At 47.9% G+C, this 243,793-nt stretch overlaps 1 protein-coding gene across 10 annotated transcripts; it reads left to right on the plus strand.

The window, feature by feature from the left end:
* Positions 1-81,276: 81,276 nt before the first annotated feature.
* CUX2 (cut like homeobox 2) lies at positions 81,277-243,495 on the plus strand. 10 transcript variants are annotated; one of them, XM_064272199.1, is made up of 23 exons: positions 95,032-95,287; positions 135,598-135,708; positions 139,413-139,460; positions 184,292-184,370; positions 204,835-204,969; positions 210,474-210,597; positions 212,587-212,663; positions 213,630-213,696; positions 215,219-215,267; positions 216,136-216,240; positions 220,028-220,219; positions 220,337-220,395; positions 221,480-221,528; positions 221,619-221,718; positions 222,758-223,432; positions 224,222-224,323; positions 226,959-227,513; positions 227,685-227,761; positions 228,487-228,646; positions 233,244-233,513; positions 234,780-234,968; positions 236,382-236,655; positions 240,414-243,495. In XM_064272199.1, the coding sequence occupies exons 1-23, from the start codon at positions 95,207-95,209 to the stop codon at positions 241,213-241,215; spliced, it is 4,380 nt and encodes a 1,459-aa protein (XP_064128269.1). In that variant the 5' UTR covers positions 95,032-95,206; the 3' UTR covers positions 241,216-243,495. The 10 variants fall into 10 exon arrangements, with proteins under 10 accessions (XP_064128270.1, XP_064128269.1, XP_023395072.2 ...); XM_064272200.1 differs by lacking the exon at positions 95,032-95,287 and adding an exon at positions 81,277-81,376 and having other exon boundaries at positions 226,959-227,761; XM_023539304.2 differs by having other exon boundaries at positions 226,959-227,761.
* Positions 243,496-243,793: the final 298 nt, after the last annotated feature.

The raw sequence follows: 243,793 nt of genomic DNA on the forward strand, positions 1-243,793 counted from the left end.
TCTTATAATTTTGGATTGAGAATTCATCTTCAGTAGGATTGTATCTCTGAGAATTTTGTGTGGCCTGGGTAGACTCTAGAGCAGAAACTTGTGTAAAGGGCCAGAAGAGTATTTTTGGCTTTGCAGGCTGCACTCTCCTGACACAAGTATTCAGCTCTGCTGGTGCTGTGCAAAAGCAGCCATAAACAACATCTAAACAAATGGACATGGCTGGGTTTGGCCTGTGGAGTCAGTTTTCTTATCCCTATTTTAGAGAGATCTCGCGTTTACTTTTGCCAAATGCCCAGGGGTATTGTTGTTCTGAGGTGCCATCACGTTGGTTCCGACTCATAAAGACTCTAAGTACAAGAAAACGAAACACTACCCAGTCTTGTGCCGTCCTTACAATTGATGCTATGTTTGAGCCCATTGTTGCAGCCATTGTGTTAATCCATCTCATCAAGGGTCTTCCTCTTTTTTGCTGACCCTCCACATTACCAAGCATGATGTCTTTCTCCAGGGACTGGTCCCTTCTGATAACATGCCGTAAGTATGTGAGACGAAGTCTTACCATCCTTGCTTCCACAGAACACTTGGCTATACTTCTTCCATGACAGATTTGTTCATTCTTTTAGCAGTCCATGATGTAGTCAGTATTCTTCATCAATACCATAACTCGAAGGCATCAATTCTTCTTTTTTCATTATTCATTGTCCAGCTTCCATATGCACATGAGGCAATTAAAAACACCATGGCTTGGGTCAGGTGCACCGTAGTCCTCAAAGTGACATCTTTGCTTTTTAACACTTTAAAGAGGTCTTTTGTGGCAGATTTGCCCAGTGCAGTGCATCGTCTGATTTCTTGACTGCTGCTTCCATGGACGTTGTTTGCGGATGCAAGCAAAGTGAAACCCTTGGCAACTTCAGCCTTTTCTCTGTTTATCATGATGCTGCTTATTGGTCCAGTTGTAAAGATTTTTGTTTTCCTTATGTTGAGATGTAATCCATACTGAAGGTTATAATCTTTGATCTTCATCGGTAAGTGCTTCAAGTCCTTTTCACTTCTCAGCAAGCAAGGTTGTGTCAGCTGTATATCCCAGGTTGTTAATGAGTCTTCTTCCAATCCTGATGCTACATTCTTCTTTTATATAGTCCAGTGTCTTGGGTTATTTGCTCAGCATACAGACTGAACAAGTATGGTGAAAGGATACAACCCTGATACACATATTTCCTGATTTTAAACTACACACTATCCCCTTGTTCTGTTTGAATGATTGCCTCTTGGTCTACGTACAGGTTCCTGATGAGCACAATCAGGTGTTCTGAAATTCCCATCCTTTGCAATGTTATCTGTAATTTGTTATATTCCACACAGTTGAATGCTTTTGCATAGTCAATAAAACGCAGGTAAACATCTTTCTGGTATTCTTGCTTTCAGCCAAGATCCATCTGACATCAGCAATGATATCCCTTGTTCCATGTCCTCTTCTGAATTTGGCTTGACTTTGTGGCAGTTACCTGTTGATGTACTCCTGCAAAATTTTACTTGTGTGTCATATTAATATTGTTCAATAATTTCCACATTCTTTTGGATCTTCTTTCTTTGGAATGGGTGCAAATATGGATCTCTTCCAGATAGTTGGCCAGGTAGCTGTCTTCCAAGTTTCTTGGCATAGATGGGTGAGTACCTCCAGCACTGTCTCTATTTGTTGAAACATCTCCATTGAGATTCTGTCAATTCCTGGAGGCTTGTTTTTCACCACTGCCTTCGGTGCAGCTTGGACTTCTTCCTTCAGTACCATTGGTCCTTGATGATATGCTACCTCCTGAAATGGTTGAACATTGATGGATTCTTTTTCATACAGTGAGTCTGTGTATTCCATCCATCTTCTTTTGATGCTTCCTGCCTAGTTCAATATTTTGCCCGTAGAATCCTTCAATATTGTGATTTGAGGCTTGAATTTTCTCTTCAGTTCTTTCAGCTTGAGAAATGCAGAGCATGTTCTTCTTTTTGGTTTCCTCACTCCACGTCTTTGCACATGTCATTGTAATACTTTGTCTTCTTGAGTCGCCCTCAGAAATCTTCTGTTCAGCTTTTATTTCATCATTTCTTCCATTAGCTTTAGCAACTCAATGTTCAAGAGCAAGTTTTAGAGTCTCTTCTGACATCCATATTGGTCTTTTCTTTCTTTCCTGTCTTTTTAATGACTTTGCTTCCTTCACGTATGATATCACTGATATCATCCCACAGCTTGTCTGGTCTTCAGTCATTAGTGTTCAGTGTATGAAATCTATTCTTGAGGTGGTCTCCAAATTCAAGTAGGATATACTCAAGGGCGTATTTTGGCTCTTGTGGACTTGTCTTAATTTTCTTCAGCTTCAACTTGAACTTGCATATGAGCAATTGATGGTCTGTTCTAACTGATGATATTGAACTTCTCCATCACCTCTTCCCACAGATGTAGTCGATTTGATTCCTGTGTTTTCCATCTGGTGGGATCCATGAGTATAGTTACCACTTACATTGCTGAAAAAAGATATCTGTAATAAATAAGTTGTTAATCTCGCAAAATCCTATCATGCGATCTCTGGCATCTTTTCTGTCACCAAGGCTATATTTTCCAACTACCAATAATCCTTCTTTGTTTCCAGTTTTCTCATTCCAATCACCAGTAGTGATCAGTGCATCTTAATTGCGTGTTTGATCAATTTCAAACTGCAGAAGTTGGTAAAAATTCTCAATTTCTTCACCTTTGGTGTTAGTGGTTGGTGCTTATACCAGGTGAGAATAATTTCTTTATGTTAATTTCTCAGCTGAGAATAGTAGTTCTCAAAGGGTGGTCCTGGACTGCCTTACCTGGGAACTTGTTAGACATGCAGATTGCTGGGCCTCACCCCAGACCTACTGAATCAGGAATCCTGGGAGGACCAACTGGTGATTCTGATGCACTTTTAAGTTTGAGGACTGGTTTGGAAGTTCCTAGACCCCAACGGTATATAAAATTGAACTCCAAACCCATGTGAAGGCAGACCCATGGTTTTGAATTCTCAGAGGAGGCTTCTTTTTGGTTTTCCAGTTTAGAGGCAGGAGTGAGGTGACCTCATCTTTTTCCTGTGTTAGTGGAGAGAAGTATTCTGACCCGCGCTTTCACGAGGGTGGAGACCCCTTGATTACCAAGATGGGCACCAGCTCCACCCCTTTCTTGCCACGGGCACTGAAGCATCAGTTCATGTACTTGGCAGTTTGATTTTGAGTTTCCGCTTCCGTTTTGGCCCTTGGGAATTTCTCTTACTATCTTACTGAACTGACCTAGATATTTAAAGGGATGTTGGTATATTTTATTCACCATTTCTGGGTGTTTGTAGTGGGAGCATTTTCAGGTTATCTTGTCTACCACATTAATAGACATATAAGTCCTTTCCATCTAGCGAAATGCTGAGTTTCTCCTTTAGAATTCTTCAGAATGTCTGGCAGTCCCTTATTTCTTTGGTGACCTAACACTTGTCACTTGTCCTGTGGTCAGAGCCCACTTTGTCACTCATAGGGACCAGAGGGCAAACATTTCCTGGGGGTCTCACCACCTTACCTCTACCCAGGGCTGGAATTCAGTTCGACCAGTATTTGCTGAGCACCTACTGGTACCAGGCCCTCTGTGAGGGATGAGGGGGTTCAACTCTGTACTAAGTGGCAAGTGTCTACACTAAAGGATACACCCCATGATCGGTGTGTCTGGGGACCTTCTTCTATCCCAGCTTAAAGGAACTCGACTCCTTTGTTTTTCTCTCGGGGTCAGGGTGGGGTCAAGGTTAAGAGCACTGGCTTTGAAGTCCACTGGAATTAGGTTCATACCTGGCTTTGCCCCTTATAAGCTATGTGATCTTGGATGAGCTCCTGCCTCTCTCTGAGTACCAACTTCCTCAGCTGTAAGATGGGATGACAGAGGGTTGATATAAGCATCCAGTAAAGTCATGCATGGCAGGCATTTAGTAGAGCACCTGGCACAGGGTGAGTGCTCAGTAGGCATCCCTGTGTGTGACTTGAATGGCTGTTGTGAGTCCCCTTCTTGTGATAATGGCCTTGGAAAAGAAGGCAGGCTGGGGAGGTGAGCAAGTTCTCAGATACTTACTGAATGGTGAAATCAGGCAGCAGGGCAGCAGCCATTGGTCACTGCATGTAGCAGACATGCTTTGAGATAACTGCCCTGCTCCCCACCCTTCCTATATGGCCTTCTCCATCCTCTCTCCCATCTCCCTCAGTTGCGTGACTCAACCTAGGGAAGGAGGGGAGCTGCCAATCATAGTACTCCATCCCCTTGGCTATATTCATAGGTCTGAGGGGAAGTCACGTGACTCAAAATAAGCCAATCAGAGAGCTTTCCTGGGATTTTTCTATCGGAGCAGAGAAGGGAGTCTTTGTTCTTTCTCTAGCTGAGATGCTGGAAGGAAGGAAGGCTGGAGTTGCCTAGAGCCAGAGATGCAGACAGCCTCATGGGGATAGTGTAGCCAGCCCACAGGGAGAGGCTGAGCCCCAGGGTATGGGAAGAGATAGCACCCTGGTTTGAATCATCTCTGAAGCCACCTTCTCCTCCATCTCTTTACCTGTTGATTACAGAAGCTCACCTCATTTTTTTTGGTTAAGCTGATTCATGTTAAGCTCCCACCACCAACAACCAGAAAGATCCCCTAGAATGTGCCATATCTTCCCATGGAAGGTTCTGGAAGTTCTTCGCCACTCCATTCTGCTTGAACAGATTTCAGCAGAGGTGAACCACACACATGTCACTTTTCCCGTGGGGCCTGGGACTGACCTTCCAGATAGTGCAGCATGTGCCCCATTGTTTGAAGATCATCATCATACTGAGGACAAGGGGACAGAGGGAGGCCACACAGCGTGCCAGGACACAACTGTGGGCAGAGCTCCATGGCCTGTGGATTTTTAGCATCTTCCTTTCACAGAACCTTTGGAGAGGGGCTAGGCAGTGCCTTGGCCACATTTATGTCGGTAGATCACCTAGAGAAAAGATCCCACTCAGAAACTTGGCAGATATGGGATTTTCCTGTTCTTTGGGTCTCAGCTTCCCTGAGGCACCCCCTAGCAGGAGTCACCTCCTCGCCCCCCTCCCTTGTCACACTCTAGCCCAGCAGGTCTGCTCATTGGGAACAGATTTTCCTACCTTTGAAAAGTGGCCTGCAGATACCACATTCCCTACATCTCCCTGAGCCTGCTGCACCTGCTAACATTCAGCACAATTCTCTCCCCTTATCTTTGATATTCGGAAAAAAAAAAAAAAAAACCTCTGGAAAAAGACTGCCTTGGGTGAAGTTTACCCAAATTCCACTTTTTGTGATTTTTCCAGAGTTGCTCTGTACCGCCCCCCTTCCTTTTACTTCTTCCTTGGGTTTGCTCTGGGGTTGACTTCTCAAACCAAAAGAAATCTCACTATTAATGTGGAGAAAAGTCCTTCCTGCAGATGAATTACATCCGTATAAAAAGCCAGCAAAGCCAGCGGATTTCTGTCCTCTGAAGACGTTTGTCAGCTAGTGCTGTGGTGAAGTGTCAGGCATTACCTGAGGTGACCGTGGAGATGCCTGCAAAAGCGAGCCATTTCCCAGAAAACCTTCAGCCCAAACTTTGGACTCTCTGGGGACCCACGAGCAGCATCTATTTTCTGAAGAGATAAAAGGCGACGCTGGTCTGAGCATCTGGTGTTTTCTCCTGTGTTCCCAACAGGGCCCTGCAGCAATGACTTTGTAGTTCACCGGCTCTGCCTTTCCCACTTCAACTCTGTTCCCTTTCTTTCTGACTCGTGTGCCTACTTGGGGGTCTGGTGGCTGCAGGCAGACCCTGGGGAGGAGGAGGGCATGATGGGAGTGCCCCATGGCTCTCCTGTGGGAGGTGGGATCTTATGGTTAAGATGTGGCTCTGGAGTCAGATTCGATCTGGGTTCAAATCCCAGCCGTACTGTCATCACTGAGCTGATCCCGTTCCCTCGCTAAGCCTCAGTTTTCCCATCTGTAAAGTGGAATTGTTGGGTTTGGTGAAGACAATACAACTAAAGTATTTTCTTTGCATAATGCCTGGCACGTAGCAGGTGTTCAAGAAATGTTAGCCGCTGCCTACTTCTCCATATTCACCCTGGCTGCCCTGTTTCACACAGCCCATATACCAGCCGTATTGAAGTTAGTGCAACTTCTAGAAGGTGGCGTTATTTCCCGCTTCCATGCTGTTCCCTTGCCCGCAGTAGCTTTCCTCACTTGGTCCATTCAGCAGACTCCTATTCATCTGGTAAAACCCGACTTGAGCATCACCTCTCTTTGAGGTTTTTCAGTCAGCAACCCTTCCACCTCAAGGATGACCTGACCACACCTTGTTTTATTTATATAGCAGTGTTTTGTCCACATTTCTGTGTTTGTTTTCTGTCAAGAGCAGGTCTCCCTCTTCCCTGATCTTCCCTACTCCCATATAGTTTGTTCCCTCTGCTTCTGGAACTCTGTTCATCTCCCTGTGATACCGCAGAGCTGATCCCAGTGTCCAAAGCAGGGAGTGGCTAACTTCCTTGAACACAAGGGCAGGCAGTTACCATTAATGGGTAGAGTCAGCTTGGGGTAAAATAGGAAGAAGTGTGGGAAGGGCTGGGTAGCTGGGGAGACCTGGCCCTACCCACTGGGCTGGACAGATGAAATACCTGACTGCTGGCTGGCCTTGGCCTTCAGGCCTGCCATTTTGCAGTCCCTGGTTTCATTCACATCCTCTCCCCACCCCAAAAAAGACTGTGAGCTCCTTGAGGGCAGGGCCACTCTCCTCCCTCCATAGCCAGTGCCTCATACGTTGCAGAGTCAGGGGATTTTTGAGGAATGATTAAATGCATTTGCTGTCAGCCTCTTCATTCATTAAAAAAGTAAGACACGCTCGTTGTGGCCATTGCAGGAAACACAGATAGGCAAAAAGAGGAAAATAAAAACCACCCATGCCCGAGATAAATCTTTATCACAGTTTTGTTAGATGTTTTGTCGAAGTGTAACGAACATACAGAAAGGGGCCCAGATCACAAGTGTTCAGCTCGATGAATTGCCATGAACAACACACTCAGTGGAACCATAGCCCAGATCGAGAAATAGAATCGCAGGGCCCCCCTTATGCCCCTTCTGGTCACTGCCAGCCCATCCAAGGGTAACCACTAGCCTGACTTCTAATGGCACAGATTGGTTTTGCCTGTTTTTGAACTTGATGTAAAGGGAACCACACAGTGTATGTTCTTTTGTGTCTGGCTTATCCATGTTGTGTGCAGTCGCAGTTCATTCGTTCTCATTACTGTCTAGTATTCTATTGTGTGAGTGTGCCAGAATTCATCCATCCATTCTCCTGTTGGTGGACACTTGGGTGGTTTCCAGTTTGCAGCTCTTATGAAGAGTGCTGTTAGGAACGTTGGTATGCGAGTGTCTCTTGGTACACAGGTACACATAGTTAACAGGTATATACTTGGTACAGACCTTATATATCAACCTTGGCACTATTAACAGTTTAAGCCAGGTGATTCTTTGTTGCGGAGGCCTGTCCTGTGCATTGTAGGATGTTTAGCAGCATTGCTGGCCTCTACCAATTAGATGACATTAGTATTCCCCCAAATCGTGGCCGTCAGGAATGTTTTCATAGATGGACCACTATCCCTGGAGATGGGCAGAATCACCTGTGTTTGAACACTACAGTATGTTTGGAGGAGTGGAATTGCTGGCTCACCGAAGGCGTATGTTCAGCTTTAGCAGATGCAGCCAAGCGCTTTCTAAAGTGGTTGTACCAGAGCGTGTGCTTTCCCCAACTATGTGTGACCTTCTCATCATTTTAGACACATTTATATATGGTTTACATGTAATTTCTATAGTAATAAAATCGTACTACAAATATTATTCCACTTAACACTAGAGTATGTGATGTAGTCCTCTACATCGTCATTTAGTCTTTACTTAGCAGTACAGTGATGAAGCCTGCACTTACTCTGGGATCTGACTACCTCAGTTCAACCTTTCAGGATCCGTGGGATATACAGTTGCCCACTCACTTTCTGCAACTCTCAGGTTTCTTGCAAGGCCTCTTTCCTAATGATACTGCATGTTGCCTTAAGGTAGGAGCCTTTGTGACTGTTTGAAATAGAAAAAATGGGAGTGTGCTGCAAATTATTGTTTTTACAGAGCATTATATGAGGTGTGTGCATTTTTGCTAGCAAAAATAGAGTATTTTTACATGGAAACACATGCGTCTCAGTGGATTTTTAGGGTTCTTTGAGGGTAGGCTTGTGAAAGGGGGCAAGAAAAAAAATCTACACTACCTACCAAAAATTTAGACACACTCAATGACTCAGCATGCTTCCGTTACTGACAGCACATGGTATCAACAAAAAATTCAAAGCAGAAAATAATTGTGTCTTTCTGTTGTTGTTAGGTGCCGTTGAGTCGGTTCTGATTCATAGCGACCCTATGTACAACAGAATGAAACACTGCCCGGTTCTGTGCCATCCTCACAGTCATTGTTACGCTTGAGTCTATTGTTGCAGCCACTATGTCAGTCCATCTTTTTGAGGGTTGTCCTCTTTTTCGCTGACTCTCTTCTTTATCAAGCATGATATCCTTTTTCAGGGACTGGTTCCTTCTGATAACATGTCCAAAGTATGTGAGACATAGTTGCAGATGAAGGTCTGGAAGGCTTGACTCTGTCCACTTCGTTCAGGTGGATTCTACTTTGAGGAGGCAGTTCTTCCCAGTTGTGTTTTGAGTACCCTCCAACTTGAGGGTCTCATCTTCTGGCACTATATCAGACAACGTTCTGCTTCTATTCGTAAGGTTTTCGCTGGCTAATTCTTTTTAGAAGTAGACTGCCAGGACCTACTTCCTAATCTGTCTTAGTCTGGAAGCTCAGCTGAAACCTGACGGCTATAGATGACCCCGATGGTGTTTGAATACTGGTGGCATAGCTTCCAGCATCATAGCACACGCAAGTCCCACATTACAACAAACTGACAGATGCGTGGGGGATTGAGTCTTGAAAGAGTTTAATACCTGGCTCTGCCACTTTCTAGCTGTGTGGCTTTAGCTAAGCGCCGTCACCTCTCTCTGCATCAGTTTCCTCATCTGTAGAACAGAGATAATAACAATGTCTGCTTCTGTTATTTGGGGGATTACATAAGTTGATACACGTGAGGCATGTAGAACAGGCCTGGCCCAATGCCAGGTGCTGCATTGTCTGTTATTATGCATTTTAGTTGCCACGTAGTATTCTCACATGTGGACAAACTGTAGTATATGTCAGTAATCCTTTGGTGTCGGGTGGCAGATTTTATAATTAAAAAAAAAAAAAGACACCCAGTTTGAATTTCAGATAAACAGCAACTAATTTTTAGTATGTCTCATGCAATACTTGGTGCATGCTTATACTAAAAAAATTATAGGTTGTTTATTAAAAGTCAGATTTAACCATTTTATCTCATAACCCTTTTAATTCAGTTCTGTTCTGAGAACGTAGTGATAAACAAATTGTGATTTCCGAAGTGGGCTGCTCGTTTGGATTACTTGAGGGGGTTGTGAAAGCACAGAACCCTGGACTCCACCCCAGCCCTTTCGCAACCCAGTCCCCCGAGGCTGGGTGGAGACACTCAGCTCGTAACTAGGGCCTCCAGTGATTCAGAGCCAAGACCTTAAGGCAAACTGGTGAAGTAGGAAAATTCTAAGGGGGGGTCCTCACCCATCTTGGTGATGTGCTAGGTGTAAGGTGGGGTGAAGAAACCCTTCCTTGCTGCTTCCCGCCAGGTCAGCTCTCACCTGTGGGTGAAACTATCCTTGCCTGGCCTTCCCTGGGACTTCTCTACCTGGGAACTTGAGCCTGGGTGGGGGTTGGGGAGGTGCCCCCACCTCAGGTTGCCCCTTAGGCCAGCCCAGTGGCTGCCTGGGCTTTACAGGAACCAGCAGTTGAACTTTGGCAGCGGGAGGGGAAGGTGGGGAGTTGTGGGCATGAGAACTAGCGGCATTGATTTCTGTCTGGGGTTCTTGGAAGACCTGTCAGGAAGAAAACAGGCAGCAGGTAAACAACAGACGCTGCCAGCAGCAGGGAGAGTCTGGCTCCGGCAGTCCTACTTCCAAGTACCCGCTGGGTTCTGGCCACTGTGGGAGGGAGCACGGCACCACTCGGGCCCAGGCCTCAGGCCTCCTGAGAGTGAGTGGCTGGCCAGCACAGGCCTTCCTGCTAGAGAGAGGTAAGATTGATCCTGATCAAGGGGTGAGACTCCCAGAACTGCCAGCCTCACCGTCCCTGCCTGGGCAAGCCTCCGAGAGCCGTGGCTCATTCATTCGATCCCCAGGGACCTTCTCTGACCAGGAGGGCTGGGCCTGGGGACAGAGATGGGCAGAGGAGACAGCCATCGCCAGCCCACTGCCTGCCTGGACCCCTGCCTGCAGGAGCTGCTTGCTCCTAACTTTAGAAGGTGATCCGATTTCTTTCCTATCCCAGTACTGCTGGGTACCCCTGGAGCCACTATGCCGCAGCCAGCTGGGCAGGCCGACCGTGTCTGCACAGAGCAGCTGCGAAATGACAGCTTAGACAGGATCAATATGACCAGGTCCAGGGGCCTTCGCAGGATGATTTTGCTTTGAGGAGAGGTCAGAAGGCTTCAGACTTATAAATATATTATTATTTAAGAGAAGATCCCTGGTGGTCTTTCAGAGTTTGTTGGATGGGGGGAGCCAGGCCTCCTGGCACCACACTCCCTGGTGTGAAGCCAAAGTGGCCAGGTGGTTTAGGCTGGGTAGGCCCAATGCTCCCCTCAGTGACATGGAGGTCCTTGGGGCTTGGGGCAGCATTTGGGTCTAGGGTGGGAGGTGTTCACTGTCTTTTATGTCCATTTGCTATCGACTGCTTGTGTTGGGCACTGGCATTTTCTCTTTTTTAAAAAATTTTTATTGTGCTTTAAGTGAAAGTTTACAAATCAAGTCGGACTCTTACACAAAAATTTATAAACACCTTGCTATATACTCCTAATTGCTGTCCCCCTAATGAGACAGCACGCTCCTTCCCTCCACTCTCTCTTTTCATGTCCATTTGGCCAGCTTTTGACCCCCTCTACCCTCTCATCTGCCCTTCAGACAGGAGATACCAACATAGTCTCATGAGCCTACTTGATCCAAGAAGCTCATTCTTCCCCAGTATCATTGTCTGCCAACCGAAAGGGCAGCAGTTCAAATCCGCCAGGCGCTCCTTGGAAACTCTATGGGGCAGTTCTACTCTGTCCAATAAGGTCGCTGAGTCAGAATCGACTCGACGGCACTGGGTACTAGGTTATCATTGTCTATCCCATAGTCCAGTCCAATCCCTGTCTGAAGAGTTGGCTTTGGGAATGGGTCCTGTTTTGGGCTAACAGAAGGTCTGGGGACCATGACCTCTGGGGTCATTCTAGTCTTGCACTGGTGTTTTCTGAGGGAGAACTCATTTAGCAAATAAATATGTTTTGAGTGCTTATTGTAGGCCAGGTGCTGTTCTAGAATACGGAGTAGGATAGTGACCCAGCCAGATAGGGCCTCTGCCCTTTGAAGCTTATGGTCTCGTTATCTGCTCTTTTACGGAAGAACCCAAGGCTCAGAGAGGTAGTGACTATCGGGTCATTCAGCAAGAGGTCCCTTCGAAGTTAATGAGCCAAGTCATTTGTGTTTGATCAAGTGGGAAACTGAATCAGGGTAATAATAATGACGATGCTTATCATTGCCAGTGTTACTGGAGGCCTTCTACGTGCCAGGCACGGTACTGAATGAGTTCCGTGAAGTGTAGGTATTATCGTCATCCCATTTTAAAGTTGAGACAACGGAGACTCAGAGAGGTGAATCCAGTTTCCTAAAGTCAAAGCTAGTAAGGGGCAGGGCTAGGATTTGAACCCAGAACTGTGGGTTTCAAGCTCAACGACACATCCTGTAGGTCCTTTTGGGGTTCTCGCTAAAAAGCCTTGTGTGCTGGAGAGGCAGGTCATAATAATCATTTAAATACAAGTCAGGTGCTCTGGGCCTGGGAGTGTGCAACTGAGGGTGCGAAGTCTCCACTGCCGCCTTCTTGCCTAAAAGTGCAGAACACTTGTCATAACAATGACGATGATGTTAACAGCAATACCAACAGCTGCCATTTGTTGAGCACAGGCTTAATTCCCATATGCCGTCCACCATAGAGATTTCCTGGAGAATTTAAAATACATAGATGCTTTATTATCCCTGTTTGACAGGTGAGGAAGCTGAGGCTGAGAGAGGTTGAGTCACTTGCCCCAACTCACACAGCTAGGAAGTAGCAGAGCCAGGATTTGAACTCTCTTCACCTGCAGAGCCTACAGAACCTTAGTGGTTCTCCCACTAGCTGCTCCAAGGAGCTGGCGGCGGCTTCTATACTTTTCCTGGGTCTTCCAGAAGCTCAGAACAAGGAAGTGGCCCATCCAAGCCCACTCCTCCCCCAGCCTCCTTCTCGGAGCTTCTAGTCTCCCTCCAGCCCTCCCTGGGACTCTTACATTGTCCCCTCCTAAATCCTCCTTTCTAATCAGGTCAGCCATTGAATGTAAGGCCCAAAATAATAATGCCAAGTGCAGTCCTTGCTGCCTCTGCATTTCCTGTTTGCTGAGCAGGATGGAAACTTTGGTGTGGGTATGTGTGTGTCTTTAAAAAAAAAAAACAAAACCATTTATTTGCTCTTGTTTTTATAAGATATGACTCTTCACTAGGCTTTAATTCTAGGTCAGAGAGTTGAGAAGTTGATGAGAAAGCCCATCGCCCCTCCGGATGACTTTTTTCATCTCTTTTAAACAGTCCCATTGCAATAGAGCTATCCCTCGCATGAGGAGGTAAAATATTTGAACTGACTGTATTGCTTGTTCCTAACTGTTTGCAAAATGCAGCCATGCCCGCCCCCCCCCCGCCTTTATTTATCTTTTCCTTTTCTGTAATTCAAGAAAAATAATTTATTAACTTGGGAATTCGAAATAAGATAGTTCCTCAACTCTGCAGCCCCCCAAGGCCCGCGCTGGCCTGCCTGCCCAGCTCGGGTTGTTGAGAGAGGCCTTTGGCGAATGGGGTAATGTATTCACAGTCATGACACACAGACCCCGAGTGTCTTGAACCCCAGCCTCTGGGGACTGATGGGGCCACGCCATCGACCTGGACCTCCTGGACTGCTGCCGTGGTCTAAATTCATCAGGCCCGCTGGTCCCACTCTTGGACCACCGAATAATTTACGGTCCCACGGAACGGCAAGGAGTGGGTCACTGGAGTTCATGGGTTAATAACAGGTTTGGTTTTCGATGTCAGCAGCTCTCTTGATAACGTATGAAAGAATCCTATTCTGTTGATTAGATTTTGAAATGGATCAATTTTTAATCAGCCAAACACCTGACTCACTCAATAAGAGTTGCATTGTGGAGACAGGATGGAGGCCGGCTTTATTTACAAGAGTGTTTGTTTTTTGGGGGCCATACGCAAATTCCCACCCAGATCCCTCCTTCTGCAAGAAATTGACCGGATTATCTCCACCTCACACGGCAGTGTTTGATTCACCTTCCGATTAGTTGGGAAATCCATGGGTCTGTTTGAGAGATAAGAACAGCTGCTAAAGCTCTGATTTAGTCATCCGTGGTTATTGATGGGAAAAGCATTTATTTGCCAATGAAGAAATTTTGCTTAATGTAACAGCAAGGAAGAACGGAGGAAACAAAGGGAGTTCAGGTGGTACCTGGGGGTGGCAAAGGCATTTTAAGCTCTGGGGGTAGCTGCCCTCTGAGATTTTTAAAATGATGGTGTGGTGTGGAAATGGGTGAGTGAATACATTGAATGCAAGAAGGGTAATTGCGGCCAGGAGTGAGGGATGTTGCTTCTGTCATTTTATTTATTCATTCAACAAACATTTGAGCCCACATTGTGTGCCAGGCACTGTGCTAGGCATCAGGGATGAAGCTGTTAGTGAGATGCAATGTTCCTGCCCTCTTAGAGCTTTTATTCTAGTGCAGGAGCCAGGCAGTAAAGAAAGAACAAAATGTGTAATTTCGAAGCATGCCAAGTGTTGCAAGGAAGCGTAGAAAAAGCAGTAAAGCAAACCAATTGCCATCAAGTCACTTCTGACTCATGGAGACCCCATGTGTGTCAGAGTAGAACTGTGCTCCATAGGGTTTTCAATGGCTGATTTTTCAGAAGTAGATCACCAGGCCTTTCTTCCAAGTGCCTATTGTTAGCAGTTAAGTGCATTAGCCATTTGTAGCACCCGGGGACTCCTGAGAGCCCCTGATTTCAGTTGTGGTTAGGGAGGTCTTTCTGTGTGGGAGGCAGGTGAGAGAGGTGGAAAGGGAGTCCGGGCAGGAAAGGCAGCATGTGCAAAGGCCCAGAGGCCGGCATGCTGGAGGATCCAAATAACACCAGGGCGGCAAGTTAGAATCAACTAGGTGGCAACAGATTTTTCTTTGGGCAGGTGAATAGATAACAAAGGAGAGGGTGATGGGAGAGGAGGCTGAAAAGGTAAACAAGGGTCAGATCAGGTAGGGAAAGAAGTTTCGGCTTTATGGACAATGCAGTGGGGAGCCATGGAAAGGCTTTGAGCAGGGGAATGACTTGCATAAGTTTTGTATCACAAAAGGTCACTCTAAGGAGAGTGGGCTATAGGACTGGGAGACTGGTGAGAGGTCTACTACAGCTATCCTGGCGAGTGGCAGTGGGGGCTTGGAGCAGTGAAGTGGGGAGAAGTAGACAGATTTGGTGGCGGTGCTTGGGGCCAGCGTAGCCCCAGGTATGCAGTGGCCTGGGCCGCAGGAGTGGAGAGACTGTTTATGGCAGAACGTCATCTGTCTGTAGACTGGGCTTCTAGACCTTTCCTCAAACTAAAAGAGTTGGGAACAAGCTAACAGAGGTTGGGGATGTGGGCCATGAGGTCAGAAAGATGTGGGCGTGTGGAATCTCAGCCCTTGCTTTTACAAGCTGGTGACCTCAGACAAATCGCTCTTCGCATGAAAGAACATTTGAATAATTTCTGACGTGGAACTTTCTCCAAAAAGACTGATAAGAAACTGCCACCAGTGTTTGCCCTCGGGAAGGAGGGCTTCTGGTGGGTGGGGGACTGGCTTTCTTCCCTAAACCCTCTTGTAGGCTTTGGATTTATGCCACAGGCATGTGTTATCTGGTTGAAATTGTCCACCCCGTTTGCAAGGCACTTTGATGTACAAAATTCTGAGCAAGGACTGGAATTACCACTCCATTTTACAGATAAGGCTCAGAAAGGGCCAATCACTTGCCCACTATCACAAAGCTGGTATACAGTGGGATTCCAGCCCCTTCTCTGGGCACAGACCCCTCTCTCTTCCCAGCTCTGCTTATCTTCTTTGTTGCTGTTGGTAGAGGAGGTAGATGGTTGTGACTTGGAGGAGGTGATCTTTCCCGGGCACGAGTAGCGATTTCTCATTCCCCGGTGCTCTGCTCCCAAGAACCATCGATTGGGTGGTTTTATTTATTAACTTAATCGTTGCACATCCCTCAGCAGTGCTGTTCTCGCACCTGCTTTTGTTGTGTGGCAGAAAGGCCTGTGCACACACCTGTGTGTGTGTATATGTGCACACATGTGTCCACGAGTCTGTGAGTGTCCATGTGGCATGTTCTGTGGCCTCTGAACATGGCTTTGGAACTGGGTAGAAGGATTCCTCACTTCACAGCTCTCCTTGGCGACCGGCATCTTTATCCAGGTGTGGCCCAGAGGAATTCTCACCAAGGGATCTCAGAGGAAAGGGCCATCTCATCTAGACTTGGACGTCCTGGGTTCTAGTCCTGGCATGTCTACTTGCTTGCTGTATGACCTTGAGCAAGGTACTTCTGTGTCCAGGCCTTGGTTCCTCATCTGTAGAATGGGAATGATACTCATATTTGGCCTTCTCCTTGTTCCTTAAACAAGCCAGGCGCACACTCCACCACAGGGCCTTTGCACGTGCTGTTCCAGCTTTTCTCACAAGTCAGCATAGTTCACTCCTTCAGTTTGTCTTTTATTAAAAAGTAACCTGCCCGGGCCTTTTCTGGTTACCCTAACGAAACTTTTGTAACACACACACACACTTTATATTCCTCTTCCCTACTTAGTTTTTTTTTCTTCCTTAGCACTTACCTCAGTTGAAAATATTATATGTATTTACCCATTTATCTTGCTCACTGATTCCCCCCATAAGAATGTCAGCTCCAGAAGTGTAGGGATTTTGCTGTTTTGTTTACTGCTATCTTCCGAGCACCTAAAACAGAGCTTGACACATAGTAAAAAAAAAAAAAAACCCATTGCCATCAAGTTGATTCTGACTTACAGCGACCCTCAGGACAGAGTAGAATTGGCCCACAGGGTTTCCAGGGAGCGCCTGGTGGATTCAAACTGCTGATCTTTTGGTTAGCGGCCAAACTCTTAACCACTATGCCACCAGGGTTTCCTGACACATGGTAGGTGCTCAGTAAATATCTGTTCAATTAATGAATGAAGTATGTTAATATGATGTCAGGCACTTAGGGTAGGTGCCTTGTACATAGTAAGCACTCTGTAAATGTTGTTATGATTGCTAATATTATTGCTACTGAACTTTCCTGAGCCTCAGTTTCCTCACCTGTAAAATGGAGATGCTATTGATAATAGCTTTCAGAGAGTTGTGAAGATTCAGTAATGTGGGTCTCGAGTTCTTGATACAGCTCCTGACACAGTCATTGTTCAGTAAATGGGACCAATGATAGCTGTCGTTGTTGTTAGGTGCCATTAAGTCATTTCTGACTCATACTAACCCTATGCACAACAAAACGAAACACTGCCCGGTCCTGTGCCATCCTCACAGTTGTTGTTATGCTCGAGCCCATTGTTGCAGCCACTGTGTCAGTCCATCTCGTTGAGGGTCTTCCGCTTTTTCGCTGACCCTCTTCTAAGCATGATGTCCTTCTTCAGACACTGGTCTCTGCTGATAATATGTCCAAAGCATTTTGGATGAAGCCTCGCCATCCTAAGTTCTTTTTTTCTTCTCATCTTTTTCTTTTTCCTTCCCTCAGCCCAGTAATTTGGTCCTTCAGGGAGTTTGGATATGTCTGTGGAGCTCCCATGACCTTGCCTTGGTCAAGTTGTGCTGGCTTTCCCAGTATTGTGTACTGTCTTACCCTTCACCGAAGTTGCCACTTATCTGTGATCTATTTAGTGTTTTTCCCTCCTACTCCCCCTCTCCCCTCCATGTGTCTGTCAGTTTGTTGTACCATGGGGGCTTGCGTGTTGCTCGGATGCTGGAAGCTGTGTTTTATTGATGAGGCACTCGACTGTGCGGATCGTAACATATTATGGATAACATTGGGAAGAATGGGAATTCCGGAACACTTCATTGTGCTCTTGAGAAACCTGTACATAGATCAAGAGATGGTCATTCGAACAGAACAAGGGGATACTGATTGGTTTAAAGTCAGGAAACGTGTGCGTCAGGGCTGTATCTTTTCACCATACCTATTCAATCTGTATGCTGAGCAAATAATCTGAGAAACTAGACTATACGAAGAAGAATAGGGCATGAGGATTAGAGGAACTCATTAACAACCTGCTTTATGCAGATGACTCAACCTTGCTTGCTGAAAGTGAAGAGGTCCTGAAGCACTTACTGATGAAGATGAAAGACCACAGCCTTCAGTGTGGATTACACCTCAACATTAAGAAAACAGAAATCCTCACAACCGGACCAGTAAGCAACATCATGATAAACAGGGAAAAGATTGAAGTTGTCAAGAATTTCATCTTCCTTGGATCCACAACCAACACCCATGGAAGCAGCAGTCAGGAAATCAAAAGACAGATTGTATTGGGCAAATCTGCTGCAAAAGACCCCTTTAAAGTGTTGAAGAGCAAAGGTGTCACCTTGAAGACTAAGGTGCGCCTAACCCAAGCCATGGTGTTTTTAGTTGCCTCCTATGCATGTGAAAGCTAGACAATGAATAAAGAAGACCAAAGAAGAATTAACACCTTTGAATTGTGGTGTTGGGGAAGAATATTGAATATACCATGGACTGCCAAAAGAATGAACAAATCTGTCTCGGAAGAAGTACAACCAGAATGCTCCTTAGAAGCAAGGATGGCGACACTACGTCTCACATACTTTGGACATGTTGTCAGGAGGGATCAGTCCCTGGAGAAAGACATCATGCTTGGTAGAGGGTCAGTGAAAAAGAGGAAGACCCTCAAGGAAATGGATTGACACAGTGGCTGCAACAATGGGCTTAAGCATAGCAGCGATTGTGAGGATGGCGCAGGACCAGGCAGTGTTTCGTTCTGTTGTACATAGGGTTACCGTGAGTCGGAATCGACTTGATGGCACCTGACAACAACAACAGCAACCTCCCCTCCCACCATTCTCGCTTCTAATGAGGATTCTGGCTGTACTTCTTCCAAGACAGATGTGTTCATTCTTCCGGCAGTCCATGGTACAGCTAGAGGTATAAAATGAAGAATAGAGGGCCCCCAGGTTACGGGAGCATTTGTAGTAGTGGAGTTGGTATGTTGGACCCAGGGACAGCCCCCACCACCCTGTCACTGGCCCTGATTGGCTACTGCAGTGGTGGTGGCACTAGTCCTGTGGTTTGCCTCCCAGTATTGTCCACCCAGAGCTCTGGTGGTGCAGTGGTTAAGAGCTTAGGCTGCTAACCAAAAGGTTGGCCGTTCAAATCCACCAGCTGCTCCTTGGAAAACCCTATGGGGCAGTTCTGCTTTGTCGCTGCGAGTTGGAATCAACTTGATGGCAGCAAGCTTGGTTTCGGTTCATTGTCTGCCCAGAGTGTCTAGCCAAGGTTTGCAAACACCCTCTGACAGCTTTCTCAAGGGTGTCTCAAATTCATCCGAAGTTCATTTGATTTTGTTTTCATTAAAAAATAAATAAATAAATAAGGGAAGTTTTTTAGGAGGGAAAGACCAATTGACATTTATCGCCCCAGGGCAACATCTCAGCACATTGCTATGTGGTAAACGGCGCTGGTGAACAGCCTGTGCCACAAGAGGCCATTTCTTTGAATTAAGAAAAGTAGGGCCTCCCCCAGCAGGAATGAGATTTGCTCGTTGGCCTAGACCTGGTCATGGAGAATTCAGTGGGGATGGTCTAGCTAGGATTTGTTTTATTTTCGTTCATCGTCCATCTATTCAACACATTTTTATAAAGTAACTTTATTGTAATAATATATATATAACAAAAAAATTCAGCATTTCACCTATTTTTAAGCACACAATTCAGTGACATTAATTACATTCACCATGTTGCGCAACCACCAACACTATCCATTTCCAAAAAATTTTCAATTACTCCAAACAGAAATTCTGTACCCTTTAAGTAATAACTCCCCATTCCCTCTCCCCTCCTGCCCCAGCAACCACTAATAAACTTTTGTCTCTATGCCTTTGCCTAATCTAGATAGTTCATATAAGTGGGATTAATCAGCCAATCAGGACTCTTAATTGTAAGCAACAGAAACTGATTCAGCCTCCCACAAGACTTACGTCACCCACAAGGAGATTCTGATGCTGGCTGGCCAAAAAAGGGTGACACGTGTTTATGACGGTTGGGAGGATGTGAGGAGGGAATCCCCCAAAAGGAGCCCTGGTGGCGCAATGGGTTAAGTGCTCAGCTGCTAACCGATAGGTTGGTGGTTCAAACCTACCAGGCACTGCGTGGGAGAAAGATGTGGCAGTCTGCTTCTGTAAAGATTACACCCTTGGAAACCCTAAGGAGCAGTTCTACTCTGTCCTGTAGGGTGTCTATGAGTTGGAATCGACTTGACAGCGCTGAGTTTGAATTTTTGTTTGTTTGGTGGACGCAGAGAATTGGGGCTGGGGTGGCAATCATCCAGTGTCTACTGTGTAGCCTGAGACAGAAGTGAGGGCAGATTAAAGGGTGCAGTCACTGCCCTGCCAGTTCCCCTAGAACCTTCCAGTGTGTCCTGGCAAATTTCCACCTGCCAACAACTGCATCTATGTGCCTGGGAACTTTTTTCCAGAACCACAAAAGGCTGCCCTGCCTGAGAGTAGGACAGACCAGAAGTGCTGGGGACGTAACTCCAGGGAGCAGCCCTCAACTCTCAGGACTTGGCGTATAAGTACCCCAGCTGTGAAGTGAGTCTGAGGCCTGTTTCACATGTCCCTTTGGGTGGTGGCATTGTAGGCAACTTTTGTGCTTGCCTTTGTTAAGGAGGTTTTTCGGTCTTCGACTTTGAGAATATATTGTTTTGTCATTTGAAATCAACCTGCTACACGAGGGTAGGCGTGTCCCCGGGAAGGCCAGCTGGGGAGTGTCTGTGTGGGGACAGCAGGTTGTGGGGTAGCGCCTGTGCCTATGCCCATATTGTGAACAGAGCACTTCAGGCTTCCACATGGAGCTGAGACAAAGGGGACAAGGAGAGAAGGGAAAAAATGGAGAATCACAGTCATCATAAGGCAAAACTAAAGGTGCAGGAGTCAGTCCAGATAAAAGGCTGATGGCTAGAAGTGTTTGAAACTTGAATAGGAAGAAGCGTTTGAATTAATTCAGCATCCCTTGAACACATAAGGAGCGCTGGTGGCACAGTGGTTAAGCGTTCGGCTGCTAACCGAAAGCTCGGTGGTTCAAACCCACCATCCGCTTGATGGGAGAAAAATGGAGCAGTCTGCTTCTATATTAAACCTATTGCCATTGAGTCAATTCTGACTCAGCAACTCTATTGGACAGAGTAGAACTGACTCATAGGGTTTCAAGGCTGTAATCTCTACAGAAGCAGATTGACACATCTTTACCTCGCGGAGCCGCTGGTGGGGTCGAACAGCCGACCTTTCAGTTAGTGGCCAAGCACTTTAGCCACTGCACTACCAGGGCTCCTTCTGTAACGATTACAGCCTTGGAAACATTTAGGGCAGGTCTTCTCTCTCCTATAGGGTCACTGTGAGTTGAAATAGACTCGAAGGCAATGGGTTTGGTTTTTTTGTTGTTGTTGTTTGTATACCTACTGTGCAGTAGGTACTGTGCTGGGCTCTGTGGTGGGGAGAGATGTCCTGGAAAATGTACCTTTGACTCATCTTCGAACGTTACAAGTAAACATTTCACTCCTGGCCTAGACAAAAGGTTTTCTGCCGGCTCTTTCCTTTCTCCCGTTCCTGCCCAGCACCGTCTGTTTCCAGGGGAGCAGATGGAGGGGCCCACAGACATCCCATCCGCCTCAGCAGTTGCCAACCTGTGGATATTTTGAGAGTGTGATTTTTAGTTCCTCCGTGCACTGCTGGAGAGAGCAAACTTAACTTTTTTTTTTTTTTTAAGGCCATTTTAAATATTTCTTTTCCCTGGAACAGTCCACAGGCCGTTACAGAAATAGTAAACAGGAGGCAGAGGCAGGGCCTAAGTGGTCTGTTTTAATTAGAACATTAAAGTATTTTAACGCTTACACTTTATATTTTTTGTGAACTTGATTATATAGCATTTTAAATACCTGTGAACGTTTTAAGGACTCTCAGCGATGAATTATTTGCAATTTCACAGGAAACTTCTATTTTAAAAGCAAAACGGTATGAGAGTGGTTGTGAAGGCTTCACAGTAGTGGCTGCACTTTATAATGAGGAGCCACGTGGAGGGTGGGTTGGCAGACAGCCCGCTGAGCCCGCTGTCACTAAGACTCCCCAGACCCCCTTTGCCCTCCCTTCTTTTTTTTTTTATTTTTTTATTTTTATTGTGCTTTAAGTGAAAGTTTACAAACCAAGTGAGTCTCTCATACAAAAACTTATATACACCTTGCTATATACTCCTAGTCGCTCTCCCTCTAATGAGACAGCACACTCCTTCCCTCCACTCTCTAATTTCGCGTCCATTCAGCCAGCTTCTGCCCCCTTCTGCCCTCTCATCTCTTCCCCAGACAGGAGCTGCCCACATCGTCTCATGTGTCTACTTGATCCAAGGAGCTCACTCTTCACCGGTATCATTTTCTATCCCATAGTCCAGTCCAATCCCTGTCTGAAGAGTTGGCTTTGGGAATGGTTCCTGTCTTAGGCTAACAGACGGTCTGGAGACCATGACTTCTGGGGTCCTTCTAGTCTCAGCCAGACCACTATGCCTGGTCTTTTTACAAGAATTTGGGTTCTGCATCCTACTGTTCTCCTGTTCCCTCAGGGGTTCTCTCTGTTGTGTTGCCTGTCAGGGCAGTCATCGGTTGTAGCCGGGCACCATCTAGTTCTTCTGATCTCAGGCTGATGTAGTCTCTGGTTTATGCAGCCCTTTCTATCTCTTGGGCTCATAATTATCTTGTCTTTGGTGTTCTTCATTCTCCTTTGCTCCAGGTGGGTTGAGACCAATTGATGCATCCTAGATGGCTGCTTGCTAGCATTTAAGACTCCAGATGCCACTCTCCAAAGTGGTATGCAGAATGTTTTCTTAATAGATTTTTTTTATGCCAATTGACTTAGATGTCCCCTGAAACCATGGTCCCCAAATCCCTGCCCCTGCTACACTGGCCTTTGAAGCATTTGGTTTATTCAGGAAACTTCTTTGTTTTTGGTTTAGTCCAGTTGTGCTGACCTCTCCTGTGTTGTGTGTAGTCTTTCCCTTCACCTAAAATAGTTCTTCTCTACTATCTAATTAGTGAAAACCCTTCTCCCTGCCTCCCTTCCCACACTTGTAACTGTCAAAGAATATTTTCTTCTCTGTCTAAACTATTTCTCGAGTTCTTATAATAGTGGTCTCATACAATTTTGTCCTTTTGCAACTTACTAACTAACTGCCTACCGCAGCCTGAGGGTTCCCTGCTATTCAGGTCTGGCAACTCTCTCCACTTCTGAACTGTCTCTCCCTCCCACTGCCTCTCAGCCAGTTTTCTAACTTTGCCTTTGATGTTCAGCGCTCCTAGCTTGTCATAAATATACTCATTTCACTTGTTTTTTTGGGTCATTGTTGTAAGAGGGTTCACTGGAAGCGTCTGACTACTCCGGCATCTTGTCCCCGTTTTCTGTCCTCCCTTTTTGATAGTCCCTGCTGGGAGTGGGGATTTGGGAAGGGCCTGAGGCCCAACAGGGTCCCCACACCCCATCCACCCCCAAGGCCTGCTGACTTTTCCTTCTGATTGTGTCTCAGGGGTGCCTTTCTCTGTCTCTTCTCACTGCCACTTGGATGACCACAGTAGCCTTCTCATGGGGCTCCTAGCTTCAGCTTTTGCCCACTCCAAGCTGCTTCTCCCACCCAGCGTCCAAAGCGTTCTCCTTAAAACGCAAATCTGTTATGTTCCCTACCTTCCCGAAGCTTCTGTGGTGAGAGGAAGAGTCAAAGCTCTCATCAGGGCCTACAAGGCCTGTGCCATAGGCCTGGGCTAACCCTCATGCTCACTACAGGCCAGCCGCATGGGCGTTCTCATTATTTTTTAATTTTGTTAATATTTATTGAGCCCCTACTATGTGCCAAGCCTTGTTCTAGGCACTTGTGATATAGCAGTGAAGGAGTCGGGCAAAGTCCCCTGACTTCATGGAGCTGGCATTCGAGTCAGGGGGAGATACGTGGTAAAGAAAGAAATAAGTGGACAATCAAATGTGACAAGGATGGTGAGTAAAACAAGAGAAAGGTTGGGGATTGAGGGTGCTGGAAGTGATGAGAGAGTTAGGAAAGGTTTCTCTGCTGAGGTGACATTTAAAGACCTGAATGAAATGAGGGAGCAAATCAGCAGTGGCTAGAGTTGGCTCAGACCAGTTCCCATCTCCTCCCAGCTCCTCATTCACTGACATCATGTTGGTAGCTGGTGGGAATATTTATACCATAAAAAAAAAAAAATTTTTTTTTTTTTTTTTTTTAGGAATTGGCAAATGCCATAAATTAGAACTTTTCCCCCAGAGAGCTGGCTGTTAAACATTTACCAGCACACCGCTGAAGTAAGCCGTGCAGAAAGCTGGGGGTGGAGGTGGAGAAGGATGTTTCAGGCATTCCCTGAAGGGGGGTTGGGAATGGGCTCGGAAGGTTTGAGGAACATTACAGAAGCCACTGTGCTGTGGATGGAACCCAGTGAGTGAGGCAGAGAGTAGGAGGAGACAATGCCAGAAAAATTCCTTAAATGCTTTTGGTTTCTGAAATATTCTAAGCTTGACCGTGCCTCAGGACCTTTGCATGTGCTATTGCCTCTGCCCAGAATGTGCTTCCCTTGGCTGGTTCCTTCAGTTTAGTTCTCATCTCCCTAGAGATGCCTTCTCTGGCTTTTTTCTCTAAAGCACATCCTTTACCTTTATTCTTATGTCAGCACTCCTTGATTCCCTCCCCAGCCTTTGTCACAATTTATAATTGGGTATTGGGCTGTTTATTTGGGTTTGGGGTCTGTCTCCCCACCTCCCAGCGAGGGCCTGTACAGAGCAGGTGCTCAGTGCATTGTTGCATGAGTGAATATTAATGGGGAGACGTTTCTGTGTCTGGCATTAGTTTGGAAGATGTTTTGAATGGTGTGAGAGCAGGGATTAGGAACAGGAGCAGCTGATGGGGAAGCCAGAGACTCCTACTGTGCCCAGCCTGATCTAGCAGCCCAATTCCAAGCTCCCTTCCAGTCACCTGGAAGCAGTGCAGTGGCAAGTTGGGAACTCTCTAGTCCTAGCCACAGCAGTCACGCACAGCTGCCAACCCCTTCTGGCAAGAAGAGCAAGCTTTCTGCTTCTACTGAAGTCATTGGTGGCATTAAGAGGTTAAATATGGAGCCCTGGTGGTGCAATGGTTAAGCGCTTGGCTGCTGTCCAAAAGGTTGACGGTTTGAACCCACCAGCCGCTCCACTGCAGAAAGATGTGGCAGTCTGCTTCCATAAAGATTTACAGCCTTGGAACCCCTATGGGGCAGTTCTCCTCTGTCCTATAGGATCTCAATGAGTCTGGAATCGACTCAACGACATACAACGACAAGAGGTTAAATATTCCTTATATGTATGCGTATATATATATGGAAATCCTGGTGGCGTAGTGGTTAAGTGCTACGGCTGCTAACCAAGAGGCCAACAGTTGGAATCTGCCAGGTGCTCCTTGGAAACTCTATGGGGCAGTTCTACTCTGTCCTATAGGGTCACTATGAGTCAGACTCAACCCGACGGCACTGGGTTTGGTTTTGGTGGTTTTTATGTTTGTGTGTATGTGTATATATATATATTTGGGACTTAGGACGAAGTTCATTTCATTGGTGGAGGAAATCCTTATTCCACTGGTGGCTGGGCCCATATGGCCTGAAGCAAGTTGAGGAGGGAAACATTTTGACAAAAGCGAACAGGTTCGGCAGATCTGATTATTTCTTTTTATAATGATGAGAGTTTAGAACGTACTGATTGAGGTGATCAACAGCAAGGTCTTTCATAGTTAATGGGGAATTATCCGATTTATATTGGGAAGGGTCACTGCTCAGGGCCTTTAATGAGGTGTGCCACTGAAGAGAGAAGGGCATGTAACGACACAGCTGACGTGGAAGCGAGAAAGGAGGCTCTCGTTTTAGGCCATCAGATCAACTCCTTCTGTCCTCAAGAGTTTGAACCCCAGCTCTGCCCGTCCTAATGGTATGCACTTTGACAAATTGCTTAGCCTTTTGGAACCTCTGTTTTATCTTTTCTAAAATGAGGGTAATAGTGCAGTTATCTCAGGTGATGTAAAGTTCTTAGAACAATGCCAAGGACAATAAGCCCTTGAGAAATATTTCTCATCACTTGGGGCACCAAACAAGGATGTCTCCTAAAGCTTATGAGATGGGAACATTGTTGGGTTGTTCCACTATAGCCAGGATCTTCCTAAAGAAAACACCCTGAATAAAAAGTTCCCACCCAGCTTCCTGGCCTGTGGACTTGTCCCCTCCTCTGGAGGCATTGTATGTTTAACTAGAAGGTAATGTGTTTCATTGAGGAAAAAGTACCACGGTGCTTAGCACTTGACCTAGCTTGCGGGAGCAGCTACTAATTTTATCATTAGTCAGGGAACACTTTCTGTTCTTTGTGTATTGCACTGGTGGATTATGCTGTAAGTCATCTGTTTAATTATTCAGTTTTGTATTATCCTGCCTTGTTCACTGTTGTTTCCTCAGTGCCTAGAACAGTGCCTGTCACATAGCAGGTGCTCAATAAATATTTGTTGAATGATGAATAAGTAAATGAATAAAACTACATGCTGTTAGAGTTTAAAAATGAAGGACTGTATCCCAGAGAAATGAAAACTTAGGTTCACACAAAAACTGGCACACTCATGTTCATAGCAACTTTACTGATAAATAGCCCCAAACTGGAAACAGCCCAGGAGTCCTTCAACAGGTAGATGGTTAAACAAACTGTAGTACATCCATACCATGGAATACTTCTTGGCAGTAAAAAAAAACAAATTCTTGATATGTGCAGCAACCTCGATGAATCTTGAAAAGCCAGTCCTGAAAGGGTAGGTACTGTATGATTCCATTTATATAGCATTCTGGAAATGACAAAGTTACAGAAGTGGGAAACAGATGAGTGGTTGCCAGGGTCGGGGTGGGGAGGAGAGGTAGGGTGTTGGTTATAAAAGGGTAGCATAACAAGCGGCCATCTAAGATGCATCAATTGGTCTCAACCCACCTGGATCAAAGGAGAATGAAGAACACCAAGGTCACACGACAGCTATGAGCCCAAGAGACAGAAAGGTCCACATGAACCAGAGACTTACATCGTCCTGAGACCAGAAGAACTAGATGGTGTCCGGCCACAACTGATGACTGCCCTGACAGGGAGCACAACAGAGAACCCCTGAGGGAGAAGGAGATCAGTGGGATGCAGACCCCAAATTCTCATAAAAAGACCAGACTTAATGGTCTGACTGAGACTAGAGGAATCCTGGCGGTCATGGTCCCCAAACCTTCTGTTGGCCCAGGACAGGAACCATTCCCGAAGACAACTCATCAGACATGGAAGGGACTGGACAATGCGTTGGAGAGAGATGTTGATGAAGAGTGAGCTACTTGTATCATGTGGACACTTGAGACTGTGTTGGCATCTCCTGTCTGGAGGGGAGATGGGAGGGTAGAGAGGGTTAGAAACTGGCAAAATTGTTACGAAAGGAGAGACCAGAAGGGCTGACTCATTAGGGGGAGAGTAGGTGGGAGTATGGAGTAAGGTGTATATAAGCTTATACGGGACAGACTGACTTGATTTGTAAACGTTCACTTAAAGCTCAATAAAAATTATTAAAAAAAAAAAAAGGGTAGCATGAGGGCCCTTGTGGTGATGAGACCGACCTGTACCCTGAGTGCGTCAGCATCAGTACCCTGAGTGTGATACTATACTAGAGTTTCTGCAGGGTGTTACCATTGGGGGAAACAGTGAGGGGTACACAGCATCTCTCTGTTTCTTACAGTTACATGTGACTCTGCCATCTCCTCAAATAGGAAGTTTAATCTCAAAAAAGAAAAGGTGAAGGAGTGTAAGCTCTTAATTAAATATTAAAAAATTCAATGGACTGAACCCCTACTATGTGTCAAACACTTTGATATATTAACTCAAGTCTTCACAGCAACTGTATGGAGTACATGGATATGATACCATCCTTTTACAGGGAAGGAAACAGGTTCAGAGAGGTTAAGGGACTTACTTTAAGACGCACAGCCAGCAAGTGTGGAGATGGGGACTCCAACCCCAGGGTGTTCCTGTAATTATGTGGTTTGAGTTCCCACGGTTTGGATGCTGAGCAGAGCATGAAGCTCACTTCTCTCACTCACGTTCATGTGATTTCTGACCATGTAGCTGGGCACTGTGGGGAAGACTTGTCAAGTACAAACATAAACGTGGCTGGAGACTGTGCAGGAGAGTCAGCCTGGGCTTCCTGCCTGGCTGCTCCTGAGTGAGTCGCTGACCTCAGGAGTCAGTGAGCCCTCCTGGCCTCTGTCTCCTTTGCCTTAGGCAAGGACATTGGGTGTGCAGTGTTAGGTAGTGTTGTTCCCATTGTACACGTGGGAAGACTGAGGCACGGGGAGGAAAAGAGACTGGGAGCTGCTCCCTGTGGAGGTGTAGGGAATAGGACTGGATAACCTCCATGTTGCTTTTAGCTCTAGAAGTCTGGTAATGATCACAGTTCTATTTGTCTAACACATTGCTGTTCTCAGATCACCTTCTGTCCTGTGATGTGCTCAAGGGCACAGGCTCTGGAGGCAAAGTCTAGCACTATTGGGATTGAGTCCTTGATCTGCAGATCACCAGTCTGTGTCCTGGGCAAGTGCTTTCTGTTCTTCAAGCTCAGTATCCTTATCTGAGAAATGGGGGTAATAATGAGGATTAAATAAGAAAATGTATTAGATAACACATTGTAGGGAGTTATTACCATTCTCGCTCCCCGTGAGAGCTGCAGGATATCCACAGGACGGAGAGGGCTATGTCCATTAACAGAAAAAGAAACCAAGGGCCAGAGTGGCTGACTACCTAATTGATGGTCATGTTCCCTGTATATGGCAGAGATTGGGTTAGAGCCACCTGATATGGCATCTTTTCACTTCTAGTCCAGTGCTTTTTCCCAGCTCTGAATGGGGGTTGGAGGGACCTTGGAGCCCTGATTCTGACTGCCCGCATACTGTATTCAGAGGTATTGGGTGTCTCCTCCCAACTAGCCTCTGATATTCTGAACCCTGGCTGAGAGGGTCCTTAGACAGGGAGCATGGACTTCAGCCTCTGCTATCATAAGGCCACAGTCAACCACCAGGGGACTCAGGGTAGAGACCCTGACGGTGTCCGCCACAGATAGGCAGAGGGTAGGGGTTGGCATTTTGGACACCTCTGATACTCATTTCTCCTGGGACTGGATAGACTTGGTCTGTGTAGAGAAGGCTGTTCCCCGGAGGGTAAGGCCAGCTCTCCCTGAAAATAACAGTAATAATAACAAGCGCAAGTGCACCTTAGTAAGTGCCGGGCATTGTTTGAGCATCATCCACTCTAGTCCTCATCACCTCACTGTGTGATGGGTGTGAGCATCCCCATTTTATAGATGAGGAAGCAGAGACTCGGAACCCCGAAGCTGCGTCCCAGGACCTCCTGAGCTGGAAAGGGGCAGAGCCCAGCTTCCAGCCCCATCTTCTCCCTGGAAATTGGCTCAGGCTTTGCAAATGCCCTGAAAATGGCTGTTTGTGTGTGCCCATGGTGCAGTGGGATAGGTACCTGGGGGCCCTCCTCCCAGCCGCCTGGCCCCACTGCTGACCACAGGTGCTTGGGTGAGTGAGGCCAGAGTTACAGGGGACCAGGCAGCTTCCCATCTCCGTAATTAGGCCAGACCTCCTCACCCCTTCAGATGCTCTCAGAAAAGACTCCAGAAGGCCCCTAATGTGGAGGGCCCATCCTGTCTTCTGATTGCAGCCTCTCCAGAAGAAAAGCAAAAACCACTGGCAGTGTCCAAGGTCTGTAATTGGAGCTCTGCGATCTGTCCGCCCCAAGGCCCAGAGTGCTGAGCAGAGGATGCGGAGGGAAGCTGAGCTCCTTGCTTGAGTTACCCTACTAATGTGGCTCCTGGGCCCAAGTTTTGCTTGACTGTTGGTTCCCTGAGCAGGATGGCACAGGATATCATAGGGGCCACCCAGGAGGCTCCCTGTGGGAGGCAATACCTAAGCCGAGAGCTGAAGGATGAGTAGGTTTTGCAGGGTGATTGGGAGGAAGAGGAAGAAAGGGTGTTCCAGGGAGAGGGAACAGCAAGTGCAAGGGCTCAGAGGTGAGAGGTACGGGTATGTTTGGGCAGTTGTAACGAGCTGTTTAATGTGGGCTGGAGGGCTCATGGCTGGGTAGGGAGTTTGGACTTCATCTTGAGGGTGATGGGGTTTTGAGCAGCGGAGGGATGCAGGTAGACTAGCGCAGAGAACGACAACTCTGGCTATTGTGTGCAGTGGAGGCTGGGAGGCCGGCAAGGAGGCAGCTGTGGCATTTTGGCGGCTTTTTGGGACATGGAGTTGCAGAGAAGGGGATGAGCCCAGAACGTTTGTCAGTGTAGGACTGACAGAGCTCGGTGTGGGGCCTGATGAGGGAGCATCCAGGATGAGGCGGTTTCTGTGCGACTGTGGGATCCCGGTCCTTTATGTTTCTGTTTCTCAGTCTCATCATTTGTACAATAGGGGTAATTCCCACCTCCCCCATCTCTTGGCATCATGTGCTGAGATGAGGGCCAAACAAAATCCTCCCTGAGCCAGCGACTTCAGTGAACAGGGCTCTTCAAACCCCACCCAGAAGTCGCCAACATTCCCGGGGACAAGGGCCCTGACCTTAAAAGTAGGCCCTCCCTCACTTTGTTCAGTGGTGTTTCAGATGTGCCACAACCAGGTCAGCTTAACAGAGGTACGACTTCTCTCTCTCTCTCTTCTTTGGTTCGCCTCCCTTCTCCTGTCCGTCTCAGGAGAGGTGCTGGGAAGCAACGTCATCACCAAACAGCGGGTTCCGAGGCAGACACAACATTTTTGATGCACGTACTGTGTGCCTCATGCGTATCTCCTTTAGTCTTCTGAGGTCAAGATCATGATGGGTGATGGAGTCCAACAGATTTGCGTCCATGTCCTAGCTAAGTAGGAACTTGGTGTGGAACATCAGCCTCTCTCAGCCTCAGCTTCTGCATCTGGGTAATGGGTCACTTATTAGATTCACCCCAAAAGGTAGCCGTTAGGAGTCAGTGAGCCCACTGCAGCAGCCGGGGGCCAGGCCCTGTGCTTGGTGCCAAGAGAGACAGCTGGGGATAAGCAACCCTGAGAGGATGGCCTCTTTGTTCCACTCAGGGGAGGGGAGTGAGATTCACAGCCAGAAAGCTGCCAAGGTGGATTTCCTGACTCAGCTGGGCCCTTTCCAGGAAGGCCTGGAGGAGACGCAGCTGTGTCACCGCTGGCTAAGGTCAAGTGTAACCGCCGGCCTTCAGCATTCCCTGTGCAGTCCTCTGCGTACAGTGAGAGCTGCAGTGGGGTCATTGAGGGATACAGGATGGGGTCACCCTGTCTTGCTGGTCCACCTGACAGGCTGTTTTGATCTCATACCCCACCCAGCCTGGAACCTTCAAAAAACCCAGACAGGTGTTGTCTGCAATTCTGTGTGTTTTTGTAGAAGAGCTTCTTCAGAAAATGTTGACGTTGACTTTTCACTGTGAGCTTTGTTTGGAATTGTATGGGGAAGTGGGGAGTGGGAAGACGGCGTGAGGTGACTCCCCTAACCATGGGGAAGAAGGGCTCCAAGTGTTACTCCTAAATGCCTCTCTGACTGAAAAACTTAGGCTTCCAGAGTCTTTGCTGTGTGGTTGGGAGGGAGGAGTAGAGGCTCGGAGTGTGGCTCGGAGTGTGGCTGAACCCAGGCCCAGGGATATTTGTGTTTCCTTGGTCTTCGACAGCCCTCTTCTCCCTGTGCTTCAGTTTCCCTCTCTGTAAATTGGGGATAATAACAGCATCTTCCCTCTGAGGCGGTTGTATGACATCGCATAGGCATTTTAATGCTAGAGACGGAGGAGTCCAAGGTCTCATTGTACAGATGGAAACTGAGCTGGGAGGAGGGCCATGAGTTGAAGACATGGGGCCGGAATCAGGCATGATCTGCTGACTCTAAGAACAGCGCTCCCTTCTCTCAAACCCAGTGCTGGTTCCTGCCAGCAATTGGCTGGGAGGGTCTGAATCCTTCCTTTAATGATAAAGCTAACTACAAATAACTCCAGTTCCTGGAGAAGGACATCATGGTTGGTAAAATAGAGGGTCAGCCAAAAAGAGAAAGATCCTCAACGAGATGGATTGACACAATGGCTGCAACAATGCTGTCAAACATAGCAGTGATTGTGGGGATGGCACAGAACTGGTCAATGTTTTGTTCTGTTGTACATATAGGGTCACTCTGAGTCAGAATCAACTTGACAGCACCTAACAACAATAGCCAACAAATACGAATTCAGAAGCTGCTTTTCACCGTGACCCTGTGAGGGAGAGAATGCTACTGTCCCCATTTTACAGATGAGCAAACTGAAGCTTGGGCGGGTTTAAGTGACTCGCCCATGGCCACATAGAGCTGAGATTCAAATGCAAGTACATCCAAGTCCACTGCTCTGTGCTCCTTCTTTCCTTAGACTCCCCCAAACCTCAGTTTCCCCATCTGTAAAATGGAGTGTACTTTCGGTTCCCAGCCTGGAGGACCTCCACCCAGCAGAACTGTGCTATGTGGCCCGGAGGGTTACATAAACCCCGGCTCACCTGGGAGGGCATCTCAGCTTCCCTATCTCCTGCCCCTTGCACCACAGAGAGTTGAGATTTTTACAGACAGGAGCTGTGTGCGGGGTGCCAAGTGACAGTGTGTGTGTGTTTGCAACAAATATTTTATAATAGACAAGCCTCGTCTGCCACTTCTATAAGTGGTGGGAAAAAAGAAAAAAAAAAACACTTTGAGAAAGTAAAAATAACCTGGAGCCTGAGTCACTGGAGTCACAGAACTCGGCTGGAACCCGCTGCTCTGAGCAGTGGCTGTTTGGCCTTGCCTGGTAGCAGTGGGTCAGGGACCAGAAATTTGGGGGATGGGGCTCCAGGTTTTTAGGGGAAAAGTCCCAGAGGCTGTTTTGCAGGTGCCTGTCCAGTCAACCTTTGTGAAGCTGTAGGAGGAAATGCCCCTCTAAAATACTCTTCTCTTCTTTCTCCTTTTAAAGTGACTTGACAATTGATAATTTTGCCCTAGCGATGGACACTTTAGAGCTTTTATTTCTTGGAGGCCAAACATTGATGTTGTGTGAAATGGGAGCTTGGCGGAGCCTTTGTGTGGATCTTGAGCTCCCTGAAAAATTTATTTACTGTGACTGTGGTCTGCAGGAGCGAATTGATGTTTATCTATAGTCATTCATACCAGCAAGGAGGGGAAAAAGGCATAACTGCACTTTCCTTGGAAGCCTTGTGAGGCTGTTTAAATAAGTATCTAATAGTGAACTCTCAATAGCAGACAGGCAGCTTGACGGACAGGGCACAGTGTACTGTTAACCATAAACAGGCTTAATCTTTCCTCCATGTTTTAGAGGCAGCTTTATAACCTTCTGGCCAAGGAATTCATGAAAGCCAGGTATTTGAAGCAAAGCAGAATTATCCTGGCTGTTCCAGTGGCAGAATCGATAATTCCAAGAGCTGCATGAAGGAGGGAAAACAGAGGCTGCGGCTGGGCCTGGAGTGAGCAGTCCTGGCCACCTCACTGAGGCTGGAAGGGCAGGAGAAGTTTACAGGCCGGGAGCTGGCCGGGGTGGTGCCCAGAGCCTTGCTTTCCAGCCAGGTGAGTAACTTCTGCTGTTGTCTTGAGCCTCGGGGGAGTCAGTGGGGGCCACGGAACCTGGATGTCTGTCTTTCCAGCATGCTCTGGCTGCAAAGGTGCCCAGGCTTTGGTGACCTCCACCATTTTAAGCAATGGAAAGAGTATATGCAGTTGTTCAGTCAACGTCTGTCTTGCCCTATTGTGCTGGAAGTTTTATGCAGCTTGAGAAGCAGTCTTGTTTAACCTGAGCACCTGAGTGGTTCACAGGGGACCCAGGAGGGCTTCCCTGATCACTGGGAGAAGGCAAATCATCCTTGTTATAAAATCCTCCCCTAATCGCCTTCCTGGCCCTTGTCACCCTTGATCACCTGTCTCTCCCCCATGAGAAGGTCAGTGGCAAGAGCAAGGGGACCATTACCTTCACTGCAGTCTCCCCAGCACCAGGCCGTCTCCCTGGCATTTCTTGAAGGCTCTCAGTTACTAGTTGTTGTGGGTTTTGCTGGGGAGGGAACAGAGCTGTGGTTAGGGCATGAACTTTCAGAACAGATAAGCTGGGAATCAAGTTCTGGGTGGCCACCCCTGTGTGTCCTCCAGCAAGTAGCCTGTCCTCTCTGAGTCTTTGTTTTCTGGTCTGTAAAATAGGGTCATTGGGGAAGTGAGCACCATTTTGAGTCTCCTTTTCCTCATTTATAAAATCAGCGTAAAATGCTGCCTTCCTCAAGGCTTGTAGTGGGGAGTAAATAAGAGGACACTGGGGAAGAACTTACACAATGCCTCGCATACAGCTGGTGTTCAGTAAGTTAGAGCTGTTAATATTACTATATTATTGTTACCAGTATTACTATTTTCACTCTCACTATTTTCTCTTTGAACACTATTACCCCTTTTGAGGGCTCTAAGCTCTAGTGGGGGACTTGCTGGTACAGTCATGTGTAGGCCTAAAGCGCCTGGCACTCTATCCGTCCCTGCAGAGCTTCTCCCTGCTGCCCCCAAATCTGCTCTGCAGGTGCAAGCAAGGGCTTAGGGCCAGGAAAGTTTTATGTCCTCCGGAGCCAAATGGGAGCCCTGGTGGCACAGCTGTTAAGAGGTGTGCCTGCTAACCCAGAGGTCAGCAGTTCGTATCCACCAGCACCTCCTTGGAAACCTTATGGGGCAGTTCTGCTCTGTTTTATAGGGTCGCTGTGAGTTGGAATCCACTCAACAGCAACGGGTTTTTTTTGATTGGAGCCAAATGGAGTTGGCAGTGGATAGGTGGGCCGGAGGGAGTGCTGGGGGCTCGGCCAAACCTGATGAGAGTGGCTCGTGATGGCCGTGGGTTGTCTGTGTCACTGAGCCCCTGTCAATGTGGAGTACCCAGAGCTGCCTGGCACTCAGAGCAGTGTCATTGCCAGACCACAGGTTGTTCTTGGGAAACCTAAAATAGAGCCCTCTGGGTAGGTGGGCGGGATTGGGAATGGGATCTCTGTGGTACACACTTAAACCGCTACATGGCTGAAGGGAGCAGGAGAATTTGGGCTACGGTCAGGCAGTGGGTCTGGAGGTGCAGGCTGTCCAGCCAGGGAAGGAGAATGGGGAAGGCAAGGTCCTTGCCTTCTGACCCGCCTGTTACGTGTTTGGTGAGAGGAAATAAGAGGCAGGGACGTCTTCCCTATCTGCCTGAGCCCTGAGGCTCTGCGTGTGCTCTAGGCATGTTCTCTCTCCCTTTGTCCTTTCTTCCTGCTCTCCCAGAAGCCAGTTGGATTTACCCAAATAATTATCATAATTGCCACCAGGCATGGAGCAGAGGCAGGAGGCCAGGCCATGTACTGGGCACTCCTCACATGGGGTCTCAGGAGCTTTTATGACTCATGCCGGTTTTCCAGATGAGGAAACTGAGGTTCAGAGAGGTGAAGTCAACTTGCTGGAGGTCACACAGCTTCCCTGTCCCTTATTCTCTTCTCTGACACATTGTTTGGAGTTCGTATTTCCTACCGCAGCTATGTCTCCAGCTTTCCTCCACAGGGCTGTTCCGCTGTGGGGAGGGTTTGTGAGCCAAGCTTGAATTGTCCAGGAGCCCTGGCCAGAGGAAGTTGGGGGGCAGCAAAGATCTTGGCCTCAAGGGCCAAACCTCTTTTCTAAAATAAACAGTGTTAAATCCTAGAAGTAGGATCTTCCCATCTATCAGGCAGAGCCCAGCACCACCTGGGGTCCTTCGCTGGGACCCTTCCTGTCACTTCACGGGGCCCCATCTGTCTTTCAAAGCACACAGAGCCGGCCCTGTGCAAACCCCGTCCTGGTTCTCCTGCATCCAGGAGATGGATTAGACAGTGGGGCCCACGGACCTATGTGCACATCCAGGACCACAAGGGTGGCCTTGTAGCAAGACCCACATTGCCCTGGACAGAGACTGAGGGTCTTGGATGCTCAGGTGCCTGTCTTGGGTGAGACGTTGCTTTATCATCCAAGGCTGCAGACAAGCTCCATCACCTCCCCACGGTATCCTATTTTGATTTTGGGGGAGTCTCCCCCCATTGCTCACAGGCTGACTCCCCAAGTCCTATGGAGAATCCAAAGTCAGTGAGAGGCCATGGGGAGCTGGAGGGAAGTAAGAGAGCCTGGATCTTTCTTTTTGGCTTTATTTATTTATTAGAAACCAACTAATGTAGTATAAATACTTAGAGCAAGGCACCAGGCAGCAGAGAGAGCTTACAAATGGTTTTAATCACAGCAGCACTAACTCATACATATGAATGTGTCTACTCTGGCCTGACCTGGGGGGCCCCCCAGATAAATAAGACGGACTCCTCCTTGCAAGGGGTTCACCAGGAGAGATGACCACCCATGGCCGTGCAAGGTGGCCGTGCTCTACAGCAGGGGATACCACATTCTGCAGACGCTCAGAGCCAGGAGCTGAGAAGGAGCTGCCGGAGACCCTTTGTGGCAGATCTTGAAGGATGAGATTGCCAGACACAGGGAACAATGTGGACATTGGCACAGAAGATGAGAATGGAGGCACTGGGGAGTCATGAGTCATCGTATCGGGGGTGGAGGTGAGCTTGGAGCTGTTTGTGGATGTCAGATCAGGCCAGGCCTCCTGGGCCACCACAGAGTTTGGACTTTTTCTGGAGGCTCAGGGTAAAGATTTAGAAGTTAATTCTAAGAGCTACAGGAAGCCATTGAGGAGTTTAGGCCAAAGCAGAGTGACGGGATCCAACTTGCCTTTTTCAAGGAGCCTCCAGTCAGCATGGGAAGGAGGGCTGTAGGGGTAAGAGCAGAGTTAGGGGGCTATTTCAGAGGGACACTCAAGAGGCCCCAGGGGAGGATGCCACGGCTGCTGTGGGCCACCTGCTGACATTTCTCTTGCCCATCCCACATTTCTGTGCCTGCAGAGTCTCAGTTTGTAACATGGTGGTATGTGAACAGTTGGGGGACATCAGGAGCCAACCTGTACCCCAGCCCCAGAGCAGAGCTGGCAGGAACGAGAGGCCAGTGCTGCTTCCCTCCCCCTAGCCCGGACTTACTTGGGTGTCCCTTTTCTCAAAGGTTTCTCTGTGCAAGTCCAGAGGGGAGGACTGTGGCCCAAACTGGAGGTATCGGACCTGGCTGGCACGAGCTGCTCGTTCTTTCAGCCACCCAGCAACCACATATTAGGCTTCTGCTGAGCCCGGTGTGGGGAGACCACGGGGAACCCTCAGAGAGCTGTTAGAACCAGCCTGGGTGGGACAAGCTCTCCAGGATGTGGGGGGCCGGGGCCGGGGGAGCAGGAGAGGCTTTTAGTGCAGGCTGGGGAAGGAGAAGGCCACCACATTAGCGGGCTGATGAAGGCAGGGACTGGGCTGCCCATTCCACGTGGGGTCCCCAGGCTCCCAGCCATACAGAATGACCTGACTCTGACAGATAGCCAGGCACGGTCCAGGCAAAGGGAGACAAGCAGGTGCTGTAGCGATGGCACAGCATGGACAGAGGCTGGGAGGCCGGCTTTGGGAATCACCTGTTCAGAGTGGTGGGGCATCAGGGAAGGCTGGGTGTGGCATGGGCTAGAGGCTGTGCTGCGTTAATAAGGTCTAGGCCTCTCAGCCTATCAAAGTGGCTCATCTTGCTTTCCCAAACAGGGTTTGTCTTCTCTCTTAAGTCCAGGCCACTGCTGAGAGGTGTGAGGTGAGAACCAGTTTGCCAGCAGGGCGAGTGGTGGGGTGGAGAACAGCACCCCAGTGCATACCGAGGCCCTCCGTTTTTCGGGGCAGACCCTCCATATGAGGGCCGTCTTCCTGTGCACTGCGTTCCTCTTGTATTACAGGACTGAACCCAGAACGGATCCTGACTGGAGGAAATGGAATTCTCATGGGCAAGCTTAGGGTGTCTCTAGCCAGATTTGGGGCTCCCAGTCTCTCTAACCACCCAACTTCATTACAAGTGGTGTAAATCAGAGCCAGGTGGCTGGCGGGTCTGCGAGTCAGTGCCTGTTGGGAAGGGTGGTCTCCCGGCTCAGGGAGTGAGGCTCTGGGACCCCATGCCCCTCGCTGCCCAGCACGGTGGCCCAGCAGGCGTGGTACCGTCTGGCTGCATAGAGAGCCAAAGAGGTAATGCTAATGTCTTTTAAAATTAGAATGAAAATGTTTATTGCAGAGAGCAGAACCTGCGTCAGTGCGGAGTCCTGTGGGAAGGGGACTGGTTTATCGCAGCCTTTCGGTTTTATTTTTGCACATTCGCTTTTTATTTGCTGGTGGTGCAGCTGACGGGCCCTCAGAGTGGCTCAGGCTGCCAGGCCTGGGTGAGGGGTTGGTGGAGCACTCATGTCTGGACATTCCTGGGACCTTGGGGGTCTTCGGAGAGAAGGCAGGAGCCATTCAGGTGAGTGCCCTCAGGATGTGAGGCCCCCATCCCCAGGTATGGCCATCAGCGGTTTGGTTGAGATGACTTCAGAGTGTGAGAGCAGGAGTGGGTGACGGTGTGTGTGTGTGTCCTTTGCCTGTGTGTGTCCATCCTAGTGTGTGTGAGGCATGTGTGGCTCTCTGTGTGGCTCATGGCTTTGGGAGTTGGCCATGTGCGGACCGGGTATGGATCTGTGCTGCTTCCTTTGTGTCTTTGTCAGGTGTGTCTTTGTGTCTTTCTGCATCTGTCTGTGTGTCTTTGGGACGCGCCCATGGTTATGGCTGGCTGTGGGTCTGGGTGTGTTTCTTTGGGGTTCATTGTGTCTTTCTCTGTCTGTGCATGGCTGTGCATGAGCATCCTGGGAGGTGCACTGCTGCGTGACTGGGTCTGTGTGGGTGTGTACACCTGTGTGTGTGAGCGTATGTGTGTGCATTGTATGTTGTGTGAGAACGTGTTTTACCTTAGAGCATGGCGAGCATGTGTGTGAGTGTACATGAGCACGTATCGTGTAAGAGTATGTTGAATGTGCGTTGCATGTTGAGTGCATGTTGTATGTGAGTGTGTTGAATGTGTATTGCACATGTCGAGTGCGTTATGCCTGTGAGTGCTTGTATGTGAACGTGTTGTGTGTGAGAGCACGTGTGCGTGCATTGTAATATGTGAGAGCATGTTATGTGTGTTGTGTGTGAGAGCCTGTTGAGCACGTTACATGTGTGAGTGTGTGTAGGGGGCTCGGTCATCCTTTTGCACTTAGAGCCCCCAGCAGACTCTTCTTGGGAATCTCTGCCCGACAGTGCCCCCTTGGCCCTTGAGAACACAAGGCTCCCGCCAGGGCCCACCCACTCCCTGACCTGGCAGAGGTGGTGACTCAGGAGGCTCTCTGTTCCTTGGGGGGTTGCAGCCGTTTCAACCCATTCCTCTCCAGCCTGCAAGCGTTTGCCTAGCTTTACCTTCTGTAGCTTAGATGTTAAAAAAGAATGGGGTTTTTGTTCGTTTGTTTTGGAACCTTGGTGGTACAGTGGTTAAGAGCTCAGCTGCTAACCGAAAGGTCAGCAGTTCGAATCTACCTTCTGCTCCTTGGAAATCCTGTGGGGCAGATCTTTTCTGTCCTGTAGGGTTGCCATGAGTCGCAATCAACTCAACGGCAGCGGCTTTGGTTTTTTTCTGGTATAGTGTCGCTTTGCGTCAGAATCAACTTGATGGCAACAGGATTAATATGCATTTTCAAGATGCACCGCTTCGGAGATGGGAACTCCTGATTGACCGTTGCTGATCTGGCCTGGAGGAGGCCGGCATTTCCGCACTGGTTCCTGGACTGACCCATCCAGGGAGGGGCAACCTTCCAGTTAGGTTGTACAGGGCTCTGACCACAGCCCTGGGGCTGAGCAGGGCTCCCAGCGGCCTCACTGAAGCGCCCTGAACCCTGCCACCTGCAGGGCATGTTCTGGCCACAATGGCTTCTCTAGGGCAGAAAACCCATGCCCCGCAGGGAGCCTGGTGGATGTTGGGCTTCTGCAGGGGCTGACGTGATTCCTGGCCCATCAGGCTTACCTGCACAATGGGGCGGCCGGGTGAGGGAGTCAGATTTTACAAAATAGAAACCAAGTGTTATGCAAAATGTGGTACAATCAGGAAGCGGTTTCAATTGCAGATCAGAGCTAGGCTGCAAATGCTGTGTGGCCTTCCGTATGTTACTGAGCTTCTCTGAGCTTTAGTCTTCTCCCCTGCACAGTGGGAATAGTGACTGCCAACCTCAGGGTTATCTTACTGCTCTCACTCATTACCTTGTGGGGCTTTCTAGAACCTGGCAGATTTACCCAGGCGAGACAACCTGCATCCAAACCCCGGAGCCAGTGTGTCCTAGCTATGTATGATCTCAGGCAAATCATTTAGTCTGTGCCTCAATTTCCTTACCTATAAAATAGGGCTATTAATAGTATCTACTGCTTGGGATGTTGTGGGGGTTAAGTTCCTTACTTTATATAAAAGGTTATAGTAAATGCTATAGAACATGAGCTATTACTGTTATTTCTGGAATGCCTGAACCCAGATTAAAACACCTGTCAGCATACAATGTCATCCTCTTTTTTTTTTTAGCATGGTTTATAACCCACTCTTTCTGTAGCCTTGATCTTGGCCCACTCTGTGCCACCAGCACTTCCTCTGTGCCAGGCTCCTGGTGGGGCGTGCCTGGGTGTCGTGGCATGAATTCTCAGGTGGGTGGTCTGCATGGGTGGTCTGGGCCCTGCCTGGGGTCCACCCACCACAGTGAATACTGTGCCCATCTCCCCTCCAACTGCTTGGTGAGGCAGGCACAGCCTCGGGTTATGTCACTTTGGACAGCAGCCAGGGGAGGGAGCCAACCAGAGAGAGAGCCACCTGGCAGTCCTCCCTGCCACAGGCAGATTCTGCCAGACAGGGCGGTAGTGGCTGTGGGCCCCCAAAAACATTTTGTGCACTTGTCAAAAGCCAACTGACCCCTTGGCATTGGTGGCAGACAGCAGAGGGGAGGGCAGCATGGTGTTTCCCCTGAGCCTGGTACCACGCTGTGCCCCCAAGCCCACCCCACCTCAGACATGTAGGGACATTGAGGACGAAACACTCATAGGCTAGCTGGGCAAAGCCCTTTATGTGGGCCAGGCCCTGGGCTAGACATTTCCCACGTGTGTATCTTATCTAGTCCTTGTAGAAACCCTTTGAAGTGGGTCCTACCACTTATTCCTATTTGGCAGAGAAGAAAGCTGAGGCCTGGAAACATTTTGGAGTTCAGGTGGTTTGGAGTTCCCAGTTCTGGGTGGTTCTTCCCCTTGCTGGATGACTTTGGACAACTTACCTAACCTCTCTGAACCTCCATTTCCCCACCCATAGTGTTGTAGCAAGCATTCTATGGGACAGTGTAGCTAAAACATTTAGCCTGGTACCAGGCACATAGCAAGTGCTCAAAAAAAGTGTTGCTGCTGCTGCTGCTGTTATTCTTGTTTTTACGTCTTTTTGCAAGGGGGCTTTCTTTACCAGTTATCAGGCGAGCTTTGGAGCTGATGCCTTGATGTCTATAGGGAGGAACTATTTTTAGGAGGAGAAAAACATTTTACTGGTGATGCATAGGTTTGTGAGTTTCCCACCTGAGGGGGACACTGTGCTCATCTTGAAGGTCTTATCAGCTTGTAGGGGCAGAGCTTCTTCTATTTCATGGAAAAGAAACTCTCTTTGTTTTTTGCCCCTGTGCCCAGTTCTATAACCATTTGGATGTTTTGAACAAAAGGTTTGGTGTGCAGTAATTGTTCAATAAATGCTTGTTGGGTAGAAGGATCACACTCCTGAGCCCACTACAGCTGATGGGAGTGATTGGGTTCAGGCACAACCCTGGTGACTTCCCATGGGAAGAAGACCCTGATTTGGGCATCTACCACTCAGCACTTGGGGCACCTGGGACACCTCCTCGAGTTAATCACTTGGGGGTCAGTGGTGGCTGGATGAATTGAAGTTGCTAGGAAACTGAGATGCTGTCCTACAACTTGAAAGCCAGGGGAATGGGTGTAAGGCAGTGAATATGTCTCTGGGAACAGCAGAGCAGTATTGATAATGGCTCACAGTCAGTGAGTACTCACCAAGTGCAAGGGCCTTTTCCTAAATGTGCTGTGTGAATTATTTCATTTTACAGACAAGGAACCCCAATGCATAGAGAGGTGAAGCAATTTGTCCTATATTACACAGCCAGCGAGAGCAGAGCTGGGATTTGAACTCTAGAAAGCCTGGCTCCTGAAGTGGACTCTGTAGTTAAATAGGTTTCCCCCAAAATTGATGTCTACCCAAAACCTCAGAACATGACCTTATTTGCAAATAGGGTCTTTGTAGATGTGATTAGAAGAGAGACATGTATGCACACTGGCTATGGGTAGAACTTCATTCATTCATTCAGTAAATATTTCTGCTGAGTGCCAGGATGCAAGCAGACACCCTGTGGCGTCAAATGAAGGAGAAAGAGCACTGGCTGATAGGTGAATCTCAAGATTGACGTTTCAGCAACTGTGTCACAGAGGGGGAATCTGGGGCCACTCTCTACTATAATGGGTTCTTTGGTTGTATGTGAGAGAAACTCAACTCGAACCAACTTCTTTAAAAAGAGATTTTAAGCAATAACAACCACAACAACAAAATAGCCCAATCATAAAATGGGCAAAGGACTTGAAGACATTTCACCAAAGAGGACTCACATGGGCACCAAATACATGAAAAGATGCTCAATGTCAGTAGTCATCAGAGAGATGCAAATCAAAACCACAGGGAGATACCATTTCACTCCCACTAGGATGGCTAAGATAAAAACAAAAACAGAAAATAACAAATATTTGCAAGGGTGTGGGGAAATTGAAACCCTTGTCCATTGCTGGTGGGAATTCAAAGCGGTACAGCTGTTGTGGAGAACAGTGTGGCGGCTCCTCAAAAACCTGAAAATAGAGCTACCATATGGCCCGCCCAGCAACTCCACTCCTAGGTATGTACCGAAAAGACTTGAGGGCAGAGACTCAAATAGTGACTTCTACACCAGTGCTCAATGCAGCACTATTCACAATAGCTGAACAGTAGAAACAGCCTAGATGCCCATGAACAGATAAATGGATAAACAAAATGTAGTGCATACATACAACGGAATACTATTCAGCCAGTAGAATAAATGAAGTCTTGATACGTGCTACAATATGGATGGAGCTTGAAGACATTACGCTGAACGAAGCAAGTCATTCACTAAAGGACAAGTATTATATGACCTTACTTAGATAAGAAGACAAGAAAGGGGATAGGGAGGGATTTTATTGGCTTACATGACTGAAAGTTCCAGGTTCTGATTTCAGGCAAGGCTGTATCCAGCCACTCATCTCCAGGCTCGGCTTTCCTCTTTGTGGGTGGGCTTTGTTTTCAGCTAGGTTTCTCCCCCAGGAGGAGGGGGAGAGGTTGCTGGACACACCAAAAAACCCAGATGTCTAATTTCTCCACCCTGCTTTGTCTTGTTTCCTCCTACTTTCTTAAGCCACGTCCTCACCGTTCCCGCGATGCTCAGTGCTCATTCAGGACTCCATATGCTTGCCCAAGCTATTCTGACCACCTGGAGGGCTCTTCTTTCTCTCTTTTATCTATGCCGAGCCTACCTGCCCCCGCATCCCTGTTGTGTGACCTCGAGCAAGCTTAGCTTCTCCAAGCCTCAGTTTGTCCCTCTGTAACTTCCTCATCAGGTTGTGGCAATTAAATAAGAATCAGGTTAGCCTGGTGGTTAAGAGCCTGTATTAGTTTCCTAGAGCTGCTGCAGCAAAATTTCACAAAAGTGGTGGCTTAAAACAACAGAAATTTATTCTCTCATAGTCGTGGAGGTCAGAAGTCTAAAATCAAGGTATCAAAATGGCTACACTCCCTCTGAAGGCGCTGGTGGAACATTTTTCCCTGTCTCTTCCAGCTTCTGGTGGCTCCTGAAATTCTTGATGTTCCTCACCTGGTAGCTGTATCACTCTAATCTCTGACACCATCTTCACATGCCATCTTCCCTGTATGTGTGTCTGTGTGTCCTCTCCTCTTCTTACAAGGACACTAGTCATTGGGTTTAGGGCCCCCCAATCCAGAATGGCCTTCTCTTAACTAATTTCAAAATAAGGTCATGTTCTGAGGTTCTGGATAGACATGGGTTTTGGGGGAACACTATTCAACTCCCTACAGCATCCACTTTAGGAGCCAGGCTTTCCGGGATTTTTCAGATCCCAGCTCTGCTCTCTCTGGCTGTGTGATAGAGGACAAATTGCTTCACCTCTCTGTGCATCAGTTCCTTGTCTGTAAAATGAGATAATTCACACATTTAGGAAAGGGCCTTGCACTCGGTGAGTGCTCATTGACTGTGACCCATTATCAGTATTGCTCTGCTGTTCCCAGGGTCACCAAGTAGGAAGATTATAAACTACATTCCTATTTAAAAGAGAAGGAAACAGCAGCCCAGTGAGCTTGAGACACCCCCCAAGGTCACACAGCGATTAGAGGGTCAGAATGGCCCCTACGCCCATTACCTTGACCCAGTTTTCTTTGCTTGACATCTTGGCCATCCATTTTGGGACCTCCCCAGGCTGGCAGCTCCTTGTGGCCCTCAGGGAGTGTTAACACTTCCTGAGAAGAAAGGAATGGAACAGGCAGTGTGGCTTTCCCAGAGAATGAACGGGATGTCAGCCTCGGTGGCTGTAGGTCTCCTGGCCAGGGTTTACTGCCATGTCTCTGTGGCCCTCTGTCTTCTAAGTAGCACCCTTGGCCAAGCTGCTTGGTGTGTGGGGCTCATCGCTGCCCACAAAGCAGTCCCAGGTCATTTCTCCAGAGAAGATACGCAAATGGCCAGCAAGAGCATGGCAAGATGTTCACCGTCGTAGTCATCAGGGAAATGCAAATCAAAACAACAGCAAGATACCACTTCACCCCCACTGTGGCTAAAATGAAAGGCAGATAAGTGTTGGCGAGGATATGAAGAGTCGAAACCCTCATCCATTGCTGGAATGCGGAATGGCACTGCGCTTGTGGAAGACAGTTTGGTGGTTCCTCAATAGGTTAAGCAGAACTACCATGGGACCCAGCAATTCTACTCCTAGATAAAGACCCGAAAGACTTGAAAGCAGGTATTTGAACAAATATGTGTACAGACGTGTTCATGGTAGCATTATTCACAGTTGCCAAATGTGGAAACAACCCAAATCCCCATCAAATGATGAATGAACAAATGTGATACGTTCATACAGAGGTCCTTGAGTGGTGCAAGTGGTTTGTAACTGTCTGCTAACCTAAAGGTTGGTGGTTCAAACTCACCCAGCAGTGCCGTGGAAGAAAAGTCTGCCAATCTGCTTCTGTAAAGATTACACATGGGGTCGCCACAAGTCAGAAGACTCAATGGCAATGGCTTTGGGTTTTGTTTTGTTTTGTTTTTTAAATATCCATACAGTGGAATGTTATTCAGCCACAAAAAGGAATGAAGTTCTGATACATGCTACAACTTGGATGAACCTTGAAAACACTATGCTAACTGAAAGAAGCCAGGCACAAAACGCCACGTAGCGTATGATTCCATTTATATGAAATGCCCAGAAGAGGCAAATCCACAGAGACAGAAGGCAGGCTGGTGGGTAACAGGGTCTAGGGGAAGGGGGCATGGAGACTGAATGCTTAATGAGTACAGGTTTTCTTTTTGGAATGCTGAAAATATTTCATAACAAGATAGAGCTGGTATCTGTACATTATGAACGTATTAAATGCCACTGATTTTTTTTCAAATGATTAATTTTATGTAATATGAATTTCATCTCAATAAATGGATAATGACCTGCACGCTGTGCTGGGGTCAAGGCATCCCCTGGGCTCAGGGCCTGGGCAGGGCAGGGCAGTGCCCGCTGCCCCTCCATGCTGCTCCTGGGCCCTTCCTTGCAAAGATACGGCATCTGCGTCTTTCCTTGGGCAGCCTTATTTATTTCCACCTCCTCAGAAATATTTGGGGGTGATTAAAAGGAAATGTTCTTTTAACTGTAATGAAATGGGGTTTGGGGGTTTTGGAATGATCAGCTGGGGCCTCGGGAGCCTGATGCCCGTTGATTTGATAACTGAGTTGATCGGCAACACGTATTGATTTCTTCTCCTAGGAAGGGGCTGACTGGAAGAGGTGACTCAGCAAAGGGGAGATGTTTTGAAATTCAGGAGAGGGCTACTGTGGGGAGCCAGGAAGCTGCGCGCGCGCGCGTGCGCGTGTGCGTGTGTGTGTGTGTTTGTGTGTGTGTGTACGTGTATACACATGCGCACTGCTTTGCCTCTCCCTCCAGGGCCTACAACTCACAACCCCAAGAAGATGGCAAATGCGAATTCCTACGTTTTCAGCCTTCTTTTTCTGACACACTGGGGACTTCGGAGTCACACAGACCTGAGTTTGGAGCTGCCTCTGTCACCTCCTGGCTAGGTGACCTCATGCAAGCAGCTTCATCTGTCTGTGACTAGGTTTCCTCATTTATAAAGAGGGGAGAACAGCGTTACTATTAATGGTCATTCATGGCAGCCCTGCCTGCAGTGATCATTACGTTCATACCTAATAATTACTATTAACTGATGGTAGATGGACAAAGTGCCCTGGGAGCACCGTGGAAGGGGTCACGGATTTTAACTGAGGCAGTCCTGGAAGACTTCGAAGAGAAGGCCTGAAATGACAACACTTTCAACACATCGCAGGAGGCAAGCAGAAGTAGGAAACCCTTTCCTGTTCTGGGAATTTGTAGGTCCAAAGGCAGGGAGGTCTGGAAGCCTCTGGCGAGGTAGAGGAATGGCTGCTGCCCAGTATTGCCAGGAGGGGAGAAGGGAACGGGGATGAGCCAGGGATGGTGAGAGGTGAGGATGTGGCAGGAGAGGAGTTGTTGGGTTTTGTTCAGCTCAGTTGAAATGGTGGATGGACAAGCTCTTTGGAAGCACGGCCCAAATGGCCACAAAGTGGTTTCGTTTGAAATTCCAGGAGCAACTATAATATAGAACGCCGCCTCTCATTTGTTGAGCGCTAGCTACGTGCCAGGCATCGGGCAAAATGTTTACTTATATCATCTCATTGAAGCCGTGCCTTTCCCCCTGTTTTCTTGACGCTCTTTGTAACATCTACTGCTGCACCCAGTGTATAGTTTTCCATGACAGTCGCTTCATCCCTCTGACTCATGCCCAACACCTGGTGAGACCTAGGGCGACCTTCTCGCTCTCTGGCTAAGCCCATGGACCTCTTACAACCTGTTCACGTGACGTGGGTTGTACAAATACTCAGGCCCACCCAATGTTCTCCTTCATAGAAACAGTTTTTTGGCAGACATTCTTCCTCAAGATTCCCTGCCTAATTCAATCAGCGAACATGTCATGTAGCCATCACTTACAATTCTCATTCCTGTGCTCCTAGCTAAATTCCTTTGTTGCCTCGAGGAGTTTCAGGGCACTGCAGGCTTCACCTGGGCAGCGCCTGGCCCCACAGCCCCCGCTGGATTTACCATGTCTTCCTGGCTCAGGGAGGTTTAGAATTATAGGGCCATCTGGCCTGGCAGGGTACATGCCCATTCTCTGAGGGTGCAGGGAGTGAAAAGGTGTAGGACAGGACTTGCATGCTACACTGAGGAAGCAAACCCTTGAAATTAAAAATGCATGCATATGAAAGCAAATAAATGATGTTATACACAGAACCCCTTTGTGCCAAGCAGTGCCAAGAGAAAGGCAAGGAGGTATAGAAGCATCTAGCAAGATGAGGGGACAGCTGCTGTGCAGTATGGCTGGAAGGGGGACAGTGCTGGGCTGGGACAAAGGCGATATAGGGGTGTCCAAGGCAGGGGGTTCCCTACCCCTGGGAGCTTACCTAGGCAGACAGACATCCTGTACACAGTTCAGTCCACACACTTTAAGGCTTAAATTCAATTCCAGGAATCCTCGTCAAACCCCTCTTCCCTCTTCCCAGCTGTTCCGCTTATGCCCAGTGTCATGGAGAAGTCAGTGATTATGGAAGGTTCCAGAAGGGGAGACATGAAAGGGGCCTTAGATGGGCATAACAGCCACCATTTATCAAACACTTGCTGTCTTAGCTGGACACTTTCCAGCCACATTGCTCAGTGACCCTCAGAGTACTGACCTATTTCACATATGGGAAAACTGAGGGAGGGAGAGGTCAGGCACCTGCTCGAGGTCTCGGAGGAAGTGGCTGAGCTGGACTCTGAACCCAGGGCTCCCTGACTTCAAACCATCATACCTGAATGCTTTCTAACCTCTTCAATTTGCAGATAGGGAAACTGAGGCCCAGAGAAGGACCTGGACTTGCTTGCCTTCCAGAGAGTTACCCACTAGCAGGTAGATGGAGCGGGGTGGAACTCCCTACTACCTGCAACATCAGTTACCTCAGGGCTTTGGGGTGGGGAGGCTAAATTGAGTATATATTCTCATAAACCCATGAAACAAATAGGAGAAAATATATAATAAGCTATAATGAAATGCCAGCCTCTGTGATGCAGTAAATTCTGTTCCATCCTTGTGTCAGAGGAACCTGGGTATCAGAGCAGAATTAAGGTTTGTGCAGGATTCTTTAGCTCATGAGACTGCTTGCACATAAGTTATTTTTGCCCTTAGAAACGTGGGCACAGTAACCCTGTTTTGGGAAATGTTTCTGTTCCTGCCCCACAGATAACCTACCCTGGTGCTCGCCCTCCTGACTTGGAGTGAAGCAGGGCGAGGATGTTCTGGAGGGGCCAGGAAGGAGGTTGGTGTGAGGTCTAATGAGGCCCGGCAATTGCCTAAAACCTGGCCTCTGATATAGAAATTTCTCCTGCCTTGTTGGACAAAAGGGCCTGCCCAGGGCTGGATGTCAGAGGACCAGGTTGTGTCACTAATGCTCTAAGACCAATAACTTCCTGCTTAATGCCTCTAATTCCTTCATCTTTAAAACAGATGCTGACAGAGGCTCCACAGAGGCTCCGTCCGTGCATTTAGGCAAATGTGCTGCATGCCTATGTGACTGGGCTCAATTGGAAAGAGTTCTGGGATCAATTAACAAAGTCTGTCATGGGTGCTGGAGGAGGTAGTTGTGGTATGCGTGCCATTCATTCAGTGGCCAATTTTTTGAGTGTCAATTATGTGACAGGCACTGGAGACAGAGCAGGAAACAAAGCAAATGTGGGCTCTGGCCTGTGTAGATTGTGGTCTGATGGTAAAGACTGAGTAAATCTGTGTAAGGGTAGAAATCTGTGTTTTGATCATTGCCGGGTTTTCAACATCTAGCGTTGTACCTGGCACACGTGTGCCCTCAGATATTTATTGACTGGACAGATGAATGAACTAAATGCAGATGAATACAGAATTACAAATAGAGATAAAAAAAAAAAAAAGACTGCATGGGAGAAAACAGGATGTTTAGGAGAGCTCATAGGACAGGGAGAGACTGCTGTCAGCAAAGAAGCCACAAGTGAATATATAATTATAAGCTTTGTGAAATAAGAGATACTGTGAAAGATTGTCTGGAGGGAACCTCCGAGGTAAGCTGGTTAGGGAAAGCTTCACATTTAGTTTATTTAAAATTTTTATGTTTTAACTTTTCATTTTAAAATAATTTCAGATTTATAAATAGTTGCAAAAAAAAAAAAAAAAGAATTCTTCATATTCTCTTCACCCAGATTCCCCAAATATTATTCAGTATAACCACAGGACAATGATAAAGTCAGGAAGTCCACACTGATAAAATACTGTAATCTACCGACCTCACTCAAATTCACCCGTTGTCTTTCTTCTGGTCCATAGTCCAGTCCTGGATTCAGCGTTGCATTTAGCCATTATGTCTCTTTTGTCTTCTTTAATCTGGAGTAGTTCTTCAGTCTTTCTTTGTCTTTTATGACCTTGACACTTTTGATAAGAAAGGACCATTTATTTTGTGGAATGTTCCTGAGTTTGAGAATGCAGGGTGTTTACTCCTGATTATGACAGAAGTGACACCAGAGTGGTGCTGTGTCCCTCAGTGCATCACCCCAGGAGACACATAATGCCCATCTCTCTCGTGACTAGTGATGTTAACTTATCATTTGCTTAAAGTGATGTCTGTCAGGATTCTCCACTGTAGAGGTACTAGTTTTCCATTGTAAATTATAAGTATTTTGTGGGGGGACACTTTGAGACAATGTGAACACCGTTTGTCGTCATATTTTTGCCCAGTCATTTTAGCATCCATTGATGCTTCTTGCCTGAAACAATTAGTGCTTTGGTGTTTGCCAACGGCGATTTTTAAAATTTGTGTCATTGCTTTTACCATTGTTGTTGTTAGGTGCCGTAGAGTCATTACCGACTTACAGCAACCCTGTGTACAACAGAACACAACGCTGCCTGGTCCTGTGCCACCCTCACAATTGTTGCTATGTTTGAGCCCATTGTTGCAGCCACTTTGTCAGTCCATCTCATTGAGAGTCTTCCTCTTTTTTGCTGATCCTCTACTTTACAAAGCATGAAGTGTCCTTCTCCAGGTACTGGTCCCTCCTGATAGCATGTCCAAAGTACATGAGACAAAGTCTCGCCATCCTTGCTTCTAAGGAGCATTTTGGCTGTACTTCTTCCAAGACAGATGTGTTCGTTCTTCTGGCAGTCCATGCTATAGTCAATATTCTTCACCAACACTGTAATTCAGATGCATCAATTCTTCTTCGAGCTTCCTTATTCATTGTCCCGTTTTCACATGCAGATGAGGCGATTGAAAATAACATGGCTTGAGTCAGGTGCACCTGAGTCCTCAAAGTGACATCTTATTGATTTTTAATACTTTAAAGATTTGCCCATTGCAACTACCTTTAGTCGTTGGTGTTCTACTGTAAGAGCTTTTCCTGCTCCCCTGTTTATTTATCTACTCAGTTATTTTTTTGTCTCAGGATAGATTGATTTTATTTTATGGGTTACCGTGTCAGAGGTCCTCAAGACTACCCTCAGGTTCAGTGATTCGCTAGAATGATTCACAGAACTCAGAAAAGCTATTATAGTCACAGTTAATGGTTTGTTACAGTGAAAGGACACAAATTTAAATCAGCAGAGGGAAAAGTTGGTAGGGCAGAATCCAGGTGTGAGCTTCTAGTAGTCCTCTCAGTGGAGTTGCAGGGACAGCGCTTAATTCTCCCCACAACTATGTGTGATAACATGTAGGAAGTATTGCCAGCCAGGGAAACTTACTTGACCCTTGGTGTCTAGAGATTTTATTGGGGTCAGTCAGGTAGGCATGAATGACCTTAGTTATTTGTCTCCACCCCCCCCCCACCAAGGTCGAAGTGATACAGAATAGCCCAAAGCCTCAGGCACACAAAACAGTCATTCACAGTAAATTACATTGTTAGCATAAACTACCTGGCAGAACCCAAGGCCCCAGGTATAGAAAGTCTCTCTTTTTAGGTAGGATATTCCAGGGTCTTAGAGGTTATCTCCTAGGAGCCACTCGAAGGCCATTCCTGAAGACTTTTGGGATGTGCAGGGGTTGAACAGCCCAAGCCTACCGAGTTAACCATTTACTACACAGTTATAATCTGGTTTTGTTTTATTTTTATTTTAAGGCCTCCCATTTCAACAGACCTCTGTGGCACAAATGGTTTGTGCTCTACTACTAACCTAAAGATTGGCGGTTCTAACCCACCCAGTGGCACTGTGGAAGAAAGGCCTGGCGTTCTGCTGCCATAAAGATAACAGCCAAGAAAACCCTATGCGCAATTCTACTCTGTAACACATGGGGCTGCCATGAGTCAGAATGGACTCAGTGGCAACAGGTTTGGTTTGGCTTTCTAAGGGATGAGGAGGATTATCCAGAGGATGAAGGAAGGCTTTAGGAATAAGCAAAGGCCTGAGGCAGGAACTCCGAAAAGGCCAGTGGGACTGAAGGTGGAGGACTTAGTCTAGCCAGCAGGAGATCATAGAGAAGAAGTTGGCAGGGGCCAATCATGCAGGGCTTCATGGCCCACGGGAAGGAATCTGGCTTTTCCTCTCAGCAGTGGGGAGCCACTGGTGGATTTGAATTTAATGTAGGGGAGCAATAGGACACGCTGTCCGAGCTCCCCAGGCGCAAAGATTTGCATCTGTTTTGTTCACCACTGAAGCTCAGTGCCTAGAACAGGCCTGGAACATAGTAGGTCCTCAATAAATGCTTGTATCTTTTAAAACTTTCATTAAACATATCAAAAGTATAGAGATTAATATAATCAGTGCTCTCGTACCCAACACTTAGATCTAACCAAGATCAACTCATGATCAAGCTCATTTCATCTGTGTCCCCACCCACTCCCCCCTCCTGGATTATTTTGAAGCAAATCCCTGGTGATGTATTGTTTTATCTGTGTTTTAGGATGTATCTCTTAAAATAAGGGCTCTTTTAAGAACAGTAGCCATAGTATTATTACACCTCAAAAGAACAATAATTCTTAACCTCAAATAACTGGTGCTGTTCACATTTCCCCATTTATCTTATAAATGTTTTCTCACAGTTGGTTGGTTTGAAATAAGATGCAAATAAGATCTGCATTTTAGAATTAGTTGGTATGTGTCTTAAGTCTTTTTAACATATAGGCTTCTCTTCCATCCATCTCCCTTTTCTCTCTCTCTGCCCTATCTCTTTCTCTGTATCTCTGTCTCTCCCTTGCTCTTCCTCTCTCCTTTTCTTCACCTTCTTTCCTTTTCTCTCCCCCCATACCCTTCTCTCTATCTCCATTCCCCTCCCCCTTTCTCTCTGTCCATCTATCTCCCCTTCCGTCTCTCCCTCCCTCTTTCTTCTTCCCTCTCTTTATTCCTCTTTCTGTTCTTCCTCCCTCTCTCTCGGTCTCCCTCCTCTGTCCCCACCCCCTTTTTTTGTCCTTGCTGAGGAAGCAGGCTGTCTGCTCTGTAGAGTTCCGCTCTGTTGGATTTGGCTGAACATGTCTCCATGGTGTCATTTAACACACTATCTGTCCCCTGTGTTTCCTGTATACTGGTGGTAGCTCCAGAAGCTCGGTCAGTTGCCGATTCGATATTTTTGGCAAGACCCTGTCACCGGCAGCAGTGTGCCCTTCCATCAGGAAGCTCCTAGGTCTGGTTGTCTCTGTGCGACCCAGAGATAGATCAGTGGGTTCAGGAGCTGTCAGCCTGATCCATTCATTGTTAAGTCCCCTATCAGCTTCTTGTGCCACTGATAATCGTGACCTACCCCCATTAATTCATTAGGGGTTGCAAAATATTGATATGTTGATTCTATCCTTCCTTCTCTCTCTCTTAGCTGGAATATTTCTATACAGAGAAAACACTTCTTATCAATTATTCGATTACCTGATTACCTTGATTAAAAAAATTTTTTTTTTTTTTATCTAGGAAAAGAATAACTACTCACTTCTTTCCCTTTATTTGTCAATTTTCAAAATAATGAATTGGTTCCCTGGCATCCTCCAAAAGTGGTAAGAGTTTTTATACAATACCATTAGAAACTCATGGCTGCAAACATAATCGAGGCGTCTTAATCCATTTCAGTGATTATCCTTATTGATGCTCAGGTTGGCCCACCTCTGGCCCATGGAGTCCTTTTCACATAGGCTCCTGAGTCCTTGGACTCCCTCAGGGATTGTGGACACCTTCCTTGCTTTCTGGAAAGACAAGATGTTCTAGGCTGTCTGCGTACGTTTCCTGGCCCAGCCGTGAACTTAGACCTTGCTCCAGGAAGCCCAGGCTTTCACTGGGAAACAGCATTTAGAGACGACAGTATGGGTGCTGAATGAATGAATGTACAAAACATCTCAAACCGCAGCAGGGGGACATTTTCAGTGTTCCATAATGGATGGGGGTAGGGGTAGGGAAGGAGGCTGAGCAGGGGTTTTGAACTGGGATAACAGATGGCTCATCTCTTTCCCAACCCAGTCTCAGGTTAATGACCCACTGGGAGCCATTTGGAGTCCCTGGATGGTGCAAATGGTCAGTGTGTTCAGCTGCTAACCGAAAGGTGGGAAGTTTGAGCCCACACAGAGGCGCCTCAGAAGAAAGGTGATCTACTTCTGAAAAATCAGCCATGGACAATCCAACGGAGAACAGTTCTACTCTGACATGTGGGGTCACCATGAGTTGGAACTGACTCGACAGCAGCTGGTTTTGGGGGGTCATTTATTCTCTTTTACTCCTTTCCCTCCATTTTGAAAAGATGGCTGTCCTACAACTTTAACTCCTTACTTGGCATTGGCATTTCTTAGGAAAGGTTTTTGAGGTCAGAGACACCCCTAGAAGAACAAGGCCACCCCATGTGACATATGACTTAGGGAGGTTGTCACTGCTGTTTGACTCTTAACATCTTTCGTTGGGGGAGAGGGGGGCGGTGTGCAACAGGAGAGTTCACCAAGGGACCTTTCATTACCCATCCAATCCAGACCAGACACATGACAGGTGTCCTTCACCAGACCAACTTAAAAACTAATACAGACCCCCGAGAGGTACCCATGCCTCTGTCCGAGCAGCCTGCATGTCTATGTTTGAGATTAAAACTCACATTTCATTTTTATATGCTGTGCTTAATCCAATAATGATTTCATGTTACAAACAGCAATAATATCTTTCAGCATAGTTAATCAGAATAGACTTAATGCTGTCACTATTTATTAACCTTTGTTGAAAAGCAAGAAGTTTCCCTCTAATCTGTGATTGTTGGTCTTGTCAGGCGCTATCAAGTGAAAAAACAGTTTTGGCATTCATTAAAATGGTGCGAATCCTGAAATGACAATTGCAGCCGGATGGTATTTGGTGCATGAAATCTTTGTTGCGATCACGGGATAACGGAGAAGGCTGGGGAGGAACAAAGGGGGAACCCACTCATTCAAAAGACTGAAGTATTTTCATCCCCGAGTTCCTCTTGGATAATGAAGCTGTTCTTAGAAATTAGAAGAGTAGGGACAGGATGGAGTACAGATGAAGGGAGGGGTTGGGCCTTTTGGTGGCTCTCCAAAGGGACTCATTGATAGGGGTTCAAGGCCCATGTTGGATGAGGTAATGGGTGAGTTGAAATCCTGTTGGAAGAGTCTGTCACAACAACGTGATAGCCATCAAGTGTCAAAATGAGCTTCAGGTTTCCACTTCAGTGGGATCCTCTTGGCAAGAGATCATGATTGTTGGTCCTCAGATTTTAGTGTGCTTAAGGATCTCCTAGAGAGAAACTGGAACCCTCATCCAGTTTCCATAGCAGCTGCTATGGAAAACAGGGTGGCAGTTCCTAAGAAAGTTAAACTATACAACCCAACAATTCCACTCCTGGATATATACCCAAAAGTCTTGAAAGGAGGGACTCAACCAGATTAAGTGCACACCAATGTTCATTAGAGCATTGTTCACAATAGCCAAAATGTGGGAACAACCCAGTTCTATCAACAGGTGAATGAATGAGTAAGATGTGATGTGTACATACATTGGACTTTTATTCAGCTGTAAGAGAAACGAGGTTCTGATGTATGCTACAATATGGATGAACCTTGAATACATGCTGGGTGAAATGAGTCAGACCCAAAGGGCAAATCTGGTATGAGCTCACTTATATGAAATATCTAGAATATGCAGATGCATGATGTTACGGATTGAATTGTGTCCCCCCCAAAATATATGTTGGAATCCTAATCTCTATATCTGTGGATGTAATCCCATTTTCTTTGTTATGTTAACGAGGCTGTATCAGTTTAGGGTGTGTCCTAAGCCTAACCACTTTTGAGATACAGAAAGCAGACTAGGCACAGAGAGAAGCAAGCACAGATGGGGGAAAGATAAATGCCATGTGGAGGTCACCAAGGAACGCTGAGAAGCTGAGACAAGGATTTTCCCTCAGAGCGGATAGAGAGAGAACCCTCCCCTAGAGCCAGTGCCCTGAGTTCAAACTTCTAGCCTCCGAAATTGTAAGAAAATTAATTTCTGCTTGTTAAAGCCCACCCACTTATATTTCTGTTACAGCAGCACTAAGAAACTAAGACACACAGAGACCAAAGTTTATTAGTGGCAGGTGGGAGGGAGAACTGGGAAGCTAGTGCTGAAGGGACACTGAGTTTCCATTAAGGGTAATGACAAAAATTGGCAGTGGGTAGTGGTGATGGTTCTAGAATATGGTGAACGTCATTGAATTATACACATTAAAAAAAAAAAAAAATAGTTGAAATGGCCAATGTTTTGTTACATATATTTCTCCACAATAAAAAATTTAGTAGATTTAAGTGTACTGAGATTCTACATTTCTAACAAGTCCCCAGGTGATGCTGATACTGTCACTCTGGGGACCACACTTAGAGTAGCCCTGAGGGTTTGAGTTTCTGAACAGCGCCAGGACTTGATGACTGGATCATTGGCCCTTAATCCTGGCTGGTGGCCTCATTGGAAGGTTTTGTTGTTGTTGTTTTTGTCTCAGGGCTGTAGTGGTCTTTGAGGTGGCAGAGCTGGGCATCATAGCTTGGGGCAGGCAGTCAGAAGGCATTCGTCTTCCTCTCTTGATGGAGGTGGCAATTCTTCAGTGTCAGCTCTCAGAAACAGCCCTCTGAGTCAGCGGTCACTCACCCAGGGATTTTGTTTAAATGCAGATTCTGGTTGGCTAGGACTTGGGTGAGGCTTGAGATTCATTCTGCTGTTCTGGCCAACTCCCAGGTGACGCTGATGCTGCCGAAAGTAGACCCCGCTTTGAGTAGGAAGCTCTGTCAAATAACAAAACCCAACAGCTCAGGTGGCCAATTCCTGGGCCTCCCTGGACTTGAATTGCAGAGTGTAGCCTTGCTATATCCATCCACTTCCCCAAAGGAAAATTTGCCTTAAAAAAAAAAAAAAAAAGGTTTCGACTTGCAGATGCTCCCTCCAAAAGGAAAGGGCTCTCCCAAGGGGCTTTTCTTTCTCTTTTTTGCTTAAAAGAACCCCCAGACATCTTTCCCAGGAAGTCCCTGTTGGGTCCTTACCTTCCAAAAGTGATTCAAGAAAAATCTAATCCAGGAAAGTGGTCCTGATGCAAGGAGGCCTGAGGGGAATACCCCACTCAGCAAATGAAGAGGTCTTTCAGGGGCTGAGTGGGGATGGCCAAGATCAGTGGTCAGTTGAGCACCCCAAGAAGGGAAGCCCACTTGAGCTTCCGGCAGTGTCGTGAGTTTGGCCGTGTAAATGGGGAGGTGAGCAAACAAACTGTTAATTATTTAGGAAGAATTAAGCAGTCTGGGAGTGAGCGTTTATGCTCTGTTTGGTAATAAAGGTTGCTGCAGAAAGAATTTAAAAATTCCCTGTTCTCATTTGCCTCACATTACAAAGAAGCCGAGCCTTAGTTTGACTGTTTGGAGCATCTGCAATTAATGACCCAGCTTCTTACAGTGTAGAAATCAATGTTTTCTGCATTAATTGCATAATGCCAAAATCCAGCTTTTTATATCTAACTCGTAGAGCCATAGCCTAAGAAATCTCTCTTAAGCGGTGTTCTTGGGCTTCGGTATTTCATTAGTCCACCTGGGCATAGGGAAGATATTGCTTCTTCACCATGGAGATGGGGCCCCTCCAGAGTGCAAGGCCATGGGAGAAACTTGGGATAAGTTGTGCGCTGCAGAGGGCCCAAAGGGGCAAGTCCTTACAAGCCAGCAGCAGAACTTGAGGATCAGTTGCCTCCTATGTAGCTGTTCTCTGTCCTGAGTTTTGTCTCCTGAGGGTTTTCTGTATGTTGTTTTCTGTACAGTAAAGTAAGCCTTGTTAAGAAAGTCTGTGTTTTTCAGCTGGACAAATGAGTCCTGCTTCACTTGCTCTTTGCATGGTACTACACTTTTTGAATGTAGATAACCTCTATCCAAGATGTTTGCTCAGCCAGGAGGGGTTTAGCATCTCTGTGACGCAGTCTCCGTGCTAGGCACTTAGGACAGACTACCCCCAGGGAGCTGTGTTTGCAGGAACAAATAGGAGTGAGCCAGGGAGAGAGGGAAGGAGGGCATTCCAGGCAGAGGTAACAGCATGAGCAAAGGCCCAAGGCATCCTTGTGGAGAAAAAACGTCAACGCTGTTTCAGGTTAAAACGGAGAGGCTTATTAAGGGTTTAAAACAATTGCAATTGGGGAACTATGTAGCCCAAAATGGAACCAGGTAGTCCTGGGGCAGTTTCGTTGTACCGGCATTCTTATGGCGTAAAAAGAGGAACCAAACCGGGGAGGGAGGGGAAGGGGGGGCAGCTACAGGAAAATCAGTAAACATTATAATAATCACACACTGATTGCTTACTGATTATTAATAATGTAATTAGTGATTACAGATAGTTTCACAAGATGCTCACATTGTGCTCTCAAGATGCTTACATGTATTTTATTTGTCTATCTTGCAAAAATGTCTTGTTGGCAACAGCACCCAGACAGTACTCTTCCTGAGTATGTGTATTTGGAGGGGTGCAGATGGTCATTTTGTTAAGACCCCTCAGGGCATGTGGTTTCACATCCCGGTTTTGACTACCAAAGAAAAACATGTTTTTCTCAAAAAACATAGCTGTTAGTCTAGAAATCCGGATTAAAATTAGGTAGCATGGTCAGCATATTATGCCTCTGTCTCATGGATTGTGGTGAAAATTGTCTTTTCCTGAGACAGCATAAAGGTAACAGCCATGGGCCCTAAACTTCCTGTTAGCTGGAATAGGGGAGGAGGGCTGGGGAGGAGCCTGGGAAGGTGTTTGAGATAGTGGAACCCAAAAAAATCCGTTGCTGTTGAGTCAATTCCAACTCATAATCACCCTATAGGACAGAGTGAAACGGCCCCATAGAGTTTCCAAGGAGCAGCTGGTGGATTGGATGTGGCGACCTTTGGGTTAGCAGCCATAGCTCTTAACCACTGCACCACCAGGGCTCCTGAGATAGTGGGAACCTGAAGAAATGCCTATCAGTAGAGCGAGAGGTGACCAGTACAGGTCTGGTGTCTTTATTTACGTACATTAAAAAAAATTTTTTTTTGGTATATGTTTCTATGAGTTTTGACCACAATCAGAATATAGAACAGTGCCATCACCACCTAGAATTCCCTTGTGCTGCTCCTTTTTACTCAAACCCTCCCCCATCTATACCTGGCAACAACTGACCTGTTCTCTGTCCTTACAGCTTTACCTTTTTCAGAATGTCATATACATAGAATCATGCGGTAAGTAGTCATTGGAGTCTAGTTTCTATCATTAGCAGCAGTGCATTTGAGATTCATCCAGATTGGCGTATGTATCAGTAATTTGTTCCTTTTTATTACTGAGTGGGATTCCATTGTGGTCATGTCAGTTTGTTTATCCATTCATCAGTTGAAGAATGTTTGGATTGTTTGCAGTTTTGGGCAGTTATGAATAAAACTGCTGGAAAGATTTTTATACTGGTTTTTGTGTGACCATAATTTTTATCTCTGTAGGGTAAAAAGAGTGGAATTTCTGGGTCATTTGGTAAGTGAATGTTTAACTTTTTAAGAAACTGCCAAACTTGTTTTCTAATATGGCTGTACCATTTACATCCCTACCAGCAATGTACAAGTGTTCTGGTTTTTCCACATGCCAGCTAACACTTGATATTGTCAGGTGTTTTTGTTTTGTTTTTCTATTTTAGCCATTCTAATAGGTGAGTAAGGAGCTCTCGTGGTGCAGTGGTTACATGATTGGCTGCTAACCAAAAGGTGAACAGTTTGAACCCACCAGCTGCTCTATGGGAGGAAGATATGGTAGTCTGCTTCCATGAAGATTTACAGCCTAGAAAACCCAGTGGGGCAGTTCTACCTGTCCTATAGGGTCATTATGAGTTGGAATTGCCTTGATGCCAACAGGCTTGGTTTTTGATTAATAGGTGTGTCATAGCATCTCTCTGTGGTTTAATATTTACATTTTCCTCGTGACTAATGATGTCGAGCATCTTTTCACGTGCTTGTCAGTCATCTGTATATCCGTTTTTGTGATGTGCCTGTTCAAATATTTTGCCCATTTTTTAATTGAGTTGCTTGTTTTTTTAGTGTTGAATTTTGAGAGTTGTCTATATATTCTGGAATCCTCTATCAGATATGTGATTTCCGAATATTTTCTCTCAGCCTGTCACTTGTCTTTTCATTTTCTTAAAGTGCAGATTTTTTAATAAAGATCATTCTGCCAGCAATGGAATGTCTCAACTCTATCAATCTCCTCCTCACTATCTTCTTTTAAAAAAAAAAAAATTTTTTTTTTTTTCTTTTAGTCCCGCAAAAAATCAATCTCTTTTCTTCCTCAAGGTCTTTGCCCATGTCGTGGCCCCTGTCTACAATGTAAACTTTTCTTCCTGTGTCCTGTCTAAGAAACCTTTTCCTACCCTCAAATCACAAGCATAGTCTCCCATGTATTCTTTTAGAAGCTTTGTTGTTTTAGCATTTACATTTAGGCCTGAGATCTGTCTCAAATGAATTTTTGTGTGTGGTGTGAGGTGCAGGAGTTGATGTTAACCCTTTTTCTACATGGATATGCAGTTGTTTGAGTGCCATTTGTTAAAAAGATTTTTCTTTCCCCTTTAATTGCTTTGGTGTCTTTTTTTTAAATCAAATGAGTAACTAAGTGTGAGTCTTTTCTGGCCTCTTTATCCTGTATCATTGATCGATATTCTATCCTTATACCCATACCATATTATATGGATTACTGTAGCTTCATAGTAAATTTTGAAATCAGACAGATTAAGTTCTCCAGTATTGTTGTTCTTTTTCAAGATTGCTTTGGGTATTGTTTGTCCTTTGCATTCCGTATAAATTTTAGAATCAACATGTCAATTTATACCAAAAAAAAAAAAAAAACTCTCCTCTGATTCTGATTGGAATTGCAGTGAATCTATAGATTAGGAAGAATACAGTTTCTTAACAACATTGAGTCCTGCAGTTCATGAACATGGTATATCTTCATTTTCTTCCCCCTGCTCTTTACCTGGTTTACTCTTGTCTTTCAGATGTCAGCTTAGTGCCATCTCGAGGAGGCCTTCCTTGCCTTCTGACTAGATCACATAGCTTCTGGTGCACCCTGTCTTACACCTTGGCACTAATTACAATTGAAATAACTATTTGCGTGATTATCTGTTTTGTGTCTCTCTCACCCACTAAACCGTAAGTTCCATAAGGGCAGAGGCAAGGTCTGCCTCGTTCACTGCTGTCTCTCTTCAGTGCGCAGCACAGACTGGCACACAGTAGATTCTCATTAAAAATTTATAAATGAATGAATGAATGGATACCCTCTTGTTCTTTTGTGATAGATCTGCAGGTCACTGACTGTTGTAATTCATAGATCAGTGCACAACTTAATTCCCTGCTTGCTAACGAAGAAACTAAGGCCTAACCTCCCACCCCTTTCTTGGCCTTCTGCCTAATGCTTAGTTCCTGCTGACATGTAGTATTATGTTGAGAACTCCTATTCACTTGACAGGTAGATGTGTGTAATTGTGATTTAAAAAAAATGAAATCGTACTTCTACAGGGAACTTTTAGGTAATGATTATAATACAGCAGTTTAATTTATTTGGATTAAAAAAAAAAGGTGTTGCTTTCATGGCATCAGTCAGATCACTTAAAAAAACAGTGGCAGAATCTTGATTGAATTAGGCTCATAATTAGGAAATGCCAAGTCCTACAAAACGTCAAGAAGTGGTGAGGACAAAGTGATGAAAATAAGAGTTTTTTGTTTTGTTTTGTTTTTAAGGTTTAAGGAGTCAGTGGTTTAGGGGCATTATGTTGTTAACTAATTGGTTTGTGGACATTACTTGTATATGTAAATTATGTTCTGCATTTTGACCCTAAGTCAATATAAAGGGCCCAGCATTAATTAAACTGCACCTGGGCTAAGCATTTCTAGGGCAGACTTTGGGAAGAACTTCCTGAGAAGGCATGAGACTATTGAGACAAGTTGCCGAAGCAGGCTGTAGACTGTCTTTGTGATTCAGAGGGAGAAGAGAAGGAGCTCAATATGAGGAGTCTTGTCCAGGAACCTTGAAGGAGGAAACCAGAGACACTATTTATCTGGATTGGATCTAGAAATGGTTAATAAAAACAAAAGAAAAACTTAACTGGAATTCCATGGAGGCTTGCACTGGGAATGATGGAAATAATCCTGAAGTAATACAACCTGAGATTGTAATTTCCCCTGATGATAATAGCTTGTTTTACATAGTGGGCTATCTTAGTTACAGAGCAGTCTGTAAAGCAAGGACAAAGATGAGCATTGCTACTGTTCCCCTATCACAGATCAGCAAACTGAGGCTCAGAGAACTGACATGACTAGCCCGAGGTTACAGAACTAGCAAGTGGCAGATTCAAATGTAGGCTTTTGGATAGTTAGTACAGTTATTCCCTGACTTATGACGGGATTCTGTTTCAACAGCTCTGTCATAAGCCTGCTCTGATATAAGCTGAACACGTTTTTGTTTGTTTTCATTATTATTGCCTTTTGTTATCAGTATCTCTATAAAGCTGATCTTTGTCTTTGGTGGTTGGAAACGTTACATATAAACGTACAGGTCTCGGTATATTTTAATGCATACCTACATACATTAAAAAATACACAAATTATAAAAATTTACTCCGACAATGAAGAAGAGTTGGACAATGTTAGCGTTGTGTCAGTTGCAGTAATAACTCCACTTGTGGAAGGTTCTGGATCACCTGGATTATCCCTGGGAATGGGGATAGTGTTTAATAATTAGAAAATTAGCGAGGGTTGTCTGTATGGTCCTTTTCTTTTTTTCTTCATATATTTCATGGTAACATCTCACTGCTTTCTGAATCTGCCTATTGACTTTAGCACAGCAATCAGCGTTTGGGTCCTTGTTTTCAAGCAACTGAAGCGCCTAACTTAGTTTAGAAAAAAACTCCAGCTAATCCTTTCACTGTAAAAATTTTCAACAACTCCTCTCCGTCTTCTTCCTAATTATTCCTTCTTCTATACCGTTTCTTTAGTTTTCAAAATCCAGTAAGTCCTGATCTTTCAGTTCCCCTTCTTCATGATCTATGAACTGTTCCACATCGGTGATACCAAGTTCTGAATTCAGTGTTGTTGCCATATGGATGATTTTTCCACTGATCTCTTCCACCATATTATCCTGCTCAAATGCTTGGCACATGTTCACATAACTCATCACTTTTTTCCAAATCCCCTACACGCGTGTTCCCGTAACTTCCTCCTAGGAAGACGCAATGTTTTGTATACACTGAAGAATAATATAATAATTCTTTCAGAAATCGCATAATATTACTGTACCTCTAGCTTTTGCAGCTATAGCCTGAGCAAATGTAGTCCATTGGTAGTATGCCTTGAAAGTGGTGATTGTACCTTGATCCACAGGCTGAATCACAGCTGTCATATTGGGAGGTAGGGAAAAACAAAAAAACAGACGACCGTAAGTGCAGTTTGTTGTAATCATATGCGGTAAGTCAGGGACTACCTGTACCATGTTCTGTTCCCTACACTTTGCCTATGAGTTGATACTAGTTAAAGTTTTCCTCTTAGCACCATATGATCTAGGTTGAGGAAAGGGTGAGAGTTTTGGGATAAGGTTTGTGGTTTTGGAGAATGTGGAGGTATTAATAGTAGTAATATTTGCCATTTCTTTAACAGTGTATCAGTCAGTATAGGCTACATTAAGCTGATGTAACAAAAAACTATCAAATTTCAAGGGCTTAACTTAACAAAGGCATATTTCTTGCTTATACAGCATATCCATTGATTATTGTACATCATGTGAACATAATTGGTGGACGGTGGGCTTTGCACATGGTAGTTATTCATGGACCTAGGCTCGTGGAGCAGCCACCAACTCTAGCTTTGCCATTCACCATGCTAGAAGGATGGAGAGCTCCAAGGGTCTCGTGCCAACAATAAAATGCTGTATTCCAGAAGTGACAGATCACTTCTGTTTTCAGTTCTTGGCCAAAGCTCGTCACGTGGCTTAACTCAACCACCAGGGAACAAAAGTGTGTAATCCTACTTTGTGCATGGAAAGGAGAGAACCAGAAATATTTGGCAAACGGCACTGATGACTGTTATAAACACCCAGTAAACAAGTAGTAATCTGAGCCTATAACAGTCCTGTAATAGTGATAATGAATCTTTATCGAGTATTTCCCATGTGCTATGTACTGTTTACTTAAAAGAACACATTTGACCCCACATTGACCCCATCAAGTAGAGGCTATAATTATCTCCATTTTGTGGATTAGGAAACTGAAGTTCAGAGAGGTAAAGTTACTTGCTCAAGGTCACACAGGTAGGAAGTAGTAGCACCAGTATTTGAACCCATGCTGTCTTGGTGCACAACCCAAGTTATAATAATCCCATTTAATAGATGAAAGCCTGAGGCTCAGGAAAGTAAACCAAGATGCTCAAGGTCAACCAGCTAGAAAACAGCAAGACCCAGTTCCTTCACCTTACCATATTTCACGTGTAAAGTTGGGAAACCTCTTTTCAGTTTCTGTTGGTAATTGCCAACCATCCCTCCCCCATTATTTTCCTATGCAGGTGACAGCTGGTTACAGGATATCTTGGCCTTCTGAGTCCCTGGAGCTAGTGTCTTGCTGGAGTCAGCTTATACGAGCTCACTAGAGCCGATTATTAAATTTCCAGGAATTTTGCAAGCCAGTTGTTAAGTGCAGACATTATTAAAAATTAAATTATATAAACTTACATTTAGATACATTGGAATTAAAACAAAAGTAATAAATACTCCTAACTCATCACTTTCTGATTATTTTACTATTGTATGCTCTTGAGATTATTTGCATCTATGGTATCTGTATGGTGGAAATACTGTATAGTGGTCTGCCACTGCCTGTCCCTTCCTCAGTCCGCTTTCAGTGAAGTCCTGTTGGTAGATTGAAATTGGCGATGCTGGGAGAATTTACACCACAGCAAGTGGCAAGCAGTATAAATCAGGGTTCTTTTATCCCTGGGGAGCCAGTTGTTAAACACTTACCAGCACACCACTGCTTGGCGCCTACCACTTCCACCACTGGGCCTCACCTTCAGCCTCAGTCCAGGACCATCCAGCCTTCCCAAAGGATCCAGCTAGTTCTAGGCCTTCCCTGAGGCCACTGCATTGGGTCAACATTCTGCATTCATCCTTGAAAACTTAATGCGAGGCTACTGTTCTTCCTTTAAGTCACTGGCTCTGAACCTTGACTCCCCGTTGGGATCACCTGAGAACTTAAAAAAAAATATGTATTGATTCCAGGACCCCGTGCCAGAGGATCTGATTTAATTGGTCTGGGGTGTGGCCTGGGCATCAGAATTTTTTTTTTTTTTTTTTATTTAAGCTTTCCACCTATAGCCAAAGTTGAATGGCAAAGCCCTAAGCAAACTCAATGTGCTAAAAACTTGGGCTACCAAAGAAAGCAGTCTGGGGGTTGATGATTTAATTCAAATAAAGTTTTTTCAATTTGCCCAATAACATTCTATAGAGGACACTATAGGGCAGGGGTCAACAAACTTCTGTAAAGGGCCAGGTAGTAAATATTTTTGACTTCATGGGCCAGACAGTCTCTGTTGCAACTACTCGACTCTGTCATTGTAATGCAAAAGCAGCCATGGGCAATGCATAAAAGAAAGAGCATGGCTGTGTTCCAGTAATAACTTTATGTACAAAACAGTTGAGCTGTATTTGGCCTATGGGCTATAGTTTGCTAACCCTTGTCTTTAGAGTTCCTTTAAATGGTGACCATGCCTGTTCAGGGAGTGTTTTTCTTAAAATCTATGTAGACAATCAACTTGAATGTCCCCATTGAACTGACTGGTTCGTTGCTCAAAAGAGGTCTGTTCAGTGTCCCTCCTACCCTCAAACATTCTTTAAACACTTAAAGCTGTTCTCACTTATTTGAGAGGCAAGGTGTTGACTGCACCCTGAGCGTTGCTAGACTGGAATATCTTGGAAGGTGAAGATCCCCTCTAGCTTGATCTCCTGGCCCTTCAGCCTCTTTTAACAAATATTTGTTGGATGAACAAGTTGATTAAATAAATAGCATTTGTTGTAATTGTTCTAGCTGCCATTGAGTTGGCCTCTGACTCATGGTGACCCCATGCACGATGCAACAAAATGTTGCCCAGTCCTGCACCATCCCCTTGATCAGTTGCAGATCGTATCGTTTGAACTATAGGATTTTTACTGACTGATTTTCAGAAATAAATCACCAGGCCTTTCTTCATAGTTTGTCTGAGCCTAGCTGCTCTGCCAAAACCTCTTCAGCATCATAGCAACACACACGCCTCTACTGACAGACGGGTGGTGTGGCTGTGTGTGAGGCGCGTTGGCTGGGAACCGAACCTGGGTCTCCCCATGGAGGGCAAGAACCACCTTCCATGAACCACCATTGCCCCCACCAAATATCATTTACCACTGAGTATTTTTTAGAATCTTATTACGGAGAATTTGAAGCATACACAAAATGTATGGAGAATCCTCACATCCCATCGTGTGGCTCCGACCACAGTCAGCTCACACTGTATTGAAGCTGCTTGCTGGGTTGTGCTTCTCTAAATTCCGTAAGAACAGGACTGTCTCCATTGTCCTGTATATTGCTGTATGTCCCAGTGTTGTGAATAGGGTCTTGGATGTCCTGGTGCTATGAATGGGGTCTGAATTGTAGTAGGTGCTCAATAAACATGTGCTGAATAAATGAAAGAATGAATGAATGGCAGTCTAGTGTGTTTAGATATGATTTTTAAGACTTCCAAAGGGTTCACCAGCTATTACATGGAACTGGAAATATTGTGAGTTAAATCATGTTGCCTTATACTCAAAACCACAAATGTCCATGGTTTGGTATCTACAGTGGGCATCAAGACATCAGAATCCCCCAGGGATCTTCTTAGCCATGGTTTTCTCCAGGCCCTATGTTCAGAAGTTTGGATGTTGAAAACACCGTGGGTAAGCTTGGTAGAATCTTATGGTAAATCTAGCCCCTGCCCCACCCAGCACTTCTCAGTGTGACAAAGGGTGTCCCTCTGTCTTGATCTCCTTTGACACCTTCTTTCCGGAGTCCTGGTGAGTAAGGAAAGGGAGTGACCACAAAAAATCTGGGCTGATTTAAACCTCTTTAAAGTTACCCGGCTGCTGGAGATTAGCTCAGAGAAAATATGTCGAGGTCTGCTTTGATTTGCAATTTGAGATAAATGTGGGAAACGTGTTTTTGCTTCCTAGGAGTAGATTCTGTTGCTTTGCAAGTCGGGTCATTGTCACTTTTGATTTTAGAACACTTACTCTTGCCTCCAGTAATGAACAAAAACCAAGCCACACTGAAAGAGCCAAGAGGTCCAAAGTACCCTCGTTTCCACAAATTCCATGCCCACATTCCCCACTGCCCACCAGACTTTTAGGGGGTTCAGTTGGGGCAGCATCAACACTGGTGGTTTATTTATTTTTTGGGGGGGGGTGATTTGTTCTTTACAGTATTGATTTAATGTGTAATGGAGCAAGCCCTGAAGCCCTGGTGGCGCAGTGGTTAAGAACTCAGCAGCTAACTAAAAGGTTAGCAGTTCAGATCCACCAGCTGCTCCTTGGAAATCCTATGGGGCAGTTCTACTTTGTCCTCGAGAGTCACCCTGATGCCAGAATCAACTCGACAGCAACGGATTTGGTTTATTGGTTTTGGGAGCCAGCCCTTCACAAGTAACGTGGTAAATCTCTCAATAGCCTTCAACCAGGGTAGTGGTACACCTGGTCAAATTTTAGATTTTGTTAAGCATGGTCAGGGAGCTTAAATGGGGAGGCAGAGAATTATATAAACCAGTTAAAAACTAGTTGCCATTGAGTTGATTCCAACTCATGACAACCGCATGTGTGTCAGGGTAGAGTTATGCTCAACAGAGTTTTCAAAGGCTGATTTTTCTGAAGTAGGTTGCCAGGCCTTTCTTCTGAGACACCTCTTGTTGTTGTTGTTAAGTGTCTTCAAGTCAGTTCTGACTCACAGCAACCCCATGTATAAGAACGAAACACTGCCTGGTCCTGCACCATCTTCACAACTGTTGCTATGCTTAAGCCCATTGTTGTAGCCACTGTGTCAGTCCGTCTCATTGAAGGTCTTCCTCTTTTTCACTGACCCCCCTCCACTTTACCAAGCACGAAGTCTCTCTCCAGGGACTGATCCCTCCTGATAACATGTCCAGAGTATGTGAGATGTAGTCCTGCCATCTTTGCTTCTAAGCAGCATTCTGGTTGTACTTTTTCCAAGACAGATTTGTTGGTTCTTTTGGCAGTCCGTGGTGTATTCAGTAGTCTTCACCAACACACAGTTCAAAGGCTTCAACTCTTCTTTGGTCTTCTTTATTCATTGTCCAGCTTTCACATCCATATGAAACGATCAGAAACACCATGGCTTGGGTCGGGCACACCTTAGTCTTCAAGGTGACATCTTTGTTCTTTAATGCTATAAAGAGGCCTTTTGCAGCAGATTTGCCCAATGCAGTGCACCTTTTGATTTCTTGACATGCTACTTCCATGGCCATTGATGGTGGATCGAAGTAAAATGAAATCCTTGACTTCAGTGTTTTCTCCGTTTATCATTATGTTGCTTATTGGTCCAGTTGTGAGGTTTTTTGTTTTATGTTGAGGTATGATCCATACTGAAGGCTGTGGTCTTTCATCTTCATCAGTAAGTGCTTCAAGTCCTCTTCACTTTCAGCAAGCAAGGTTGTGTCCATCCGCATATCGCAGGTTGTTAATGAGTCGGCCTCCAATCTTGATGCCTCATTCTTCTTCACATAGTCCAGCTTCTCAGATTATTTGCTCAGCATACAGATTGTATAAGTATGGTGAAAGGATACGACCCTGATGTTCACCTCTTGGTGAACTCAGAATACCAGCCTTTCAGTTAGCAGCCAAGCAGCGTTAACTATCTGTACCACCCAGGGACTCTGTCCTATGAACACTACCTTGCTTTACTTTATCTGCTAATTGATCTTTTAAGAGAGGCAGGGTTTTAAGGTAATTTGTCAAATTGTAGAATGATTATATGAATTAGAACCCGCAGATGCTTTCATGAGGGGCATCGTGCAGGTGTGAACCTAACCGTTCTTAAATAGGGGGTGTTTGGGTGAGGTCTTGTCTTTGCAAACTCCTGCTGCAACCCTGGCTGAACCCCTTCCACCAATTCTTAAAACTTGCGCTATTGCAGGCGCTACAGGTTCTTCAGAAACAATCACTCCTGGGAGGCTAAATCCTGTTTCCACAGCTAATACCAAAACACCATCCTCTGTCCCCCACAAAGTCCTGTTGGAAGCCGGGGTCGGCTGCCTGGAGTGCTCTGTGGTCTAAATATAGCCATTTAAAAAGACGATTATGGCCCGTCCACTTGGGACTGCTAAAAAGCCTTTCACGATAACTCTTGAAAGGCTGATGCCTTTAATCCTTAACTTTAATTTAAAATAAAGAAATCTTCTCAACTCATATTCCATTTTCCACATTCTCGCCCCTCCACCCACACCCTCTCCGACAAATCTTTTAATTCCTCCCCGCCCCCCTTCCATTACTGAAGAATAAGACTCTTTACAAGTGACTTCTGGAGCAAGGATGGGCTAAGCTGTTTTAATTTCTCGTGAGGATGTTTTTATAGAATAAAGTCAACACTCAAGAGTATATAGCCCTTTACTGAGATGGGGAGAGTTAATCAGGCTAGGAAGTTCAGAATATAAAAGGAGGGGGCTGGGGGAGGGGAGGTTTCACCAATCTGAACCGCTCTAGGAGCTGCAGGGATGAAAGGATTTCCCTCTCTGAGTGCCTTAATATCGCCAAGCAGTGGGGTCAAGATTTTTTCTTTTGTTGTTATGGAAAGCCATACAGATAATTAATGCTGTTGAAAGAAGATTGTTCTGTTGGCGTCTGCGAGGCTGGCCCCCCAGTCTGGGATCTTCTGGAAAGAAACAAGTCAGGGAAAAAGTTATCCACCAGGGGAGAGCCTGCCAATTTACACGAGCAATAAATAACGTCCAGAGAGCAAACAGCCACTGGCTGGTTCCTTGCGGCTGCGGAGATTTGATACAGGGACACGAGTCAGTGCGTGCAGTGAACTTTAAAAAGGGTGGGGACCAACCTCTCACCACCCCCCCAACCTCCACCCCCCCCACCCCTCTCTCCCCCGCCTACCCTGCCCCAGGGCTCTTCTTTTAAACCAAAATTACTAAGGAAGGGAAGTTGCAATAGAAGCCCAGGAAGGTTTCGCACTGGCCATAATATTTACAGCCTTTATTTCTTCCTAGAGGGACGGCTCCTTTAATTTAATGGGCGGGAGATTTTTGATCTCCATCTTGGGCACAGCCTCGGGCTCTCGCTGAACTTGAAGTCCTAGCCAGGTCTGGGCTGACCTAGGCCTGAAGGAACAGATACATATGCTGAGAAAGCGCAACAACCCCAAAGTGATACTAGGACTTGGGTCTGGGGTATGCTTTCCATGCATTAAAAAAAAAAAAAAAAGCCCATTGCTGTTGAGTCGATTTTGACTCACAGCGACCCTACAGGACAGAGTAGAATTGCCCCATAGGGTTTCCAGGGAGCAGCTGGTGGATTTGAACTGCTGACCTGTTCGTTAGCAGCTGTAGCATTTAACCACTGTGCCACCAGGGCCCCATACATTAGCTTAGTTAATCCCTAGAGGGTAGTACTGTTTTGCTCCCATTTTACAGATGAAGAAACTGAGGCTCAGAGGGTAAAGCTCAGATAGCTAGCAAATATCAGAGCTGGCATCTGAACCCATGCCGTCTGGCTCCAGAGTTGACTTTTTTTTTTTTTTTAATTGAGATGAAATTCCCATAACACAAAATTAACCACTTCAAAGTATATGATTCAGTGGCAGCATTTAGTATACGCACAGTGTTGTACAACCACCACCTCTGTCCAGTTCCAGAATATTCTCACCACCCCCAAAGGAGAACCCATACCCATTAAGCAGTCACTCCCATTCCCCCAGCCCCTGGCAACCACCTATTTCCTTTTGTCTCTATGGATTTGCCTATTCTGAGCATTTCATATAAATGGAATCATATAATATGTGGTCTTTTGTGTCTGGCTTCTTTCAGCATAATGTTTTCAATAGTTATCTATGTTACAGCATTTAGCAGTGCTTCATTCCTTTTGACGGCCAAATAATATTCCCATTGTATGGATATACTATATTTTGTTTATCCATTCCTCTGTGGATGGACACTTTAAAATGGTTAAAATGATAAACTGTATGTTGTGTGTATCTTACTACAGTTTTAAAAAAGTTCCAAGATGGGCACGTGCCTGGTAGATTTGAAGGAAGAGGAAGGCATCTGGTGTGCATAGCACCCTGGTGAGGACTTTGGCTTTTACCCTGAGTGAGATGGGAGCCACGGTGGCCACAGGACAGCAGAACAGACTGTGGCCATAAGAGTCAGGTCATCTGAGTCCGGCCCTGCTGTGATGCCTTCTGCAAATATCTTAACCTCTCTGCGTACCTGGAAAAGGGCAGCATGGTTCAGCTGTGTGGAGGGCTCTGGCCTGGGCTGCAGAAATCTATGAAGAGGGGAGCTCCAGCTGTCAGGACCCCTGCATCCCTCCCCCTCCCATGTCTTCCCTTCCCAGCAGCAGCCACTGCCAGACCCGACCGACAGGAGGGGCTCGGCATGGGGACCAGCAGATGCCAGCCTCACTCTGCGCACAGATGTAGCTGCCAGTTTCTGATGGGGAGAAGTGATCTGGGAGGCACTCACTTCATTGATAATTAAATTCAAATTAAGAGAAATTTGCATTTATCAAAAGCCTGTTTGACAAGGTGTCACTGTTCCCATCCAGCACCCAGGCGCTGGGGAGCCAGCAAGGCGAGGTACAACTATATGGGGGCAGGGTGGGGTAGGTCTGGGTGCAGGGGAAGGGGAGGGAGAGAGCAGCAGAGAGGTGCCTGTCAGCCCGTCACTATTACAGGGAGTCCTGGCTCAGTGTCAAATGGAATAAAATGCTGTATGACCTTGACCAGGCTGCTCAACCTTTCTGAGCCTCAGTTTCCTCCTAGCAGCCCCAGGGTATCCCTCAAATGAGATGAATCACTACCATTTATTTGGCTTTGAATTAGACGAGGGATCACCTATCCCTGCCACTCTTCTTGATTGAATTCTAAAGGACCATAGAATCTCTGGGGATGTTGCTGGGCGCCCTAGCAGAGCCCTTTACCAGACTATGCATCCCTACCCATGCTGCCGTGAGTTGGCTAACAGCTCACTGGTGCCCCTTCTCCAGGTAAGTTCCAGCCTCCAGGAGGTTCCTGGCCGTGATTCTGAGAAGTTACTTCCACCCTACCCTGGGGGCAGTCCACAACCACTGCCTGACTCAGAAATAAAAGCCTGCCCCCACTCAAGGCCGGACTGTCCTGTGTACTGTTCCTGCTCCTGAGCTCCCAATGGGATCAGGCTGAGGCCCATGCCTGCCCAGCCTGCCTTCCTTACTCCTTCCATGTTCCTCTTGGGGGCCACCACCTCGATAAATCAGGGGCACAGAAATCTCCATCTCAGGTTATGCTTCTAGGGAACCCAACCCAGGACCAAATCCAACCAGCAGAGAGTTTCTACTGGCGTGAACTGTCCAGGTCTGCTTTGTGGGAGGAGAATGGATAGAATTTGGTGAGCTGGAGAGTGCTTAGTAAGGCAGCTGCCACAAATCAGTGATTATTGGGCACTTACTGTGTGCCAGGCCCTGAGCTGTGCCTTTATTCACATCAGCTCCTTCCATCTGTGCAAAACTGCCCTATACTATGGGTGCAATGAAAATGCCTGACTTGGACACATTGGTGGAAACTGAGGCTCCAAGAGGCTGGGTGCTAGCCTGGGGTCTCCCGGCCCATGAGCACAGAGCCTAGGCTTTCATTACCTCCTATCCATGGAGCCCTTCCTGAGGTGTAAGACTTTCCTCCCATCCCAGGCTTGGGACCAGGTGATGAAGTTGGTTTGAGTTCAGCTGAGTTAGAGATAACCTGGGTCGCCCCAGGTGAGGAGGTCAGTAAGCCCAAGAAATAGATACTTGTGTTGGGGGAAAAGTCATTCGCCACTTGCTGTTTGACTCTGAGCAGGTCATTCCCCATCTCTGGGCCTCAGTTTGCTCATCTGAAAAGTCATGTCTGTCTCTCCTGCCACTGGCAGTCAAAGGTCTATATGGTGGACTGGGTAAAGTAGGGTTGTAATCACCACAGATACTTATCGGACGGAAGTGAGGTCTGGCTGCAGCAAGAAACACCAAGGTCAGACTCCAGAAGGACCAGTCTGTATAGTGAGCCTCTGGGTGATTGTGAAATTCCCCTCCCCAGGAGCCCCAGTGGCCTAGGAAAGGGCCCCCAGCTGTCCAGGCTGGCTCGAGAAATGAGCTTATGTTCAGAACTAATGGTCTTTGTTGTGTGAGGTTGTAGTTACTGAGCTTGTTTTGCTTTGCCTCTAATGGGACAAAACCTTCAGGTCTTCAGAGGGTGTACTTCTAAGGCAGTAAGAGTTTCTGGCTTCATCTGATCCATTTCGCAGCCTCATCTTGGACCCAGCCAATTGGGTCCCCTTCATTTGGAGGTTTTTGTATCATGGCAAAGAAAACCTGATATGAGAAAGTCTATTATACAAAGTGGAAGAACAAAGGGATGGTCCTATGCTTTGTGTCCATTCCCTCCACAGGGCTGAGACTCCCAAGGTCATTTCAAAAGGAAAAGATTTATGAAAGAACAGTCTCCCCTCCCCACCCTCTGCCCTTGCTCCCAGGAAAAGTGGTGGTGAAATCAGACTGATGGGGCTTCGACTCCCACCTCTGCCCTGAACTAGTTGTGCAGCATTGGGTAAATCACTTAACCTCTCTGAGTCCCCATTTCCCATTTGTAAAATGGAGATATTAGTATGTACCTCATAGGGTACCAGGGATTAGGACTCCAACATATCTTTTGGGGATTACAATTCAACCCACAACACGGTATTTTCCTTCTGCAAGCATCAGTTTCCCCATCTGTAAAATGAAGGTGGCTGATGCCATCTCCTTGGGGTAAACAAGATGATAATAAAAATGACTAACATTTATTGAGCACTTATCTTTGTCCCATCCCACGCTAAGTATCATCTAGTATATAAGAGCAGCCATGTGAGATACTAGTATTATCCCTGTGTTACTGGTAGAGGAAACTGAGGCTCAGAGAGATGAAGTGACGCTCCCCAGATCACACGGACCCTGGATATGAACCCCATTCTACAATTTAAAAGCCTGTGCCCTTGAACTCCTAACTTGTGTGGTCAAGGTCTCATCTCCATGCCCAGCACCTAGCAAACACCCAGTAAATATTAGCTGTGGTGAGTGATCATGATGATGGATGATGGTGATGGATAAACCTTAGGAAAGCCTTTGGAATTTTCTCAGGCTGTCCCTGCTTGGGGGCAGGTGGGCGGAATGTAGGGTGGATATTCTGGTGAGCGCTATCATGGATTCACAAATTTCCATCAGATTTCCAAATAGAAAGGATTGTGCTGAGAGAAACCACATGCAAAAGACAGCCCTCCCACCCTAAATAAAAGGAAGACTTTTATACACACAAGCTCTCACATTTGGGGATCTCAGAAGTAAGGCAGGATATTGTAAAGCAGTGTGCAGTGGCATAAAACATCGTCCCAATTTAATCCATCTATCTAGTGTTCCATCTAATTACTATATTAGAAAAGTCTTCAGACCATGTATTGAACATTATAAATGGGAATAAAATGATTCTGGTAATGGCTTAATAAAACAGGTGAGGTAGCTCCGTCTGTCTGCCTGTATCCTTGGACCATGGCCAGATTGATTTGTCAGGGAAGGAGGAAAAAAAAAAAGCAAAGAAAAAATGGGCTTGTGTTGTTGCACTTTAGAGATTGTCTCCATTAGGGGCCTTTAATTTTATTCGTGTTTTTTCTTTTGAGAAGTGGTTATCGGTTCCTTTTGTTAACAGCAAAATACATAGAACTGATGGAAAAACTGACAGCAGCCGTTTCATATTTTATAAAGCCGCTGCCGGTTCGTAATTTGCTGGTCAGGATGAAATGAGGAGCCCTGGAACTCCTGGTGAATTTGCAGCTGATGACTGCAGCCTCGTCTGAGAGCTCTGCAGCCCCGGCTGGGGTTCAGCTGCTGCCGGGGAGGTAGACTGAGGTCATAGGCAAGAATCACGTATCAATTGTTTGGGGCTGGAGTTGCCCAGTTAGAAGGGACCTTGGCAGTTTGTGTATCAAACCACCATTTCTGTGTGCCTAGGTAGGTGTTTGCTTTTTCAGCATCTCAGAGGCTTTCGGTATAGATCAAAAAATGACTTTTCCCCTTCTCCCTTCTCTCCAAATGCTCAAGGTTCTTGTACCTTGGTCCTGAGTCCCTGTCCCCTTTCCTTAAAAGCTGCCATTGCTACTGAGACTTCCGTAGCCCTGTTGGTCTCCAGCAACCAGAGTCAGGTAGGCCCCCATGGCCGGCTGGTGTATATCCCTTCCTGCTTTCAAGGAGCTGCGCCCTGATGAAGAAAATCCCCTTTACCCCCGCGAGTGCCTTGTGTATTTCCAGCCCCAAAGTCTAATTTCCTTCTTCAAGTAGATGAATATGCAGGTGTCGGAGGTTAAATTCCAGCACACCAAAGAGGTGCCCATCTTTCACAGAGCCCTGGCATTCGCACCAGGCGTCATCCACGTTGTCATGGCGACGCGGGCCCAGGACCCCAGAGACGGGAGTGCAGAATTAATGGCAGTCCCGAGTAAAGGATTCCTGTCTTGGCAAGGTTGATGGATTACATTGATGTACCATTTGTCATACTGTAATTGTTCTGGCAAATGTAATACCCACTAGTATAAACATTGTACTGCTTTGCTAATAAAACCCAAAATAGGAAGAGAAAGGATGATGCAGTGTTGTGCTCACTTAAAGAGACAATGCCTCTTTTCCAAGGTGGTGCCTACTTCTTCTCAGAAGGCCTCAGCTCTCGGAGCCTTCTGCATTGGTGTGCACGTGCGTGCTAACCAGCTGTCCAGCACTGCTTTCTCGGCACGCTTGGCAGAGGGCACCTGGGGGGAAGGGGGTGTGCACACAGATTCTTTCTCAGATGCTCATGGGACTCAGTTTCCCTCTCTATTAGTATCTTTTATAACTCCCCTCTTGGGTATTTTACTTCATCAGGCTGGGGACTGACTAATGGCTGCCCAGAGCCACTTTACGTTTCCTTGGCCCCTGTTTAGGATCCTTGATGGAGTTTGTCCACATCGACTTGGCATTCGAGGCTCAACTCTGATATGGCTGCTGCCTCCGAGACTTCCCTGACCAGGCTGAACTCTCCAAACTCTTGCATCTGTCAGGCCTGCATGACTTGTAGAAACCCACCACTGCCCGGTGCCTGTATTGCCTTAGGGGCCTTGTTAGAGCATGAGGTCCTTTAAGGCTAGGGCTGGGCCCTAAATTTCCCTATCTCCCCTCTCCATTATACTCAGAACAGTGTTTGGGACACAGAAGATTCTTAATAAATGCTTGATGAATACTGACGTACCGATTTCCCACTGAGCATCTTGAAGGGCTTAACTGAACCTCATTTCCTCCCTTCTCTGCATTGCAGGACCCTTATATACCCACCCTGGCACTTCTTGAGCCGTCAGTAAACCCTGCTTCTTCTATTTTTCTGAACTTCTCTATTTTGTCCCCACTGGGTCTTTGCCCAGGCTGTTCCATCTGCCTAAAATGCCCTTTCTCAACTCTTCAACTGATTAACTGCAAATTCAAATGTCACCTCTTCCAGAAAGCCTTCCCTGACCACATAACCCCCGTATCAGGGAGGAGATCCTGCATGTGTTGCTACAGAAGCTCAGCACACACATGTGCACATCGCACTTCTGTGCTTCACTGAGACCATCTCAGGGTCACGTCTCCATCCTGCCCATCTCTGGAGTTCCAGCATCCAACTTGAAATTCCTGAACGCCTAAAAAATGAGTGAATGAATGCATGAGAAATGAAGGAACAAATATTCTTACCTTTCTATGACCACCACCAGCACCCATGGATTGAACTGCTTCAGCCCTTTTCCCCGGGGTGAAGATGTTGAAGGCAGCGGTTGAGGGTGTAATGCCTGGGTCTATCCAAAGATCTTTATCCAGATCACCCAATTATGGGGAAAACATGAGCTGTGGAAGCAACTCTTTCTCTTGTTAACTGAGTTGAATTGTGGGGTGGACGGGGCATGGGATTCTCTGGTTGTACCTTTTCCCTGTGGAGGGTGGCTTTGCCCATTCTACGTCCATGCCCCTGGGATAACAGAGCAGAGTCTTATGTTGGGATTGTAGGAAAGGAAGATGTGAGGGGAGGACCCTGGCCTCCATCTTCTTTAATCTCATCTCCTGACCTCAAGTTTGACTTCTAGCTCTACTGAGAGGTTTTCTGAACCACAAACATTTATCTTTTTGGCCACCCCAGCCATTTTCCCTCAGGTTATCTGGGTATGAATGTAGAATGGAAGGGCCTGTGCAGGATCTGCGATCTCATGCAGTGTTTGTCCAGGCATTGCTTAGCTTCTGTGTGTTAACACATGGGTTTCCTTTACTCTGTTCAAACCCTCTGCCCTTGTCGGGCCCAGCCAACGGCCCCAAAGTCCTCTGAGGTTCTATTAGGTTTCTATTAGGAATGTATTCAACTGCAAATATCTGAAAACCACTAACAGTAGCTTAAACTCATATGAGTTTCTTTGCCTCATATAACGAAGTTCATAGGTAGGCAACCCTTCCATTCCACCATCTTGGCATGTTGGCTTTCGTGACAACCTGTTGAAGTTCTGTTTCTGCTAGGATTGCGTTCAGCTGCACATAATTGGAAATCTAGGTAACAGTGATTTAAACTCATGGATTAATTTTTTACATGACAAAGTTCAGTGGTAGGCAATTTATTGTCATTCCATTCTGCCGTCTTGGAATATTGGCTTTCATTTCCATAGCAGTAACGTGGCCGTTCCTCCTCCAGACCTTGTGTCTGCAGGCCAGGCAGGAATGAGAAGGAAAGGCCAAAAGGGCAGAGAACCAAAGGTTTTCTCCCAGTGAAATTTTTGCCGTTTAATTAGAAAAGGGAAGCCCTCCTCAGAGGCCTTGATTTTCATCTCCTTGTCCAGACTATCCCGTGGCCCCTCATAGCTGCAAGGGAGGCTGGGAAATCAGGTCTTTCAGCTTTCCAGCCCTCTGCAATAGAAAATAGTAAGAGAAAAGGAGGTTGGGATAGCTTTGGAATTGTCAATCTGTAATGTTTGCCACAGGCAGATTCTGTTGTTACCTCATTTTACAGAAGAATAACCAAACTGAGAGAGGGTCAGTAACAAGTTCAGCACCACAAAGCAGTCTGGCGGGCTAGAGTTGTGGCTCTGGAGTCAGACCCCCCAGCATGACCACTAACAATTCTGTGTTGCTTCAGCCCCCCCCGAGCCTCAGTTTCCCCTTCTGCAAAATGGGGATAACAATAGCTTCAGCCCTCAGAGGGCTGGTTTGTGAGTTAGATGAGATGATCAGTGTAAAATTATTTTCCGAGTGCCCAGGATATAACAGTGTAGTAGGTACAGCTCATGATCAGTAGCAGCTGGAATTTGAACCCAGATCTGTGGGATTGACAAACCTGGCCATGTTTGAGGGGCAGGGGGATCACAACATCAGCTCCGCCCACCCAGGAAGGCAGCCAGCTCAGAGCAGCACAAAAAAGGCTGAGATTTATGTTCCCTTGATCGACTCTCCCTGCTTTGTCCCGTGTCGTGTCCCCCCCGCCCCCCGCTTCCACTGTGCCTCCGTCATGTGATTTATGGCTGCGGCTGCTCCTCATTCTCTGCCCAGGGAGGCCCCCTTTCCCTTGCACACCCTGCTCCCCATGAGCTGGGAGTGAGGAGCTGGAGCCGTTGAGGCCTTCTGAGCAGAAGCCACCACCCCTGCCCACCCACTCTCTCGGCTCCCAGGATCTAGCTCCTGTGAGGTTGGGACCCGATCACGAGGTAACCAGTGATAACCAGCTTTGATAACAGACTGTCACATTGAGATGGGGGTGGGATGAAAATGGGTGAGGTGCCAGCCGGGAGAGGAGCCCCTGCAAGGCTGTGAGGGGGATCACCTGGCCAAGAAGGGGAGAATGGGAGCAGGCCCAGAGCAATCCCCTGGGCTGCTGCAGCCAGAGGTAGAAAAGGCCAGGTAAATGTGTCCAGGAAGGTGATGTGTCCAGTGGGCCTGGTGAATGAGGACTCGGTGGTCCGGGTACCCAAAATATAGGGACTCACTTATCGGGGAGGTTCTTTACCCAGGGCCCCATCCTTTACTCTTCCCTAAAGAGACTGCTGCTGTTACTGCTAGTAGTAATAAAATGTGATGCTGCATTGCATAGTTAACACAAATTATCTCATTTAATCCAACAAACCTGAGAAGTAGGTACTGTTAATATCTCCATTTTATAGATAAGGAATCTAAGGGTCAGAAAGGTTAAGTCATTTATCCGCTGTCACACAGCTAGCAAGTGGCTGAGCTGAGCCTTGAACACAGTTGTCTGTATCCAAGATCCATTCCCTCAGCTGTACCATCCTAGGCCTCCCAGACCTGGATTAAAGCAGGATCTCTCGACCTTAGGACTGTTGGCAATTTGGGCCAGATAATTCCTTGTTTGGGGGGACTGCCCACTAGATGACAAGTTCTGATGACCCAAAATATCTCCAGTCATTGCCAAATATCCCCTTGGGGGCAAAATTGCCCCTGGTTGAGAACCAGTGGCTTAAAAGAGGCCTCCTGGCAGTACGGAGAACATTGGGTGGTCGCTGCTGTTCTCACCCAGGTAGGCACGCTAGCCCACAATAGCTAGCAGATGTCCTCACTGCTGCCTGTGAGCTTGCGAGTGCTCATGTTTTTAAGGCACATTGATCCGTAGAAATCAGGCTGTGCCCAAGAGAGAATTTGAGGGAAGAGGGGGCACAAATACTTTCCCTGTTGAAAGGATTATTTCGTAAGAGTGACCCAATTGTCAACCTCCTTTGTCCTTAAAATGCCAGGACACTTCAGACGTCCGTCTCTGAGGTAAGGCTGGGCACAGCCCACCCATAGCTTGAATGATGTTCATTTGTAAGGAGGTTTATATTAGCAAAAGAGTCACATTCGGGTCTGAGTAAATACATGGTCTGTGCACACAGTGGAATTATAGTGAGTCAAGAAAGAGGTCAAGGACAGTTTGTTGGGTGAGTAAAGCAAGTAGTACAATGTTATCCCATATTTGAGAAAAACTCTTACCTGTAGATGTACATATTTGTTGACATGTAGAGAAAAGCCCAGAAGGATGTGCTCCAGAGTGTTCCAGAGGTTTTATTCACTGCTGTATCCTCCATTGTCCTAGAACATGCTGTTTTTTAGTTGCCCCTGAGTTGGCCCCTACTCATGCTCAGCAGAATGAAACACTGCCCAGTCCTGCATCATCTGGCTACAGACTGGGTTGTTGTGATCCGTAGGATTTTCATTAGCTGAATTTCGGAAGTAGATCACCAGGCCTTTTTTCTTAGCCCGTCTTAGCCTAGAAGCTCTACTGGAACCTGTTCGGCATCATAGTAACACACAAGCCTCAGCTGACAGATGGACGAGTGGTGGCTGGGGTACTTTGGTGGGAAATCAAACACGGGTCCCCCGCATGGATGATGAGACTTCTACCACTGAACCACCAAGGCCTCGGCACATAGTAGGTGCTTAATCAATATTTGTTAAATGGCTGAATGCAAAACAGCGAGATGCATCTGCCAACTTTTTCTTTGTGTGCTTCACTGTCATTTGAATTTATTTTTATAGCGGGCATATATTAACTTTGTGGGTAAAAAAAAGAAATAGCCTTTCCCCAGAAAAGGAAATTAAAAAAAAAAGAAGGAATCATGCCTTTGAACTTGCTTAGCTCCCCTTTCTGTAGAGCTCAAAACCCACGTGCACATCTCATTGAAGCTGGGCAAAGAAATGAGGCTGGTGTTTTATGGTCCTTGTTCAGTCATGCATTGATAAAATCGGACTCCTGAAGAAAGCAGCTCCTTTATTTATTTCTCTCGCTTTGGTTTTTCCCTTGGGCTTTTGGAGGGGAAAAAAATCCAACAGCCAAGTGAATGTGGGGCAGGGAGGTAGTTAGGGACAGGGGTGGGGCATGGGAGCTTCAGTCTTGCTTCTGCCCCAGGCAGGAGGCAGAAAAAACTGGACCAAATGACCTCTGGGGGGTGGAGGGAGGCTTCCTGCTTCTTTGACTTCCTCCTTCTGTGGCTTCGAGATCCCTGCAGAGCACTAGAAGAGGCTTGGGGGCATAAGGGAAGGGGTAAGACGTGGAAATCAAGGAGGAGAAATAGGGGCAAGCATCTTCCTGGGTGCATTTTTCTGAACCACAAAGAAGAGAGGCTGTATCCTCTTTTTTTGCAGCGAGGGAGGCAGGAGAAGAGACCCCCTGCCCCAGCCTTCTGATTTCTAAATGTCCCAAAGGTCTCTGAGTTTGTACAATGCATCTCAAATGTTTTTTAAAGTTTACGACTGACCTGATTCATAGAAAAAGATAAACACCCTTCCTATGTTTGGAGTCATATGTAATTTTTATCTCTTGACCTTTAAATGTAAGCAGCAGTAAAATGAAGAACTATTGCAGTCATTTAACACTCCGGCTGTACTAACTGGTTCCTGCCTGAGAAACGTGGTTTTAAATTGGCTAATGCACAATACTTGCAGAGCTAATAATAATTCAGATTACTCCTGTCAGCTATTCCGGTTTCATGGGTAATTTAGTAGTTGAATAAATTTTTAAAAAAATTCATTCGTTACCATGCACTGTTATGAATCAGTAGATGGTTTACCATTGGCAGCAGTAACTGTAAGAAGATTTAAATTGCTACTGAAAAGGATTTGAGTGAAGGTAATGTTTTATAATGTTCTAAGCCATATGCACTACTTTCAGGCCTCATCAGTTTTACATTGATTCCTAGTGAAGTGTTTAATTGCATCATGAATGCAATATAATTCAGTTCTTTCTGCTAATATGGTATATATCTCAAAGTGATATACAGTACTGACAGGGAGAATTCACAGTTTCTTCCGGATTTGGGAGGGCAGCGAGAATTGGGCGCCTACTGGATGCGTGGCGGGCAGGCCACACGGGGAAGCTGAGGCTGAGATTTGTTGTGGGGCACGTGTAAGGGGTGGTGGATCGTGTCTGTCGCCAGCTCTCAGTGCCGACAGCCAGTCAGAGGGGCCTGGGCTGTGCTTGTGGTGTTACTGGCCTCCAGAGGAAGGGAGGGCAAGCTCTTAGCTGGCGGAGAGGTTGCTGAAGGCCGGTGGGTCTGACCAGCTCTTCAGCTGCTTCTAAGTGGTTGTTAAGGACTGGACTTTCTGTTGCCATTTCTTTAGTCATTCGGTGAATATTAAGCACCTACTATGTGTGGAGGCAGCCAGTAGCCCAGGAGTGCCTTTCAGGAGGTTTGCCTGGGTCAATCCACTGATTCTGACAGAGAACATGCATGGCCTGAAGCAGAGGTTTTAAGAGGGCCAGAAACCTTAGGCCTAGAAGTTGAACCTGGATGAGGTGGCCAGGCACTGAGACCTCATCAGACTCGACAAACTGGAGGTTGTGTGCCCCTTTGAAGGGACAGCAGCCCCGCAGCTCTGGTCGAGTGTTGCATAGGCCTAGTGCTGCCAGATTTTATAATTTCTCACTAGAAGCTTGAAATCAGGACTTTTATGCAAAATCACCCATTTAGAAAGGGAAAAAAATGCACACACAGCTACGGCCAAACTAAACGTGTCTGTGGGCATAGCCTACCCGAGGGCCACCTGTTTGCAATGTCTGTTCGTGGGCTTGACTGCTGTTAAAGCAAAAAACATTTACTGTCAGGGCTAAAAAAATATGCGTGTGTTAGAGGCGGTAGAATGCACGATGCCCTGAAGCCTCGGACGAGGTTCTGTGGGACAGAGCGTGGAGGAGGAAGGAAGATGTCTGCCTCCCCGCCTGGCGTTCCCGGATTGAGACAAGTCGCTCCAGCCGGGGCTTACGAGGCCGTTGGCTGCATCCCCTGAAATGTAAACAGAGCACCTTCTCAGGAGACAAAACTAATGATGGAAGGGACAGCGTGGCCTTGGGGTTGTAAATGGGAGGGGACCTTGACAAGGCGGGTGGTGCGTGTCTGCTGGTTGGGAGCCTTAAGAAATGGTGGAGAGGGACGGGGGATGGTTAGAGCTGGTGCCAACATTCGTCCTTTGCTTTTTCTTCAAAGAATCCCATGAAGCAACCCAGGGTGCAGGGGCATTCCTACTGAGATAGGAAGGGTGCTGCTGGATGCTTAGAGGTTGTCCTGGGCGACTGTCCTGGGGAATTGCAACATGAGGAAGTAAAACCCATTCTTTCTGGCATTCATTCATTCATTTGTTCCTTCAACAAATATATTATGAACCAGGCACTGTTCTAGGCACTAGGAATACAGTGGTGACCAAGACAGATTAAATGCCTGCCCTCATGGAGCTTCTACAGGCAGTCCCTGGATTATGAAGGAATTCCATTCCTAAGTCTGTTTTGAAGTGAAATTTGTACGGTATGTAAGATATGGTTCCTATCTAACGTCAGTTAGTCAAATGTTTGTCTTAGTATATAGTGTGCCTTTCTGTGCATGAAAAAACATTAAAGAAACACTTCCAGATATGTTAAACACATCTTTAACATACTACAGTAATAATAACATTTTGATGTGTGTTGCAAAGTAGTGCCCGTTTGTTATTACGAACCATTGCATGTACCTCAAATTTTGAGTATATTAGGCTTCATGGGGGTTGGTTTGTATAAGTAAGTCAGACATTTGTAACCCAGGGACTACGTGTATTCCAGTGTGGGAGACAGACCATAAGCAAATATAAAATTGTTGCGGTCAAGTCAGTTCTGAGTCATGGTGACCCCATGTGTGCAGAGTAGAACTGCTCCGTAGGGTTTTTGAGGCTATGACCTTTTGGAAGCAGATCACCAGGCCTGTCTTCTTAGGTGCCTCTGGGTAGGTTTGAACCACCAACCTTTTGGCTAGTAGTCAACCACTTAACCATTTGCACCACTCAGGGAGTCCAAATATATAATTAAGAACACAAAATAACCCACCTGATACACCCTTGGTTGCAACTTTGAAAAGAGCATGTCCCTTACGTACAGTAGAGTATTATTTACTGGTGCATGCTACAATGTGGGTGAACGTTGAAAACATTATGCCAGACACAAAAAAAAGCAAATATTGTACGACCCCATTTATATGAAATGTCTGGAATGGGCAAGTGCGTAGAGACAAACGTTTACTAGTGGTAACCAGTGGCTTGGGGCGGGGCGGGGCGGGGGTGGCAATGAACGGCTTCAGAGGTCCTGCATTTGTGTTGGGTGTGATAAAAAACTTTTGGAAATAGTAGTGATAGTTGCACAACATGGTGAGTGTAATGAATGGTTCTGAATTACACACTTAAATGGCTAAAATGGCAAAGTTTTATGTACGTTTTATCATGATAACATGTTTAAAAAAAAAGTGTGTCCCTGTGTAAAGAGAGTGTGGGGGATGGAGGCAGAAGGTTAGTGTGGCCGGGTGGGTGGAGGCTTACAACAAAGGGAACAAGAAAACAGTGCTAAGTGCGCTGTGTTCTGTCAAGCCACCTTTGAGTGATGTAAAAGCCAAACACGCTTGTCGTGCCAATCCCTTTTTGAGCAGGACCTTCAAATCAGAGCCTGTGCGTTTTCTGGTATCTGATTGTCGCACAGCCACGAGGCAGAAGCTGGGGCCATGGGCTCCCCCTCTGCCTGGCGCCGGCGATGTAATCAGAGCCTTCTTTTTATCCCCACTCTCAAGGAAAGCCAGCCGGGCCACCTTTTTGATCATCGTAACCTTGACGCCGAAGAATAATTTATCCATGCCCCTGGACGAGGAAATTGCAAAATATTATTTATGAAGGCGAGCCGAGACATCGTAATTCTGGCCCAGCGTTGCTGGATGTGCTGCCTGGGATGGGATGATGTGGGTGATGCTTGACAATAAAATGGGGCGCTGAGCCCATGAGATGGAAGGGTGGGCAAGCAGTGAGACAGGGGTCCTGCGAGAGAAATTCCAGGGAGAAGGATTGTCCCAGAAGCTGACCCCAACTGTCTTTGCATCAGTGGGGAAGAATGTTCATGAAATGCATGGGGGCTGGTGGGAGAAGGGATGTTGAGCAGCAGTTTGGGGAGGAGGAACCTTTCTTTGCGATGGTGGCCTTGGCTCTGGAGATTGGGAGGCTGTGTAGTACAGTGGTTATAAGACCTTGGTTTGGAGCTGGCCAGTCTTGAGTTTGAGTCCTGACTTTGCTGCTTCCTTTCTCTGTGGCATGTGACATTGACCCACAGCTTCACATGTGTATAATGGGAATAATAACATCTACCCCAATGGTTGCCTCAAGGATAACATGAGGGTAATGCCAGTGAAGTGAATTGTCTGTTAAATGGACCTGACTTCTGACCTAGAAAGGAGCCCTGGTGGCGTAGTGGTTAAAGCACTCAGCTGCTAACCAAAAGGTTGGCGGTTTACTACTCCACAGGAGAAAGATCTGGCAGTCTGCTTCTGTAAATGTTTAAAGCCTTGGAAACCCTATGAGGCAATTCTGCTCTGTCCTGTAGGGTTGCCTTGAGTCAGAATTGACTCATAGGCAGTGGGTTTGGTTTTCTGTTCTGACCTAGAAGCAATTGAAGTGAGTGATTAAGAAACAGCTCAGGAGCGAAACAGCCTGGCCTTGCATTCCAACTCTGTTCCTCGCTGGCTGTGTGACCTTGGGTGAGTCACTTCACCTATCTAAGTCTCCATTTTCTCATCTGCCAAATGGGTATAAAAACGGTTCCTACTTCATAGGGTCATCTCAAGGGTTAAATGAGTGAATATAAGAAAAGAGTTTAGCAAATGGCCTACCTTTAGTAAAAGCTGGTAGACATTGGCCGTTAATGTTACTTCCTAAGTTACACTTCTTCTGAGAAGCCAAGCTGTTCCCAGCCTTGTCACTGACTTAGAGGCAGCCTCTGTCTGATAATGCTGTGAATGACATGCTTAGTTAAAACATCCAAGTGCATTTTCATTCCTTTTGATTTGAAAAATTCTTCTGAGCACTGGGAAATCCCTTGTCAGGTGACAAGATGTGTATTCCCAGGGGAACCACCCTAGCATCTGTTGGCCACAGAGGGGACGGCAGACCCCGGCATCCCTGGCCACCCGATTCACCAAGCCCCATGCTTCAACTCCCGCATGTTCTCTCAGGCATCGGCCGGAAAGTTCAGCCCAGCAAGATCTTTTGCAGCCTCTCAGCAATTTGTGGTTGTACCAAATTAGCGTTTGGTATTGAATTTTATTGAATTAGTATTCATTTTCTCTAATATGATATAAAAGTATAATCACATTAGTGATTTTTATAGCACATTAGATTATATATTTGGAACATGTCCCCGCCTGAAACAGCTTTAAAAAAAGAAGAAGAAAAAAAATAGCAACAATAACAAGTGAACCACCTTCCACCCTGGCTTACAAGCCCTGGCTTTTCTAGCTGAGCCGCAGCAACCTGGATAGAAAATTCTCTACTCTCTGCCTCCTGGTCCCTACAGAGAAAGAATTTTCATTCCACCACCCTGATTTGTGAAGCATTGCATTTAAGACCTTAATAGTGGTTCCAAATGAATGTTTCTTTAATCCTGGGGCAGAAACAGGCTGTGGTTGAGATGTAATTAATAGCACTAATTACCCTAGTCTTTCTCCATCCCCTTTTCCTCTTGCCCTCATTCCCATTCCCCAAGAAATCTGGCAGGAGCACCAAGAAATTTCATCTTTTGCTCCAAGATGTCCCTGAACAGAGAAGCTAGTCAGTAAACCCAGAATCCACTCTCCTCTGGGCTCCCAGTTTTGAAATATTTCTCCTCTATTTTCCAATGGTTCCTCCAGTTCTGAGACACCTGGGCTTTCCCGAAGTTGAGATTTTCTAGAATCCACTCGTATCCATTGTGGTGACTCAGCCGGTTGTAAAGGGCAGCAGCCCATGGCCTGACTTTCCTGAGCACCTTTTCTGCAGTGACAGCCTCATTGATGAACTGGTCTAAACACAGAGGAAGTTCCTCAAAGATTCCCCAAGGTCTCTGCCACCAGATACCCAAAGCTGAGAGACTCTGTTAGCCCTGTCAAGGCCAAAGCTCAGCCTCCCCAAACCTTTTTCCACTACAGGGAGTAAAGGATTAAAATTTTTTCTGTAATGAAAGAAAAGCAAGCTGGCCAAGAGGGCTAAAATGCATTTATTTGTACACTGCCACATTATAAAGTAATTGGAGATGGATAGAACCACCCAGTATTAGAACAGGATTTGAAAGTTGATTGTACCTTGCATGCTAATGCTGAGAGGTCAATGATAGCTTCCTGGAGCACCATGCTGAGAAGGAGTCTTAAATCGCACTCTGGATCAGAAAACGGAGTCCATTCAATCTATAAGCAGTTTGGAGTACTTACTATGAGTCAGGCTTTGTTCTAGGCACTAAAGACCCAGCCATGAACTGGGCAGCCAGAATTCCTCCATAAAGGAATTTATATTCCAATCAGGGGAGGGAGAGGCCCCAGAAAGTAGGTGTCAGCAAGGCCGGCTCCTTGCAGGGCTCATAAGCCATGGGATGGAGTTGAGGTCCTATTCTAATTGCAATGGGAGGCCACTGGAGGATTTTCAGTAGGGAAGTGCTAGGGTCTGGTTTATGCTTTTAAAAGATTCAAGCTTTAAAAAGATCATTCCAGGTGGTATGTGGAGAATTGATGGAAGGGAGGCAGGTGGAGAAGCTGGAAGACCAGATTCAAGATTATTGCAGGTGTCTGGGTAGAATAGTAGAGGATGGGTAATAATTGATTGGGCTCTACTTTAGAGGTCCAATTCATCAAATTTACTGATGGGTTAGATTGTAGGGTAGGAGTGGACAATCCATTAATAATGTCTGCCATGGTTGTGGGAGGCATCAGGGGCCATATGCATGCTACATATTTGCCATCTCTGTCTTGTAAGTCATTTTGGGGCTGGTAGGAGGGAGTTGGGCAGAGTCAAGGGTTACTCCGGGATGGCAGCTTGTGCCTTTGGCAATGGCTATGGATATTCCGGGAGGTGCACTTAAAAGGGAATATTCAGCTGTTCATCGAGACATTAAACAAAGAGGCCAGCACGGGAATGAGTTGCCGCGTTGTCTCAACCTGATCCTGTCCGAGGACCAGTAAGGCAAGTGGGACCCTCAGAAGATGTAGAAATTAGACCAAATCCCTGCAGCGATGCCAAAGGACCCACATGATTCCACAGAGATGCACTCAGGAAGGCTCAAAGGGAAGGTAGGACGGGCGGCCATCGATAGCACAGGTAATAGAAAAGCAGTTTTCAATTATGTCAGGTGAAAACAGAGGATCAGAGACAATCTCCTTCCCTGTCTTCTCCCCACTCCAAAATAGGAGGGATGATGGGGCGGTGGTGCGGGGTGGCGGGGCCTTAATATAGCAGATGACCAGCTGGAAACACCTCTGTTCGTTTGTTTTTTCTTATAAACCTCTATCTCCTCTAAGATCGGCTGCTTTTTCAGACACTTGGAAAAAGTATGTTTGTCCTCTTGGGATGGGGCAGTGGAAAAAAACAGCCTGCTGTTGGGACGGGAATGGGACTTTGAGAGGAAAAGAGCTGTGTTGGCAGCCTGGGGTGTCGCCATCAGGAGTGTGTGAAGACAGCCATCTGAAGGAACCTGTGAATCTTGTTACAGGTGTTTTTTTTTTTTAAGTCCTTACAGCATAATGGAAGCTTTGTGAGATTATGACATTGGATAGGGCTATACATACAATGCAAAACTTTCTATTAAAAAAAAGGAAGGGGTACAAGGACCACCTTTGTGATCATGGGTCAGTCAACTTAGCTTCTGTTCCTGGGAAGAATCTAGAAAAAGCTGTCCCTGAGCCACGATCCCTGCACCCTTGGTTCCCAGAGCCACCATTGTGGTTTCAGGAATAACATTCAGCCCCAGACAAGCTTAATTTCCTTCCTTGGCAGACAGGCTGGCCACCGAGAGAGGGGCACAGGGATGAGTCCTTGGTGCGTCTGGGCTTCCCTGGTGCCTGGGAAGTGCTGTGCAGGCCCCTGTTCTCACGTGCAGACCCCTGTCCTCATGCCATCCCCAAAACCCTGGGGAAGGTGTTGACAATACCTGTCTTGGAGCCCCGCCTGGATTCTCCTGCCAGAGCTTTGGAAACCCTTCCCAAGGGGGCTGATGCTGGACCGGTTTTGGAGAACCACTGGGGCAGACCATTTGAAAATATTAATTTTTAAAGATGCATTATTCTGTAAACAGTATCCATGTGATCTTTAAGTATTTAGACATTAAAGATGAGTGTAAAATGAACAGTATGTCTCCTGAACTTCTGAACCTCCAGCCCCGTTCACAGCTGTCGCTAGTTTCTTGTTTGTTCTTCCAGGACATTTTAACACACATACAAGCATGCAAATGACACATCCTTTTTATAATAGGAAGGGGATTATTCCTTTCTTCCTTTGATACTTATTGAGTGCCTACTGTGTGCTGGGTGCTAGGGATAGATCAGTAAACAGGCCTCTTGGCACAGAGAGCCTAGCTGGGGGAACGGAGGGGCAGACAGTAAACACGTAAACAAATAGAATAAAAGAGTCACAGATTGTGAGACAAAGCAAGAGGCAAACAAGCAGTGTCCATGGCGGAGAGCAGCAGGGGAAGGAGGTGGTTATGAGAAGAAGAGAAGAAGTGCCTGCGTCTGGCCGTGAGGTGTGTGTCTGCATTGGCTGTGTGTGTGTGTGTGAGAGTGTCTGCATGTAAGATGTGTGTGTCTGCATTCGCTTGTGTGTGTGTGTCTGTGAGCTGTGTGTCCTCCTTGGCTTGTGTGTGTGTGTGTGTGTGTGAGATGTGTGCCTGCATTGGGTGTGTGTGTGAGTATATGTGAGGTGTGTGTCTGCGTTGACTTGTGTGTATGTCAGTGTGTAAGGTATGTGTCTGCATTGGCTTGTGTGAGTATGTGTCTCTGTGAGGTGTGTGTCCATTAGCTTGTGTGAGTGTGTGTCTCTGTGAGGTGTGTGTCTGCATTAGCTTGTGTGAGTATGTGTCTCTGTGAGATGTGTGTCTGCATTGGCTTGTGTGAGTGTGTGTCTCTGTGAGGTGTGTGTCTGCATTAGCTTGTGTGTTTGTGTGAGCTGTGTGTCTGCATTGGCTTCTGTGTGAGTGCGTATGGGGTGTGTGTCTGCACTGGCTTGTGTGTATGTGAGTGCCTGTGAGGTGTGTGTCTGGATCGGCTTCTGTGTGTGTGCGTCTCTCTGTCAGCTGTGTGTTAGCATTAGCTTGTGTGTACGTGTATCTGTCAGCAGTGTGTCCATCTTGTCACGTGTGTCTGTGTGAGATATGTCTCTGCATTTGCTCCTGTGTGAGTGTGTGCCTGCATGTAAGGGGTGGTATCTGCACTGGCTGTGTGAGTGTGTGTGTGTGTGTGTCTATGTGAGGTGTGTGTCTGCGTGTGAGGTGTGTGTCTGCGTGTGAGGTGTGTGTCTGCATTGACTGTGTGTGTAACTGTCTTTGTGAAGTGTGTGTCTGCATTGGTTTGTATCTGTGTTTGAGGTGTGTGTATAAGCTGTGTGTGTGAGGTGCGTGTGTAAAGCATGTCTCTTGGCTTGTGTGTGTGTGAAGTCTGTCTGTGTTGGCTTGTGTGTGTGTGAGGTGTGTGCCTGTGTTGGCTATGTGTGTGTGAAGTGTGTGTGTGTGAGGTAGGGCACATCTGGGTGTGTGCATCTTTATATCTGTGGGCATCTGGGTGTGTGCCTGGGTCTATGTGTGTAATGTAGGGTGGATGTGTACATTTTTATCTCTGGGTATCTTGTGTCTGGGTATCCATGTCTGTAGTGTGGAGTGTTTGCGGGTATGTGTTTTTTTTAATCTGTGTCTGTATGTAGTGTGATGTGCATGTGTGCATCTGTCTCTGTGGGTGCGTCTTCGCATGTGTCTGCATGTGCACACATGTGGTGTGTGTCAGGGAGGGCTGCTCTGAGCATGGAGAGGCAGTGTCATGGGAGTGTGGTGGGCAGGAGGTTTGGATGGAGAGCAGGCAGAGCCGGATCTGAGAGCCCCTTTAGCCACGCAGAAGAGCCAGGGTTTGTCTCAGCCCCAGGAGCTGATGCAGGGTTACGCAGGGCAGTGACCTGATCTGAGGACATCTTCAGGGATGCCTCCAGAACAGCACCACAGGGGTGCCAGCAGGCAGCTGCAGGAGACTGGGTAGTGGCAGAGGCCTGGTTTTGACTTGACCTTGAAGTGGACCTGACCACCTCGCTGGTGGGTGGTTTACCGGGTGAATTGAGTGAACGAAGAGGCCTCAAGACTCTGGCCTGAGGTCTAGTGAAAGGAGTGCCCTTTCCCGAAGGGGGGGGCGGAGACCGCTGGGAGGAGCACTGGGAGCAGGTAGGAGGTGGGAAATCAGAGTCCCATCGTGGTCCAGAAAATCTGAGATGCCACTGTCCTCCCAGGGGAGAGGTTGGGTATGCAGTGGGTGTGCGGGCTGGAGCTCAGAGATCTGTGGGCTGGAGGCAAGATGGGGCCCAGACCCTCTAAGGAACCGTCCTCATTCAGGGGGCTGGCGGAAACCTTTCCAGGGCTCAGAGGGCCAGGCTGGCTACCAGGGGCCCTTGGCCAGAGCTTTAATCACCAAAAGAGTATTTAAGGGGAGCCCCTTTATCTCCTTGGCCCCCCTCCACCTCAGTCACCTCAGCCAAGCCTTGCAAGCACTAATGGGAGAAAGCCACTAGAAGGACACTGCCTCTGGGGAACGTGCAGAAACCAAACCAGGACCACAGTGGCCAGCCTCTCCCGTGGAGCCGTGTGGGCCGGGCATCTTTGTGGGATTGGCTCCAACAGCATCAAGGCCCTGGAACGCTGGGTTACCTCGCCGGGGCCTGGGACCAGCCTCCCAGAGGCCAAAAATTAGGAGCATATTTCATTGCCGAAATAGTCATTTCTTGTGTGCCTTGATTGATGATAATTCTAAAAGCTAACGTCGTTGAGCACTTTAGACACTGCTCTGACCCCACTAACTGCCAGTTGGCTCAGCTCATCCTCACGACAAGCCCAAGAGGTAAAAAAAAAGCTTCAATATTCCCATTTGATAGATAAGGAAACAGGCCAGCCAAGTAGTGGTTGCACAGAAGTGTAGTGTAGACAGGATTTGAATGCAGGTCAGTCCGACTGCAGAGCCTTAACCCTCACACTCTGCTGAGTGCTTGTTATATGTTACTTCTTAGCGTCACAACTACCCTTCAGCAGGGGCATTGCTGTTACCCCCATTTTACCAATGGGGAAACCGAGGCCCAGAGAGAGGAAATGCTTTGCTTAGAGTCACACAGCTGGTTAGTGGCAGCATCAGAATTTGAACCCAAGCCTGTGGGGAAGCCCTGAACTCTGATGTGGGCCATGCTCCTGGCTCCAGCCTGCTGTCTCCCTGCACCAGCAGTCGAGCTCTCTGTTCTCCGTAGCCTGAAGCGTTCCAGTGACCTGCTGAGGGCAGGAGGTAGGACTTGATTCCCTGGACAGCCCCTAGGCTAACAAGAAACATCAGAGGTCCGTAGGCTCTTCTGAGCTCCAGACCTAGTGAAATTCCACTGCGGGAGAAGCAGGTTTATCACTGGAACCCTGGGTGGTAGAGCTCATGCAGCCCTGGCCAGCTCTTGGGGATTCGGGCCACCCTGTCCACCAGGAGAAGCCAGTGGCTCTTTGGGACAGGTCAGAGCATAAGAGCACTAATGGGGCAGTGAATGTTCAGCTCATGAGCAGAGGGAGCTCTGTGTGGGATTCAGGACTTGCTTCAGCAAGTGTGTGTGTGTGTGTGTGTGTGCGCGTGCGCGTGTGTGTTTGGACCAGTAGTTGGGAAATCACAGCCTGATTTAGAAACCTACCTACCGAAGCTTGCAGAGGACCCATGTTTGATTAGCAGAGCTGTTAAAAGCATGGGATTCGGGGTCAAGCTGCTGAATTTGAATCCCAGCTCTGTTACTTACTAGCCTTGAGTGTGAATTCTCTTAACCTCTTTATGCCTCAGTTTTCCCACCTCACAGGATTGCTATAAGAAGCAAATGGGTGCTTAGAACTGTGTCTGGCACACAGTACATACTCAATGTATGTCAGCTAAGTGTTGCTGTTGTTGTTATTGTCTAAAATAGGAGTTGGCAGACTTTTTCTGTAAAGGGCCAAATAGTAAATATTTTATGCTTTGTGGGCTGCTTGGTCTCTGGCTGTAGCAGAAAAACAGCCATAAAAAAGAAAAAAGTATGTAAATGAAGGGACCTGGTTGTGTTCTGATAGAACTTCCCTGTGACTTATTGTTGTGGATTGATTTGTGTCCCCCAAAAGTGTGTGTCAACTTGGCTGGGCCATCATTCCCAGTATTGTGTGATTGTCCACCATTTTGTCATCTGATGTGATTTTCCTATGTGTTATGAATCCTACCTCTATGGTGTTAATGAGGCAGAACTGGAGACAGTTACGTTAATGAGGCAGGACTCCATCTACAAGATTAGGTTGTATTTTGAGTCATTCCCTTTTGAGATATAAAAGAGAGAATCCAGCAGAGAGACATGGGGACGTCATCCCACCAAGAATGAAGAACCAGGAGAGGAGCACGTCCTTTGGACCCAGGGTCCCTGTGCTGAGAAGCTCCTAGACCAGGGGAAGATTGATGACAAGGACCTTCCCTTATAGTGGACAGAGAGAGAAAGCCTTGCCCTGGAGCTGGCACCCTGAATTTGGACTTCTAGCCTCCTGGACTGTGAGAGAATAAATTTATCTTTGTTAAAGCCATCCATTTGTGGTATTTTTGTTTTAGTAGCACTAGATAACTAAGACACTTCTATATGACCATGGGGGGAGAAGAGTCCTTCTTCTTCTGGGAAGATATATCCCTGGGGCTGCCAGCAGCCATTCTCCAGAGATTACTAGAGGAAGCCAGCCATGGTAGGAGAAGAAGAGGGCAGCTCAGAGGGAAGCTGAAATCAAACTCTGCCAATATTTGAGTTGCTGGATCCAGCCATGCCTAAACCTACTTATGCGCTATTCAACTATATAAGAAGCGATTTCCCTTTAAAGCTTAAGCCGCTTTTAGTTGGAATTCTGTTGTGTACAACCCAAAGAACCCTAAATAATATAGGTCTGTTGCTGTTCACATGGAGCCCTTGCGGCACAGTGGTTAAGAGCTCAGGCTGCTACCCAAGAGGTCAGCAATTCAAATCCACCAGACACTCCTTGGAAACCCTATGGGGCAGTTCTACTCTGTCCTGTAGGGTCGCTGTGAGTTAGAATTGACTCGACAGCAAAGGGTTTGGTTTTTGGTTTAGGTCCCTGTCATGCCCTTCTGCTCGAGTCAGGTGCAGCCGCTTGCCTATGTGTGTCTGCTGATTCTCCTCTGTCCCCCCCTCCACCAGGAGTCAAGTTCACGTTACTCTGCCCAAGGGCATAACCTTAGGTCCTGGTGCAAAACCACGTGTTACCTTCTTTTCCTGTGGGGATTTAAACAGCTTCCCTTTTCTTTTTAAGGTTGTATAGCCTTGAGCAGGTGACTTCATTTCCATTAAAAAATAAGGTTAATAATTGTGCCTGCGGTAGGTTAAGAGGATTAAATGGGTTAATATTTATAAAGCACTTAGAATGGTTCCTGGCACATAGTAACACTATATAAGTGCTTGCTATTATTAAAAAAAGCCAATTGCCATGAAGTCGACTCTGACTCATGGTGACCTCACGTGTGTCAGAATAGAGCTGTGCTCCATAGTGTTCTGATTGGCTGATTTTTTGGAAGTAGATTGCCTGGACTTTCTTTCAAGGCACCTCTGGGTGGACTTGAACCATCAACCTTTTGGGTAGCTGCTAAGCGTGTTAATCGGTTGCACTATGCAGGGGTTCCTTGTTCTTATTACTCCCTGGAAACTGAACTCACAGACTCTCAAGGGATTTTCCTGCTAGAAGAAAGGGACCATCAGCTCCCTGAGGCAGGGGCTGGTCTGTATTCCCAGCACCAGCCCGGGCCAAGTATTGAGTGAGCGCTTCATGTTCCTTGAGTTAAGTGTAGGAACAAGCAAAGGATAGTAACCGAAAGTGAACTTGAGGAAGCCACGCAGATTGGCGCGATCTCCAAGGAGGTGTTTATGGTTAGGGGTCATCTGTAATTACTTTGGGGATTTATAAAACCTTGAGACCCGGAGGAATGGAGGAACGTTAGGGGTTTGAATGTTAGGGATTTAGATCTTTGCTACTTAAAGTGTGGTCCACAGACCGGCATCATCAGGCACTTGTTGGAAGTGCAGCCCCAGCCTGCCTCCAGAATCTGTATTTTAACAAGGCCCATGGGTGATTCCTGTGCCATTAAAGTTGGAAGCACTGGTCTGGGGCACAGGAGACGTGTAGATGCTGCCTTCCAGGCTCCTGGGTCATATGGGGCAATCTATGGAAGTGAGGACGTGGGTAATGTGGGTCCGTTCACAGTTTATTTAGGAAAACATGCGGTGGGTGCCTGGCTGTCTGGGGTGGGGAGGAGGTGTGGCCTTCCACAGCCTGGGAAAAGAGAAGTGGGAAAGTAATGGAGAGCCATGGTAGGCAGGACAGTGGGATGGGTCTGCAGAGCCAGCCCCAGGGTGACCTCATTGGGGAAGTGGCCTCCAGACAATGACCAAGCGGAAATGGGCACAGGAGATGCAAGGTTTGGGGGGACCACACACCCAGTGTCACCTTGTCTCTACCAAGAAGGTCAGTGTCGTTGTGCTCATGGTGGGAATGTGGGCCAAGTGTGAGAGCAGGAGCTTTGGAATCCACAAAGGTCTGGATTTGAATCCTGGGACTGGGGCACTTGATCGCTGTGTGACCCTGAGCAAGGAAATGGGTGTTTCTGAGCCTTGCCTTCCTTGTCTATAAAATGGATATGAAAATTGCACTGGCTTCAGAGGGACCTGGGTAGGGTTAACGCAGTAGTGACTGTAGAACCAGGTGTTAACATCTCTTCCCAACTCCAAGTTCAGTCATGTTGCCCTGGGAGCTTGAAATTGACCATGGTGGGAGAACTTAACACCATGGAAATGTTACAAATTGGAACTTGCTCTTTTTCTACAGGAAGCTGTTTGTTAAACATTTACTAGCACTGCTGATTAAATGGCATAATGTGTTTAAATTGCCCAGTGCTTGGTGGTGGTTGCTACTAATTACTGTATTGCCTTTTATTTTGTTGTGTTATGTCACATCATGTTATATTGTTGTTGGGTGCTATCCCGTTGATTGCGACTCATAGTGACCCCATGTGACAGAGGAGAGCTGCCCCATAGGATTTTCGTAGTTATAATCTTTACAGGAACAGATTGCCAGGTCTGACTCCCATGGAGTGGCTGAGTGAGTTTGAGCTGCCTACCTTTTGGTTTATAGCTGAGCACTTAACTGTTTGTTCCGCCAGGGCTTCTTGTTATACTAGAGTACTGTAATACTCCTAATATTATATAAAATGGTTTTCATGTTTGGGCTTTCAGTGTATTGATGTTGGAGCATTTGTTTTTACTGGTTAGAAGCCTTTTCTGTGAGCTCCCTGCCCCATTCTGGAGAGGTGACATCATCAGTTAGCTCAGTTCCATATATACAGAGCATAGTAGATGGTAATACCTAAAACGAACATTTTCTGGGCACATTCTAAATACTAGGCACTGTGAAGGCACTTCTCATACATGATCTCGTTTAATCCTCCTAACAGCTCTCAGAGGTAGAAACTGTTACTAACTCTATCTGTGGATGCAGACTGGAGCTCAGAGAGGTGGAGTGACTTCCCCCAGGTAACACAGCTGCTCAATGGAGAGGCAAAGCTTTGAACCCACACATTTTGACTCCAGAGCCAATGCACTTATCAGGGGGATTCATGGAGGTTAAACCTGGAGAGAGCTGGTATTGGGATCCTTGAGATGTGAACGCCCTCCCTTCCCGGGAGAACTCAAGGAGGGCGGTGGGCAGGGCAGAGAAGTCCTGTTGGCATCATCTGCTGGTCGGACAGCAACAGTCCAGGTTTCCCAGACGTGTGCCGGCGTGTTCTGGTTGGCAAGGGGATGTCTCCGATGGAAGCGAATCTTGGCCATTTGCCTCTTGGCAGCCAGCTGCTGGCTGCCACGTGGCGTGCCATTTGGATTATTCGGCAACCTTGCCTGGGATGGCTTGGAACGGAGTGTTGTGGGGCGGGGCAGGGGCTCTGCCAGCCTCCCAGACAGGCTATCACGGGGCAGCCATGCCCTCGGCTTTCTTGGTGTTCTCCCTGCCTCTACCTGTCTCCAGGTCTTGCTGTCCCTCGGCCTCTCTTTTTGGTGGGATTTATGGAGCCGGAGAGATGACAGGTGGTTTGGCAGGCGGAAAGCAATGCCTCCTGTCCCCATGGCCCCCTGTTCCCTCAACTGTACTAACACTTGGGGGCTTTTGCTTCCCAGTTTCCCTCAAGTTAAACTTCAAACTCCTTGGTTTAGCTTCAAGTCCTTTTATGATATGACCCCTGCCTCTTGGTGTACTGTGTCTTGTCTCCACAAGTAGATAGTGTGCTTCCTGAGGGGAGGGACTATGCCATACTCACCTTACATTTCCATAATGCCTATCCCAGTACTTAGCAGAAACTGTGGATGAATTTGAAAGGCCGGGAGAGCTGGCCACCCCTTGGTGAAGAGAAACCTGACTCACTTTGGAGTTTGCAGTCATTATCGCTACATCTTAGGGAAGACTTGCCATGTGCCAGGTGCTTTTGTTTTCTCTTATTTTTAATTTCTGTCTCATTTAATATTCTGTTGTGATCCATAAGGTTTTCTTTGGCTAATTTTTGGAAATAGATTGCCAGGACTTTCTTCCTAGTCTGTCTTACTCTGGAAGCAAGGATGGCAAGACTTTGACTCTTACTTTGGACACATCAGCAGGAAAGACCAATCACTAGAAAAGCACATCATGTTTGGTAAAGTAGAAAAAAAAAAACTTAGTGAAAATGAGGGAAACCTTCAGTGAGGTGAATTGCCACGATGGCCGCAGCAATGGACTCAAACATACAAATGATCATGAAGATGACACAGGACCAGACAACTTTTTGTTCTGTTGTATATAAAGTTGCCATGAGCCAGAGGCAACTTGGTGGCAACTAACAATAACACATCTCATTTAATCCTCATAGCAACCCTATTAGGTAGGCCCTGTTTCATCCCCATCCCCATTTCACAGAGGAGGAAACTGAGGCCTGGAGAGATTAATTTACATGCCCAAGAGCTCCCAGCTAGGACATGGCAGAGATGGAATTTGAACCCGAGGCAATCCAGAGCCCAGGCTGGCTTGAGTGAGGGTTTTCTTAACCCACTCAGCTAGAGCATGCAGCCCACAGAGCCCCCCATCCCTGTGGCCTCGTCAGCAGAACACCTCCAGTGTGCTGGCTTCTCACAACCCCCTGACTCTGCTTCGTCCACACATCCTGATGAATTCACCTTGGCAATGCCGGCACAGCCTTGTCACACCCATGAAGCTTGTGCTGCAGAGAACTGAGTTACAGAAGGTATAATGGATCCCCCCACCCTGTGCTGCCTTCTCCCCTTGTCCCACAATTTCCAAGACCACTTGGATGTTTAGGAGGAGAGCCGGAATGTTCCTTATGAGTGTTGCTTGGAAACAGGAGACCTTCCCCCTCCTTAGCTGTGTGAACTCGCACCTCTCAGGGCCCCCTCAGCTTCACTGCTCTCAGATTTGGGGAAAGTCGGTTTATTCCAAGGAGGACCTCTCTCCACATCAAAGCCTCATCCACAGTGAGACAACTGAGGGTGACCCAGTGGCCCTGGTCGCTAGGGACGGATTGTTCGGGCGTTCCCCGGCAGTGCTTAAAAACAGACCAGTGTCCCGTACGGATATGAGAGGAGAGTCGGATTGTGTTAGCAGTTTTCCATCAGATGGTGTCATATTAGTATTGTATTGGTAGTTATTTCCACTAATGTGAAGAGAAAGTTGCTAATCTGAGAAGACTCTTGCATTGTATTAGGGAAAACAAATATTAATATGATTCGATGGGAAGTGGCTAATAAGAAGCTCAGTTGCTAATATGACATGATGGATCAGTGGGAGAAATTTGGGTCGGGTTCTTGAACTTTCCTGGAATGCTCAGCAGGGAACAAAATATCAGGAACTCCTTGTTACAATCTCACACTGAGTTCAGGCCCCATCCTAAGCCCAGACCCTCACCCCTTTTCCCCACCCCACTGCCCCACAAAAGGACAGGCAGGTACAACAGCACCTGTTTAACTCAAAGACAGGAACTCAGCTCTGGGAATTTTCTTCCAGCCCCAGCTCGTTGGCCTGGCCTGGTAACCAGACCCAAGGACAGAGGTCTCACTCTTTTTTCCCTTTTTGTTTTTTGTGAAAAAGGAAGAAGCCTCCTCATTCGCAGAGTGGTTGGCATATGGGGCTCTGCAGCCTGCTTCTCGTCACGTTAATATGTGATTAAAGGGGTCTTAAAACGCTCATTAGTCCCCCTCTGGTATCTAATAGCGCTTTTGGATTTAGAGCAGAATATTATTTACCATTAGCTGATAATAGACCTTGAGTACATGCCGTATGTATCGGGACAATTATTAGCGTGTGGGTTATGCAAAGAAAACCGGTACCACACGTGCTGCTGGTGGCAGACAGCATGGCCCAGAGGCCACAGGAATAGCCCAAAATGGCCTACACGGAGGCGGGGGGCCTGCTAGAGACTGTCCGTGGTGACTTGCCATGGATGGAGTAAATTCCAGGTTCAGGTGGGGGCCCCAGAATGCCCTGATGTGAGGAGCATTGAGGGAGTAGAACTTGGGGTACACCCCTCCAAGAATGGGGGTGCCAGCAATAACAGTGCCCGATGGTGGTGAGGGATTGCCTCTGAGCGTTGGACCTGGCAGGAGATTATTAGTAACGTGATTATTGGAGTCTCTGGGTGGCACAAGTCGTTAACACTCAGCTGCTAACCAAAAGGTTGGCAGTTTGAGTCTACCCAGAGGTGCCTTGGAAGAAAGGCCTGGCAGTCGACTTCTGAAAAAGCAGCCATTGAAAACCTGCGGACCACAGTTCTACTCTGACACACGTGGGGTTGCCATGAGTCGGAGTTGACTCAGAACTGTTACTGGTAATATGATTGTCACATCCAGGAAGACAGGCTGAGGTGACTTGCTTAGGACATACAGTGGCCGAGGCCAGATGCAACCTTTTCCAATGACAAGATCGGGCTTCCTTTCGGAACACCCCTCTACCCACTGCAGAAAGTTCTTATTGATTCCAGTCTTCTCTGTCTCCAATGAGAAGGGGAAGTTTAACATCATTTCCTCTTATTTTCAATGTGTCAAAAAATGAAAATAGCAGGCAGTCCCTCCCAGTGGCAGGGTCATGACCTCTGGCCTAGTGCGCTAAGTTGGGGGGGTGAGGGCAGGGGAGGGGCACCTGAGTAGCATGGGCTTCACCCAGGAAGCAGGCCCCTGGGAAGAACCTCCAGCAAGGAGTGACAGGTTTAGGCCTATATTGGAGGTCAGAGTGCCCGGTCAAGGTTTGGGGATCATGTTGGAAGAGGGGAAGAGACAGGTGGAGTCCAGCAAGAAGGTTGTGTGGTCATCCCGGTGAAGCTTCGTGGGATCTGAATCAGGGTTTAAAAAAAACAAAACAGTTGCCATCAAGTTGATTCCAACTCATGGTGACCCCACGTGTTTTGGAAGTAGATCACCAGGCTTTTCTTTTGAATCACCTATGGGCAGATTTGAACAACCAGCCTTTCAGTTAGTAGCTGAGCACTTAACTATTAGCACCGCCCAGGAACTCCCTGAACCAGGGTGATGGTGTAGCTATCAGAAGAACAGTTGCTGGAGACACCTCAGGGTTGACCTCACAGGTGTCAGTGGCTGAATGGACTGGGGAATGAAGAAAAGTTGGAGCAGCCTCAGTGAGATGGACAGATGGGAGAGACTGTCTTGAGTTTGGCCCTTGCACACACATTCACCTTGCCCAGCCCAGTTTTCACACCAGTGGTTTGCCCAGGATTTCGTGGGCGAAACCACTTAGTATGGTGTGCTGCGTGTTGTAAATGCACAATACAGGTGAACTTTAAGAAGAACAAGCACTGAAAACCTCACCTTAATGCTCAGAGTCGCCCTCAGTTTTCCCAAGACACACCAGAAGGAAAGACAAGCGAGGCTTCTTGGAGGAGAATGGGGGTGGGTCTCTGGCCTGGTGCAAGTAGCTGGGAAACAGTTTACTTCCTGGTTTCCATTGTGTGTGGGGAGCCTTCAACCCAACGTCCCTGTTGTACACAGGTGGCAGGTGGTTTTGTGGGTCTCCGAAGCACGGCCACCCGTTTATTATGAACACACGAGACTGAGGGAGGGAAAGCGCGGCTGCCCTCTCTGATGAGAGTAGATCCAGCATGTGGCTGCAGGGACGCTGACAGGGTCGAGAGGTATTCACAGCAGTGCTGCCACGATTAGAAACCAAGTGTCACCTTTGTCTATTGCCTGAGCAAAGAACAGAGCTCCCAGGTGGAAAAAGGGGCCATGGAGAAAGCAGGGCTCGACGCATTCGCCCTGTTTCCCTCTCCCACTCCAGATACATGTCCCACGATTCAGGCAGGCCAAATAAAGCCTCCCCAATGGGCTTGCGGCTCATGTGTGCAGGAGTGTGTGTGTGTTTTAATAAAGCTCACCATGAGCCAGATATCAATTTCTGTCAGAGAGACGCAGAGCATCTGAACCAGAACTAAATAAAAATAAACATTAAACAATTATTGGAATTTAGGTTTATTTAAAAAATCAGCAGGGTTGAGGGAACAAGCCACCCATTAGCGAGGCAGAACTATCGGGCCTTTTAACAACCCGCTGGTTCCTGGCTGCCAGGGAGATTTGGGCCGTACGAGCTGTGGAAAACTCCGGATCCTATTGATTAAAGATGATACAGTAACAGGCCAATTATATCATCCTGGCTGCTTGCGGTACTGGCCAGTGCTGGCTGCCATTTGACTATATGGAAATGACTTTTTTTGAAGGGTCTCGGGGCAGGGGACTCAGTATCCCCACCCTGGGCAAAGCTTTACACCCACTGCAGTCCCTGCTGCTCCTCCAAACCCCCAGCTGCTGTGTACTCTTGCATTTTTCTCTTCCCTGCCTCCTCCACGGACATCCGTGGTCCGAAAAGAACCTATGTCTTGTCAGCCGAATCAATGCAAATAACCGGTAAGCCGTCCTCGACTTTTCAGTAATAATTGATCTTCCCAGAACTGATACCGTTTGAAAAATGTAAAGTCAGGAAAGCAGCAGCGAGCCAGGTGCCAGGTTTAAGAGAATATAATTGCTCCGAGTTATAGAAAGAGAAACGATTTCCCTTTGAGCTTTTTAGCTCCAAGAAGAGCAAAGTCAACTGCCGAGGAGCATCAAGAAGCTCCCAGTAAACTCAGGGCTTAGTACAGCCTCGGCCTCTCAGCCAGACGATTTGGGCGACCCAAGACCAGAATCTCTGGAGCTGACAGGCAGATTTCCTGCTTGCAATTTTTTTGGACTCCAGGTTCTTATTTCGAAGCTTTCTCCACAGCCGGTTGCCGTTAGGGAAGGAGAGAGGTTTGCCATTCTTCTTGGGGGGTGTTTGGGCTTAGCCACGGAGCTGTTCGAACACAGGGTGGGATTTCCCTCTGCTGGTTTCTGGCTGGGTGGGGTGATCCTTAGAAGTCAGGTGGGGATGGGGATGCTCTCCGGATTGGTGGATGGAGAATAGCGTTCTTGGGCGCCTTTTCTTCATGATGGTCTGTCGTTCTTCCAGAACTTGTGCATTTGTTCATTCATTCAGTTGCTCATTCAACAAATAGTGACGGCCACCCGCCTCTGCCAGGTGTGACTAGGTGCTGGGGTACAGGGGTTCTGCCCTCATGGATGGAGCTTCTCATCTAGGTGAAGAGATACAGATATGAGACAATTAATCATTACATCGCAGTTGTGATAGTGCCTGGTAGAAATAAAGTCAGAGTACTGGGGGCCTGTGAGAGGAGAGCCTGACCTTAGCTTGAGGTGCTGGTCTTGAGGAAGCAGTGTCTGAACTGATGCTTGACAGAGGGGGTAGCATTAAGCTAGGCTGTGGTTCTCAGACTTGAGCATGCATCACTTGGAAAACTCCTAAAACACAGACTGCTGGCCCCCACCCCCAGAGGTGGTCTGGTTCAGCAGGTAGCGGGTGGGCCCGAGAATTTCCATTTCAAACAAGTTCCAAGGTGATTGATACTGATGCCGCTGGTCCAGGGACCACACTTTGGGAACCACCAAACTAGACATAGGGCTAGGAGATGAACGCATTCAGATATGAAGACCTGCACGTCCAAAGGACCTGGGCCTGGAAGGAGCTGGCAGTTTGCAGAAACGGAATGAAGGGCCAGGAGAGCTGGAGCAGAATGAGTAAGGGGGAGCATGGGAGGAGATGCGGTGGAGGAGCAGGCAGGGCCCTGACTCCCCAGGCCTCGCAGGCTGAGCTAGGGATTGGGACTTTATCTGAAATGGGTTGGGGTATGCAGGAAGGTTTTAAGCAGGGATGTGTCAGCATCGAGTTTGTATCCTGAAATGCTGCCTCTGGCTGCCACAGGGGACATGGGGTGGTGGGAAAATGGCATGGAGCCAGGGAGCCCTACAAGGAGGCGACTGCAGGCATCCAGGCAGTAACTGGGCCAGGCTGGTGGCAGTGGGCATGGCGACGCATGGACAGGTTTGAGTCTAGGCACATTGCCCACCTCCCCCTGAGTTTCTAGGAAGCTTTCTGATTAGTTCAGGTCCACTCTGAAACCCCTCTGTCCCTGAAACGCAGTTTCTTTATGAAGGAGTCATATATCAACATAGACATTGTTAGTTCCTTGAAGGTGGGGCTGTGTGTGTCATAACTGCCTCATGTAGTGCCCTTTGCAGCCCTCCTTTGCAACTCTCCTGATTTGATACACAATAAATAAAAAACAGTTGTCCTCAAGTCAGCTCCAACTCACAGCAACCCTATGTGTGTCATAGTAGAACTGTGGGCCCCGCAGGGTTTTCGATGGCTGATTTTTCAGAAGTAGATCACCAGGCCTTTCTTCCAAGGCACGTCTGGGTGGACTTGAACAGCCAACCTTTTGGAAAGCAGCCTATTATGTTACTGTTTGCACCACCCAGGGACTCCTCACAATAAATTGTTGTTGTTTTGTGCTGTTGAGTTGATTCTGACTCAGAGCGACCCTGTAAGACAGAGTGGAACTATGCCATAGAGTTTCCTAGGCTGAAATCTTTATGGAAAGAGGTTTTTCCTTTCATGTAGCTGCCAGTGGGTTCAAACCGCCAGCTTATGAGTTAGCAGCCACACAGTTAACATTGTGCCACCAGGGCGCCTTCACAGTAAAAAAAAAAAAAAAAATCCACTGCCATTGAGTTGATTCGGACTCATAGTGACCCCATAGGGTTTCCAAGGCTGTAAACCTCTACGGAAGCAGACTGCCACATCTTTCTCCACAGAACCACTGGTGGTTTTGAACTACCGACCTTTCGGCTCACAGTCGAGCGCTTTAACTACTGCGCCACCAGGGCTCCTTCAGTAAATAACTTATAGTAATTAGCTGATTCTGAACACTCAACAGTTTACCAGCAGCAGTCACATCTGTTACCTTATTCAGTTTTACAAATACGCTGAACAAAAGGTGGCATTTACCCATTTTACAGATGGGAAAGACTGAGTCTCAGAAAGGTCAGGGACACTCTCAGTCTCACACGGTGAGCTGAGGGAAGAGCAAGATTCCCATCCAAGCCTCGGCTGCCCTCTCGTGAACAGGCAAAGGGAACTGTGGTACCTCTACCCGAACCCCAGGCAGCAGCCAGATTTCCCTGTCACTGGTATCAACAGCCTTCCCCAACATGCAGGACCAGACAACCAGAAATGTTAAGTAAAAATAGGTGGAAATGCCATTTTTTGGAGGTCAAAAATGGTCAAACATCAGCAGTTTTCTCTGTTTCCACCTGAAACAAAATACGGGGGTGAAGGGGGTGTTACATTTACAGAAAATTCTGCTGCAGCCTCAGGAAGGAGTTGCAACATAGTCTAAACTGTCTCTGAAAGCAGCTTCCCACACACACGGAAGCTGAGGGGGCCGTACAGGGATGCAGCATCTTCGAATCAGTCTATAATGCAATCAATTTTGTATATCCCTGGTGAAACAGCAACATTTATTTAACGTCTTTTATAGAGCAGCTGAGTTTTATCACAAATCACATTCCATTTCTATTCATCTGGGACTCCTTGAAGGCTAAAATGCACTTACTTTTCTCGGAGGAAATTTACCAATTCCTCAATAAAGACCCATTTGCCTCTGTATGTAAAATTGACACATTTATTGAATATTAAACACTTAGGTTTTTTTTCCCCCCCCAGCTCCCCACCCCCACACACACCTTTTTCCACTTTTCCATGATGCTTCGCAGTCATCAGGGAAGAATTCGTCAAAGTGGTGAGAAAGGTGTGTTTATGTGTCTAAGTGACTGACGTTGAAATTCGGGCCTTTCCCAGTCAATGGGAAACAGTGAAGTTACATCATAAATTTATAGAGCGACACCAGTTCCTGTCTGTTTGCGCCATGTGCTTGTCCTGGCTCTTTGTGGTGGGCTTGGTAGCCTTGGTCATGTGGTGATATCGTGGTGTGTTTGCAACAAAAGTTTTTTTGTCCACACATGTAATGTTTGCAGAAGGCAGGGACAGCTTCCCCAGCAGTAAATTGTGCTAATTAACATGAGAGCTTATTAATAAAGTGAGTTTTCTTTTATCCATGTTACTGAATGGCTGGGGACATCAATTCAAGTGTACACTGGGGACAATGTCTTTTCACCGTTGGTTGTGGTGTTTTTGTTTTTAAATATATATATATATATATATATATAAGCAGGGTGGTGGGCGGCTATTTCCTGTGATTCTACATCAAAGCAGTGACAAGTGGGGGCAGGGGCTTTCTCCTGGGTTGGGGGCTGTACTTTAAGAAGAAGGGAAGATGAATTGAGTTTGAGGAGTATCTTCCTAAGGAGCTCTGGAATCAGAAGGACTAGGGTTCAAATCCTGGCTTCCACACTTAGCAACATTGTGACCTCAGACAAGCAACATTACCTCTTCTAGCCTCAGTTTCCCATTCCATAAAATGAGAATAATCACTCTGCTCACGTCATAGGATTAAATGAGATAATCCACATGAGGTTCTGGAAGGAACCTCCAACTCCATTGCTATTCTCCTGAGGAATTTTGCTACCTTCCAGACTTTAATGATTTGCAACTAAAATTATCCAGTGTCAGATTTGGATAGGACACCAAGTGTCATTGTGCCCAGCCCCCATTCCAGGCTTGAATTTCCCTCCACAGAACCCATCAGTTGACCAATTTATGCAGGAACAGTTTTGGGGACAGGGAACACACTTCTGACCATCAGGGCTGTCTTCCTTATTGTGTTGACCTGAAATCTGTGTGTGTGTGTAACTTCCTTTGCCCACACAGATCTGAATCCCTCACCCTCATCCTTCAAGGCTTCTGTACTCTGGGGTAAATGCCCCCAGCACCGTCTAGAGCAGTTTCTCAACCATGCACTATTGGCATTTTGGACCACAAAGTAGGGGCGGCCCTGCGCATTATGGGAGGTTTAGCAGTATCCCTGGCCTCGCCTCACTAGATGCCAGTAACAGTACCCCAGTTGTAACAACCAGAAGTATCTGTAGACATCACCAAACGTTCCCTGGAAGGCAAAAATCACATCTGATTGAGAACCAGTTTTGGGTCTTCTGCGTCTATGTTAGTTTTCTAGGGCTGCTGTAACAAAGTACACAAACTGCATGTCTTACAAGAAACAGAAATTTATTTTTTCAGAGTTCTGAAGGCTAGGAGCCAGAATTTTGGGTGTCACCAGGGCCTTGCTCTCCCTGAAGGCTCTAGGGGAAGGTCCTTCCTTGTCTGTTGCAGCTGCTGATAGCCCCACATGTTCCTTGACTTGTGACAGCATCTCTCCAATCTCTGTACGTGGTCATCTTCCTTCAGTGTCTCTGTGTCTCCTTCATAAGGACGTCACTCAGATTGGATAAGGGCCCATCCTACTATAGTGTGACCTGATGTTTGCTGATTACATCTTCAAAGACCCTATTTCCAAATAAAGTTACATTGACAGGTGCTGGGTGGTTAGGACTTGAACATATCTTTTTGAGAGACACAATTCAACCCATAACACCATCCTAGACTCCTTCAGCCAGACGTGATGCCTTACCTGAACAGCTTTCACACCCCCTCATTTCTATCCCACCAGCATCCTGTGGCTTATGCCTCCAAAACGTTTCTGGTACCTGCTGGGAGCAAGGCGCATGTTATCCAGCACCAGCTAACCCTGCCAGCACTCCCAAGAACCCCAAAGCACACATCAAGAGGAACCGAAATAAAATTGCCTATTTTTTTTCTGCAGCTGTCTCAGAGAGCCAAAGGCAGAAACCACCAGGACTGGGAGGTGGAGGTGGCTGGGGCTTCCTTGTTGGAATCTCTATTTTGAGAACTGGAGTGATGAGTCTGAGTTTATCTGGTAACTTTCTTCTGAACAGGCAGAGCTAACTTTTCGTGGAGCGGAGAGTCAGTAAAGGATTTTGACTGGCGTTGGCTCCAGCTCCGGTTAGCGTTCTGGCTTTGCCACTAACTGTCAAAGGACAACATTTCTCTGAGCCTCAGTTTTCTCATCTATATAATGGACATAAATATAGTAACCTGTCTCAGAGGGTTGTCTGGAGCGTTCAATGAATTGACCCATGCAGAGTGCCTGGAGTACAGCAAGTGATCAATAAATTACAGCTCTTGACCCTGAGTGGTGTAAAGGTTAACACACTTGGCTGCAAACCAAAAGGTTGGCTGTTCGAGTCCACATGGGTACTTGGGAAGAAAGGCCTGGCAATCTGCTTCTGAAAAATCAGCTATTGGAAACTCTGTGGAACACAGTTCTGCTCTGACACACGTGGGGTTGCCGTGAGTCAGAATTGATTTGAGAGCAACCGGTTTTGGTGTTTTATGATTTCTGTTATCGTTGTTTACATTTACAAATAAGAAACACAGATCCAAAGAATAAGAGTAATTCACCTAAGGTCACTCAGCAGGTCAGCGTGAGAAAATTGGGCCCAGCGTCTTGTTTTCCGGAAACCCCCGGGTGTTCAGCAATGGTCTGTGCATACAGAGGCAGGGTTTCAAAGATATCCATTTTATGTGATTTCTCACCCCATAAACAGCCCGCGGTTTTGCCAGAATCGCCTCTTCTCACTTTCATTTTAGAAACCAGCCAGTGCAATAAATCTTGCCCCGAAATCTAGGTAACACATCTCGGCTGGAGTGTATGATAAATCTGATGTACGGTGGCCTCTCTGTTTGGAGACCCCGCGCATATCTGTATTTTTGGCGGTCAGCCTCCTGGCCTGGCAGGTTTATAGTTTGCTCTCGGTTTGACAAGACCAGCCCTCTGATGGGGTTTGTCTTTGTTCCACAACTCCCTTGGCTCAAGGGTGAATGCATGACCCTGTTTCCTCTCTTTTAAAAACCACTTGCAACCAGTTGACCCCGACTCATGGAGACCCCCTGTGGGTCAGAGTAGTACTGTGCTCCCTAGGGTTTTCAGTGGGTGATTTTTCAGAAGTAGATCGCCAGGCCTTTGGTCTCAGGCACCTTTGGGTAGATTCGAGCCTCTAGTCTTTCAGTTAACAGCTGAACATGTTAACCATTTGTAGTGCCCAGGAACTCCTCTGCTCCTTAACCCTTTCTGGGTTTTTTTTTTTTTTTGGTCCATGAAACCACAGATTTAGCTGCCACCTCCCACCCCCCACACACATTTAGAACAGAGAACGTAGCTTTAGAGCTGGACTGAATTTGAAGGGCACACAGCCAGGATGGGGGAGGGGAGGGCCATTGGAAACTCCCCACCTGTCCATACATCAGTGGGCTTGGGGAACCCCTGTGGTTCTACCACATGTTGACTATGTGACCTTGGAGGGTATGGGGAGGGCCAGGTCCTGCTCTGATCTTCAACCAGTACTTCTTAAGCACCTACTATGTGTGTTACCGGCTCTCCTCAGACCCTTTCGTGTGCCCCCACCACAGCCCAGGCAATATTCCAGTCCCCTTGAGTCCCTTGGCCCTGGCATAGGGCCATTCCTCTTGTCCTGCTGTGACTGACCCTGTAACTCGCTGTCCTTCTTCCCCTCTTCCAAGTGAGGGGGCGCTCCTAGGGATCCCCGGTTGCCATAGACTAAGCAGGGCCTTCTCTGCATCAGCACCATCTCTCCCCATCACAGCAGACCCGGGAGGTAGGTTCCATCCTATCCACTTGGCACATGGGAAAACTGAGGCACAGAGGGGTGCCGGGCAGTGTTCTTTCTGGGGCTCGCAGACTGCTCTTCATGGTGGAATCATTCACCTCCATCTTTTCTCCCACCCCTGTTTCCAAGAAGGCCGAGATGGCATCTTCTACCTCGCTATGGCTTCACCTCACGATGAGAAGAGGGTCTTTGAAAGGGAGGGAGGCAAATCTCGCAGACCCTTGAGCATTGCTCCGCTCTCTGCAGACCTCCGCGGGAGAAGCCTCAACACATGACATTCAAGTCTTGGGCTACCAAGTGGTCTTTTAGCTGCTAACCACCCCTGCAAAAGAGAATTTGGGCTTTCACAACAGGCCAAGAGATCATTTCTTTGGATTCACGTCAACGTGGAGAAGCGAAAGGAGAAAGCAAGAAAACCCCAGCTTTGGCTGGCGTGTTCCCAGCAGTCATATCCCGGCCCTTCTTCATCCCCGGATATGGAACAAAGGCCTGTGGGGGCTGGCAGCATGGGAGGCCTCCAGCCTCTTCCTCTCCTGGACCTCTCAGTGCCTGTAGCCAAGGTGGCCCCATACCTGGGTCCCAGGGAGAACCATGTTCTCATGCGGACTCCCTGGACCCCAGGGTCTCCTCCGCTCCTCCAGTGAGAGGCTGGTGGGTGAGGCTCCTTGATGTTATTGAGGGAAAAAATATGCCCCCGAACCCTTTCTGTAAAAATAACCTCCCCAGCTCCTCCTTTATGGGTGAGGGAAAGTGCTTAAAATGCTTAGAGGGAATAAACAGCTTTTAATGAAGTTACATTGCCACATAATGGGTATCATAAAATTGCCTTCATACTACAGGGTCCCAGGATGGCATTTATTATCGACTGCGCCGGAATAGTCTTTGCAGAGCTCCGGCAGCTGCAGAGAGAAGAATGCAAAAGTCTCCTTAAATTACCTGATTGAAATAACCGGCGGAATATTCCACAGGGCCGCCGCGTGCCAGGGAAGCTGCCTTTGGGGTGGTCTGTCAGAGGCGGTTTGCGCATTCTGAAGAACACAGGAGTTTCATTGCAGCAAAACAGATGTTCATCTTGTTTCTCCATCGGCTGTTTGATGAGAAATTTATTGCTCTTCCGCGGGGCCAGAGCCCCTCTCGGCTGTGGAGTCTATTAGGCAAGCCAGCAGCTGGCGGGAAGCCAAGGTGAAGCTGTTTTGATGAAACCCATGAAAAGCCTTGGTTTGAAGGCGCCAGTGATAATGCACCGGCTAGACTCTCCTGATTGGGCGATTGATTGGCCTGATTTGATTTATTGATCAATACCCTCAAATTTGGCGTCTGAGAAGCTGCACTAATCTTTAACTGTTGTGAACATCTCTACCTGCTGGAGAATTAGAACCTGATAAGGAATGTATGAAAGGAATCGGGGTTTATCTTAATCACACACCGGGCCCCAGTGCCGCCCGCGCCGGCGAGGGCCTCCGTGCACCGCGCCCCATTGCCAGGCAGGCCGGCGCAGATCTATAAATTGATGGAATTCAAAGCCTCCAGCATCGATTACCGTTATAACAAACAGTGGTGCACAGAATGTCTGATTATTTTTAGACAAAGATTCTGTTCTCTCAGCAGCAATTTTGCTGAGGCTGTCACTGTGTCAGATGTCTGCTGTTGATTGCAATTAGATGCAATACAAAAAAAATTAAACTATCTGTATCCTTAGTCTTATTTCCAGTTATTAAATCTCTGTCTTTGTTTGCCGTTTCCTCATGATATCTACAGCTGGATGAAATACTTGGTTGGCAGGAGAGATCCCTAGAATTCAGTGGGGGTGCGAGCTCGTTGAATTCTGTCCGATGGGGTGCGCATAGTCTTGGCGGGGGGGGGGGGAGTTGAATGGGGGCGTTGGTGGACGTCTCTCTCAAACTGTGCACGGGGAAGGCTTGATACAAAATATATCAGGGCCGCGGAGGGAGTGGGGAGGCTAAAAATCAATCCCCAGACCCTCTGGAATGCCTCTGAGGTACGCTCCTTGTTCCCATCCACATCAGGCAGGACTAACCAGGGATGTGTCCTCATCCTGCGGGGTGGAGGAGGTATCGAAAGCAGCTAGAGCTCAAAGGTTGGCACCACTTGAAATAATTAATTCCTCCAAACAGAGACCACACTTGGGACCCCTTCCGCACTAAATCATATCTGAAGAGCAGGCTCCAGGTAACTGTGGGTATAAACAAATTAGGCATTCCCTTTTACATACGGCCCGGCGGCCAGGATCCTGACGGGGGAGTGTGCACATTCATCATCCTGACGCTCTCGGTTGATCTCGTCTCAGAGCCATTAGCTCTGGCATCCTTGTTGGTAGAACAGCTGTAAACGCGAGACCGTCTGTGGGGTGGCTGAGTCCTCCAATTCATTACACGGTGGGACATGATTGAGAAGGCTCAGGCGACAGTGCCAAGCCCTCCGCTTGGAATTGGCGACCACTGGCTAATTTTAGGACATTCTGGGTTGAGAACTAAGAAGGAAGAGGTGGCAGCTTTGGGGTCAGGTGAGCAGGTCCTGCGGGAACCGGCTGAGCATGGTGGGGAGGAAGGCTGGTATTGATCACCCAGGCAAGAGCAGGCAAGGTTGTCATCGGAGCCGGCAGGGGATGGGTGTTCCCTGATCCCGCTCAGGGTCAGACATTGAAACACCCATGAGAGAGCACTCCTGGGGAACTGGTGGAGGAGACTCTAAGCTCCCTGAGGGCAGGGAAAAGGTCAGTCTTGTTCAGTAATAATCAGAATAACATCTGTCACTTGTTAACCACCAGCTCTGCCCCAGATCTTGAGCCAAGCATTTCCTTATGCACTTTCTTCCTTCAGCCTGCCCAGTTACCTTAGGAGTTTGGTAATAATTATACTTGTTTGATATATGTAGCAACTGAGGTTCAGCGATATTGAATGATTTGTCCAAGGTCACACAGCTAAGAAATGGTGAGACTAGAAATTAAATTCAGGTTGGTTTCTGGAGTCTGGGCTCTTAACCTCAATGGCGAATGCTCAGTAAATATTGGTTGAGTGAATGAGTGATTCCTGAGCCTCTGGTGGCGATATGGATAGCCAAAGACGGACAGGGCCATGCCATCTCTCCATGGGAGAAAGAAGAAACTGAAAGGTTGAAATCTCAATGGCCTCTGTGGTCAGGCCTGGCGTTTGGGCCTCTGGAGGGCTACGGGGGGCAGTACTTGCTTCATCTTGATGGGCACAGAGCTGTGCCCAGCCTCCAGTGCCTGCAGTTAGAGGAACCAGTTTGAGGTCACTAGGAGCTTCCTTACAAGGAAATCTCAGAGTCTGAGGAGTCTGACAAGTAAGGGGGACCAGTAATGGGATCTCATGAGGCAGGTTCAGCTTCTGGCCAGCATAGCTCATGGTTTAGATTTGAACCCTAAAGTCAGATAGACCTTGGTTAGAAACCCAGGGCCAATCATGTCTTAGCTCTGTGTGACCTTGGACAAACAGCTGAACCTCTTGGAGCCTCACGAGGGATGATAACAGTACCTCCCTCTTGAGGTGATTGTGAGGATGTGATGAGGTAGTAGACATCAAGCCATACACAGTGCCTGGCACAGATGATGTTTGGTGGTGATAGTTACTGGTCTAGAGGGATTCAGACATGCCCAGCACTACGGGGCCAACATTTAAGACTAACAAGCTCATTTGGCTCAGGCCAGGACAAAGAGGTGACAAATAACCTCCCTAAAGTCATAGAGCAAGTCACTGGCAGACTCAACATCTTTCTTGTCACCCACTGTCACCCTTGTCTGGACATACTCCAATTGACCATGTCCCCCCTCCTTTTCCCTTTCACATCCCTGATGTCTGACCCTCTTATAAACCATGGTCGCCTCTCCTGGCTGTGAGGACAAAAGCAATCCCTCATGTAGTTGGTGGGAGTGACACAGTGACACAGCCCCTTTAGAGGACAAGTTGGCAGGATCTGTCAAATTTACAAATGCGCCTACCCTGGGACCCGGCCCTTGTTTATCTAAGAACTTATCCTTTAGATACACTCACTTGTGGGCGCCAACATGAATGTCCCAGTTGGCACAGCATCAATAGTCATAGCAAAGCCTGGGACTAACCTAAGTGTCCATAAGTGGGGGATCAGAAATAACTTTAGTGCCCACGATGGGGGGATCAGATACAGAAAACAAGGCATAGCTGCAGAATCGACTCAGCAGCAACGGTAGACAAGGAGAATGCTCTTTATGTCCTAATGAAAACGAACAGGCAAAAGCAGTGAAAATGACAAATTGAAGAACACGGTACGTAGCATGCTCTATCTGGATAAAATAGAAGAAGGAAAAGAAAGACTGTGCTTATGTACTTGCTTGAATACGAACGGAGTATCTTCGGAAGGACACGGAATAATGGTGGTGGGTACCCCTGGAGAAAGGAGACTTTTTAATGTTAAATCCTTTTGTGCCGTTGCAGTTTTTATCATATGCATGTAGTACTTTAACGATATAAACATTTTACTGTCTTAAAACATTGAAATAATGGAAAGAGCCTGCGTTCTTGGAGTCAGATCTGAGAGCAAATGTTGGCTCTGTTATAACTGGCTGAGTGACCTTAAATAAGCAGTAGCAACTTGCTACATCTCAGTTTTCTCCTCTGTAAAACGGTGATGATGTGGGGTGGAGACAGGAGTCTGAGATCATGTGTGGAAAGCGCTAACCTGGGCTGTGCTCCATTCACAGCTCTTAGCGGTTATTGCTATGGCTATTGCTACCAGCCGTGAGGCTGAAAGCAGGCGCCGTTTATGGCAGTGCTGGGCCAAGGGCCCATTGTGGGGTGCCAAGGATGGAGGCGGCTCCCTGAGCCTCACGGGGGCCACTCTACATTCAGGGTGGCCCCTGCACCCACTAGCCTGGAAGTCTTGGTAATGGATCCCTCCCCAGAGGCCTGACTCCAATGGTCAAGACTCCCATAATAGGGCCAGGTCATCAGCCAGGCCTAGAGGGACAGGGCAGGGGTTGAAGAGCTGTGTCTGCGCACAGTTCAGGAGGGGCTAGGCAGTGTTCCTCCGTGCATCTGTCAGTTTGTCATACTGTGGTGGCTTGCGTGTTGCTGTGATGCTGGAAGTTATGGCACTGGTATTTCAAATACCAGCAGGGTCACCCTTGGTGGACAGATTTCAGCTGAGCTTCCAGACTAAGACAGACTAGGAAGAAGGGGCTGGCCGTCTACTTCTGAAAAAATTAGCTAGTGAAAATTAGCAGTGGAACATTTTTGTGCTCATGAGAAACCTGTATGTAGACCAAGAGGCAGTCGTTCATATAGAACAAGGAATGGTTTAAAATCAAGGAGGGTGTGCACTGGGGTTGTATCCTTTCACCGTACTTATATAATCTGTGTGCTGAGCAAATAATCTGAGAAGCTGTACTATATGAAGAAGAACCAGGCATCAGGACTGGAGGAAGACTCATTAACAACCTGCAATATGCAGGTGACACGGCCTTGCCTGCTGAAAGTGAAGAGGACTTGAAGCACTTACTAATGAAGATCAAAGACCACAGCCTTCAATATGGATTATACCTTAACATTAAGAAAACAAAAATCCGCACAACTGGACCAATAAGCAACATCGTAATAAATGAAGAAAAGATTGAAGCTGTCAAGGATTTCACTTTACTTGGATCCACAATCAAGACCCATGGACGCAGGAGTCAAAAAATCAAACAACACATTGTATTGGGCAAATCTGCTACAAAAGACCTCTTTAAAGTGTTAAAAAGCAGAGGTATCACTTTGAGGACTAAGGTGCACCTGATCCAAGCCATGGTGTTTTCAGCAGCCTCATATGCATGTGAAAGCTGGACAGTGAATAAGGAGGACAGAAAAAGAGTTGATGCCTTTGAATTATGGTATTGATGAAGAATATTGAATATACCATGGATTTCCAGAAGAACAAACAAATCTGTCTTGGAAGAAGTACAGCCAGAATGCTCCTCAGAAGCAAGGATGGCGAGATTTTGTCTCACATACTTTGGACATGTTATCAGGAGGGATCAGACCCCAGAGAAGAACATCATGCTTGGTAAATAGACAGCAGAAAAGTGGCAGACCCTCAACGAAATGGATTGACAAAGTGGCTGCAACAGTGGGCTTAAGCATAACAACATTTGTGAGAATGGTGCAGGACCAGGCAGTATTTTGTTCTGTTGTACGTAGAATCACTATGAGTTGGAACCAACTCAGTGGCACCTAATAACAGGCAGTGTAGGGGGCCCTGGTGGCTCAGTGGTTAGGCTCTCAGCTGCTAAATGAAAGGTTGGCAGCTCAAACCCTCCAGCCGCTCCACGGGAGAAAGATGTGTGGCAGTCTACTTTCGTGAAGACTGTTGTTAGGTTAGGTTAAATGGGCCAGGCAGGCTGTGGCACAGCCTTTAAAATCCATGACAGCTTAGTGCCAGAAGGTTATCAGGAGTGTTTTGCAAATACATCTTTTGGTGCTTGAGCCCACCTCTTGCCTTTTTCTTTCAACAAGTACTTATTGAGCACCTACTTTGTGCACGTCTCTGAGTGGATGTTCAACATCTATAAACAGGTTGCTACCGAGAAGTAGCCTCACCATCAGAGATAAAGATTGGTGAGAAGATAGCGGAGAAAGAGCATTATGGGGGTGGGGGGGTGGCACTATGTGTGCCAGGCACTGCGATGGGCTGGAGCACAACCATAAACAAAACATGGACCCTGCCTGCCATTATGGTTGAGCGGGGGAGATTGCAAGAAGCAAGTAAACAGGCTTATCAAGACAGCATGCAAAGTGTGGTGCAGGAAGCTGCCAGAGCCAAGCCAGAATAAGAATAGGGGACCCTGCTTAAGCACAGTGGTCAGGGAAGGGCTAAAGGAGCCAGTTATAGGAAATAGAGGGGAAGAGAGGTCCAGGAGAAGGCAGTAGCAGATGCAAATGCCCTGAGGCCGTCAAGTGCTTGGCCAAAGGAGATCAGGGAGGCTGGAACACAGAGAACAGGAAGATGTGAGGGCAGGGAGGTGGACAGGGCCAGACCACACTCAGCACACTGGCCCTTGGGGGCTTTGGATTCAGATTTAGAGTGATGGTTGGAAGTCCTGAAGAGTTTTAGGTCAGGAAGTGATGGGACTTGATTCATGTTTGTGAAAGTGCCCTTGGGTGCAGTGGCAGAACCGATTGTTGGAGGAGGGGGCAGCAGAAGAACAATGGGGAGGCCACCGTACCAGCCCAGGCGAGTGATGATGGGGGCTGAGCAGCAGTGGAGATGGCAAGAAGTCGTGTGCCTATTCAAGGGTATTTTGGACAGAGGGAAAGAGCCAGTCATGTCTCCCCTGCTCTTCCCTCCACTCCCCATAACCCACTTCCTCCTCCTCCATCTTTTCTGCCCTTTACTTCTGATGTTGTGGACACTTTTGTTAGTAACCTGTTTATTGGCGTAGAACTTCCTTTCAGAAAAGTACACGAATCTTAAGGATACAACTCAATGAATTGTCAAACTGAGTACACCTGTGGAACCAGCACCCAGAGCAAGAGACAGAATATTCTCAGTCACCCAGAAAGTTCCCTTGTCCCCCTTCCAGTTGTACCCCGCCAACATAACCGCTCTCCTGACTTCTAACAGCACAGATTAGTTTTGCCTGTTTTTGTTCTTTATATAAATGGAATCACATTGCACGTGCTCTTTTGCATCTGGCGTCTTTCACTCAACATTGCACTTGTAAGATTTATCAATATTGTGTGTTGTAGTTCATTCAAGCTCGTTGCTGTGCTATAGTATTCCGCTGGGTAAATACATCACAAATTTATTTATCCATTCTACTGTTAATGGGCATTTGGGTTGTTTCCAGATTAGTGCCATTATGAGTAGTGCTTCTCTGAACCCTCTAAACCCATGCTTCTCATACTTTAATGCACTCACTAATCACCTGTCTGTCGTTGTTGCCATCGAGTTGATTCTGACTTACGGTGACGCCATGTGTGTTAGAACTGTACTCCATAGGGTTTTCAAAGGCTGATACTTCAGAAGTAGGTCGCCAGGCCATTTTTCCCAAGGTGAACTTGAACTACCAACCTTTTGGTTATCAACGGAGTGTATTAAACCATTGCACCACCCAGGGGCTTAATCACCTACCAAAAAGAACTCATTGCCATTGAGTCACTTCTTATTATTGTTATCATAATGCCCCAGCCCACCTTAGTTGCCATCAGCTCCTCTCATCCCTGGTAAAATCTGCCTTGTTTCCTCTTACCTGCGGGCCTTTGGACCTGCTGTTCCTTCTGCCTCTGTTCCTCACCTGGAGAACACGCCCCAGGTCCAGTGCCATGCACTGCCTTCAGGGCTGCTCCCGAGGCGGGTGTGGTGGTATGAGTGGGGAGCTACGAGTGCCCTGTGCTTGTTCCTGGGGCGTGGTGGGTCTTCATGTCCTCAACAGCAGGGGCCGAGTCTGTCATGATGATGACAGTAATGGAGAGCATTTATGCAGCACTTTTTACTACATGCCACAACCTGTCCTGGGGCTTTTTCATGGAGGACCTCATTTAATCCTCCCAGCAAGCCCATGACTGCCTGAGACAGAGGCTCACATATGTGAAGCCACTTGCTCAAGTTTCCACAGTGAGGAAGTGGTGGAGGTGGGATTCGAACCCAGACCCTCTCAGCTGCAGTGCTCCAGCCCTTTCTCCTCCCCAGCACCATATGTCACTTTCCTTGAAGCACCTGTGCCCCCTTCATTCATTTACCAAACAGTTCTTAGGGGCCTCTTATGCAGGCACCATGCTGCTGCCCATGGTAGAGTTAACCCCCAGTGAACCCTGGTTTCTTCCTCAACCCAAGAAGGGGAATCACATCTGTCCTGCCCAGTATCCCACCTGGGGCCTGACATACAGAGGGGCCCAATAAAAATGAGTTGAATCAGCAGCTCTCAGGATGTGGTTCAGTGACCCCTGGGGATCTCTGAGGCCTTTTCAGGAGCAATAAGTTCCAATTATTTTCATAATAATGCTAAAATGCTATTTGCCCTTTTCACTAATATTCTTTCATGAATGCACGATAGAATTTTCCAGAAGCTACATGATAGGTGATAATGTTATTGTTCTGATGGTGTGTGTTCTTGTGCTATAAAATTTTCTTGGTTTTACTTTTGAATATGGTAAATACCAATCACTGTAATCTATATAGACAAAAGCTCTTTGGGTTCTTCAGTTTTTAGGAGTGCAAAAAGATACCAAGACCAAAAATTTTGAAAACTGCTGTGTTAAATAAGTGAGTGAATGAATGAATGAAGTGTGTGCTAAGGAGTTTGGACCTGGTTAGGGGAAAGCATCCTGGTGGTTCTCTAAAAAGGGAGGACGGATGTAGGAGTACAGGAGAGCAGGGAATTTGGGATTTCACACACCCTGCAGGTCCTACCACATCCCAAGCCCCTGATCAGCCCCTCCAAATACTTCTTGACCCAGCAGAAGTATCCCCAGCACAGCCCACTGCTGACTGTTCCAAGGTGTTTTCCAGAGCAAAACAATTTGGAATAATTAGAACTTTACAAAATGTCTTTAAACACGCTGGTAATGGGGATAAGAAAACACTTGTGAAGTGTAATCAGTTATTAGCAGCTGATCAATTATCCTCATGGATAGCTGGTGGGGGGAGAGGAGGAGTAATAATAAGCCCCTTGATTAACTAATTTGAATATCTTTGGAGAACAAATTCCGAAATTTCTTTCTATTTTCTCCCCCACTATTGTAACGGTCCGCACATCTGCTGGGTAAATGCAGGCTGCAGATGGTAATGAGCATCCTGCTGTGAACAGCCCCTTGTTATGTATCGAAGGACTTAGGATCCAGGGCTGTGGAGGATGGCCACCCAGCCGGGCCTGGGGACCTCATGCTGGCTGGAGGACAGGAGATGGTGTGGTCACAGTCAGCTCTGCCATGCTGCTGAACCTCTGTCTCCCAGAAGGGTGGTGGGGTAGGGAGGAAGCAGGCTGCAGCGGGCAGGTGAACACAAGCAGCGAGCTCCCATCTATGAAGACCCTCCAGGGCCAAATGGGCCTGGGGCAGTTCTGGGATGGGGAAACCCATGTTCTGGACACAGCTCTCAGCCTTGGGCTCCTCCCGAACTCTCTGGGTGACAGATTTATGAAAGGCAGGAGTGATCTATCTGGACAGTGTTAAGGACCCTTTCATCCCCGGGGGTCTCTGATTCTACAGTTCCCTTGTGGTTGTTAGTGAGGCACTGAAGCCAGACTCCCTGGATCAATTCCAGCCCTCCCACCTCAGCTGCGTGACCTTGGAAAAGTGTCTTAACCTCTCTGTGCCTCCGTATGCTCTCCCATATATTGCCCTTAAGTCAATTCTGACTCATAGCAGCCTGTAGGACAGAGTAGAACTGCCCCATAGGGTTTCCAAGTCTGTAAATCTTTATGGAAGCAGACTGCCAAACCTTTCTCCCGCCGAGCCGCTGATGAGTTCAAACCCCAGCCTTTTGGTTAGCAGCTGAGCACTTAACCAGTGCACCACCAGAGCTCCTTGCTGCTCCATATAAAATGAGATATTGACAGTGCTGCCTCACTGGGTTGTTGGAGCTCAGGGCCAGGCACATCATAAGCGCAGTGTAAACATAAGCTACGGTTGTGATTATTCTCTCCACCCCATGAAATTAACAGGCTAGACCCGAGTTTGCAGACTGGCAGGCCAGGGTCCAAATCCCCCAGTAAATCTGTTTTGCTTGGCACAAACTGCATTGTTAAAAATTTTTTTGAATTTGTTGCCAACAATTAAAAATTAAGGGATTTTCATATTAAAATTCTGGATCTGAAAAAAAAAAACCTAAATTTGGGCTCCTCTGTAGAATCAGAAAATGTGGCCACACTAGGCTGTGTGGTGCACATTGGCCATGGCCCCACTCTGCCCCCTTCATTCTGTGACATCACCTGCTGGCCCCAGGAGACTGCTGGAAACAGCTCAGTCTCCATTCCTGCTGCCTGCAGTGCCTGACACGCAGTGGGCGCTTAAATCGAATGGAGTAGATGTGCATTCAAATGAGAATTTGACTTAGTGGGGCAGTTTCAAGAAAACCCTCAGTGTCTAGGTGGTCTTGGCTCAGAGAGGGCAATAAACTCCGTGGTTGCATCTGCCTTTGCAGCCCCAACTCTTTTCCCACACGGCAACCATCAGAAGAAAGAACTGCTCTCCACCTGGTCCCGCGCTTCCTCTCTCCCTCCCCAGACTCCTACACACACCAGTTTTGAAGTGTCTACCCTCAACAGCCCATCTGAGGCCCAGCGAACCAGAGACACCCACGACCTACCCCACAGCTGAAACCTGCAGCCACTGGTTCACTCCATCTCATCAGATGAGGCCTGTTTTATATTTAGTTTCAAGCCGTTCCAAAAACACATCTGAGATCACCTTTAAAATGCCTCCTTCTCCCTTCCACCCAACAACTTTTTTCCCCCCTCCCTTGACTCTTCCATTGCTTAAAAATGGCTTAACCAATTTGTGTTATTTTTAGAAAAATGTCTGGCATGTTGGCCGACAACCTGTATTCTAAGTTTCAACCTGATACGGAAAAGACAAGAGTTTTTAAACCCCTGGGGGGGAAAAAAAGACACACACAAAACATTCCTTTAGAACAGAAATCATCTGAAACTGACCCAGTGGGTCCTGGCCGGCAGGGCATCGGGGGATGGGAGAGCAGGGAGCAGCCGCCAGCACAAGGTGTCAAGGGCACAGAACGTAATTTGTTCTCCTGAGTTTCCACCAGCGTGGCTGGGAAGGCTGGATGCAGCATCCTGGTGGTCTGAGAGGCAAGACAGATGGATAAATTTGAACCCTGGTTCTGCCACAACGGAGGTCCTTGAGCTGAGGACTTAACCTTCTCTGAGCCCTCAGTTTTGCCGTCTGTGATATGGGAATACTAGTAACCACCTCAGGTAAAATGGTTAACACAGAGCCTGGTGCCCAGTGAATCTTCATACATGTTCATTAGCACCGTGATGATCCAAGGCCAGTAAAGACAACAGGGCTTGGAGAAGAAAGCTAGCAAGAGCTTTGTAAGTGGCTACTGAAGATAGTTTCCCTTGCCTCCTGAGTTCTGTTGAGATTTTTTAAAATCAGCTTTATTGAGGTATAATTAAAAAAAATAAAATAACTTACATACCATAAAATACACTCAGTGTGAGTGTACAATTCAGTGATGTTCAGTATGTGTAGCTGCTGGAATCCAAGCGCTTCCCCACTGCACTTGGTGCCACTTCTGGGTAGCTCAGCTTGATGTCTGACCTTCTCTCCAGCTGAAATGATGCTCATGAAACGTTCTCATTTTACAGATTAGGAAACTGAGGCTCAGGCATTAGGATCTCCCAGCTGGAGAGTGGCAGAGGCAGGATTTGAACCTAGCCTGGCTCCTAAGTCTTCTGCACCCAATGCTGGGAAAATGAGTGTCCTGTATCAGGTCTCTTTAGGTTCTGGAGAAAAAAAGTTTGTGAGATAGGCAAGGAGAAGGGAAGGAGATCCACGGGGCCTGGTCTAGGCCTGGCCAATCTGTTGTTCTTGAGTTTTCACTTAGTCAATAGATACATAAAACCCAGTTCTACACAGACATGTATGTGTGTCTGTGTAAATATGTCTTTGTGTGTCTGTGTATGTGTTATGTGTACATCCACACTCATAAGGAAAAAAGGCCTGGAAGGAAGGCTCTTCCCCTTCGCTAGACGTCACCAGCCGTTATTTGTTTATTTGGCCTTCTCTGTCATTCCCCCATTTTCACTGATAAACATGTATTACTTTTATAATGGGGGGGCATTCCATTACACCTCAAAACACAGAGATAAAAATATTCTCGGCCTGGGAGGAGAGTGCATTGGAGAGAAGCATCTTGTCTGTGTTGTTTTTGGAACTGGCCTGTGTGGGCGTGGGAAAACCCCTCTGACAGTGAGGGTCCCTGTCTGTGAGCTTTTCCCCTGCGGGGTCCGTTGGTACTGCCGCTTGGTGCTGCCAGTTGGTCGGTGCTTCCGCTGCTGTGCAGGCACCTCTGTCCTTGGCTTCCTTCACTGTGTCACGTAGGCAGTCGGGGGTCCAGGCGCAGGTTCGGGTAATTAAACTCGGCTTGGTGGGAATTTCAACATTAATATTGATGGTACACATTTTAATAAAATATAAAAACCAAAACCAAACCCAGTGCCATCGAGTCGATTCTGACTCTATACGGTCGCTTTGAGTTAATATAGGTAGATAAAAAAGGATGTTATTACAAAATAGTTGGTTCTCTCTTCCTCTCCCTCTGCTCCGCTCTCTTGTCTCCTCTCTCCTTCTCTTTCTTTGTCTCCCTCTTTTCCTCTCCCTCCCCACCTCTCTCCCCTCCTCTTTCTCTCTCTCTTCTTTCGTGTCTTTCTCTCTCTCTTTCCGTTCTCCCTCTCTTTTTCTCTCTGATTTTCATTCTTTCCTTCCTGGAAGTGGCAATGTTTGCATATTGAGACCCTACGCAGCCTGGTATAAAATAAGACTGACTCTGAACAGGAGGCAGCCAATTGGCCGCTGTTCCTGGAGGCTTTGGGGAGAAGCTAGGACACGGGATTCTGCCCAGGAGTCCCCTGAATAGCAGCAGGCTCATGGGGACCTCTCAGGTGACCCTGCCTAGGAGGCCCCTCGTTCAAGCCAGGCCCCCTTCCTGGAGGTGGCGTTACTCCTTCCAACCTTAAAACGACCAGCTGCAGTGTATGGGATGCAGCCAAACTGGGCTAGCATTAGGTGAGGTTCCTGGGGGTGAAGAGCATGAGCAGAACTGGGGGCATTTAGTGCAATCTCTGACTCACCCTTCTTCCTTATCATCCCCGTGCAATGTTTTTCTCTAAGCTTATAAACCAGACTGTACAGGACATTTGTTCTTCACATTTGTTTAGGAAAAAAATGCACCTACAGGTTTCTTTTGACCCTCCCAGTAGCCCGTGGAGATATCTTTGCACTCATTTGACTAATGGAACAGTGAGGCACCGCTGGGGCACCGGGAGGTCAGACATTTGCCAAAATCAGTGACAAAGTCAATAGCAAGTCAGTGGGCAGGCTAGGGTAGGGCCCACAGACTCCTGGCATGGCTGGCTGGTGACCATGCCCAGTAGCCCCCCATTTTAGGGCCTTCTCTCCCAACCTGTGGTGTAGTGGTTAAGAGCTGTGGCTGCTAATCGAAAGGTCGGCAGTTCAAATCCACCACATGCTCCTTGCAAGCCCAGTGGGGTGGTTCTGTTCTGCCCTTTAGGGAATCGACTCAACAGCAACAGGTTTGGTTTGGTGTTTGGTTCTCCCAGTCTTGCTTTCAACCTTACCTGGCTCGTCTTCCTAGTTTGTGAGTGGCCTTGATTCTTTCCCAGTGGGTCCCTAAAATCTGTCACCTGTTCTGCCTGCTGCCCCCACTCATCCTCACCCACCCAACTGTCTGTAGCAGCAGTTGGTATTTCTGCTCTCCCAGCCCCTAGGCTTATTCTTCTGCTGGTGGCTTCCTGTAAAAAACCGATTGCTGTCAAGTCGATTCCGACTCTTGAATTCCGCACGTGTGCCAGAGTAGAACTGGGCTCCGTGGAGTTTTCAACGGCTGATTTTTCGGAAGTAAATCACCAGGGCTTTCTTCCAAGGTGTTTCTGGGTAGACTCAAACTTCCAACCTTTCAGTTAGCAACCAAGCGCATAAAACCATTTGCACTACCCAGGGACCCTGGGACTTCCCATAGCTGTCTAGAAACATGGGACCCTCCCCTGTTCAACTGTCCCTTCTAGCTCACAATCACTTCTTGCCTTGGCCTCACAGTCCTCTGACCCCATTGCCCACGAGTGCTTAACATGCACCTAGGCAGCCAGCCACGCCCAGCACAGCCTGGGTTTCCAGCCTGCATGCCTTTGCCCGCTGGTCTTGTCTCCTCGAATGTCTTCACTCAGGAGCCTGCACCCGTGTTCTGCTAACGCTTCCCTAGGACAAAGCCTAAGCTTTTGTGTGGCTGTCGCCTCCCCTGACTGAGCCACCTGAGGCTCTTGGAACCCCACCTAGCACATAGTTGTTGTTAGTTGCCGTGGTGTCAGCCACTGGCTCTCGGTGACCCCATGCACAACCGAACCATGCGCCGTCCCCGTGCAGTTACTGATTGGGCCATTGTGATCCATAGGGTTTTCACTGGCTGGTTTTTGGACACCTGTTCAGTATCGTAGCAACGTGCACGCCTGAACTGACAGATGGGTTGTGCCTGCACATGAAGGTACATTGGGCAGGAGTCGAACCCAGGTCTCCCACATGGAAGGCAAGAATTCTACCCCTGAGCCCTTGCTGCTCCCAGTGCTTTCTTACCCATCTGAATTGTGCATCTGTGTCCTTAGCCCTGTGTGCCAGTGAACTTTTTTGTTATTGTGGTAAAATATACACAACGTAAAATTTGCCATTTTATCCATTTTCAAATGTATAATCCAGTGGCATTAATCGCACTCATGATGTTGTACAACCATCAGCACCATTTATTTCCAAAACTTTTTCATCTCCCCAGACAGAAACCCTATACCCATTAAGCAGTTACTCCCTTGCTTCCCTTCCCCACAGCCCCTGGAAACCTCTAATCCATTTTCTGTCTCTGTGCATTTGCCTGTTCCAGGTGTTTCCTCTAAGTACCAGTAAAGTTTTCTGGGGCCTCCTGAGGTTCCCACAGGCCTTCTTCCCGCCGCATCCCTCATCTCCACACCTCAAAAAAACACTTCACGTGCATTGATTCTTCCTCAGTCAGAACTCTTTGAAGTAGGTATAATTATCCCACTCTACAGCTGAGGAAATGGAGGCACAGAGAGGTTAAGTAACTTACCTGTGTCACACAGCTAGCCACTGGCAGAGCTGGAATTCAAACCCAGAGTCTGTGTACTCCACTCCCTAGCGGCTCTCCATATGCGAGACGTTAGATTAGGCCCTTTCCCTGCATTATATCTCAGTTAATCCTGAAAACAACACAAAAAGATCTGTAGTGTCTTTATTCTCATTTAACAGATCAGGAAACTGAGATCTAAATTAATTCTAGAAAGTGCCACAAACTTCAGAGATGGTACAGTGGTTTGGAAGAAAGGGGAGCAAGGTTCACAGCACAGCTCTGCTCCTGCGTGACTGTATGATCATGACCCAGGGCCATGACCTCTCTGAGCCTCATTTCCCCAACTGCAAAAGGGGGGAGGAGCACTGACCTCTGAGAAAATGAGCTGAGCCAAGGATTCAGTCCATAGTAAGCACTCAGTTCCTGTCATGTGTTGAGTAAGCACCACTGTGGCCCCTAGCAAGTGCCTGGCACATAGTAGGTGCTCAGTATACACATGATGGATGAGTTTTGACATCAGTACATGATGAAGTATGGAGAGGAGCTGCCTGGTCAGGCTCACCGCCTGGCCCAGATGCATTCACCCTGCAGAGGAGGGGGCATGAGGGGTCCCAGCCCCTCACCTGGCACCTGCCTGAAGCAGGCCTGCTTCGTTTTCCCTGTGCCCATGAAGTTTTAAGTTATGAGAACTCCAAAATATACGGCAGCAATCAAGGACAGGAGGAAGTGATCAGATATGACTCCCGGCTTGCAGGGCTTGCTGTCGAGATAATTAAGTGTTTGATTGGCATCCTCTCTCAAGGACAGCCACCTCCAGGTCCCGCCTGCAGCAGGAGTAGGCTTGTTTTCTTGCCTGATGCTTCCAGGGAACCTGAGGGGGGTTACTCTTGGGGGGAGCATCAACTGAGAGGGTACCAGGGCTAGTAGCCCATCTTTCATTTATTCATTTATTGATACATTCATTCAACAAGTATTGAGCACCTACTATGTGTCAAGCATTGGGGATACAGCATTGACCCAAAGAGACAAAGACTGCTTTTTTGTGGAGCTGCCATTGGGGCCGGGGAGATGGCAATAAACAAATAGAAAAGTTGCTATGAAAATGTGTCAGATGACAACAAGTACTGTGGAGAGAAATAAGCTAACAGGGGGACAAGTGAGGGAGAGAGGAGATGTTTGCTATTTTAAATAGATTGGTGGGATGGGCTTCTGTGAGAAGGTGATGTTAGAGTGGAGCCTGGAGGAAGCTAGGGAGAGAGCCGTGTGGATCCTGAGAAAACAGTATTTCAGGGAGTGGGAACAGCCATGCAAAAGCCCTAAGGCAGGAATGTGCTTGGTGTGGTCAAGTGTCAGCAAGGAGCCACCATGTGGCTTTACCATGCAGAGGAAGGAGTAGAAGGAAGTGAGGCCAGAGAGGTAAGGGGTGGGACAAGTCAAGTGGGCCTTGAGGTCAAGGTGCACACTTTAGCCATGACTCTGAGTGAGGTGGGAGCCATGGAAGGCTTTTAAGAAGAGGAAGGACAGGACCTGGCTTAGGCTTAACAGGATGCCTCTGGCTACCAGGTAGGGAAGGGGCTGTAGAGGGGCCCAGGGAAGAGGCTCCTACAGTTGCCCAGGCAAGTGATAACCGCGGTTTGGCCCAGGGTGGCAGCAGTAGAGAGGGTGAGAAATTGCTGGATTAAGGCAACAGGACTTGCTGATGAGAGCTGTGTCCCCACCGCCACCCTGGGCCTGAGCCTGATGCTCAGGACAGGGAAGGGTGTTTCCCCCTTGGGGCCTCAGGGTTAGATATGGCCTCCTGCAACGCACCAGCCTTGGCCCCAGAGCATCAGCCCTTCCCAGGCTCCTCCTGCAACTTGGACCCCTGCCAGCACCCCAAGAAGGAGGTGATGTCTTTACTCCATTTTATAGCATGTCAGAGGTACAATCAAATACTACCCCCTTTGGCCCCAACACTAAGATGCTCTCTAAGGGCCAAGACCTCAAGCTTCTGCATCTCGATGTTTAGAGGCAGAAAGGAAAATGGAACGTTGTTTAGAATCTGACATCATCTCCAAAACCAATTGCTGTCGACTTGACTCTGACTCCTGGCGACCCCATGTGTGTCAGAGCAGAACTGTGCTCCGCAGGGTTTTCAATGGCTGATTTTTTTTGGAAGTAGATTGCCAGGCCTTTCCTTCAAGGTGCTTCTGGGTAGACTCAAACCTCCAACTTTTGGTTAGCAGCTGAGCACATTAACTGTTTGCACCACCCAGGTACCTCTCTCTGCAGGTACCAGGTGGAAGATGGCACCTGCTTCATAGGACCATTCATTCGCTCCCTCTACAAGTGTTTCTAGAGCAGGCACTGCACACCCAGCACTGTAGGGGGAGTTCAGTGAGCCTGTGGGCCACTTAGCATGGGCTACTACACAGTAAACCCCCTATAGGGGAGTTGTCATCGTGTGATTGTTATCACCACACTGAGAGCATGCTTAGAAGTTGCTGGCAGCCACTCGGCACATACCCAGGCCTCGAGGTTTGGCATTGTTCATTTCTGATGGACTCTTTAGTCTGAGCGTGAGCTATCTATCACTCAGCCCAGCTGATGGAATGCAGTGAGCAAGGAGGCTTCCATGCCTTGGCTTGGCTGGCTGGGAAAAGTTTCTTGTAGGCATAGCCTTGCCCAGGCCTCGGATAATTGGCCCAATATATCTTTGGCATCTGAAATTTACATACAGTACAGGAAGTGATGGATGGCCCTGGTAACCCAGGCTGTCTCTCAGCTGCGGCTCAGTTATCCATCTCTGCAGGCTGCAGAGCCATCCGTCTTGACTTGTCTCCTTGCTCGTGGCAGGCCAGCATGTGCCCTCCCATCCCAGGTCATCCCCCAGTCCCCACCTTCTGAGGCCCCCCCACAAAGGCGACACTCCTACCGTGCCCCACTACAGACAGAGCAAGTGCTTTTGCTCTGAGCATCCTCTGAGACCCTCCCCTTGGTGTCTACCTGGGGCTCTGATGGAAAAGCACTGGAGAGCTCCAGGGTACAGAATGGGCCCCACCTTGCTTCTGCCAGAAAACCCTGGTGGTGTAGTGGTTAAGTGCTGTGGCTGCTAACCAAAAGGTTGGCAGTTCGAATCCACCAGGCACTCCTTTGAAATTCTGTGAGGCAGTTCTACTGTGTCCCATAGGGTCACTATGAGTCAGAATCAACTGGACGGCAATGGTTTTGCTTCTGCCACAGGGGACCTCTCATCTTACCTCTTTTCATCCCTCAGAGATGATATACGCCTCATCTCTGCTTATATCTACTAACAGACATTCATTCCACAAATATTTATTGAGTGCCTTAAAAAGCCCATTGCTGTTAAGTCAGTTCCGACTCACAGTCTACCATGTACTAAGGAGGCACTGACAGTTTACTGGTAGAATTCTCCTTTTCCATGCAGGAGACCCGGGTTTGATTCCCAGACAGTGCACCGCACATGCAGCCATCACCTGTCTGTCAGTGAAGGCTTGCATGTTGCCATGATGCTAAACAGGTTTCAGCAGAGCTTCCAGACCAAGGTGGACTGGGAAGAAAAACATGGTGGTGGACTTCTGAAAATCAGCCATTGAAAACCCTGTGGCGCACAGTGGTCTGATCCGCAGCCGATCGTGGGGATGGCACCAGACCCGGCAGGGCTATGTTCCTTTGTGCATGAGGTTACTATGAGTTGGGCGGACTCGACAGCAGCTAACAGCAGCAACAACATTATGAGTCAGGAACTCTTCAAGACACTGGGGATAGAATAGGGGGTGGGAAAGGCCAAAACCTCTGCCTTGCCTTCGTGGAGCTTTTTTCTAGTAAATAAAATAAATAAGGAATACTTATAAGGTATACTGGATAGTGATGCCTGTTAAGGGGGCGAGAACTAAAGATAGAAACAGGGAGGCCTGCTAGAGGCTGTTGCAATAATCCTGTTCCCTCTACCTGGGATGCCTGCCTTCTTTATCTGACAAATATATGTTCCCTCCTTGGTACCTCTTTTTCTCAATCACAGTAAGTCACCTTGCTGTCTGTGTCCCCACTGCATTTTTTATCCATACCTCTCATATTGTCCTCAGACACGCAGTGTTAGAACTGATCTGTCTCCTTCACTGCACTGTGAACTCCTCAAGGATAGGGCCTGTGTCTGATTGGTTTCTGTATACCAGTGCCTAGAACTGTGCCTGGCACACAACTGGGGGCTCAGTAATTATTTGAATGGCTGATGGAATGGGGATGGATGGATGGGTGGAGGGGTGGGGGGGTGGACGAATGATAGTGGATGACTCGTTCAGTGACTAGATGGATGGATGTTGGATGATCAGTTTGATGGATGGTTGGTTGGTTGGCTAGTTGGTTAGTTGGTTGGATGGATGGGTGGATGATTAGATGAATGGGTGAATGGATGGTGGTTGGGTGACTGGATTGATGGATGTTGGATAAAGGGCTTCCAGGCTAGGTAACACCTCAGTAGGTACTGGTAGTACCTACCCAAGTGGGTAAAACTCTACCTCTGCCCCGCCCCATCAGTCTCTATACCTATCCAATGTCAATGCAGGAGACATTTAGGGTTTCACTTTCCCCCAAACCTGCACTAGATGTGATGTCTCAACATGATAGCCTTTGCTCCCTTTTACCAGAATTATTTATGCCCCTAGCTTGTCTGCTTTGGTTTCTGTGCTGTTTGAAATCCAGACTGTGTCTGGATTCATCATTGCCATTCCCCTCATCTAATGCCTAGCACATCAGAGACCGTGGCTGGCTGGCTGGATGGATATCTGAGACTGCATCTCCCTGCAATAAGGAGAAAGCAGAGCTCTGTATTTGTGTTTGGGGGGTTAGTGGCTCTTTCGGAACTCAGAATCACTGTTCATGCCGGTTTTCCAGACCTGGACCGGACCCTCAGCTACCACTTCACCCACATAATGTAAAACATGAAGTGCTTAGCGCAGTGCCTAGCGCGTAAACCAAAACACCCACTGCCGTCGAGGCGATTCTGACTCATAGCGACCCTATAGGACAGAGTAGAACTGCCCCATAGAGTTTCCAAGGAGCACCTGGTGGATTTGAACTGCCGATCTTTTGGTAAGCAGCCATAGTTCCTAACCGCTACACCACCAGCGTTTCCCAGCACGTAATAGGCACTTAATAAGTGTTGATGTTGTTAGTTGCCATCGAGTTGATTCTGACTCATGGCAACCCCATGTGTGAAGAGTAGAACTTCTCCACAGGGTTTTCAAGGCTGTCACCTTTTAGAAGCAGATGGCAAGGCCTGTCTTCCAAGGAGCCTCTGCGTAGTTCGAACAACCAACCTTTTGGCTAATAGCTGAGTGTGTTACCATTTGCACTGCTGTTGCTTCCTATAAGGAACTTATGTGTAAGATATCATTTGAAGAAAAGGTTCTAGGGCTTTAAAAAATGAAATCTGATGGCAAGTATCAGAAAGGGTAAACAGAGGCGTAAAGGAGAAGCCCAGAGTTGGGGGGATGGACTCAGGAAGCCTTCCTGAAGGAGGGGACACTTACACTGAGACACAAAGAATGAGTAAGATCAGCTGCAAAGACACAATGAGGTCGTCCAGGCTGAGGGAACAGTTTGTGGAGGTCTGGAGTTGGGAACCCTGGTGCATTTGGATTCCTGCAAGGAATTTTGCCTGACTGGAAATGAAACAGGAGCATGCAAGATGGCGGAAGTGTGGAGTTTGTCTCAGGGCAGTGGAGAGCCATAGGCTATGGGTATGCTAAGGAAGGCTTTTTTTCCCTTCACAAAATCCCTTCACATCCAAGGTCCTCATTTCCTTAGCCCCTGCCCCTCAACAATTACTGCATCCTTTTCAGAAGGAGTTGGTATTAGGGGAGATATCTGAGTTGGGGACATCTTTTAGAGCTGAAAAGAGAGCAGGCATATGCTGGAGGGATCTTGCAAACTCACATTGTGTCTCATGTGTATTCTTTCTCCATAAGAACACAACACCTAGCTCAAAACTTTGTACATAGTCTCTATGGTAACCAAAAAAAAAAAAACCAAACCCATTGCTGTCGAGTCAATTCCGACTCATAGCTACCCTATAGGACAGAGTAGAACTGCCCCATAAGGTTTCCAAGGAGCGCCTGGTAGATTCGAACTGCCAGCCTTTTGGTTAGCAGCTGTAACTCTTACAGTGCTAGGGTTATAATAATGGTTACCCTTAGGGGGTGCTGTCTGGGGTACTAGAATGTTCTGTATCTTGATCTGGGTGGTGGTTGCACAGGTGTAAAAGTTCATTGAGCTTAAAATTGAACTTAAAGCTTTGCATTATTGCAATCAAACAGGGACAAAAAGAAGTCTATTTAAACATACATATTAAGTAAATAGGTGGAATAAGGATATGGCAACATCTGCAGAGGGACATGTGTGGGTGAAGTTTGGGCAGTGGTGGACTGGACAGTCATGAAGTCTCCTTCTGGCTCAAATGTTCCAAGGTTCTGAGCTCTGAGTGCCCTGAAGGTCTAAGTCCCAGGACTGTCACCCCACTGATGTTAGGATGAGGGGCACTTGCTGGGCACCAGGTACTTCCCGTGGGTAAGCAGTGAGGGCTGCAGCCCCCACCATGAATGCCCCTTGCTCCCGGCCCCAGCTTCTTCCTGTGGCACCCTGGTCCTGGTACAGCTCCATCCCAGCCTCTTTTCTCTGCGGGCACTGGCCTGAGCCTCAGCTGCATATATCATCTGCTTCAAGCTCATTAAAATTATTTCTTTTTAGTTGCAAATGGGCTGTTTATGATGATCATTATTTGAATGGTCTGCGCTGGGCTCCGGGCTGTCTGTCTGCTGCTGACGGCTGGTTAATCACATTCAGATGAGTCTCCTCCTGGCCTGGGCCGGGCCCAAAGTCTGGGGCTGTGTTAATCATGGCTCCCCTGGGACAGGGGGCCAGGGGCCAGGGTGGGAGAGGAGCCCAGTTTCTGCTTGGTTATCAAAGGAGAGGCTCTCCTAGTTGTGTGTTCTTCCTGGTTCGAAAACTCATTTCTAAAACTTCAAACCAGTGCTAGTTTATGCCTATGACAGTTTACTCTGTTCTTTTTTTTTTTTTTTCAAAATAACTATGGTGCCATGAGATTTTTCATTGCTTGAAATGTGTTTATTTTAAAAGCTCGCTGTTGATTCTGTAGCTGGCCCTAGTGCTTTGTTGATGTGCAAATATCCTTTCTTTTAGGTTGAGATGGAGTGGTTTCTCAAGTTTCTTTGAGAAAATAAAGCTTGGCAATAATTTGCTGGTCCCCATTTTTTTTTTTTTTAATTTATTTACTTATTTGGAGATTTTTACCAACCTGAGAAATCCACACCTCTGAGCTGGTGCTGGGCTGGATGCTCTTACATATCATTTTAAAACAGGTTCCTTGAACCCCCAGCCGATGGGGAGGGTGAGGCAGACAAGTTAAAATGCAAGGCATGAAAAATTCGCCTTCCTAATCCACCAAGGACCTAAACCACACCTGAATTATTAGAATTGACTATAATTTACTTCTTATCCACACATTAATGTATTACCTGAGATGTGTGTGAGGTGCTTAGCATAGTGCCTGGAATATGGTAAGCACTTGATTAAAGGCTAGTTATAATTATTTTTCATGTTTTTTATCATGATAAATATATGCAACAAAATATAATTATTATTTACTATTTCAACTCCAATGACTGTTACTGCCTCTACTTTTGTTGCTAAAAAAAAAAAAAGTGGTAGTAGTAGTAGTATGTTTACCATATACTGTATTTTTTGCAGATAGTTGCCCACACATATAATGCGTGGCGTAGAGTGCTTACGAAAAGAAAATAGCGCAGGGGGCTGTGTGATTGGCAAGAAACGTATAACACATGCGTTATTTGCATAAAAATACGGTAAATGTGGTGAGAATTCAAGCTTGAAGCATGAGCATAGATTTAGGCAAAGCTGAGATAAAAAAACGTGAACATCAGTGATGTCACCTGCTCTGTGGGCTGAGCAGGAAAGACACACTGGACACCAAGAGCTGGGCTTGTGGTGGGGGCAGGACCTTTGCCTTGCCTCTGCTCCATCTGCGGTGTGGGTGCAGCAGACATCTGCCTTTCAGATTTGCGCCTGCCAGCAGCCTGGGAGGTTTAGGTGGTGGGAGCCAGCCAGTCACAAGGCATAATTGTCTGATCACTGGGGCAGCACACCAGGCAGTTGGAATGATGCCGTTCTGAGCTTTCCTTTCCGAGCCTGGATTTGATGTTTTAAATGAGGAGTCAAAGTCCAGCCCTCACTAGGCATATCGGTTGCTGGGGTGTGGAGACATACAGTGTCCCAGAGACAAAAGCATAGTGTCAGATACATGGTAATCCGAACATGAGGAATGTCAACCCAAGTCCAAGTCCTCTCTGTCCTACAGAAATGTGAAACATTGCATCCTTGTCGTCGAAGAGAGACAAGAAAAACTGGGAGCACTCTGCTACAATTCAGTCGACCATGACACTCCTTCTTTCCTGCCAAGTGAGGTTCTGTCTACCTGGCTACCTCAATTGACTGGTTCTTGTCTACCTTTGAGCACATCTGTTCTGCAAACACAGATCTTTCCCCCTCCCCAGTCACTCAATATGTAGTTGTGGTCGATTGTGGTTTCTTTATTGGAAACTGTGATGATTTTTTAAATGAAGATAAAGAGGAGTCTCCCTTTTTTCTTCTGTCAACTTGGCGATCTGTCAGAAACTCTTTCTGTCTCTCTTCTCCTCTCTCAGGCACTTGTATCTTACCTGCCTCAAAATTCCGTGAAGAGTTTGAACTGGGGAGTTTGCCTGTGAGCCTGTGTACCACAGGTGGTGCAAACTATTTGCTCTTGGCTACTAACTAGAAGGTTAGTGGTTCGAACCCACCCAGAGGTGCCTTGGAAGAAAGGACTGGCAATCCATTTCCATAAAGATTACAGCCAAGAAAACCGAATGGAACTCAGTTCTATTATGTAACACACGGGGTCGCCATGAATCAGAACCGACTTGACGGCAACTGGTTTAACGGATCTGTGTACCCTGCACTCAGCATAGGATTTATTTCAGCACCTTGGAGAGCACCACAGTCTGGTTTTCACCTTCTCTATTTTAATACTCATAGGACAGAGTAAAAAAAAAAATTATTTTTTTTTTTATTATTTTAATACTCATAGCAACCTATAGGACAGAGTAGAACTGCCCCACTGAGTTTCCAGGGAGCGCCTGGCGGATTCGAACTGCCAACCCTTTGGTTCGCAGCAGTAGCACTTAACCACTATGCCACCAGGGTTGCTATGAGTCGGAATTGACTCGACGGCACTGGGTTTTTGGTTTTTTCTATTTTAATAATTACGTTTGTGCCTCCACCTTCTTCCCTCTAGTCTTACTAGTCTCACTAGTCTCCAGTCTCTCCCTGATTTCTCCCAAAGGCTTCATAGGCTAGAGGCACTTGTCCCAGGTTTAGGGTAGGCTGTACAGCCTCCAGTTGGTATGAAGTTTATGGTGCTATGGTCAACTGCTATTGAGCAGATTTACCGTCTCTCAGACATGATATAAGACAATTACCAAGCATTTTGTCTCTTGGAGGGAAAAGAATTTACAGCGGGTTAATAGTACTTTTATTTCATTATCTAATGGTAAAAGTGTTTCATTGTGTGTGCGAGACGAATGTGTATTAGCGGTGACAAATGGGGTCTTTCAGCACGGTGCTGGGCCTCATCATACATATGTTAGATTAAAGAGTTCACCCTAGAAATACACTCCCACATCTGCATGTGTGTTTTTAATAAATCTGATTGCAGAAATTTATTGCATCACCGGATTTAGGAAATTATGGAGCTTGATTGCTGCAAATATAATCGGATGATATATACAGAAATGTTGCTCGAGTTATGGTCCAGAAAAAAAGCCCATCTCGGAATGGTGCAAGAAAGCAGCCGACCACATAAACAGAGCGTATCTTGAATTATGCAAATGAAATCCATGACAACTAATGGTAAATTGTGCTCCCCTTGTGAAAGTGCCTCCATTAAAGTGAAGAAAGCCGTGAGAAGGGTGATCAAATATACATGTACAACCAGCAGACATTGTGATGTGTGTGAGTTGGAGCATCCCCCCTCCCATCCCTCGCTCTCTTTTTTCCCTTGCTGGTACCTCCTGTAAAAACCTGGTCTGATGCCTTCATTGCACACAGCCAGGCAAGGTGCCTTCCAATCCATTCCTTCTGAATCCAGGAGTCTTCAAAGAAATATTTCTTATACTTGAAGTGAACCTTAAATGATTTACTGCAGGATGCACAAAAGGTCAGCCTGCTTCTTATTGGCACCTTCATTTTTCCAAAATCTGCTGAAATTAAAAAGCCATCTATATCTTAAAAGGCGTATTTATGAACCCTTAAGTGTAAGTAACTCATAGTTGGAACGGTTCCCACCTCTGATATATGAAAGCTGTCGGCAGCACTTCTTACGCTATAATATGCCCATACAGCATGCCGCACTGTACTATTTTGACACGGTTTGGAGATGTTTGCTACAGTCCCTGACAAGCTTATGCCATTACTCCTTTTGGAAATTTAAGAGGTGGGGCAGGGAGTTAGGGAAGAAATGAAAAAAAAAGCAACTCTACCCAACTTTATGGGAGATTATTGATCTGGCCCGACTTCAACGAGCAAAAAAGCTGTCCTGGATTTTTTCGGTTGCATCCCCAGTTTTGTAAATTATTCATTTGTGCCAGGAGTCAATATCCTGTCTTTTCTCAGCTTTGTTAGTTAAGAAAACTTGTTCTGAATGCTGTTTTGTACGATAATTAAAAAGGAAAAGGAAGGGAAAAAATCTTTTTCTTTTCTCTCTCTCTCTTTTTTTTTTTTTCTTTTTTATTTTTATTGTTCCAGAAGGAGCTTAATTCCGTCGCTTCTGAGCTGTCTGCACGGCAGGAGGAGAGTGAACATTCTCATAAACATTTAATTGAACTCCGCCGGGAATTTAAGAAAAATGTACCTGAGGTACAGTATATTTGCTGTTATAGAATTAACTCAGTAGGAATGCAGATTTCTCCCTGTTCAAACTGTATTTTGAAAACGGTAGACATAAGTGACTTACAAGAAAAGAAGCTAATTAGCTACAAAGAAGAATCACAGCCCCCAACCTTTGGTGATTCTTGGGGTAGCGGTGCTCAGCAGTGCCATCTGAAGTCAGAGCGGGACACTTCGCCATTAAAGCAATTGTTTTTGAGGGTTCTTTAAAACATCCATTTCCCCCACACTCGTCTCTGAATCAAATGCTTGGCCTTGATGAAAGAGGCAATTTGTCCAGAGTTCTTGATTTTATTTTGCTTTTCCATTGACATCTGTGAGATGGTGGCAATAGACTTCCTCCCTTCCCTTCCAGCCTTCCCTCATTCGCCCTGCATCTCTGAAACTCTGCCTCCAGGCCCACATATATGCACCTCAGCCAGTTTTTTTCTTTCCCTTTGCCTCCTTGCAACTCTAGCCAGTAGCTTTGTCTTTCCCTGCTGCCATGGGGGTGGTCCAGGGAGTGTCCAGCTCCCAACAATGTAAGGGACCCCCCAGGGGGAGAAACTAGAAGGGACATGTTTCTCTTCTTTACAGGGTAAATGTGTGGATTCCATTCCTTCCTCCATCAGGCCCCCTGTTGCTTCTCAGATTTAAAAAGTAGTGGGAATAAACACAAAAGGGAAAAATAAAGCCCCCAGACTCCGTATAACTCCAGCAGGAATATGGTATGTCCAAAGCCATTATGGAAGACATCCATGATCAGGAGTCTCTGAGCCTATTCCTCCCCCAAAGCCAGCTGTATTTCCCTAGGGTCTGCAGAGGGTTAACATTTGAGCTCTCTGTCCTTACCTGCTCATGTGCCCTGGACTGTGTAGGAGGGTGGGACAGGGTCTGGCATTCTAGAGGTCAGTGTCAGAACGGGTAACATTCATTCCAACAAGTCACTCTCCGTCTGCCAGAATCACCCAGCTCCAGTTGTTGTCTTGCTGGTGGAGGAGGGGGCCGTGGAAAGGTGGAGAGGAGGCAGACCTAGCCAGGATTCCAGGCACCAGAGCACAGGAGGCATTGAGTCTCTTAGCTGTGAAACCCTTCTTGTGCAAGCCATAAATACCTTTGGTTCTTCAAGGCAGAAGAGGGATGGGATCTAGCTAGAACTTGTCCACAGAGCAAGTCTAGAAGGAATTGGGCTTCAGGGCTTAGGGAGGGTGTGCTCGGAGAAGAGGGTTGGATCAGATCTAAGCGTATCCCACATTGCAGCTTCGGAAAGATCAGTCAAGTCTTTGGTTTGACTCTAGAGCCAAGGGGGTGGACGTGGACATTAGGCTAAGCGTCTCTCCCTTCCCCTCAGAAATGACCACAGCTTGGTCCTTAAGTGGATTCCCCCAAGAGCGTGAGTACCAGCAGCTCTGTCTCTGCCTCTGCCTCTCCAGACTCTGGGAAGCACAGATGACATGACCCTAGATCGTGACAGCCTCGTATGCCCGCCTCCCTGTCTGGTCTGGACAGGCCCCCCCATCACTTCCTCCTTCCCCCAGTGCAGCGGACTTTCCCCCAGGCCACGTGGGAGCCCCCAGGTGATGGGGGAAATTCAGGCCAGATTTTCAGCCTCTGAGTTCAGCTTACATAATTTTTAATACTGCATAATTATGCAATTATGTAATTAGGAGGAATAAGTTTCCATTCCTATTATAGTTGCGCCTCTGAAAATTCTCATTTTTGGAACTAGACTCTCCTGATGGGGAGAGTCATGCCACAGCTTTATTTAAGAACATCATCTGGCTGGTGCCCAACTCACCTGCTCGTGACTTTGCTCAGCTTCCCCCGGGGTTAAGCAAACAGGGCACTGAGCATCTAGGGGTGATCAACATTGGCCCTAAGTCCCTGCAGCTGCCCCGTGACCCTCAGGCTTGAATCCCCTACATTCCCTTGAGTGTGGGGTTTTGAGAAGAGCCTGCCGGCAGAGCCTGGTCACTGGAGTTCAAATGCCAGCTGTCCCACTTACTTCTTCTCTGACCTCAAGCAAGCCATCCCCCTCTCTAGGCCTCAGTCTCCCCTTCTGTAAATTCGGGGGGCTGGACTAGATGGTATCCAAGGTCCCTTTCCAGCATTCATGTTTGTTGAACCTAGGCTGGAGGTTTCTTACATGTTTTATTTGGTCTGTAAAGTCTTGCAAACTTTACAATACGTTGTCCAACATTTAACATCTCAGATTTCACAAAAAAATTCAGATTTCCAGTGTCTTTTAACAGATGGGTGGGCCTTGCTGAGTAGCTCCCCCTTTAGACAGCGCCAGTGTCCTCCCGAGATTTGCCACGGGACCTCCTAGCCAGCCTCCCCCATGTCCACTTCCTTTCGGGGCTCAGTGGACATTGGGTTCACAACCTCTGATCTAGATTCTCATAAGTTTCCACGCACCCACGGTTCCTTGTGATCAACTTCACTAGGACATGCACGCTCCCCACGCCCCTCTGGACGATTTTCATCACTCATCGGTGTATCCACAGCTCTAAGAAGCTCTGTGGGACAGAAGTCAGAGGGCAGGGGGACACCTAGGACCCGAAAGAGGGGTCTTCTCCTGAGGCAGAAACAACACAGCCTATTTTCGTTGTTAGAGATTTACTTCCTTCGCTGAACTGATGTGTTCTTCTACCCATTCCATCCTCTCTCCTGCTTCTCTCCATTGCCCCCTCCCATCTCACCCTCTCTAGCCCCTCACTCTTCCTCCCACGGGGATTTCTTGGGCCATTATGACTGAGAGTGGTTGGGTGTCGGAAGTGGATCTCAGGAAACTGGAGGATTCAGTGTTTGGATCTCAGGACCACTTGGCCCTAAAAGGCTTCCCCTCTTCCATGCTAGAGAGAAGAATGGATGGAAGTCAACCAGGGGAGCCCTTGGGGCTTGGACCCTCAAGGTCCTTTGTGAAAGGCAGGAAATTAGGATCTGGGATAGGAGGCTTGGGGTTCTGTTCTGAAGCCAGCCCGCTTCAGTAACATTCGTCAGCTGTTCAGGGAGCCCTTCCTCTGGGCCCTTCCGTGGGGGTGACCCAGACCAGGTCCCCAGACACTGCACATCCTGGCCAGACAAGAGCAGAAGTGACAGTTGCTAAAACCCAGAACACAGTCTTTGCTGGAGAGGTGGAAGCTGGGGGTATCAAGGTGACAACCAGAAGGAGGCAGCTCCTGAGCAAGGCCTGAGGATGGGAAGGTATCCCTGGAGGAATTTTCTTGACTTTGCGGTGGGCTTAGAGAACTGGGGTGACCTCTCCAGTTGCCAGTGGCAACTTCAAGCTAAACCACCAGGATAGCCTTTTTTCCAGAGTATCCCATGATGGACCACCAGTTCCACAAGCTCCTTTGCATAAAAGAGCATTTGTGATCAAATCCCTTTGGGAAACACCACTTCTTCTCTCCCTCTTCCAGAAACTCCCAGTGTACATTAGCCTAATAGAGACTCTGAGAAGTCCTGCGGGAAAGAACCCTCTTAGACTTGACATTTCCCAATCTGATTTGGCTTGGAATCCTTCTGTCTATGTCTGTGTGTTTGAGGAACCCTTAGGAAATCCCTTTGAGCCACAGGTCCCTTGGGACATGCTTGGGAAATGCTGATGTAGGGGACAGTGGCCAAACTGCAGGCAGGGGCCGTGGGGGTCTCCTACCTGGCACTGGTGAACTCTTCACTGATCTCTTTTTCAGGAAATCAGAGAGATGGTGGCTCCTGTATTAAAAAGCTTCCAAGCTGAGGTAAGACCCAAGGCCCACAACATGTCCCGGAACATTCCCCGGCTCCCTACGCCATCCTACCAGAGTTGCCAGATGGAGCCAGCAGCTTCTGGAAGCTTGCTAGAAGCTTCTATGCCCCATTTCCTCCAGATTAGTCAATAGAGCCATCATAAAAAAAGTATTTTCTTTTCTGTTTGATGGAATTCCAGTGTCTGATCCCAAGAAATCTCCTTCCCCCTAGACTTTGCCTAGCCTTACACTGGCTCTGCTACATATAAGATCCGTGACCTTGAGCAAACCACCTCACCTTCCAGGCTTGGTTTCTCATGTTTAAAATCAGAGGTTTCTACTGGGAGATCTTTACTCTCCTTTGGCATTCTGCTCTGCTGTGATTCTCTAAGATAGCCTTGCAGATTAGTACGGTTACCAGCCCTCCCTGAAATTCTTTGTACCAGCCTACCTTCTGAGTATAAAATCAACATTGTGCACATTCTTTCCTGCCAACCAACCCATCAGGCCATAGTTCCTTTGGCAGCAGCTAAGCTGTCCTCAGTATATTGTTTCACTTGCCTTCATGGAGCCCTGAGATGGGGTTTTGAACCTCCCCATCTCTCCTTTTTGCTTGACCTTGTGACCAGGATTCTGAGAATACCCACTCATTCAGTTGGCACAGGAGGCAGCCTAGGAAAAGGTTTGAATTACAGCAGGTCACGGTAGTAGAAAGGAAGGCCTTTTCTAAAGTGACCTGTCCTCTGGGGCAGGTCTCTTTCTGTCTCTGTCTTCTCCTGGTCTCAGACGGGGCCCTAAGAGGACTGGCCCTTCAAGACTCATCGGTGGGCATGCGTTTTAAGTCTGTCATCTGCCAACTGCTACATTACTTTAAATCTGTCTGTTTGGACCCGAGTAAGTGCATAAGGCAGTATTCAAGTAAACAATAACTGAATTTACACAAATGTAGCCGATTTCCGTATTTTTCATCCCTGCGTTTTATTACGGAGTTGACTGGTATGCTTTTTTATTTATAGGACTACCCAGTATTGATTCATTCAGTTGCAAGGTACATGGGCTGGGAGGGGAGAAAAAAACAGAGAAGACCAGTAATGTAGGGAATGTGTTTTCAAGGCTTCGTGTTTTTAATAAAGAGGTTCCCATCTGCCAACTCCTGATTCCATGAAGGGCACTTAGAACACAGCCCCTCTCAGGTGACTGATCCCTTGGCCCAGCCCAAAGACAGGAAGTGAGCTGTTTCATAGAGGGTTTCACTTTCTCAACTGTTCTCTTTCTTGCGTTGGTGTGGGCAGAGCCTCTCTTATCTTCTTGGAACCTCAGTTTCCTGATCTGTTAAATGGGCATAAAGACACTATGAATGTTTTTGTGTCCTTTCAGGATTAACTGAGATATAATGCAGGGAAGGGGCCTAACTGAATGTCTGGCACCTGGAGAGCTGCTAGGGAGTGGAGTACACAGACTCTGGGTCAACCTGGGTTTGAATCCTGGCTCTGCCAGTGACTAGCTGTGTGATCTTAGGCAAGTTATTTAACCTCTCTTTGCCTCCATTTCCTCAGCTGTAATTTAAGATGGAATAATAATTATACCTGCTTCATAGGGTTGTGATTGAAGAAGACAAAGTTAATGCACCTGAAGTGCTTACAGGATTTGCCTTGGACATTAGAAGTCGTGGATACTTTATCAGTCCTGTTGTTGGTCATCTCGAATACAGTTTATTTGGTCTTATTATGCCTGGGTGGGAATCTGCCTCTTTCCTAACTAGCTGTTCAGAACCTTTTGTCCAAAAGAAGAGGGCTTTATGTCCCTGTAGGACAGAATGGCTTATGTCACCTCTTCAGTAAGATTAGAGAGTTAAATATGTTTAGACAATGATCAGAAGACCTGAGTGTGACGTAGTGGAAAACACGTGAGCTGGACTCAAACAGACCTGGTCTGAATCTCAGCCCTGCTGCTTAAACTAGCTGTGTGGCCCAGGGGAAGTTATTTAACCTCTCTGAGCTTCCACTCTCCTCCTCTGTAAAACGTGGCTAACGGTAAGGACTCTAAGAACTAATGAGCGTGGAGGCAGTCGACACTGTATCTGGCACACAGTTAGTGCTTAATAAATGTTGGGAAAGAGAAAGTCTTAGTGGTCCTGACGGGGAAGAGAAAGCTGAATTCTTGTTTCCAAAAACCCATGTGGCACATTGAATAGACACCATTTTAATAGCTTGAGATCGTCAAAGAACTTTGTTAATTTTCTTAAGAGGGTGTTCCATCGTCCTTTTAATGTACCAAAAAGACTACATTTGTCTGGAGTTTGATTGCTGAAACCCTTGCTTTGCTCATGATCTATTGACTAAGCCATTGCGGCCGCCATGTCCCTCCCCTGCGCCTCAGGGGAGAAATGCTGCCAAAGAAAGTTGTTAATAAAAAGCATCTTCTTCGTCCAGGACAAACTGTACACGCAAAGGCCGTTTATAATCCAAATTTGATTTTCATTTTAATTTTTTTAATGAGGGTCCATCCTTTATGCTGCTTCCCTCCCGCAATCCGCCAGGCTCCTGGCTCCAGCTGAGGATTCCCAAGTGGGCATTAATCACCACACAGAAATATTCCCTGTGGCAAATGCCATCTGAAGTCATGTAAACCAGCCTGTAAAATGCCAGGATCAAATCCTACATCCCTACATCCAATGGTCCCTCTTCTTCAATGCGGGTCTCTTGTTGAAATACAACATATTCAAGTTTATTCCTTAATTTCCCTCCACCCACCCTGGTATAGATAGAACCTGGGAGTCCTTTCTGTCTTTTCGTATTATATATGTGTGAGTCATTTTCTTTCTTTGCGTTTGTGTGTGTGTGTATGTGTGTGTGTGCGCACGTGTCAGTGGGAAGGGGGTGGAGAGGAAGTGAGTTTGCCCTGCTGTGAATCAGGGAAGCTTTTCCTCTCCGCCTTGATTACATAAAGGACAGTTTTGATTTCCCCTGCTCAGGGAAACAAAGACAGCCGGAGAAGGTGGCTTCATGGAGACAGCTTGAAATGGCCAAAGTTTGAATATCCCTGCACACAGAGAAAAGAGCAAGACGAAAGCCCCGCTAATTACCAAAGTTGCTTTATGAAAGATAATTCAAAGCAATAATTTAGCAAACATAATCAAGTCGCACAGATGGGCTTGTTGATGGATGGATTGCAACATGCAATTAGCAGCTCTCGCAGTTACATATCATTAACCCTCCGAGCACAAAAATTATTTTCTCATTATTAGTTGAAAAGGTAAAATTAAGCTGACTAGACAGTAAAGGAACAAACTACAATTAATTACCTTCATTTATTACAGTCATTATTTTAAACTTATTTTTACTTGGAGAGAGAGATGAAAACATCTAAATTAAAAGTTTTGTTATGCTAAATCGGAGGTGAAACTTTTCTAAGGCATGTGTGCACTGCCCCAGCCAGGAAGCCTCCAGAGCCACTGTGAGGAGGTTGGGTTTTTTTCCTCCCTCCTTCTCCCATCGAATGAATTGGATGTGGCCTGAATGGCAGGAAACCCTTTGGGGTTTTGGGGTTATCCCCAAATGGAAACATCTACCTCAGCCCAATTGAACCATGCCGGTTTGAGGACATGGCAGTGGCCCAGGAGAGGCAGGAGAGTATAGGGATCAGCCAGCCACAATCTGACCCCCAACACTGGCAAACTCCTGTTCACCTTGGCAAGTCATTTCATGTCTCCATGTCACTGCTTCCTCCTCTGGAAGTGACATGAGGCTCAATGAGATTCTGTGTGTCAAGGGGAGAGATTCTGTCTCTCAGTGTGGTGGGGGTGTATAGTTGCCTGGGAATTGGGCATGTTCGCCCTCTGCCTTCTCTCTCTACCTCCCTGTCGGTGGTTCAGGTGCCTGCCAACTTCACAGCTCTCAGCCTGGATGGATGTGTGTTGGATGAGTGAATGACTCAGTCAATCAATCAGTCAGTCAATAGACATGTGTAACACTAGTCAAGGCAGTTACCCCCCACTATGCCATCTGGAAAATGGGGTGTTGACACTTGGCTGGCCTGATTGATGTGGGTTTTGGGGCTACTACCCTCCCAGTCAGAGACATAAGATGTCATGACCTGCTGTGATCTGAGTCATTCCAGAACCTTGCCTTCAGCTCATGAAAACCTTCTAAAAACTTAGAAAGGAGGTGTCTTAGTCATCTAGTGCTGCTATAACAGAAATATCAAAAGTGGATGGCTTTAATAAAAAGAAATTAATTTCCTCACAGTAAAGTAGGCTAAAAGTTCAAATTTAGGGCGTCAGCTCCAGGGGAAAGCTTTCTGTCTCTGTTGGCTCTGGAGGAAGTTTCTTGTCATCAGTCTTCCCCTAGAGCTTCTCCGCGCAGGAACCCGGGGGTTCCAAAGGACATACTTTTTGCTCCTGGCACTGTTTTCTTGGTGGTATGAGGTCCCTGCTCTCTGCTTGCTTCCTTTTCCTTTTATCTCTTATAAGATAAAAGGTGGTGCAGGCCACACTCCAGGGAAACTCCCTTTATATCGAATCAGGAATGTGACCTTAGTAAGGGTGTTACAATCCCACCCTAATCGTCTTTAACTTAAAATTAAAATCACAAAATGGAGGACAACCATACAATACTGGGAATCATGGCCTAACCAAGTTGACACATATTTTGGGGGGACACAATTCAATCCATGACAGGAGGCCAAGTGGCCACTTAGGAAGAGGTATGTTAAATCATTGGTCGAGTCCATGAAATCATTTATTCATTCAGCAGACTTTTATTGAGTACCTGCTACATACCAGGCAATGTTCCAGATGCTGGGCCCAGTGGAAGTCACACCTGGTGATCACCTTGGTCCTTTTCATGTCAGAGAGGAACAAGCATTTGTGCAACACCCAGAATGGCTTCCCAAAGGACACGGGGCCGTACTGCCACTCATGCCATGCAAGTCCACTCACTAGATATTTATGGAGCAACTACTGTGTGCGGCGTAGTGGTTAAGAGCTACGGCTGCTAACCAAAAGGTCCACAGTTTGAATTCACCAGGCACTCCTTCGAAAACCTATGGGGCAGTTCTACTGTGTCCTGTTGGGTCACTATGAGTTGGAATCAACTCGACGGCAACAGGTAACTGTGTACCTGGCTTTGTGCAGGACTGAGGAAGATCCAAGGATGAGTGAGACACTTCCCTGCCCTGAAGAAATGTCCCTAGGAGTTCAATCCCTGTGATTGGAATGACAGCCATGAATTGGACCAAGAGCTTGCTGGAAGCCAACTGGTCCCCTCTTAGAGGTTCTGCTTCTTGTCTGATCTTCACGTGCACACTCTGTCCCCAAGATGGTGACAGTGAAAGAGCCAACCCCCGTGAACATTGGCACTGTGACTTTGTACTCCTGCACCAAGAGGTGTTGTCTATTTCTGCATCCTTTGAATCTGTGTCCACTTTGATCAATGGAACATGGTGCAAGTGACATGGAGCCAGGACCAAGCATAGTCTGTAACCCACCTGCTGGTTCCACGTCCTGCCTCTTAAAACCCAGCCTTCTTGTAAGAAGTAAGACTATCCTGTGAGACCTTAGGGTATGAGTTACCACATGAAAGAGAGAGGGGCCGAGGAGCCCCAAACCACCAGACATGAGTCCAGAAGCTATCTTGGACATCCATCCCAGGCAAGCTGGCAGAGGACTGCAGCCCCAGCTACCATCTGCCTAGCCCACAGGAGAAATGCCAAGTGAGAACCACCTGGCTGAGCCCAGTCAACCGAGAGAACCATGAGAGATAAATAGTTTGTTGTTGTTTTGAACCACTAAGTCTTGGGGTGGTTGGTTACATAATAATGGATAACCAGAACGTGCCACTTGTACACAATGCCTGTTCTCTTCTCTCCTCCCCATTACTCCTAACTCTCCTCTCCCCTCCTTTGCTCCTCCACCTTCTCCTCTCTTTTCTTCTTCATCCCCTCACCTCTCCCTCAGCCCCTTGGCGGATTTTAGCCTTCTTAAAGCATTTTCTCCCAACACCAAGTTATTAGGCTCTGTCTTTGCGTGGAGTACAGCCTCCTGCCCCTCCTAATTCCATGGGGAGGTGACAGGTGCTCCTGGAGGAGCCGTCACCGCCCGTGGCATATACCAGGGCACACACACTTCTGAGCTTCAGGCCTGGCATCGCCCTCCAGGCCCCCAAGCTGGTTTCCAAGGACCCAGTGGAGGAGGGTCAGCAATTGTGAGGCTTTTGTCTCCTCTGCTTTATGTTTTTTCTCATGGTATTGGGGTGTGACTCTGAGGCAATCCCCAATGGCTAAAAGATGTGGAGGGCAGACCCAGTAGACGTTCTGATTGTTGAGAAGCGCAGAGGTAGAGTCAGTTCCATACAGGGATCTGCAGGAAAGCAGGAAAAGGGGTCTTGCCGCTTCTTCTGTTGGGGGTTTAGGTGGCGAGGCGTGATTTCATGCCTGCCAAAGTGAAAGCTCTCAGCCTTGGTGGATATTAGTTGGATGAGTGAATGACTCAATCAACCAATCAATCAACCAATCGACATGCATAACCCTAGTTGAGGCAATTACCCTCTACTGAGCCATCTGGAAAATGAGGTGGTGACACTTTGCTGGCCTGATTTATGTGGGGTTCAGGGGTGCCCTCCTGGTCAAAGACACAAGACATCACTCCAGAACCTTCCCTGCAGGCCTCACCCAGCCAAAGGAGCCATAGTCTACCCTGAATCACCCTCACTTTCAGGTGAGCAGAGAGTCAAGAGCTCACTTTTTTGTCCACGCTCCACCTGCCAAGATCAGATGGAGCCCAGACCAACAGGGGACAGAGGGAAAGCAAGCAAAGGCCAACGTGTCTACTCCGTCACCTCCTGATCCAGGTATCACTTCAATTCAGGGTCCTATCATTATCTGTTAGTAAGTAGCCATGTTTGGCAATAAAGGTGGTCCCTGTGTTTGTAAGAGAAGTCTCCTGAAGTGACTTTTCTTGCACACCTGCTACATGCTACATGTTTTCTTTTGATCACTTCATGTATTCATTATTATATTTCTATGGGGGGAGGTCCCTGATCACTCCCTAGCTCCCCGCCAAGTGTGGACCCTTTGTCATCCACTGGCACAGCCCATATACTTACCCAGAGTACCACTCACCATGATTTGACTTTATGCAACTACCTGAGGATAATAGGGGAACAGATAGTTCAGGGCCCTGGGGCCACTGTAAGGGCTTTGACTTTGACCCTGAGGGAGATGGGAACCATGGGAGGCTTTAGAGCAGAGGACAGACAGGATTTGACTAGGGTTTAACAGGATCTCTCTGGCTGCTAATCTGATGGCCTGAGGGCCCCTGGCCTTGCAAAGACTACTGAGAAGAGAAGACTGTGCTCCCCACACCCGCACCTTAGCTGCTGCCTACGGCCCTGTCCAAGGCCTAGAACCTGAAGTCTTCATAGACTGCTCCCACCCATCTGCCCCGACCCAGGCCCAGAGCTTTCCCAGCTTCCTGCTTTTCCCTCCCAGCCACTTGTGGAAGGAGGTCCTCACCTGGGACAAGACGCCCATGGGGTCAGTTCATGTTCTTGCAGGCGAGCTGCTGGAGAAGGCCATGGAGGTGTCCTCACAGCAGCTGAGACTCATGGGTCCCTTGCACTTCGGCCCTGAGGCCCCACCCAGCCTTGCGTATCCTCCAAACTTGTTCCCCTGCTCCCTCCTGGACTGCCTCTGTCTGCAGGACTCCTGCTCTGCCCTTCAAGTAGAGATTTCATGACAGCCTGCTTTTTTTTTGCTTTTAGTTATTTATTTTTATTTTTGACTTTTAACGTTACTTGCTTTTCCACCTGTCTTTGATTTCATAATTCACGCCCCAAACTACCCTTTAGTTGGCACTCCCAATACCCAGTTAGCTCCTTTTTTTAAGTACCCCCGCCCCCAGCCTTAGCCATACAGATGTTAGACATGTTTATGACCAGCCAGCAAGGCCAGGGAGAAATGGCCTTGCTGCCCCGGGGGACACCCTGGGGAGGGGAGTGTCCGCGTCCTTGCTGCATGGACTTGGGCAAGTTACTTAACCTCTCTGGGCCTCATTGTCCTCAGCTTTAAAATGCACATAGTAATAGTACCCACCTCACAGGGTGGTCATGAAGGTTCGACGAGTTGATCCTTGAAAAGCCCCAACAACAGAATCAATTCCAACTCAAGGCAACCCCTGTGTGTCAGAGTAGAACTGCTCCATAGGGTTTTCCAAGGCTGATCTTTTGGAAGTAGATTGTCAGGCCTTTCTTCCAAGGCACTTCTGGGTGGACTCATACGCCAGCCTTTCGGTTAGCAGCCATCACCCATTTCTAAGATTAGGTAACTGAGACTCAGAACCCAGCCCATGGCGGTGAGTGGTGGCCCAGACTGGGACACCCAGCAGGCAAAGCTCATTGAGCATTTAGCAGTGCTGCTCCAACTTCATCTTAGGGGCTCCTCAGCAGCAGGGTGAGGTTGGCTTTACAGGTGAGGAACGGGCTCAGTCAGGTAAAGTCACCTGCCTGAGCTCACGCAGCTCTCCCCTGTCAGAGCAGAGGGTAGAAGATTTAAGCCTCCACCTGGTGGGCTGAGTGGGCCCTTAGAGGGACCTGGGGTGCAGGACAGTGCTGAGGGCAAGAGCCTGAATTGGAGACTTGAGGACAGTTAGGGCTAAAGAGAACGTCATCACTTAGCCAGGGCCACGTCTTAAAGATGTGTCTTTGCCAAGCTCTTCTTTCAAACAGAATCCTCCTGGGAGCTCAGCGCATACAGGGGGCTACGTAGCAAGCCCAGGACTTGACACGCAGTAAGTGTTGTTTGCAACTTGCAGCGTGAGTTGGGTCTTCTTTCTAGCTTCCTGACTACCCTCAGCACACAAATCAGTATGTGTGCTTACACACACACACACCATACACCCTCCTCTTCAATGACATAATAACTAAGGGCTTCTACCTGGCAAAATAGTCCCTGAGTGTTACAAACGTTTAACACACTCAGCTGCTAACCAAAAGATTAGCAGTTCAAGCCCACAGAGAGGCATCTTGGAAGAAAGGCCTGGCGATCTACTTTCCAAAAAGTCAGCCATTGACAACCCCGTGGAGCACGATTCTACCCTGCCACACATGGGGTCACCACGAGTTGGAGTTGACCCCAGGGCAACTGGTTCTAGCTGGCGCACGTCTATCTGGTTGCAGGTAACTGAGTCTTGCCCCGGTGGCCTGCCCTGCCTGGAGTGGGGCAAAACTTAGAAAGACCTGAACGTCCTTCTGAATTTAGTATTAAGAACCCACCAAAGCGTCATTGAACCTGTCACACCGTATTACAACCAAATTAAGCAGCAGCAGCAGCAATCCTCTTTTATTCAGCATCACGTGCCTTATAAAGTAAATTATTGATGTTTTTTTCCCCCCAGTTAAGCAGTTATTTGCAGTTGTTCCGGGTATTTCTCATTAGAAATAACATCATCTAAAGAACAATATTGATTGATTTTTTTAATCTTGGAATCATGGACGTGAACCACATATTTATATGACATTCCCTTTAACTAGAATTCTCATGCTTTATTTTTATATTATTGATCTTTTTGACACGAATTGCTTTTTGGCCTTGTGCAAACATTGTAAGCTTTCCACCTGCAGAGGAATGGGCCGGCGTCGGGGCCGAGTTGGGAAGAGTGATAGCTCCCGCCTCTTGGCGGTAACATTCCCGCACATTTAACAACAATTAGTCTGGGCTGACGCCATGTTAGGCTTTCGAGTATGAAAATTTACAAGCCTTTTAATGGACTATATTATGAAAGGCTGTGCAGGGCCAGCCGGTGGGGAGATAAGCCCGCCTGCAGGCATCCATCCCCAGGCACTGTCGGCAGGAGTGTCTCAGCACTGTGTCTGCCTCCCAGGGTGGAGGTAGCAGCTGCCACCACAGTGGCCCCATGATGACATGGCGTGGGGTATGTGGCCATTCATGCATTCGCTCATTCACCTATTCAGTAGGTACTAGCTGAGCACCTACTATGTGCCAGGCATTGCGCCAGATGCTGGGACTAGGAGGTGAACGTTATTATTTAGTCGTGCTCGAGAAATAGTTGAGCACATACTGTGTGCCAGGAACCATGATAGGCTGCGGGTACGAGAGCAGGCACGAAGCATTCATTCTTCTGGCACCTGAGGTGCCTCATACAGACCTGAGTTCAAGTCCCAGCTCCACCTTGTGTGAGGAACCCTTGGTTTTGCTGTCTGTAAAATGGGGATGGTAGCAGTATCTACCTCCCAGGGAGGCCGGGAGGACTCGGTGTGTGATGTGGCGTAAACCTCCCAGAGACAGGAGATGAGGCATCATGATTATTTAGCATTGTTGCCTGCTGACCCCTAGTCGACCTCTCCATGTTCTCTCCAGGACAGAATGTTCCAGATCCACATCCCCGTCCTCCCATTTGACTGTGATCACTACACTTTCCAAAATTGGAATTGGCCGGCTTTCTCCTGTGGCCCGCTCTGGCTCCCATCAAGATTTTCTTGTTGGGAAACCACCTGGAGCCGGCCAGCTGTGGTTCCTGGAGGGCTCACTCCAAGGCAGCTGGTATCTCCACCCTTGCCCCAGGGATCACCCCTGCTTCCCTTCTCAGTCCCACTGACACTTGCATTTCAGAAAAGACTTTTATTGGCACCTACTGTATGCCAGGGTGAACACCAGGGTTTTGGAGTGTGGCAGTGAGCAGCCCCAAATACTGTTCCTGTCTGCGTGGCGTTCACAGCAGTGAGAAAGACAGACCGATACACATCCTCAGACGGTGCCAGTGACAGTCCCAGTTCTAATTGAGTTTCAGGTAACCAGGATATGGGGATGGGAGAAGTGAAACCAGCTCATCCACTCATTCAGAAACCATTCCTGGAGCCCCTGTTCTGGGCAGGCCTTGTGCTGAGCATCAGGGATGCAGTAGGAATAAGATGGACAAGGCCCCACCTCTGGGAACTCTGAGTTCTCCAGAGATGCATGGGGAGATGCATGTTAAACAAGCTATTTGAAAGACAGTGAATTCACACAGCAGGTAAACACACAACTCCCACCTGCAGTAGGGGCTGTGACAGGGAGCTCCACGGGACCAGGAGAACGCCCCGGATGTCAGGGAGGGTTGCCAGGAGGACGTGACCTGTGAACTGAAGAGAGTGGGAACACTCAGGCAGCAGGATGGGCGGAAGGGCATGCCGGGTAGAGGGAACAGCATGTGCAAATGCTACAAGGTAGGGAGGAGGTGGGAATTGGAGGGGTAGAATGCCAGCAAGAGGCCAGAATGGTGGCCCGAGTCCCCAGGCCCTCTCCTCTGCTCCAGCCCCCCAGATCCACCCTGCCAAGCACAGTGTCACCTTGAGCCAGGCACAGCCTGGCACAGTGCCCCCATTGCCTCCCTGCCCTCAAAGGCCACCTCTTAAATTCTTTCCACCCTCTCTCCTGGCCCTGGAGCCCACACTGCAACTGACAAAGGTCTCTAATTTATTTCCTTCTTGATGTTTATAAACTCCCGCCCCTGTAATAAAATCATTCCCGGCACAAGCACAAAATAATAACACTTAATTAAAATACATAAAACCAAAGATTAGTGGAGACCAATGAGGATTACAATCGGCTGAATTCTACATCCCAGAACCAAGTGGAGACCCTGCCCTGAGACCAAGAGCTGAGGGGGTGGGGGGGTCGGGGGGACAGAAGGGGAGTTTCCATTTCTTGAGCATGGACTTGGTGTCACATTCGGAGCTGGTTATCTAACACCTGGAATGCCGTGGAATATTCTAGAGAAGTCTAAGAGAGAGTATTGCATTTCTTTTACAAGAAGGAAACAGAGGTTGAGAAGCCATGATCTCATGATCTCTTCTACTGAGAAGTAGAAGAGTTGAGATTCGAACCCAGGCTGTCTGCTGCATTATTCAGAATGGCTCGTTCCTGTGCAAGAACACTAAACATCGGTGGCCTGACTCAGCCAGGGTTTACTTCTCACTCACATCACGCTCTAAACCACTACTGCTAAACCCACTGCCGTCAAGTCAATTGTGACTCATCGTGACCCTATAGAACAGAGTAGAACTGCCCCATAAAGTTTCCAAGGAACGCCTGGTGGATTCAAACTGCCGACCTTTTGGTTAGTAGCCATAGCTCTTAACCATTACACACCAGTGTTTCCATCACATTCTAGTGCTGGTTAATGGGGGTTGGCAGGGGTGGAGGCCTGTTCTCCACGTGGTCACTCAGGGACCCAGGCACCTCAGTCTTCTGGCTTTGTCCTGTGCACTCAGTATATTTCAAGCATTCTTCTGAGCCATCTACACAGATCAAATTTGAAAATCCTCACTGTAGTCCTTAGAGATAGGGGCTGTTATTAGGCCTATTGTAGAGATTAGCAAGCTGAGGCACAAAGACCACACCACCAGGAGGTCAACCGAACCACCCAGGAACCCCCATTCACCCAGGTCAGATCTGCCAGGGAGGCAGATAATTCTGCTTTGGACCCCATGGGGTATAAGTCCAGCTCTTCACCCTATGTCCTGGGTTGAAGCCTAGAGAGTTCTCCGAGAGGCCCCAGGACCAGAGGTATGGCTCCAGAAAAATGCCTGAACGATTTTATTTATGTTCCATGTAATAGTGTGAGACCTGGGTTCAAATTCTGAATCTGCCACCTTAATGGCAGCTTTGAGTTAAAAAATTATTCTTTTTTGTTGTTGTTGTTCCGTCTTTGCTTTAGTTTTCTCTTCCATGATAATTTAAAAAATAATTGACAGATAATTATCGAAAAAAAAAGCCACCAAAGCAATAAAGTTTTATGGTTTTCAGTGTCCAAGGCAAGGAGGAATCACTGCACCCATCCCCCTGTCTCCTGACAGCTTCGCCCTGAATTATCCTGAACAGATTGCTGTTGATGCCCTTGGAAGAGGCCCCAGCTTCTGAGCCTTTTCACTTTTCCTTTCTCCCAGAATGCTGTTCTACCCTAAGTCCCCTAGTAAATCCCTGCTTGTCCATCAGGGGTGCACCCAAATGTGGCCTTGACTGTGAGTCTTCCTGATCCTGCGGGTCCCTGCCTAAGCCCACGCCGCCTAGACTGTGGGCCTCTGCCTTGCCCTCCAGGTCACATCTGCAGCAAGTGGAAAAGAGCTGTTCTCGTCTCTGATTCCCCTGAAAGCGCCTCAGGCATCCCAGAGTCCAGCCCCCTTGTTCCCTGGTTTGTTTATCCGGCATGTCTCCCTGCTTAGAACCCTCCTGTAGTGTCAAGTTATACCTGGAGTGAAGTCCAGACCCCTGACTGTGGCCAAGAAGGCCCTCCATGTCTAACACCTGCCTTATCTCTCCCTGCTCCCCTTCCCTCTTCGTTTTCTTTATGCACTTCCTTGAAAACACGCTGTCACCACCTCAGGGCCTTTGCACCTGACCTTCTGTCTGCCTGACCCTCTGTCCCACCTATTGTGTCCACCAAACCCAGGGTTTCCATACCTTGGCACAGTTGACATTTGGGGCCGGATAAGTCTTTGTTGTGGGGGCTGTCCTGTGCTTTACAGGACGTTGGGTAGCATTCCTGACTTCTAGATGTTCCCCGCACCCCCCAGCTGTGATGACCGAAAGTGTCTGCAGACATTGTCTGATGTCCCCTGGGGGGTAAAACCATCCCCGGTTGAGAACCACTGCCTGACGCCTCCACCTCCTTCAGTTCTCTTTCAAATGTCACCTTCTCAGGAAGGCCTTCCATGACCCCACAACCTCCTTCAGTTCTCTGTTCAAATGTCACCTTCTCAGGAAGGCCTTCCATGGCCCCTCGAACTCAGTCAAACACCCTCGTTACTCTCAGGGCCCCTCACAATGCTAAACACAGTGTAATTCTACATTTGCTTGCCTACTTATTCCAATAATGTTTGTTCTTTCCACTTAACCAAAGAGAGGAGGAAGTGCTTTGCAGACTATTATATTCCCAGGTCCCACACAGTGCCTGACACACAGTAGGGTCAGAATAAATATTTATTAAATGAATGTTGACGGATAATAATATCGGCAAACATTCTTGTAGCCGTTCCTGTGTTCCAGGCAGCACTCTAAGCACTTAAAAAAAAAAAGCACTTAGTGGATATCAATTCATTATTCCCCATGACCTCTCTGTAAGGTAGATACTGTTATCGTCAACACTTTACAGATAAAAAGAATGAGGCACAGAGAAATCAGGTAACTTGCCCGATGTCACACAGCTAGGAAGTGGCAGACAAGATTTGAACCCAGGCAGTCCAGCTCCAGAGTCCTTGCCCTTACCGTTATTTTTTAAGCACTTACTGTGTGCCAGGCCCTGGAGATATAGTGGGAAACAAGAGCTTTATAGTCCTAGGTTTTATAGTTCCAGAAAGATGGTTCTGTTTAAAGGTGAGGATGCTTAGGCACAGAGACACACATTCACTGAGCAAGGTCACACAGCCAACTGCCGGCGAAACACTCTTCCTACTGTGCCCCAAGTCCATGGGGTAGGGACACTTTGACGATTTAACCAGTCAATTATAATAATATTTTTCTCTCTGAATGTTTAAAAAAAACAAGTTGGCTTGCTGAGGTATAATCATGGCTCAGAGGCCAACCTGACATTAGTTATTAATTAGGCCATTATGCATTCCACAATGATAATTGCTTTGCTGCAAAGTCACTGAGCATGAAACGGACCCGGCACAGAGACGCAATCTATCAATCTGAGTAGTCGCAGCCCAGTTGCGTTTTCTCACCTTGAGTCGGGTGTACGCTGTCGTGGAAGACAAAAAGAAATTAATGAGACATCAATAGGCAATAGCGAGCCAGGCCCTTCACCGGGTCCCAGCTCCCAGAGCGTCATGCAGGGACAGTTTAAGTTGATCAGCTCACAGGGCCATTTCTCTTTGCTCTCACAGCCAATGGAAATTTTTTTATCTTCTCTTCCCCACTCCACACCTGATATTCAGGGGAAGAGAAAAGAGCTGTTTGCCTTGCCCGTTGCTTTTGCAGGGAGTGGGGTGGGGGAGCAGCAAGTGCAGGGACTGCCCCTGCAAGCAGGAGAAAATGCAGCATCTCTGTCTGTCACCAGCCTCAGTGTCACCCGGGGCGGGCTCCGGGTTGGAGGCGTTAGTGGCAAGGGCACCTGGCCATTAGTCTTAAGAGGAAACCTTCTTGATGCAAGAATTAAAAGTCTACCCAAACCAGCTTAAGCCTGTTGCCTTCAAGTCAGCTCTGACTCATGGTGACCCATGCGTCAGAGCAGAACTCTGTAGGGTTCTCAATGGCTGATTTTTCAGAAGTAGATCACTAGGCCTTTCTTCCAAGGCATCTCTGGGTGGACTTGAACCTCTAACCTTTCAGTTACAGCCAAGCCTGTTAACAGTTTGTACCTCCTAGGGACTCCCAGGAGCCCTGGTGGCATAGTGGTTAAGAGCTCAACTGCTAACCAAAAGGTAGGCAGTTTGAATCCACCAGCGGCTCCTTGGAAATCCTATGGGGGCAGTTCTGCTCCGCCATTTGGGTTGCTATGAGTCAGAATCGATTGGGCGGCAACGGGGTTGGTTTTGGTTTACTACATGCCAAGGGAGCCCTGGTGGCACAGTGGTTAATCGCCTGGCTGCTAACCAAAGATTGGTGGTTTGGACCCACCAGCCACTCCGTGCGATAAAGATGTGGCAGTCTTCTCCTGTAAAGATTACAGCCTTGGAAGCCCCACGGGGCAGTTCTACTCTGTCCTATAGGGTTACTATGAGTCGGAATGGACTCGACAGCAACAGGTTTTACTACATGCCAGATACACAGATTATGCCATTTTGACCTCACAGCAGTCCTGTGAGGGAAAGACAGGTTTACTCTCCCATTTTACAGATGAAGAAACTGAGGCTCATAGCAGTGAGGTGACTTGCCCAAGGTCCCACAGCTAGTGGTTGGAGCTGGAATTTGAACCCAAATGATCACAAAAAAGGCAGGAGAAAGTGCACCTGGGCTTCTCAGAGCTGGGGCAGGGAACCAGAGGACAAGCCCAGAGCCAAGGTGGATGCCTTTACCACGTGGGGCAAGATCCCTCATACCTGCCTATCTTCCCCATTCTGCCTTCTCTGTAGGTGGCTCCCACAATGAATGGTCAGCCCACAACATTCACTACACCCCATAGTCACAAGCTAAAAACCCAGACAAACCAAAATCAACTAGTCCTGAATTCGAATTCCTGGGATAAAGTATATCATTGGCCAAGCTTGAGACCAGTGTTGTTGAATCAACTGTGTCGGGAAGATGGCTCAGTACAAACATGGTTGCCTAGAGGGAGAAGGCAGGTTCAGATCCCCTCATTATCAGTTTTGTTTGAAAGCATAGAGGCTATTTAAAAATGGAATTGGAATCAAAAGAATTGAAAGCAGAGACTCAGATACTTGCATGTGCATGTTCCTAGCTATATTATTCACCCTGGCTGAAAGGTGAAAATAACCCAGATGGCCATCACTGGATGAATGAATAAGGAGCCCTGGTGGCACAGTGGTTAAAGCACTCAGCTGCCATCCTAAAGCTTGGTGGTTCGAACCCACTAGCCGCTCCGTGGGAGAAAGATGTGGCAGTCTGCTTCCCTAAAGATTTACAGTCTTGAAACCCTATGGGGTGACAATGACTCAGAATCAACTTCACGGCAGTGAGTTTGGTTTGGTTTGGACGAATGGATAAACACAATGTGGTATATCCATCCATACCATGGAACATTGTCCAGCCATAAATAGGAATGAAGTTCTGATACAGGCCACGGGATGACCCTTGAAAACATTATGCTAAGTGAAATAAGATGGACACAAGGACAAGTACTGTGTGATCCCATTTACGTGAAATACCCAGAATAAGCAAATGCATAGAGACAGGAAGTAGATTAGTGGTTATCAGGGGATGGGGGAGGGGAGAGTGGAGAGTTACAGTTTAATGGGTGCTGGGTGCGTTAAGACTTTCTGTTTGGGGTGATGAAAAGCTTTGGAAATAGCTGGTAGTGAAGGTTGCACCATGCTGTGAGTGTAGTTAATGCCACTGAATTGTACCCTTAAAAATGGTGAAAATAGCAAATTTTATGTTTTAAAAAATGGACTTGAAATACCTTTTGATGGAGCCCATTCTAGCCATAGTCCCACTTCTCCCTCTAGACTTACACCTTCACCTGGCTACTTCATATACTGTAGTTACCTACCAAGTCCCTGAAGACATTTGAGGTTTTGCTCCTTGGAGGAGTGGTAAAGTGATTCTCAGCAAACTGAGATGGGTTTTTGGCTGGTGTTTACCTCAAGATCTAGGAACGCTCTGGAGATGTGTGGATGGCAACCAACCCAAAACCAAAACCTGTTGCCATCAAGTGGATTCCGACTCATAGTGACCCTGTAGAGTAGAACTGCCCCATAGGGTTTTCAAGGAGCACCTGGTGGATCTGAACTGCCAACCTTTTGGTTAGCAGCTATAGCTCTTAACCACTATGCCATCCGGGTTTCAGTGGCAACCAGCCTCACGTTAATTTTTGAGCTCAAGCTACCAGGGTGTGGTCACCCAGGAGATCAGGAGGTCAGTCAAGAGGGGCCAAGTAGTCTATATTTTGTCTATAAGTCAGGATAAAGAAACCCATACTGCTGAGAATGGGTTGCTTCCAGTTCTTGTCCATTGGAGCCAGGTTTGGATGCCATTTTGTTTCATTCTTCCACATGATTTGCCTACACCAAGGCCTCACGCCACCCGCTACCCCCAGATTCTCTGTTGAAGGAGAGTCAAAACAAGAAGCCGTGCTCCAATGGTTGAGAGTTTATTTTCAATCCAAACAAGATGGCAGCCAAGACTAGATGAAGACTTCCCACATAGGCTCAGCCATATGGCCATCCAACCCATGTTCCTGCCTCTGGCCAGGCCACTGAGAAGCAGGTTGAGCAGTCTCCTGCTTCTGTGACATTGGCCACCAGATCTTAAGATGGCTAGCCTCCCTAGACCACCGTTTACAGATGAGTTTTTACCCTAAAATGTTTCTGACACTTCAGCAAACTCAGCTTTCCAGCTGCACAATCTCTTAGGAAGTTAGTCTTAGGAGCTGACTCTTTAGAGTGTGAGGTAGAATTTGGATGTCTACGTTCCAGATTTTCCTCTTTCAAGGTACAAGGTAGAAAAACTAAAAAACAAACAAACCCGCTGCCATTGAGTTGACTTTGACTCATAGCGACTCTGTAGGACAGAGTAGAACTGCCCCGTAGGGTTTCCAAAGCTGTAATCTTTACGGAAGCAGACGGCCACATCTTTCTCCCACAAAGCAGCTGGTGGGTTTGAGCTGCCAACCTTTCGTTTAGCAGCCAAGCACTTAACCACTGTGCCACCAGGGCTCCTCGTACAAGGTAGAGAGACCCTGATATTTTGAAAAGCCGCAAAAAGGCTGTGTTCTCCCACCCACACTTTCTTCACTCGGTGGGAGCAGACAAAATCATTCATCACTCCAAAAAATATTTATTGGGCATCTGCTACATGCCAGACATGCTAGACACTTTCTGAACAGTGAACAAAACATTGAACGTAGCAGGGTATGACAAATCCATAACAGTATCCCCCGCCTTTGGTTGAGGGCCTGCGTACTTTGACGATGGGCCAAACCCCATTTGTTCATGATGTCTCTTTTAATCCTAGTAGCAATCCTATGACAAAGTACTGTTACTATCCCCATTTTACAGATGAGAAAACTATGACTCAGAAAGATTGTGGCTTTTCTAAGGTCACAAAACAAATTAAGTGGCAGAACTGAATCCAGTTCATCTCCTTCTAGACCAGCCTGTGGGCCAAATCCTACTTGCTGCTTGTTTTTATAAATAAAGTTTTATTGGCACTTAGCCATGCCCACTGGTTTACATACTGTCTGTGGCTGCTTTTAAATTATGAGGGCAGAATTGAGTAACTGCAACAGAGACTGTATGGCCCACAAAGCTGGAAATATTTACTCTCTGGCCCTTTTAAGAAAAAGTTTGCTGATTCCTCTTCTAGACCAGAGACTCATACCTTTCGAGTGATCAAATTTGGCTCGGAGCATATGTATCTGTCTACAATCATTTCTTCCTTCCTTCCTTTTCTTCCCTCCCTCCCTCCCTCCCTTTCTGTCTTTCCCTTCCTCCCTTCTTTCCCTCCTTTCTCTCTTCCTTTCCTTCTCTCCTCTCCCTCTCCCTTTTCTGCCTGTCTCCTTCTTTTCTTTTACTCTTTGTTATGGAAAAGTTTAAATATAAAAAAAGAGAATAACATGATGAACCACATGGATCCAGTTTCAACGATAGTTCATTCCTGACCACCTCCCTCTCCCACCCCTAGATTTTGAAGCAAATTTGGTCCTTGAATCATTTCCCCTGTAAATATTTTAGTGTGTCACTCTAAAAGATAAGGAATCTCCTTTTAAACATTGATGAACCACAATGTCATTACCATAGATAAACATTTTTAGTGGCAGTTTGTTAATATCATCAAATATCCAGTCAATGCCCAGTGTCCCTGATTAGCTCCAATTTCTTTTAATATAGCTGTTGTTGTTGTTCATATCAGGACTCAAACAAGGCCCACACATTGTGATTGGTTGCTGTATGTCTTAAGTAGGGTGACCAACTGTCCTGGTTTAGCCCTGGACTGAGGGGTTCCTGGGACACAGAACTTGCAGTTTTAGAACCAGGATAGTCTCAAGGTATAATACTTTCAGTGCTAAAACCAAAAAAGTCCTGGGCAACCAGGACAAGTTGGTCACCCTATGTCTTAAGTCTCTTCTAATCCACAGGCCCCCCTCTCCATCTCTCCTTTTCTTCTTTCCTTGAAATTTATATGAGGAAGTAACTGGGCCATCTTTCCTGTAGATGTTCCCAGAGCCAAGAACATCCTGATTGCATCACTATGGCGTTGTTTAACTTGTTCCTCCATCCCCTGTGCTCCTGTGTATCAGCTGTTGGCTCTAGAGATTTGGTCAGATTCAAGTTCAACATTTTTAGCAAGTCTGCTTGTAGGTGGTGCTGGCTGCTTCCATCAGGAGGTACACAGTGTATCTCCCAGTCAAGTCCAAGGTGGGGTGAGCTAGAGGCAGGGACCAGCCTAATCAGTGACAAGCAGGTGAGGCTGCCTGAGGACATCTAAATCCCCCTCCCAAGCATGTTGGGAAACCTCAGCCAACATCCTCGAATAGTTAATGTTCATCATTAAATATTCCAGGAGATTTCATAGCTGGGCAAGGTAATTTAATCACTTACACAGATCCCCTCACACTTGATTATTTCCACGTTTCCCACCGCCTCCCTCGTTTGCTGCCATCTTGTGCTCTCAGCTGGGGGGGACACGGGTTGTCATGGGTGTTTCACGGGGGCTGCCTACCTTTGAGAAACAGCAAAGAAAATGGAGTTCCTCCATCCAAGCCCTTCTCCCCTGATAAGCAGAAGCACCTGCTCCCAACAGAACACAGGAATGCTGTGCCATTTGCATTCTCAACCCCGGGTGAGCTGTTTTTGGTATTTTTTTCCCCTATAAATCATGTTGTTTCCAATTTTGGTCATGTGGAAGGTGGAAAGGGGAACAGAGAAATTGCTTCCATTAAATTGATGCTGTTAGTGCTCCTGGCAAAGATGGAATGAGAAGGAAGTGTGGAGCATTTGAACTAAAAGGGTTCCTGCAATATTTTGTGTCAGGTGCTTTGGATGGAGGACATGGAGATGGTTCTCCCCCACCCCAAATGCCTACTGTTTCTGTCGTGGGACCCGGCAAGTCCCCAGAAAAGGTTGGGTGCAGGGTGGTGTTTCATCCCCTGAAGCGGGGTGGCAACCTCAGATGCGCACAGGGGCCTGGCAGGTAAGCTAAATGAGCAACACAGGCTCAGGTGAGACAACAGGGAGGAGTGTGGACTGAGGCAAGCAGGGGACCTTGTGTGGCTTCTAAAGGAGTGGCCTCTATCCAGCTCAGACAGATTACAGCAGCCTGGTCTTGCAGCACATTGTGGAGACTGAGAGCAAAAACTTTGGAGCAAAAACACAAACCTGTCTCCACATCCCTGCTCAGCCCACTTTCTAGATGCGTGACCTTGTGCAAGTCTCTTGACCTCTCTGTGCCTTGGTTTCCTCATCTGGGAGGTAAAGGTGGTAACTGCACCTCCCATTGATGTGCTGGAGAGACTTATACAGTGAACTACATGTTCAGTGACATTGGTAGCTGTCTTAGTTATCTAGTGCTGCTGTAACAGAAATAGCACAAGTGGTTGCCTTTAACAAAGAGAAATTTATTCTCTCACAGTGTAGGAGGCTAGAAGTCTGAATTCAGGGTGCCAGCCCCAGGGGAAGGCTTTCTCTGTCAGTTCTTGGGAAGAAGTCTTAGTTGGCTCTTGGGGGGAAGGTCCTTGTCACCTGCCTTCTCCTGATCTAGGAGTTTCTCAGCACAGGGACCCTGGGTCCAAAGGACATGCTCCCCTCCTGATTCTTCATTCTTGGTGGTAGGAAGTCCCCCAGAGTCTTGGAATGAAACTATCCCGTGAAGTCATCTTTAAACAGTAGTTTAGCTCAGCTAGTAAAGAATGTTCACCTGGAACGGTATGTTCTTAAAGAATTATCATACGAGATCAAATCGGCAACCAAGAACCAAGCCAAACCCATTGTCACTGAGTTGGTTGTGACTCATAATGACCCTATAGGACAGAGTAGAACTGCCCCATAGGGTTTCCAAGGAGTTCCTGGTGGATTCAAACTACCGACCTTTTGGTTAGCAGCCAAACGCTTAACCACTGTGCCACCAGGGCCTCGAGTTGACAACAGTAACTCTAAAACACAGAGAAGTTTAGGAGACAGGAAGTCTAAGCCAATGATGGTGAAAAAATATGGGTAGAGATAGTGAGCGTGGTGACACAATACAAAAAATGTAACCAGTGTGTTCGAACTGTTAAATGAATAATTTCTTTTATACAGATCAGCCCAAAGCTGGTTCCTAGGAGGCGGAGGTTAAAGATGTCCCCAATATCCAACTTTTTCAAACTGCTGCCTCACTCCATCACTGCTGATATCAACTACTCCCCCTCCCCTCAGTGCTCTCCTTCCGGTCTTTGAGTTTGGTAATTCACTGCAACTTGTCATAGAACTCACGAGCTGAACTTACAGTTAAGTGTTTTATTAGGGAAGTAACGGGGTATACCTCGAGATCGGGAAGGACTCAGAAGTAACGGAACAACTGGGGATACAGTTCTCGATCAGGACAGCTTCTTCTCACCCTGCCTCGGGCTTTGTCAGGCAAGTGTTACAGCTCTTAGCTCCGGGGTTGACCTGCCCCACCGCAGCTGTCTAGAGCCAGGCTCCTGGTTCCGGCCCTCTTGCGCCTCTGTCGCTCACGTTACTGCTGCCATCACCATCTCTCTTGCTGTCCTCCACGTTACAGCTCCCTCTCTGTGTCTCCTGGGTCTAGGAGATTCTCAGTACAGGGACCCCAGGTCCAAAGGATGTGCTCCACTGCTAGCTCTTCCTTCTTGGTGGTAGTGAGGTTCCCCCCTTCTGCCTCTGGGATGGCTCATTTTAAGCCTAATAGGATGGCAGAACTGACCAATCCCCTCTCTAGGATTCCATATACCTTATTTGTATGGTCCCACCCCCTCAAGGGTTCTATGAGCTTTATTTGCATTGCTGGCAAGCTGTCCAATCCCCTTGGTGTGCCATAAGCACCTTATTTGCATTTGGTGGGAGTTACAAGACCATGGCAAGAAAGGCCATATAAAAGCATCATGACCATACCTGTAAAAAAAATTTGAAATGTGTATTTTCACCAAAAAAAAAATTGAAGATAATTACAGTAACTACCCTGCCCCTGGAAAAAAAAAAAAAAAAAAAACCTTGTCCTTTTGGAGCCAGGGGCACCTCCTACTTGAAGCCCTTCTCTAGCCTGTGTTCCTGCAAGATAAATCACACCCCCCCCCCACCCTTGACTCTCCCTCCTTAAAAAGATGCTTTCCTTCTGCTCTTTCCCAGGGTCTTTCTTACTCTAGAATTTGTGGCCTGTGGGCTGAGGCTATGTTTTATTCATCCCAAAACCCATTGCCGTGGGGTTGATTCTGACTCAGTGATTCTATTGGATAGAGTAGAACTGCCCCACAGGGTTTCCAAGGCTGTAATCTTTACAGAAGCAGACTGCCACATCTTTCTCCTGTAGAGTGGCTCGTGGGTTCTAACTGCTGACCTTTCATTTAGCAGCCGAGTGCTTAACCACTGCACCAGCAGGCCTCTTTTCATCTATCTCAGCATAGTGCTCTGTACATTGAAGGTCATAATAACTGATAATAAGGTTCACATCTATTAAGCACTATGTGTTTGCCAGGCTGTATACTCAGCTCTTGTTATGCATTTGTCAGTAATCCTCAGATGTGAAAACAGAGGCACAGGGAAGGCCAGGGGCCGAGCCCGCAGTGGAGAACCCTAGCTGGAAAGTTAGAGGTAGCAAGGTCCCAGTCAGAAAAAGTTGGGCTGTGTCCAGTGGAGCGGTGTCTGAGTATCTGCCTGAGGTTCTCACAGCTGTTTCGAGCCACACTCCACAGAAAGTCTGGGAAAGACTCTGCTATATTTAAGAGCCTGGGCCACATGGTGCTTCCATGGCATTTGGGGGCCACCCCTCCACAAAGGGCACTCCCGCTCTGTTAGCTTTGCTCTTCCACGCTAGCATTTTGGAGACCTTCCTGGGGTCACTGTGAGTGGGGACACTGCCACCACCTGAGGCCCCTGCCGTACTCCCAGAGGCAAGGATGCCACAAAATGTGGCTGGTAGAGCACAGGACAGCTAGAGGTCAGAGTCACCAAGCCAGCCCAGAAGGGGTAGCGGGTATCATTTGGGCTTAAAGGGCAGACCCTTGGACAGCCCCAGGTTTTAGAAGACTCTTGTCACCAGGGGTAGGCTGGAGTGGGTCTTGGCATTGCTGATCCTTTGTGGTTTGTCTTCAGCCCTGGTGTTTCAGGGTCTTCCACCTCTCCCATTCTCCCGGGGTAGTGCTGACAGCCTTGTAACCCTTTGGCTAGAAACTCCAAGAACCTTCTATGGCTTGGCCAACCTCACAGCATATTTAACAGTGAACAAAGCATATATTTTAACTGCTGGTGTCTCCACACCCAAACTGGGTCATGGGGTCCCTACTCCCAAGGTGAGGAAACTGAGGCACAGAGAGGTAAAGAAAGCATTCATACGCTTAGTCATCCATCCACCCAGTGCACATCCATTAAGTGCCGGCCACACACCAGCTACTGGGCCAGCCGCTTTAACCCCTTGACTTGATCCTCCTAGTCACTCAAAATATATTTTACCCATTTTACAGGTGATAAAGTCAAGGCTCTGAAAGCTCAGTGACTTGCCTAAACTCACACAGCTGGGGATCCAGATTTCAGATCTCAGGCATTCAGACCTGACTCCAAAGCCCATGCTCTTCCCAGCCTTTCCTTGAACCTGCGGGCCTTTAAGCCCCAGCTGCATGTTTCTCTGTGCTTCTCCCTCATTCACTTCCATCTTTCTTCCTGGCGCCAACCTTGCTCCTCCCCACCCTCCATGTTAAGATGCACAGAATGCCTCGCCCTGCTGGGTCTTGCTCAGCTGTGTGTATGGGTTTCTTACAGCCCAGGAAGGTACAGGATCATGCAAATGCTCTAGGTGGCCCTTTTTCTCCAAGCCAAGGTGGACCTAACTTGGGAGAGCTGACCCTTTCCAAATTCAGGGTGATGCGCTCACATGGAGAATTTATTGTGGCTCGAACTCACCAGTGGCTCCAGTGGAGAAAGGCCTGGCAATTTACCCCCGTAATGGTTATAGCCTAACACCAGTGTTCGCTGCAGCACTACTCACAATAGCCAAAAAGTGGAAACAGCCTAAATGCCCATCAGTAGATGAATGGATAAACAAAATGTGGTACATACATCCGATGGACTGATACTCAGCCAGGAGGAGAAATGAAGTCTTGATACATGCTACAGTATGGATGGAGCTGGAAGACATTATGGGAGTGAAACAAGGCAATCCCAAAAGGACAAATATTGTACGACTTACATAAAAAGACAAGAAAAGGCAAATGTATATAGAGAACAAAAAGACAAGAAAAGGCAAATGTATAGAGAACGAAAAGACAAGAAAAGGCAAATGTATAGAGAATGAAGTTTATTAGTGGTTACCAAGGATGGGAGGGGGATAAGGGGAGCAGGGGGGTTAACGATGACAGAAATATCACATTGATTAAGGTTAGGGTTGCATGGCTGATTATTGTAATTGCTGTCAATAAGTTGAACACCTGTAAAAAGTTGAATTGGCAAAAGTTGTGTGATATATTTACAACAACAACAACAAAAGAGAGTGGCTGCTGAGGCTGCTTATGTACAACCAAAAGCCTCATCGGATTTGGCTCCTTGGTTTGGAGGTTCAGGGTCATGGTTTCGTGGGACATCCCAGTTAATTGGCCCAACATATTTAGTGCTTCTCTTCTACCTCCTAGTTCATTGCATGGTGCCTGGGGTCATAAAAGCTTGCAGGGGGCCATACAAGGCACAACAATTGGTCTGTATTCACCTGAAACAACAAAGGAAGAAGGGAGTCAGGAATAGGAAGAGGATATGAGATGTGTGGCTAATTGCCTCCATGAACAACTGCCTCCTTTGCTGTGAGACCAGAACTGGATGGTGCCTGTCATGGATTGAACTGTGTTCCCCAGAAATATGTGTCACCTTGACTAACCCCTGATTCCCAGTATGGTGTGATTGTCCACCATTTTGTCATCTGATGTGATTATCCTATGTGTTGTCAATCCTGCCTCTGTGATGCTGATGAGGCAGGATTAGAGGCAGTTAGGTTGATGAGGCAGGACTCAGTCTACAAGATTAGGTTGTGTTTTCAGTCAGTCTCTTTTGAGATGTAAAAGAGAGAAGCAAGCAGAGAGACGTGGGGCTCTCATACCACCAAAAAAGCAGCTCCAGGAGCAGAGTGCGTCCTTTGGACCCCAGAGTCCCTGGTCTGAGAAGCTCCTAGATCAAGGGAAGATTGATGACAAGGACCTTCCACTAGAGTTGACAGAAAAAGAGAGCCTTCCCCTGGAGCTGGCACCCTGAATACAGACTTGTAGCCTCCTAAACTGTGAGAGAATAAATTTCTCTTTGTTAAACCCATCCACTTGTGATATTTTGGTTATAGCAGCACTAGATAACTAAGACAGTGCCTGACTACTATTACTGAACATTTTGATCAAAGATTCTGTAGAAGAATCCTGATCAAAAGGGGGAAAATACAGAACAGAATCTGAAATGCTTATGGACTTCAGATTTCCTGGAGCTATGAAGGTTGGATAAACCCCTAAAGTGTTTTCCCGAAATAATCTTTAAACCTTAAATTAAAAATATCCCATGAAGTCTTCTTAAAACCAAACGATAGCTTGACTAGTAAAATATGTCTGCCTTGAGCATCATGCTATTTGAAGAACTGTCTCTCTGGGAACAATTGATAACAGCAACTCTGAAGATTAGGCAGGAACCTTAGAGGGCAGTGAAGTTATGTCAGTGAGGGAAGACAGCTCAGAAAAGGAGGATGAGAATGGTTGTACAACTTGATGAATGTAATCAGTTTCAGTAAATGGTACATGGTACGTGTAGAAACTGTTGAATTGTATATGTTTTGCTGTGTATATTCTCAACAACAAGAACAAATTTTTTTTTAATTGAAAAGAATTACAGCCCAGAAAACCCTATGGGGCAACTCTGCTCTCTCATGGTGTCACTGTGAGTCAAAATGGACTCAGTGGCACCTAACAACAGCCCTTTCTGAATTCAGGGCAGAGTCCACACAGAGAGTTTGTTCCCTTTTGGAGGGGCAGTTTGCCAGCTGCGTGGGGCTCCCAGGAGCCTGGACGTGGGGCGTGGGACCAGTGTGAGTCTCCCTGCTTGACTGGAAGAGCTGCTGTCCATCTGCCCTACGGACCTCACTGTTTGAAGAGGGGGTATGGGATGTGATGGGGGAAACAAAACTGGGAAAAAAAGGGGTATCGTATTATTTCATGGGCTGTGTAACAAAGTACCACAAACTGGGTGGCTCAAGGCAAGAGAAATTTATTCTCTCCCAGTCTGGAGGCCAGAAGTCCAAAATCACAGCATTAGCAGGGCCATGCTCTCTCTAAAGGGTCTCAGAGAGAATCCTTCCTTGTCTCTTCCCGGCATTCCGGTGTTCCTTGGCTAGTAGATGCATCACTCCAATCTCGGCCTCATCATCATAGGGCCTGCCTTCTCTCCCTGTCTGATTGTCTGTCCTCTCTTCTTAGGAGGACAGCGGCCATGATGGATTTAGGGCCACCCTACACCAATATGACCTCGTGTTAACTGCAGAGACCCTGCTTCCAAACAGAGTCCCATTCACGGGTACCAGGAGTTCAGACTTCAGCATATCTTTCTAGGGGAACACAGTGCCATCCATAATGACTACATTTACAGATGAGGCATCCACGGTCCAGACCAGAGAAAAGACGCCAATGCTTGTGCGGTCCAGACAGGCCCTCACCTGTGCTGCGCCTGCGTAGGGAGGCCTCGGAAACTGCAGGCCAGGGCCATTTCAGGTGGCCGCCACTCGGCCCCAAGCAGTGGTTGTCAGGTAGAAATGCAGGCCCACGGTGGCCAGATCGTCTGATTTCCCCAGAGAAGCCAGCAATCTGGAACTCTCCTGATTTTTAAATGCTGGCTCAATATAAATGCACATATTTTCATGCTCACAGTACTTTATTGAGCATAATTTACATACAGTAAAATGCACAAATCTAAAGTGTGTAACTTGATGAATTTTGATGGCTCCAATATTTTTAAAGCACTGAGGGGTCCAAGAAAATGTGTCCGTGGGGTGCGTCTGGCCCTCCACACATTGTTCACAGTCCCTAGCCTAATGCCCTGGGGTGACCGAGCAAGGTGTGAGGCTTGCACACATGACAATATCCCACGAGGGTGTTGGTGGGGAGGCTTTGATGACAACCCATTGACAGTGTGTGATCCCATTACCCTCACGATTAGGAGCACAAACTCAGGAACGTGACTTCCTGGGGTTTGAATCCCAGCTCTGCCACTTGCTCTGTGACTTTGGGCAAGTCGCTTTACCTCTCTCATGGCTTTAGTTTCCTCATCTGTCAGATGGGGAGGATAATAATACAACCTCGTGGGGATAATGTACACATTAAGTGAATTCATGTGATAAACATTTAAAGCAGTACCTGGTGCATAGTAAGTGCTTTATAAGTGTTCACTATTTTTCTTATTATTATTAATAGACTTTATTTTTTTGAGTGGTTTTATGTTTATAGAAAAATTGAGCAGAAAGTCGACTTCAACTCATGGTGACCCCATGTGTGTCAGAGTAGAATTGTGCTCCATAGGGCTCTCAGTGACTTATTTTTCAGAAATAGATTGCCAGGAGTTTCTTCCAAGGCACTTCTGGGTGGACTCAAACCTCCAGCCTTTCAGTTAGCAGCCAAGCATATTAACCATTTGCACTACCCAGAGACTCCAAACACCACAGAGGTTCCCATATATTCCCTCTCCCTTCCACAAGCATACACAGTTTCCCCTGTTGTTAACAGCTTGTATCAGTGTGGTACATTTGTTACAGCTGATGAACCAATACTGATACGTTGTTATTAACTGAAGTCCATATTTACATGATAGCACCAACGGTTTATGCTCAACTATTAACCAAAGGTTGGCAGTTTGAACCCACCCAACAGCACCCCAGAAGAAAGGCCTGGCAATCTGCTTCTGTAAAGATTTCTGCCAAGAAAATGCTGTGAAGCAGTTCTACTCTGTAACACGTGGAGTCGCCATCATCTTGACGGCAGAGGGTTTCACTCTGTCTCGTACAGGTCTATGGGTTTTGACAAATGCATAGCGTCACGTACCCACCGTTGTATCGTGCAGAATAGTTTTGCTGCCTTTGCTATTGTTTTTAATCAGTAATCTTTGTTAGTACTCACGGCTCCCGCAAAGAAGAGGCCAGCTGGCTTATGAGTATCTTCTGGTGGGCTGGCAGGAACTCCACCCTTTTCTCTCCCACTCAGAATATTCAGGTGAGGAATGGGGACATTTTAGGGGTGAACTTGAGTCCGTTCTAATTTACCCTCCACCCAAAAAAAAAAAAAAAAAATCCTCTCACATACCTCAGGTGATAGAATCACACCAGTTTCTGGCTACAAATTTCCTGTCGCTCAGGGTCAGAGTCCTCAGACCCCCATTCACCCCTCCTGTGTGACTTGGAGCCACTGACTTAGCCTCTCTGAGCCTATAAAACAAGAACTATCCTTCCTACCCAGGGCTACCCCTGGGAGCGTTTGGAGGCTCAGATGCACTAATTCCCGTGAAAGGTCTTTTTGTACAGCTATTAAAAGCTCTCGATTAAAATGGGAATGTATTGTGATTATAATCAGTTATGCAGAAAAACTAAACTCTTGGCAAAGGGGGCCTAACCTTCAGAGGTTCAGCCTTGGAAAGACAGCTTGTCAGGGCAGAAAGCGGATCTGGAGGGATTTTGTGGCAATTGTCCATGGCTTGTCCTTCTGGAATAAGGTAGCCAGAAAATCAGAAAGCTGAGGCCCTCTCTTGATGGGAATAGCAAGGTCAGAGCTGGGGACAGTCTCCCACTTCTGGGGTTGTTGCGGTTTTGCAGACCCTGCCCGCCACAAGCCAGTCAGCCTGGAGCCCCCTTCATGGTGTCGGCAGCTCCCCAGAAGAGAAAATTGGTCACAGATGCTTCCAACACCCATAAAAATGAACCTTGATCACCCAGCTTCCTACACTCGCCCCCCTCCGGGCAGGGCGGCAAACACACCTCTTGTCCTGTCTGAGCACAAACAGCCTCGGCAAATAATTGATTGCTTTTCCGCTTGTTATATGAGCATATCGTTTTTTTTTTTTTTTTTAAATACCCCCAAAGCAAAATTTATGTGTACGGCACTAAAGAAAGCCTTCTTTCCCTTTTATGCTGGAGCCCTTGGAAGAGAAGTGAAATTGTGTATTCGCTGCTAAAAAAAGCCTCGGCTTATACAATTTTCACAATAGAAAAATGATCTGTGTGCTTCCGTGCGTGGATGCTTAGAGGAAAACAGGCAGTCTGTTCAGGTGGCTGGTGAATTACTAATGAGTGGCCCGCCTTTGTTTTGAGTGACAAGCAATTTAAATTCAGTCTTACGTGGAGGCCTGGGGAAAAAAAATTTCCCCCCAGAAGAGAGAAATAGGGGAAAAAGGAAAACGCTTCCTTTTGGAACTGAGAGATTATATTAGTTGCCACTGAGCGGAGGTGAGAAGTTAGAACTTCATTTGATAATTATAAAATCAGCAGTTTGTGATTGGACGTAATTGATGATTATATTGTTGCTAATAGCAGGCCTGCCAGCCCTGGCTTGTGGGACATTTTGTTTTTGCGCTGCTTCCGAGCCATGAAAGGCAGCCCGGCGTGGAGCACTTCCGCACACGGGATCTCAGGGCACCTGACATAAATGCATTTGGGGGCCTGTATTATGTTGGTTAAAAAGTGTTCATTAATGCCGACATTTGAAAACACTTTGCTCTGTGCCTTATTTTTAGCCTGGGAATAATTACAAATATTAGAATAAAATTGCACAGTGTTTTTCTCCCCTGCCTCATGCTCTCCAAGCAGGCCCAACCCTCAGGCCTCAGGTGGAACCCCGGTGGGTTTTCTAGGCCTTACTAGGCCTTTGATTAAAATCCCAGGGGAAGGGGGAGCAGGGTCGATGTATGGAGAGGAGAGTGTCTGTCTGTCTGCTTGGCTGAATTAGAATCATTGCACAGCTGAGTTAGAAGGGGGCTTTATTCATTTACGAGGCTGCCATTAACATTCTTTCACAGCTCTGGTAGCCAGAAGTCTGAAATCAGGGTGTCAGCAGGGCAGTGCTCCCTCCGAAGGCTCTAGGAGAAGACCCTTCCTTGCCTCTTCCAGCTCCTGGTGGTTGCCGGCAATCCTTGATGGTCCTTCGCTTTGTAGGTTCATCACTCCTGTCTCTGCCTCGGTTATCACATGGCTGTCTTCTGTCTGTCTTCTCCTCTTTTATAAGGACGCCATTTATACCGCATTAGGGCCCACCCTCCTCCAAACTTCATTTGGGCTACCTGGAGGATGTCATTCTTGGCCATCCTTCTCAACTCTTGGTTCAGAAGGATTAGCTCAGAGCCACTTAAATTCCTTCCTTATCTCCTTCGTGGGTTCATTGAATCAGCAATGACTAGGGGTCCATCTTATGCCCAGCCCTCTCCTGGGCTTGAGGAAGGAGGAAGTCACAGCAGCAGCCATTTAACAGACCCAGTTGTTCCAGCCCCAAACCATGGAGCCGTTTTGGACCCCTCTCTTCCTCTCGCTGTGTTCCCAAGGAACAAATCCTGTGGCTCCACCTTCAGAATATATCCAGAATCCAAACATGTCTGCCTGCCCATGCCATCCACCTCCCTGCTCCAAGCCACCATCATCTCATGCCTGGACTATACTGCAGTAGCCACTCCCTGGTCTCCCTGCTCCCACCCTGCCCCTCAGTCCAGCCGGAGGGCTCCTGTTAAAATGTGTGTCAGATCGTATCCCTCCTCTGCTCAAAACCCTCTCGTGGCTCCTCATCCCACTCAGAAAAAAAAAGCCCAGGTTCTCACAATGGCACACAGAGCTCCACCCTGCCCTTCCTTCACCTCCCTGGCCTCCTCTCCTACCCTCCCCTTTTCTCTCACCTTCTCCCACCACACTCACCTCTTTGCTGTATCTCAAACAAGCCAAACACACTCTGCCCCCAGGGCCTTTGCAACTGCTGTTCACTCTGCCTGGAACACTCATCCTTCAGATCTCCGCACGATTGCCTTCCTCCCCTCCTGCGAGTCTGCAGAAGCGTCCCCTTCTCAAGAGGCCCCACTATGCACCCTTGTAGTTGATCACTTCCCACATTCTATAGCATCATTTATTTGATTGCCACCTCTGCCACTGAAAGTATCAGCTCCACAGGGTCAGTCTTGCTCAGTGCTGAGTGCCCAGAACAGCGCCCACCCCTAGGACATGCTCAACTAGTATCTGTTGAGAAAATGAATTTATTAGACATTTCTGATGGGTCAGACACAGTGTTAGCACTTTACATACGTTATTTTATCCTGTTTTTTAAAAAATGCCAGCCCCTGCCCTCTGGTTGCTAACAGTCCAGTATGGGGAAATGGAATGACGTCCAGACACAAAGTTCACATCAGCCCAGCTGTGCCATCATCCGATATAGACAGATGCTGTAAGTTCACAGGAGACCGGGCTATTCTTGATGAGGACCAAGCACAAACATTCTTCCAAATAAGATCAAGTTTAAATCAGGGTGCTTTTCCTGGCATCTCTGAGGAGGGACCTCCACTTCTGCCAGTCCATCTCCAGCCTTAGGATTACCCCAATGATGACACACACCGTGACCGTGTCCCTTCAGCAGACATCTCCTGAGCACCTACTATGTGCAAGGCTGGGCATGGGGACACAGCAGTAAACAAGACAGTCCTGCCCTCATGGGTCTCAGACCCAAGAGTTGGAGAAGCCCTGGCTTAGAAAGGCAGCTGTGGAGCCGGACAGGCCTGGGTTGCTCCCCTTCTCCCTGCTCCCTAGTCAAAGGGCCTGCTGCTGGGCTCAGCTGGCCAGGTGTTCAGTGGAGACTGACTGGGGCACAGGGTTAGGTTAGCTGATGCTGGCGGCCCAGCAGAGACAGAGGCAGCAGAGACAGAGGTGCTAGAGCCGTTGTTCACACCTCAGACCTTTTCTATCAGACAGCTCTTTTCCTCATTTGGTAGCTGTCACAAGGCCTCCGTGAAAGCACACCATTTTGTCTATCCTCTTGGTAAAAGGGCCCTGAGTATGTTTTTATCCCAGGCCCCCGAGCCTGCTGGCTTCTCCCTGCCTCCTACCAAAGCAGCATTTTAATCCTCAAAAAGGCAAACTGCCCAAACCCTACACGTGTTGTGACATCTGCTGCTCCCTTGCTGACTTTTTAACTTATCTTTGCCTCAGTTTTCTCATCTATAAGATGGTGCTAGCCACAGAAGCCACCTCAGGGGCATTTTGCCAGGGTCAAGTGAGTTGACGCATGTGAAGCACTCAGTATGTGTTTGGGGGGGAGGGGGCAGGGATGACCCCCCCACCCCGTGTGCATAGTAGTCGCTCAGTAAACGCCATCTGCTGTTACTGTGTGCCTCCCTGCCTCCATCCTTGAGATTGAGGCACTGGGGGGAATTAAAGAAACTGGGCTGCCCCCCGAGGGGACCTCTGAGCACAAGCTCTAAATTTGAATTAGTGATTTACAACTGAGAATTGAAAAGGAATTAGCAATTTATATCTGAGAATTCAAAAGGAATTCATCATGATTCATACCTGAGAATTCAAAAGGAATTAGTTATTTACATCCGAGAATTCAAGAAAAATTGTGAGTTAAACCCGAGAATTCAAAATGCATTAGTAATTCACACCTATGAATTCATGATTTACATCTAAGACATCAGAATGGATTCATTGTAATTTATACTTGAGAATTCAAAATAAATTAGTGATTTACACTTGAGAATTCAAAATAAATTAGTGATTTACACCTGAGAATTCCAAATGACTACCTGAGAATTCAGAACAGTGAAAAGTGGCCAAATTCATTAATTCTGTCCCATCCAGGCTCTAGAACTAGCTGGTGCTCGCTCCTGGGGGGTAGGACAGGAGCAGAGAGTGGATCCAAGGCCTCTGTGGGAGCCCCGGGTGACCCTCCAGGGGATGCTCCACAACCTCAGAAGGCCAGAGAGGGCCTCAGTCTGCCCATTTAGGCAGGAGACAAGAGAACCCACATCAACAACAGCCACCAAAAACAAGAGTCAAACTCTTATTTCTTATTTAAGCCGCAGCATTAAATCGTAATTTTCATTTGCTCAGCCACATTAATGATTTATCGTAGAGAGGGTCTTAGTGCTCCCCTGGGAACGGGGCCACTGGCAAACACTGAAGCTGGCAGCCTGGCAGAGACAGAGGCGGTAGAGCGGTTCCTGCTGTAGACCCGGGCACTGTGCTCCTGGTCTCCGAGCCCCCTGCCTGCCATCCCCCTCCACAGCTGTCAGATTTTCCCTTGCTCCATGCACCAGACCCCCCACCAGCAAGCCAGTCCCGAGTGGGGGATGAAAACATGGACTTGAGTCAGACAAAGCTGGTCCAAGTCCCAGCTCCCCACACTGGAGACATATCACCTTCTGTCCCTCAGTGTCTTCATCTGTTAAATGGGGATGGAAGGACCCCCTCCCTTATAGGGCCGTAAGGATTAAGTAAGTTAATATGCATCAAATGCACAGTGCCTGGCACAGAGTCAGTGCTCAGTAGCCACTGTTATTGTTGATAATATTCTCACATCAACCCAAAAAAGTGTTTATTATTATCCCCATTTTACAGATGGTAGGAAATCAGAGTGTTACTATAAAGAGAAGGATCTATCACGTAGGTGCTTAGAGTAAGAAGTGAACTGTCTTAGTTATCTAGTGATGGTCTAACAGAAATACCACAAGTGGATGGCTTTAACAAATAAGTTTATTTTCTCACAGTTTAGGAGGCTAGAAGTCCGAATTCAGGGCGCCAGATCTAGGAGAAGGCTTTATCTCTCCTTTGGCTCTGGAGGAAAGGCCTTGTCTCTTCAGCTTCTACTTCCTAGTTCCTTGAAGATCGTCACATGGCTTGGTATCTCTCCTCCCCCATCTCTGCTCTTGTAGCTTGTTTAGTCTCTTTTATATCTCAAAAGAGATTGACTCAGGGTACACCCTACACCAGTCCTGCCTCATTATAACAAAGACAACCCATTCCCAAATGGATTATAACCACAGGCATAGAGGTTAGGATTTCCAACACATATTTTTGGGGGACATAATTCAATCCATAACATGAACCTTCTGGATAGTCTAGCCAAACCTCCCCCATGTACAGGTCTCCTCAAGTACCATACAGCCTCACAGATGGATAGCAATGCACTTGGATGCCTCCCATGATGGGGAGCTCACTACCTCATAAGGCAGCCTGTTTTGAGTCAGGTCCCACACTGTTAGAAAGTTCTTCCTAAAACTGAACCTCCTTGGAATTTCCACCTTCTCCCCAACCCCTGGTCCACCATCACCTCTGGAGTCTTTATAACCCAGAACACATCTATTCCTCTCAACACAATACCCTGTGTGGTGGGTCCCCTGAGTCTGCTGCTCTCCCACCCGCCTCTCCACTTCAACCCCTACTGCATCCTGGATTAGAAATGTACCGCCTAGTCATCTAGAATCCACCCTCTTCCCTCTCTCCAGCACCACCCCAGATATGGGCCTGTCACCTCCCACCCAGCCCCTGAGTGTCCCCTCAAGCCCCCTCCCCTCCAGCACTTCTGAGCATATCAATCCCCTGCTTCTCTCCACAGCCACAGGCCCCACCCTCCTACCAAGTCCCCCATGCCCCTTCATTCTCTGTGCCCTCTCACTGTCTGTGACCTCCTTGGGCTCCACGCCCCAACTCTGTGCTCCCCCTTCGCTCTGAATCCCCATTCTATGCTGCCCTCCTTGTCTCTGCCCCCCTTGGCTCCCTGCGACCCCCCTCACTCTCTCTGCCCCCCCCCGGCTCTCCATGACCCCTCTTCTCCATGCTCCCCTCCATCTCTGTACCCCTGCATACCCTGTGAATCTCCCCACTCTCCATGATGCACCTCACGCTCTGTACCCCTGGATCTCCATGACCCTCTCACTCCCTGTGACCCCTTCCCTCTCTGTACCCCTTGAAACTCCATGACCCTTCTCACTCCCTGCAATCCCTTCCCCCTCTGTGCCCCCTGGATCTCTGTGACCCCCCTCACTCCCTGTGACCCCTTCCCTCCCTGTACCCCTGGATCTCCGTGACCCCCCTCACTCCCTGTGACCCCTTCCCTCCCTGTACCCCTGGATCTCCATGACCCCCCTCACTCCATGTGACCCCTTCCCTCTCTATACCCCCTGGATCTCCATGACCCTCTCACTCCCTGTGACCCCTTCCCTCTCTGCACCCCTTGAAACTCCATGACCCTTCTCACTCCCTGCAATCCCTTCCCTCTCTGTGCCCCCTGGATCTCTGTGACCCCCCTCACTCCCTGTGACCCCTTCCCTCCCTGTACCCCTGGATCTCCATGACCCCCCTCACTCCCTGTGACCCCTTCCCTCTCTGTGCCCCCTGGATCTCCATGACCCCCTCACTGCCTGTGACTCATTCCCTCTCTGAGCCCCCTAACTCTTCTTACCCCCTTTGGTCCCTGTGTCGCACACTGCCCCCGCCATCTACAGGCCCCACAGGGAGAACAGGCTTCCGCAGGCATCAGAGGGCACCTCTCCTGGGCCCAGTCCTGTGTCCCCAGATCACATCCCCTGTGTCTCCTCCTTGTGTGCTAATTCTGAGACCCTCTCAGGACCCAGGTTCCCCTCGCTGCCCAGCAGTCTTTAGTTTCTTCTAGAATTCCTGCCATATCAGAAATTCCCAGAATCATCACACCCCAGCCTCCCCAGAGCCCAGGACCCCATGGTAGGGGGAACTCTTCTCAAAGTGTGCCCCACAGAACCCAGAATCCAGGTGTATTCTCTGAAGAAAAAAGGCCGGCGGCCAAACGCATTTGGGGAAACACCAGGTTAAACGGAGCTGAAGAGGCCTTTTCCTGCAGATCTTGGCATAGGATTCAGTGTGCTAATAATAAATTCTGTACAGATTCCCTGGGAGAGTCAAGGATTGCGTAACACACTTGGTTCTAGTTTTGAGTCTGGGCTCTGGAAGGTGGGTCGTGGAGAGCTGGGAGAGGGAGTGCGCAGAAAGCAATCCCCCTGAGGGTCTGGGCTCGAAGACCACCCCTGGGGATCTACCATTAACTAGTCCTCTCATCTGAGCCAAGCTACTTATCTTCCCTGAACCTCAGTTTCCTCCTCTGTAGAATGGGACAATAATAGTGCTCAGGTCTTAGAGTCCTTGGGCAGATTCAGAAGATAAAGCATCTGGCACAGAGTTAGTACTAAGTTTCTGGAAGCTCTAACCATGAGCCTGGAACGGAGCAGTTCTCAATAGCCGCTAGGTGTGGTCACCATTATCTCGATGGCTTATGAAAGAGCAGCCTTGAAACCCTCAAATTTGCCATTGTTAACTGCCTGACAGACAAAAGCTAGGTGGCTAGAAGAGCCTCTTACCTTTGCAGGTCTGGCCGGCCCTACACCCGTCATTTTCACACTCGGGGGACCAAACACATTTTCATCCCTTATATTACAGCAACACAGCAGGAGGTGTAAATGCCGTGTGCGCCGTCAGACGCTGAGCTATTTCTGATGGTGACCTTCTTGAGGGTGTCCCTAGCTGGCTGCTGCCTCCTTCTCCTCCTACGCCTTTCCCAGATGGCCTTCAAAGATCTGCCTGTCACAAGGCAAATCCATGGTTCTGGACATTTTTCACCTGCCCTTCTGCGTGGTAGGGCATAGCTATGTGGCAGAAACACGTGGCCCTTTAGCTATGCTGAGTTCACCTGCGCTGGGAGTGTGGGTGAAATGCGTTAGAATTGCAGACCCTGGAAAAGACATCATGTGTGCTTGGAGAAAGAATTATCTCATTTATTAGGAAGCTTTTTGCCAGCTTCCTTGGGACTTTTTGCCACATATTAGCTCATTCCGCCCCAAGAGCACCTTGGAGAGGCAGGTGGAAATTACTCATCCCATTTGATGGATGAACAAACTAAAGTGGAGAGATGCTTAGCGACATTAGGCCCAGCATTGGGTAGGGCTCAGACACCAGCAGGAATTTAGGGCGCTGGCCTTCTAGAAGCAGGCAGGATCATTGCTGTAAAACATGACTGAAGGGGGCAGAACATCCAAATGGGCAGTGTCTTTGAGAGTCATACTTACTATGGGAAGCAGTAAATGAATGGATTAAAACTGAGTGCCATTCTAGAATGTTTTATAATCTCTGCTTTTGAAAATATTATCCAGCCGTTAGATAAACCTCTAAAGCAGGCATCCACAAATTTTTGCTGTAAAGAGCCAGATAGTAAATCTTTTAGGCTTTGCAGGCCACGGGGTCTCTGTCACAACTACTCAGCTCTGCCATTGTAGTGTAAAAGCAGCCATAGGCAATACGTAAAATAGATGTGTCTGTGTTTCAATAAAACTTTATTTGTAGAAACAAGTGGAAGGCCAGATTTGGCCCAAGGACCGTCCGTAGTCCCTTGGTCTAGACCAGCATAGTTCAATAGAAATATAATGCAAGCCACATGTATAATTTAATTTTTCTAGTAGCCACATTTAAAAAAACAAAAAAAACAGATGAATGTAATTTTAATAATATATTTTATTTAACTCAGTATAGCCACAGTGTTATCATTTCAACATATAATCAGTATAAAAAGTTATTAAGATAATTTATATTCCTTTTTTGATTCTAAATCTTCCAAATCCCATATTTTACACTTACAACCCATCTCAGTTTGGAATAGTCACATCTCAAGTGCTCAGTAGCCACATGTGGCCAGCAGCTACCATATAGGACGTCATGGTTATAGTGGGGCAGGCTCACATTTTAAGGAGATAGTCATATAAATACACCATTACAGACTGATAAGCACTGTGAAAAGTAAGTAGAGGGTGCCGTGGGCAGGGGTGGGGAACATAAGAGAAATCTTCTGGGTACCTGCCCCCACCCCTGCCCATAGTTCTTCTTTAGAAGCCAATGGAACATTCTGTGCCCTTCCCTAAACTCCAGCCACCGCATGTGCTCAGCATAGATGACTGAAAAATGGGGCATCTGGGTTTTCTGCTGATTCATCTTTGGTAATTCTCCATTTAGGAGTTGTGAGGTGAACCGCCTTTTTTTCTCATGGCTTTCTCGGGCGCCAGGTGGGCAACACAGCAGCCCCTGCCCTGGTGCAGCCATGGGTGACTTAGCGAGTCATCTGTGCCCTCATGGGGGTCTGAATGGCTGGCCCCACTGACTGCGATGGTTTTTTCTCCAGAAGAAAGGGAGCCAGCGTCTGGATTCAGAACAGTGATTTGAACCCCCCAACATGGTGTGAATCCTGGCTCTGCCCTTTACTAACTGAGTGACCTTGGACACCTCACTAAGTCTCAGTTTCCTCGTCTGTACAATGAGGATGGCAGTAGCTACTTTCAGAGATTGGCATGTCCATGGAGAGAGATGGTCATGAATAGTAACAGTGTCTGGCATATGGTAAATGTTGTATATCATATTTATCAGTATTATTATTGTTGTTAACCTGTCAGAGATGCCGCCCCCCCAAGCTCTGAATAATTGCTCCCTCCGCACCTTTCTCACAAGAGACCCCACTGTTTGCGTTCTGGTTGGTTCCTCATAGGTATAGCTTTGTCTTCCACTGAACCAAGAGTCCCCAGAGCAGGAATTGTGTCTCGTTCATCTTAGCAAGAATAAAAATCTGCCCACACTTTGTGATTTTTCCCTTTGCCCAGATTCTAGAACATTCTTTCTCCCCCTCCCCCTGCTTTTCTTCTTCTCAGAGAAATGGTTCCTGGTATTCCACCCACCAAACTAGGTCAGTCTCCCCCTGCTTACACACTCTCAAAGCCCCTTGTACTTTTCCTTTGAAGTGTTCAGCCCTTGTAATTAATGAATTATCTGAGAACTCTGCATTAATGTCGATCTCCCCACTGGACTGTAAATCCCACAAGGGAAGCCCCCGGCTCTGTGTTATCCATTCCTGAGTTCTCAGCCCACAGCACCTGGCATATAGTAGGTGCTTGGGAAATGCTTGTTGAGTGAGTGAGAGGCTTTCATTCACCGTGGCCAAGTGGGAGACCAGGGACTGTTCTCAGAATAACAACGAGAGAGCATAAGGAGCTTTCGTAACTGACCTTTTTTTAAAACCACATGTTCAATGTCCACGATCCCTTTCTCCCCACCTCTCTCAAATAGCAAATTCTATATGGGCCTTGTAAAACCTTCAAGCCACAAGTCCTACAGGAGTAAAATGTGATCCATTGATGTAATTTTATATTTTCTGGTGGCCACATTTTAAAAAAGTAAAAAGAAACAGGTTAAATGAATTTTAATAATGTGTTTTATTTCACCCGGTATATCCAAAATACTGTCATTTCAATGTGTAATCAATATAAAACAAATTTAACGGGAAATTATACATTCTTTCTTCATACTGAGTCTTTGAAATCCAGTGTGTATTTTATACACACAGCACATCCCCATTTGGGCTTGCCACATTTGGACTAGTAGCACGTATGGCTCACAGCTGCCATATTGGGTGGCACAAACTTAGAGGAACTATGAGGGTTCTCCAGTTCTTCTTCCCAGAGTGCATTGCTGTGGATGGGGAGGTGGAACTTCCTGAGGCGATCTTTGTAAGACACCAGAGACAAGCAGAGCTATCACCAGCACTGGCCAGAACCTGTACCCTACCCAGGCAAGAAGGAGGGGGTTGATCGGACCAAGAGGAAACATGTCTACAGGGCTTGATATTGCACCAGGAGATTTTCAAAGGGCTTTATGTGTGTTAAATCATTTGATTCTCCTAGCAGCCCTTTGAGGGACATCGTTATATTAGTATCTCCATTTTACCGATGGGGAGATTTTGTTGTTGTTATTGTTGTTGGGTGCTAGCAAGTCAGTTCCGACTCACAGCAACCCCATGTGACAGAGTAGAACCACCCCATAGGGTTTTCTTGGCTGTAATCTTTGTGGGAGCAGATTGTCAGGTCTTTTTTTCCAAAAGAGCTGCTGGGTGGGTTCGAACCTCCTACCTTTCCGTTAGCAGCCAAGTGCTTAACTGTTTGCGCTACCAATGGGGAAATGTTGTTGTTGTTAGGTGCTGTTGAGTCAGTTCTGACTCAAAACGACCCTGTGCACAACAGAACAAAACACTGCCCGGTCCTGCACCATCCTTATAATCGTTATGTTTGAGCCCATTGTTGCAGCCACTGTGTCAATCCATCTCATTGAGGGTCTTCCTCTTTTCCGATGACCCTTGTACTTTGCCAAGCATGATGTCCTTCTCCAGGGATTGATCCCTCCTGACAACATGTCCAAAGTGTGTAAGACACAGTCTCGCCATCCTTGCTTCCAAGGAGCATTATGGTTGTACTTCCTCCAAGACAGATTTGTTTGTTCTTTTGGCAGTCCATGGTATATTCAACATTCTTCGCCAACACCGCAATTCAAAGGCATCGATTCTTCTTTAGTCTTCCTTATTCATTGTTCAGCTTTCACATGCATATGATGTGATTAAAAATACCATAGCTTGGGTCAGGGGCACCTTAGTCTTCAAGGTGACCTCTTTGCTTTTCAACACTTTAAAGAGGTCCTTTGTAGCAGATTTATGCAATGCAATGCGTCTTTTGATTTCTTGACTGCTGCTTCCATGGCTGTTGATTGTGGATCCAAGTAAAATGAAATCCTTGACAACTTCAATCTTTGCTCCATTCATCACGGTGTTGTTTATTGGTCCAGTTGTGAGGATTTTTGTTTTCTTTATGTTGAGGTGTAATCCATACTGAAGGCTGTGGTCTTTGATCTTCATCAGTAACTGCTTCAAGTCCTCTTCACTTTCAGCAAGCAAGGTTTGCTCAGGTTGTTAATGAGTCTGCCTCCAATCCTGATGCCCCGTTCTTCCTCATATAATCCAGCTTCTTGGATTATTTGGAAAATATGGCTTTGGAGATAGAAACAATGCCAGAGATTGAATGATTGAATTTTGCAAGACCAACAGGTTCTTCATTGCAAATACTGTTTTTCACCAACATTAACGGTGGCTATTTTTTATTTTTTTTTATACACGTGGACCTCACCAGACAGAATACACAGGAATCAAATTGACTACATCTGTGGAAAGAGACAATGGAAAAGGTCAATATCATCAGTCAGAACAAGGCCAGGGGCCGACTGTGGAACGGACTGTCAATTGCTTGTATGCAAGTTCAAACTGAAACTGAAGAAAATCAGAGCAAGTCCACGAGAGCCAAAATATGACCTTGAGTTACCCCATCTGAATTTAGAGACCATCTCAAGAATAGATTTGACACGTTGGACACTAATGACCAAAGACCAGTCAAGTTGTGGAATGGCATCAAGGACATCATACATGAAGAAAGCAAGAGGTCATTTAAAAGACAGGAAAGAAAGAAAAGACCAAAATGGATGTCAGAGGAAACTCTGAAACTTGCTCTCAAACGTCGAGCAGCTAAAGGAAAAGGAAGAAATGATGAAGTAAAAGAACTGAACTGAAGATTTCAAAGGGCAGCTCGAGAAAACAAAGTATTATAATGACATGTGCAAAGAGCTGGAGATAGAAAACCAAAAGGGAAGAACACACTCGGCATTTCTCAAGCTGAAAGAACTGAAGAAAAAATTCAAGCCTCGAGTTGCAATGGTGAAGGATTCTATAGGGAAAATATTAAGTGATGTAGAAAGCATCGAAAGAAGATGGAAAGAATACACAGAGGCATTATACCAAAAAGAATTAGTTGATGTTCAACCATTTCAAGAGGTAGCATATGATCAGGAACCAGTGGTACTGAAGGAAGAAGTCCAAGCTGCACTGAAGGCATTGGCGAAAAACAAGGCTCCAGGAATTGATGGGATATCAATTGAGATGTTTCAACAAACGGATGTAGCGCTGGAAGTGCTCACTTGTCTATGCCAAGAAATATGGAAGACAGCCTCCTGGTCAACCAACTGGAAGAGATCCATATTTATGCCTATTCCCAAGAAAGGTGATCCAGCCGAATGCAGAAATTATCGAACAATATCATTAATATCACACGCAAGCAAAATTTTGCTGAAGATCATTCAAAAGCTGCTGCAGCAGTACATTGACAGGAAACTGCCAGAAATTCAGGCCAGATTCAGAAGAGGACGTGGAACCAGGGATATCATTGCTGATGTCAGATGGATCCTGGCTGAAAGCAGAAAATACCAGAAGGATGTTTACCTGTGTTTTATTGACTATGCAAAGGCATTCGACTGTGTGGATCATAACAAGTTATGGATAACATTGCGAAGAACGAGAATTCCAGAACACTTAATTGTGCTCATGAGGAACCTTTACATAGATCAAGAGGCAGTTATTCAGACAGAACAAGGGAATACTGAGTGATTTAAAGGCAGGAAAGGTATGTGTCAGGGTTGTATCCTTTCACCATCAGCTATTCAGTCTGTATGGGGAAATAGAGCCACTGAAATTTAAGTGACCTTACCTGCCCAAGGTCACAGAGCTAAAAAGTGACAGAGCTGGAATTTGAACCCAGATGGCCTAGCTCCTGCGTCTGTGCTGCTGGTAACTACCTGGGTCAGCTGCCCTTCTGAAGGGGTCATCTCAGAAGTGGCCCCAGCTGGAAGGAAGTAAAGATGAGACTCCAAAATAGTATCACAGACAGGACCCAGAATGGATGCAAACCACCTGGATTTGTCCATTCAGTAACCATGCTGAGCACCTACTGTGTGCCAGACAGCATGCTCACAGAGCTTACATGCTGGTGGAAGAAATCGATAACAGGCTCCCTCTTTCTCCCCCAACCGGCACCACTGAAACTATAAGCAAAGCCCAACTCTGAACCCAAAAACCACTAAGCCCATTGCCATCGAGTTGATTCTGACTCATAGTAACCCTATAGGACAGAGTAGAACTGCCTCATGCAGTTTCCAAGACTATAAATCTTTCTGGAAGCAGACTGCCATGTCTTTTTCCCACTGAGTGGCCAGGGGGTTCAAACTGCCAACGTTTCGGTTAGCAGCCAAGCTCTTAACCACTGCGCCAGAAGGGCTCCTTCCAGCTCTGAAACAGAGAAATTAAGAAGTAAATGCTCCAAGTAGATTCACTGTTTAGGATGCCAGTGTTGGAGAGAAAGGTGTGTCAGTGCTGGGGAGAATTAAGCCGAAAGAGGAACAAATAGCCGAGTGTCCTTGCGTTTGTAGGAGTGATTTGTAGCAATAGTGGCCTGTAGGTGTCAGAACTCACTTCAGCTGGTGGAGGCTCAGGACTCTTCCAAGGAGACTGGTCTACCAAGAGCAAAGTGCCAGGAACAAGGCAGCTGTAAGGCCGGAGCTTGGAAATTCCTCTCTAGGCACCGAGCCCTAAGATGCTGAGCCCCGCCTGGCCCTTCGAGAGAGACTCACTCACGTGTTGAGGACTTGTCCACCTGATCTCGCCATTTCTCACTGACCGACAAGAAACTCCGTGAGCAAGAGAATGATTATGTGAACGTAGCTCTTCACCACTCACGTTATCCAGTCATTCATTTATTCATTCAGTCAAGAATTTACTTCCTGAGCATCTTTGGTATGCTGGGAACAGTTTGACATAACTCTCTTACTCTTTGGGATTTGTTGAAGCTGCTTGATAGAAGAACTTTAACAATCATTTTTAATTTTTAGTAGCAAGAAATTTTCCTCAAATATGTCCCACTTTCCCCCAAAATGTGTTATATTTGAACTTCCAACATTCCACTGTAATAATAAAAAAATATAGCTACTAATAACTTACTGTGTGCCAGGCCCTGTGCTAAACATTTATATGCAGTTTCATTTAATCCCAACATCAGGCCTAGGAGGTTGGGGGGGGGGGGGTCTGTTATTATCCCCATTTTACAGATGAAGAAACTGAGGATCAGAGAGGGGCAGTGGCCTGGCCAAGGTTACACAGTTGGGACACAGTGGAACTGGGATTTGAACCCAGATTTTGTAACTCCTGAGCCATACTTTTAGCCTGCGTTTTCCCTCCCCGTACTCTCCCGCTCCCATCCCACATTTGTCCATGTAGAAAATGATCTACATTTGCTTGCAGACCTGGACAACGTGGTTACATGCGATTCTCTCTCTTGTTGTTTCCAAAGGTGGTGGCCCTTAGTAAGAGAAGTCAGGAGGCCGAGGCTGCTTTCCTGAGTGTTTACAAGCAGTTAATTGAAGCACCAGGTAAGAAATGCTTCTGCCCCATAATTGAATAATTAACGACAAGAAACTGCTGTTAGGACTGTCACACAGGGTCTTCCTCACAGTAGCATCTGAGGTCAGGCCTGGATTCCTGGGTGAGGGTACCTAGGCCCAGTCTGATGAGATGCGTCCCCACGCCGCTCATTCCATCTTTCCCCACCGCCTTCTGATGTCACCTTTGGAGCCTGTTGTTGGGAGCTCCTGGCAAGATCTCCCATCTGGGCTTTTTTGGAGAGCCGGGCACCTTGCCTGCCAAGACCCCCATCCACTGCCACAAAGGGTGGAAGGTACCTAGTGCTCTCTACCACCAGATGGCATTGAGGAAAGAACTCAAATGTTCTCCACGTCAAATAGCTCAGCCAACTTCAAAAACTTGATTGAACAAAAGCCAGTCATAAAAGAGCACAAACTTCATAATTCCAGTTCTTTCAAATACAAAACGGGCAAAAATTAATGTTAGCAGTATTTACAATAGCCAAAAGGTAGACACAATCCAAGTGTCCATCGATGGACAAATGGATAAACAAAAAGTGATCTATCCATACGAGAGAATATTATTCCGCCATAGGAAGGAATAAAGTTCTGATACATGCTACAACATGGAGGAACCACAAAAACATTACGCCGAGTGAAAGAAGCCAGACACGAAAGGCCACATATTGTAGGATTTCATTTATGCGCAATGTCAGAACAGGCAAATCACCTATAGACACAGAAAGCACATTGGTAGTGGCCAGGAGCTGGAGGGAGGGGGGAATGAGGAGTTACTACTTTAATGGGTTTCGGGTTTACTTTTGGGGGGACGAAAATGTTCTGGGACATTTCAATAGAGGTGGCAGTTGCACAACATTGTGCCTGTACTAAATGCCACTGAGTTGTTGACTTTAAAATGCCTAATTTTATGTTTTGTGGATTTCACCTCAATTAAAGAAAAATTAACCTGTGCTGTTAGAAGTCAAGACAGGGGAAGAAAGTCCTCGTGATCTACTTCCATCCCAAAAGATCAGCCATTGAAAACCATACGGAGAAAAAAGAGGAGCTGCTGAGACTGCTTATTTACAACCAAAAACCTCATGGGATTTGGTTCCTTGGTTTGGAGGTCTAGGGTCATGGTTTTATGGAACATCCCGGTTAATTGGCCTGATGACATGGTTAGCATTTCTGTTCTACCTCCTAGTTTATTATATGGGGTCTTAAAAGCTTGCGAACGGTACTCCAAGGCACAGCAATTGGTCTCAACTCACCTGGAGCAACAGAGGAAGGAGAGTCAGGGATAGGAGGATTTGGAATGTGTGTCTAAATGTCTCTATGAACAACTAACTGCAGCCTTTACCATGAGACCAGAAGAACTAGATGGTGCCTGGCTACCATTACCAAACATTTTGATCAAAGGTTCTGTAGAAGAACCCTGATCAAAAGGAGGAAGATGCAGAAGAGAATTTCAAATTCTTATGGACTTCAGACTTTATGAAGCCATGTGGGTTGGGCGAAGCCCTGAAACTATTACCCTGAGATAATCTTTAAACCTTAAGCCAGAAATATGCCCCGAAGCCTTCTTAATACCAAACAATAGTTTAGCTTAACTAGTAAAAAATGTCTGCCTTGAGCATTGTGCTCCTTTAAGATCTATATGGGATCAAAGTGACAACAGCAACTCAAAAGATTAGATAAGAACCTTAGGGGCCAGTGAGTTTGTGTTCAGTAGGGAGGAACAACTCAGAAAACGAAAGTGAAAATGGTCGCACAACTCGAAGAACGTATTCAGCGTCACTGAATTGTACACGTAGAAATGGTTGAATTGGTGTATGTTTTGTTGTGTATATTCTCAACAACAACAACAACAAAGTAAATCAAAAAAAAGTCAAGCTGGGAGTTTCCCTTGCGGAGAGCACTAGTTCCTGGGAGGGACATCTGGGGGGGATGCTGCTTCTTGATCTGAGTGTGGGTTCCATGGGTGTGATCAGTTTGAGAACATCCAGCTGTGCACTGTGGTTATATAGGTATGTCAACTTCTGTCAAAAGTTCCCCAGTCTGCCAAAGATGGAGCGATTTGCTTAACGTTGGAGAAACTAGTGGAGCGTCTACTGGGCTAACTCCCTCCATCCAGGCCTCACACCCAGTCCTGCCCCCTCCCCACCCACCCCCATCCCCACTGCTACCGGGATCAGTGCTGTAGGGGATGGCTAGGGACTGGGTATCCAAGAAGAAGGAAATGAGACCCCACCCCAAGCCCTGCAACTGTGAAGTCTAAGCCCTGGAAAACCTTTATTTTTGATGTAAAGGTCACTCATGGGATCTTTGTATTTGGGGTGGGAAAGTCCCTTATTCCCTTACCTTGGGCGACTGTAAAGGGTTGAATAGTGTCCACCCAAAATTCATGTCTGACCAGAACCTCAGAATGGGACCTTATATGGAAATAGGGACTTGATGGGTATAACTGGTGTCATGGATTTTGAGATGAAATCAGTCTGGATTGAAGGTGGGCCCTAAAACCGATGATGAGTGGTGTCCTTATAAGAAGAGGAGAGGATTCACAGAGAGGCAGGAAAGATGCCATATAAGGACGGAGGCAGAGATGGGCATGCTGCAGCCACAGCCAGGGAATGCCTAGGGCCACCAGAAGCTGGGAGACAGAGGCTGCCAGTGCCCTGAATTTGGACTTCTGGCTTCCAGAACCGTTGTTGTAAGCCACCTGGTTTGTGGCACTCTGTTAAGGCAGCCCTAGGAAACTCATAGAGCAATAGTGAGCTGCAGTGTCCCCTCTGAAAAGCTCATGGGCTGAGCAAGCAGGGAGTCTTCTAGCTTATTGCTACAGGACGTGTGGTCCATGGACCAGCAGCGTCAGCCTCATCTGGGAGCTGGTTAGAAATGCAGAATCTCAGGCCCTGCCTCAGGCCCACTAAATGGGAATCTGCATCTGAACAAGCTCCCCCAGGAGATTCACAAGCACTTTACAGTTTGAAAAGTGCTGGCCTGATATGGAAGCCCTATTTGTAACAAGTCCCTTGGGCACAGGCCTGACCAGTCCCTGTGCCACAGCCCAGAGAGGTTGAGTCCAATGCTCAGGGCCTCACAGCTCAGGTCTTGGCTCAGTCACAAATATTCCTGAGTACCTGCTCCATGTCACAGCCCAGCTACACGTGGGAGGCTGGATGAGTTTCCTGTGCTGCTATAATAAATGACCCCCAGCCAGGCTTAAAACAACAGAAGTTTATTCTTTACGTTCTAGAGGCCAGAAGTCTGGAAGCAGGGTGCCAGCGGGGCTGCAGTCCCCCCAGGAGCTCTAGAAGAGAATCCTTCCTTGCCTCTTCCAGCTTCTGGTAGCTCCCAGCATTGCTTGGCTTATGGCCACATCTCTCCAGTCTCCACCTGCATCTTCACGTGGCCTTCCCTTCTGTGTTGCTGTCTCAAATCTCCCTTTGCCATTCTCTTATTTGTCACTGGATTTAGGGCCCACTCGGATAATCCAAGATGATCCTTAACTTAATTACATCTGCAAAGAACCTTTTTCAAAATAAGGTCACACTCCCAGCTTCTGAGACTTAGGACATGGACATGTCTTTCTGGGGTCACCATTCAGCCATTACAGAGGTTTCTTGCCACCACCTCCTGCTTGCCCTGGCCCTGTACTCGCAGGAGCTCAGCATGTGTTTTTTCGATGAGGGATGCTTTGGGGGTGGGGACCTGGCTGGAGCTGGCAGCACAGCCCCCCGGGCTCTGTCCCTGCAAGGACACAGCTCCATTGCATGAGATGGGCCCTGTGTCTGCGGTGCAGGTCATTGACACTCTCACCCGGGACCACACTCTGAGGCATACCATTTTTCCTGATAATGTTACCACTCTAATCAGTGGTATCTATGAGTCACATTTGGAAAAATATACACTTCTTACTTCCCACAATTTCAATCCTTGGGTCCTACCATCTCAGCAACAAACGACATTGGAGAGTGAGCCAGTACAAACCCCAGACATTCCTCCCACAGGCCCTCACTCCCATGCCCTCCACTGAGCCCTGGAGCACCACACCTGGAGCACCAGGGGCAGCACTGAGAGGGCTTGTGTTTCCAGGCTTTGGGGCCAGACCCAGGTTCAATTTCTGACAAACCACTTACTTGGTGACTGCAAACAAATTACTTCGCCCTCCTGAGCCCCTGTCTGTCTATAAATTGGGAGTAATACTAGAACCTCCTTCATGTGGTTTTGGGTGTCTTTAAGGAGCTAAAATCGCTCCTTCAGCACAGTACATGGCACATGGTAGATGCTTACTATTAGCTACTCTCATCATTGTCATGTATGTGTCTGGATTCCCCAGGAGATGTAAAATCCTCCAAGCCTGGGACTGAGTCTTACTAAATCTGTGTCTTTAGAACCCAGTACACAGTTGTTGTTGTTAGCTGCCATGGAGCTGCCCCCCGACTCATGGCATCCCCCTGTGTTACAAAGTAGGACTGTTCTTTAGGGTTTTCTTGTCTGTAATCTGTATAAAAGCAGACCGCCAGGCCTTTCTTCTTCAGAGATGCTGGGTGGGTTCGAACACCAACCTTTCAATTATCAGCTGATTACAAACCGTTTGTGCCACCCAGGCTCCCTCGGCACACAGTAAACAACAAACCCAACCCACGGCTGTCGAGTCAATTCCAAACTCATAGCGACCCTATAGGACAGAGTAGAGCTGCCCCATAGAGTTTCCAAGGAACGGTTGATGGATTCAAACTGCCAACCTTTTGATTAGCAGCCATAGCACTTAACCACTATGCCACCAGGGTTTCCTGGTGCACAGTAGACACCAAATAATTATGTGTTTTTATAAATTAGAGATAAGACTCAGATACAGAAAAGGGGAGGAGGAATCATCTGAGCAGAGATACTTTTTCAGCTAGAGCCCTTTGCCTGTCACACGCGCATTTATTCAGGCGGCAATTGTTGAGTGCCTGCTGTGTGCCTGGTACTTGCTAGACACTGGGAACTTAACTGTGAGCCCACAGATGCAGACTCAGGCCCAGCTGTCTGGGAGCTTGTATTCTGGAGGTGGAGGTGGCCCGGTCATCACTCAAATCACGTGCCATCACAAACCCAGAAGAGCACCACCAAGTCTAGTGCTTGAAGGTGGGGAGACAGACCAAGGGGAAACAGTGAGGAGAGGCTTACAGCTCCCACTTGGAAAAGCGGCATCCTTTCTGGGACTCAGTCTGAGACACTCATCTTCCTAGAGCCAGGGCTGTTAAAACACAGTCACAGGGCTGGGACCACATTGCCAGCGAAGGGCCATGAGAGCTCCCAGATTGGCATGGAACTTTCCAGAGGGTCCGTATGCCCTCTTCCCCCTCTCCCTAAAGCCTGGGAACGGGGAGATCTTTCCAAGCCTGGTGCTGACTCCAGGCGTCTGACTTCCCAGCTCTCCTCCCCAGAAAATGCAGGGGTTGGGGAGTGGTCCCCAGCTGTCACCGAGCCGGAGAATGAGGAGCCTTAACTGATGGAGACGCACCATACGAACAGCCCCTTTAGGGCCTCTAATTCATTCTTGAGACATTTAAGAATAACAAAATGTTTTAATGATTTCTTAGGGGAATTGGGAAGACATATTTTTGTTCTCATTAAATTTTATCCTCAAACACAAGAACTAAATGTCAGATGTGTTTTTGGTGCTCTGAGCTTCCCCGCTCACTGCCCTTCTCCCCAGCCCCAGCCCCCTCTGTAAAAATAATACTCCTGCAAAATTTGCCGGGACGTGCGCTCTCCTGTTTTTATATTTCTTGACAGGCAAATTATTTGTCGAAGCACCACCCCCCCCGCCACCGACCCCTCGGAAGCCACACAAGTCCTGATTCAACATTTTTGTTCTGAATGACTGCTGCCAACACAAATCTTTGGCGGAGAAAGCGATAGAGCGTGATTGCTCAGCAAGTATTTTGATAAGTGTGCAGCCTGTATGTCTGTAATTACGAAAGAAAACCGTAAATCTTTTGGATATTGTTCACACAGATGTGGCGTGAAGTGAGAAAAAAAGCAGTAAAACGTGTTAAAAGCATAATTAATGTCATTGTTGTCGAGGATGATTTGATTTAAGCCTCTCTGACTTCTGTATCGGTGACGGCTGATTTCTTTATCATGCTCATCAAGCCACTAGGTACTGACCCAAGCTTAGAAAGCTAACCTGTTAAATGAGTGATTAGTTAAAACGAAAAAACCAAAAACAAGGAAAGAGCAAGTAAGAGGGCAGGCAGACGAACGAACATCGCTGAGGAGATGAGAAGGGGAGAGGTGAGTGCCCCAAAATGTATTTTCTGCTTTACTGTGATTCTGAAAAATCAGACGTTGGCAGATGTTTCTCTCCTGACTTCCTTTCTGGAAGCGAGGCTGGTCGGCAGGGTGGTTAGGCATTTTGATGGCAGCGTCAGACACCCCTGGGCGGGTGGGGGGGTTCTCACCGTGATGGTTTTGAGCTGTGTGACCTTGGGTAGGATATTAACTTCTCTGAGCTCCCATTTCTGTGTCTTTAGAAGAAGGATAATAATAGAACCTACTTGTCCGCCGACATGAGAATTTGATGTGCTGTGCATGAAAGCATTTAGCAGGGTTTAATAATCGGCAGGTCCTTACAAAGCTGGCATCGGGCTCTGGGCGCAAAAGTTACGAGAGTCACAAATATCTACTATTGATGGTACAAGATTTGGGGGGGGTCAAGGGCATGGGGGTGTAGGCAACAGATTACTGAGTCTGTGGACTAGGAAAATGCCTTACAATGTTTCAGGTTTTTAATTTTTTCCCCAATTATAAAAGTAGTATATGCATACTGTTGGAAATTTGGAGAAAACAGAGAAGTAGGAAGGAAAAACTACTAGAAAAGCATTATTATGATTTCGGTGTTTTTCTTTCTCGTCTTTTTTGTAAGTACTTCTTTAAAACAGTTGTTCATTCTGCGTGTGCCAGTCTGAATCCTGCTTTCTTTCACCTGGCGTGGGCATCTCGATTCCCTTGTCTGATTACTAATCCTGAGACACTTTGGTTTGTCAGTTCTAATAGTCCGTTGTGTGACTGGATTGTAATTTACTGAACACCCTCTCTGACATTAGGCATTTAGGATGCTTAGGACCACACAGCTTATTGGTGCTGTACTCTAGGTCTGAGGATGAAGAAGAAAACTTGGCAAGGAAGATATATATCATAGCCATGTGTGGATCACAAACCCAGGATCAGTGGTCAGAAGGAATAAGAATTTTTTTCTCCTTGCTGATGTATTTTGCACTCCTTTATTAGTTACGCTAAATTGGTTACTCCTTTATTAGTTACACTAAATATGTTTTCACATGTTATGAATTCTTCGTAATTTTTTTTTTTTTGGTAAATTTTTGGTTTGTGTCCTTAACCCATTTTTCCATCAGAGATGGATTATGTATTGATTTGTAGATACTCTTTGTATATTAGGGACATCCTGGTATACATGTTTCATATTGTGTCTCCTAATTTGCCTTTTGTTTTTTAGCTTTGTTTATGATGTCTCTTGTATATAGCACATAACAGACATTCAAAAAAATATTTGCAGAAGGAAGGGAATTTTATCAGTGCTTTGCTTTATGACTTCTGGGTTTCACGTCATATTTTAAAACCCTTTTTTACCTCAAGGTTATAGTTTTTTCGAATCCTTTTCTGATCTTAATTTTTTTTTTTTTTAAATCTTTGAACTGTCTGGAATATACGTTGATAGAAGTAGTGGTAGAAGTATCTATGATTTTGTCCCTAATGACTAGCCAGGTTGCTCTAGCGCCATCTAGTGGACAAGATGCCTTCACAGAAACAGGAAATACGGAGTTTGGTGGCGTTGTGGTTAAGAGATCTGGCTGCTAACCAAAAGGTCGGCAGTTCGAGTCCACCAGGTGCTCCTTGGAAACCCTATGGGGCAGTTCTATTCTGTCCTTACAGGGCCGCTATGAGTCGGCAGTGCGTTTGGTTTTTAGTATAATTATAAACTTCTCTCTCCCTGTGCTTACCTTCTCCCCCTCCCTTTGCATATGCCTCTGTTCAGCTGGTCCTGTAGGGATCAGAGGAAACACCAAAGAATAAATTGAAACAGTATTTAACCCATAAAAGGGTTAAAGCTAATGAGGCTTAATGATGTCAGATTTTTCCAAAGATAGTAGTTAACATAAGAAGGCAGCATCTCGCCCCGTTTCCTGCCACACTTTTGCCCATGCCTTTTCCCCTGCCCAGGGTGCCTTTCCCCCAGCCCCTGTCTAAATTTTACTACTCCTTGGAGAGAGCATTAAACGAATGTTCAGAGTGGTGCTGGTACCCAGTAGGTGCTCAGTACATGGCTGTTTCCTTTCAGAAAGGAGGACAGGCTTTTCAGCTGTAGCTTCTTATGGCCTCAATCTCTGAACACCTACTATGTGCCAAGCTCCATGGGAACTCGATTTTGAGTCCAACCCTGCCCCCAGAGCTGTCGAGTCCAGTAGGGCATGACCCAAAGCCAGACAACCAGAACAGGAAGCAGATTCAAAGGAGGGACAGGCCATGGGCCTTGGAGGAGGTGCCTTGGAGAAGGCGGCATTTGGAGAGGGTTTTAAAGGGGGCTGATCTGGGGTGCTGCCTGGGTGTTGGACAGTGCTCTCAGCCCCCCACAGACATGAGTTCACCAATCCCCACAACCCCCTTGAAGGTAATCACTGTCATTCTGCTCCACTGTGCAGGCTCAGAGAGGTCAAGCCACTTGCCCAAGGTCACACAGCAGAGAGGTGGTAGAGCCCGAATCCATATCCCCTGTCTTTCTAGCCCAGGGCCCCAAAGGATTGGACTTCATGATGGGTAATTTTATTGAGGGTAACAGAGTCACACAGTTAAAAACTTGGGGAACAGGGAGATATCAGGAGGAGCACTAGGGGGTAAAGGAAGGAGGAGTAGACTCTAGGCTGAAGGACCCTGTAAGGAAGCTGGGCCAATTCCATTCTGCTATTTTGCATCTTCTCTGAGCCTCAGTTTCCTAATGTGTAAAATATGAATAAAGAACTCACCTAATTATAGGGCTGTTGGGTTCAGTGAGTAAGTGGAGGACACTTAGCATGGTGCCTGCCAGAGTAATTGCCCCATGCGATTCATTCAACAGCTGGTGAGCACCTACTGTTGGCCAGGCAGCCTGCTCAGCACCAGAGGTACAATGATGAGCAGAACAAACACTGTCCCTGCCCCTTATAGAGCCTTCTGTCCAGCTCAGTATATGGGAACTTTATTACAGTGGACACAAGTTCAAGTCCTAACTCTCTGACTGTATCTGTCTTCAGACCTCCCCCGCTGGAAAAGCATCCTCACCCCCCACCATGACTGGGACGATTAAATGAAGTGAAGCGTATACAGTCCTTAGCAGAATATCTGGCACTTGGTAAATGCCCAGTAAGCAATGCTGCTGCTATCATTATCGTTGCTATTTCTACTGTTGTTTTTGTTGTTATTATTATTATCAACACCACTCAATGTCAAGAAGTAAGACCCTCATTCCCAGCCACTCTGTCCCTGCTAAGCCAGGAGGCCCTCCGAAGCAGCAGGCCCTGGCAATGGAGGGAAGAAAGAGGTGGGTGGACACATGGCTCACGGCTGCGTATAAGGGTTTCACACTCCATCTGCTGTCAAAAAGTTAAGATTAAAGGATCAAAGTTAGTCTCGCTGCCATCGTCAATAGCCTGAGCCTCCCACCCACGCAGGCACCCGGAGCTGGGGCCCAGATGGGAGAAGGCTTCTGTCTCGGGATATTTTGGAGGGGCGCATGCATACTTCTGCATATATGTGTTTCTAAACAGCCTCTCGGACAGCCTTTCCGGCTCTGGCTTTCCTTAAAAAGCTCCAAATGCCACTTCCCTTCAGATGGACACAGTGGGAGGATTGAGACAGCTTTTCCTAGATTCCCCAACAACCCCCCTCCTACGCACAACCCCATAGATGCTTCAAAAAAAAAGAAAAGAAACAGCCAACAGCATTAGCTAGTGGTGGAAGGTAGAATAGTTGATGGTGAACCCATTTCCCCAAATAGATGATGGGGAACCCATTTCCCCACTGTGCCTTTGGAAAACCTGCTGTGGTATTAAACTATGATAAGCCCTTTGGCAGTATTCTCTAGGGGTTCCGGTCCAGTGTAACCAAAATGATTTAGTCATTTTATTAAGCAGCTTATGCGTGAAGCACAGGTTGACGGGTGTAGGACAAAGGCAGTTCCGTTTCCCTATGATGTCCTCCGCCCCCACTTGCCCGTCAGGACCCACCACCTTGGGGGGTTCGTATTTGATCTTCTGCTACTGACAATGTGCTCAACTAATCAAAAAGTTTTGTTGTGTTAAAATGCTTCTGATTTGGGGCCCCTGTTTTGGGTTTTTTTTTTTTTAATTCCATCCGTATCTAAGGCCGTTTGATTCCTGCTTACACTACCCTCGTCTGTATATCCACTGTGTGTATACTGCAGAAGTGAAGTGGGGAGAAAGCAGGTCCAGCTCCCGTCTTTGGGCGGGGGAGTGCGTAGCCCCGGGCAGCCTGAAAGATTTCTGGTGGAAGTGCTGAGCCTGGCATAAGCCTGGGCTCCTGGGCTCCAGTCAGGAGTTGCCGGATTGTTCTGTCACTTCTCCTGACTCCAGGATACAAGGCTTGCTGGGCACTGGAAGGGAGCAGGGGCTTTGGAGGTCAGAAGCTTTGTGAGGGCCAGCATTTCCCCAGGTTGGGTCGCCTGGCCTGGGGAGTGGCGGAGGTGTACTGGACACTGGACGCCGACACTGAATGTGTTGCATGACAGACGTTGCCTTTCTGCTTCCTTCCAGGTGCAGTCTGAGTTGGGTACTGGAGTGTCTTAAACATATATTACACCTGTGAATCTCCTGTTTTAACCAAGAGAGGGCCAGCCTTAGGCTCCAGGTCTGGGGCAGGCAACACGGTCCAAGCAGAATTTAATACCATCAATTTTCTTATTTGGTTTTTCTTTGTTTTTATGGTTAAGTCATCTTCTATTTATGATACAGGATCCTAATTTTTTATTTACAATAATGTAGCAAAATTTCTATTAAAATATATTTAAGTAAAACGTCAAATTGAGTCACATAAGGACAAATATCAAATCGGTCATCTTTCAGCGGCTTGTGGATACAGCAGAAGGTGTGGAGTGAGCACCCCAGTGACTGGCATTTGGACCACACTGGCATGGGGGAGAGGCCTGGGTTGGAATCCCAGCTCTGTTTTTCCAGCTCAGTGACCTTGAGCAAGTGGTTTCCCTTTGCTGGGCCCCAGTTTTCTCATCTAAAAAATGGGAGTATTTTTGTTTCCTAGGGTGCTATAACAAATTACCCCAAAGCAGACCCTTGAAACAACAGAAGGTTATTCTCTCACAGTTCTGGGAGTGGGATTCTGAAATCTCGGTGTCGGTGAGACAAGCTCCCTCTGAAGGCTCTAGGGACGATCCTTCCCCACCTTATCCTAAACCTCAGATGGTTGCTGACAGTCCTTGACGTTCATTGGCTTGTAGACGCCTCACTCCAGTCTCTGCCTCTGTCTTCACATGGCCTTCTCCCCCAGTGCGTCTCTGTGTCCAGATGTTCCTCTTCTTATAAGGACCTAGTCATTGGATTCGGGCACAGCAATAGGAAACCCTGGTGGCATAGTGGTTAAGAGCTATGTCTGTTAACCAAAAGGTTGGCAGTTCCAATCCACCAGGCACTCCTTGGAAACTCTATGGGGCAGTTCTCCTCTGTACTATAGGATCACTATAAGTCAGAATCGACTCAACAGCAGTGGGTTTTCTAAATCAATATGACCTCATCTTAACTTAATCACATCTGCAAAGACCCTGTTTCCAAGTAAGGCCACATTCATAGGTAGCAGGGTTAGGACTTGAAAATGTTTTTTGGGGGACACAGTTAACCCCAGAACAGGGAGTAATAGCTGCAGTTACCTTGTAGATCTTTTGATCTGTAGCGAGATAGAAATGCAAGCACGGTGCCTGACGCATTACAGATAGCCAAGAAGAGTGAGTCCACTTGAGTTCTGGGCTCCAAATGCTGGGTTGGGGGTCTCGTCTGCTTCATGCCCCAGCCTCACAGGTATGGGGCCCCATCTGCTCCAAGATGAATAGTTGCTATTGTTTGGGGGGTGAAGACCAGAAGCTTGTGCTTGGAGGGCCAGAGCCCACTCTGAACCCAGGTACCATTCTCAGCCACAGGACCCAGACCAGCCTACAGCGAGGGGAGGTGAAACCTGCCCGGAAAGGAGTCACCTGGGCATCACTAGCCTCTCTGAGCCCTACATCCTCATCTGTAAAATAGCCCAGTGATAATGAAGGTCAAATGAGGTTGTATGGGGGGGATGGTAATGTTGAGATGGGTTGTGGGGGTGGTCAGCGGCCCTTCCTTGGTCTCATGTGAACTGTTTCTCCTGGTGTTTCTTGTGTCTAGAATATTCTCCCTTATCTCCCAGCTGGCTCCCTTATCTCCTTCAGATCTCTGCTCAAATGTCACCACCTCAGAGAGGTCTTCCCTGACCACCCTGCCTCAGACATCAGCATTCCACACACTCACACACACCAGCCTGATCCTGCCATATTTTTCTTCTCAGCCCTTCACACTGCCCTTGGTTTATTTGTCCTTTGTCCATCTTTCCCCTCTAGAATGTCAGCCCTATGAGGAAAGGTCCGGAACCTTCCCTGGCACACAACAGATGCTCAGGAAATATTTGGCAACTGAAGAAATGGTGTCTAACACATAGTAGGTGCTCGATAAAAATGTATCGACAATAAATCACTGCAATGGAGACTGTATGAGTTTGCTATTGCTGCTGTAACAGATGACCACAAACTTAGTGGCTTTAAAACAACACAGTTGTATTATGTTCCAACTCTGGAGGTAGGAAATCCAAAATGGGTCTCACTGGGCTAAAATCGGGGTGTTGGCAGGGCTGCATTCCTTCTGGAGGGTCTTAGGGGAGAATCTGTTGCCTTGCCTTTTCCAGCTCCTAGAGACCACCTGCGTTCCTCAGCTCATGGACCCTTCCTCTGTCTTCAAAGCTAGCCATGTAACATCGTCCATCTTTCTCTGACTCTGACCCTCTTCCATCTGCAATCTTAATTCCTCTTTGCTTGTAACATCACATATTCACAGGTTTTGAGGATTAGGACATGGACAACTTTGGGGGCCAGTATTCTGCCAACTACAGAGACGCTCCCACAGAAAATGCTGGGACCCCCTGGTGTCCTGCCCTGTCACCCAGACTCCCAATGATTTTGTCTTTTATCACACATTTTAAGTAACCCATGTGTATTGAGCACCTACTACATGAAAGGTCAGTGCCGGGCCCCAGGGGATGAAGGGAGGACTCAGGCATGAACACAAGCTATCCAGACCCCACGACTGTCAGGTTCTCAGAGAGAGCTCATCCAAACATTTTAAAGATTTCTTGTCATTTCTCTGTCTCACAGTTTGTGTTTGTGAGAGTAGCCAGTGACATTGATCTGATGGTTTGAATAATACCGTTGCACAAAGTAAGTTGGGATCCCTTGGGTTTGGCAGCTGTGTGGGCCAAAGATTTTACCTTTGCATAATTTAGCAGAATCCTCTGGTTGTCTGGTTGCTAGTAATTTTGTCTTCCCTAACTGAATACCCAGCAACAGTGGTCCAGGGTAAGCTCTCAGGGCTCCATGGATTTCTCCCACATGGGGGAGGCGGGAAGAAATGAGTCTACCAGTATGCCGTAAAATCTGGGGACTCAGCACTGTGTGCAGAAGAGAAGGTGGAAATAAAGAATGGAAAACGCCTTGGGACGTAAATCATAATCACTGCTGTGTGCATTTTAGAACAGGGACCCAACTCAACCCACAGCCCAGTTCCTTGGGAGCTAGAGAGGATGAAAATGCGGGGAATCAGACCCCAGGACCTGCTGCTTTCTCTTATGGAACAGGCTTGTCTCCCTGGAAGGCAGCTGAAATGGGGCTGCAGGAAGGAAGTAGGTTAGACTTGAGTGAGGACCTCTTCCTGTGAGACTTGGAGACTTGGCAGCTCCTCAGGTCCTGCCTCCTTGCAGTTTATATCCAGTCCATTACCACATCTCATTAGTTCTTCTTCCCGTCTGTTTCTTGAATCTGAGTACTTCTCCCCACCAACACTGCACTGTCCTCATCCAACTAACATCCTCAGTTACCTGGATTATTGCATTACTCTCTCTGGCTCCCTCTATAGTCCATTTTGTGTGCTGCAGCTTGAAAAAAACCAAACGTCACTTCCCAGTGCCCTTGGGAGAAATCCTATCCCCATCAATGTGTCAACTGAGGTGCTTTGTGGCCTACCCACCGCTAATCCACCTTCATCTCCCTACTCCCCTGAACTCTCCAGTCAGCCACCTGGCCTTGGTGTCAGTTCCTTGGATGCCAGACATTCCTTCCAGCTGCCGGCCCTTTGCACAAGCTGTTCCCTCTGCCTGAAACTCTCTTCCTGCAGATCTCGTGTCCTCTTACCTGCTCAGAGAGGCAATCCCTGTCCCCTTCACCAAGGTATGTCCCGCTGCCCTGGGCTGTTCATTAATAGAAACATTCTCCCTAGTCCCACTAAGCACATTTGTGAATGAGTGGCATCTGTCGCCTGCACTGGGATGCCGGGTGTAGGAGGTCAGGGCTCTTGTCCACCTCATTCACCAGTGTATTACTCAGCACCGGTAAAGCAGACACCTGGACTCATAGGTTCCCCAGCGAGCTCAGCCTGACTCAGGCTAATCACCCTGGAATGTGCCAGCTTCACACTGCACAGACTTCGCATGAAGGTGCAGGTGGGGGTGTCAGCACATTGCCCAAGGCCACACAGCAAGCTGACTGCACCTCAAGGCAACTTGGCTCACTGCAGGGTCACGCAGCCCTGGGTTCAAATCCCACCTCTACCACTTCTGAGCTGGGCGACCTTGGGCACATGGCCTCTCCTCTCTGGGCTTTCATTTCCTCTGTAGCAAATGAGGATAATAACAGCATTTGCCTCAGTTACTGAACAGACATTTATTAAGCACCTACTGTATGTCAGTGAACACGACAAACCCTTTGGCCTCTTTCCTCCTTCATCCTTTCTTGAGGACAAGTGTGGCGGTTTGTCTTTCCTGGCTGTTTCCTGGGCAGGCCTGTCCTGAAAGTCAAGCCAGAGTAAGCGCCTGAGTTTCCTTCATCGTCCAAACCTGTGACATGGTCTGGGAAAGCCCTGGGTGTGCTGGCCTGCTGGGCCTCACAAGCCACCTCAGCTGGTCGCTTACCCCTCACTCTCTTCTAAGCCTTCTCTCCTCGATCCCTTTATTATTTGGCCCAGTGTTTACGCAGCTTTGAAATGAATGGATTGGGCCAGTGATTTCTTTAGTCTCCTTTTGTCAAAATCAGTTCAGTGCGTGTATCAGTTGGGGTTCTTTAGTGTCACACAGCAGAAGCCAATTCTGGATAAATTATTAAGCAGAAAAGGAGTTGGGGAGAATGGTGTGACCACCTGGCTGGACAGGATAGTGCCAGCAATAGCTGAACAGAGGGACTGTAATGTCCATCTCATGATTGAAGTTCCCAAGGTAGAGATCTGATTGGCCAGCCTGACTCAGGTGACCTCCTAGGGGAAGGTGGGAATATTGATTGACAGCCCCGTTGGAAGCTAAGTCGGACCTTTTACCAGAAATGGAAATTAAAACTGGGTGGCAGAAGCCACAGATCCACTCCTACCCGCCAGGGGACATCAGTGCCTGGGAGAAAGGCCAAGAAGGTCGAACAGCTGTGGCACAGAGAATCCCCACCTGCTTTTCCCTAAAGGACTGGAAGTGACACACACACTATCCACATGAGAACCTTGTGGACTGAGGCCCAAAGATGTTTGACAAGTTCCCCAGGGGACTATGATGTGCTCCTCCCCCACCCACTTAAGAACCTGCAGGGACACTCGAGGACCTCCCTTATCTTGCCAGTTGGACCCAGCCTGCCCGGGTTCCATCTCTTCCACTGCTGCACCACGCGCACGATTCCACCTCCCTCTGCCTCAGTTTTCCCATCTGTAAAATGGGGGAAATAACAGTACCTACCTCATCATGTCATGGTGAAAACGGAATGAATCATCAGTGTAAAGTACTGAGAAAAACACTGGCCCGTGATAAGTGCTGGTATTGGCTGTTAGGGTTCAATTGTAGCCTGAATTTGTCTGAATCACCTGAAACTTACCCCCCACTTTCTCCCTCAAACTGGGGAACCAGAAGGCAGCATAGTGTGAGAGGAAGAGGCCCTCAGGTCCATCTCAGCCCTGTCACCAACTTGGTGTTCGATTCCAGGCAAGTCACCAGACCCACCTGCCCCCATCTGTGCACTGGGGGAGAGCGGTGGGCCCTAGACAAACTGATCTGATAGGTCCCTCCCAGCACGACTTTCTCAGCAGAAATCTTTGGATCTCAAGTGGCGTTCCCAGCAGGATTATTGGATTCCAGGTCTCCTGGGATTGATGAGACCATGTGAGGCCAAACCCTGTTCCCAGGACTCCACAGAGAGTGACCATGTGGTCAGCTGGTGCCCAGAACGCCAGGGAACCAGGTGTGCTGCCTCCCCTCAGGTTAATAACAGCAGCCAGCACTTAGCAAGCCCCACCGTGCGCCAGCTGTACGCATCTCCATAAACGTTCTCTCACCCAGCCTTTGCAACACCCTGCTCGTGTGGCCCCGTTTCACAGATGGGAAAGCAGAGGCTCTGAGAGGTTAATTGCCCAAAGATCATACCTCTTGTTGGAGTCAAAACTAACTCCTGATCACAGGTCTGAGCTACACCAACAACCTCTAAATCATACTGCCTCTCTCGGTACTTTTAATCCTCCCAGTAGTAATTCCTGGGAAGGGTTGTTGTTGGATGCTGTCGAGTCGATTTGACTCCTAGCAACCTATAGGACAGTAAAACTGCCCCATAGGATTTCCTAGGCTGTAATCTTTACGGGAGCAGATCAGCAAGTCTTTTCTCTAGTGGAGCCACTGGTGAGTTCAGACCACTGACCTTTCAATTAGCAGCCAAGTGCTTAACCATTGTGCCACTAAGACTCCTTTCCTGGGAAGTAGGAACACTTAAACTTTCCCACCTTATAGATGGGAAAACTGAGGCTCAAAGCCCTATGGGATTTGGATGCAGAGCGGGTCTTAGAGCCTGTGAGCTTAATCACTGTGTTCTACCCTGCACCAGCAAACACAGATGAAAACACAGAGCCTGGAAACCCACTGAACTTACATCAAGTGTCCACCCAACCCCATTCCCTCCAACTTCTCCAGGGGCCACCTGAAATCAGCTTCCCCAGGACAGAGCACACAAGGTGGCAAGGAATGACCTGCAGGGCCTCCGAGCAGAGTGAAACATCAATACTGGTCCGCATGAGCGGGGCGAATGACATCCTTTATCAGGGCCCCTGAGCCACGAGCCAGATCTTTCCCACCTCCTCCTTGGAGCCAGGGCCAGCCCTCTGTGCCGCCCAGAGCTGCCCCCTCCCATGTTTATCTAACTTCTCTGACCCTGGCGAGTGCTCATTGCTTCTTTATTCCTTTCTAAAAAAACAGGACACAATAGGAAGCGTTTCCTTGAACTTATTAAAAAATCCAGACTTGTAAATTAATTTGTTCATGTTGTACAAAGGCAGTGCAGATGGACTCATTAGCATGCACACAACAAATAATTATAGATGAATTTTTAGCTGGCCTGCCTAATGCGCTTGCTGGGTTAATTATGTCAATGTATAATTACATCAGCCCGGGGAGACATAATGGCATACCCCGCTGAGCAGGCCCTGCCTAATGACGGGGCGTGGGGGAGTGCTGACAGAGGAAAGACGCGGCGGCGTTCACGCGCACCTGCTTACCTCGGCACAAACGCCCGTTGTCCAAGCCTCCCGCCACCTACACAAACAGGTGGAAGAAGAGAAAATGGACAAGCATCCTTGTTCCAGCCAGACCTGAAGGCCCTGTGTACAGGCACTGCCCCATTTCTTCCATCAGCAAATATTTATTGGGTCAGACTGTGTGCCAGACTTCGTGCTAAGCACAGTGGGTCCAGTGGGGGAGCAAAAAACATATACCTCCCAGTGCTCCCTGTGGAGTTTGCAGTCCAGTGGGTGTTAATTCAGCGGACTCGCAAATAAGTTTAAGTAGTAACTATGATGGATACTGGAAAGAGAAGGTGCAGGCAGCTGGGAGAGCTCATATCGAAGGTCTGACTAGTCAAGGAAGGCTTCCTGGAAGAAGTAGCATTGGGGTTTCAATATGGAAGATGAATAAGCAGTGACTAGCTGGAAGGAGTAAGGGAGGCAAGGGTATTCCAGGCAGAGTCTCCTGCCTGTACATAGGCTCTGCAGTGGGTGGGTGCATTGGAGGACCTGAGAGAAGGCCAGTGGGACTAGAGCACAGAGAGGCAGGAACAATGAGGGCTCCCATTTGTTCTGAGCTTACCAAGTGCCAGGTGCTGTGCTGGGCATTTAATGTGGATCTTTGTCCTAGCCCCATGAGGTCGGTACTTGTATGGAGAGGCACAGAGAGCCCAAGTCCCTTCTTAAGGTCACACATCAATCCCGAGAATTAAGTATGGATTAGACCACATCCCAGGGTGTCTGACTCCAGAGTCCATGCTGTCCATCCTGCTGCCCTCAGCAGAGAGCAGTAGCCAGGCAGATGCTGGAGGGAGGCTCCCAAAGAGGTACCAGGAACGGAGGAGATGGCTTCAGCGTACTGGAAAGAACTGTGGACCAGACCATGGGCACCTTGGTCAGGGACGAAGAGATCTGGGCTTCCCTGGGCACCCCGGACACCTCCTGTGACTGCTGTGGGGGGAATGTCCACATCACTGGGGCAGCAAACATTTGTGGTATCAGAGTCTCAACTCCATCCTTCAGCAAGTTAGCTGGGCTGTCTGAGCCTCAGTTTCCTCATCTGTGAAAATGAGTGGTCCAAGCCAGCCTCCAACTACGAAGGTCGTAGGACCTCATTCTCCTGGGGCTTTGTAACCTGGAAAATGCCACCCCAACCTTGGAATTATTCAGGTGTTATTAGTCCCTGCCCTAGGTGGGGAGTCAAGGAAAGCTTCCCAGAAGAAGTGTTGCTAAACTCTAGACCTGAAGGAAGATGGTGGAGAAGGGGTGGGAGAGGGAATGAGATTCCAGGCTGGCCGGGAGACCTGCACAGCTCGCTTACAGCAATTGGGGGATTGGGAGGCATCTTACATGCAGAAAAGTCACCATTTTATTGACAGCCGTGTGTCACAGATGATGGTGTATTAGTCTGGTCCACAGAGAAGCAGGCACCAAGTCAGGCTTATACTGCGCGGCTGCTATCCGTGAGGGACACGCCTGTGAGAGGAAATGGGGAGGGGCCAGGGGGCTGGGAGAGTCGTGGACTAAGGAGGTGTGAGTGCAAAGGAAAGGGAGAGGGAGGGAAGGTTGCTGGAAGCGTGCAGTCCAAGGAAGGCCAGGCAAGGCCACAGGGGAGTCCTCAAGCCCAAGGCGTTTCTCAGAGGAGCCCGTGTCTCCGGGAATGGACCAGACTTAGTGTCCCAGCTGTGCACAGGGTGTTCTCAGCGTGACGGTGTCAGAGTGCGGCAGCTGGAATCCTTGCTCAGCCATGATTCCTGTGGCTGGAGATCTGCAGGGCACATTCTTATGGCAGCCACAGATGACATCATAAAAAGAACCATTTGCCACCGAGTTGATTCCAACTCCTGGTGACCCCGTAAGTGTCAGAGTAGAACTGTGCTCCATAGGATTTTCAGTGTCTAATTTTTTTAGAAGTAGAGCACCAGGCCCTTTCTTCCAAGGTGCCTCTGGGTGGACTCAAACCACCAACCTTTCGAATAGCAGCTGAGCATGTTAACCACTTACACGACCCAGAAAATGCAGTTACAGGCAGTCCCCAGGTTATGAACATCCAACTTAAGTATAGCCCATTTACTTACGTAAAGCCTATTATATTAAAGATTTGAGGTCCATACAGCGCTTCATAACAAATAGGCCCTACTTTGCAACGCACACAGAACGTTCTTGTTCCTATTGCTGCATTTTTATGTTAAAGGTGTTTTAGTGTATCTCGAAGTGTTTCTTTTAATTTTTTTATGCATAGGAAGGTACACTGTATACTAAGACAAACACTTGACTAACTGATGTTAGCTGCAAACCCTACCTAACTGTTGCGACTTACATACAATTAGACCTAAAGACAGACTTAGGAAGAGAGCTCATTCGTAATCCAGGGACTGCCTGCATTACCATAATTATTGTGATCATTATTATTCCTAGCTGGGCAGGACACCTCTCACCCAGGGAGAAGGCTGCTCCCTCCTAAAGCAGAAAATCCACGTTGTTAACCCTGAACCATCAGAGCGACTCCCAGATGGCTCTTGTGGATGCCCCGCTAGGTCACCATGGAGGGACCCAGCACCTGGGCCCTCATCACCCTACCCGCCTCTCTTCCTCTGCAGACCCCGTGCCTGTGTTTGAGGCGGCTCGCAGCCTAGACGACAGACTGCAGGCCCCCAGCTTCGACTCCAGTGGGCAGCCTCGGCGAGACCTGCACGCTTCGTGGAAGAGGCATCCCGAGCTGCTCGGCCCCAAAGGTACTGATGAGTCTTCGCAGTTGGGTGGGACGTCCGTGACAGACAAGTGGGCTATGGATCTTCAGCAGCCACTTGGACACCCTCAGTGGGGTGGCGGGTAGGGATCTTGACTTTATCCTTTTAGAGGTGGGATGGGTTAAGGTGACACTGCCGCTGAAACAGATGAGCCCTCAAATCTCAGGCTGAATATATTTGAAAGGTGGGGAGGTTACAAGGGATGCTCCGTGCAGTCACTCAGGGACCCAGGCTACGGAGGTCCTGCCATCTGCAACATGTGACATCTGGAGTCACAGTGAATGTTGACAACCAGCCAACAATCAGAGGAAGAGAACGTGGAGGGTCCTGCTGGGGTTTACAGAGTCCAAGCCTGGAAGTTCACCTATCACTTTCACCCACATCCCTTTAGCCAAAACTCAGCCATGTGGCCACACCTAGCTGCAAGGGGGGCTGGAAAATGTAGTCTACCTGTGTGCCCAGGAGGAGAGGGAAGCAAGGGTTAGTGAGTACACAGCACTAGCTCAGCCACAGATCCTGAGAAGAGATGAGCTGGGGCTTAAAGAATACCTGAGCTGATATTAGAGTCCCTAGTGGGTGCAAACTTTTAAGTGCTTGGCTGCTAACTGAAAGGTTGGTGATTCAGGTCCACCCAGAGACACCTCAGAAGAAAGGCCTCGTAATCTACTTCCAAAAAACCAGCCGTTGAAAACGCTGTGGAGCCCAGTTACAGACTGACACGCGTGGGGTCGCCCTGAGTCTGGGTCGACTCTACAGCAGCTGGTTTACATAACAAAACCATGTCTGTGCTGTTGACTACTGACACCCGGCACCTCCGCTGTGCCTCGGGCATTAGGCCCTTAAGAAGTGTGGTGAATGAAGAAAAGAATACTCAAACAAGCAAGCTTATAGGCAAAAACGGAGCCTGGGTGGCACAAGGGGTTTGTCATCAGCTGTGAACTTACAGGTTGGTGGTTCGAACTTACCCAGCAGCACTGCAGAAGAAAGGCCTGACAAGCTGCTTCTGTAAAAATTATGGCCAAGAAAACCCTGTGGAGCAGTTGTACTCTGCAACACGTGGGGCCTCCATGACTCGGAACTGACTTCACAGCAGCTGGTTTCGGAGCCGACGTCAGATTCTAGACAATGTCCCGTTTTCCTTTCTGCCTATAAATATCCAGATGCAGAAGCCTGGGGTCTTGGCCCTTAGCAGGAGTCTTAGTGTTAGGGTCTAATGGAGTAATATTGTACCTCTGACACTCTAAGCTTGGGACCAGTTGAGAAAAGACATTGGCAGAAATGCCTTCCAAGCACTGTCTCTAAACTTGTCAGTTCTTCATCCCCAGCTCACATGCCGACACCTCTGTGAAGCCTTCTGAGATTCCCTAGCAAAACCCTAGCAAAACCGTCACTCCTTCCCCTGGGTTCCCCCTGGGGCTCAGACCTCCCTCCTGAGTAATAGAAGTGTGGAAACTGCCTTTCTAGAATGTTTGCTGTGTGGCAAGCCCTGTTTGTGTGCCTTTCCCACGCCATTCTGTTGTCTCCCAGCATCACCCTTACGAGGTGTCCCTGGCCCCATTTCATAGATGGGAAAACTGAGTCTCAAAGCCAGCAGGTAGCTGATCAGGGACTCAGACCAAGGGACTCTCTTGAGGTCACTTGTTGCCCTGTGTCACCATGGTCTTACCTCGTCTTCTTGTTTGCTGCCGTGGCCCCAGCTCCTGGAACATACCTGCCATGTGTGCGAACAATGGGTCAGGCTCCCTAAGCCCCTGTCAGCCACTGAAGGGGTGCCCTGCGTGAACCACCCAGCTTGGCTCTTGGTCTCACATGCCAAGTACACAGTAGGACTTTAATAGCTAGGACAGAGGTTAACAGAGTAAGTTGGTCCCAAGGTTGGGGAACTCAGATTTTGGAATTCTCAGGCCACAGGTCGCCTGGCCAGACCCTCCAAATGGCCTCCAGCTGCAGTTTCTCAGGCTTCTATTTAGAGGGAGCCTGAACTCTGGGCTCTCAGCGTCCGCCCTCCTGAATCCTCGCAGGCAGAATCCTGGCTCCGTCCTCTCCATTCCCTGGGTCTTTCTGCCTGGGCCTCCCAGGGGCTCCCCCAGAGAGTTCAGTTCAGGCTCCCACCCTCCACGGCCCCTGCACGCCCTCTGCTCCCACAGTGAAATCAGTGCCAAAGGCACACGCTGATCCCCTTTCCCTCCCGGCAATGAGTCGCCGCAAGGCTATGGAGGTGGACATGACATGGGTCCTGCCCTGTGGCATCTGCAGGTGAGGCAAGTGGAAAGCGGTGCAGGCAGAAGAGGAGTGTCGGAGTGTGTGCTGTCAAAGGAGGGGAGAACCTGAGTGCTCCTCAGTAAGTTAAACACAGTTACCACAGGACCCAGCTACTGCACTCCTACATACATACCCAGGAGACCTGAAAACTGATGTTCAATCAAAAACGTGTACACAAATGGTCATCGAAGCACTATTCACAGTAGCTAAAAGGCAAAAACAATGCAGGTGTCCATCAGCAGATGAATAGATAAGTAAAACGTGCTGTATATATCTATACAATGGAATATTATTCAGCCAATAAAAAGAACGAAGTTCTGATACATGCTACAACATGAAAACATGATGCTGAGTGAAAGAAGCCAGACACAAAAGATCAAATGTGTATAATTCCGTTTATATGAGATGTGCAGAATAGGCAAATCCACAGAGAAAGAAAACAAATTAGCAGTTGCCAGGGGCTAGGAGCAGGGAATGAGTAGTGACTGCTAATGGATTTAAGTTTCTGTTAGGAGGGACGAAAATGTTCTGGATTGAGGTAGAGATGGTGGTTGCGGTACTCAGTGCCAGTGAGTTGTTGTTAGGTGCTGTTGAGTCGGTTCTGAGTCATAGTGACCGTATGTACAACAGAACAAAACACTGCCTGGTCCTCACAGCCATTGTTATGCTTGAGCCCATTGTTGCAGCCACTGTGTCAATCCATCTTGTTCAGGGTCTTCCTCTTTTTCACTGACCTTCCACTTTACCAAGCGTGATGTCCTTCTCCAGGGACTGATCCCTCCTGATAACATGTCCAAAGTAATCTCACCATCCTTGCTTCTAAGGAGCATTCTGGTTGTACTTCTTCCGGGGCAGATTTGTTTGTTCTTTTGCCAAAAAAAAAAAAAAATTTGCCAGTCCATGGTATATTCAATATTCTTTGCCAACACCACAACCCAAAAGCATCAGTTTTTCTTCAGTCTTCCTTATTCATCATCTAGCTTTCGCATGCATATGAGGCAATTGAAAACACCATGGCTTGGGTCAGGCGCACCTTAGTCTTCAAGGTGACATCTTTGCTCTTCAACATTTTAAAGAGGTCTTTTGCAGATTTGCCCAATGCAATGCATCGTTTGATTTCTTGACTGCTGCTTCCATGGGCATTGATTGTGGATCCAAGTAAAATGAAACCTTTGACAGCTTTATCTTTTGTCCGTTTATCATCATGTTGCCTATTGGTCCAGTTATGGGGATTTTTGGTTTTTTTTTTTGTTGTTGAGGTGTAATCCATACTGAAGGCTGTGGTCTTTGATTTTCATCAGTAAGTGCTTCAAGTCCTCTTCACTTTGAGCAAGGAAGGTTGTGTCATCTGCATAACACAGGTTGTTAATGAGTCTTCCTTCAGTCCTGATGCCCCATTCTTTTTCATATAGTCCAGCTTCTCGGATTATTTGCTCAGCATACAGATTGAATAGGTATGGTAAAAGGATACAACCCTGACACACACCTTTCCTGACTTTAAATCACGCGGTATTCCCTTGTTCTATTCCAACGGCTGCCTCTTGATCTATGTACAGGTTCCTTGTGAGCACAAATAAGTGTTCTGGAATTGCCGTTCTTCACAATATTGTCCATAATTTGTTATGATCCACACAGTCAAATGCCTTTGTATGGTCAATAAAACACAGGTAAACATCTTTCTGGTATTCTCTGCTTTCAGCCAGGATCCATCTGACATCAGCAATGATATCCAGGTTCCAAGTCCTCTTCTGAATCCAGCTTGAATTTCTGGCAGTTCCCTGTTCGTATACTATGGCAGCTGCTTTTGAATGATCTTCAGCAAAATTTTACTTGTGTGTCATATTAATGATATTGTTCGATAATTTCTGCATTTGGTTGAATTATCTTTCTTGGGAATAGGCATAAATATGGATCTCTTCCAGTCGACTGGCCAGGTAGCTGTCTTCCAAAGTTCTTGGCATAGACAAGTGAGCACTTCCAGTGCTGCATCCGTTTGTTGAAATATCTCAGTTCGTATTATGTCAATTCCTAGAGCCTTGTTTTTCAGTAGAAACCCTGGTGGCATAGTGGTTAAAAGCTATGGCTGCTAACCAAAAGGTCAGCAGTTCAAATCCACCAGGTGTTCCTTGGAAACTATAGGGCACTTCTACTCTGTCCTGTAGGGTCTCTGTGAGTCAGAATTGACTCAACGGCAACGAGTTTGGGTTTTTTTGGTTTTATTTTCACCAGTGCCTTCAGTGTAGCTTCGACTTTTCCCTCAGCACCAGCACCATCGGTTCCTGATCATATGCTACCTCCTGAAACAGTTGGACGTCAACCAATTCTTTTTGGTATAGTGACTCTGTGTATTCCTTCCATCTTCTTGTGATGCTTTCTGTGTCATTTAGTATTTACCCCATAGAATCCTTCAGTATTGCAGCTCAAGGCTTGACTTTTCAGTTCTTTCAGCTTGAGAAATTGTGAGTGTGTTCTTCCCTTTTGGTTTTCTGTCTCCAGTTCTTTGCACATGTCATTATAATCCTTTACTTTGTCTTTTTGAGCCACCCTTTGAAATCTTCTGTTCAGCTCTTCTACTTCATGATTTCTTGTTTGCTTTAGTTACTCGATATTCAAGAGCAGGTTTCAGAGTCTCTTCTGACATCTATTTTGGTCTTTTCTTTCTTTCCCGTCTTTTAAATGACCTCTTGCTTTCTTCATGTATGGTGTCCTTGATGTCATTCCACAACTCGTCTGGTCTTTGGACATTAGTGTTGAAACCTGTCCGCCGTGGGTGACCCTGCTGGTATTTGAATATCGGTGGCATAGCTTCCAGCATCACAGAAACACACAGACCCCCATGGTACGACAAACTGACAGACACTTTGGGGCGGGGGGTGCCAATGAATTACGTACTTTAAAAGGGTTAAAATCTTGAATTGTGTGTCTGTTTTACTACAATTAAATAAAAAAACAAACAGCAGGTCGAGGCAGCATGAATGGGTCTGGGAGAGCAGAGGAGGCTTCTGGGTGTGCTGCCTGAGGCAGGCACTATGGGAACAGACGTGTGGGCTCACTCGCAGCTGGGAGGTGCCACGGTGACAGAGGATCCAACAGCTGCACTCTCTCCAAGGCCCAAGTTTGGGAAATTGATTCTTCCCCCAGCACAGCCAATCCTGGCTTGCAGAAAGCAACTGGCCCTCAGGCCATTCTCCCAGTGAGGGGTGTTTTTCCCTCTTTTCCTCCCCCAGAGCAAAGAGAGGGGACGACTCCGGCCAGGCCCACGCTGACTGAGGGCAGCCGCCTCCCAGGCCTTCCCTGCAAAGCCCTCTTGACAGAAACCTTGCTGCAGAGAAATGAGGCCGAGAAACAAAAGTGAGTGAGGGAGGGGCGGGTGGGGCTAGGAGGGGGGCTGGACAGTCACCCTCCTGAGGAAACCAACTGCCCCTACACCCGCGATTCAGAAAGGGCGAGGCTTTTGGCCTCCAGCAGGTCTGAGTTCAAGCTGCTGACTTGCTGTGGGGCCAGTCCTAGGAAGGTCACATCACCCTTCAGCCTCAGTTTCCCCATCTGGAAAACGGGCTAATGGTGGTATCAACTCCTCGCCTGCTGTGAAAACGAAATAAGATGTTACCTGTAAGTGTTTAGCTCAGCACTTGTACACAGTAGGTGCTTAGTTAGTGATTGCCCTTACTATTGGTATGGTGGTAATAATGCCTACAGTCTTGGGGTAGTTCTAGACCTAGGACAGTTTTATGGTGATGATTACATTTATCTCTTTATTCATTCACTTATTCTTTCCTTCATTCATACCACATATTTATGGAGCACCTACTGTGTGCCAGGCACTGTTCTAGGCTCAGGAGACACAGCAACAAACAAAACAGATAAAAATCCCTGCTGTCTTGGAGTTTACTTTCTAGTGAAGGAGACACACGAATGAACAAGATAAAATATATGGTGTGTTAGATGATAATAAGGGTAGTGGGGAAAGTAAATCAGGGGAGGGGGCACAAGGTGGGGCAGGAGGCTGTGGTTTTAAATAGGATGTTAGAGAGACCTCCCTGAGAAGGCAAACAAAGGCCCAAGGAGGTGAGAGGGTGAGCTTTGCAGGTATGTAGGGGAAGGGTGTTCCAGGCACAGGGAACAGCCCGTGCAAAGGCTCTGAGATGGGAACGTGCCTGGTGTGTTGAGCTGCAAGGAAGTGAGTGTGACAGAAATGGAGTGAGCAAGGGGGAAGGGTAGGATGTGAGCTCAGAGGCAAAGGGGGTGCCTTCCTGGAAGTCACTGCGCTTTGCATAAACCATCTCTGGTCCTCCTAGGGCTCCTCTTGCTCTGGTAAGAAGCTTGAATCATGCCTGAGGTAGGCCCCAAGGAGCTGGCTGAGAACCCCAAACTCTTGCCACACAAGGAGGAAAAGTGTACCCCTCCCATAGGGGCAGTAGCCGATGATATTGAGCAAATATCATCATACCCCCACTGAAGCAGGTCCCCTCAGAAACCCCATTTTACAGAAGAGAAAGCTGAAGCCTAGAGAGATGAGGTGACTTCCTGTAGGACCCTGAAAACTCTAACAGAAGCTTAACTGAGGCAGCCATCATGGAGGCCACACAGTCAGCACAACAGGGCAGCTGTGTGGGTGGTTCCTCACAGAGTTAAACCTGGAGTTACCATGTGACTCACCAAACCCACTCCTAGCTTTAGATCCAGGAGAACTGTAAACAGGGACTCATACAAGTACATGTACCTGGTTGTTCAGAGCAGGCCTGTTCACAACAGCCCAAATGCCCATCACAGATGAATGGGATAAACAAGATGTGGTACATCCATACAATGGAATACTCTTCAGCCATAAAAAGGAATGTTATTAATACATGCCACAACATGGATGAACCTTGAAAACATGATGCTAAGCAAAAGAAGCCAGACACAAAAGACCAGGTATTATTAGATTCCATTCATATGAAATGTCCAGAACAGGCAAATCCATAGAGACAGAAAGTAGATAAGCGGTTTCCAGGGGTAGGAGATGAGGGAAATGGGGAGAACTGCTTAGTGGGTACAAGGTTTCATTTTGAGGTGATCAAAGTGTTCTGGAACTAGACAGGTGGCTGTTGCCCAATATTGTGAATATACTGAATGCCACTAAATTGTCCATTTTAAAATGGTTAACTTTGCATTACATGAATTTCATCTCAGTTAACAACAACAGGGCAGCCAAATACCTGAATTTCTATGTTAAAAAGACAGAGTTGCAGATTTCTAGGAACCAGGTAAGGGAATATGAAGCCGGGATGGGGTCTGGTTCAGGGACCCAGGCCAGGCCATCCCTGCGGCTGACATAAGCAGCCTGTCTCTCCACAGGGGCCTTCAAGAAGTACAAATCACTCTGGCAGCCAGACTGGGGGAGGCAGAGGAGAAAATCAAGGTTCTACATTCAGGTATGTATCACGACATGTCCCCTGCCCTCGATCAGCACCCTGCCTGGCAGACCAGGAGGCCCAGCAGGAGGGGCAACAGAGGGGCAGCCAACGTGGGGACACACCTTTGTCTGCCAGACTCAGGTGTTCCAGAACCAGAAGACGAGAAGGCAGTTTGGGAAGGGAGAGGGAAGGCCTACCTCACTCAGCTGGGATCTGAGGCCTCTAGCCCCCAGTGGCCATATTGCTGTGGAAAGAGGGTTTGAGGTAGAATCAGATCAGGGCGGCAAACGCAACGCCTACAGGGGCCGGGCATGCAGTGAGAACAGAGTCAGGAAAGGCAATGGGGAGGGATGAGGTCTCCGGCAAACTGGAGAGCCCAGGCCTTGTCTAAAGAGATGACTGCAGCTCGGTGCCAGCCAGGGGCAGCCATGTGACCCAATGTGGCTAATCCCTTCAGTTTTCCAACAGAAATCTGGAATTTTGTAGGAAAACCCTCGTTTATTATAATGTGAATATGTCCGTTAACAGCTTTGGTCTTCCCCCTCACCGCATCCCCACCCCATGTCTCCTCCTCTTCCATCACCAGGTCAGGACCTCAGGGTGGGTTGTACTTATGAACAGCTGGCCCCACCCAGGTCCTTGGGCGACCCAGAGTGTTGGGGGATTCATAGCCCCAGGCCCTGGGGCAAATAGCACCCCCCACTCTGCCTGGGCCCCTCAGCTCCATAGACTCATAGAGAATGTTCTTGTCTGCCTTCCCCACCCTGGCCACTCACATCCCCCACCAGCTTGAAGCCCCTCAGGAATGGAAACTCACTCCCTGTCACCAGTTCTAATGATGAGAAAGGTCTCCCCCCCACCCCACCCCCGCCTTGTTCTGCCTTAAGGGCCTCACACTATGCATGGGTTCCACCTGCCTGGTGGGGCCCAGCCCTCTCCCTCTTGGGGGTGGGAGCCTCACCCAGCCTGTTTTCTTTTTCCCAGCGTTAAAGGCCACACAGACAGAGCTGCTGGAGCTGCGGCGGAAATATGATGAGGAAGCGGCGTCCAAGTAAGGGAGCACCCTGCAGAGGTGTGCCGCTCCCTCTGTCCTTCCCAAACAGGCTGCTTTCCTCTGACCCTCCAGGATCTGCCTCCTGCTTCTGGCCCCTCCAGCACATGCCTCCTCCCTCTGGCCCTCCTAGAACTGCCCCCTCCCTCGGACCCTCCAGGTCGTGCCTCCTCCCTACTGCCCTTCTAGAACTTCTCCCTCCCTCTGGCAATCTTGGAACTGCCTCCTCCCTCTGACCTCCCTAGAACTGCCTCCTCCCTCTGGCCCTCCTAGAACTGCCCCTCCCCCTGGCCCTCCCAGACATGCCTCTTCCTTTTGACCCTTCTCCCTCCAACCCTCCACTTGAGGCACCTGCATCATTAAGCCACCTTGGCTCCAACCCCATCCTCTGCTCCCCCATCTTCTGTGCCTCGCCTGCACCACAGCCTGTAAATGACACTCCTGGGACAGGGACTCCACCTCACCCCTATCTCCTGGGGCTACCCCCAACCCCCAACGCCAGTCCAGCCCACAGGGCCAGATGGTGTTAACCTAAATTAGTCTGCATTCATGTTCCTTCAGGCTTCAAGACATCACTCATTCCACAAGCACTTATTGAGCACCTACTGTCTGCCCAGCTCTGCACTGGGCACATGGTGAATGCTATGAAGGGAAGGACCAGGAGCAGCAAGAGAGGATAATAAGGAGGGGGCCCTCTTAGCCAGGGTGGTCAAAGAGGGCCTCCCTGAGGAGGTGATGTTTAGGCTGAGACCTGAAAGATGAGGAGGTGGCCACGTGAAGGACGCCGGGAAGGGTGCAAAGGATGGCCCTGAATGTGTGTGCACACATGTGTCAGTTTTAGGCACCAAATGCCCCCCTCAAGCCTCCTGTGTCCCTGCCACATGCTAGGCAGAATGGAGACCAAGGTGGACAGGGCTGATCCTAGCCCCCAGGTGCTGGCAATCTTAAAGGGGTCAGCAAAATAAAGGAATGACCCCCTGGGAGTAGTTGTGAGAGGCCTCCGGGGGACACTGTAAAGCTGGGTCTTCAAGCCGGACGGATGCTGTTCACTGGTGGACAGGCACTCCAGGAGGAAGGCACAGCAAGGACAGAGGCCCAGAGGCTGGGCTCTGCTGAAGCTCAGAGAGTGACCCCTTGGGAGATGGGAGGCCAGGCTGCCTGAGGGGCCAGTGCTGAGATGTTGTCCCCATTTCCCCACCCTTTGAGGTCTTCTCCCCCCGGGCTGGCTTCTCTCCCTGAAGAAGCTCCTCAGCCCCATTTCTGGACCCTTGGAAACTGGTGGCGTAGTGGTTAAGAGCTACGGCTGCTAACTGAAAGGTCGGCGCTTTGAATCTACCAGGCGCTCCTTGGAAACCATATGGGGCAGTTCAACTCTGTCCTATACTATTGCTATGAGTCGGAATCGACTCAATGGCAGGGTGTTTGGTTTGGTTTTGGCTCAGGCAGGGGCTGGGATAGCAGGATGGGCAGGGCCCTGCAACCTCCAGAGGCCCCTCCTCAGGGCCTGGTCTTTTTGTCTCAGGGCAGATGAAGTCGGCCTGATCATGACCAACCTGGAGAAAGCCAATCAGGTGAGGACACCCGGAGGCTCGCCTCTGGCTGGAGTGGGGCTTGTTCTGCCCAGGGTCTCAAGCTGGACTGGGGCTGCAGGGGGAGCCTCAATATTTACTGACTTGTGTGCCATGAACATGCGGAGTGCTGGGACCAGGAGCTTCCCAGGGAAGGAAGTCTGGGCTGGGGGTGCAGACAGGCAGTTTGGAAACAGTGGCCCCAGCAGGAATAGACAGGAAAGGCCCAGACTGCAGGGTCAGGGACCACATCCAGGAGGAAGTGGCATGGAGCAGACCCCTGAGGGACAAATAGGAGAGTGAGGAAGGTTAGCATTGCAGGCGGGGTGGGGGATAGCCTGCAAGACCTGCTCAGGTGGGCTTACTGCCTGCAAGGTCTCCCCAGGCGTCTCCTGGCAGCAGGCAGAGGGAGGCAGGGCCTTGACCCCAGCCTGCAAGTACCCACCTCTGGGTGAGCTGGGAGGCAGGTCCCTTCCAACCAGACCCAGTGAAGGAACCATGTTCTGTGGGGGGGTCGGGGGCAAGCCAGAGACTGCTTCTCTCTCCTCCTTTTCTCCCCCTCCCATTCCCTCCAGCCCTCTCACTCAATCCCAGCCACACAGCCGCCAAGTATGCGTGGACCCCAGCCTTCCCTGGGGTCCCTATCATCTAGTCCCAGCCCCGGTCCTTGCAAGTCCTTTAGTCTCTGAGCCTCCGATATCACGTTTATAGTCACGGTACCTACATCCTGCCCTTCCTCTGGCTTCAGGTGTGTTGACATCTGGTGGGCAGACGTGGGTGGGACTTTGAAAGGAGGTGGGTGTGGCCATCGGAAGTGGAATTCCTTGTGGCTGCACTCATGTCTTAACCGTACTTTCCCCATTCTCCCCAGCGAGCGGAGGCTGCCCAACGGGAGGTGGAAAGTCTTCGAGAACAGCTCGCCTCCGTCAACAGCTCCATCCGCCTGGCCTGCTGCTCCCCCCAGGGGCCCAGTGGGGTAAGGGTGGTCTTGGGAGGTGAGACGGGAAGCCAGAGAGGAAGGTTAGGAAAGGCTGTGGTTTGGGTGTAAACACGTGGTGACATTTGTGGGGGTTGATTGTGTCCACCTGTGTGAGATTATGAATGGGTGTGTGTGGTCCTTGTGTGCACACAGTGGGCAGAGCTGTTTGATTGCCAAGGTCAATGTGTAAGTTAAACGTAATTCTATGGCTTGCTTCGCCAGCTGAGGGTAAAAATACAGCCACAGCCCCTTCAATTTTCCAAGTAATGGTTTGGTCTCCTACATACCCTGATAAACAGAAAGTCTATCGTCTTCCTTTGGAGACCTCGCTAACCCCCAGTTGCCTGAGAATTCCAGAACTTACTCAGGGCAGAGGAATCATTCCTGTCACCAGATACCCAGCAGAGTAGGGGTGAGTTTCATCAGTATAGCCGCGGTGCGGTTCCGGAGGCTGCCATCAGGCATCACTATTAAACGCTGGTCTCACACAGCCTGGTGGATGTGTGGGACAGTGAAAGTTGGTGACTTTGCTTGTCTCAGTCCCTGCAGGACTGTAGTGGAGCCACACCCCAAGATCTGAGGTTTAACTCTCTTACTCGGCCATCGGTTCCCAAGACATGCCAGGGTGATTGGTCCCAGGGGGGTTTCCCACTCCAGCCACATGCCGTAAAGAACCTGTCCTCCTCAGTCATCGATCTGAGGTTACTGGCTAAGCCTTTCTCATTCCTCCTGGTTAGTTCCTCTTTTGGGTCCTGGTGTCATTTCCTGCCAAGGAATTTTAGGTAGAGCCACCCCAGCCTCCCTCTCCTCTCATGTATTAGTGGTTTTAGTCTCTCCCCTCCACAAGACCTTGGGCTCCTTATGTAAATTGGTCTTCCTTCTCTCCAAACTCTGCATGCCAAGGGATGAGACACATGACTCCTGACATAATAACAAGGCCACTCTGGAGTGATTTTCAGTCTCCACCCATGAACATGAAGTGGTCAGCATAATTTTTACTTCATCTGACACCCTGATACGCAGGCCCATGTGTCTTGGTCTGGCTGTCTGGATATTCGTATGTGTCTCTTTGAGCATCTGTTACTCTGTGCTGTGTCTGTTCGTGACCTTTGGGCAAGTGACTGTATCCTTAATCTATCTGTGCCTCAGTTTCCTCATTTGTACAAGGAAGACCTACCTTTTAAGATTATTGAGAGGATTACATGTAAAGTACTTAAAATCACGCTTGGCTCACAGCCAGAGCTTCAAACTGGTTTGAACCCGTTCAGTCATGGCCAACGAAGCAAAACCAGAACAGACCCAAATTTTTTAAATCAGCCACAGGGAGCTTTGCTGGCTTGCGGGGTGAGCTTTTCTGAGCACAACAGTGGCGCTCAGTGCTAATTAATTTAATTTTTTAAATGTGGGTGATTCAGAACCAGAACTGGAAAAATTAGAGGTCGAAGCCCTGAAATGGGAGACTTGGAAGAGGCATCGGGAGTCCTTTCAGGAGCTGACGCATGAGACTGGATTATTCGTAGGACTGAAGAGAGTGACACACATTCAGAGTGGCACAGCCGGCCACCAGCTTTGAGCATGGCACCACTGTTTGAGACTGCAAAATCTGATGGGCAAGAAATTTGGTTGCTATGCAATGTGTGTGGTGCCCTTGTTTTTTAAGAGGAGATTAAGTTTCCAGCAAGCCTTCAACCTGTAATTTTTCCCGTTCCAGTTATAGTTCTGGTTCACCCAAATTCTAAAAATTCAAGTCTGTTCCAGTGTCATTTTCTCGGCCATGTTTGAACCGGGAAGAGCTGGTTTGAAGCCCTGCTCATAGCATATGCTCAGTAAATGTTTGCTGCCAGTAGTAGTAATAGTAGTCGTGGTGGCGGTGTGTTTTGGTGTGTCTGGAGATATTTTTGCCCATGTGAGCATGTGACCTCTTTGAGCACATGCATCGGTGTGTGTCACAGTGACATGTCCGTGTGAGTGTGCCTCCTTGATGCCTGTGTATTTCTGTGTGTGTGCGTGTCAGCATGAGTGCTTGGGCGGGTATGTGTGCCAGTGTACTCTGTGTCTGCAGGTGTGTCCTTGTGTATGTTAGCCAGTGGCTGTGTCCCATTAGACTGTGTGTATGTGTCCACATACCTGGTGTCTACACAACACAGAGAGACAGAACACACGAGAGCAGAGATGTGGGAGAGACAGAGAGAACACAAGAGAGCAGAGATGTGGGAGAGACAGAGAGAACACAAGAGAGCAGAGATGTGGGAGAGACAGAGAGTGAGCAAGCTCATGAGAATGCCTGCAAGAGGAACCTGCCAGTGGTTCTTAATTAACCCCCACGGAACCCAGCAAATGCCCGTGCTAATCAGCCACGGGGAACTTTGCTGGCTTGAGGGGGTGAGCTTTTCTGAGCACAACAGTGGCGCTCGATGCTAATTAATTTAATGTATTAATGGCATCCGCTTCCTGTTTTAATTGGCATTTATCTCCATGGAAGAATAGCTGGGGCTGGGGCTGGGGCTGGTGGTGGTGGTGTTTTTTTTACTTTTTCCCCTGATGCTTCTTAGATTCGTTTGTAACTAAGCCTGAGACCAGCCTCACTGCAGGTTCTCTCAAACAGCAACTTCTCCTGCTTCGTCCAGGACAAAGTGATCATTTCCTAAAGGCTGGCAAAGCCGTGAGACTGGGGCTGATAGGAAATTAGGAGGAAGGAACCACCCCCAAATGTAGCCTGTGGCTCTAAGGTCTCAGTCTAACCCTGAGGGTCTTTTGCTGCCTGGGGTGAGGACATCCCCCTGGGGTAGGACCTGGGCCTGATTTGGAAAACCAAAGTTTTGAACATGCTGTTCCCTCTGCTAAGAACACCCCATCACCTGCACTTCCTCATGCAGCTAACTGCTTCCCTTTTTTTGTTCTTTTTTTTAATAAACTTTTTAATTGAAGTATAGCGTACACAAGGAAGTACATATCATAAGTGCACAGCACATTGAATTTCCACAAAGCAAACACACCCTGTACCCAGCAAACAGAGTGTTACCAGCCCCCGAGAAGACCCCCCAGGCTGCCTTCCAGGTACTCCTCCCCAAGGAGTACTACTACCCTGACTTCTGACAGCACCAGTCGGTTTTGCCTGCCTTTGCGTTGATCTTAATGGAATCACACCGTGTGCGCTCTTTTGTGTGGCTTCTTTTGCTCCATATTATATTCAGGAGATTCATCCATGCTGTGTTGTGAGTATTTGTGTGTTGTTCATTTTCATTGCTATATAGTTTTCCATCGTGTGACTATACCGCAGTTTATTTGTCCATTCTTCTGTCGATAGGCGTTTGGGTGTTTTCAGGTTTTGGCTATTACAGAGAGTGCTACTGTGAACATTTGTGTACCTGTGTCTTGGTGCACAGGTGCCTGCATTTCTCATGGGCATACACCAATGAGCGGAGTCGCTGGGAGGCTTAGGTTCAACTTTAGTAGATGCTTCCAAGCAGTTTTCCAAATCACTAACTTTTTCTTGAACTTCATCACAATTTACATGTATCTTCCTCCAGAAACCCTTCCCTGACCGCTCCTTCTCCCTCCTGATTGATTTGCAGGAAGAGAGTAACAGGCATGAAGGCTGGTGGGACCAGCATGAGCAAAGGTGTGGTGGTGGGAAGAGGGGCCTGTGTCACTGTGTGGAGCTGAGCCCTGGGGCTGCACCACAGATGGATTTCCTGTTTTACTGAGGATTTCAGGGACAAGGGGAGCCAGCCCTGCAGTCCCTGCCCAAGCCCTTCAGTTCAAAGCCCCTCTCTGCCCCCAGGATAAGATGAGCTTCGCACTGTGCTCAGGCCCTCGGCTGGAGGCTGCCCTGGCCTCCAAAGACAGGGAGATCCTGCGATTACTGAAGGATGTGCAGCACCTCCAGAACTCTCTGCAGGAGCTGGAGGAGACCTCTGCCAACCAGATCGCAGACCTGGAACGGCAGCTCACGGCCAAGTCCGAGGCCATTGAGGTAGGCTATGGGAAAGGAGCTCAGGAGATGGGCCAGGCGACCCCAGGCAGAAGGACCATCTCAGCCGGTCCTTCAGGCCACATGGACCGGCCTCACCATCTTTCTTTGCTCTTTTAGAAGCTGGAAGAGAAGCTCCAGGCGCAGTCTGACTATGAGGAAATCAAAACCGAACTGAGGTACTGTGTGGAGTAGGGCTCCACGGGACTGGGGTGCTGCCTGGGAAGACAAGATGGGGCTCTTGGCAGAGCTGATAATCTTCCTCCTTCCTACCAGACCCCGCTTATAGCGCTCTTACCTGTTCTTCACTGGTATTTTGGGTGTCCAGTTAACCATCCTTGACCCTACTCCCTCAAGAGCTGCCTGCAGGAGAATATACAAGGTGGCCATCTTGGTGGGCCTGTGGGGGTTGTAACTGGGGTGAAATATTAATTCTCTGAGCTAAATCCGGCCAGCACGGGAGTCAGTTAGCCAGCACCCCTCCCAGGTAACACTGTAATCCATGTCCTAGTCACTTAGTGCTGCCATAACAAAATCCTAAAGAACAAAATTTATTGTCTCATAGTTCTGGAGGCTAAATCGAAATTCAGGGCATTGGCAGGGCTGTGTTCTCTCTCTGTGCCGGCCCTAGGGGAAGATCCTTCCTTGTCTCTCAGCCTCAGTAGCCCTGGGCATTTCTTGATTTACAGAAGGATCCTGGCATTCAGTCTTCCCCTTGTGTGTGGCCCTCTTTCCATGTCTGTCCTTGTCTTTTATAAAATGCCACCCTGGAGAGATTAGGAATAGAACCTACCCTATCTGGTATGACTTTTCTAACTGATAACATCTGCAAAGAAAAACCATATTTCCCCAAACAGGGTCATATTCATGGGTGCAGGGCTCGGGACCACAAAATATTTTGTGGAGGAACACAATCCAATCCATGACACCTCGTTAATGAGCCTGCAACTTAAGGCCTGTTGTTGCAAAGAGAACCCAGTGACATACAGGGTTGGGGGTGGGGAGCAGTTGTTCTCAATCAGGGAAGGAGCAGGTAGAATGCCTCAGGCCAGCCAGCCCTTTTCCCAACCTCTCGGCAGGGGCAGAGTAACCAGTAAGTAAGGTATGCACGGGCTTACTTGTATTTTACTTACTAACCCATAGTAAGTATGTAAGTAACTATGGATTAGTAAGCAAGCACAAGTAAGCCTGTGCATCCCTTGCTTATTGGGTAATCGTTCCTGCCCCTGGGGACCAGCTGACCTCAGACGCTTTCTCTGGCAGCATCCTGAAAGCCATGAAGCTGGCCTCCAGCAACTGCGGTCTGTCCCAGGTTAGTGTCCCCACCACCATCCCTGCAGGGTGGGCTGCCTAGAGCCTTCCCCCAGCGGTGCCCTCTCAGCCTGACCTCCTGTCTCCTCAGGGCCTGGCCAAGCCGGACGACTCGCTGCTTATGGCTAAGGAGACCTTCTTCCCCGCACAGAAGTTCCTCCTGGAGAAGCCGGCTCTCCTGGCCAGCCCTGGTATGAGGGGTGCTCCTGGTGACGGCTGGGCGGTTCCGCTGGGGTCTCTGCCTCCTTCATGTCTGAGCACCATGCCATTCCACACACATATTGATTGAGCGCCACCTCTGTGCCTGGCGCTGTGCTGGGCGCCGTCTGTGATTCAGCCAGCAGGCACCCCCCTTTTGAAAGGTTCTGCCCACACCAAGACTTAGTGAACAGTGGGGACTTTATTGAGGATGTCACAGGGAAACTAGGTGAGGGAGCCTTTGTACCGCCCCTCCCCCCTTAACAGACCTCTCGGAATGGCCTGTAGATACCACTGCTTTCCCAAAATTGCCTTCTTACCTGTACAGAGGCCCTGGAGACAGATTTTGTTCTCTTGCCTCATGTGACCCCAGCCAAGACCCTTGGTTCCTCCAGAAGTGGGCAGGAGTGGGGCCTGCATCCTGGGCACAGGAGGTGGAGTGAGCCAGTGCTTGAGAAGAGGTCCTGCCAGTGGCTACGAATGCAAATGCCTGCCTAGGGTGCAGTGCTGCATATAATAAGTGCTCAATTAATGTTCACACTGATGGGGACAAGGGCTCTTTCATCATTGGTGGAGGGAGGGGTCTCTAAAAGTAGCATTTGAACTGGCTTGGAAGGAAGAGCCTAGAATGGGGGTGGAGGGGCAGTAACAGCCAACATCTGCTCTTCTTGATACTGCTGGCCACTATAACACCTTCCCCCGCCCCGCCGGTCCTCCCACCTTCCTTACTCTCTGAGTGTCTCTCTCCATGTCTTTCTTTCACTGTTTCTCTTTCTCCCTCTGGCTCTGTCTCTCTTTCTGTGTGACTCTTGTTATCTCTGGCTCTCTTTTGTTTCTCTCTTTCACATTATCTGTCTTTTTCACTATCACTCTCTCTGTTTCTTTATCTCTGTCTCTCATTATCTCATTACCTGTTATCTTGTTGTCTCTTTCTTGCTCACTGTCTTTCCTGTCTGTCTCTCTCACTCTTTCTCTCGCTGTCTCTCTGTCCCCCCTTCACCCTCGCTGCCTGTCTCTCTCTGGGTGTTCTAGAGGAGGACCCTTCTGAGGACGATTCCATCAAGGACTCGCTGGGCACGGAGCAATCCTATCCCTCCCCTCAGCAGCTCCCGCCACCACCGGGGCCAGAAGACCCACTGTCCCCCAGCCCTGGGCAGCCCCTGCTGGGCCCCAGCCTGGGCCCTGACAGCCAGCGTACTTTCTCCCTGTCACCCTTCCCCAGCCTGGGCGCAGGCGAACGGCTGGCGGGAGATGCACTGCTGCCCAAGCACCTGGTCCCCCCAGCCACCTTCAAGGGGGAGGCAGGTGGTCTGCTGCTGTTCCCCCCAGCCTTCTACGGCACCAAGCCCCCAGCTGCCCCAGCCACGCCTGGCCCAGGCCCTGAGCTGCCCGGGGGCCCGGAGCCGGTGGAGAGCAGCGGGGGAGGCCCAGTGGTAGCCGTGGCCGGGGCGGAGGAGGAGCAGCTGGATACGGCTGAGATCGCCTTCCAGGTGAAGGAGCAGCTGCTCAAGCACAACATTGGGCAGCGGGTGTTTGGCCACTACGTGCTGGGGCTGTCGCAGGGCTCGGTCAGCGAGATCCTGGCCCGGCCCAAGCCCTGGCGCAAGCTCACGGTGAAGGGCAAGGAGCCCTTCATCAAGATGAAGCAGTTCCTGTCGGACGAGCAGAACGTGCTGGCTCTGAGGACCATCCAGGTGCGGCAGCGAGGTGAGGGCAGTGCAGCCCCCCCTTGCCACATAGGACAGTGAGTGCAGGCCCACCAGGTGGCCACATCGGGACTGATGGACCGGCTCTGCCGCTTCCCAGCTGTGTGACCCAGGGCAAGCAACTTTGCTGCTCTGTGCCTCAGTTTCCTTTTCCTTTCTGGGGCCTGCACTGCCTCTTCCTCACCACCTGGCTCTCCATGGGGCAGCTCAGGCCACTGATGATGACAGGAAAAGGCTGCGCTCCATGGGCTTCCCTATCAGCCACTCCCTAAGCACCTATGAGCCTCAGCTTACCCATCCGTAAGATGGCCTGGGTGACCACCAGCACAGCCAGATTAGATTTTTAGGATAATCCATGACCAAAGGGCCCAAGCTCTGCCCTCACACACACCTGAACTTGAACCTTAGCCCTGCCCTTTACCCACTGGGTGACCTCAGGCAACTGATGTTTGCATCCCTGTGCCTCGGTTTCCCCATCTGTCATCCTCTTGGGTGGTTGAGGATTGTATGAGTGTACAGCACTCAGTACAGTTCCCACCCCATAGTAACCACTCAAAAACCATTAGCTGGGGTTGTCATCAAGTTATTATTTTCTCCAGCCAGAATCACTTGTGGGTCTGCGGATTGTCATCCAGACTACGTGATAGCCACACCATGCACACTCACAGTCTGCCCCTCACTCACCTGGAGCCCCTCAGGGAGGAAGGGGGCAGCCACTACCCCACCCTGCTCCAAGGACAGACCCCCAGCATGCACACCCCCAACCACAGCTGCCTTCTTACCTCCCCAGGCAGCATCACCCCAAGAATCCGCACACCTGAGACGGGCTCGGATGACGCCATCAAGAGCATCCTGGAGCAGGCCAAGAAGGAGATCGAATCACAAAAGGGGGGTAAGCGTGGCCATGGCAGGGGCGCAGGCTCAGCAGGGCCCATGACCCGTGGCTGGTGTCCAGCTCAGCTCATCTGGGGCCGCCCCGAGCAGGAGGTGAGGCCTCATCCACCTTTGTCCACCTCCAGAGGCGATTCCACACAGGTCAGAAACCTCTTCAGCTCTTCTGCCCCTCACAGCCCCGTGAGCTCTAGGGCTGGGAAGTGCTAGGTTCATGCTCTCCAATATGGACCCACTAGCTGTCAACTTAAATGAATTAAGTCCTCAGTCGCACGTCTCACAGCTGGCTGGTGGCTACCATATTAGATAGTGCAATTCCGGAACACTTCCCTCTTCACAGAGAATTCTGTTGGGCAGAATTGGGCAGGATTATCCAGACATTTTCAACTTTCACCAGGAATAATAGTCACACGGATAGCTGAGCCTCCCCCTCCTCACTGTCAGTCTCTCTCTTCTTCTCGATCCTCTACCGTCTCGTTCCGGGGGAGAGACTGTGCTCTCCTGGTTCCTCCCAACTCTCAGACATGTCCTCTCACCTTTCCTAGTGGGCACCTGTGTGAGTTTCCTGTGGCTGCTGTGACAAATCACCACCAATTCAGTGGCTAAAAATAGCACAGATTTACTATCTTGTACCTCTGCAAGTCGGAAGTCCAGAATCAGTTTCACTGGGCTAAAGTCAAAGTGTCAGTAGGGCTGGTTCTCCCCAGAGGCTCTAGGAGAGACCCCGTTTCCTTGCCTTTTTGAGTTTCTGGAGGTTGCCCACATTCCTTGGCTCACAGCTCTGTCATCTTTAAGGCAGCAGCATAGTGTCTTCCAACCTTTCTCTCTCTTCCACCCCTCTGCTTCCAGGGTCACATCTCCTTCTCTGACTCTGACTTTCCTGCCTCCCTCTTACAAGGACCCTTGAGATTCCATTCAGGACCCACCTGGATAACCTCCATCTCAAGATCCCTAACTTAATCACATGTACAAAGCTCCTTTTCCTCACTGCCTCCATTTCCCCATCTTTAAAATGGGGACAGCATTGATACTCCTCTCAGGGCTGTGTGGGGATGACAAGAGCTTGTGCCCGACAAGCCCTCAGCCTGCGGCCATCGTTACAGTTAGTGCCATCATTGTTACCCCTCTGTTGTTGCACCTCTGTGCTGTGTTAGACACTTCTCTGCTGACGTGGCTGTCCCTCCCTCTGGTCTGGGGGCTTCTTCAAGCCAGGGACCAAGTCACCTCCCTGCACGCAGCACAGAGCTTGACTGAGGACTGGGGTGCTAACATCAGCGTTCTCGCTCCATTTTGCTGTGTCTGCTGCCCCCTGGTGGCTGCTTGGAACAGTTCTCCCGAAGCCCAAGCCTCTGGAGCTGGCTGCCGAGGTTCCCACAGAGTTTCCCAGCCCCACCCCCAGGAGAACTCAGTCCCTCTGACCTGGTCCTTGGTAGGGGCAGAGGGAGGCTTAGCCTACTAGAAGCCTATGCTGCCCCATCCTGTATAATCCACTGAGCCCCTACTGTGTGCAGATTCATTTCTTTCTTCTTGGTCAGCTCCTGTAGGGAGAGACAGTTATTCAGTAAACATTTATTAGGCACCCACTGTATACTCTAGACAGCCCTGGTGGTGCAGCGTTTAAAGCCATCAACAGCTAACTGAAAGATCGGCAGTTTGAAACAACCAGGGGTTCCACAGGAGAAAGGTGTAGCAGTCAGCTTCCATAGAGATTTACAGCCTTGGAAGCCCTATAGGGTCTCTAGGAGTCGAAATTGACTCGAAGGCAGTGGGCGGGTATAGTAAACATGCGATACAGATAAGGCTAAGACATGATAATAGGGGGAGAAGAACATGAGAAACTGTCTAGCCTAACTCTCCCATTAAATAGACAGGACAACGGAGGCCAGGGAGTAGAAGACATGTGCTCACACTTACACAGAGACGGAAGGGGAACCAAGGTCTGACTCCCTATACAGTGCTCTCTGCCTGAGTGTCAGAAACAGGCAGCAAGGAAGTTCAACGGGCAACATCACAGCAGAGGAAAAGCTTGCCACAAGCGGGCCAGGCCGTGGGTTTACATTCAGGGTCTGTGAAGAGTTCATGCTCAAGAAGAGGGGAAGTGCTGAGGTTATTTCCCATGCCCCCAACAGAAGCACCTGCTAAGCAGAGGGCACCCTGGCAGTCCCCCAGGGAGGCAGTGAACTATTTATTATCTGTTCTCTTGTTGGTGGGCATTTGGTTGGATACCGTGATTTTCCCGTTAGAATGAATGAAAGAGCTTATTTTACGTTCTATAGACATGGATGTTTTCCTTGTCTATAAACGTTTGTGATCATGGTATATATATTTAAAAACACATCTTTTTTTAGCTTAAATTACTCCCATCATAGCATTATATTAAAAAAAATCTTTTTTAGCTTACATTATTCCCGTGAGCACTTTTTCCACATCTGCTAAAATCTGTCAACCTGATTTTCAACACCTTCCTAACATTCCACCATGTAGTTAGATTATAATTTACCTAATCAATTCCCAGTTGTTGGTCACAGAGGTTGCCTCCAGTGTTTTGCTGATATAAATAACAACACTGTGAACTTCTTTATACCTCAAGCTCTGACCTGACAATGGGCCCCAGCCACCCTGTCATTCTCCCACAGGTGAGCCCAAGAACTCAACCGCTCCAATGAGCATTGCCAACGGCACGACCTCTTCCAGCACCTCGGAAGATGCCATCAAGAACATTCTGGAACAAGCGCGCCGTGAGATGCAAGCGCAGCAGCAGGCCTTGCTGGAGATGGAGACAGGGCCCCGTGGCCGCTCGGTGCCATCCTCACCCCCGGAGCGGCCTTCACTGGCTGCTGTGAGCCAGAATGGGGCCCCGGCCTATGTCAAGCAGGAGGAGGCTGGCAGTGGCGGTGCTGGTGGAGTCAGTAGCAGCGGGACCAGCAGCAGTGCTACACAGACGTCCCTCACGGTCCTGTCCCCTGCCGCCTTCGTGCAGAGCATTATCCGGAAGGTCAAGTCAGAGATCGGCGATGCCGGCTACTTCGACCAGCATTGGGCCTCAGACCGCGGCCTGCTCAGCCGCCCCTACGCCTCTGTCTCGCCCTCGCTCTCCTCCTCCTCTTCCAGCTACTCCGGCCAGCCCAATGGACGGGCCTGGCCTCGCGGGGACGAAGCCCCCACAGCCACTGAGGACGAGGCAGCCGGAGGTGAAGACGAGCCCCCCAGGGTGGGCGAGCTGAAGGCTGAGGGGGGCGTCCCTGAGGCGGGCAGTGGTGGGCGGCTGGCCTACTACCCAGCATATGTACCCCGCACCCTGAAGCCCACCGTGCCTCCCCTGACCCCTGAGCAATACGAGCTTTACATGTACCGCGAGGTAGACACACTGGAGCTGACACGCCAGGTCAAGGAGAAGCTTGCCAAGAATGGGATCTGCCAGAGGATCTTTGGGGAGAAGGTGAGGACAGTGTGGGGGGACCCTGGTAGGCACAGAGGCCCACAGGACCCTGGGCAGGTATTCTACCTAAGGACCTGGCTGCCCAGTGACCAGGAGACTGGGGTCTGGAAAGAGTGTGTGAGAGTGAAGACAGGGCAAAAGCAGAAGTCCAAAAGCCTAAGCCTATTTTCCCCGCTTTCTTCTGTGTTTTTTTTTTTTTTTTTTTGCTGTCCCCTGTGGGTACGAGGGTCCCAGGCAGGGCTGCCGCTCAGTGCTGAAGTTGTTAAAATAGCAAAATGCTTCCATTCTGCTTCGTAAATAGCCAACTACCTCCCCTCTGTCGTGACCTTCCATACCCACTCAGGGTCCAGCCACCAAAGGGTTAAGGGGGGGCTCCAGTGCATCCTCATTGGTGGGCGCCCCTGCAACCCTAGCTGTTAAGTGGTTTCTAATATCACCTCTGCCCTTAACAGAGGGATAAGCAAAGGGTCGAGTGAGCTGAAAAGAGGGAAAAGCAACTTCAGAGGAGGCCTAGGAGGAGGGGCATTTGGGGGTCTTAGAGGCCAGACAAGATTTTTACATGTAGGGGTGTCGGGATGGTTGCTGTGGGTCCCCAGCAAGTACTTGGGGTACGAAGAGCAAATGAAAGCATCCCTGGCCCCCTAGGAACCTCTAGGTCTTGACCTGGGGCGAGGGTAGTGTCCCAGGGGCCTGCTGACCTACCCTGCGTGCCCCACCCTCCACAGGTGCTGGGCCTTTCGCAGGGCAGCGTGAGTGACATGCTGTCCCGGCCGAAGCCATGGAGCAAGCTGACGCAGAAGGGGCGGGAGCCCTTCATCCGCATGCAACTCTGGCTCTCGGACCAGCTGGGCCAGGCCACCAGCCAGCCAGTCAGTGCTGCCCAAGGTGAGTGCCACCAACCCAGACCTGCACAGAACAGCCACTCTCCCATCTGTGCAAAATGGGCAGATGGGGCTGCATCAGCCCCTCTCTCTGTCCCCACTGCTGTGGCTGTGTCCTGGCCACCTAGAACCCTGCAGCTGCTCCCCCTGCTTTCCTGAAATCCTTCCTTCCACCAGTTCTAAAGCTCAGGTCTGGTGCACCAGTCCCAGTTAGAGCCTCTAGGTGGCGCCAGAGTGCCCAGAGCAGGTGGAGAAAATACTCAACATGCGGGCCCCACCCTCTAGACCTTTGTCCCAGAAATCACTGATTGATGGCAGCTCTTTTTCCTGAGGAGCCAGCATGCAGCCTCAGAATCCTTCTCAACACAGGGCTTCGGGCAACGGCAGTTCCCATCCACTCTCACAGGCAGGGTGGAGTGTGGACTTTGCCCGGGTGAGGGAATTGAGAATCAGAGTTGCCCAAAGTCACAGAGACTGGGTGTGCTGGGGCAGACTCTAGCTGTGATGAGAGTGTGGGGGCCCTGAGGATACTGCCTAGGCCCGCACTGGATGAGGGGACCTGGCTGTAAGGACAGGACAGTAGACCTGCCCACTGAGACCGGAGAACACCGAGGGGAAAGGCAAGGACAAGGAGTGTCAGTTTGCCCATCTGCAAAGTGGGGTTAAGTTGATAGCTAAGACAAAACCATATCTCAGGGTCACATAAGTGAACTAGATCGACACGTGGCAGCAGGAACACCTACCAGAAACATAGTGTCAAGTCACAGAAGTGTGAGCCCCGTGTGATGGGGTTTACTTAGAAGTTAACACCCTTAGAGCCGGCTACACGTGGATGTGATATTAGGGTTATAAGCGTATGCGTTATCATGTGAAAAGGAGCCAGCGCCCCCAGTCCGGGTGAAGGGCTGCTCTGCACAGGGGAGGGGCCAGGAAGACAGGGGAAGGCGGCTTTGGCTGTATCTGCGCCTTTATTTCTTTAAAACAAAGAAGAGAGATTTGATGCGAATAGGGCAAAGTATTGACATCTATTAAGTCCGGAGAAGGGCTTGGTTGTGGGGGAGAGTGGCGGACTGATACTTTCTTTTCCGTGTATTTTTATGTCCGAAAATATTTTATAATTTAAATTTTTAGTGAAAGCACTCTGATCCCCAGGCCGTTGTGAGGGCAAGTGCAGCTTTCACAATGATGGCTGCCTAGCGGTGGGCACCTTCCATGTGTGCACCTGCTGTGTACCCGGCAGAGCTTGAAGGGCTGAAGCCTCCTGGTTTGACTTAGTTTGGTTTTCCTTGTCTTGGTGTGGAAGGATTTGACCACAGGCAGGATAGAGCTCGGCAGAGAAGATCTGGGACAGTGCGCCTCGTGGGGCACAGCCCAAGTGAAGGCCGGGAGGAAGGCTGGTGTGTGGTTTGGGAAGAGATGTGAGTGGAGGTGAGCGAGAACACTATGTCCCCTCCCCACCTGAGAACAGGAAGCCAGGGCCCAGAGGGAACAGAGATGGGAGCTACAGGTGCTGCTAGGAGTGTAGTGACCACCCAGGCCCACAGCACCCCTGGCCCATGGGGGTGAGGCCGGCTTGCCCAACCCCATCTCTCCACGACCCTTCCATGCGGGCCACTGGTTGGACAGGGACCGGTGCTGGAGCCCTGCCATCAGGGGAGCCAGGGTGAGCTGGATGCCCCCACCAGCTGCCTGCCACAGACCCCAGTTAATTATCCAGCCTCATTAGGGATGCCCACCTAGGTCCCATCAGTATTCCAGGCACTTCAGTCTTAGCTTTCTCAGAGGAAGCCCTGCTCCCAGTTCCCACTCTCCCTCCCACCTCCTCCTCCCCCTCTTCCTCCTCTTCTCCTCCCCCCTCCTCTCCTCTACTCCTCCTCTCCTCTTCTATCCTCCTTCTCCACTCTTTACTCCTCCTCTCTTCTCTCCTCCCCTCCTCATCCCCTCTCCTCTCCTCCCCTCCCCTCTCCTTACGACCTCTCCACCTCCCCTCTCCTTCCCTCCCTCCCTCCTCTCTCTCTCTTCCCCATCACTGTTTGCTTCTCTCTCCCTCTCTCCTTTCCATTAACTTTTTCTCTCTCTCTACCTCCTCCCTCCCCCTCTCATGTCTTTCTGGCTGTCCTTACTGTGTCTCTTTGTCCCACCTCTCCCTCTCTCTCTCACTGTCTTTCTGCCTCTGCTCTCTCTCTCTCCCTCATTGTCTCTCTGTCTCCTTTTATCTCTTTCTCACTGTCTTTCTCTAGGGTGACCCACTCTCCGTATTTGCCCAGGACCGAGGGGCCTTGGTGGCTCAGTGGTTAAGCGTTTGACTGCTAACCAAAAGGTCAGCAGTTCAAATCCACCAGCCGCTCCTTGGAAGCATTATGGAGCAGTTCTACTCTGTCCTGTAGGGTCACTATGAGTTGGAATCAACTCTACAGCAATGGGTTTGAGGGTCTCCCAGGACAGGATTGTCAGTGCTAAATCTAGGGAAGTCCCAGGCAAAGTGGACAGGGTGTCACCCACTCTCTCCATTTCTCCCCCAGTCCCTCTCACTGGGCCCCCTCCCCATACCCCCATCCAGCACTCATATCCAACTTCCCAGCCCTTCATTAGTGCATTCCTCCTGGTACAGTTGATCCCTAGAGCTTTCAAACGTTTTGTCAAAAGCAGTTCTCAAAGTCTGAAAAGTCCGACAAGGCCAGCGTTTATTGGCTGGGGCCTGTGAGGTACAAGAAGGCAGCTGGTGGTTTCCCACTGATCACCTGGGGTGATGATCTCCATCACCTCCATCCCCCTTGCTCTCTGCCCAAAACCCTGACCTTTCCAGTGGTGACCTGGGCGCAGGTGGTTTTCTAAGAGACAGATGACTTCAAAGACCCCTGATTCTCCTCCAGCTGACCCCCAGCCCCTCTCCACTGCGGGCCGTGGGAACACATGCCACCTGGATGGCCAAGGTCAGCTGCATTTGGGGATGGGGAGGGGACGGTAGCTTCCTCACAACCCCAGATATGGGCTGCCAACCACACCGGGCTGAGTGCCACTACTCAGACTTTGGGTTTCGCCTTGTACTTTTCGGAAGTAATCAGGGCTTCTGGCCAACATTTATTCACTCACAGACCTCTGCCCAGCACATCCTGCTTCCCCAGGCCCTGGGACTCAACCTGCTCTCAAGGGACTCATAGTCAGTGGATAAGAGAACAGTGTTGGTGTAAGCAGACCTGAGTTCAAGGCCTGGTTTTGCTTCTTGTCACTGTATGACCTTGGTCACAGTCTCTGACCTCTGAGCCTCAGTTTCCTCATCTATAGTATGGGATGACATAGTACCTTTCTCCTGAGAAGTTATAAGGGTCATATGAGATCATGGGCGTAAAACACACAGCACTTACCTGGACACATAGTAAGTGCTCAAATTTAAAAAAACACAGTTGCCATCAAGTTGATTCCAATTCATGGTAACCCACACGTGTGTCAGAGTAGAACTGTGCTCCATAGTGTTCTCAGTGGCTGATTTTTGGGAAGTAGGTTGCTTAGCCTTTCTTCCAAGGCATCTCTGGGTGGACTCCAACCTTTTGGTTAGCAGCCAAGTGTGTCACCCAATGCTCAATAAAAGGAAGTTTTATTAATTATCATCATCTTCATCATAGTTTTCATCATCTGGTGAGGGGAGACGTGGCCCGAACAAGAAATTGCAGTAAAGCATGACAGTGTGCGGTCAAGGTGCTGTTAGATCCCAAGGGTATACACTTCAGGAAGGGGCATTTGGGATTGGGTCTTGAAGGATGCATGAGAGTTCAAGATTAGGGGGAAGTTTTCTGTCATGGATTGATTTGTGTCCCCAAAAAATATCTGTCAACTTGGCGAGGTCATGATTCCCAGTGTTGTATGATTGTCTACCATTTTGTCATCTGATGTGATTTCTCTATGTGTTATGAATTCTATCACTATGATGTAATGAGATGGATTAGTGGCAATTATATTGATGAGATCTATCAAGATTAGATAGTGCCTTAAGCCAGTCTATTTTAAGATATAAAAGAGAGAAGCGAGCACAGAGACGTGAGGACCTCATACCACCAAGAAAGCAGTGCTGGGAGCAGAGCGCATCCTCTGGACCAAGGGTCCCTGCACGGAGAAACTCCTAGTCCAAGGGAAGATTGATGAGAAGGCCGACAGAGAGAGAAAGCCTTCCCCTGGAGCTGACACCCTAAATTTGAACTTTTAGCCTACTTTGAGAAAATAAATTTCTCTTTGTTAAAGCCATCCACTTGTGGTATTTCTGTTATAGCAGCATTAGACGATTAAGACATCCTCCAAGGCAGCAAGACTGGTCTGAGCAAAGATAAAGGGGCTCGGAAGAGACTGGCATATCGGTGGAGGGGGAACTAGGAGTAGCTCCAGGTCGGTGAGGTGGGCAGGGATCTTTCAAGTTGCTATTGTCAATTTGATCCGGTATAGCTAGATTTTAAAAGAGCACGTTGCTCAAGTCCTGCCTGAGATATTCCTATGGTGGTTGCAAAGTGGGGCACTGCCAGCTCTTGACTCAGTCAGACAAATCTGCTTGCCGTATGTGTGTCTATGCCAAGTTGTTGTACGTACCCTCTCTGTCTTTCTGTGGCCCACAGCCAGTCCCACCGAACCAAGGCCCTCACCGTCCCCACCGCCTAGCCCCACAGAGCCTGAGAAGAGCTCCCAGGAGCCCTTGAGCCTGTCACTGGAGAGCAGCAAGGAGAACCAGCAGCCGGAGAGCCGTTCTGGCTCCTCACTGGGCGGAAAGATGTACTTGGGTAGCCAGGCCTCAGGCGGCATCCAGGAGATTGTGGCCATGTCCCCCGAGCTGGACACGTACTCCATCACCAAGAGGGTCAAGGAGGTCCTCACAGACAACAACCTAGGTATGGAGTGGCAGGAACCAGCGATGCTGTCTCCTGCACTGCTGGCTCCTACTTACCTTGAAAAAAGTGCCCGTGGGGAAATCCCAGGGCAGTGGAGTCCAACCTAGAGGTACTGGTTAGTCCTGGGTTATCTAGGACCCTCTGTGAGGCATCTGAATCTGACCTGGGTCGCTGGGGTGGCAAAGAAAAAGGAGGTGGACACAGGAGGTGGATGAAGTCTGATATGACCTGGAATCCTCAGCCCACAGCTTTCAAAACCTCCTTCCAGGGGGATATAAAGAATCCCAGTGATCGTGGGTTTCCCTCTCAACCCTCAATCAATGCTGAAATCCTCGCCCTCAGGGGCCACGCAGGAGGAATCTGCTGTAGGTCTGTTTCCCTATTTGGATCACAAACTCCTCTGAGATGTATGCGCAGGCTCAGCTCCCCTCCCAAAGAGATGCATGTCAACCCCAATTTCTTTGTTCGAATTCTTCTAAAAATATGTTCATTGTTTAAAAGTACCAAACAACACGGGAAAAAAAAGTTTAAAAGTAAGCAAATAATATCCATTCCCAGTCTCCCAATTACACCCCACAGTTTTTAAGTATCTTTGACACTTTCTGAATACGTACGAGAATATATATACACCCAATTTTTCCTTTATAAATGGAAGTGCACACATACGCTACTACAACTTGCTCTTTAAAAATTAGCCATCTTGTGTGGCCATCCTTCCGTAGTAGGATGATTCTGTCACCTCCATTCTTTTCCCTGTTGCTCCAGGACATGTACGCACCACAGCTTTTTGCCCAGCTGATGGGCCTTTCCAGTTTCCTGCTGCCTCTGACAGTGTATCTGGGTCTAACTTTGTGCCATTGGGCAAGTACAACTGTAGGATAAATTCCAGGCAGTGGAATTACTAGATCAAAGGAGATTCACATGTAAATTTTGATAGAATCTGTCAAATTACCCTCTAACAAGGTGAGATAAATTCATACACATGAAGTTTTGCAGACAGTTTCCAGTATCCCCTAGGAGTAAAGAACGTCTTAAGGTAAAAATGCCTTTTGGGTGGTAACTGTCTAGCGTGCCCCCTAAACCTCCTGTTCGCAGAAGGGTCCCCGTCACATTCACTCTGGATGCGAGTTCCCCTGTGTCTCTGGCCCTCCCTCTGAGGTAGTGGAGATGGCCAGGCCTTCTCTCCTGCATCTCTGACCTGTTCCTTGCTCTCCTGGGCTTTTCCACCCAGCCTGGGGTAAAGGCTGCCCTCCTCCCCTGTCCTAGGGCAGCGACTGTTCGGAGAGAGCATCCTGGGCCTGACACAGGGTTCTGTGTCTGACCTGCTATCCCGGCCCAAACCCTGGCACAAGCTGAGCCTGAAGGGGCGGGAGCCCTTTGTCCGCATGCAGCTCTGGCTCAATGACCCCCATAATGTGGAGAAGCTGAGGGACATGAAGAAACTGGAGAAGAAAGGTGAGACTTGGGTAGGGGGTGGGCCCCAGCACTGGGCACTCTGTGTCTGGCCTCAGATTTTCCCACTGGAACCAGTAAACCCAGGGCCCCAATGGTCTGGGCTCAACCGCAAGAAACATCAGTCCCACAAAACAAGGTAGGTGAAAACAGTGAAAATATTTATAAATCCACCATGAACATCCCAGTACCCCATCTCTCTCAGGATCCTTTCCCATAGCTACTCCAAAGCGGTTTGCCAGTCCCAACTCCATCATCCCCAAAACATTTTCTCTCTGAACCCTCTCTTCTCTGCTTTAACTCTCTGTTATATAGATCACCCCTTTGCCCACTACCCAGATTCTACACAACAAAGCCCAGAACTGACCTAGCCAACAAGAATCCTTCTCTTTTGTGGGCGTGAACTAGGGGATTGCAAATACTTATCTTGTCTAATGTTATCTAATGTTGTCTAATAAGTTGGTATTGAGCACCTGCTGTGTGCCCAGCCTCATGTTGGGCATAAGGGATTCTTGGATCTAAAAAAACCTCAGGTCCAGCTACTTCTAGCTGGATATGAGTGACTGCAAAGTTGTCACCCAGGGCACAGTGTGAAGCCATAACAGGGCAGTTGATGATGAAGGCCAGAGTCAAGCCAGGCTGTGTGGGGCAGCAGGGAGCAGGGAGCAGGGCCAGGACTGCGGCTTTGTCATCAGACAGTTCTGCAGCTGAGAACTTGGCCTGCAGCTTCCTGGCTGTGCTACCTTGGGCAAGTTACTTCCCCTCTTTGTGCCTTGGTCTACTTCATCTGACGATAAAATCAATAGCATCTACCTGAGAGCATCGCTGTGGGGATTAGACGATTAGACAAGATGCTAGGACTTTATTTTTCCCGTTCCCAGGAACCCTTTATTTTACATTTTAGCAATTTGAGGTCGAGATGCATCATACAGTTAATGGGTTCATTTAAATTCATGTTTTCCCACCTCTCCCCAAAGGCAGTTCTGGAATTCCGGGGCACTTCTGACAATCCAAGGATGCCATGATAGTACCCACTTTGAGTGCCTGCTCTGTGGGGGACGCCCTGCTCAGCCCTTTACCTATCACATGCACGTCCTAATCACTAGACGTCAGCAGCAGGCCAGGCTCTTGGGGCTGCTGTGGGCAGGGTGAGCCTCTCAGCAGAGGGGTTGGGAAGATTTGGAAAGAGACCAAGGAGGGCAAAAAGGCAGAAGGGACAAGACTATGGGGATGGGCCCCAAGTTTAGCCCTAGGTTTCGAGTTCTGAGGGGGGCTGGGTGATGAGTGGTTCAGGCCCTCTGACCACACCCCTCACCGTGGGGCTCCTGCCACCCCAGGGAACTGATAGGGTAGTAGCACTGGGCCTCTAGTCAGGGGGCCCCTCTCAGGCCGCCCTCCCTCCTCCCCCCACCCCAGCCTACCTGAAGCGCAGGTATGGCCTCATCAGCACCAGCTCGGACAGCGAGTCTCCAGCCACCCGCTCCGAGTGCCCCAGTCCCTGCCTGCAGCCCCAGGACCTCAGCCTCCTGCAGATCAAGAAGCCCCGTGTGGTGCTGGCACCCGAAGAGAAGGAGGCACTGAGGAAGGCCTACCAGCTCGAGCCCTACCCCTCCCAGCAGACCATTGAGCTCCTCTCCTTCCAACTCAATCTGAAGACCAACACCGTCATCAACTGGTTCCACAACTACAGGTGGGGCTCCTGGGGGAGGCCGCAGGCCAGGAGGAAGGGCAGGGATCTCGGTCAGACCCCCTTTCCCATCCCAGGGCCTGGAGGGGGTCCAGCATGGCCTCGGCGAGGTGAGGAGGCCATATGGCACGTGCCTTTAGTTCCAGAGCATAGGCAAACTGGCTGTAAAGCTGAGCACCAATCTCCAGCTGGAGACCCTGGGCAGGTTCTTCGCCTCCCTGAGCCTCAGGCTTCTCACCTATAAAATTGGGGCAGTAATGTCATAGCGTTGTTCTGAGAATCTGACGGACTAACATATTTATATAAAGTACATGGCACACAGTAAGCGGTAGGTGTTGACGTTATTATTATTTCACCCAACTTGCTCTGTGTCTGCCTCTAAAAAGGCACAGGGAGCAGTATTTGGAGCCCAGGCCTGAGGAGCCATAACTACCCACTGAGCCTCTGAGTGGACCCTGATATGGGACTTTCGGCCTCAACACTCCCCCACTCCCAAGGCCAAAGAAAACTCCTCTGGCGCCCTCTTCTGTGTCCACCATCCTGGGGGAGCAAGTGATTTCTACTGCTGTGGCTGCCTCTCCCCTGAGACCTGCCCACTCTCCGGTCACTAGTCTGTGGGGTCACTGGCCTGCAGGGGGCTGAGCTTCCTGGGAGCTTAGTCCAGGGCTGGGTCAGGCATTGGCTGGGTAAGGCAGTACCCAAGGGATGCAGAGGGGCTTCCCATGCCAGGTGAGGAGGTCCCTGTGGAGAAAGCTTGAAGGGGGAATTTCAGGAGCCTAGGGGTGCAGTGGTTAAGTGGTCAGGTGCTAACTGAAAGGTCAGCAGTTCGAACCCACCAGCTGCTCCATGGGGGAAAGCTGTGGCAGTGTGCTTCCATTGAGAGCCTTGAAAACCCTATGGGCCAGTTCTACTCTGTCTTATAGGGTCGCTATGAGTCGGAATTAACTTGACAGCAGTGGGTTTGATTTTATGGGTCTGAGGCACAATGATCCCCACCCAAGTTTCCTGAGCAGGAAATGTCCCCAGTTGCCAGTGTGGTACCAGAGAGGAGAGCCATCCATCTGTTCTAGGGACAGCAAGAAGGTCCTTTGAATCCCAAGGGAGAACAGGAAGAAGGAGACTTGGAATGCTGGAGCACTTGGAGTTTCCCCTCCCCTTAGCCTGAGCATCGATATCACACAGACCTGAGTTAAGGTCCCACCTTGGCCATATGACCTTGGGCAAGTCACTTTACCTCTCTGAGTCTCACCCTTATTTTACAGATGAGGAACCTAATACCCACCCCACAATGCTGAATCAAGGGTCAAGTGAAATAACTTCGGGTGTAAACATATTATAGCATATTGTTTATTATCTGGCTCAGACCAGAACCTGCCAAAGAGCAAATGACACAGGTCCTTAGAGCCTTCCCGCTGTGTCCTCCTTCCCTGAGTAACACGGGGACGTCCTTTCCCCTCCGGCTCCCACAGGAACTGAGCTCTCCATTATTCAGCATCTTCATTCAACACGTATTTACTGAGTATACACAGTGATGCAGGGTCTAGAGTTAGGGGGGCTCAAAGACAACATCCCTGCCCTAAGGAGTTCACAATTATGAACTAAATAATTTCACTACAACCTAATAAATACTGTAAAACAGAAAAGAACAAGGGGCTGAGGGAACAGGGAACTCTGCCTGAGAAAGACTATACAAAGGAGGTGACATGAAGCTGGGTTTTCAAAGATGCGTAGGAGTTTGCACCAAGAAACAGAGGGAATTCCACTTCTATAAGAAATTACTCTCAAAGAGATATAGTTACAGAAAGATACATTCTTTTATTTGATAAATGTTTACTAAACCCCTACTCTGTGTCAGGCACCATAGTAGGTGCTGGGAACACTGCAAAGAGCAAGACAGACAAAATCCCTGCCCTTAGCACCTCTATCAGATCAACAGGAAAGGTCTTTTTTAAACAAGTATGCACACTAATGTATTATTACAAACTTCAATGAGCTCTGAGAAGGTGATTAGCAGGAGAAAAAATACAGGGAAGCCCTGCTTCAGATTTAGGAATCAGAGACTGAAAAAAAAGACTAATTTATCCTGAAGTATGAAGGACTTTTTTTTTTTTTTTTGAAGGACTGTTAGCCTCATATTTGGCCCGTCTCATTGGTATTTTAACAAAGGTCCAGTACTGGATCTACAGTTTGGAAGTTCCAATGGTAGAACTTCAGCCACTGGGCCATCATTAAGCCCTCTCAAATCTACCTCAGTGGAAACCACAAGAGCTCTGGAGGGGGCCGAAGGAGATGGCAGAGCCTCCCAGGAGGTGGAAAAGACCACCCTTATGGAAGGACTGGGGACTGAGAAGGGAGTAGACGAAACAACTCTCACAGTCCCTCCAGGCCTGGGATCCTGGGGTGGGGTGGGGTGGGGGTGGGCATCCCCTACTGATTAGGGAAAGAGGGGAAGCGGGAGAGTACCACCCTCAAGTCGCACCTCTACCACTCGGTGGCTCTGTGATCGTGGCAATCCCTGTACCTCTCCAAGCCGTTCTCCCTGTCAGTGGGAATGAGACTAGTGTACCGCTCATAAGATTATTATGAAAGAATCCACACAAGTACTCAGCCCAGTGTCTGCCATGTGATAAGCACCCACTACTATGATGTTTATGGTTATAATTTTGATATTAATAAAATAAAATTGACCATTAGTATAATAAAAATGGGCAGAGAGCTATAGCTTTGAAGGTGCTGAAGGAACCCCTGTAACACAGTTGCCCATGCTCCTTTATGACCTGGGACAAGCCATTGAACCTCACTGGCCTTCATTTGTTCTTAGGAAAATAATTGATGGGGTTAGACCCATTCCTGGTCTTCCCTGCTCTGAAACATAATTTATGAGTCTAAGTTTCCCTCTGACAGCAGGGTGGCCGTTGGAGTGACGAGGGAATGGGTTCTGGACTGGCATTCAGGGTACCTAAGTTCTGGTCCTAGCACTGCTGCTGTGTGTTATGGTGACCTAGGCAAGTCTCTCTCCATGCCTCAGTTTCCCCTTCTGGGCTGATGTTGAGGAACCCCTCCAGGAAAGTGGCAGGGGTTTGTTGTCACAAAATAAACTTGGGTTGGACTTGGTGAGATGTTCTAGGACAGTGCTGTCCAGTAGGAGTATGAATCACTTATGTGATTTTAAATTTTCCAGTAGCCATGTTAAAAAAAAATATATACTAAAAAGAAACAGATGAAATTAACTGTAGTAGTTTATTTTATTTAGCCCAGTATGTCCAAAATATCATCGTTTAAATATGTAATCAATACAAAAACATTAATGGCATATTTTCCTTTTTTTTTTATTATACTAAGCCTTCAGATTACAGTGTGTATTTCTACCCTTACAACACATTTCAATTTGGCCTAGACACATTTTAAGTGCTCAGGAGCCACATGTGGCCAATTACTCCTGTACTGGACAGTGCAGGTCTAGATCATGAGCTTTGGAATCCAACAGTCTTGATTTCAATCCCAGCTCTGCCACTTCCTGACTGTTTGATTTTGGGCAAGTTACTTAATATCTCTGAGCCTTGTTTCAGAGGGATAATACTAGCACTCACCTTATAGGGGGGTTGTTGAGAGGGCTTCATAAGAAGATGCATGTAAAGAGGCTTAGCACACAGTGAGCCCCCAGCTGAGTGGGTGGGGGTCCAGATGCCACTCCAGTGGATTGAACCAGGGTGAGCTGGGTCCCCCATCCAGCCTCAGGCTCACCGCCGTCTCTGCCCCAGGTCACGAATGCGCCGGGAGATGTTGGTGGAGGGGACCCAGGACGAGCCAGACCTCGACACAAGCGGGGGCCCTGGTGTTCTGCCACCAGGCCACTCCCACCCAGACCCCACCCCACAGAGCCCCCAGTCTGAGGCTGAGGACCAGAAGCCTACAGTGAAGGAACTGGAGTTTCAGGAGGGCTCTGGGGAGAGCGTCATGCCCCTGACCACCCAAGACAAGCCCCAGGTGAGGATCAAGCAGGAACAGACAGAGGAAGACACTGAGGAAGAGGAGAGAGGCCAGCCCCAGAACTTAGGGGAGCCCGAAGAGGGCCAGGCTCCTCCCAAAGAGGAGCATCCTGACCCTCCAGATAACAATGGACTCCTCAAAGTGGCTCCAGGGCCCCTCCTTCCAGGCGGGACCACCCCAGACTGCTCCTCGATACATCCCCCCCGGGAGAAGGAGGTCAGGGAGCAGCTTCACCCGGACCCACTAAGTTTTAAGTCAGCCTCGGAGTCCTCACGCTGCAGCCTGGAGGTGTCACTGAACTCACCCTCAGCTGCCTCCTCGCCAGGCCTCATGATGTCTGTGTCGCCTATCCCCTCCTCCTCAGCCCCCATTTCTCCATCCCCACCTGGAGCCCCCCCTGCCAAAGTGCCGAGCGCCAGCCCCACTTCCGACACAGCTGGGGCTTTGCACCCCAGCGCCAAGGTGAACCCCAACTTGCAGCGGCGGCACGAGAAGATGGCCAACCTGAACAGCATCATCTACCGGCTAGAGAGGGCTGCCAATCGGGAGGAGGCCCTGGAGTGGGAGTTCTGACGGCAGGGATGAGGGGACAAGGGGGATACTATGGTGGTCACTTTCCCTCTCTCACTCACTGTCCTGGAGAGGATAGGGCAAGGGAGGGAGGAACTCAACCATCAAAATGTGGACAGGAGTGTTATTCCGTTTACGTTTTTTGTTGTAATCCTAGTTTTACAAGTTGTGAGTGGGTGGGTGGGGCAGGTGCCACTGCCTCCTCTTTGCGGCACCCCCTGCCCTAAGGAGCACCTGGAGCTCTGCTCTCTTCTCCACCCTGACCTCTCTGCAGGAGGCTGAAGCAAGATGGCGCCACATTTTCACCTGAAAACTCAAAACTCTTTTAGAAAAATAAATAAATATTTATAGACTTCTTTTAGATATTTTAATAAAGGATCCTTTGGAATTTATTCCCAGCCGATGCTGTTTTGATATTACAGAGAGTTATAAAATCAGGATGCTGTCACAACTGTTGCGAAGTATACACTGAAGTTGTGTTGTTTTTGCCACTAGATGAGATTAAAAGAAGACAATTATTCAAAGCCATCACAAGACACTATAAGACTGACCAAAATTTAGATAACCCTTGAACCACCATTTTTTCCCACATCTTGTCTGTGAGACACAGTGCATTGCTACTGCCCTTCCAGAAACCGTGTGGAAAAAGAGAAAAGTCCAAAAGACTCTAAATAAAAACCTCGATGCCATTGAGGATGTGTTTCTTTCTGGTGGTCTGTTTTGCAACCTTGATAACACAAAATGTCTCGTGCCGTGGTAAATGTTGTAGAGATGTGGGCTGTGGCCCGACTGTCCTATACGAGATGTAGCATGGTACAAAACAAACTGCTTACACTCCCTTGAGTTAGACACCTGTGGGCCATGGAACTCGGGTCAGACACCATCCATAGACAAGACGTGGTTCCAGACCCTTTGGAAAGCCGGGCATGGGGCAGGTGCTTGGAGGATGGTGCTTGAGCCGGAGTGACCCCATTCCCCAACTTGAATCGTGGCCACAGCCCAGGACGTTTCCCCACTGGAATCAACATGGGCATTCCTGAGGAAAACTGTGGCCACCATCTTCCCCTCCTGTGTTTTAAGAAAGAAACAGCATTGGATATCCCACAGCACTGAAGCTTGGCAACCAGCGCCAAAAAGGTAAATTAGCCAAACTAGAGACCCCAGCTCCCTTTCTTGCCATCTTACCTCACAAGTTGACCCTGGTGCTGTTCTGGAAGCTGTCTACGACTCAGAGTCCTTGCAGAACAAAGTGAGATGGCCAAGTTCATCACAACACATCCACCATCTCCCAGCCTCCAAGCCCATTTTCCGGTTTCCAAGGAATGCTGGTTTGGGCAGCAAAGCTCCAGCACCCCACTTCAGAGTTCAGCGGCCTTCCTCCAGAGTCTTCATCATGGTTTCTAGAGGGAGATTTCCCATTTTGGATGGAGTAGCCGCCATATTGGTTGTTGAAGCTCTCATTTGTTTTTCTTTCTTTTCCTTTGTCAAACTCTCCGTGGGAAGGCTGAATTAGGTGACTCCTCAGCTGAATCCAGAATGACGATGAAGGGGTGGCCAAAATCGGCACCAATGCAATGCCCAGGAGAGAGATGGCCGGTAGGGGTCTCAAGGATGCAGCAAGTGTTTGGAAACCAAGTTTACAAAACCCAGTGACCAGAAGGGAACAATTGAGGGCCGTTCCAGAAATTGCAACTCTCATGCACCCAGCCCAGGCTGCAGATTGCACCCCAATCAGCAACAACACAAACCCTGATGGAAAACTTCCTTTTCCATACTCCCAGGCTATGCATTGAAGAGTTTTCCACTGTATACATTTTTATCCAGATGAAGGTATTTTTATATTTTGACAATAGGAAACAGTGACCAATTTTCAGAGTACTCAAATCTGGAACAAACGAACCATCTCCTTTTAGCCACCACCGCCCTGTCGCAATCTAGACAACTGTGGGGGAACACACCACTTTTTACTGTTGAAACCCACACAACATAGAAATCCAGGCTTACACGCCGACTACGAGTCTTAGAGAGCTAAATTTGGCTTTAGTGTGACGGGATTTGATTAAGCACTTAGTATATAGTCTTTTGAACACAGAAATCCTGTTGTACTTAAAGCTACCAGACCTGTGAACAACTTTGTCAGGTTCACATCCTATAATGGGAAAAAAAAAAAAAAAAAAACCCACAAAACCATTTCTATGAGAGATTGATGAACTTTGTTTAAACTTTTAAAAAAAGAAAGAAGTTCTGTAAACGAGTCACTAAATACAGAATTGTATAATGATGCCTAGGTGTCGTGCTTGCTTTGTTCTGGAGCTGGGGTAGCAAATTGGGGGAGGGGGGCAGATCCAGCCCTCACTCCCAAAACGCTCTTTTGAATTGGTTTGCCAACATTAAGATATGGGGTCATGTCCCATAAAATCTTGATTACCAGCTTCTCTTAAAAATCGTAAGATTTGGCCACATGAGCCCCACATTCCACCGTGATGACAGCCAGCTGAGGAGCGGTGCCCCCCTTTAGACGGAGGGTACGTGCTTCTGATTCACCTCAGTCCTCACCTATGCTGCCTGCCCAGCCCCTGTG

This window comes from Loxodonta africana, chromosome 19 (assembly GCF_030014295.1).
Source record: "Loxodonta africana isolate mLoxAfr1 chromosome 19, mLoxAfr1.hap2, whole genome shotgun sequence".
In the NCBI taxonomy this organism is placed as follows: domain Eukaryota; kingdom Metazoa; phylum Chordata; class Mammalia; order Proboscidea; family Elephantidae; genus Loxodonta; species Loxodonta africana.

Coding starts and splice junctions, on each gene's coding strand:
- CUX2 (XM_023539304.2), top strand. CDS start 95,207: ATGACCAAGCGGAAATGGGCACAGGAGATGCAAGGTTTGGGGGGACCA. Junction 135,709..139,412: donor TTAAGAAAAATGTACCTGAG/GTACAGTATATT, acceptor TCTCTTTTTCAG/GAAATCAGAGAGATGGTGGC. Junction 216,241..220,027: donor CCCCCCAGGGGCCCAGTGGG/GTAAGGGTGGTC, acceptor CTCTGCCCCCAG/GATAAGATGAGCTTCGCACT.